This window comes from Puma concolor, chromosome B3 (genome assembly GCF_028749965.1).
Source record: "Puma concolor isolate L17-30 chromosome B3, mPumCon1.1.hap2, whole genome shotgun sequence".
Lineage (NCBI taxonomy): Eukaryota > Metazoa > Chordata > Mammalia > Carnivora > Felidae > Puma > Puma concolor.
This window is the reverse complement of record NC_141672.1, coordinates 22,921,848-23,210,205: the sequence shown is the minus strand read 5'-3', so window position 1 is coordinate 23,210,205 and position 288,358 is coordinate 22,921,848. Positions and strand designations below refer to the sequence as shown.

The window sequence follows — 288,358 nt, the reverse complement described above, 5'->3', positions numbered from 1 at the left end:
TCTTCCCAAACAGTTTGATTAAAGTGCCTTCTAAATTCTAGGACAAAATTACCTATAAATTTTTCTTTTAATTCTTATAATTCTAGCCTTTCAGTTTTACATTCATCAAATATATGGTACCACAGTTGAAGATAAACACACACACCACACACTTTTTTAGTACACTAAAAACGTTTACAATTATGTATTTGTATTATACCCACTTTACCAAAACTAATAAATACTTTTAAGTTTTAATTACTACAAAGATTAAGAGTTTTTATATCTTGGTATTGACAACCAGTTATTTTAAGGGTGTTTTGGTTACCAAGTTTCCTTGGTTGAAAACACCCTTATTAATTACGATATTTCTCATATAAAAACACACAAAACCACAACAGAATGATCTGTTTCACAATAAGGTCTCTAAATACCCAGCACCGTGAAAAGTAGCAACTCTCTGTATCAAAAGGATACACTGAAACAAAAACGATATTTAAAGTACAGGCATATAAATCCAGTTCTTTATATGGACAAAAACAGTGACATTCAAGCTAATACGTAACACACAAGCCTCAAGTAGAACACCATTAGAAACAGATTTCAATTAATTACCTTAATATCGACTCTGTGAACAAAGATAAGACTAATTCCAGTCCAAAATATGACTTCCTTAAAGAAGACACAAGATGAAAACATTGATTGAATAGGGATATTACAGCCAAAAGGAGATGCAAATTTCTCAGGTGAGAAAGAGAACTGATTCAAGTACAGGAAAAAAAAAAAAAAAAAAGAACACTAAAATTTTATTTATTTTTTTGTGTGTTTATTGAAGCTAAACTCTTTTCTAGCATGTTGGAACATTTTAGTTTCCATGTGACTTTGCATATATAGATGATTTAATTTTAACAAACCTAAAATGGACAGGAGGCTTGAAAAACAAAAAACAAAAACAAAAACCTGCAAAGAAACTACAGATTGACTATAACATTACTAATGAACAGGAAGGTATTTGTAAATATGATATTAGGATTAACATGAATTCAGCCAGCATTCGCAGAGTGCCAACTATGGACACAGGGCTAGGCTCAAAGACAAAGCAAGGTCATGTTTCTCAGCTAAAAGAAAACCTGATTACTAGCACTGTGGTTTAGGACCAAAAGCAGTCAGTCCCTATGCCCAATTCCTTCTAATACATTCTCCCATTCCACAGAGGCTACAAAACTGAACGTTCAGTACTCCCTTGAGCTAGGTTTGGGGGCAAATCAGACTCAACAGAGACAGAATTAAACTGTGGAAATGAGGTGGAGACAATATACTTGCTAATTTGGCTTTTTGCTGCTGGCCAGCAAGGTCTCATAGATAGAATTTATTTTGTTCTGCAGTGAATATCCCCCTTCATGCTACCCTTTCTTAGAAGCCTAGGCCAAGCCACATCTGCCAATATTATTATAAACAACTATTGCATAAAATACCTAGAGCAGTTCTATTTCCCACACTAACCCCTACCTGATGTTATAAAGTTTTGCCTTTACTGTATAAACAAAAGGACAGATTTAACAGTATTTCACCTGAAATTCTCAGATTCTCAATTAAGCCATGCCCCACTCACCTCTATTGGGAAATGAGCCTGACAAATTCTTGCATGTCTTGATAAACTCATTCATTTCGGTATAATTTAGGTGTTTTATGAACTGATAGTGAGAGGACAACTAATCAATTTTCCACAGTCAGGAGAGTTAAGGCAAGTCTCTGAATAAAAGAACTCAAATCAATCAAAACAAGTGTGGTAGCCCCAAAATATAGCTACACACAGCTAAATTAGACCATCACTCATTGAGATCACACTATTTAAAACTTTTTTAAGTCATGATTGGCTGAAAGTAGAATATATACCTAAAATCTGAGTCAATTTTTTTTAATTCAAGCAAAATACATATTAATTGTCTTTAATAACTGATCTAGGAGCACCTGGGTGGCTCAGCTGGTTTGAGTGTCCAACTCTTGATTTCAGCTCAGATCATGATCCTAGGGTCATGAGATCAAGGCCTGCATCAGGTTCCACACTTAGCATGGAACTTGCTTGCAAATCTCTCTCAAAAAATAAAAATTTTTAATTAAAAAGTTCTTAAAAATAAGGAAAAATAACTGATCCAAACCCTTTTATGAGTTAGGGATCAGTCACATTAAACATCAGGGATCACTGTAGTAACCATGTCACAAATAAATTCTTCCTTTACCAATATAACCTTCTGTCTTTTCTATCCTTCTAATTTTGACCATGTATACTAGTATCATTTTCTTTTTGTCAAATGAAGCAGAGATACATAAAAGGACATTAATCCCAAATAACAGGTTCCTTGGACTTTCTCAGTGATTAAAAATAATTACTTCTCCACAAATCCTATGAGAACATATCTGCTTCATACAACTATAGTTTCCTTGTACTTTTTAATGAAACATGATACTTAGTTTAAGCAAAGTATAGAAAATAATGTTCAATTAATTAAATACATTCATATCCTTGTGAAGAAATAAAATATTAACTTCTGTTTCATTAGTCATGATGTTCACTACATGGAATATTTTAAATACACATTTCTTCACAGTATTCAACTTAAAACACAAGGGGACATATAATTAACATCTAGGCCCCAGCAACACACTGGGGAAGTTCTGACCCTGGCACACATTATCTCAAAGTACATTTGTGTTTTCTTAGTTTTTCTCACACTCTGACTGATAATTTTAACTCTGCAACTCTGATGTTTAACTAAAGCAAGCACTTTGGGAGAAGAAAATTTGAATATAGATGGGAAAAAACTATTCTGCTTTAAGCAGATTGGTATTTGCGACCGCTTTTGATTGAAGCAGAACAACCTCTGATTATACATTTGCTATGAAATGTATTAGGACAAAGCAGGCATCAATAAAACACAGACACCTGTGTTCTTACCAATACTGATGTGGCAGCTGAGGACCAACATAAATTACACAGTTCAACTAAAGAAATATTTTATCTCTAATTACCTGACATATAGTCAAGAGGAGAAATTAAGTGTAACCTAACACTTAATATTAACGTTCTACATTCTAATAGAGAATTACGGTTTATTTGAAAGAAAACAGACATGTTATCTTACGTGACACAGTAACATTGTGCAGTTAAGAGAAATCAACTTTTCTTAATTTCTCAATTTTGATTTCTTGAAAGAAATCAAAGCTAAGGAAGGCTAAATGGAATGGGGGAGCCTTTTTTTCTTTTGTTAATACTGTTTCAAACAAAAATAATGCTCTCTAGAGATACCACCTCATATCCATTAGGATGGCTACTACTAAAAAACAAATAAATAAAAAACAGAATATAACATGTGTTGATGAGGATGTGGAGAAACTGGAACCCTTGTGCACTGTTGATAGGAATATAAAATGGTATAGCCACTGTGGGAAAGAGTATGGTGGTTCCTCAAAAGATTAAACACAGAATTACCATATGATCTAATAATTCTACTTCTGGATATATACCCCAAAAAACTAGGAGCAGAGTCTCGAAGAGATATTTATACACTCACAGCATTATTCCTAACAGCATTATTCACAATTGCTAAAATATGGAAACAACCCAGGTATCCATGAACTGACGGATAAATAAGCAAAATGTGATATATATTTTGCTTATCTATGGTATACCATATATGGAATATATATACCATAGATAAGCACAATATAGACCTCATTTTGCTTAATTATGCATCAGTGTATATATATATATATATATATATATATATATATATATATACACACACATACACATATGTATGTGTGTGTGTAGATATAGATATATAGATATATGGATTCCATATATGGAATATATAAGAAGGAAATTCTGCAATATGCTACAACATAGATAAAACTTGAGGACATTATGTTAAGTGAAATAAGCCAACCACATCAATAGAAATACTACATGAATCCACTTCAGTGAGGTACTCAGAGTGGTATAATAAGCATAATAGTGGTTGCCAGAAACTGAGGGAGATAGGAAGTGGGAGTTGTTATTTAATAGATACAGAGTTTCAGTGGGGATGAGAATGGATGGTTGTACAATAATGTGAATTTATTTAATACCATTGAATTGTACATTTAAAAAATGGTGAAGATGGTAATTTTATGTTTTGTGTATTTTACCACAATGAAAGAAAGAAAGAAAGAAAGAAAGAAAGAAAGAAAGAAAGAAAGAAAGAAAGAAAGAAAGAAAGAAAGAAAGAAAGAAAGAAAGAAATTAAGAAAGAAAGAAAGAAAAGAAAAGAAAGAAAGAGAAAGAAAGAAAGAATAATCCCTTTCTTGACTCCTATACACTTAGAAAGGGCTGGCTATGAAGGATGTTCCTTTAATCAGTTCTCAATCAAGTCCAAGAACACCACCTTCCCACAACACAGCCAGGTCATATTTCAGACAATCAAAGGAAAATCAGTGTGCTTTCTACACCCACAGGAATATAAGACATGGCTCCTAACCTAGTTTCACACCATCCAATCACATTCCCACCATTTAAGTTCCACCTATATTTAAATTAAGTAAAATTAAAATTAAAAACTCAGCCACACTGACCTCATTTCAAGTCCTCTATGGGTACATATGGCTAACATATTGAACAGCACAGATTTAAAACATCTCCCTCACTGCTGAAAGTGCTACCAGATGATGCTAATCTAGAGCAGCCACGGATTCATATTAATATAATGACTTGATACTCTAATTTTTCTTCTTCATATGTACAGGTAGAATTCTTTTCTTGCCCTTAATGTTGATTATGTATATTCTCTTTAAAAAAAAATAAATAAATTACATAAATTAACCAAGAGTGCAAAAAAAAATTCTATTTGTTTTTAATCAGTACTTAGGACAACATGTTTTGTGGAAACAATGTGACTGAACATGATTCAGTGGTTTTTAGTTTAGCCTTAAAGGTCTGATCAAAGTTCATTTTATTTTGATATGTGGTTTTAATTATCTTAGCTTAAATATATACCTCACTTGTTAATGCTAATAATTTACCTGTAGAGTGCATGGATTTTTTTTAAATATCAGGTGGAAATAAAGACATTATTAATTCCTTTCCTAACAGATACCCTTTTTTTTCCTTTATTGCCTGGACTATTAACCCTATTACATTATTGAATAGAGGAAAGTGCTTCCTTCATTTAAAATCAGTATTTCAGGGGTGACTGGGTGGCTCAGTCAGTTGAGCATCCAGCTCTTGACTTCAGCTCAGGGCATGCTCTCACAGTTTGTGGGTTTTAGCCCCACACTGGGCTCTACGCTGGCAGTGCAGAGCCTGCTTAGGATTCTCTCTCCCTCTCTCTGCCCCACCCCTGCTCGTGTACTCTGTGTCTCTTTCTCAAAATAAATAAACTTAAAAATATAAAAGTAAAATAAAATCAGTATTTCACTATTAAGTATGACATTTGCTATAGGTTTTTAGTAGATATTCTTCAGTATCAGAAAGTTTCCCTCTCTTCCTTTTAACTAGGGAAACTAAAAGTTTCCCTAATTAATGGATATTGAACTGTCATAAATGCTTTATCTGTTGAGATACTAATAGGATTTTCTCATATACTTTACAAATGTTAAAACAACCAAGCACAGTTGTAAGTCACCAAATATACAGGAATGATATATAAACACGATACCAGTCTTTTGTTACATATATGTTCTGCAGATATCTTCTCCCAGGGTTGCTTGTTCTTTTCATTTTCCTAATGCAGCCAAGTGTAAGGTGGAAATTTTGGAAGAAATATTCATTTACACAATGTTGTGAAGATTTTCTTTTATGTTCTCTTTGGGGAGTAATTTTTTTTTTTTAAGTAAGTTCTACGCCCAAAGTGGGGCTTGAATTCACAACCCTGAGATCAAGAATCATATGCTCTATGGACTGAGCCAGCCAGACACCCCTGGAAATAATTTTTAATTGTTTCACTTTTTTCTTCTGTATTAGCTATATACCCATTACTCTTCTTTTAGTGGTTACCCTAGAGATTATTATATGCATCCTTCACTTATTAACATAAAGTAGTTTAGTAAATTTTACAACATCCTTCATCTTAGATTCAAGGACCCATAGAGGGACCATCACCCCCCAGATGAATGTGTGGAAACTCTATGCCAAATAGACACAGTCAAAGGACTGAGGGTCTCTTTTCCCAACCAGCCTCTACTCATAGGACAGAAGGCATCGCAGACTTAGACTGCTCCTGCCCCAGCTCTCTCATACAGTGAAGGTTCCACAACAGAAGAGACTAGCTCAGAAGATCAGGGGCTACCATCCCCACTCGGCACCACACTTGAAGAGCTGAGGCACCACCCCAAAGGGAAGCAGGCTACAGTCCCTGAGCTCAGCTGAGAAGAGGGAAGTTACATAAACAGAGAGCTCAAAGTTCTAAGGGGACTGACTTTACTTGTAACAGAACATAAGGAAATTAATGTCTAAGGATGATGTCAAAAATGATGAAGATCTTGGGGGCGAGTGGTTAAGAAGCTGGTAATTTCCATAATACTAGTAGCAACAAGTGAAACAACAGATCAGCTAGAAATTTAATAGAGAGAGTCAAGGAAAAAGCTAAGAAGAGCGGTCTTTAATAAAATCAGACTGTGGTACAATTCCAGGGCATTGTCCAAAAAAAAAAAAAAAAAAAAAAAAGATCAGCTAGCAATTACTGGAGAGGATAAAGCCAGGTGGGGTATCAATAGAATCAGACTATCCAAAAGTCAAAAGTTTAATGGGGAGAGTCAGGGAACTAGAGAGTCAAAGAGAACCCAGCTAAAACCACAATCATCCCTGGTTGTCAAGGAGACTCCACACATACTTAAGGCTGTACCCTCTGAGGAGTAACAGGAGAGACAAAAAGGCAAATAGTAACAGCAAACCCCAAAAGGTGGGGAATTAGTATCCAGGCTTAATATATAAAATGTCCAATTTCAATAAAAATCAGTAGACATGAAAAGAAATCTAAAAAGTCTGACCGCGGGGTGCCTGGTTGGCTCTGTCGGTTAAGCATCTGACTCTTGATTTCAGATCAGGTTCATGACTTGCGTCGGTGGCTCCGTGCTTATAGTACAGAGTCTGTTTGGGGTGTTCTCTTTCTCTCTCCCTCTCTCTCTCTCTCTCTGCCCCTCCACCACTCATGCACTCTCTCTCTCAAAATAAATAAACTTTATAAAAAATAAACAAAAAATAAAAAGTGTGACCTCTACAAAGAAAAAAGAAGACAACTGAAACTATCTTTGAGGGGGACCAGATGTTGAACTTAACAAAGATTTTTAAAAAGCTTTAATAAATGTGTTCAAAGGGCTAAAGGAAACCATTTTTTTTAATAAAAAGAGTGTATAATGACAATGTCATAGAGAATAGCAATAAAAAGATAGAAATTATTATTTTTTTTTTTCAACGTCTATTCACTTTTGGGACAGAGAGAGACAGAGCATGAACGGGGGAGGGGCAGAGAGAGAGGGAGACACAGAATCGGAAGCAGGCTCCAGGCTCTGAGCCATCAGCCCAGAGCCCGACGCGGGGCTCGAACTCACGGACCGCGAGATCATGACCTGGCTGAAGTCGGATGCCCAACCGACTGCGCCACCCAGGCGCCCCAGAAATTATTTTTTTTAATGGAAATTCTGAAGTTGCAAAATACAGCCAGTGAAATAAAAAATTCATTTGAAAGGCTCAGTGAATCAATGGAGATTATGCCACCTTAAGGAGAAAGAGAAAAAATAAAAATGAACTAAGCCCCAAAGAAATGTGGGATACCAACATACATGCAACAGAAATACTAGATGGGGGTGGAGGGGAGTACCTGGGTGTCTCAGTCAGTTGAGCATCTGACTCTTGATTTTAACTCATGTCATGCTATCATGGTTCATGAGTTTGAGCCCCACATCGGGTTCTGTGCTAACAGTGTGTAGCCTGCTTGGGATTCTCTCTATCCCTTTCTCTCTGCCCCTTCCCCCATTTGTGCGCACACGTGCTCTCTCTCAAAATAAACTAAAAAAAAAAAAAAAAAAACACTAGATGGAATGGAGAGAAACAAAAAATATGTAAGAGAAAATAATAGCTAAAACTTCCCAAATCTGAAAAAAAAAACATAAGCTACATATCCAAGAAGCTTGATGAACTGCAAGTAGGTTAAATACAAAGAACATATCCGAATCAAACACTGAAGGCAAAGACAATGATAAAATCTTGAAAGCAGTACAAGAAATAGTGGCTCCTCAGGAACAGGAATGCAATGGGATTAACATTAAACTTCTCATGAGAAACAAGGAAGAAACAAAACCTGCAGGATGACATATTCAAAGTGCTGAAAGAAAGTCAACTAAGATTTTAAATCCAGCAAAATTATCTTTTTAAAATGAGGTGCAATAAAGACATTCTCAGGTAAACAAAAACTAAGAAAATATGTTGCTAGTAAACCAGCTTTACAAGAAAAATTCAATGAAGTTTCTTAGCTTGAAAGCAATTCATACTCAATAGTAACTCAAATCCATTCACAGGGGAAAAAAAAAAGACTGTAGTAGAGTCCTATGACTACACCACCATGGTCACAGATGACTGTACCAATGAATTAATGCTGAATCCAAGACAGTCATCTAAAAATGGCTCAAGTTTTCTCTTTTTTTTTCTTTTCTTTATTTTTTTTTAAGTATTTTTAATGTTTGTTTATTTTGGGGAGAGAGAGAATGTGAGCAGGGGAAGGGCAGACAGAGTGGGAGACACAGAACCTGAAGCAGGCACCAGGCTCAGAGCTATCAGCACAGACTCTGACGTAGGGCTTGAATTCATGAACTGTGAGATTGTGACCCGAGCGGAGGTCGGATGCTTAACCAACTGAGCCACACAGGCACCCTGTCTTTTCTTTTTTTTTTTAAGTTTATTTATTTTGAGAGAGAGTGCTGAACTCAAGTGGGGAGGGGCAGAAAGAGAAGGAGAGAGAAAGAAATTCCCAAGCAGGCTCTGCACTGCCAGAAGGAAGCCTGACCCGGGACTCAAACCCACAAATCACAGGATCATGACCTGAGCCAAAACCAAGAGTCAGACACTTAACCAAATAAGCCACCCAGGCACCCTCAAGTTTTCTTATCGTTGCAATCTAAGGAGTCTCAATGACAGAGTAAGTGTGGTAACATGTATAAAATTTGTTTTCTCCATGAACCCCGGAAGGGCAGCTGTCAAGATAGTTTCTTGCCTCCCTACATGAAACCTCATTTGAGTGTGTCTCAGTTTCTTGTAATCTAGAAGGGACAAATAGAACGGGCCAATGTGACAAAATAATGGAATTGTTAAGCCTATGAGACTATAAAACCATCGTTCATATTTTCAATCACCAAACACCAATTTATATTTGAAAGTATTTCTGCTTTTGTCTTCAAGGACTCTTTGTTTTTACATTTATTGTTCTGCCATTGGAGGAGGGAGGCCATCCTGGTACCATAGGGATGGAGGCTCCTCATGCCTACTTCCTAAGGTTCAGACCCCCCACATCCCTGTTCCTCATTTTAAGTCTCACTATGATTCTTCCTCTCAAGGGTGAAGGGGGCCTGGCTTTTCTAGTGAACTGAAACTTCAGTGCTAAATAGAAGTTAGGTGATTTTGACTTTATTGAGGGCAATGAATGTTGATTTCATGTGTGTAACCCCTGATTCTATCACCAGACTCAATACCTAATAGACCCTTAATAAAAATTTATTGAATGAAAGACTGAATAAATTGTTTTTCTTTTTACCAATTAGAAGATAGAAAAACAGATCATAAAGCCAGTAACCAAACCACAAATTATATAACCTAAACATACATATGAATGGAAGCCTCATAAATTTCTTCAAAAGAATAAGAAAAAAGGTGTCTAATTTTCTGCTAAACCTTACCTACCTATCCAGCTCTTAATTTCAGTTACTATGTATTTTGGTTCTCAGATTTCTATTCTTTTTATAATGTCCTGTTCTCTGCTAGAATTAAGTATCTTATGATCTAATTTCTTAACATATTAATAACCATTGTTTTAAAGTTGATGTGTTAATTCCAATATTTGAACAGCCTATATACCTATTTCTATTTCCTGCTTATATCTTGCTTTTTAGTAATGTGCGTTTTGTTTCTTGGTATGACTGCTAAGTTGTTTTTTTTTTTAATTTTTTTTTTCTCAACGTTTTTATTTATTTTTGGGACAGAGAGAGACAGAGCATGAACGGGGGAGGGGCAGAGAGAGAGGGAGACACAGAATCGGAAACAGGCTCCAGGCTCCGAGCCATCAGCCCAGAGCCTGACGCGGGGCTGGAACTCACGGACCGCGAGATCGTGACCTGGCTGAAGTCAGACGCTTAACCGACTGCGCCACCCAGGCGCCCCTGACTGCTAAGTTTTTGATAAAATGCTAGACACTGTAAGACAAATTACAGAAATAACACGAGGGCTCTGGATAATACCTTTCCCCCCACCCCCACAAAAGATCTACTTTTATTTAGATGGGCAGCTAGAGTAGGGACAGATAACGTCACAGCGGATTCAAAGCTACATTTCTGTGACTGTTCGTGCATTTTCCGCTCACCCAGGAGTCCTTTGGGTATCCCAACTGAGAGTGTGGGACGTTTACAAGGGCCCTGCTTCTTTCACGAACCTACGCTCTATAGGTAAGCCTTGCTCAGTTTGTGACATTTCAGGGGAAGAGTGGCACCCAGTGTCAGACTAATCACTCTGCACTCTACTCCTCAGCAGAATACAGGACTCCTCCTGTCCTTGCACCTAGATAACTCTCTGACAACTTCAAAGATATATGTATTTTTTTTAAATACATGTCTTACCCAGCTTTTCCAGTTTTTCTCACTAGGAAGTTTGTTCTACAACAAGGTAATCCACCATTAACAAATGCATAAACTGCTCTTTAATGACAATTGCCAAAAATTTGCCTAACTGGTTAATCTTCTCTAAGGAAGAGCAAACCATAGTCTAATATCATGATAGTTTCCCCCACAAAATAAGCACTGACATCAACACATATTTCTTGCAAGTACCAGAAATTAAATGTGTAATACATTTGAAAAAAAAAAAGTTGCTAACACTGACTTTTATGTTAGCCATGTGTTACTTATTAAAAACTTTGTTTTGTAAAGATAATTTATACCATTCAAACATTTTCAAGAGTATAACAGGCCCACGGACTTTTTTGTTGTTTGAGGCTGAGCTTAATCTCATTTCTCCTTGTAGAAAGCTGCCTGAAAACAAACATCTAAAATGTAATTTAACTACTCTCCACTTAAAATGATACCTTATCAATTAAAATCACTCTAAAATTAACTGTAAAAACTATAGGGATAATGCATGAACAGTCAAATATGCTTATTATAAAGTCTACTTTATAGCTCTTTAATATCATTTGTGGTAGTCAAGAAAAGAACAACTATAAATTAGATTCTGCAAAAACGTTACCTTATTCATTTGATATCACGTATTTTTCCATAGTTAAGTCCTTCAATAATTATCCCCAACGGTATATTTTATCCTTATAATTGCTTTTAATATCAAATCGATAACTGACATAAGTTATCAATACTTATTTTGTGAGGAATGTTTCTCCCTCTCTCCCCGCCAACTTCATGCATCTATGTCCATGCACGTGCACACGCGCGCGCACACACACACACGCCACAAAGAGGTCTTTTCAACTTATATATATTCATTATATACATAAAATACATGAAATTTATGTCAATATATACATAAAATACATAAATTTACATGTATTTTATATATAAAACACATGAAACAGATATCATCATGACTTCAGAAAATAAAGATTTTGAAAATAGACACTTTTATTCCCAAATTATTGCTTTACTGACCGTATTCAAATGATAAACTACAGCAAACACTGGTGATACCTTAAAAGAAAACTTAAGATATTTGGTCCACTGTTACTTTCCAGCTTTATGGAAATATTCACGCAACTCTAAGTTACAGAAAATGTAAAAGCTGCCTCTCTTCACAGCTCCTAGAATTCCTTTATTATTCCATATAGGTGTAAGATTTGAGAAACTAAATCTTCCTCAAAGTGTCAAGGTTTATTTAGTTTTAGAGTTTTTATCGTAGGGCATCTCTGCCAGTAATTGCCTTTATGAAGAACTTGGAGTACAGAGCATCTGTGGACTTAGCAATCTGTTTCACTGTCAGTGAATTTGGTTAATAACAAAGACAGATCTCCTCTCCACTAGGTTCAACAATTTTAGCCTTTGTTATAAAGCTTTGCTGTCAATATTTGTTTTCTTTATAATCTACGCATTAAATACTACTTAGTACTCAGATAATACCTTATTTTACAACAAGCACTTAGATAAGGAATAAATTATTAAGATAAAAAAGAACAGTAGAAATTACAGACAGGGCAATTAAGATCTCTAAGAAGGGTTTAAAAGTAATATTGTATAGTATTGTATAACACTACAGCAAAGTACATAGTAAAGTAGCCAGCTTTGTATAAGAAATCCAAGAATCAAGAGTTTATATTAAAAGTGCGTTAAAAGGAACAACCTTCCTTCTGTTCCTAATGTACTAATCATCAAAAAGAAAAGTTATTATTGATTATCATTCCTGTTTTCCACTATCCTCTTTTTAAAAGTAAATTATGGCATTACAGTCCCAAGTTTCTGCTAATGAATAATCATGTCAGTTGTCACTCAATTATCACTTTCAACATTTAATCTAAATTATGTACAGCACCTTGGGTTTTTTTTTTCCCTTTCTTTGAAGTTCCTCATTGAATTTAAAAGTCAAATTTTTTTTTTTCAAGAAAAGTAAGTTAATGGAAGATGGAGGCTGAGATTAAATCAGGGGGAATCAATGATCAAGGATACTTGGAATTCTTATGAATACAAATAGCCTATCAAGGTTAATGAGGTTCAACTCAAGTTTAGAAGAAGAAAAAAAACGTACTTAGTATTTTCTATGCATATACAGATTTAAGGTTTTAGGTATAATTTTAAAGGTAAATTATGCAAACCCAAATGCACCTTTCATTCCGGTTTTTACAAGGTGTTTTCACTGTTTTTCTCCTGTGTGAAACAACTGCTTAAAATGTGTACTCTGGATCAACAAAAACTGACGCCATCAATAAGAAAGAGCAAAGGTCCTCTGGAATACTGACAACTCTTCCAGAAATTAACAGACTTTTATTAATTTATTTTTTAAATGTTTATTTATTTTTGACAGAGAGAGAGAGAGAGAGCAGGGAAAGGGCAGAGAAAGAGAGGGGGACACAGAATCTGAAGCAGGCTCCAGCCTCTGAGCTGTCAGCACAGAGCCCAATGAGAGGCTGGAACCCACAGACTGTGAGATCATAACCTGAGTTGAAGTCGGACGCTTAACCAACTGAGCCACCCAGATACCCTTAACGTGCTGTTAAAAAATGACCAGGCAACAAATGTTAGCTTTAAAAAATAACCACAAAAATACTGTATAATTTACGATTTTGGTCAACAAATACTAACTTAGCAACTAATATGGGTAAGACACTGTCAAGGAGCACAAAGGAGTATAGAGACAAGACCTGGTTCTTAACCCATACTCATTTATGATTTGAAAAAGATAGAAGTATTTAATTCATAAGTGGCTTCCAGAATGCCACAAGTTTGAATTACAACATCAATGCATACTGGTAAATAGCCCAGAGCAAAATCTGTGCACCGCAACATATCAGAAGAAAATGCAAACAGAAGGTTGAGCATCAGAGTGGAAGCTGAGAAGACTGTTAGACAAAAAAAAAAAAAAAAAAAAAAAAAGGGCAGTTCAACATACTCCAGAAACAAAGATAGGAATCTAAGGAAATAAACAGGTCTCTGGTTACAAGGACTATGGTAAAGAAAGGTGGAGGGTGAGAGAACCTTACAATAGCCAGGAACAAACAGTTCTTCAGACATTATTCTCTGACTGTGTTCACCAAGCAACTTTTTGGTCACTAATTCAACCGTCTAAAACCTAGGTATAGAAAACTGGGAGACTGGTGCCCTGCATAAGAGATCAGTGTTTAAACATCCATAAAGAAACCCCCAGAGGGTACATGAATGAGCTGGCACTCTTTTATACACTGCTCTCTAGTAAATTTCATTATTAGTATGAACCAGTTTCCTGGGTCACATTAATTCTAGAACACAGAAAGTTCAAGTTTCCAGATGTGAGGACAAGATCTTGAAACATGAGGTGTTCACCAAGGTAAGGACATCAAGGTCAGATTTGTCCTACTGACAGGGCAACTTTCTAATGCAGTCCCCTTTCTCCTTCATTTCAACTCGTTTTGAAATTTTAAAGACATCTGCCCGGACTACTTTAAGGCAGTGTGAGAAAGGTGCCATAAGAACATTAGTGATGTGAGCAAAGGGATGAGGTACAGAAGGAAGGATTATCACTTGCAGCTGATAAAGTCTAAGAAGGCTTCAGGAAGGAAAAGAGATTAGGGGCTCCTGGGTGGCTCAGTCGGTTGAATATCCAACTCTTGATTTCAGCTCAGGTCATGATCTTATGGTTCTTAGGATCAAGTACCTTAAGCTGGGCTCTGTGCTCACAGCATGGAACCTGCTTAGGATTCTCTGTCCCTATCTCTCAAAATTAAGCAAATAAACATTAAAAAGAGAAAGATTACTGACTGAACAAGCCAAAAAAAAGAGTATTATGCAAATATTTGGGGGCCTGACCAACAGTCACATTCTGAGCATCTTGTCTTATTCGTATTTGCTTTCTAAAATGGAACTAAAGAGGATTAATAGCCATTCTTTACAGAATGTATAAGGCAACACCAAATATTTTTTAAAAATAAATGCTATCAAACATATCTGAAAAATAGAGACTAAGTATCTTTCAATTAAATTTCAATAAAATGACTGTTAGAAGTTACATTGAGTGATCCATGACCAATACCTTCACAAAGCCTACACTAAATGTCATTCTGAGAATAGCTTGGGAATAGATATTCAAAGGGCCTTCACAAGGTATGAAAAATAAGCCATAATCAGAAATGTCATAAAATCTAAAACGGTGGGGGGCGCCTAGGTGGCTCAGTCGGCCAAGCATCCAACGTCAGCTCAGGTCAAGATCTCGTGGTTCAGGAGTTTGAGCCCCATGTTGGGCTCTGTGCCGACAGCTCAGAGCCTGGAGCCTCGGATTCCATGTCTCCCTCTCTCCCTGCTCCTCCCCTTTTCACGTGGTGTTCTCTTTCTCTCTCTCTCTCTCTCTCTCAAAAATAAATAAACATTAAAAAAATTTTTTTAATCTAAAACAATGGTTATAAATTTATTTTATTGTTAAAAATAATGTCAGGAAAATAAAAACTGGTTAATGGGAATTTCTTCCAGAAAAAACAGTATCTTTTTGTAATACCGTTTTAATGGCAACAGGGAAAAAAACATTTTCATCCTCCGAAATAAATTTGAATTAGACTTGAGACAAACCCAAAGAACTTTTTTCATCAATTTTAGAATGTCACCTGCATAGAGACAGGGAAATCTGCCTGACTTTTGTTCATTGCCATGTCACCACCACCTAGAATAGTGCCTGACATGTAACAAGACAGTCATTAAGTGTTTAATATGTGAGTAAATGCTCAACCTCTCTGTCCAATTGTCTTTCACATCGAAATCTGTATAATTAACCCAAACTAATCCAAGAGAACTCCAAGTCTTTCCCTAATCCAGGTGAAAATGTAAAAGATCTATTGTTAGGGCAAGGGGAAAGCCAGGCTCTTTGAATAAGGGCATTATTAGGTTATTATAAGTAATTTTTTAAATGCTTATGTGAGATTTTTTTTCAACTGATTCTGCAAGTGGTAAATGAAATCAAACAATGAAAAGGAAGGAAGGGAAGAAGGACAGACCAATATGTGGTTATAAACAGGTTAGCCAAGGAATTTTTCTACCTTTGATATTTACTAGTATAGGCTTTTTTTTTTTTTAATACTTAACTTTGGCAAAATAATATTTTAGCACTTTTGCCAACAGGATCAAGGGTTAAAACAATACCTGTGAAGCAAACTTTTGAAGTCCTAAATTACAATTGCTCTGATAATGTCTCTGATAAGTATTTATTATACATGTAAAGGGCTTTGTAAAAAGTATGTCAGTATTTCATCAGCTTTACAATCTGAATCTTGAAGCAAATCTAAAATACATTTTTCCATTGATGAAAATGAAGAAAATGCATCTTTCCAAGATGAAAAAGAAACTCAGACTAGCATAACATTAAATATTTCCTTTGGGTTATATAAAGTTTGATATCTTTAACACCAATTTTCTACGTTTCATTATAGTTTAGAAAATTCTTCAAATATGGCACCTTATTATAATTGGAATACAACTCCACTAAGAAAAAACAGATATAAAGGGAGGGCTGATACATATTTATTTCTAAATGTGTCATCCATGTCTGATCTAATTTGCGTAATTATAAATGGAATTAAGACATTTCCTTTTTATGAAGTTCTTTCTTTTGATTTTTAATATTTTCAGATAATTACCCTGTCTACGCTAGATAAAAGGCCACGGGGGGAGGCACCTGGGTGACTCAGTCTGTTGAGCGTCTGACTTTGGCTCAGGTCATGAGCTCTCTGTTCCTGAGTTTGAGCCCCGTGTCAGGCTCTGTGCTGACAGCTCAGAGCCTGGAGCCTGAGAATCTACATCTCCCTCTTTCTCTGCCCCTCCCCCACTGGCGTATGCACTCTCTCTCTCTCTCTCTCTCTCAAATAAACACACATTAAAAAAAAAAAAGGCAAATGGGGAAAGGTAGCTACCTACTTACACCTCATTCATGATTACCACACACCCTAAATTAATGGAGGCAGTGTAATTCCACCTCTTCCACAGCAGGCAGAGATTTAAAAACATTCATGGTTCCAAAGAAGAAATACCAACAATACCCTCTTTGCTGTGCCGTCTTCCAGTTTCACCCCCAAAATAAATGATAATTCACCATTCCTTCAAATAAAGGTACTTTCTGTCTGAAGGAAGGGCTCAATTTGCTACTAGAAGAAAAATACTGCCAAGTTTAATAGGTTCCTGGCTTTAAGGTCCAAATGAAAGAGAAATGAATCTACAGACATTTCTATATATAAAGTAGTCATCTATATAACTTTGTGTTATGTTTACTCAAACTAGAGTTCATAAAATATCACAACTTTACATTAAAACTTCATTAAGCAATTCTATGAAACAAAACTAATGTCCTTCAAATACAGCTTGAAAATAGCAAAGTCACCTCTACTTGCGCTGCAAAATGTGCCTTCTCCTGGTCTTTTCGCTCCATGCACCGCTTCGCTTCCTCTAACTCAGATGCCATTGCACTGAAGTTCAGCTGCACCCTCATATCTGACATCTGCTTCTCCAGATTCTCTTTTTCCCGCTCAACCCCTTAAAAGAGAAAATGTAAAGCTTGATGATTGTTCTTCATTCACGGGAGAATGTACTTTCAAATGGTACAAAGCCTTGACGTTCGAAAATTCCAGCTAACACAATCCACTTATTAACACTGTCACTCTACAGACTGTTCAGAATTTGCGAGTCTATTGTTTCAAGTCTCACTCAGTTTTCTAAAATGTATACGTTGATGTGTTATCCAGTATTATTCCATTGTGATACTAAAACTTGAGTTGGTATCAGGTTTCTAGTAGAACTGAGTTCAGGAAAATCCTATATATTTTTTTCTTTAACTTTCTTTACATCCCTGCCTCTAAACTCTAATACAGAAATACTGAAAGAATTTTTGGCTAAGTTCTACATCAGCTGAAGGTTACTGAAGTTGACACACAAAATGATGATTTCTTGCAAAATAAACAAATGATACTGTTAAATCTCTGATTGTGTAGGACCACTAACTAATTTACTAATTCTGGAGACTACTACCTGAAATTATCATCACTGAACAATATAAACAGACTTGGCATTAAATTCAGCACACTTGGTCTAGGACACACAAGACACTGTCGTACCATCTTCTTCAAAGATAAATACCATAAAAACCCTTTCACGATGAACTTACACTCCACGAATAGAAATAAAACATATAAATAAAGTACTTCCTGGAGTCTAAGATACCAAAAATTAGAACATCTACTACCAATTTAAAACTACTGTTTTTCCAGTAGTTTCCTTTCTGGGAAAGGGAAAGGGAAGGAAACATTAGCAAATTCAATTTATACATCATTCACAAGATACATCTGAACTGAGAGATATCAATCACACTGTTCAAAATTTCACATCTTGGATGAATGTGGATACACGAATGGAAAATATATAGGAATTTTTAATAGCATAAAAGTAATAACAGATACTATACAGATTTTACAGATACAGTTATCACACAGAAAGAAATACAGTAAAACGCTGGAATGTGAGTAACTTGTTCTGAGAGTGTTCTGCAAGATGAGCAAACATTTCTAATAAATTTTATCTTGATAAAAAATACTAGTAGTACGTGACGTCAAACATCACATGATCACAACGGAGTCAATGGTTCTCTCTCGCTTGCTGGCTCGCTCACTTGCTCACTGAAGGATTGTGGGTGATCTTCTCCCATGCTTGGATGCTCAGTATCAGGCCACAGTGTTTGGCAGAAATGAGTGATTTTTCAGAACACTGGAAGGTGCCCACAACTGGCACTAGTTTTTTGTCATTTCAAAGTCCTTATGGACAGTCCTTTGCTTTTCCACACAAGAGTAAGCTTAAGAACGCTTTGCTTCATTCTAGGTCATTGGATAGGTTCCTTGTTAAAAGTGCACAAAAAGAAAAAGATTCCATTGAGCCAATAGATAGCAGTGATTCCATTAGTGATAGGGAAAGCTGTCCTACACAGTAACCCTCCTCTCTGGTCTCCCTCACAAACCAGCCCCGAAGGTTTTCAAAGGTAAATGCAGGTTAAGTTATTTTTCTTTATATTCTGTATTTTCTGTGTTATTTTGTATTATATTACAGTATTGTAATCATTATTATATGAATATTTTTGGGTTGTGGAACAAATTATCTGAGTTTCCAATATTCCTTATGGGGAAATTCACATTGATATACAAGTGCTTTGAATTACAAGCATGTTTCTGGAATGAATTATGTTCACAAACCAAGGTTTTACATAAAGTGATTAACTCTATCTTGTTGAAAAACTGGAGTAGGAAGAATTGGAAACTAAGTTGGACTTAAAGAATGAATACAGAATTTCACCAAGCAAGGGAGCTAGGGTGATAACTCAGGGAAAGGAAGCACCATAAAGCACAGAGGTACGATAATGGATTTAATATTGAGGTGGCTGCAAACAGTACTTCCACATAGCTACCACCTATGACCAAGGGAAGGGCGAGAGTCAGCAGGGTGTTTATACATTGCTAGGGAGCTTAGAAATTATCCCATAGACCAGGAGTTCACAAACATTTTCTGTACAGGGTCAAATAGTAAATATTTTAGCCTTATGATCTCTGTCACAACTACTCAACTCTGCCATTGTATTGCAAAAGTAACCTAGACAGTGAATAAATGAATGGGAATAGCTATATTCCAAGGAAGTTTATTTACAAAAGTCTGGATTTGCCCCTTGGGCCATACTTTGCCCACCCCTGCTCGGTTTCCAATGTGAAAATATGCAATATTTGTTTATGTGTAAATGTCTTTATCAATTTTATAAATATATATTTTAAATTTTATGTTTAGATATGTATATGTGTGTATATATAACACATATCTCCAGAGTGTCTGTCTATATATAGACATGCATTTCAGGATATATGTTAGTGTATATAGATAAAGTAACAGGAATATATAGTATATAAAATATAGAGATATTAATATATATGAATACACGTGTAAATACATATATATAATATATACTTTATATTTTTTTAGTTTATTTATTATTTTGAGAGAGCAAGTGCACAGCGAGCAGGAAAGGTGCAGAGAGAAAGAATCCCAAGAAGTCTCTGCACTGCATGGGTCCAATGTGGGGCTCAACCTCATGAACTGTGAGACCATGATCTGTGTCAAAATCAAGAGTCAGATGCTCATCCAACAGAGCCACCCAGGCACTACCGTAATACATATTTCATGTAACATATATGTTTAATGTGAGACCTAATAATTTGATAAATTTCATAATCTAGACACATATAAATTGGTATGGATATGTATAGCTAGGCACACATACATAATGAAACATTTAGCAAAATTAAAATACTTAAAACATAAGGTATAAAATATAAGTAGTGCTATAAACACTCTCCTCCCAAACCCAGAAGACTGTCTCATATGCTACACTTTGAAATCACTTGCTACAGACATAATGGGTCACTACAGGAGAGCAGTTTTACAAACTCAAGTTTGGGGAGAAAAAGATTTGGGTCTGTTACTTCCCACCAATAAGACCTTAGGCAAGGTACTCAATCTCTTTCTTCGTCATTCTTTTTTTTTTTTTTTTTTAATCATTAAAACGGAAAAAAGACTAGTACCCTTCTCATAGAGGAGACAATGTACAATGGGTAGCAAAGTGCCTTGTACACAGTAAAAGGTCAATAACTTAGGACAAGAGGTTTTAAGCAAGAGTAACATGAGTGGTTTGTGGCCTAGAAAGCATCCCTTTAGTAGCAGAAGTATAGAAGACAGGTTACAGAGAACTAGAACAAGTTATTAAGAGGGTAATACAAATGAGACGAAGCATGCCAAAACTGGGGTATAGTAGGAATAAAGAACAAGATGGGCCAAATTCAAGAAATATCAGGATCTATAAATAGGGACAAAGAAGATGGAGAAGAGAAGGAATAATTTGGATATTCTTTGTATTTTAGACTTGGCTATCTGGATAAAAGACAATGAGTGATTTCTTATGCAGAATTTTTTAAAGTAATACAAGAATTCTATAAAGATGAAAACTCTAGAACTGTTAAGAGAAGGTGAAGAAGTCTATTATACTGATGAGAGAACTTACAGATTTTTTTTAAACCTGATAAACAGTTAAGAAAATGGGAGATTCTTTTACTCCTCATAGACTTATACCAAAAATAACTATATTTTTATAAGGCAAGGAAACATATAACATGTTCCACAGAGTCTTTTTCCAAACAAAATAAGAGTTCCTGTGTACATCCTTATGAAAATGTGATGAATAATCGAAAACCTTAGGAGTTTACTTTTAAAAATAAATTTTAAAATATTTGATGTCAAAATATATTTCAATTATAACATCACATGAAACTTAAGGGAGCTTAATGGCATGCAATTATGTTAGGATAGGTATGTCAGAATTTGCCATCTAGTGAAGATTTTCTGGCAATGTGGAAATTCTAACTTAGGCAACATACTGAGTTATGTGTGGGGAATCTGGGCAAATATTTATCTTCCCTGAATTTGATAGTACACCAAATGCTTACAAGAGTTTCTCCAATAATATGGACATTTGAGTAAGAAGCCTCATTACTGAAATAATTTACAGCTGAACAATCTGGACTAGTCTATTAGAAACCATTATAAAATTTCAATATTACCATTTCTGTTACCAGTGAACTTCCAAAAAGAAATACATCCAGACTCATTAAATTCCACAACCTAAATCAACACCACCACTAAAAAGGTATTCTAACGTTTTTCGAGCACAAAGTACTCCTAATCTACATAAGAAAAAGCCAGTCGTATGGTTCATGACCACTTCTACCAGATGATTAATTTTTGTCACTGTTATCTGGGTAACAAAAAAAGACAAAATCTTAATTTTAATTGTAAATATTTAAAATTGGAATAAAAGAAAGTGAAAACATAGGGGTATTTCCAATTAAGTACAAGGACAAGTGTATACACACACACACACACACACATATACATTTAGGCATGGAAATAAGAAACTTGGAAGAAACTCCACTACCAGCTTTGCTGGTTCTTTCTGGCTGAAAGCCCCATGAGATAAGCAGGTCTGAAATGGGTTTAAAAATAAAGCAGAGGAGACATTAAATTGGATGCTAATATCAGCAACAAACAAGGGAAATTTAAAATTAAAAACATAATACCATTTACATTCACATCCAAAAAAAAAGTGAAACACTTAAATATAAATCTAACAAAATCTGTATGAGTAAAACTAAAAAATTCTGATGAAAGAAATCATAGTTGAATGAAATATATGGAGAGGTATTTCATATTCATGGATAGGAAGACTCAATATTGCCAAATAGCAGTTCTTCCCAACATAATATATAGATTCAACATAATCCAAATTAATATCATCAAGTTATTTTATAAATACAACAAACTAATCCTAAAGATATATGGAGAGGCAAAAGATCCAGAGCAGCAAATACAATATTGAAGAAGAACAAAGTTGGAAGACTAACACTATGTAACTTCAAGACTCACTATAAAGCTACAATAATCAAAACACTGTGGCAGTAGCAAAAAAAAAATAGATCAATGGGACAGAATACAGAGCCCAGAAGCAGACCCACATGAAAACAGTCAACTGATCTTTGACAAAGAAGTAAAGTCAATACAATGCAGACAAGGTTGTTTTCAACAGAAAGTGCTGGAACAAATGGACATCCACATGCAAAAAAAAAAAAAAAAAAAAAAAGGATCTAGACACAGACTTTACACCTTTTATAGGAATTTGAAACTGATCACAGATCCAAACATAAAACACAAAATTATAATACGTTTAGAAGATAGGAGAAATTATGGATGACCTTGAGTTTGACGAGGACTTTTCAGAGACAAGAGCAGAGTCATCCTCCATGAAAGAAATAATTAATATGCTGGACTACATTAAAATTTAAAATTTCAGTTCTGCAAAAGACACTGTCAAAAGAATGAAAAAACTGAGAAATTATTCACAAAGACATGGTGGTAAAGGACTGTTATATAAAATAATCAAGAGAGAAGGCTCTTAAAATTCAACAAGAAGCCAAACAACCACCTAAAAACTGGGCCAAAGACCTTAACAAAAATCTCATTGAGGAAGATATAGAGGTGGAAAATATGAGTAATAAAAGATGCTTCACATCATATGTTATCAGGAAAATACAATTAAAACAAGCTACCATTACAAACCTATGAGAAGAGCCAAAATCCAGAACACGGACAACTCCAAATACTGACAAGAATGTGGAAGAACAGGAACTGTCATTCATTACCAGTGGAAATGAAGAAATGATACGGCCACTTTGGAACACAGTTGAGATGATTTCTAAAAAACTAAATACACTCTTACCATACAATCCAGCAATTATATTCTTTGGTATTTACCCAAAGTAGATGAAAACTATGTCTATACAAAAATCTATATAGAGATGTTTGGTTTACAGTGGCTTTATTCATAATTGCCACAACTTGGAAGCAACCAATGGCCTTCAGTAGGTGAACGGATAAACAAACTGTGGTACATTCAGACAATGCTTTAAAAAAAAGAAAAACAAAAACAAAACAAAAGGTGAGAGAAAGTGCTACCAAGCCAAGAAAGGACATGGAGGAAAATCTGGGGTATATTACTAAATTAAAGAAGCCAATCTGAAAGGCTGTATGATTCAACTATATCAGATTCTGGAAAAGGCAAAACTATAGGGACAGTCAAAAGATCTGTGGTTGCCAGTGCTGGGGAGAGAAGGGGATGAATAGGTGGAGCACAAAGGATTTTTAAGACAGTGACATTACTCTATGATATAGTAATGGCACCTAAATGTCATTTATACTTTTGTCCAATCTCATAGAATACACAACACCAAGAGTGAATCCTAATGCAAGCTATAGACTTCAAGTGATAATTATGTGTCAAGGCAGGGGTATCAGTTATAACAAACATACTTCCATTGTGGGGGGGAAAGTTGATATGGGGTGGGGAGGGCAGGGAGGCTATGCATGTGTGGCAGCTGGGGGCACAGGGAAAATCTCTGTATCTTCTGCTTAATATTGCTATAAACATAAAACTAAAAAACACAGTCTGCTTTTAAAAACTAGATGCTAAATCATGATTAGCTTATTGAAAACCTGTAGATCAAGAAATAAGATGACAAGAGCGCAATGTAAGAAATGCAATTCTGAAAGTGGTAAGTATTTAAGGAAGATCAAAAACAACCCACACATTTGCAAATCACAATTGTACCTCTCCTAAACCTCCAGTCATCTCCTTGTTCATCTTGATGGTTTGATCGTTGCTTGGAAATCTGAGACACTTGATGCTGTAAACCCTTTCGATCACCTTCTGCTTTCAAAAGTTGTGTACGGAGCTCTTCTACCTAAACACGTATAGTCAAAAATGAAACTTGTATCAGTTTTCAGTGCAGGAAAAGAATAAATGAACTCACAAATTATTGTATATTATTTTTTCTAGGGAAAAAAATTACTTCTCATGGGCTTCTGTCAGCACAAACGGAAGCCCAGTTAACCTCCTTGTTATGCCAAGCACAGTGGAACAGTCTCTCGCTCCTTTTCTTTATTTCTCCTATTACTTCCACAGAGAATGAATGTCTTTTTCCCCTTCTGTGTGTCTATCGGGACAAAGAATTTGACACACACACACACACACACACACACACACAAAAAAAAAAAAAAAACCAAAAATCCCTTATTGTGAACTCAGTGCACTCCACCACTATTAACCCAAACCACCTACATAATCATTTTTATATTTTTTACTCCTTCTCTTTCATGTGAATATGGCCTATTGACCGGTAAACTCAAGTGAAAAGATCACAATTTAGCATATTATAATATCAAAGTACTGTTCAAAATAAGTGAGAAATAAATGCTGTTGAATAAACTATAAACTCATTGAGGTCAGGAACTATGTTATTCATCTGTATTTCTAAAGACTAGCAAATTGCCTAAGGCATAGCAGGTATGTCTCCAGCGACCATTAAGCAAATTAGGAGTATCAAAAAGACTCAGTTTAAGTCAATGACAACCTGAATATGGTAATCTCTTACTTCAAAAGATGAGATCAGAAATCACAAGTCAGAGTACCAAAAAAAAAAAAAAAAAAAAAAAGAAAATCAGAGTGTAAATGACTACAAATATAAACTAGAAAAAAAGAAAACCTGAACTCTGCCAACATTAATTCCACTGTAACACTGGCTGCAGAACAAAGTCAGTGAACATTTTTAAAGGTTTTGCAAATTAGATGTTATGATATATTTTTAGCATTAATTGTCAAAATGTAATACTCCTGAGCATCGAAGATGCCTGACATTTCTGCCTACCTAGCATACTATGTAGTGAGTTATGCAAGCCACACCTCAAAACAGAAAAAGGTACAACTGCAGTTTCTACCAAACACTGACAGGCAATTAGAAACACACATGCCCTTATCCAATGTAAGATGACTACGTCAAGTTATTGAACTTTAAATAAGCAGAAGAACCAAACTCTCATTACAGGCTTATGGGCTACAAAATGCTATGCTTTAAAATTAAGCTTTATCTTTGGTTAAAAGGGGCAGGCAGCATCTTGAAAACCATAAATATAAGACAATAATGCAAAGTAACTTGAATATGCAAAGGTCTGTTTAATGTATTTTACTTCTTCCTTCACTCTCCCAATGCCTCCTTGAATAAAATTAAACTCCTGGGAAATTTTTATCTCATGCATCCAGTCTCATTTTTACACTGGTTATGCTAGGAGAGGTAAATCCTAAATTGGAGCAGCACTCACTATCACAGTGGGAACTTGGGCCAGTGCTTTGTACTAGGTTTCTCTGACTCTTCCTGAAAGGATTTCTTCTTTTGCTTATGCGTTTTAATATACATTCCTTAGGGGGGCGGAAAAAAAAACTTCTAGATCTAGGTGGGATCTTCTACCTTTCACAGAGACATTGAATAGAAAAGGCGACTCAATCCTAATTTAATTTTTGTCTTTATTTTTTAAAGTTTATTTAAATGTTTATTTATCTTGAGAGAGTAAGCACGCATGCGTGAGTGAAAAAGGGGCAGCGAGAAGGAGAGAGAGAATCTGAGCAGGCTCCTTGCTGTCAGCGCAGAGACGAAAACGGGGCTCGACATCACAAACAGTGAGAGCATGACCTGAGCCGAAATCGAGAGTCAGATGCTTAAACGACTGAACCACCAAGGGACCCCAGTCCTGATTTAATTTAAAAGCAGATTATCATAGCTTGCATAGATTTACCTGATGCAGCAGTGTTTCTCTGCTGCCTTCCGACTGATTCAATAACCTTCGAGATAGCTCCAATTCTTGTTCAAGCTAGAGTTTCAACAGAGGATAAAGAAAAATGTCCAGTGGGGCAGAAAATAACTAAATTATTATAGGCATAGTTTACGAGTAGAAAAATGGAAAAGTTTTCAGAAGATATTTACAGCTAACAGGAGAAAACATCTTGCTATCAAAACATATTGATGCTTCCAAGAAAATAATGTTATTTGCATAACAACAAAGTGAACCAGACCAGACCTCAGGGGGTCTGAGTTCTAAGTCAGCTGCATATTAACTATGACCCTCTTTTCCTTAGGTCTCCTTTCTGTCATCTCTAAAATAAGGACTTTGTATTAGACAATCTCTGAGATTCTTTCCAGTTCTAAATCACCGTAATCTAAATTCCAAAACACTTTTTTTTTCTTTAGTACATGTAATGTCATATGAACTGAATTAGAATAAAAACTTCGAGGACCCAATGACTAAAGTATATTTCATCTAAATGGTGATTTTGTGTATTCATAATATTCTAACGTTCCTAATATTTCCAATATTTGTAACATTCCTAAAACTTAAAAATATTTAATCTCAGAATAAGATACTTAAAATTTCCTTAATATAGTCATAAGATAAATATTCAAAGAAAGTGTGCAAATACCTACAAAGTCTGAATGTGCCTAGCTTCCTACAAGCTGAAAAATCTAAGAGGATGTGAAGGGAAGAGGAATGTGCCACCCCAAATTAGGCCTCTTGGCATACGGATTTTTGGGGCTGAAGGCAATCAAGACCCAACAGACTCTGGAAAAGCTTTTACCTCTCCCTTAATTGCATGAAAGAATTTAGAGAGGGAGTCTGTACCAGGAAGAGAGCTATTCCCAGAGATAACTGTTTATACCTGAAAGACTTCTCTGTAAGACAAGGCAAACATTTGTTTACCAAACATTTGCTCTTCTCATCTTCCTATGAATTGTTTTCCTCTCCTTTGAAGCCCCAGACCTCTATCCCCTTTCCTTAGCTCAGCATGGCATATAAGCCTCAACTGCCTGTCTTTGAGGCTCTTATTTTTATGCAGCTTCTATACATACAAAATCAAATTTGTTTTTCTCCTGTTAACCTGTCTTATGTCAACTTAATTATTAAATTAGCCAAAGAACCGAGAAGAGTAAAATTACTTTTTCACACCTACAGATGGGACACGTTTGTTAAAATTCCGGAGAATACATATGTTAGACATGTTTGCATTTTGTAACAGTAAGGCTGTTCTATGAAACCACAAATTTATATTAAGGTGTTATTAAGTGCTTAGATTTGTGATAGTTATCCTAAATTATTATTTCACTTGACCAAACTACTTTCTATATATTAGTCCTTCAAATATGGTCCAGGTGGTAGGTATGGTTATCAAGGAGTAGCATAATGGGGCATTGTGTTTCTGTATCTTTGCTGTGGTGACAGCAACATGAATCTATACATGAGATACAACTGCACAGAACTACACACACAAATGAGCGCACATAAAGCTGGTGAAATCTGAATAAATTCTGTGAACTGTACCAAATCAGTTTCTTGGTTTTGATATGGAATGACAACTATGCAAAATGTTACCACTGAGGGAAACTGGGTGAAGGGCACATATTACCTCTCTGCACATTCTGTCTTGCAACACCTTATGAATCTGTAACTATTTCAAAATAATTTTTAAATCTGGTTATACAAGTTTTAAAAAAAATTATACATGTGGCCAATAAAATACCATATTCTAAAAAAAAAAAATAAGGTATGTATACAATCACAGAATCCACACAAAATACTATCTGACTTGTCTTCTTTTTTTGAAGAAATAAAGAGGGAAGGAATCACACTTCAGTCAAAATGGCTTCAGAATCTACCATGGCCCATACTGGTCACGACCACTGGATAATTCTGGCAGCCTCGACCCTCAAAGGGCAAGCACGATGACCTGACCTAACTCGCTTACCAGAAAGGCAGCATGGATGCATCATTTAACTTGACTAGGTTGGTGAATAAAAATCAAGGAAGCAATGGTAGATTTTAAAAGTGATATGGAGTAAGAATATTACATCGGGGGCAAATTTTCATTTTATCATTGGGCTCACCCTTGAATCTATTCATTTGCAAACTGAGGAGAGTTATCTATCTTCTAAATTCCTTTCTAATTCTAATGCCCTAGGCTCTATAGGTTTGCAGACATGAATACATGTCAAAAGTCCTTAATATCTAATGAGAATAGAGGATTCTTCCTGTAGGTTGCACCTATGCCTATCTTCTATGATGAAAATGAATATATTCAAAATACCCATCCTTTAAACAACAAGTCTTTTTCCTAACCCTTCAGCAAAGTCAAGCTCCTTGCATGTTCCAAGTTCGACTCGCCTCTAGAAAGGAAGTGGCCAGGTGAAAAGGTAGCAAATGACCTGTACGCGTTTCCCAGACCAAGCAACAGAGAATGGCAGAGCCATCAAACCAAATGATTCCATATCAGAACATAAAGGCTTCACTGTGTCTTAACAAATGATCCCAGGGACAACTTTTAAGACACTCAACAAATATCACTGGCTCCAAACAGCGTTACTTTCTCAAAATCTTACTTGACTCTTCTCAGTTTCAGTCTGTCTTAGCTTATTTTTCACGGCTCCCTCATTTTCATCTGCTTTAGCTTCTTGTTTCTTCAGTGCCTAGAATGAAAGATTAAAAAAAAAAATGTGTATTAGTCCAAAATCCATAGAAAACTGAAAGACACTGTTAGGATCTGGAATTTACAGAAGACTATTACAGATCAGTGGAGTATGCTCATCAAAGAGCCACCAAACACTGGCTGTTCTCACAATTCTCTTGGGCTATTAGCTGTTCCCTCACATCTTGTCCACCCTCGTTGTTTACTTTCTTTGCACCTTCTGGAACTTCCCCACAGGCTTCTAAATCTCCCTCTCCAGGTTATGCAAAGCAGTTTGCCTCTCTTCCAGTTCTCAATTTCAAAAACTTAAACTCATAACCACACCCAACATCCCTACATTCCCACCCCTGTAAAGATCTATCAGTTACCAGAATTAATTCCCCTTAAAGGGCAATGTGAGAAATTATTTTCATGCTTAGGCTAAGAAATATTTAATCTTCATTTCTTATAATTAGTATAAATATTAATACTTTTACTTGATGCGAAAGAAATAGAAATCAATAAGCTGAACTTTAATTAAACAAATTGTGTTTTATAGTACATGGAATTATGCCTCATAAAAACAATTCTTCTGAAAGTCAACTTTTTAAAAATCTGAATTTCCATATATGAGATAAATGAATAAAAGAACCTCTAATTCTTTTGGCTACCTAGGAATATGCAATAAAATTTCCTTTCCTCTTCACTTTCTACCTTCCACATCTGACCAGTTAACTTGTGATATCTCTTTTCCAAATAATATACCTTTCTATTATAGCTCTACTTGGTGCCCAAAATGTTATTTAACACCCCCCTTTTTTATTTCTCCTTTTACTCTACAGATATAGAAGTCTTAGAAAATTTTAATCAGTGAGAACTTAAATACTATTGTTTTCAGTAGAGGAATAAAAGTGAGGTCTTAAGGAGAACCCAAAGCAAATTACTACGTTTCCACCACATCACCTAGAAATGTCATTAAGTTTGAACATTAGACCATCAGTCAGTAAACAAATAAACACATGTGCAATATTCTAGCCCAGACTACTGAATCTATTTTCTACATTACATAGTTTACAATGAAACACAAAGAAAGAAAATCTAACTCCTAAGACCCCATACATATATTTTAATGCACTTTAAAAGTCTGAAAATGCAAATAACACTCAAAGATAAAGATTTTTAAAACTAACTGAATCGAAAATACAAGATATTTCTTTAAACCTTAATAACAAACTTTAACTCATTTACTACCTTTTTAAGCGTATAAGGCAACACTAGATTTCCTTCCCATTGACTTAGATCAAGAAACTGAGAATTATATTAAAACTGACCCAGTAAAAGCAGTTATAAAAAGAGGAAAAAAATCACATGCCAATGAATTTCTATTATTATGTTATTTTGCTTTTTAAAGCTCATTTTTTCCTTAAAAGCAGTTTAGCTATAAAGCTATCAGGTACCCTGCTCCAGGATGCAGACTGTCTTTTACATGTTTAAGATTACAGCAACAACACTGAGCCTTAATAGTGGGTCCCTGGGGCACATTTAAATCTTTAATAACAACAATTTTTCTTCTTTTCCTTAAGTATACCTATTTCCATTAAAAAGACTAACATATTGAGTATTATATTACTGTAGTTCTTTGAAGGTAGATGATTCTGAATTCTCAGTTATTTATAAAATCAGGGTGGGGGGGAACAGCCTTTTCTTTTAAAAAGTAAGGGAAAGGAGAAAAGGAAAATGTTTGTAGACATCTCATCTGACCATAAAAGCTCCCACAACTTTGACAACAGGCATGTTTATCAAGAGGCTCTAAAAAATAACACACTCAAAAATAAAGAACAAATAGGGAATTAAAGGCCCTTTGTCTACTGTAAAGGGACCAGTCAGCTTGGGTAAGAATGAAGAAGCTGGAATGAAATAAAGGTCCTATGATAACTCCCACACAGGCCACTGAAATGTAATTAAAAAAAAAAAAAAAATGATGAACATAAACTATCCGGTCTCATCCTCATCATTCAGCAGTGCTACAAGTGCATGCCTTTGGTCACAAGGGCAAGAACATGTAGATGACTCACTGGTAAACCAACCAGACTATAGAAAAACAAGTCTGTGCTCATATCAAACAACAGGTCAGTAACATCACACCTGAAAAGGTACAAACTTCCAAGTCAGATTTCTCCTCCCAGTAACAAAGAATCAAGAAGTCAAGTCACTGAGAATTAGAAAATTGTTGCTCTTACTATATATTTTTAAAGACTTTTTTTTTCCCTTGGGGGGCGGGGAGAGTTAGGTTCACAGAAAAATTGAGAGGGAAACTGAGTTCCCATATACACCGGTGTCCTCATACAGGCATAACTTCCCCCATTATCAACTTCCTTCAACAAAGTAGTGCATTGTCACAACTAATGAACCTACACTGACACATTATAATCACCCGTAATTTACATTAGGGTTCATTTTTGGTGCCATACACTCTATGGATTTAAACAAATATAGAATGACATGTATCCATCATTACAGTATTATAGTGTATTTTCACTGCCCTAAAAATCCTCTGTGCTCTACCTATTCATCCCTTACCTCCCAAATTCCGGCAACCACTGATCTCTTTACTGTCACCATGGTTTTTCTTTCCCAGAATGTCACATAGTTGGGATCATACAGTATGTAGTCTTTTCAGGCTGGCTTCTTTCACTTGATAATATGCCTTTAAAGTGTCTCTATGTCTTTTCATTGCTTTATAGCTCGTTTGGCTATGTTTTTTATAATTAAATTCTTCATGTAGGTACAAAATAAAAGTCAGCAAATATTTTAAGCTTCACAATATAATGCTATTGTAAGCCAAATAAGACCACATGAACTATAAAGTTAAAAGTTGTTTATATTTATGTATATTAAAATTTTTAAATAGCTTTAAGAACATTTGCTATATTTCAAATCAAGAAAAAAAATTACTAAGTACTTAGTATGTATAGAATACTGTAATAAACTCATGTAACTCTTTTTTTTTTTTTTTTTTTAAGATGGAGATCTGGTGTCTATTTCTAAAATTCTTGTTTGGAAACCGAAATCACAGCTCTAAAACCATCAAACATCAATAGAATAATACATATTTTGAAAAGGAATATATATACATAATGCAGCAGGATTTTATTGCTCAGAACTAGTACTACTCACTTAAATTAACAGAGCTTTTATTTCTGTCAAGTTCTGTGAATTTCTAAATTTTGTTTTTTCCTAAATCAAGTTAGAGATTCCTCCCACATGAGAACTAGCTCAAGTCATGGAAAATTTTAGCCTTTAAGTTCATCCAGTTGGGGATTATCTGTGCCAACAAAAACCAAGCAAAACAAAAAAAATTAACTTTCTTTTTAAGGCAGAAAACAATGCATTCATATTCTAAATCCCTGAACCAATATCTAACTTAAAAATAGCCAGATAGATTTTACTTAAATTGTTCAAAGAAATTTATTTTTCAGCCATAACCAAGGAACAAAAGTTCTATACCAACATCTACCACTACAAAAAAGAAAAAAAAAAAAAAAGTTTAATAAGTTTAAGTAGAAATTACATGATAAAGTCCAAAGAGAATCCAACTGTAATCATTACTATTATAACACCATACAGATTTCCAGGATATCAAAGTAAGGGGGAAATTCTAAAAACTTGTGCCAGTTGAATTATGTGTATTTTCCAGATGGAAGTGGTAAGCACATAGTGCATGGAGTCACAAGATGCAACCATTCCTGTTTTTCAAAAGGCAGAGTAATATCAAGTATCATGTAGTTAAGTAAGATCTATCAGTAGTTAAGTACATTGGTATTATTTCTGATGGTAATTGTAATCCTTAATGACATTCTTTAAAGATACCTGAGGTTTTGAAACATAAAACTCAAAGCTTCTATTTGAGAATGGCCCAGATGTCTTTTCTTCTTCTTCTTTTTTTTTTTTTTTTTTTTTTTTTTGTCTTCTTATGCTAAGGTGTTTATTTTTTCAGGAATCCAAAGAACTTTTATAGAAATTATCGTGGAAGGACAGATAGACACTTATTGCTGACCTATAAAGGAAACTTACTGTTTCTACTATGTCCATATTTATGGAGTCTATGACTGGCTGGGGCACCCTGTGCCCACAAAGCCAACCAAGGTCATGGGTTCAATCACCATGAGAGCCAATTCCCTTTGCTCTGTTCCATGGTCATAGTCTTTACCCTAAACCTTAGCCAAAGGCCACATAGAAGAATAACTAGGCCAGAGATCCTGGATGAATCAGCAAGATCCACTACAATGACTATAAAAATAACTCTAAAGTAAAACCCCTACTGACTACTGTCAAGATTTCATTCTTTATATGTTATTAAATTTGCCAATACGCAAAACAAAATCTTAATCACTGCCTACAAAGTTGGTATGCTGAAAAGACATACAAGTCTTTTGCCTTCTTTAATACAAAAGCAACAATGATAATGAGTATTATTCCTTAAAATGCCATTGCTTTTACTGGAATGGAGTTTATTTTTATGCAATCTTTTACTTAATAAAAATCTTGCAAGTAAAGTTAAATGTGAGCCCAACGAGTGCACTTTCCAGGATTTCCTTCAAAATCCAAAAGCAAAAGCTCTTAGTGGAGGGTCTGTTTTTATCTGAGTAGTTTCCTCTCAAAAAAGAGACTCACAGTTTTATTAGAAATCCCAGAGCGATACGACACTTCATTTGACTTTCTAATTACAGGACCACTGAGTTAGAATTGTTGACAAACAGAAGATCACAGATAATTATAAAAATTTAATTTAAAATCTTTCAAGTTTTATTTGTATTCGAGCAGAATGCCCTGTAAATATACAACATCTTTCACTGCTTACAGTTAGAGGATGTTATTTTATGCTTCTGGATTTTTTTTTTTTTTTTTTTTTACCATTTTCTAATCAAAATAAAACAGTACCAAGTCAATGAATAAGTCTATCTGTAGCAGAGTGGTCTCTGTTTACACAATATCACTATGCACTCAGTAGCTGCCCAATAAATATTAATTGATAATGATGGAAAAGGGCTTTATAAACAGATGGTCTAGGATAGATTCACTGAAAATGTAGATGGAAACATTACACTCCTCAAGAAAAGCACAAAGTAGAAATTAAACAAGTCCTGCACTCAGAAAATCTCAGTCTATTGTCAGGCAGCTGTTCAGTCAACAAAAGCACAGATATTTTTCATCATCATAGCATTAGCGGCATTAAATGTCTATTTGCATATGGTGCTACAGAGGGACTCGCACAGATCCATGCTAGCCTTATTTGTTACAGTTTATGATGACAATATTGGCAACAACAAATAAGTACACATAGCAAAATAAATGTGATTAAACAATATTTTAAGATGTAGTCATATATGGTACGAACATAAAACGCGTCAGACTTAAATGTAACTCACAGCAGCAATAAGAGTATTTATTTATAATGCAAACCGCAACTATTTCCAAACAGAATGTGAGGTGCTTTACAAGAACATCTATACATATGCTTAAATAACAGGTGAAATAAAGAAAGGAGGGTGTCTGGGGGGCTCAGTAGACATCAGCTCAGGTCATGATCTCACAGTTTATGGGTTCAGCCATGAATCCAGCTCTGCGCTGACAGCTCAGGTTGGAGCCTACTTTGGATTCTGTGTCTCACCTATCCTTCCATGCCTCTCCTCCAGTTGTACTCTCCTTCTCTCTCTCAAAAATAAATTTTAAAAACTTAAAAAAGAAATGAGCCAGAGACCATAATGGCCATTTTGGAGAAAATAAGAAACGGCTCTTTAAGAACCTAGAGGGCAAATGATCAGGGGGGGAAAAAAAAAAAAAGAAAGAAAAAAGAAAAAAAGAGGATCAAAAAAATCACAAGAGGGCTAACTTCAATGAGAGTAGAAATGAGGAAGCTACAAGCAAATTGATCAGTCCAGGAAAATATATGGAAGAATACACCTCGTTCAAGGACATGTGAATAATAAGAAAATGTGTTATCTACATTGGAGGATTTGGAAGAAAGGTCACTGAAAACGGAGAGGTAAAAGGAGACAGAAAGCACATTATAAACATTTAATAATTAATAGTCTAAGTTATATTTTCTTAATAAAGTAAAAGGCCTAAGAATAGATGACATAAGTGTTAATTATACAGAAATGAGACTTTAAGAATTTCAGGACAACTTATATCTATACATCATCTCATAAAACTGCATCCTTCAAAGGAATCCAAAGGCCTTTGCTGGCATGTTAACAGTTGACATATTACTTCTCCTATGATGTAGAAAATATTTCTACCCTATCAACTTTTGTGTTATCAACATTAAATAGTAGGCTTCTGAAATATATCATCAAATCTGGAATATTCTTTAATCTGACCAGCTATCACTATCAGTATTTCCCAATAACAGAAAGGGAATATGGCTTGTGCAAGCTGTCTATAATATCCATGGGAAGTTTACTCTGTTAATAGAAATTCAAGTAGTGAGTGAGTACAAGGTTGAAAGAGACAACATAAAAGATCTCTTCCAGCTTCTCTTCTACAAGGAGTTTTGGGGGAAAAGATATTTTCCACAGAAAAGATGTTAAAAGTGTTTTAGTGTCATGTGAAATGATCAAAGCCTAATAAAACAGACTTATAGGTTAAATCAGCAGGGAGGGGTGCAGGAGGCAAAGAGGTAAATCAAGAAAAAGACTAAGGAAGAAAACTGGAGAACATGATATATCTTGGACTTGCACATTTCAAGCTGTGCCAAATAGTGTTCAACCAGCTTTGAAAGACAAATCCCATAATAGACCATCATTCTTTTCCATCTATTTCCTTTTTAACAGCATGGTAACATTAATGGTTCTTTCACAACCTTACAAAAAAGTGTTTACTTTATCCTTGCAAAAACATTAGTAATCCACAGGTAACAAACATAAAAGAGAGAAGAAAATAATTAACATGTCACAAAATGAGAGAGAACAATTTTGAAATCAAAACTATAGTGAGTCAGAATTTAAATAAGAATTTCAGCCACAGATTGGTAAAGTGCTTATCATGTAGCAATAAGCAATGGGGCAGAATCACACTCATAAAAGAAATGCCTACAGTGATCTGAAAACACAGTCTCAGCAAAAATGCCACTTCTTCCACCCAAATTTTCCCAAAGGATCAAGAACAGGGAATTATTTCCCCTCTGAGCACTCTGAAGCCCATTTCAAAGCTTAAATAACACCCTCAGTGAATTAGATGTTAACGTTTCTTTCTCAGCTAAAATGGGAGCCCTTAAAAGTGAAGACAGCATTGTAAGTACCATGAAATCCCTAGTCCCCAGCACAGTACCTGGTATATAGTAAGTACATGAAGGTATGTGCTGATGAATATTTTACTATATACAATTCTGACTACATAGTAGACAACATTTATTCATTCCTTTCTTTAAGAAACACTTTTTTGGGGCCTTATTCCATGTCAGCCACTGCTCTAGGAACTATAGATACAGCAATGATCAAAACTGTGCCTGCATTTTGCTCAGAGGACAGACAGATGATAGGTAATGAAAAGTGCTATCAAGAAAAAGTACGACAACATAAGGGCCTCAAGAGTGAGGAAAGGTTATTTTATCTAGGATAATTAATAAGGCCTTGCTGAAGTAGGGCTCTGAATGACATAAGGGTAAACAACGCAACTGCTTTCAGAGTTGAAAATTCCTGGCTATGGAAATGGAAAGTGCAAATGTCCAAGAGCAGGAGGGTGCCTGGCTGTGGAAAAGCAACAGTGTCGTTGGCCTACAGTGGACACGAAGAATGACAGAGAATTAGGGTGAGGGGGCATGTAGAAACCCTATCAGAGGGGTCCTGTAGGTTGAGGACTTCACATTTCATTTTGAGGATGATCAACAAACCATTGAAGGGTTCAGAGAGAATGACATGGCACTATCTGATTCTGTGGGGAAAAGACTGTAAGAAGCTAAGAATGGAAACAAGGGGACTTCTACACCAGCCCAAGCAGGAGAAAACAGAGACAAGAGGATAGATGAAAGTATAGTAGTAGAGGAGATGAGCAGTTACCAATTCAGAATGTACTTTTTAAAATAGAATTTAAATTAGACAGATTTAATGATGGACTGGATGCGAAAGATGAGAGAAATGGCAAAGGAAGGGACAGAAAAGAACCACATAAAAATTTTTAAATATAAAATTAAAATTGTTTTTGTTGTCAAGATGAGTATCCATCTTTGTAAGAAGAAATCAATCATAGGAGCTACTTACTAGGACAAATCACACAAAAAGATGTAATTTAGCACCTTCTGTACAAGTTCCCAGGTCAGGAGAGGAAAGAACAGGAAATGGAGCTCCAGCAACCCACGTCTGCCCAAGTCTTTGTGGCTCTGAATCATAGCACTCCTCTAACAGGATTCCCATCCAAGACTGACAGTGGATAACAATGCTTCAGGATCTCAATCTCAGATAAAAATATGAAATCACACAACTTTTCCTCACTGCCATACAAGGCCCATCAAATGACTACATAATAAAGTTAGAGGTGTAAATACTGTTCTAACTTGGCCATAAGATGGACAAAGATATATTAGGAAACTCTAAGCAGATTCCCATTTCTTGGGCAATAAATAATGAATACCACAGCTTCAGTATTTACAAAAAGAAAAAAGGATCATGAGTACTCAATACAAATGTAAATTAACTAGGAATGCAATGAGTCATAATAGAGCTATAAAAAATGCTTTTCTGCCAGGTAAAGAAACACAAACAAACAAGATTACACAGAGGAAAGATCAAACAGCATTAGAACACCAGTGGAAAATGACTGTAACTAGGTTGGGTAGACAACAGATTGCAAAGGCAGTGATTATTAAGGAAACGAAAACAATAATTAGGAGAAAGTTTGGATCTATAGAAGATAAAAATTTAGAGAAAGTGCATCTTTGGCACATTTCTATATATATTAGATACATGAACCATGGAAAAGGGCACGAGAATACAGGATTCCAGTGGAATAACTCTCATATCAAATTACAGTCTCTCATTGTTTTACTAGAAGTAAAAAGACTTTTTCCACATAGGGACGGAGTGAGAGAGGGAAAAACTGTAACCCTAAATGGGAAGCATGAAAGAAACTCCAACAAAAGGCATAGAAATGATAGTTTTAGTGGTAAATATAACAGATGTCTTAATATATAATACTCAATGCGTCATATTTTATTTTTCAACAGTAAAAAGCAACACTGTTTCAAATGTAAATTTTCAAATAACAAAAGTTAAATAATTATATTATTTTTCAGTTGTACTGTCTGTGCCAAGTATACTTTCAGGGAGTCCTAATAGTAGAGATACATGTATTATAATCATTTTCCAAGAAAGTTTAGCCACTTTAACGAAGGATGCCTGCTTGGTCACAATTGATGGTTCAATACTGACGACTAGTGGTCAAAAACATGTAGTAATTTCCTATTTTTGAGTATCCTCCTAAGACTTTTATCATCTACATTTGAAACATTTAGTGTAAATTATGTGAAAAACCTATATTGAAAGAACTTTAAAAAGTTCTGAAAATTAAAAAGAAAAATAATGTATCTCTTTTCTGTCCATTATTTGCTATGTTCCCAAATCAAAGCCAATCAGCCTCTGGTAGTGACTCCAAATGGGAACAACTCCATGAAGAATCAGTTCATTCATATCCACACAGCCAAATCAACACTGTTTCAGAAATCTGTAACTAATATTTTAAAGTCTTAATTTCAGAATTCATGTATCTGAGCAGTTCTAGTCTAATTTTTTTTTCTAATTTTGTCGGTTTTACATTAAGAAACCAGTAACCTAGCTGTCCTAAGTTCTCAACACAATTTGAAAAACAGTAAACCACCATATCAACATACTCTAAGTGAGGATTTAATTGTGATGGTCTGAATTCTTGAAGAATGTTTGTGAGATTCCTGTTAAATCACTTAGACTATTATATATTCAACTTCAAAGAAGTTAAAATCTGTTAGCATTTACTTTGTTCTCTGCAGAAATAAGAGCAGTGGGAAAATACAATGTAGACAAACTTGAAAGGAAAAAAAAAAGTTTTTTTAACCAAGTGTGCTACATATAGCTAAACGGTCACTCCTGTGTGAAAACAACGGTCACCCCTTCAACAAGTACCCACGGAATGACTGCTGTGGGAAACACACAGCACTACATGCCCCAGAAAACAGGCGTGATGGACAAAGTTCCTGCTAACAGAGTTCCCGTTTTAGTGGTGGAGACATACCATAATATAAGTAAACAAATATACAACTACAGGCGGTTTTTAAGTGCTATGAAAAGCTCAAGTAATTTGATAAAAAAAGAAAAAAACTGGGGCAGAAAAGAGCTTTTTTAGAAAAGAGAGGGAAGGAGGGAACAGAGCCTCCTGAAGAGGAGACAACGATGAAACCTCAAGGATAAGGAGAGAGAAGTTTGCTGAGGGTCAGAAGAAAAATGTTCTGATAAGACACTGAGAGGACATCACTATGCTTAGAGCACAGATTTCTTAGAATAATTTGTAGTTATAGATGTAATGTTTAAAATTTGAGAATAACCATCTAAAAAATAGAAATATAATCTACAGCTTTAGAGCCAGAAGTATTAGAATGAATACACATTTCAATCCAGTACCAAACAAAAAAGAAGGGGGAGGGAAAGGAAAGGAAAGGAAAGGAAAGGAAAGGAAAGGAAAGGAAAGGAAAGGAAAGGAAAGGAAAGAAATATTTTTTAAAAAACATAAAATGATTTTAAAAAATTTCCAAATGCATCAATTAATAAGTGTAAACTGACTAAACCAGCCATCAAAAACAAAAACAAAAAAAGAACAGCATATCAAAACATATGGTAATTTCTTGAATTTTCAGTATTAATTTTGAAAACCAGATCAACTAATGTTTCTAACTTGCAAGTCTAAAAAATGAAACAATTATCCTAAAAAATTAAACAAAAAAGTTTGAAAAAAGTAATAGAGTTAAAACAGAAGTGATGGAGTAATAAAGCTAGTCAAAATGAAAACTAATAATCATAATATCTAGCAAGACTAATAATGAAAAAGGAAAAAGGAATAACTAAATAACACTAAAGCAAAAGAGTAACAGCTTCAGAGAAAGATTTAAAAATAATAAATCAGAGCTATGATTGCTTTTTTTTTTTTTAAGTTTATTTATTTTGAGAGAGAGAGAGAGAGTCCATGTGGGAGCTGGGGAGGGGAGAGTGAGAGTGAGAGAGTGAGAGAGAGAGAGAGAGAGAGAGAGAGAGAGAGAGAGAGAGAAAATCTCCAGCAGGCTCCACAGTCAGTATACAGCCCAACTCAGTGCTCAAACTCATGACCTGAGCCAAAACGAAGGGTTAGACACTTAACCGACTGAGCCACCCAGGTGCCCCCTATGATTGCTTTTTAAAATTAATTTCAAAATACAGACAAAATGGATAACATATAAAATCATGAATTACCAAACTGACTTAACAAGTAAAAAGGCTATATATATAAAGAAAGAAAGAAAGAAAGAAAGAAAGAAAGAAAGAAAGAAAGAAAGAAAAAGGAAGAAAGGGAAAGGAAGAAATAGAAAGAAAGGAAGAAATTGAAAACCTCAGGCAACCAAAAAAATAACAGGTATAAATGGTTTTATGGGTGAGTTTTAACAAACATTCAAGAAATAGACAATCTCTCTCTTAAACAGAGCCAGGAAATAGAAAAAGAAGGAATCTACCAAATTCATTTTATGAGGTTAATGTAACCTTGCTTCCAAATCCAAGAAGACAAGTACAAAGAAAATTATAAGCCCTCAATCATAAACATAAAGATAAAAATCCTAAGAAAACACTAGCAAATTAACTCAGCAATGTATAAGAATCAACACATTTTGACCAAATAAACAAGTGCTAGGAGGAGTCAAAATTCATTGGTAACATTCACATTTCATTAAATTTTTTTTTTTCAACGTTTATTTATTTTGGGGATAGAGAGAGACAGAGCATGAACGGGGGAGGGGCAGAGAGAGAGGGAGACACAGAATCAGAAACAGGCTCCAGGCTCTGGGCCATCAGCCCAGAGCCTGACGCGGGGCTCGAACTCACGGACTGCGAGATCGTGACCTGGCTGAAGTCGGACGCTTAACCGACTGCGCCACCCAGGCGCCCCAACATTTCAATATCAAAAGAGAAATACAGCAAGCAGCAAGAGTATTTAATAAATTCCACAACACATTATGATTTTTAAGAAACAAACAAAAAACTTCTTGAAAACCTATGAATAGAAGGCAATGTTCTTAATCTGATAAAGGACAGCACTGAAAAAAAAAAAAAACAGAAGCAAACAATATGAAACACTTTAACACTTTGGAAGCATTCCTATAAAACTAGGAACAAAGCAAAAATTCTTGCTATCTTTGTTTCTATTCAATATTGCACTTGAGTTTCTAGCCAGTGCAATAAAGCAATGACAAAAAAAATGAATAAAGTTAGAAACTAAACTGCCTTTCATTTTATATATGATTATCTACACAAAATATAGTACATGATAGTAATACATGAAGGTTGCTAACAAATTAGAAAATAAGATCATTAAGCAAAAGCGTTGCATACAAAAGCCACATATAAAACCAACTGTACTCCTACATATTCTAAATAACCAATCAGAGATGTAATAAAAGAAAATATTCCATTCACAATAGAAAGGAAAACCCTAAGATACCTGGGAATAACTCTAACAAAAATGTATAAGACCTTTCTATAAAATTATAAAACATTACTGAAGAACATTAGAAAATACCTCTCCAAATTAATCTATATATTCAGTGCAATTACAATCAAAATGCCAGCAGTATTTTTCATGGAACATGACAAGAGATTTTCATTATCATTTACCAAGATATAATGAAAGCTATAATAATGAAGACAAAATGCTATCAGTTCGGGGATAGACAAACAGATCAATACAAAAGTATATAGAACCAGACAGACACCATGGGGAACTAGATATATAACAGAAGTAGCATTTAAATCAGAGGGGAAAGAACAAATTATTCAAAAATGATGTTGAGGCAACTCATTAGTCACATAAAAAACAACACAGATTCCTTCCTCCTGTCATTAAAAAAGTAAAATTCCTGAGGGAAAACACAAGCAATCCAGTATTTCCAAATGAGCAGTGATAAGCAAGCTATCTGTACGGGCACAAATGCAAACTGCCGACAAATATGTGAAAAGATGTTCAAGTTCACTAATAGGGAAATGCAAATAAACATAAAAATGAGTTAATGCTTTATACCCAGGAGCCTGGCAAATATTAAAGAGAATGGAGAGAAAAGGGCCATTCTCAACCATTTCATGAACAGAAATGTAAAAGGTTGGAACCTTCTGAAAAAATAATCTTATAACCTCTATTATGATAAAAATCCAACCGTGGTAATAAAAGATGAAGTTTGAACCACATCAGCTAGTTCAAGGAATTTCCAGGAAGTATTGGTGGGAGGAAAAAGCAAAATGCAGAATGTACATATATATAATGTGATCCCATTTTATCAAGATAAAATATACAAAAAATCCTATACATGCAAAGGTGTAATATGGTCCACAGATGTCTGTCTAGGACAATTAAGAGCAATAATTAGGGAAAATATAAAGGGATCTCTTCCACATGTTTACACTGGTTCCTTTTTCTTAGTGAGTAGGATTAATGGTTGATAACGAGAGAACACATAAGAGATAGGGGAATGAGCCAAACAAATAAATAAAGCTACATTAAAAAGAATGCATGAGCATTTATGATATGATCACATCAGTTATATATCTATTAAATGTGGTTACTTTCCATATTTAATAACATATTTATACAAAATACTAATAAAATATTTAATAAATATGTTAATAAATGTTTAATATTTAATAAAAATAGTAGTAGGAATAGTAATTAGTAATGACCTGAGACAAAAAAACCTCATGTGAAATATATCACTAGAAGCTGAATAGTGAGGAGAAAAAAGCCATGTCTGTAAAAGGAGAAAAAGAGTTGATGGGATCTGGGTTTATGGAATAAAAACCATGGCTTAAAATAAGGCTCAGATTTATCTCACACAAACAGCTCCACTCCATAAAGAATACACACTAGAGCAAGAATTTTTGAATTTCCCCCAGCTACACACATTTTCCTACAGAATAGTACACGTGTAGTTGTGCTTTTGTGATACTCAGTGCTCTCAGGCCCTTGGCAGTCTGAAGGCCCCAAATGTCACCCTTACTGTGTTATTCTCTGCTTACCACATCCCCCCCCCCCCCCCCCCGGACACCTGGGCCTGAAAAGGACTGCATTCTAGAACTCATGTCCCAGGGACTGGGAAAATACAGTACATCTTCTGAGCTTTCCACGGAACTTGTATTTTACATTCCTGTTTGCTTGTAAATTCTACTGGTCTTTCTCAAAGCCCAAGAAGGCTACTGGGATGGTCAAAGTCAGGATGATTTAACCGACATTTATATAAAAGGCATCTAATAACATTAATGGGGTAAGGGAAGTGTGTACTAAGAAATAAACATGTGAAAATGTGGGGGCACAGACTATGCCAACATGAGAGGATAAAGTGCCATGCAAAAGTTATGCAATTCAGCCCTAGAAAGATAAGTGAAGGGGAGTTCAAAATCAACCAGCCTTAGAAAGGCCCCTGTGGCTCCAAACCGGAGTAGGGGAGCCTTGAAAGGAAAGGGTTAATGAGGGGCACGTTAGAACATTTGCCTGACTAGGTTCTCCTCTGAATTGACACAGAAGCCTCAAGGGAGATGCTAAAGCTATTAAAAGGACATTAAGAAAACATTCTTGGCTTCCTTAGAAGCTTCTCCCTTAATGAGTCCAAACTAAATACATTTATAAACTGTACCCAAGGCTTTTCTTAGGTGAAGTATCCATATTACTCAGCATCTCTGGAGCCACAATGACATTTCTGGGAAGGAACAAACAGCTATTTCTTCATTAGTTTTTCACAATTGGTACGAATGCCAAAAGATGAAGAAAAATATTGAAAAAAAATCTATCAGTCACTTTAATTTTTCTGTACATGACTTTAATGTTACTGATGAGGCTCACATAATCTGGTTTCACATAGACAGACAGACTGAAAAACCACTGAGCTGGACTCCCATCTTACACTAACAATTCCCCACTAATCTTCACCATCTTCAATTAAGATTCCATCCTTTACCTTCCCCCACAGGCTTCTCCACAAAGCACCTTTAAACCTTGAGGCACCTGATTCCCCCAAGATCATCAGCAAGCATGGAATATTACTGGTGGGGTAAGTGGGAGAGCTAGCACTTTAATATTCTACGAAATGATCTGAGAAGCATTTACAAATATGCACCCAGCATTTGTCTCATGTATTTTGTTTTAAGTAATTCAAATGAAGATGGAGAAATAACAATCAATTTACAAGAAACAGCTAGGAAAAAAAAAAAAAAAACAAAAAAAGAACAAGTCAGGAATTCCCAAGATGCCATAGCCAAGAGTTAGAAATTTTATCTAGGATCTTATGTTATTTTGGGGCCTGCAAAACAGAAAAAGCTTTGACTTGAGCTTACTTCTAAAGACCTCATTTGTGACCCTAACACTCACCATGCCAACCCCACTCCACTATATTTAACTAATCAAAGTTAGCTTACTAAGAGTTTGTAATATGATAAACATTAAACAAATATTTTATTGTTTGCATACTGGTTTGACAAGGAAAGACCGAGGGTTATAGGCTGAACAATATTTGAATTTGATTAATAAAAGTTCAGAGTACTAGAATAACCATTCAAAATTTTAAAAAGATATATAAAAAGAATATTTACTGCACAATATGAAATATTCACCTCTCTAAAAAGGCCTCTACTGAGATCCTAAAACAACATAGTTTAAAATATGAAGTCTGAAGGCCAGTGAAGGTCCTTACCAAGTTAAGAAAAACTGACATTCATGTGACATCAGTAGCACATGAGTAGCTGACACTTAATAAAGGCAGTAGATTCCAGAGTGTCCACAGCTCACATGCTTAGACCAGGAGGGGGAAAAACACACATACACATTAAAAAGTGAACAATTCCTTCTTAAGACCTCTAAACAAGAAGAGGAGAGTGCCGTTCTCAAACTATTTCCAATGATTAATACTGTGTTTTTCATTAAATGGGAATAAAGTTCTAAGGACCTCATTAGATCACTAAAAAGAAGCAGGTTTTAACCAAAACTACATATTGCCTCGCTGTAATATGACATTATACCTAGAAATCTCTGATATCCTGGAATTTTTAATGAATACTCCTAATCTCTTAACAATTTTTAAATGTCATAATATTCACCAAGATTGAATTATACATTTTAAGGAGGCAGAAGAGCACAGTGGCTAAAATCAGGCCTCCTTACTCACCTATACTTTCATTTTCTCACCACAGCCAGAAACAAAATATATCAATTACTATGATCGTACAGTACAGGTATTTGCAAAAGTGTTTTTTAATATTGAACAAAAAGCAAAGTGTTTCCTCTCCTTAAACATGACCTTTCCAGAACAGCCTAAGCCACTTAACTTGGGAGTAGGAAAACGTATCAGCCTAAATTAATCCTTTCCAGCTTCCACTGCATTGTTTAATCCAAAACCACCTTTTAAAAGCATATAGGTCACCACTTAAAGTGACAAAATATGAAATTAAACATTTCTCATCAATAGTGATCCTCTACTGTATTGTCAGAGATGGAATTCCAAATCACAACTCAAGCTTTTAGTCAAATTGACAATTACAATGCAAATATTCAGGCTCTGGTTTCTCAAGAATAGGGGTGGGAAGCAATCTTCCTCTCCTTCTTTCTTTGTAATTTTGTGCATTCTGCAAAGAAAGAGGAAAATAAGTACAGAAAATTTCTCTAATTTTCTCTTGTAAAAAAGAACAATTGTCTCTTCAGTACTATTCTTAAGCTCACCAGATGCAATTTGCTTGGAGAACAAATGTATAAAAATCAAGGTTTTAAAAAAAAGGCTACCCACATGCTGTATCTAATTATTCAACAAAGTATCCTCTTCAAAGTAATTACCAACTAACAAGGGTATGCCTCCTTTTGTGAAACGGAGAAAAACGGAACTTTAGAAAACAAAAGTAGATCTTTCTGTCAGCTTACATTATAATTTAAGGTTGCACTTTTTGCTCCTAATTTTCAATTGGCAGTGTCTCCTAATACTTAGGAAAAAATTTTAATCCATCAATTTATAAGAGTTAGTGATGTTCATGCACACATAAGTGCATTTGTAGAACACCATTTTTAGAGAAAACCATTTTGTAAAGAAGAAAGAAATCATTTTTTTAATTTTTAAGTTTTCTTGTTTTAATTTTTTATACTTTATATATAGATCTAAGACACATTTAAAGGGAATTTCAACAAATTAATTTTCTACAATGATAGTAATAAAACATCACCAATGTAATATAGTGAGAATTCACAAATCTACACCAACATTAAGAGAAAAAGCAAAGCCCTTCCACACAGTAGGAATCCAATTCATAAATGTAGAAAAAATGATGCAATGTGCAAAAAAAAAAAAAAAAATCACCATTTAGCATCACTTAGGAGTTTTAACTGTTTCAAGAGAGAATATTAATAAATGTTAACATCTGTGGGTAAAAGTATGATAAGATATAAGCTATTTCCAAGTTTCTAAGAATCTCCCCATAAAATAAATAATTAAAAAGGCCTAATAGTAAAATTTACAGTGAAGAAACCTGGCAGATAACACCTCAACCAAATGTTCCATTTTTACTGGAAAGGGACAAATGGACATTACATGCCTCCTAGTAAGATATCCTGGGAAAAGTGAAATACCAATTCTCTGGATTTCCTGCCAAAAGTACATAACCTGAATTTAGTCATGAGGCAATATCAAAAAAACAAAAAGAAAGGCATTCTACAAAATAACTGGCCAGTACTCTGCAAAGTTATCACGGTCATGACAAAAAAGAAAAATTGAAAAAACTGTTCCAGACCAAAGAGACATGATGGTCACATGCCATATGTGACCCTGTACTGTACCCTGGACCAGAAAAGGATGTTAGTAGCAAAATTTGAATAAAAACTACAGGTTATTAAAAAAAAAAAACAAAACTATAGATTATATCATAGTATTGATCCAAAATTAATTTCCTGTGATTATGGAAGAGAATGTACACACCTTATTATTTAGCTATGTAAGTATTTACATCGTGTCTGCAACCAGCTCAAAAAAATCGTATCTAATAAAAATAATTATTTTACATTATTATGATTATTATAACATACATACATATATAATGATAAAACAAGTAAAATGTGAATTTATTCATGTAAAACGTGAATATTGGGAGAATCTAGGTAACGAGTATACAGAAGTCCTTTGTTGTAATTTTTTCAATGCCCTCATAAGTCTGAAATTTCAAAAGATACCTGAAAGGTAAGTGATCTCAATTTTGAAATGGTTTGACCATAGTCCAGTCTAGGGGTTGGCAAACTTTTATAAATGGACCAGATAGTCAATACTTCAGGCTTTGTGGGTCAGATAGTTTCTTTTACAACTCTTCAATGCTGCCACGGTGTTTTAAAATAAAAACAAAGAACAAAATAAACACCACCTTCCACAAATAGTAAGAATGGAACAGCTTGTTCCAATAAAACTTTATTTACAAAAATACGCAGTGGGTCACATTTGACCCATTGGCCATAGTTTGCTGACCCCTGGTCTAGTTCATGCCAAGGAAAATTTATCAGAATAATACTTTCAGTTAACATTTTGAATACATGCCAGACACTACATTAGGTAAAAACCTGATTAGGTAAAAACTATTATTATTTCCACTTTTCCACAGAGAAAATGAGCCCAGACAAACTAAGGAACTTGCTCAAGGTCACAAAGCTAGAAAGCAGCAGACTTTGGGTTTGAACCAGGTAGGGCTGTCTTCTTCACACTGAACTATGCAAACTATATGCTATATTTCTCATATGGAATGAAATATACTGCCACATGCAACAACCAAGGAACTCTAATCATTTTAACAGCAGCTAAGTAATTATCAAACTTAAGATTTACTCTCTGAGGGGCGCCTGGGTGGCTCAGTCGGTTGGGCGGCCGACTTCGGCTCAGGTCAAGATCTCACGGTCCGTGAGTTCGAGCCCCGCGTCAGGCTCTGTGCTGACAGCTTGGAGCCTGGAGCCTGTTTCAGATTCTGTGTCTCCCTCTCTCTGACCCTCCCCCGTTCATGCTCTGTCTCTCTCTGTCTCAAAAATAAATAAACGTTAAAAAAAAAAAAAAGATTTACTCTCTGAGAAGGTATTTTTTTTACAAACCTCCTGTAGCTGCAAAGAAATAAGTCCCAGTTGATCCTGCCGTCTTTCCACCAGCTCCCTTTCTGTGCGCATCTCTCTCTCTATTTCCTGAAGCCGTCGTTCCACCCGATCTGAAACCTTAACATCAACAGACAGAAACAGTGACATGATAGAGCTGGTAGGCAATAAAAGACAACATTGGAGAGATATTTCATGCCGCATACACTACTGCCTATATAGCATTTAAGAATAATAGCTTGTTTATAGTGCCCTTTTTAACGATGCTTATTATAAAGCAGATCACAAAAAAACTGAAAGTTACAGAAGAAAACAATCATTAGTCTCCAAATAATCCAGACCTGGAACCCAATGTAGGACTTAAATCTTTCAAAGTATAATATAATAATCAGAAGATCAGAGTTAAAATAGACTAGAAAAGAGTGCCCTCTGGTGAATTAGAAGGAAAATGCCAAGTTTGCCAACAACTGCATTTATTACTCTATTAATGATAAACTGATCTATTTAGTTCTTTTTCATTTTAATTATCTATAAACATGACCTGCCTAGAAAGGTTTTGATGTCTATGAGCAGCAAATAATTAAAAGCGTTTTTCATGAGCTTGTCAATCTTTTCTACTGTGATCTACTGAAAATAAACCAGCTGTAAAAGATCAAAAACTAAAGTCAAACAGAAAAATGTTTAATTGGGACCCTCTAAAATAAACATGAAAAAATTTCTTTCTCTGATGCAAGATTTTCCTTGCTAAAAGTTGTACAAATTCAAACACATTTCATGTGTATCATTATACAGACCCCTAAATAAAATTTACCTATTTGACAATGTATATTTGGTGAAGCAGGATACAAGGGATAGAAAACATTTGGATTCATTTAAGAGAAGCAATAAATACAGCCTCATTATAAGAAATCTTTTGCCAACAGTTCTATATAGCCAGGAGGGTCTTGGTCACAAGGAATCTTACTGGGACAATGGAAATGTTGTAAACTGGATGATGGTGATGGTTGCACAACTCAGTACATTTAAAAAATCACTGAACTGTACACATAAAGCAGATTAATTTTATGATAAATTATAGCTCAAATCAAGTTGGTTTTTAAAAAGACATTGGTCAATATAAGTTTAATCTGTCAATAAACACTGAACAAAAATATCCTATCAAAAAATTTAGCAGTTACTATTTACTAAGAATGATCATTCTTGGGTTTCCAACTTCTGCTGCTTAAAAACAACTAAGATATTTACTGTGATATTCACAGTGCTTTACTAAAAACTCAAAACATCCTTTAGCATTAAACTTTTCATTTATCCTAGTAATCAACCTTGTCCCATTTAACAATTTACTACTGCATCTGAAATAAATGCAGTACCTACTGTAGCAGAAAACAATATTGGATAAATACTAAAAAAACAAAAGGTTAATTCATGCAATTTTTACAAAATTGAAATACCTTTATATTCACTATGAATGTAAAAAGTAACTAATAGCAACATTCATCAGAAAATAAATAATACAGAACCATCTCACACTGATTAGGATGGCTATCCAAAAAAACAGAACAACAAAATTAAAAAAAAAAAAAAAACAGAAAATAATAGGTGTTGGAGAGAAAGTGGAACCCTGGTATACTGTTAGTGGGAGTATAAAATTGTACAGATTCTATGGAAAACAGTAAGTTGCTTCCTTAAAAAATAAAAATAGAGTTACCAGCAGTTCTATTTCTAGATATACACTCAAAAGAATTGAAAGCAGGGTCTTAAAGAGTTATTTGTAGACCCATGTTCATAAGCAGCATTATTCACAATAGCCAAAAGATGGAAGCAACCCAAGTGTCCCCTGACAGATAAATAGATCGACCAAATGTGATTTACACAATACAATGGAATATTATTAAGTCTTAAAAAGGAATAAAATTCTTACACATGCTACAACATGGATAAACCTTGGAGACATTATGATAAGTGAAATAAGCCAGTCACAAATAGATAAATACTGTATCACTCCACTTATATGAGGTACCTGGAGTAGTGAAATTCATACAGGCAGAAAGTAGAAAGGTGACGTCCAGGGACTAGAAAACGGGAGTTTGGGGGGTTGTCACTTAATGGGTATAGTTTGTTTTACAAGATAGAAAGAGTTCTAAAACAATGAATGTAGAGGGAGCCAAGATGGACGAACAGCATGGAAGTTTTTTGTGTCTTCCATCCATGAAATACACTCAGACCAACACTAAACCATCCTGCATACCTAGAAAAGTGATCTGAGGATTAACACAACAATATGCACAACCTGAACCACAGAAGTCAGAAGGTACGCAGTGCGGAGAAGTGAACTTGAGAGAGAAGCCGCAGAGGGCAGAGAGGTGCTTTTGAGTGTGGAGAGAGAACAGAGACGGTGGGGAGAATACAGGAAAAACACCCCCCACAAAAGCAGCTGGAGAGAAAGTGGAAAATTGGGAACAGCCACAGGGACTGAACTAAAAAGGGAGAAAAGAGAAAGGAGAGGGTTTAAATTCCATTAAGACTATAAACAGGGGGACCGCAGATCGTCTGCAACTCCGCAGCTCAATACGTGGCGGTGCTCTGGTTAACAGCAAATCCCCAGGAGAAGAGTGGGGTCCAGGAGGTTCTTGAGCCACACGGGGAGAAGCAGTTCCACTGCTGGAAGGACATTTGCTAGAGGCTGGGAGGCAACCTGGGCCGAGCAGACCCCAGAGAACGGCAACATCGCTGATCCTGGAACAAGGTCATTAAGGGTGAACACTAGTGCCAAATATGTGTTGTGATTTTCCATAATCCCTGAGATGCTGCTGCTACACAATCTAACGAACTTTTTCCGGGGTGGGCGGGCACCTGGCCGCAGTCTATGGGCTTCGTCAGCAGCACAGTAATGCAAATTTTCCTGGGTGCGGCCAGCATTCAGCCATTGCTTGGTGAGACCCTCCGCAGAGGGGCAGAATGGGTCAAAGCTGCAGTCCCTCAGAAGTAAGGGGCCAGGGGAAATGGCCACATCTGAGACAAAACTCGGGAAAGAGGTACAACCTGGGGCTCAGTCATGGACAGTGTAAAAGCAGGGAGTGGATGAAAGCTGAAGACAAAGGACAGGTGAGAGATTGCTGATCAAGGAGAAGAGAGTTCCAATACTAGAGACTGGGTAGCTGGGTGATGCCATTTTCACCACTCCCACACATGCACATATGCACCTACAAGTGCCACAACAATCCACCCCAGTAGGCTAGCAGCACCATCTACTGGAGAACTGAGCTGTTAAACTCAGCCCCGCCCAAATGGGCCAACCTCGCTCTTCAAGAACAGAAATCTCACCGCCTGCTTAGTTTATGGACTATAAAGCGCTTCATAGTCTGACATCCAGGGTAAAACGAAGTAATTTCAGTCGTATTTCAGTATGTTAGCAGGTCCATCTATTCACTTTTTTTTTTCATATCTTTTCTCTTTCTTGAATACAGAAAGAGAAAGAATTCACTTTGATTTTCCATTTTTACTAAAAATATTTTTCTTTAATTTTGTTACTATATTTTTTACTTTTGTGTAAATTTGTCCAAATTCTAGTTTACGTCCATCATTTCATTTTAGTCTACTTCAGCGTATTCATTTTTTCAAATTTTCAAATTATTTCCTTTTTTTTTCTTCTTTCCCCTTTTTTCTCTAATCTATCAAGCCACTTTCAACACCAAAACCAAAACACACCTAGGATCTAGCATCATTTATTCGATTCTTTTTGTGTGTTTTTAATTTTTTAATTTTAATATTGTTTTAATTTTAATTTTTTTACTTTAATTTTTTCTACCTCATTAATTCCTTTTCTCCCTTCAAAATGACGAAACGAAGGAATTCACCCCAAAAGAAACGGCAGGACAAAATGACAGCCAGGGACTTAACCAATGCAGATACAAGCAAGATGTCTGAACCAGAGTTTAGAATCACGATAGTAAGAATAGTAGCTGGAGTCGAAAACAGATTAGAATCCCTTTCTGCAGAGATAAAAGAAGTAAAAACTGGTCACGATGAAGTAAAAAATGCTATACCTGAGCTGCAATCACGGACGGATGCAGCAGCAGCAGCAAGGATGGACGAGGCAGAACAGAGAATCAGTGATATAGAGGACAAACTTATGGAGAATAATGAAGCAGAAAAAAAGGGAGATAAAGGCAAAAGAGCACAATTTAAAAATTAGAGAAATCAGTGACTCATTAAAAAGGAACAACATCAGAATCATAGGGGGGAAGAGAGAGAAATAGGGGTAGAAGGGTTATGTAAGCAAATCATGGCAGAAAACTTTCCTAACCTGCGGAAAAACACAGACATCAAAATCCAGGAAGCACAGAGGACCCCCATTAGTTTCAACAAAAACCATCAACAAGTTATATCATAATCAAATTCACAAAATACTCAGGTAAGGAGAGAATCATGAAAGCAGCAAGGGAAAAAAAGTCCTTAACCTACAAGGGAAGACAGATCATGTTTGTAGCAGACCTAGCCACAAAAACATGGCAGGCCAGAAAGGAGTGGCAGGATATATTCAATGTACTGAATGAGAAAAATATGCAGCCAAGAATTCTCTATCCAGCAAGGCTGTTAACCAAAATAGAAGGGAAGATAAAAAGTTTCCCAGACAAACAAAAATTAAAGGAGTTTGTGACCACTAAACCAGCCCTGCAAGAAATTCTAAGGGGTACTTTCTGAGGGGAGAAAAGATGAAAATAAATAAATAAATAAATAAATATTAATAAATAAATACATACATACATACCAAAATCAACAAAGACTAGAAAGGACCAGAGAACACCACCAGAAACTCCAACTCTACAAGCATCATAATGGCAATAAATTCATATCTTTCCGTACTCACTCTAAACATCAATGGACTCAATGCTCCAATCGAAAGACACAGGGTAACAGAATATTTAAGAAAACAAGAGCCATCTATATGCTGTTTACAAGAGACCCACTTTAGACATACAGACACCTTCAGATTGAAAGTAAGGGGATGGAGAACCATCTATCATACTAATGGTCAACAAAAGAAAGCCGGAGTAGCCATACTTATATCAGACAATCTAGACTTTAAAATAAAGACTGTAACAAGAGATGCAGAAGGGCATTATATCATAATCAAGGGGTCTATCCACCAAGGAGACCTAACAATTGTAAGCATTTATGCACCAGATGTGCAAGCACCAAAATATATAACTCAATTAATCACAAACAAAGAAACTCATTGATAGCAATAGCATAATAGTAGCAGACTTCAACACCCCGCTCACAGCAATGAACATATCATCTAGTCAAAAAATCAACAAGGAAACAATGGCTTTGAATGACACACTGGACCAGATGGACTTAACAGATATATTCAGAACATTTCATCCTAAAGCAGCAGAATATGCATTCTTCTCCAGTGCACATGGAACGTTCTCCAGAATAGATCACATACTGAGACACAAATCAGCCCTCAAGAAATACAGAAAGATCGAGATCATACCACCCATATTTTCAGACCACAATGCTATGAAACTCAAAATCAACCACAAGAAAAAATTTGGAAAGGTAACATATCAGAGTTGATATGAATCAATTAAATTTATTACTAAGATCTGAAAAAGCCCTAAATCTGCTGTTATAAAAACAGCAAAATAATAAAATACAAATTAGAATGTCTTTTAATGTTAGCATTTAATGAAAGAAGGTAAAAGAAGCAAAAGCATTCTGTTTATGGGATTGTATTCTGGCTATTCAGTATGTTGATTCCTCATATCCTGAACAATATCTGCTGGTTTAAAATCCATTTCAGTAAATACTTGTTATATATTCTGCTGCTGTAATCTATGCAATAACCATGTCATCCTAAATGCAGTGTCGACAGATTTCTCAAAGTTCAATTAATGACCAACTCTTGCAGAAACAGCTGGATCCACATGAACATTTTTAATTTAAACAGTTACTGCCCTATAGAAAACTAAAATAAAATAGACTTTTACTCCATGAATAATCAAACTTAGTAAATACACATATCACACTCAAATGGGTAGAATGGAGACAACTAATAAGCTGAAATTTCCCTGTGGTATGAGGCCCATGCAATATTGATTATTACAAAAATTAAGTCTTAACAGAAAATATTTTTCATAATATTATGTTATAATCAATAACTATTCCCTTCCAATAGGAAGTATGAAAGAAAGAAACTAAACCCACAAAATTCTATGAGTCACAAAGGATTAACAAATCAGATCTTGGCACGTGTGATAGGAACCGATACTTTTTGCTTCTCAAAGAAAATTGTGTCCTGTAAACTTTTAAGATATATTTTAGTTACTGAGAAAATGCACGATAAGCAACTGTAACCTTAGAACAAGGTACAATAAATGTGATTAACAATGGTTACCAACAGAACTGAAATTGGTGGGAGATAAGGGCAGGCATTCGTTTTTCCTTCTATATTTGTACAGTATTTTAAAGTTTTCCACAGTGAACATGTCTCACTTTGGTAATTGTATTTTGAACTTAAATCTAGATGGGAAACAGCTACAGATGTTGTGAAGTTTAACATTCAAATAACAAAACTGCATCTTCTCTGACAGCATGCTATCATGAATTCACAAATACAACACAATATGTCAAACAGTTATGAAGTGTAAATGTTGACTTCAATTGGAATAAGTGAGTCACAAAAATCTATATTAAGCCTTGTACAAATTAGAAGCAAACATCATGTGGCCTTCAGAAGACCTTCTAAAATTCAACATTATTGTTAAGTTTTGCATTAGGAAATTGTTTCTCAATCAGGACTACATACACCCACATGATGTATGAGATGCCCTCACTTAGGTGACACCCTTACTTTGAAAGGAAATTACAGAAAACACAAAACAAGCTGTAGCAACACAACTTGATGTGATGAACTGGCAGATGAACAACTCAACCAGTGCACAATTAAGTGTGTATAATTTTCCAGGTTTAGACAATATAACAGGATATGCCCTGATGAGCTGGGCACACTGGACAGCTGGGTAAACTGGCAAATTATACACACCAATTACACCAATGAGCTGAGCGTTAGTGAAGTGTGACATCCAGTTGTGCAATCATAGGTCTATCTGATGTGTAGTAAATCTTGATACATGGTAATAATGGTATGAAAGAAGTTGGACTTTTTTTAAAATTCAACTGTTAACTTTTAGCTCAGTAATTACATGTCAGATCCCCATTAATGCCCTTGACCATGTAGAGACTTCTTACTAGTTTTATTTACTACATGAAAGAAATAGAAATAAAGTGATAACTCTTCATTATGGATTCTTTGTCAGTAGTGAAAGGTGAACCATTAACAAACGTGATGTGCACTATGCAAATCAGTACTTTCAAACTCCAAACTCAAACTATCCCAAATAAACAATGTCCACAGCTTACTCAGAACTAAAAAATCTCAGCAGAACACTGAGGATTTCTGAGTTTGGAGCAAAGTCTTTGTTATAAGCATGCTCACAAGTTGTGCACCTATGTACCAAGCAAAAGGAGCTTCATACTACAGCTGCAAAATAACAAGTCCTGGCAAAAATAGCATTAGAAATACCAAGTATAGTAAAAGAATCTGATACATATGAAAACATTCAGAGAGTTTCATTTCCAAAAATGACAGATCAGATAATTTACACCAAACCTTCCACCAAAAGAAACTGAAAAACTAGAAATATTTTAAACAAAAATCAGTTTTAAGGCACTAGAAAGCTAAAAAAAGAAGACATAGGAGACCAACATGAAAGAGAAGAAAGAAAGAGAGATTAGTCCATCTTTTTTCCCTGAAATATCAGCCTGCTTCAGAAAAAGCAGTTGTGACACTGAGAAGCTAAATAGAGTTTTTAACCAATGTGTGGAGTTACAGGGGGAAAACTGGAGTTGGGTACCTTTCTAAGGAAGGAGATCCCTAGTTAAACTTCCCCCACTCCACACCCAGCCTTCAGGCTACAATCCTGAAGAGCTATCCACTAGCAATAAGGTGAACCAGAAACAGCTGAACCCCAGCACTGAAGTTTAACATTGAAACAGCTCAGCAAAAATAACAAGGAAATCCATGATTGCTATAGCTCTTAATCTATAACAAAAAGTAATTATGTCCTCTCATACACAATAATTATCAAATTATTCATTCTTAAAGAAGAATGAAATGTATTTTCTGTCAAACAAAAGTAACCGATCAAAAATAAACAGTACACAAAAACAATTGTGATCGAAATCCAAGAAAAATGAGAAGAACAGAAAAAAACAGACCATTAGAAGATCTAGACAATGGATGGGGCACCTGGGTGGCTCAGTCAGTTTAGCCTCTGACTTCAGCTCAGGTCATGATCTCATAGCTTGTGAGTTCGAGCCCCACATTGGGCTCTGTGCTGACAGCTTGGAGACTGGAGACAGCTTCAAATTCTGTGTCTCCCTCTCTCTTTCTGCCCTTCCCTGCTTGTGCTGTCTCTGCCTCTCCCTCTCTCTCAAAAATAAATAAACATTAACAAAATTAAAAAAAAAAGATCTTAACAATGGAGTTATGAAAGACAGATACATAGATTAAGGATTTTGGCAAAGAACTACAAAATTAAAAATGATGAAATGAAAATTCTAAGTGAAACATGATAAGCAGTGGGTGGATTAATAGAGTTGGTTAAGCTGAAGAGAAAGTAATTATATGAAAGTTCAGAAGAAAATATTCAAAATAAAGAATGAAAAAAATGAATAAAAATTTATAAAAATGAACCTAAGAAACAAAGGGAACAGGTACAAATCAAAAGAACACAACTAAGCTCACTATAGTAAAATTGCAGAAAACCAAAGAGTAAGAGGAAAAACTCAAAATCAAATTGGAGAAAAATATATATGACTATCAACAAAGCACCAACAAGGGGCACCTGGGTGGCTCAGTCGGTTAAGCGTCCGACTTCAGCTCAGGTCACGATCTCACGGTCCGTGAGCTCGAGCCCCGCGTCGGGCTCTGGGCTGATGGCTCAGAGCCTGGAGCCTGCTTCCGATTCTGTGTCTCCCTCTCTCTCTGCCCCTCCCCCGTTCATGCTCTGTCTCTCTCTGTCTCAAAAATAAATAAACGTTAAAAAAAAAAAATTTTTTTTAAATAAATAAATAAAAAAAAGCACCAACAAGGGGCGCCTGGGTAGCTCAATGGGTTAAGTGTCCGACTTCGGTTCAGGTTATGATCTCACGGTTTGTGAGTTCAAGCCCGCATCGGGCTCTGTGCTAACAGCTCAGAGCCTGGAGCCTGCTTTGGGTTTTGTGTCTCCTTCTCTCTCTGCCCCTCCCCAACTTGTGCTCTATGTCTCTGAAAAAATAAATAAATGTAAAAAAAAAATTAAAATTAAAAAAAAAAGCACCAAGACTCACAGCTGACTTGTCAACAGCAACAATGGAACTGAGAAATGATAAAATATCTTCAAAATACAGACAAGGGAAAAAAGAAAAAGGACTATTTCAAATTTTATATCCAGTGAAAATCTCTTTCAACAAAGAAAGTAAAGACATTTCAGACAAATACAGAGAGGGTCTGTCACCAAAGAACCTATTCCAAATGAAATTCTAAACTGGATTTTTCAAGTATATATTCACTGTAAAGGAAATTTCAAATTATGTTCTTAGGGCAGAAAAGGAATCTCAAAATGCAAAAAGGAATGAGAAAGAAATGAAGACTGCTAAAGAGTAAATATTACTGTATAAAACATTAACAGTAATGTGTTATGTGGATCAATTATATAAAGAATGAAAATTACTGACAATAAGAACATGAAAGTGGAAACACAAGTTAAAGGAGTTAGTGTGTTCTTAGATCCATGTATTTTCTGGAAAAAGCTTGAAGTGCTAGTTTATATTAAGATTTGATAAATTAAGAGTGCATGTTTTAATATCTATATTAACCATGAAAATATAACAAAAGGTACAATAACCAAGATAATAAATAAGGAAAAAATTTTAAAATGAAAAATTGGGGTGCCTGGCACAGTCAGTTAAATGCTTGACTTCAGCTCAGGTTATGATCTCACAGTTCATGGGTTCAAGCTCTGCACTGGCAGTGTGAAGCCTGCTTGGGATTCTCTCTCTCTCCCTTTCTCTCTGCTCTTCCCTGACTCACGCTTTCTCTCTCTCAAAATAAATAAACTTTAAAAAAAATTTTTTTAAAGAAAACTAATAAATCCAAAGGACACAAGAAAAAAATGTAAAAACAGAAAAATACAGGTGAAACCAACTGAAAGGAAACATAATATGGTAGATTTACATAAATTAAATGAATATTTACATAAATGTGATAGGGTAAATCCTCCAAATAAAAGACAAAGATTAATTTTTATAATATTAAGTGACACTCTATAGTGTCATAAAAATATCAAAGTCAAAAAGCAAATCTTAAAAATGATGTATAAGACATAAGACCTCTAGATTAAACACTATAAAATAGCAATGGAAGGATTTGCTATGTTCATGAACTGGAAAACTCACATTGTAAACGTTTCAATGCTAAGTTGACCTATAGACACAATGAAATCTAATCAAGATCCCAGGTTTTTAAAATTTCACATGCTGATTCCAAAATGTATGCAGAAATGCAGAGTAAAAATTACACAAGATAAACTTGAAGACTAACTCTAAGAGAGAGGAGTCAACATGGCAGAGAAGTAGGGGGACCCGAATCTCCCTCATCCATCAGCACAGCAGTATTGAGGCCAGAAGACTTGGAATTCCAGGAATCCTGGTTACAGAGTGACAGAAACATCTCCAGGGGCCCACGTGACAACTTGTCAGGCCAAAGGTGTGTGACTGCGAATTGGGAAAGATAAAATAGGTGGGGAGGCAAGGAGGGGAGGGATCCGTTTCTGTGGAGACAAAAGGAAGAGAAAGAGAGGCTGTGGAAGTGTAGGATTGTATTTGGACAAGAGAAAAACCATGGACCGGGGAACAGAAAAAAAAACAGAGAAAGAACCAATTTCTAACATGATCCAGGGTTGTGAGTTTTCCTCAACTGGCAGATTGGAGCCTGCCACCCTTTATGTGTGTCTAGGGGGAAGGCGGAGCCAGCCCCTGGCTGGGTAGTGAGCTCAGAGGTGAAGTAGGAGAGAGCAGTTCCTTCCCTTGAATGCTGTAGAAAGAAGGTATATAGCCATTCCAAGGACAAAAGACCCAGCAGGCACCTGCCAGCCAGAGGCCCTTTGTTGGCTGGCTGGGCAGAATGACACTACCCTGGAACCAGGGCAGAGCGGGATCCTTTAAGACATGGGGGTTTGAATCCCAACAGAGCACTGGGAGGCGCGGGAGACAGTGGAGCGGGACAAACCGGGTTCACGCCCACGCAACACTGTGAGGACAGCCTGAACAGAGTGGTTTGAGACACCTGGTCTGGGGAGGAGAAACTAGGTTGTCATCATTTTTCTCCCCATCACCAACAAGGTGAGGCTTCAGGGAACAGGACAGCGGCCTCCCAGTGGAGGCCGGGCCCACCTACACCAACCCCCACCCCTCCCTGCCTGATAACTGTGTATTTACCGGAGCAGGATGGGCTCTGAGGAACCAGACAGCCTCTCCTCCAGACCAGCACAGCCCCCGGTTCCAAGGCACCATCAGGTATCAGTTCTCCAGTTTTGCATTTTCTGATTTGATTCTTGGTCAATTCTTATTTTATATATACATTTTTTCTTCCTTTTCTTCCTCTGATTTCTTCCCTTCTCTGATTGTTGGTTTCTTTAAGCAGACATTTTTAATCTATTCTTTTTACATTTCTTTCATATCTCCTTCTTCTCTATTTTCCTGTCTCTCTCGGGATTAAGCCATATAATTTCTCTGATTTTCTGCCTGGTCACTTTTTTTTTTTCTTTTCTTTTTCCCCACCCCTGTCATTTCTCTCTCTTTGTATGGGATAAGGCTTCTTCCACCACCCTCTCCTTTTTAAATTTTTTCCAGGGTTTCTTCAACGCACAAATCAAAGCACACCAGGTGGAAGGTCCAAACCACCACCACGAATAGGGAGATAAAGCAACCAGACTCACAACAGAGAGCATGCAACACACTCCAAAAACACCTCCTGAAGGGCCAGTCCCAGGACAGTATATGACCTTTTTTGAATATAGTAGTGCTCACAGGTACAGGACACATAACAAGTTATTAAAACATATAAAGGACAGGAAACTAGGTAACATGACAAAACAAAAGAATTCTCCTCAAAAGAAATTCCAGGAAGAAATGACAGCTAGAGGATTGTTGAAAACAAATATAAACAATATATCTGATCAAGAATTTAGAAAAACAGTCATAAGAGTAATAGCTGGGCTTGCAAACAGCATAGAAGACAAGATACAGTCACAATGAATTAAGAAATGTTGTAAATGAGATGCAAATGAGGCGCAAAATAAACTAGATGCAGTGACAGCAAGGATGGAGGAAGCAGAGGGGACAATAAATGAAACAGAAGATAAAATACAGAAAATGATGAAGCTGACAAAAAGATAAGAAAATACTAGACCACAAGGGGAGAATTAGAAAATTAAGTGATTCAATGAAACGTAGTAATATCTGTATCATAGGAGTTCCAGAAGAAGAAGAGAAAGAGGCAGAAGGTTTAATTGAACAAATTATAGCTGAGAATTTCCCTAATCTGGGGAAGGAAGCAGACATCCAAATCCAGGAGGTACAGAGAACTGCCATCAGATTCAACAAGAAAAGGTCTTCACCACAGCATATCACAGTGAAACTGGCAAAATACAAAGATAAAGAGAGAATTCTTGGGTGACTGGATGGCTCAGTCAGATAAGCATCCAACTTCGGCTCAGGTTATGATCTCGCAGTTCATGAGTTTGAGCCCCACATCGGGCTCTGTGCTGACAACTCAGAGCCTGGAGTCTGCTACTATTCTGTGTCTCCCTTCTCTCTGTCCCTCACCTGCTCACACTCTGTCTCTCTCTCTTTCAAAAATATATAAACATTAAAAAAATAATAAAACAAAAGATAAAGAGAGAATTCTGAAAGCAGCGAGGGACAAACGGGCTTAACCTACAAAGGGGGTAGATACATAAGGATAGTAGCAGACCTGTCTACTGAAACTTGGCAGGCCAGAAAGCAGTGGCAGGAAACATTCCACGTGCTGAATAGGAAAAATATGCAGCTAAGAATCCTTTATCCAGCAAGACTGTCATTCAGAATAGAAGGAGAGATAAAGGCTTTCCCAGACAAACAAAAACTGAAAGAGTTCATGACCACTAAACCAGCCCTACAAGATATCCTAAGGGGGCCTCTGTGAGTGGAATGCTGCAAAGACTACAAAGGACCAGAGACATCACCACAAGCATGAAACCTATAGATAACACAGTGACACTAAATCCATATCTTTCAAAATCAGTCTGAATGTAAATGGACTAAATGCCCGAATCAAGACATAGGATATCAGAATGGATTAAAAAAAAAAAAAAAAAAAAAAAGATCCATCTATATGCTGTCTACAAGAGATTCATTTTAGACCTGAGGACACCTTCAGATTACAAGTGAGGGGATATAGAACCATCTATCATGCTACTGGAAGTCAAAAGAAAGCTGGAGTAGCCATACTTCTATCAGACAAACTAGATTTTAAACTAAAGGCTATAACGAGATGAAGATGGGCATTATATCATAATTACGGGGTCTATCCATCAAGAACTAACAACTGTAAATGTTTATGTCCCCCATATGAAAGCACCCAAATACATAAATCAAATAATCACAAAGCAATCTTATTGATAAGAATACAGTAATTGCAGGCGACTTTAATACTCTACCATGGCAATGGACAGATCATCTAGGAAGAAAATCAAGAATAAACAATGGCCTTGGACCACTGTCCAGATGGATTTGACAGATATATTCAGAACTTTTCATCCAAAAGCAGAATACACATTCTTCTCACTGGAAAAGAATGCACTGCACATGGAATATTCTCCAAGATAGATCACATATTGGATTACAAAACAGCCCCCAATAAATATAAAAGAATTGAGATCATATGATACACATTTTCAGAAACTTGAAATCAACCACAAGAAAAATTTGGAAAGCCTCCAAATGCATGAAGGTTAAAGAGCATCCTACTAAAGAATGAATGGGCCAATCAGGCAATTAAAGAAGAAATTTAAAAATATATGGAAGCAAATGAAAATGAAAACACGACAGTCCAAACCCTTTGGGATGCAGCAAAGGCAGTCCTAAGAGGCAATTCAGGCCTATCTTCAAGTAACAAGAAAAATCCCAAATACAAAACCTAATCATACACCTAAAGGAACTAGAGAAAGAACAGCAAAAAAAACCCAAAAAACAAAAAAAAAAACAGACAAAAAAAAAAGCCAGAAGAAAATAATAAAGATTAGAGCAGAAATAAACAATATAGAATTCAAAAACAAAAACAAAAACAAAAAACAAAAAAACAGAACAGATCAATAAATCTAAGAGCTGGTTTTTTGAAAGAATCAACAAAATTGATAAACCCCTAGCCAGACGTCTCAAAAAGAAAAGAGAGAACGCCAATAGATAAAATCACAAATGAAAGAGAAGAGATCACAACCAACACCACAGAAATACAAACAATTATTAGAGAATACTACAAAAAATTATATGCCAACAAACTGGACAACTTGGACGAAATAGACAAATTCCTAGATACCCATATACTACCAAAACTCAAATGAGAAGAAATAAAAAATTTGAACAGACACATCACCAGCAAAGAAATTGAATCAGTTATCAAAAATCTCCCAACAAATAAGAGTTCTGAGCCAGATGGCTTCCCAGGGGAATTCTACCAGACATTTAAAACAGAGTTAAGACTTATCCTTCTCAAGCTGTTCCAAAAATAAACAAATAAATAAATAAATGGAAGGAAAGCTTCCAGACTCATTCTATGAAGCCAGCATTACCTTGATTCCCAAACTAGACAGAGACTCCACTAAAAAGGAGAATTATAGGCCAATATCCCTGATGAACATGGATGCAAAAATCCTCAACACAATAGTAGCAAGTCGAATTCAACAGTATAAGAATTATTCACCAAGGTTGAGTGGGATTCATTCCTGGATTGCAGGGCTGGTTCCATATTCACAAATCAATCAATGTGATACATCATATTAACAAAAGAAAGGATAAGAACCATATGATCCTGTCATAGATCCTGGCAATAGATGCAGAAAAAGCATTTGACAAAATACAGCATCCTTTCTTAATAAAAACTCAAGAGAGTGGGGATAGAAGGAACATACCTTAACATCATAAAAGCCATATGTGAAAAGCCGACAGCTAATATCATCCTCAATGGGGAAAAACTGAGAGCTTTTCCCAAGATCAGGAACATGACAGGGATGTCTACTCTCCCCACTGTTGTTTAACATAGTGTTGGAAGTCCTAGCCTCAGCAATCAGACAACAAAATGAAATAAAAGGCATCCAAACTGGCAAAGAAGAAGTCAAACTTTCACTCTTCACAGATGACATGATACTCTACATGGAAAACCTGAAAGATTCCATCAAAAAGCTGCTAGAACTGATCCATGAATTTGGCAAAGTTGTAGGATACAAAATCAATGTACAGAAATCAATTGCATTTCTATACACCAATAATGAAGCAACAAAAAGAGGTATCAGGGAATCAATCCCATCTACAATTGCACCCAAAACCATAAAATACCTAGGAATAAACTTAACCAAAGATGTGAAAGATCTGTATGCTGAAAACTATAGAAAATTTATGAAAGAATTTGAAGACACAAAGAAATGGAAAAACATTCCATGCTCATGGATTGGAAGAATAAATATTGTTAAAATGTCAATACTACCCAAAGCAATCTACACATTCAATGCAATCCCAATCAAAATTGCACCAGCATTCTTCTCAGAGCAGAACAAACAATCCTAAAATTTGTATGGAACCACAAAAGACTACGAATAGCCAAAGTAATGTTGAAAAAGAAAACCAAAGTGGGAGGCATCACAATCCCAGACTTTAGCCTCTACTACGAAGCTGTAATCATCAAGACAGTATGGTACTGGCACAAAAACAGACACATAGACCAATGGAATAGAACCCAGAATTGGACCCACAAATGTGTGGCCAACTGATCTTTGAAAAAACAGGAAAGAGTATCTAATGGAAAAAAAGACAGTCTCTTTAGCAAACAGTACTGAGAGAACTGGACAGCAACATGCAGAAGAATGAACGTGGATCACTTTCTTACACCATACATTAAAATAAACTCAAAATGTATGAAAGACCTAAACATGAGACAGGAAACCATCAAAACCTTAGAGGAGAAAACAGGCAACAACCTTTTTGACCTCAGCCGCAACAACTTCTTACTCAACACATCTCCGAAGGCAAGGGAAATAAAAACAAAAATGAACTACTGGAACCTCATCAAGATAAAAAGCTTCTGCAATGCAAAGGAAACAATCAACAAAACTAAGAGACAACCGACAGAATGGGAGAAGATATTTGCAAATGACATATCGGATAAAGGGTTAGTATCCAAAATCTATAAAGAACTTACAAACTCAACACCCGAAAAACAATCCAGTGAAGAAATGGGCAGAAGACATGAATAGACACTTTTCCAAAGAAGACATCCAAATGGCTGACACATGAAAAGATGCTCAACATTGTTCATCATCAGGAAATACAAATCAAAACTACATTGGGATAACACATAATACTGATCAGAGTGGCTAAAATTAACAACTCAGGATACAACGGATGTTGGCAAGGATGTGGAAAAATGGGAATCCAATTGCACTGTTGGAGGGAATGCAAACTGGTGCAGCCACGCTGGAAAACAGTGTAGAGGTTCCTCAACTAAAAATAGAATTATCCTACAACCCAGCAATGGCACTACTAGGAATTTATTCAAAGGGTGCACAAGTGCTGATTCATAGGGGTACATGAACCCCTATGTTTATAGCAATGGTTTCCACAATAGCCAAATAATGGAAAGAGTCCAAATGTCCATCAACTTACAGATAAAGAAGATATGGTTTATACATACAATGGTATACTTACTACTTGACAATGAGAAAGAATGAAATCTTGACATTTGCAACATGAATAGAACTGGAGGGTATTATGCTAAGTGAAATAAGTCAGACAAGGACAGATATCATATGTTTTCACTCACATATGGAACTTGAGAAACTTAGGAGACCATAGGGGAAGGGAAGGGAAAAAAATAGTTTCAAAGAGAGAGGGAGGCAAACCATAAGAGACTCTTAAATACAGAGAACAAACTGAGAGTTTATGGGAGGGGCAGGGAAGAGGGGGAAATGGGTGATGGGCATTGAGGAGGGCACTTATTGGGATGGGCAGTGGGTATTGTATGTAAGCGATGAATCATGGGAATATACTGCCAAAGCCAAGAGCACACTGCATACGTTGTATGTTAGCTAACTTGACAATAAATTATATTTAATAAAAACAAACAAACAAAAAAGACTAACTCTACTATAGCACAACTTATCATTAAGCAACAGTAATCAAGACCATGTGATATGGGCACTGGAATAGACAAATGAACCACAGGATCAAATACAAGTCCAGAAACAGAAGCCTGCAAATGTGAACATTTGGTGTATGACCAAGACAGGACTGTAAAGTAGTAACAAAGGGTTGATTCTTTCAATAAATGAAACTGCATCAATAGATATTCATATAAAATGTATGATCCCTACTTCACACCTTGAACAACTTACCAATTCCAAGTACGTACTAAGTCTTTATGTAAAAGTTGAAACAATAAGCTTCTAGAACATTACATAAGAAAATATTTTCATGTTCTGAAGATAGGGAACAATTTCTTAAACAGATTTAAAAAAAAAAAAAACAACAAAAAAACAAAAACTAACCACAAAAGAAAAGATAGAAAACTGAACTAGATTATTTTAACAGAAGACCCCATGAAGGGAGAGTTAAGAGAATGAGAGGCTGAAGACTATTGGAGATAACACTGAAATACATATAACTGACATTGTGCTCATATACAAAATATATAAAGACCTCCCAGAAGTCAATAACAAAAATACAAGGAAGCCAATAAAAAAAGGGGAACAAAAGAAGTGAACCAGTATTTCAAAAAAGAAATTGCCAATGACTACAAGAATGGAGTAGATTATTACTAGGCAATTCAGTAAGAAATTGGAAACTCTGGAAAAAACAAAATGTAAAAAATGCTCATCATCTAGTAATCATAAAAATGCAAATTAAAACCATGATGAGACACTATGCACACCTATCATAATGGCTATTATTTAAAGACTAATAATACCAAATATTGGAAAGGATAAAAAGCAACATGAATTCTCCTACATTGCTAGTGGGAGTGTAAATTAACGTAACCACTTTGGAAACTGTTTATCAGTATCTACTAAATTTGAAGGCACCTAGAAATTGCACTCCACATTACATACTAACAGAACTGCACATACATGTGCACTAAAATAATAAATAAGATTACTCATGGCAGCCTTCTTTGTAATAGCCCAAAATTTGAATTAATTCAAATATCCATCATAAAATGTTAAAATACATTGCGGTAAATCCATACAACGGAATGCCAAAGAGCAATAAAAATGAACAAACTACAAGTATATGATTAGCAAGATTAGCAAAAAACAGACATAAAAAACACACCCTGTATAATTCCATTTATATAAAATATTTAAAACAGGCAAAATTTACCAATGGTATTAAAAAGTCACAAGAGTGGTCATCTTTGAAAAAGAAGGAGAATTTAGTGACTGGGATGGAGAATGAGGAGGCTTCTTACACAGTGGTAATGTTCTATTTCTAGATCTGGGTGGTGGTTAAAATGGGCCTGTTCACCTTATAATAATTCATTGAGTTTTACAATAATATATGTACTTTTCTGTAAGTAAATTATACCTCCAAATTTAGAAAATTAAAAATTAAAAAAAAAAAAAGATGAAGCTTCAGCAGGTTCCACTGTCAGGTGACGGGTTCCATTCTAGAATTATAGGAGAAGAGCCAGAAGATCATTTATTAAGCTACAGAGGATCTTGAAGCTACATTCTTAAAAGTGTGTGCATTCCACTCCTGTTTAGACAGTATGAAAATCAGACAATGGCATAGATTTCTTGCTGTGTAAACCACTGCAATTAACTAAGAAAAGCACCAATCTGTTAATATGAGAAAATACTTTTTTTTTTGAAGTGCAATAGTTAAGGTATTTTAGACTGGCACAATTTAAATCTTGGTAATGCCTGGAAAAATCTAAGACTTTATGTAAAAAAAGAAATATCCCATATTCTGATCACACATCAAATGCCATATCATCACGCACTAACTGTGAAGATCTTGTCTGTTTCAACAGAAGATACACATAATATCTTCACCTCTCTGGGGTGCTTCGCAAAGAAATCAGCACCAAGAGCACAAGAAGAATGTACTTTTCATATGGCCAGATGTTTACTCAAATTTTTGAAATGGGCAAATTTCACTGCAAAAAGAGTAACTACGTTGATCTCTTTGAAAACAGAGTATATCCGTCTCTTAGCATATGCAGGCAATAAATTCAGTCTAAAATAAACTCAACATATCTGTGTAAGGATCTATAAACATAGTAAAAACTGCAGAAAAAAAATATCTGCTAACATACTTTCCATTTGAATAAAACATGTTATGGAAAAAAATTCTGCTACCATTCCTGGTCTTGAAAAAACAAAAGGTGCTATGGGATATGAATAAATACACATTGCTCCTTAAGTTGATAAGTTTCCAAGTTTAAGGACAATTTCTATTGATGTTTTTTTCTCCTAAAACAAACAACTGATGATGCAAAGAAACAGACACTGTATGTACTTCATTTTTCACTTCAATTCCACCAACAACAGTGGGTTGATTAAAAGAAACCCCTGAATGACGACTCTCAACAATCTGAGTTTGAGAAAATAAAACTCGAGAATTAGGAGTCTTTCCAGCAACTGATTACACACCTAAGTGAAATGAAAATACTTAATGAGGAGTGCTACAGAGTCCCTATCAAAAAATTCCGTATTTCTAAAACATCATTTAAGAAAAGCCATATAATCACTGGGTCAGTGAAATTTAAAGTATCTTTTGAATATTCATAAGGAAACTAAAAATTAGACAAATAATAATTCAATCTCTAATATATTACCATTGTAAATATTTTAATCTTAAACACCCCAAATTCATGAACATTTTATAAGAAGTACAAGAACATAATTTAGATAAAATGGCATGTATCATCCAAAAAGTTAAGATCTACTAAACTTGAGCGCGATTACAACCAGGCCCACCACTCTAACATCTGTGTATGAAATTTGTTTTATAAACAAACAGTTCTCACCACTTCTTGCTTTTGGGTTTCATTAAGTTTTTCAGCTAATTCTTCCAAAGCCCTTTTTGTTTCAGCATCCGACCTAGGCAAAAAAAAAAAATATATTTTAAGTTGGCTGTTTGAAAAAATATACACAAACAGTGAAATATACAACATGTTATTACATAATATTCTACTGCAGTGGTTCCTAAATCTTAGCAAACATATGAAATACCTGGAGGACTTATTAAGACAGACTGCTGAATCAGTAGATCTGCAGTGGGATCCAAGAATGTGCATTTCTACAAATTCCAAGCTGATGCTGATGGTGCTGATTTGGGAATTACACTTTGAGAACAAGCGCTACACTGGACCATTACCTTCAATAAACAAGTAGGTTGCAATATGTCTCATTTTAAATTAAGAAGAAAGGAAATGGGGGGAGGACTAAATGTGATCTCAAATCCTCTCTAGCAATCCGTAACCAAATTACATCAGTGTGTGCTGTACAAAGTCCGTCCTCATCAACTTACCTCCCTATTACCTTTTTTCCTAACAGATTAATAACATACATGATAAATAATGAAACAGCACTGAAAGAATTACAAATAAAACCAAAGCCCGTCCTCTCTCACACCTCCTTAACTCTGGTTCCACTCACCACTGGCACCCATGCTCAACCACTTCCATGCTTCATTCTTTTGCTGGTTAACTCCGCCATTTTTATCTCTAGACACTTTCAATTAACTCTCTGTTTTGAAATATTTAGTTCACTGATACCCCTCTCCAATTTCAGATACATTCATTACTATTTTTGGTTTTTCTACTGGTTACCTATGTAAATTACATAATATATTTATACCTCTTATGAACTATTCCATCATAAAGAATTGATGCTTTTGGTTATGTCCTATCATGTTTCCATTTTCATCAGCTTCATACCTACATTGTTAACAGTCTTGTGCTTTTGGTTTTTTCTAGAGTTTCTTATTATCTTTTGGCCTTATATGGCCCTTATGTATCACATTATTAATATATTTCTCTGACTTCTTACAGAATCACCTATTAAGAATCGACTCCATTCTTGTGGATTACATTCTTCTCAAAGGACACCTACTTCCTACTCTAATTTAGAGTGAATATTTCCTGGACTTGCTACATAGTTACCATTCTGGGGACTGCTTTCACCAAATCTCTGGGTTAGTTTTATTATTTCTCATCACCTGTATCTTACTTTTTCTTGGTTACCATTTTACTTTACTTATGTGTTCTTAGGTAATTTACTCAGAAGAAGTTATCCTAAAGGTAAATATTCTAAGTCTTTAAATCTCTGAAAACTTACTTGCACCTCTTTCTTGGCTTTGTGGTTCTTTGTACCACTGGACTTCCCACATCTCACTAGCTGTTCCTTCTCAAGCCACCTCTTTTGTGTATATGAGACTTCTAATACTGGAACTTTTTGGCACTAAGCCCTGTCCTTGATACTTTCCATAAAGCTGCTAGATATTACCCATTTTCAAATACCACTCCTGTATGCTCACCACTCTTAAATTTGTATCTCTAACAGAGACTTTTCCTTTAAGCTCCAGAGTAAACATCTAGCTGCATATATTACATCTGGATGTCTCACAAATATCTCACACCTAACATATCCAAGGCCAAACTCTTAACCTCTAGACCTGGCATATCCCTACCAGTCTTCTGTATCTCAGGAAGTGGAATTACCATCTACCCAGCTACTCAAATCAGACATCTGGGAGTCACCCTTGGTTTATTCTTTTTACCCCCCATATCCAATCTACTGCCGTATCCTGTTTCTTCAGTCTCCAAAAATCTGTCTTAAACATATCTATGTCCATCTCCTCCTTGCCAGAATCATGGTCAAGCAATCATCTCTCACATGCTAATGCAACAGTTTCCTAACTTGCCCTTCTCAAATAAATTTTCCACATGGCATCCAAAGTGAGTTCTGAGTTAAACTTTATTAATGCTTTCTAAAAGCTTGCTTTCCAGTACATTCATTATTCATATACCTTTTGCAATAAATATCAAAAAAAATGAAAAATTAGTCATTAAATATCAATCTTTCTGAATCACAGAGAAACCTACATTTAACCTAGCTACCTCTTACCCAGTATTTTTATAAACGTAAATTAAGGATTTGTGGTACAAGTAAAGCAGAATTGGATCCGGATATCTTCCTCATCTATTCATAAGAAAGTTAAGTCACCAATTTCACAAGAAACTTGACTTCTACTTTGGCTTAAATAAAGTTTCTCTGCCTCACACATGCCTCTGGATCACACAAACTATTACCAGATGGTACCAGCTCATGGATCAGAAGATCCCCAGTCTACCACTGCACATCCAAATGACCACTGAAACCAATTAACGAAATCAAACCTGCAATTTCTCCTGGGTCTTCCAACAGGACAAATTCCTGAAATTCATGTTCCTAGTGCTTAATTTGTACCCTTTCTTCAAATGTGTAAAAGCTACACAATAAAGCAATCCAAGAACAGACTATACTAGAATGTTGACACCATTTTGCTTATTTTATCAACTTGTCAAAAATAAATACCTAGTTTTAAGTTAACTAACAAATACTGGTTTAAAAGAATGACAATACAACTCCATAATACAGCTCAAAATTCAGGAACTTAATTTCTTTATTTATACCTGCTATATATGAAAATGATTTGAACCACAGGGTGCTGTAAGTGGTAAAGAGCAGACACTCTGGGGCCATAATGCCTATACCTGAATCCTGACTCTACCACATACCCCCATTTGAACGCCAACAAGCTGAGTTACTTCATCTCTCGACCCTTTTCCACATCCAAAAAATGGAAAAAATAATGATGATTACCTCATTAGGGTTGTTATAAGAATTAAATCTAAATCTGGCAAGAAGTAAGTGTTCCATAATATTAACTACTAATAGTAGTAATAGTAAGGTCTTTAATTCTTATTACTAAATTTCCTATGTTCCTCATTTTAAAGCAGGTAAGTTACACAGAGTACAGCTGATAATCACATATTTAACATTTATAGCTTTGACCCTTTTTGAGACAGCAACAAAAAACTGGTGTATGGAATGATTTTGTTAGATGGAATGGGAGTTAGCAAGTGAACTTGGTAAACAAACTTCAATTCAGCTTTGTTGTTCCCCCATCACTGCTCTAGAGAAGAACTCTAGAGAGTCACTCTAGAGACTGACTCTAGAGAAGGATAAAGGCTTTGGTTTCCTGTGAAAATATGGCCTCCAAATGAAAGCCAACTGTCGCTGCTAATGATGAAAATGAAAAGACAGTGAGGAAATTTTAAAGAAGGTGATATTTGCTGGGCACTACATAAAATTGACAAAACTGCAGAGCTGGCAAATATAAACTGCTCACTTTTGAAGATTTCAACTGAAAGCTAAAATACTGGATTCTACAATGGCTCATGTTGACAAATTCCAACCTACGCTTTTTTTTTTTTTTTTTTTTTTAAGCTTCACTGTTGGTGATCTGGTCTCCATCTCTGTTTCTCTCTCTGTCTCTCTCCAACTATTTGCAAATCAACCTCTTTGCTAAGGTCTCACAATGTATCTCTCCATAATGGCAGTACTCCAGTGAAGTAAGTTAACATGTTTTTAAAAATATGAATTTAATTTGTCTAACACTGAGTCACAATACATTCTAAATTCAAAGGATTTTAAACTGTTCTATTAATAAATTTTAAAATACTGGTATAAAAACAGCACTGTTTTTGAATTCATGTAAACATATCAATTACAGAACTTATTATGTTCTTCTAATAACTTATGCCTCCAATAAAAACCATATTCTGCTTTTACCGGCTTCTTCTGGCAAATTCCCGATTGAAATCATCTCCAAGCCGAACTTGTTCACTGCTGAGGTCTCGGAGGGACTGATGAAACGCATGAAACTAGTAAAAGCAAAACACAGTTATCCATTTAGGATTCTGTTTAATTCTTCCATGAAGAGGAAGAGCTTACTTTTTGCTGTAATGCCCAAATTTCATGTTAATAAAACATAACAAAATAAATGTCTATTCTGAAACATTTTTCCAAAGAAAAGCAACTTTTAAAAAGTTATAACATTAACCATCACATCCTCTATAGTACACTAATTCCAGTCCTTTTAGATACCCCCTGCCCCCTCAGAAAAGAGGTCAGTAAACTTTTCCTGTAAAGGGTACAATAGTAAATATTTCAGGCTTTCAGGATATATTAACTCTGTCAAAATTAGTCAACACTGTCATTTTAGCACAGAAGTAGCCATAAACAAAGGAGCATGGGTGGAGGTATTACAAAAGAACCCTATTCAACTGGACCACATGCCATCGTGTGCCAACCCATGCTGCAGAGAAACTCTTGCCCACATGCACCAGGAACCATGTACAAGAATGTTTGGAGCAGCACTTTTCATAATGAAAACGCTGAAAACAAACACAAAGTCCATTAAGAACGGAACATATATAAATTGTGATATGTTCTCCCAGTGGAGTATAACACAGCAATAAAAATGAAATGATCAAACCTAAGTACACATTAGTAAGGTTATAATGTCAAAAACATAACATCAATTGAAAAAAAGCAGAAGAAGATATACAGTATTATTCTATTTATATAAAGTTTACACACAGGGAATACTAAACAAGATGTATGTATTATATATATATATATATATATATATATATATATATATATATATATATATTTTTTTTTTTTTTTTTTTTAAGCAAGAGAATTGTTACTATAAAAGTCAGGATAGTTGATAGCCCTGGGGAAAGGGGAAGTGTAAAAGAGGCTTTAGGGGTATAATAATGCTTGGATTCTTGGCCTGGGTGGTGGTTACATAGATTTTCATTTACATTATTGTACTTTTAATTGTAAATATGTATACCATATATGTATCTGTATACTATAATTTACAATAAAAAAATATTTAAGTTATAGAGATTTGCAGAAACAACAAATCAATCCATTTCAACAAATGTACATTGAGCAACTAATCAGTGCCAGCAACTGTGGTAGGAAACAAGGGGTTCAGAATTTAACATGGGATATAGACATGCAAACAAATGACAAATGATGTGCAGAGCATTATGGAAAACACACTGTCTGGGCGCCTGAGTGGCTCAGTTGGTTAAGCATCCAACTCTTGATTTCAACTCAGGTCAAGATCTCACAGTATGTGAGTTTGAGCCTTGCATCAGGCTCTGCACCATCGGTGCTTGGGATTCTCTCTCTCCCCTGTCTCTCTCTCTGCCCCTACCCCACTTGCTCTCTCAAAATAAACAAACTTAATTTTTTTAATAAATAAGAAAGTACACTATCACATGGAGCTAAAGGTCATCTTAAGAGACTTAAAATAAGGAAGAACAATTAAAAAGGAGTGGAGGTAATACAGTGGATGAAGAGCAGACCATTCACTTAGGTTTTGCAATGATTTTCCAGTTTTGCAAACCAGAATCCTAGGACTCATCCTTGACCCCTCCTTTACAATCATTCTCCCCCTCCCCAAATGGTCATCTGATCGTCAAGACCTTTCATTTTACCCAAATAGCTTTTAAGTCTACCCTACCTTCTCTCCAACTCCATTTATCCTAATCCAAGTAACCACCATCTCACACCCACAACACAGCAATATCCTCTTAACTGGATTACCCACACTGATTTCATTTTCTACACTAGAGGTGGAATGATCTTTTCAAAATAATTGTTATCCTCTTACAAAGACTATGCATAGTCTTGGTCCTTCATACTTCTTCAGCCACATGGCCTTTAAGTTGCCCTAGGTGTTAGCTTCCTTCCTATCAAGGTATCTGTTCTACCCAAAATGACTCACTCAACTTTCAGATTTCAGCTCAGCCTTTCTTCAAGAAGCCTTCCCTGTCTGGAGCAAGTCCCTCTACCACACACTCCCATGACCCTATGCTTACTGTTCAGCATGCATCTCAGCTCACAATTATGGATCCATCTGTGTACTTATTTAATATCTAGCCCCTCCCCTTAGATTACAAACTCCACAAAAACACAAGGTCTTTGCTTATCTCTATTCCCAAGCACAAGCACTGTCCCAGAACAATGGCACTAAATAAACAGAATGGAAAAGTAAATGAACAACGTTAGGATATTGTTCTCTGCTCTAGGCTTAATCATACAATACACACTAGTAAATTGCACCTACCAAAAAAAACCAAAACCCACACAGTAAAGGAAAAGTTTCTACAAGGGGACATCTCATGCACTTGGTTCTGTTATCTCTGTCTTAATCTGTAACAAGCAAAAGCTACAGGTGAGTATCCTGACAAGCTCTGAGGCTGCAATCCTGAAACCACCAAGACAAAAACCTCAAAGTCAGCAACATCCTCTAGCTTTTGTCTAATTAATTTAGCTACACAAAGCAACAAGAAACATTTTTTCGGCTCTTGTATGGAAGCTTAAAGAAGCAGAAAAAGATATATGCCCTTAGAATGAATACTTCCAAAATCTTTACTGAATACATGAAATACATGGAAAGAGTATGAAATTTCTTGCTTCTAATTAAGTAACTCTACCAATGATTCAACAATCAGAAAAATACCAATGAAAAAAATCAATAGGTTAACCACACAAGGACTAACTTGTTTACACTAAACCAAAATTAGCAAAATAGAAAGTAGCTGACTTAGCAGGGCTTACCGAAGAATGAGCCACCCGAACAAGGAAATAAAACATTGTTCAAAACTAAACTCATTTTTAAATATTCTACAAAACATAATCCTCCAGAACAAAGTACAAAATAAATGATAATTAGTACACTGAAAATAAAATAGTTTACTTGGTTTAAAAAGAAAAAAAAAAAAAACAGATAAAAGCAGATTACAGACTAGTACAAAGTACCTGGCCCATGTCGTCAGTCTCCCGAACAAATCGGACACCAGTTCTGGACCTAATTCGTTTACTCCCCTGATGATCCCCATAGTCCTTGAGAGGTGAGGTAGGTGGAAAACGGTAGCTCTCTTTAGAGATGAAACAAAACGGAGAGAATAAAAACATGCAGGAGAAGAAACGTGTAAAATTTTGCTCAGAAAATATACATCAGTCATGGATATACACACGCCCTAACCCAGACTATTTCCCAAGTATCTTGCTAAGGCCACAAAGTGGCACTCATCTTGTTCTTAAAGCAGATAAAATGAGCAACAGAAATAACACAGAAATAGAAAATATCAAAAGTTTGGGGCGCCTGGGTGGCGCAGTCGGTTAAGCGTCCGACTTCAGCCAGGTCACGATCTCGCGGTCCGTGAGTTCGAGCCCCGCGTCAGGCTCTGGGCTGACGGCTCAGAGCCTGGAGCCTGTTTCCGATTCTGTGTCTCCCTCTCTCTCTGCCCTTTCCCCGTTCATGCTCTGTAGCCTGGAGCCTGTTTCCGATTCTGTGTCTCCCTCTCTCTCTGCCCTTTCCCCGTTCATGCTCTGTCTCTCTCTGTCCCAAAAATAAATAAACGTTGGGGAAAAAAAAAAATTTCTTTAAAAAAAAAAAAAAAAAGAAAATATCAAAAGTTCTAATTTGCTATACTTTTCAAAGAAGCAATATATTCTTTTAAAAATAATAAATTGGAAAATAAAAATAACTTCTCTCTCTAAAATATAACTTAATACCAATAAAACAGAATTTTTCCAACAAAGTAATCTAAAATCTGAACATAGTTTAAAAATCAATAAAAACTACATGAAAAAGATTAGCTGGTTGTGTCCAATTTTTAATCCTTATTATCATGATCAATAGCATTATTAACAATGCAACTTGCTAATATTCACTTCTATCTAAATCACCTCTCTTCACTGCATACTTTTCTATTCATATGTGATCTCAGTGCTGTAGGAAAGTATTAAGTAGGATTAACTACAGGCAAACCAAGTGTTATCAGCTTTAATCTAGCCATTGAAATCTAGCTGCACACCAAAGATAAAATTCACCTGTTTTTAACAAGTGTCATAGGATATTTCTTAATCAGACTTTGAAAAACTGTGAAGCTGGGACAAGACTTCTAATCGAGAAAGTATAACACACAGTAAATCCTATTTGTGTGTTGCTTTTGATTAGAAGCAGACAATTAAATCCAAGTTTTGTCAGGTAAAACCCTCTGTGGTCTACCGAGTCTGAGAACAAAAGTAATAGAGTAACAAAGTCTCACTGAACACACTTCAAATTAGGCACCATAAAATAACTGACAACTGCATCTTCTAAACATCATTTGTATGATTTTATGTATGGGTTCTATTTCTCCAAAGATTAAATGCATTCAATATGTACTTCAGAAATATCTGTAAAACAAAAAAAAAAAACAAAACAAAAGGGGGGAGGGGGGGTTTCAAAACATCTCTGAAGAGTTTACCTGTCACAGTGCCACCATCGAGGTCACTTGCACTCAGACTTGTAACAGAAATACTTCTCCCTCCTGAGTTTCTCAATAAACGCTGACTCCGCAATTGGCCTATTGATTGTTCCAAGCTTTCTTTTAACTAAATTAAAGAATATAGTGAAGGAAAATTTATTCTCTTTAAACAACTCCAAATACAAACAGACAAGAGATTTTTAAAGCTATTTCAGAAAAATCTGACTTTCCAAAGAGACTTTATATCCGAAAAAAATTTGAAGTAAGTTATGTTAGGAAATAGAAACATAGTAAACATAAATATTCTAGAGCCAATTCTAACATCTGGTTTTAAATAACATCTGTTGCTACCTATTCCATCTTTCTATTAGCAGAATGTGAAAGAGATGTCTCCAGATAAAATGTTTAATGTATGTGCCACCCATGCTTAGAAACATAAGAAGGCCAATGTGTCTGAAAGGAGAGTCTTCCTCTCTTGTAAACATTCCTTTAGAAGCCCCAGATCTGTAACAAACAGGAAACTGACCAGCTCTTAGAGTGACTGCTTCTATTAAAATCATGTGCACTGTCCAATTGTGTATCAGAACATTTTTTAAATTCTTGATTCAAAGACTTCAAATCCCAGAAAACTATGTGGTCAGATGTCAAATTGTTAATACATACTAGGGATTACAGTTGTCCAAATGCTCTCTTCAGATTATTAGGGAGTCAGCCAACAGGGGTTATAAGAAAACATCTTTTTGACCTAAAAGGCTGTATTAAATAAAAAGACACCAAATACAAAGAATAATGTCCAGAGCTGTACCCAGCTACAGACCTGAAAAGAGGTTTCAAATGAAACCCAAGGGAACAGAGATTAAAGCTGAAGAAAATCCACATACCCTGAATTGCTAGGAATTCAGAACCTGAAAGTCTAGGCATCCTATCCAAGGATAAATAAAACATAATATTAATAATGAACTGATCCATAGAACAAGTCACCCATAACTCTTTAAAGAGAATGTCAAAAAAACTGATTGAGAGGAGAGGGTTTCCTAAATTCAGCCAGAATTAAAGAGTAGAACATCACTTATGAAGAAAACGAGTTGTCTCCTTGGGGAACTGTGCAGAAAAAAAGGTAGCCTCCATTGAAGGGAAAGCACAAGATGAAACACAAGAATATGAATCACAAATGAGCGTAAACCCTTTCATTTTTGGTTATCTGGCTTTAGCTCTGCTAGAAAACCAAGGTTAAAATTCTGGATTAAAAGAAATAAAATTTCAAGAATGTACCTCTAATGTTCTCATTTCGGCGGGGGGGGGGGGGGGGGAGCTAATTTTCCACACCTCTGTCCCCTACTTCTCTAAATTGAGATCTACATACCCAAACCATCCTGCCTGTGCATTCACTAGCTATAGAACCCAGCCTATTAATCCAGAGAAATAAACAGGTGAGGCCCAGGAAAACAAGGTCGACCTTGAGAGTAATTTATACATAAGTAACATTAAATCTAACATGTAAGTAGACCAAAGTATTTACACAGTGAACACAAAACAGTGTATCAATAACCTAAGGTAAGCTCCAAATAAAGTAAAACCATGTTAAGAAGCTCAAATCTAAACTATAACATGAAAAATGGACTGGAAATGTAAAATGACTTTAGATCACACAAGTTAGTGACAGAACCAGCTCTATTAACTTTTTCTTGTTTATCTTTATTATTCACATCTTTCAAGTGAAGCCTGATGTCATTATCCTTTTAGAAGCAAAGTCAGCTGCTGTTTCTTATTACTGCTCTTTTTGTGAGTTGTCTGCCCTTTTAAGCTCTAGTTATTAAGATTTTCTGTTTGACTATGATTGTTAATGTCTTTACTGTGATATGACAATGTGAAGTTTTACTTGTAGTTATCCCATCTTTGACCCATAGAGATCATAGAACCTGTACCTCAGTATCTTCCCTGTTATAAATTCTCAGCCATCATCTCTTCAAATACTGTTTCTGCCCCTTTCTCTCCTCCCTCTCCTTCTGAAAATTGAGATATATTCAAGCTATCTTTTTACCAAATCCCATGTCATCGTTTTCTGAATTATTTGGTTCTTTCATTCATCCATTTTTCTTTTTGGATACCTTATGCTGGCCTATCTTCCAATTCAATTGTAAATGAGATCTATTCCTTGATTTCTCTTTCTGTTGTTTCATTATTGGTGTATAGGAATGCAGCTGATTTCTGTGCATTGATTTTATATACTGCGACTTTGCTGAATTCATGGATCAGTTCCAGCCATTTTTTGGTAAAAAACAGCTATTTAACCTATACTCAACAGGATTGGTTTTTATTTATTTGCTTATATTTTTCAGTTTCTGTAATTTTCATTTGGTTCTTTTTTTGGGGTTTCCAATTCTTTGTCAAAATCCTCAATCTTGTCTTTTACTTTCTTGAACAGGTTAATCAGATTTTTTTTTTTTAATATTAGCATGTATGTTTCTATTGTCTGTTTTTTCCCTTGATTTTCAGTCACCTCTTGTATTTTCTTATGCCTGATTATCATGTCATAGACCTTGTATATGAAAAATTGTGGAGATTATTTGAAACTCTAGATGATGACATCTTCCTTCAGAAGAGATTTGGTTTTTCTTCTAGGACAAAGTCAGGCTAGAATCACCAGGAAACTGAAACCACCTTAATCTAGTTAGGAACCAAGATGACTGAAAACTGGGCTTCTGCTCCTACCAGGGCTGGTCTATTTTTCAGTTCATCTCTTCTCTCATTTTCACCTCATCATTTTTCCTACACTATCACTCTTTGGGGTCTCAAATGAAAGCTGGAAGATTCCTAAATTCTAGTTTTGGTCTCCCCGGCCTCTTCAGTCTATTGATAGCTTTCATCCTACCCTCTCTGCTTCTAAGCAATCTCTTTTGAAATCAGCTACTAACTTAAGAGAAGAGTCCCAGATGCAGGACTCCTTCTAGACTTCCATTTTTGCCAGAGCTTTATCAGACCTAGACTATAAAGTTCCCCGCAGCCTTGGTTGTTCTCTGCTAGATTCACAGTCACAGTATTATTTTTTACTTCATTTTTGGTATTATAGAAGAGACAGAGCAAGCACATGAGCAAGGCAAATGGGCAGAGGGGGAGGGAGGGAGAGAAGGAGAGAATCTTAAGCAGACTCCATGCTCAGAGCAGAGCCTGATATGGGGCTCAATCCCATGACCCTGGAATCATGACCTGAGCTGAGATCAAGAGTCAGATGCTCAACTAACTGAGCCACCCAGGCGCCCACCTCTTTTTTTTTTTTTTTTTTTTTTTTTTTTGCTTTTCTAACTGTTCCAAATAGGAGAGTTGATCCCAAATAATCTTATCTACTGATGCCAGAAGGAGAACTTGCCAGCATCCTTTTTATGTGGGCTTATTTGCTAACCCTAAGCTGTAACTAAAAGCTGATGAATAAAATGAATTTATACACACATTCACACACACACACACACACACACACACACACACACACACACACACACTTCCTAGTAACAAAAACAAAATAAAACCCCACCATGGAACCATATGGAAAATAGTACAGAATAAGACAAATGATACATTACCCTAAAATCTAGAAGTAATAACAAATGTTGGAAATTTATAAAAGGTTAGACCAATTATTTGGCAACCTCATTTTAAAACTCTAAAAAGATATCATAAGCCACTGAACAGATAAACAGGCTGATATATAAAAACCAAGAACTATAATGTAAATGGTAAAAGGTAAACATTTTTTAATTACTCCTACAAATATGGCAAAAACAGATCCTAAGATACAAAACTAAAAATGTAATAGAATTAAAATCTACATTTCAAGTAGGAGTAACACAAGAGATACTGCACAAAATCTAATCATGATGTATGAAGCCAATAACTCTTAAAACACAAAAACAAAGAGATAAAGAGATAATGATATTATGAAAGTTGTTCCATATTCTTTAGGATTTTAACCCTTAACTAGATGCAAAAAGCAGGCCCAACTTGAAATTAAATGAAAAAACAAAACAAAGCAACAAAAAACAAAACAAAAAAAAAACACTAAACAAAGAAAAAAATACTAATAAAACTCATTTAAGATTTACTATGATGGATGATGTCTTTTTGCTGAAACTAAGTAAACGCTCCCCACAAGACTATGGTACAGACTCCAATGGTACAGGTGCTAAGAGTTTAGCATCACTATCTCTATACATACCAAGTGATGCCTCCATTTTCACCCAATTTCCCCTATCTGAAATACTATAAGCCCCGCATCCCAGAACATGTTATGGCGCATTTTTTTCACCTCAACTTGACATAAATGTATTACTTACATTTTAGGTCTATTCGCTTATCTCCTTTCATTTGATGTTAGAATAAAATAATTGAAGCATTACTACTATGTACTGGGATAAATACAAATGAAACTTGGTCACTGAAACTGAAGGGCAATTATAAGGTAGTTTATCCAAATTGTCAAGACATGCCTTCAAACTCAGAAGTCAAGAGATCTCCCTCTAGGAAATGATGAAGTAATTTGAGCATCAATAGAAATATGAACTACAATGGATTCAAACACTTCAAATATTCATAAATATGTGAGTTGCTAATCCTCAAAGAGAAAAAAAGTCCTTGGTCACTACTTTTGAGTAGGAAACCAACTCATTATTTTGGCAACTAGTAAATAAATGAAATTTTGTAAAACACAAGCTTTTAGATTACCATTAAAATAAAAATATCAAATTTTAAAATTCTCATAGAGCTCTGTAAGCTCTGTGAAGACTCTATTTGGAAAAACTCTAATCAGAGGGGCTCCTGGGTCGCTCACTCGGTTAAGTGTCCAACTCTAGATTTCAGCTCAGGTCATGATCTCACGGTTCCTGAGTTTGAGCCCCACATCGGGCTCCACGCTATCAATGAGGAGCCTGCTCAGGATTCTCTCTCTCTCCCCCTCTCTCTGTGCCTTTAAACTTTAAAAAGAAGGAGGAGGAGGAGGAGGAGGAGGAGGAGGAGGAGGAGAACTCTAATTAGAGACTAAAATAGAAGGCAAGTTTAATGAACTGGAAAAGAGTGTATAACTCAAAAGGACTAACTATATTGCAAACCAAGTCTATGAAAGGAGATCATCCAGGCAGCAATGGGTTCTCCAAATAAGAGGTGTGATTGGTTAAAAACAAAAGCAAACAAACAAACAAACAAACAAAAAAACACATGATTCAGAAAGTCCAGAGGGAAGCCTAGCAGTGATTTCCTCAGCTATGCTGCTTCTGCTCCTATCCATATATTTCACACCATATCAGATAATAACTCTCACATACTTTCGTTAGAGGATACAGTAAGACAATGTACGTAAAATAATTAGAATAATGCCTAGGGAAGATTAGTTTGCTCAGTATAAGGTAGTTTTTGTTATGGCAGTTGTAGGCAATCTAGGGACCCTTGAGTAGCAGCAGCGTCAATATTCCCACTCTCAGTCATGTCTTTATAATTCCACATATAACTCCTCCATAATATGATTCAACTTTCACTCCCAGCATGATCACTTTCCATCTCATTGTTGCACTGTTAGCCAATCCCTTTATTATTTGTTGTTCTTGTAAAATGGCAAACTGGTTTATCATTAGAAGACAAGGAAGTAACACAACCGTGTGTTTTATTACCTACGACCAATCAGCAACAGACTTCAAAAGCAGTGATCTGCTATTTACATAGTAATATGTGAAATGAAGAACTAGAAGCAAAGTTTGAACTTTTTGCAGTTACTCACAGTTAACAAACTTTGTTAACTGAAATTCAAACTGTGCTGTTTAGGGACTGGTGTTATTTGAACAAACTGGGGTAATGGAATTCATGCACAGCCAAACCATGCAATCAGAACTGCCCGTATTTGCTTTTCAGGGTCCTCAAACGGCTGCTCCATGCATCCAGTAGCGGTTTTAAAGCAGTATTCAGCAAAGAATATGTTAACTCTATCTACCGGGGACCAGCAGCTCTGGTCCGCTTTTTTAGGTTAAAAATACTGACTTTCCAAAATTTGTAAGAGCAAATTTCTTGACCAGTCCCCTAGGAAGGCAAAGTTTCCAAGCAATAGTAAACAGCTAGGAAACTAGGCATCAACTCCACCAACACTATCAGAAATACCTAAGAAATAAGCCATTCAATAAAATTAGGCTTCAATATGGGAAGATGAGATGTATCAACTTTTTTGGTAAATATATAGCAACAGTAACTGCTTCACTAATAGTGTATCTCACAAATTCACATTCTCTAAAAAACTAATTCTATCCTTGACTATGTTCACTGTGAGAGGGGGGAAAATAATCACACAAAAAATAGTCATTAGGAAATTCTTAAAAGATATTTACCATTATTCTAGAGACCATAATAGAAATACTCAAAGGATAGTGATTATTCACACACAAATATACTAGCTACCAGTCATCAACTAATTACCTTCCACACAAATAAAAACACAACTGAAGGGGGGAAAAAAAAAGCCAGCAATAACCTTGGTAAAAGTTATAAATGCTGCACTTTAAAGTAGGCCTTGAATTCTGGAAACTATGTAAAGATTCCATTCAGTTTCTTCAGGTACTTTTTTTACTCTAAGTTGTCTCTTATTTTCATACTAAGAAAATATGTCCCCTAACATAACACAGATTATACAGAAATGCATGCAAATTTGGCCAGGTATGGATAACTGCATTGACTTAGCTACATAGTTCAGCAGAAATTAGAAATACCTAATATTCTGCTTAATGACTTAGTTTTATTTTCACCTAACACTAAAGAGTCAGTATTCAGCAAACATTCACAACATATATAGCACTGGTGACCACAGAAACAGTGTTGTAAGTTCAGATATGTCTATAATAATGACATCAAAAAATTAAAGTACTTCGATTCACACATGTTAGAGGTCAGCTTGGCAAAAATGCAGGCTAAAAGTAGAGGCAGAAAAGATGCCATTTTAAAACTTCTGTCCAGGATAATGATGTCATCCATGGACACTTTAAGTGCTTTTATGCCTGGCTTTCCTTCACTGACTATTTTTCTACACAATGCCAAAGTTTACCTGACAAGAGACTACAAAATACATTGGTTGTAGAATTAATTGTATCAGCTCTATTTTGGTTCCTCACAGTCTATTTATCTTCTACTATTAAAACAAGAAGGAAGAGGAGGAGGGGGAGGAGAAGAGTTTTAAAAAATTAAACAAGAGTGAAAATTTATGGTTTGCATATTTTTCCAGTCCCACCATCTGTTGCTCAAATGTATTTTTAAAATGGTTGCTGCTATCTTATTTTTTATTTACCAAAAGATCATTAGCTCCAGCTGCTTTGCCTAACCTCTCTCCATATGCTGATTTATGGAAATATGAGCCCATAATAGTATTCCTGAAATTGAAAAACTCCCTTACAAAAATACATCATTTTTATTTATGTAACTATTTTATTTTTAAATGAACTCCCATATATTCAAAGCCCGTATACCACTACATTCTAATAATTTTGAAAGTATTCAAAAAATATTTGTATATAATATTTTGATGTTAATAAATGAGCACTCATGGAAGATGGAGTGTGCTCTTATTAGCATCTTAATGTATTATGAGTGGACAGACATACTCATGAACACAAGATGGATAAAAAGTAATCTTATGTATGTTGTCTAATTTAGCATATACTTTGAAGTCAAAATAATCAGACATACATAGCCCTGTGAATGTTGCAACACATTATGTTGTTTATAGTCACAATGATACACAAATGAAACTGAGTCTGGGCCCAATGAATTCAAAGAAAGGAAAATACTGAGTGCCTGGAATGTACCACGTACTACATTAAGAACACAGCAAACAAGGAGCGCCTGGGTGGCTCAGTAGGTTAAGCATCTGACTTCAGCTCAGGTCATGATCTCACAGCTCGTGAGTTACAGCCTCACATTGGGCTCTAGGCTGACAGCTCAGAGCCTGGAACCTGCTTCAGAGTCTGTGTCTTCCTTGCTCTCTGCCCCTCCCTGACGTGCGCACGCACAGACTCGCTCTCTCTCTCAAAAATAAACATTAAAAAATTTTTTTTTAAAAAGAACACAGCAAATGCTTCAAGGTAGGGATTATCAGATGAATTAAAGAAACAACAGAAACATGAATGTTTAGCAAGTTTCTAAACAGTGTGACTGTGTGACCACTTCAATTAATGTTAGTTATAATGAGGGATATATAACTATGTTCATTTTTCAGATGATGAAACTCAAGTTTAGAAAAGTTTAATAACTTGTCCAAAGTCAATGAAATGGTTTCTAGTGGAAAAATCAGGATTAAATTTCAAGTCTGACTCCACAGTCTACATTTCTCCATTACCCTCAAAGCAAAATTCTGTAAAAATTATTCTCCTGTCCAGCAGTTTCATGAAGGACTTAGTAATATAATTTTAAATATACGCCAAGAAACTAATTCTTAAGATCCAAAATACATTTATAAAAAAGTCATAACAGAATTTGTTTGATTATAATTTCTTACCCATAGACTCTTACTACTTAACTTTAACGTTATTAAAAGACTGAACAAGTCTCACCTTCAGGACAATTAGGAAAACTCAGCCAGAAAAAAAGGGCAGATACCATTAGCTTTGGGATATTACAAGTGGTTTGTGCCTGGCCCTCAACCATTACCATTATCATTCTGGGATGTCACTAAGTATATTGAGAAGTGAAACCCACTGAATAGAACAAAAAAACCTCCACTTTTTATTTAACATTCAAATTTCCAAAGTCCATATGCCAGATGGTAGCATCCTATTACTCTCAAAAGGAAATTTTAATCAGAGTACTTAATTAGAAGAGAAATTACATATGAATGCAAGTCTCCTAAGTTCTAATTTCATATTACTATATCTTCACCAATCTGATATTATGATATTTTCAACAATCTTTACTTTAAAATACTAACTTAAAAAGTCTGCTGATTTGAATCAAGACAATTGTATTTTTCTTTTATAACCAATATTAACTACTGGAGTCTCAGCTACAGTCCAAATTTCCAATGCAAAAGGTATTAACTTTTTATGTTGAATATTCTTTCTTGAGGGCATTCCATTTTTACAGTATTAACACAAAAACAGACCCCATTCTCTCATGAATAGGAATGCACAGTTTTAGAAATATTTTAAATACTAAGCTTATCAATTGCACTATTTAGTACAGGAGTATAATATATTCTAAATCTAAACCCCACAGGTCCCCTTTTGCCCAAATGTCCCAGACCTCCCAAGAAATTTACAGCATGAGAAATAATGCAAATTGACACTCCATAAAGTCAAGAAGTTCATTGGGCCCAAAGACCCTGAGACATACTATCAACTAAATACGGCTCATTTGGAATGGCTGCAAAAAAGGCTAGTTAAAAAAAAAAAAAAAAAAATCAGTGGTTGTTATTTAGGAGGAAGGGAAAAATTGATGCTGATGTAGGCAAGTTGCAGAACCCACATATTGCCTAAGTGGCAGCTAGACCTGCCAACTTTGACAATCTGTCAATGCCGATTCTAGCTCAGTGCCAGATTTCTTCCCAATTCTATTTCTCTATTTGTCTCACCTAACTCTCATTCTGGACATTGTATCAGCTGTAACATTAATGACTTGTGTGACAGTGGGTTTCTGCTGTTCAGTCAGTTAGAATAATCTCTAAAACGTAGTTTAGCAACATAAAGTATTTAGCCCTTCAAACTTTGAATCCAAAATCCCAATCTTCAGAAATATGAACTCACAGCATCACAAAAATGTGAGCAACCATGACTCAGTGAGGTAAATGAATCCTGATGCTGAGCTTTGGGATAACAGCCTATCCATGGGTCTGTTGCTAACTAGCTGTGAGACCATGGGCAAGTTAGCCAGCATTCTGTGCCCGGTGTTTTTATCTTGCAAATGAGGATAATCAAAGTACCTACCTAATGGGATTATTGAGAGAACTAAATGAGTTTATATACAAAAAGTGTCTGGGATATACTAAGCATATGGAGAAATTCCCAAAGAGACCAAGAAAAGGAAGGTGCGCTGCTTCTCTAGAAGGTCCTACAGACCCATTGCTGATGCTTTAACACTGCTCAACTCCTCATAGAGAGACCTTCACATTTAAGGAGCAAAAAATAAAATATAGGATTGGAGGTTATAAAGATTCAAGGGAAAAAAGTGAAATGATGTATATATTTCAAGTAAACGTCATCAAAAAAGTGACCGGACTCTTGACCCTTAGGCTTTACAAACCAACAGGAGTAATTCTCACAGTTCTCTTGTTGGGGAAGATCATCTCAGGAGGGAAACACTACATCAAATGTTTAGATTTCCTCTCAACTTCTTGTAAATTATGTTCACAAAGTTAAAACCCAATAAAACAAATATTAAATACGCATAGATATACACAAACACATCACTTATCCATTTCATAAGGTGGAGCAACAGAATCATTTATAAAATCTAAGTTAATAAAAATTCTTGTCTTCCCTATAGCAAGCAAATTGGTCTCACTTTACAGAAAGTCTCTCGTATTTCAAAAAAGAAATGCTAATTTCAACAAGGCAATATATATTTAGCATAGAGAAATTTTTAACAGTTAAATAGTGGATTAACTAAAAAAAAAAAAAAATGTTTAAAAAAAGGGCGGTGGCGCCAGGGTGGCTCAGTTGGTTAAGCTCCAACTCTCAATTTCAGCTCAGGTTATGATCTGAGATCAAGCCCTACAGGGGTCTCTAAGCTGAGCACAGAGCCTCCTTGAGATTCTTTGTTTCCCTTTCCCTCTGCCCCTCCCTCACTCGCATGTGTTCTCTCTCCCTCTTGCTCTCGAAAGAAAGAAAGAAAGAAAGAAAGAAAGAAAGAAAGAAAGAAAGAAAGAAAGAAAGAAAGAAAGAAAACAGTAGGTTTTATAGCAAGAAGACTTATAGGAGTTGCAGCATAGCCTCCAAAAGAAAAACAAAATTACTCTCCAGGGTCCCTCCCTAAACAAAACACACATTGATTTACAATTGTACTACTAGGTATTTATCCAAAGGATACAAAAGTGCTGTTTCAAAGGGGCACATACACCCCAATGTTTATAGCAGCACTATCAACAATAGCCAAAGTATGGAAAGAGCCCAAATGTCCATCAACAGATGAATGGATAAAGAAGACATGGTGTGTATATATGTATACACACGATGGAATATTACTTGGTGATCAAAAAGAATGAAATCTTGCCATTTGCAACAACATGGATGGAACTAGAGGGTATTATGCTAAATGAAATTAGTCAGAGAAAGACAAATATCATATGACTTCACTCATATGTGGAATTTAAGATACAAAACAGATGAACATAAGGGAAGGGAAGCAAAAATAAAATAAAAACAGGGATGGGGACAAACCATAAGATACTCTTAAGTACAGAAAACAAACAGGGTTGCTGGAGGGATTGTGGGTGGGGGAATGGGCTAACTGGGCACAGGGCTTTAAGGAGGACACTTGTTGGGATAGGCACTGGGTATTATACGTAGGTGACAAATCACTGGAGTTACTCCTGAAATCATCATTGCACTGTATGTTAACTAACTCGGATGTAAATTAAAAAATAAATTAGAACTAAAGGGATCTTAATCAAAAACAAAAAGACAAAACAAAACAAAACAAAACAAAAACCCACCTCACTTTTAAGGTATGATCTATTCCATACCAGTAAATAAAACGATTTCATGCTAAGAAAGCAATTTTCATTGAGGAGCCCATCAGAATCACTTGTCATGGGAAATACTCTTTCCAAATTATACATATTCCCACAGATTATGGCAGATATTGCCCCAGGTAACTTACAGGTGGCAGGGTAAAAATCATCGCTCTCATGAGTAAGTATTAATAGAAGGCAATGAATGACAGACTCCTCTGTATGCTGCAGGGAAAAAACACTGAGAGCCAACTGTTTTAACAGACCAATAATTTGGGGGAACTAAGGAAGAGAATGTAGACCGGACTAAGGAATGACCTAAAGCAAAATCAAAGACTCTTGCTTCCTATGTCTTAATTTTATGAGTAGCTTTGCATTCTATGTACTTAATAACTCAGATGGAAATGGAATACTTGTTGAGTTTATTTACCTCCTGTGTATAAAACCACACCCCCAAAGTTCAGCATCATTCAGCTCTAGGCCTCCTACAGAGGCTTAATGCCATAGAGTACATTTTGTGTTTTAAATGTTTATCTATACAGAAGTTTATCTAACACATAATTTCATTTCTCAATTCCTCAATTCAAAGGGAATTTGTTACCATAATTATGCATCTAACATTCAACATGACAAAGTAGGTTTGTTCCTGCTACTACTTAATATTTTTTAAGTTTTCACTAATAAACTAAAAAGCAAAGAATTAACTCCTATTATTAATAAGGTAGTTATGTGTATACATGCATAGAACATGCTTGGAAGGATACACAAGGAACTGTCAGATCGTTACCTCTTTGGAGTAGAACTGAGAGGAGCTAAGAGATAGTTTTATAATTTATTGAAACAATGAGCATGTATTACTTTAAAAGAAACCCTCCATAAAATTCTTAACTCCCATGAGGAGTATCCCCAGCCCGAATTTAGTGAGTCTCAATTTAATTAACATCCTGAATACTTCCTCCTTTGACTTAAAACTTTCAAATTCATAGACTAATCTATATAAGCTGGTTGGCAATCCATCTGACAAGCTAACCTACTATAAAATAGTAAAGCAGTCTAAAAGCTAAAGGTTCACAGTGGTTCTCTCCTTTATCTCAGATCCCTACTTCTCAACAACTGCATTTCCAAAAAGGTGGGGAAGAAAAAATACAAACATATGTAAACATTCTCACATGTTCTATAGCACCCGCCTGTCCATTACTATATTCTCGATACTGTCCAAGCATCTGGTCTACTTGTCGCAGGTTCCGACTGGTGTCCTTAAAAAAGAAAATGGATTTTAATAATTGTTGCAAACAACGCTTTTCTCAATCTTAGTAGTATGTCAAACAACTAAGTCAACCATTTGTGAAAGGTACAATTATATCATACCTAAGTTGGATATTAATATACAGTACTTCTTAAATATCAGATAAATCATATAAAAACCACTGAGAGAGAAACTCAAATCCATCCACAATTTACTTGTGTGAAATCTGAAGTACATAATTTAAATCCTTATCCCATGTTCCACAATAAGTCAGGAACAAAACCCTAATTTGAAAAGACTCCTCATTATTAATTTGTGCACCTCAACTAATTCACACCTCCTTCATAGAAAAGGAATCCTGAGAGAACAAACCTTTTAGATTGTGTATAAGAGAAGCAAATCATTAGGAACGATGTTATTTTAATTATTACTTCACTGTGGAACTTGATTAGAAGAAAAAGTATCCTTTAACCTTTAGCTATAAACAACAAATTTAGTTCTAATCTCAACAAAAATGGTTTCCACCCAAATGTGCTAGGTGTTACCTCAGAGATTAATGGAGGCATTTCTTTCAAAAAAAGATACACTTACTAATGTGTCTCCTCATTGGTTGGAAAGTACAAGGATTTATTTGTACTCCAAAAATCCAATGTTATGCTAGTTTATGTAAGTTTAAAAAGAGCCTTGTGAGTTTTAAATCAAATTATGGCCCCTCCACCAGAAATTAGCCTCTTCTCATTAAGAATACTAACCCAGGGGTGCCTGGGTGGCTTAGTCAATTAAGTGTCCAACTTCAGCTCAGGTCATGATCTTGTGGTTCACAAGTTTGAGCCCCGCATCGGGCTCTGGGCTGACAGCTCAGAGCCTGGAGCCTGCTTTAGATTCTGTGTCTCCCTCTCTCTCTCTCTGCCCCTCCCCTGCTCATGTTCTATCTCTCTTTCTCTCAAAAACAAACGTTAAAAAAAAAAATTTTTTTTTTAAAGAATACTAACCCAAAGCAATTAAAAACCAAAATCCATCCTTATCCAGGCAAAGCAAAAATAAGAGATTAAGGGGCTGGGGAAAAAAAAAAACTCTATTTCTGAGTTTTCTTCCCCCACCCCCCCTCACCCTCGGTATGGCTGTGTTGTTACCCTTCACCCACCTCTTTTCCCAAGCCCTTTCTACATAAAGGATATATACTGCCTCCACTCAAACTTCTAAAAGGTTGCCTTTCAAACTGCCAAAAGTTAGCCCCTAAATAAAAATGGCATCTCAATATTGTTCATCCATGAATAATCTGCCTAGTCAAAATATGAGCAATTACTCTCAAAGGCACATGACCACAAGAAGCTAAACTGTGGTACTTCCTACTCGTTTCACTCCCACACATTTTATTTGGGCATACTGCCTCATCCCAAAATGCTTCCACAACCTATCACATATTTCAAATATCTTTACTGACTGTGCTAGGCACAATAAGACATTCAAGTCCTAATCCTTGTGACTTGTGTATTTGTAACCTCCCATGGCAACAGAGATTTTGTAGATATGATATACAGCTCAAGTGAAGGACCTAGAGATGGGAATATTATCCTGGATTATTGGGCGAACCCAATGTAATCACAAGCATCCTTAGGAGTAGAAGAGGGAAGCAGAAGAGTAGTCAGAGTGATGTGAAGTGAGGACTCAACCCACCCTTGCTCGCTTCGAAGATGAAGGAAGAGGATCCCAAAAAAATGTAGGCAGCCCCTGAAAGCTGGAAGAGGCAAAGGAACAGAGTCCCATGGGCTTCCAGGAAGGAATGCAGCCCTAACGAACCCTAATTTGGGTCCAATGAGACCAGTGTTGTATTTTGATGTGCAGAACTATAAGAAAATAACTTTGGTATTTTAATTATTAATTACAAACAATTATAAATTATATATCATTATTTAATTATATATTTAGTTTGTGGTAATTTGCTATGGCAGCAAAAAACTAATACACTGACCAAAACTATTTCTCAGTTTAAACTACTGAAAATCTATTAAATGCAACCACTGTTAAACTAACCTGTAAAGTACTCGTTATAGTGTTGACCTTCTCGGTGACGCCTACTGTAGGACGACTTAGACTTTCCCTGTATGTTGACCTGGTAGTCCATCGACTCAATCGGTCACGAGAGCGAAAGTGTTCTGAATCGCTGGAGGATTCTGCCATTGATGTACACAATCCTGAAAACAAACCCAGGTCAAGGTCAATCAAATAGTAAAGAACATGGACATATGAGATTAAATTAACTACCTGCATCGTGATCTTAAGTATTTATTACATTAGTCCTTTGGCATATCACAATTTCTAAACACGTAGCCTGAAAATACAGGTCACTTCCCCACGCAATTCTCTCTCCTTCATTGTTTCCACTTCACGTGAACAATTCCTCAGATACGATTTTAGTCATGTTTACAACTGCAAATAATAATATTCTTTTAGTTTTGTGCAATGTTTCTAAATTTTAAAAGCACTCTCACATACAGTATCTCACGTAATCTTACAACATTGCAAGGTAGAAGGTGCTCGTAGATTGGCATCTCTACAACTGAAAAACCAAAAAGTTATTCTCTAAGCTAAGACTTAGTAGGTCTTAATAGGTCTCAATATTAGTCTGAAGTCCGTTCTACAGAGTTGTAACAACATGTGTTATCTTTAAACAAAAATACAACAGTCACAAAATGACCTAAAATAAAGAAACCCCATTCAGTGTACAGTGAACACTCTCATGCACCTTCTTTTGTTACGATTTTATTTTTAAGAGATTTTATTATCTCTGAGAGATTTTAGAGATTTAAGAGATTTTATCATCTCTACACCCAGTGTTGGGCTCACACTCACAAGCGTGAATCAGGAGTCGCATGCTCTACTGACTGAGCCAGCCTGGCACCCCTCATGAACCTTAATTTAAAATACAGAATTAAATGCTATTAACAGAGGTAAAAATTCCATAATAACAAGTATGTGAGAAGAAGGCAACCTCAACATCTCCACCAAAAGAGAAAGCCAAACATCCTGAGTATAGTTTCATCAGCAGAAAATTCCCTAAATATGCTTTCTTCCCATCCTTACCCCAATTTTTGATTTAATGCAAAAGAAAATCATTTCATGCATGACAATCTCAAAAGTTTCAGAAAATCTTTTATGGAATTTAAAGAAAAAAAATATTGGGATAGAGAAGAATGAGAGAAAACTCACTGATCAAAAGCGGAAGTTTGTTGAATATCCCAATAATTTCATTTTTTGCTTAATGGAGGGTTAACAATCTTCAACATTGTTATAATCTTCCTAAAATCTATATGGCCATTTTTTCTGGTTTATTAATTGCAGTGTAATGAAACCTTTTGTTAATGATCTACAATATTCTAGACTTTCTGGATCTTTATTCTGAATGCACCTGGAAAGTATGTGTATAACAAGTGAAAACACTGAGGTATCCGAATTTAAAATAAAACATGAACTAAATTAAGTGTAGCTGTCACTTAATACAAAAGAAAAAGAAAGACCTCTCACTTACCCCTACTAGGGATTACATATTTTTTAATAAGAGAAAATCACACTTTCCAGCATGAATTTCACTGGTAAACACACACACACACAGTCTTCAGCTATTAATTTCAATTACTTTGAGCAATAAAAGATGTTCAAACTCCTGCATCTGATGGAACTCCTGTAGAGACATCAAGATGTAAGATGAGATTGATCTGAGAATTCCGCGGGACTTTTATTTATATAAAATATGAAACATTCAGCAACTAAGCACGTTAATTATACATAAGTGTCATAAATGCTGAACGAAGAAGCATTAAAAAATCCGTAATAAAAACAGAAATCAGATTACTTTCATTGTTGATAAAAACTGAGCACTCTCTTTAACTACTGACAACTCACAAGGTCAAACATGACCCTCAAAAGTAACTGAGTGAGCCCCTACCCTAAGTGTCACAACACAAAAGGCAGCCGTGGTGGCAGAGATTCAACCTTATCAAAAGATGCCCATGTCTCATCAGCCAACACCATGACTCCCCAGACACAGAGTTGATGGAGGGAGGGAGAAACAAAAGAGAAAGGAGTGGCCACTAGTATTGGCAAGAGGGTCATGCCAGCCACATAATCAGAACCTACAGGGAATATATGGAGAGCCATTAAAATAATTCCCAAGATCCCTTAATATAGCTGACTAAAGAAGAAAACCACAAAACAGTGTCAATTACACACTTTATTCACCATTGAGACTGTATTATTTTATAATTAAAAACTTAATTTTTAAAAAAATATTGTATATCCTATTATCACTGGTGTTAATGAAAATTGACCAGGCCTCTGAAAATCTTCCCCCCAAACTGTACCCAGAGCATTAGATTTATTCCACACTGATAAAAGCATATTGAGAATGGTCACATAACTAAAGTGTATGCATGGCCATTAATTTAAACACACACACACACACACACACACACACACACACACACACACACACACTGTTCTACCTAATCTAAAATGTAAATTAAACAATGAGATGATTTGCTAGCCCATTAAAATTTTTTCTGTTAAATAATAATATCTATGGTTAGCCAGGTTGGTAGGGAAAAGAGCAGTCCTGTACTGTCCTAAGGGGGATGTGTAAATTGACATAACTTGTCTGAAAATAACCAAGCAGTATGTATCAAGAGCAGTTTGTACCTATAACCCACTAACTACATTTCCAAAAATTTCCCTTAACAAAATCATCTGGAATACGTACAGAATTTATATATGTGGATATTTACTGGGAAGTTATAATAGAGGGAAAATAAAAACTTAAATTTCAAACTATAAAACAATGATTAAAACACAGTACCTTTCATGCAATGAAACAGTATACAGATTCTAAAAAGTCTGTTTCTGGAGACATTTAATAGCAATGCAAGGATAAAAGCATGAGTCCCCATTTTGTAATATACATTATATGTTGTCTGTGTGTGAATATAAACTGTGAGTAAACAAATTTAAAGGAGCGGGAAAAGACAACTTTAAAAGGGGAAGAAAATATACCAAAAGTATATTTACTATCCAGCAGTTACAGTCATTTTCATTTTTTTTAAACATTCCTATCTTCCCTGAATTTTCCACAATAACTGTGGAAAGAAAAATATAATGTATACTTAAAAGAAAGATAAATACAACAGATTAGTAACAAGTGGACAACCTGGAAAAGGTGTTTAAATAAAAGCTGTATTCAGAACTCCCTTGTTCTTGGTAGTTGTTTCCTTCTCCCAGGCAACTTACTTGACCATCTGCCTACGGAGGGTCATGTCACTAGTCTTCACCAATGAAGGAGTTCAAGAGATGGGATCACAATGCCAGTCTCTACTGTTTCACACTGTACAATACTGGCTGACCAAAGAAACCATTTATCATGAGTTTGGGAGCTAAAAGAATATTTTTTTTTCAATTATATGATTCCACCTTTGCAATTTTGCTGACAGTCATTAGACTCAAAAACGGACTCTCATAAAGAAACATACTAAATACTAGAATAAACTTGAAAGTTGAAGGACTACATGAAGGCATACTAATATGCACTGATAGCTTATGCAATCAAATTTTGCTTTGGGAACAAATTAAAACTGGTTCATGAATGATTTTTTTCATCGCAGTTACAATTTGTAGCCCAAAGAAAAATTATTAAGACTAGTAGAAAAACATAAATGTATGCTCAAGAAAAATCTTTATCATTATGGTTAATGATTTAAAAGAAGAAAATTCAATTGGGTTAGAACTCCATTCCCATCATCATAAGAAATTTGAGCATAACATCTGTTGACAAAAAAAAGAGTGGCTAAAGTTGAAGAATGACTGAAGAGCTCTCTCAAGAACCAGTTATTTATTTACTTAATTATTTTTAAAGAACAATTTAAAGAAGCTGAATCACCTAAATCCCGGTTAAAGGTGAGAAAGGCATTTCTTTCAACTGAAGAAAAAGCAGTAAATGTTCTCTGCAGCTTACTACCACCTACTGGTACAACAAAATTTCTCATTGATGAGAAAGTGATAATATGCACGCTGTCTGCTTTTTAGATGGTGAGCTTTTTCCAAGACTCTAGAAAGGACTAAGAGGGGTGACCTTGGGTGAAAGTCTACAGAGTCTTAGAGAACACTCTCAGTCTGAAACCAGATGGTACAATTCTTAGAATAGTTTATTTAGCTGTTCCCAACACATCAGTATTTAAAGGCATAAATATTGTTGCTTCTGTCTTAATGAACCTTATAAAGAAGACATACAGCCACCAGAGCAAGTAATGAACTCTCATCAATTCACTCCCACTAAGGATCTATCAAAAACAAATGTCCATATACAGACCTGAACACCAACCAGAGAGAGTAAAACTACATTCAACCCTATAAGAGGACTTGTGGTGAATCTTTACAAGCTCACGTCCACCTCTTTTGTTATTTGACCTAAAGAGCCATCAGACTGTCTTCATTATAATGATGCACATTTGTATGTAGGAGAATTACAATTTATTGGTCCTCAAGTCTCTTTTCCTCAGAGCCAGTTTAAAACAATTAGGATTTGCAAGCTGTTCCATAAAAGATAAGCACCCAGCCTCAGGGGGTGATATTTCACACAGGCTGACTAGTGCATGTTAAGTAGGTGATGGCTCCTCAACTGGCCCTGTCCAAGGCAAGTGTCCTCAATGTTCAAGGTAACGATGTGTTGGGGGGAGTATTGGGGGAGGTGGGAAGTGTCTTTTAAGCTTAATCACTAAGTTCAAATTTTAGAAAGCATTTCTCACTGTTTCAATAGCTATAGGACTTGAGAGCTTTATTTTCTCCCTCAAGAGAAAAAGTAAACAAGCCAGCAGAAAGTACCACGTACAATTATTAATTGCACATGTCTTCTTTATGCCAGTGCTCCTTTGGAACTTCAAATCCTCAAAAGCTTTTGGCAAATTAATAGAAGATCAAAGTCAACTGTCCAGTCCATCAGCCAGTTAGTAGATAATGTAAGACAAAGGAAACAGAATCAAAGAGAGGCAACAGATTCGTGCATTTATCATTTACTGAATCACTACATTAGAAATGGAAGATACAAGTAAATTAAAAAATCACAGTCTTTGAGGGGAGAAAAAGACTCATAAAAGTGGTACACGTGGTGAGCTAAGTAATATGACAAAATGCCAGGGGAGTCAGGTAAGGATCCCTCCACTCATCTCAAAGGATGAGTAGAAGTTTGACAGATGGATGAGAAAAAGAAATGGGAACCAGTTAAAACCCATCTGTCTCAAAGGAACTAAAGAAGGTACAAATAAGCAAAGCTCTCACATTCCTTCACCAGGGCGTAAATTTAAAACTGTCCCTAGATATTGCTCAATGTCCCCAGGGCATGGGCAAGGAGCGCAAGTGCTGGTTAAATCATCATCTCCAGTTAAGAACTTAGAGAATTAACATTTACACACACACAAAATTTGATTTTTTTATTGTGTGTCCCATTTATTCCTGTTGCTGCCATGCATTTCCTCTCTCTCCCGCTCACGCTCCCACACTCTATTCCATGGGTGAAGCCAGGCAGGCTCAGCTCCTAGGCTGCATTTTGCTCCCTTTACTCCAGTACCTCTGAGTTCAAGAACAGAGTTACAGGGACCAGTGCCCACCAAGCAGGGCTATTTCTGGAAAAGGCCATATACCATACAAAAGGAGCTTACTCGGACATGGAGAAAAACACTAGGAGCTGCTCAGATAATTATACATGTGCCAGTTGCTAAAAATCAGTATCAGTTTTAAAAGAAAACAAAGTTACTTAATAATCCCCTCCCTGTTTCACCATCAAAATACAGATATTTTAGATATACACCCACACACACTTCTAAAATCAACAAGGGAGTTTACAAAATTAAATAAAAAGTAAAACATGTCAAGATAAAAAACAGCAAATGAAAACTCAAGAAAAACTTACAAGAGAAATGGATGCTGACGAACCCAAGATGGATTTATTATTTGTAATTAAATCCTAGTTTTGAACTCTTGCATTTGCCACCCAAAAAATATTTCTTACACTATTCCCCAAATAGCAGGCAAGAATGAAGTCCTCTGTATGTAGACAACTTCCAGTAACTGTCCAAACTGCTTCAGACTGGACAAGATACCAGCATGGACCAAGGGAGACTAGCATCCCCAAGTTTCTGACGCCATTTTGCTTAAATGGGTGGATGAACACTGGAGGACTACAGACAACCAACATGTACTTAAAAATAATGTCCACTGTGTGATTTTAAAGCTTTAATTGGAAAACAAAGAGACTTCATATAAAAATTCCAATTTCTAGCTTCTCTTGAAAAATCCAATGATCTGGCAACACTGGGGGTGAATTCTCCCATTGCAACATGGGACGCCGTAGTTGCCTTAGAGTCAGGCACGCACCTTCTTGTTTGCCCCAGTCCCCACTGGACCTGCTTCACATGGTGAGTTACCTCACTGGCCCCACTGAGCAGTTGTGCTTGCAACTTTATTTTAGATGAAGAACCAAGACAAAGGAAGTCTACCAGTCTCATTCCCTAATTAAAAACAAGCAATTCAATCATGAAGAATGAATCAAGGTTAAATGTTCAAAAGATAATGCTTTCCTCTACAGACAAGAAGGAAAATTGGGTAATACGACTTTGCTATAAGCCATCCCTATAGACTATAAAACCAGAAGGATATACTACTCCTGAGCAGAAGGACCGAAACTACTTAGAATGTTTCCCTGATGTAAGTACTTTCAGAACAAGAGTGCAGTACATTGCATCATTTGGCTCTAATCTTCATCCCTCCCTATACACACTATCCTTACTTCTAGGTGGAGTTACCAGCCCGGGCCCCAGCAACCAGGCTTAGCTATATGACTCACTTTGGCCAATAGGATTTTAGCTGACATGGCACAAGCAGGGGCTTGAAATGAGATTACACACTGGAATTTGCTCTCTTGCAAGGCTTCCATCACCAGGATGTGCCCAGGCTATGGTGTAGGAAGGTGTGGGATCCATGGCTGCCCAGTGACTTCCAGCTTAGATCAGCCAGATGAACACAGACAAATCAGTGAGTCTACAGATGATAAGCAGACAGCTTAGCTAACCCATTGCATAGGCAATAAACATGTATTGTCATATGCCTCCAGTTTTGCTTTGCTATGCAGCAAGAGCTAATCTAGCTGAAAAATATAGTTTACTAATAAATCATTTGATTTAGTTCAGAGGATGGTGAATTTCCCGAAGTTTCTTCTCAAGCCTACTCTCCTTCAGAAAACAGGTGGGTTTCAGACTGTCTTCTAATGGTGGAAGAAAAAAAAACAGATTCAAATTAGGATGCACAAAATAAGCCCAAGCAGTTGATGAAACAAGTGACAGGCTAGCAATTTTTGAGAAAAAAAAATCTAAACAATCATAAATAGCAGCTGGGGATATTTATTCTCTGTATAACATTAAGTTTTTTGAAAGAAACCAGCAATTTCCTAAGTATATTATAAAGCACATTTGTTCTCTTCCTCCTAGTTTTTAAAGTATAAACAGAAACTCCTCTTGACTTTCCCAGGGAACCAAACAATTTTAAGAAAGGAAAATTGTTCTTATTCCTATTGTACCTTAAATTTGCATATTGCTATATGGCTTACAAAGCATTTGTTAGTCTTTTCTCTTTTGATCTCCCATTTCAATCCTGTGAAGTTGGTATAATTACAACTCTCTACCTTTGCTGAAGAAAAACGGCTAAAATACTTGTCCATGATGGCTTTGCTAAAAAGTTACAATAACAGAACTGGAAGTCACATCTTGTGACTCTGCTTTCTCCAATGCATTCTATACATAAAGAATTATGTAAACTCCAAATACATTGCCCAATCACTCAAACGTTTTCTTTGTCCTCCCCTACTCTGTTTCTTATGATCCATCCTCCCCCTCCAAGAAATGCCACTTAAGGCTGGAATATTCCATATGTGCTTGCTTAAAGATTTATATAATGAGCATAATAAAGTATTAAATACTTACATCTGCCATTAATCCAATTTATTACAGCTATTTTAAGATGTCTTTTAAATAATCCTGTCTCTTGTTAAGAATATTTACAACTAGAGCACCTAGGTGGCTCAATCAGTTAAGAGTCCAAAGGCCCCGAGATCGAGATCGAGCCCTGCATCAGGCTCCACACTGAAAGTGTGGAGCCTGATTAGGATTCATTCTTCCCCTCTCTCTTTCTGCCCCTCCCCCACTTGCACTCTCTCGCTCCCTCAAACAAACTTTAAAAAACTGTAAAAAGGATATTTACAACCCATTTCAGACAGCAAAGCATATCTATTTTTTCAGAAACCACACCCTAAAACCTTAAATTTTTTTAAAAAAAGCATTCTCTTCATGATGTAAATGTATTTCCTATTTCTCTTTTTCTGCCACTCTTTCTCAATCCCCATATTTCTTTCTTGCCCCATTCTTTTTTTACTTTGCATCTTTAGATCTTTCCTGTAACTCTTCTATAATAAAAACATAGAATATATCTTTATCGTACTTAGTGATACACTCATTCAAGAGTTTGGTATTTATTCTTAATTTTAAAAGTGGATAAATAGAATGATTTATATACCCTTTCCAAAGTATAAGAAAATAATTTAGGTCACCTGGGTGGCTCAGTCAGTTGAGCATCTGACTTCAACTCAGGTCATGATCTCACAGCTCATGGGTTCAAGCCCCGCATCGGGCTCTGTGCTGACAGCTCAGAGCCAGGAGCCTGCTTCGGATTTTGTGTCTCCCTCTCTCTCTGTGCCTCCCCCACTTGCATTGTCTCTCTCTCTCAAAAATAAATAAACATTAAAAAAATATATATATATGTATACATATATATACACATATATATGTATATGTATATATATATATATATATATATATATATATATACACATACACACACACACAGAGGGAGAGAGAGAGAGAGAGAGAGAGGGAGGGAGGGAGAATATAACTTACAAATTAAAAAAAAAAAAGGTATTAGGAGTTCTTAACTTTGACTTGTACCATGAACTGTTTCTGGGAATGTTTTTAAAAGTATGAATAAAAATTTTAAACCTACAGGATTAGGGGCGCCTGGGTGGCTCAGTCAGTTAAGCGTCTGACTCTTGATTTCAGCTCAGGTAATGATCTCAAGGTTCATGGGTTCAAGCCCCACTTTGGGCTCTACGCTGACAGTATGGAGCCTGCTTGGGATTCTATCAACATAAACATTTTTTAAAAATTTTAAAAATATCTACAGGATTAGAAAGGAATCCAATTAGAATGACATGCACTATAATATCCTTTAAATACTATTTAAATAAACATAATATCATTTAAAACCAATTACACTTAAAAATTAAATCATTGGGACTCCATGGAAGTAGACCCCACTTTAAAAAGTTCAATTTCAAAATCCTTCAAAAAACAATAGTTGAGACAATATTAATGCTGAATAACTAGTGCTTTCACATAACAGATTGCCATATGACAATAACCCTACAAAGTATTATTGTCCTGATATATATACAAAAGGCGTAAAGAAACTGAGTATTAAGTGTCCAAGGTTATAGGGCTACCAGGTGGCAGAGCTGAGTCTTGAACCTTTCTCCAAAGCCCAAGATTCCTAGTTATCCCTTCTCTTCACCAATGGCACCACTCAGAATCCAGGACTCTTCTCGACTCATTCCTAGCCACCAACATAGTTTCTCTAACTAGGAGTCTTTTCCTGTCCATTCCAACTTTCACTGACACTTCATTGCCCATGGAAGATTGAGTCTAGGTTCTTGAATTCAAGAATTCAGGAATTCAAGACCTTCAGCTAGCCCCCACCCCCCTTCTCCAACAAAAGAACTATAACAAGCATAAGGCCCACATTCAGCTGCTGTTACACCAGATTCTCCCACCACTTCATTCTTCACTAATGTCACTAGTTCTGTCGAGAACACCTTCTGCTGTCTACTATTGCCACTTATTTCAAGTCCACTCATCATTCCAGGCATAGCACAGATAATATAACTTCACGGATGCCTTTCATCTCCAGCCAGAAGTGATCTGTCCTTCCTCTGCATTCTTATAGCTCTATAATCATAGTAAGACATTAAACATGCCCATAAAATGTTAATATTTGTGACACATATTTTTTTTTTTTTAATTCCTTGAATAGGTCAGACTCATTTCACTGCCAGATTCACAGCCTAGAACATTTTCACTCTTTTTCCCTTGGTTAACTCTTACCTTTTCCTTCAAATCTGAGTTCACAGAAAACGCGCCTTAAAAAACTTTCCTTCACTGCTTCCACCCAACACCGGGCCAAGTGCCCATAGTGGATATGACCTCGTTACAGCCGATAGACAAACTGGCTGTTTACTTGTCTGTTCCCTCAGTAGACTCTAAATTTCAACAGAGACTCTATTTACTTTGTTCATGGTTGTATTTCAATACCTAGCATAGTGCTGGGCATGTAGTTGGAACATTTTTAAATGAATTTACAGGTAAATTTTCCTTATTCTCCTGTCTGATTAATCCAGAGACAAACTTCAAAGTACAGGCCCTTGCAAACAGCATGTACTAATTAAATAATTGTTGCATGAAATAATTCTAGTGATAAATGGCTTAGATTAATTATCTTAAGCCTTCAAACAATATGGATTTAACTGAAAAGCAGTATCAATAGGACTTCTTGATACTTGATAATATGTCTATTTAGAGTAAATAAGGATAAACATTTCAAATTGACTTGAATACGTGTGTGAAAACTTATAACTGAATCAAAACTAGAGGGTTTCCAGGGCGCCAGGGTGGCTCAGTTGGTTCACTGTCAGACTTCAGCTCAGGTCATGATCTTCAGTTCGTGAGTTTGAGCCCTGCATCTGGCTCTGTGCTGACAGCTCAGAGCTTGCATCCTGCTTCAGATTCTGTCTCCCTCTCTCTCTGCTCCTCCTCTGCTTGTACTCTGTCTCTCTCTCAAAAATAAACATTAAAAAAAATTTTTTTTAATTAAAAAACTAGAGGATTTCCTTGACTTACTACAAATCACCTTATCATTGTCATTTGCACCGGCATTCCTCAATTCCTCAGTTATTGCTTATCTGTACTACAGAGCTCTAAACTCCAAATTACCTAGGCTCTTTATCATCTGGGTCCATTCTCAGTACTGTTTCAATGTACCAACTGCCACTCACCCATTTTTGCCATTTTAAAGCCTTCACTCTCGCATGACAAGCTTTTCTCTTCTTTCTAGGATCTATAAAATTTGCCTATCTCTTCTTCCTTTAAAATACTAATCATAGGTCACTTTTTCAATGACATCTCTCTTCAGAAAAGCTTAGTTTAGGTTTACCTTTAATTCACTCATCCATTCACCCATGAGCACTCATTCATTCACTCATGAGCACTTATATGGCAACTCCTATGCACAGGGTAGACTCTAAACGTTCATCAGCTAACTGGATTCATGTAACCACAAATACTCCCATCTCCCAAACACTGTAAGCACCAGCATTGTACAGATCTACATTAAGAGTTATAAAAATTTCAGGGGCGCCTGGGTGGCTCAGTCGTAGAAGCATTCGACTCTTGATTTCGGCTCAGGTCATGATCTCAGTGTGTGAGTTTGAGCCCTGTGTCAGGCTCTACATTGACAGCATGGAGCCTGCTTGGGATCCTCTTTCTCCCTCTCACTATCTCTTAAAATAAATAAATAAGAAAGAAAAAGAGTTATAAGAATTTCAGAGAGGGGTTATACCTGAGAAAAGCCTGATCAGCCTCTTAGGACCACTCATAATCATTAATAACAAGACACCAGAAACAAGGTTAAAAATCTAAAGCAGGGGGTGCCGAGTGGCTTAGTCAATTAAGCATTCAACTTTTGATTTCAGTTCAGGTCATGATCGTGACATTAAGCCCCACGTCCGGCTCTGCCTGAGCATAGAGCCTGCTTAAGATTGTCTTGCTCCCTTTCCTTCTGCCCCTTTCCCCTTCTCTCAAAAAATAAAAATTAACTTAAAAAAGAATAGTGCAGTTGTAAAGGATGCAAAGGATACATAAACAGGCGATTCACAGAACACATATAGCCCTAACAAACATACAACATACTTTATTTCACTAATAAATGCCAACTAAAATGATAGAATCAGATTCTCCTTTCTCTGTTTTGTATAAATGAAAAAAAGCTTTGGCATGGGCACCCCCTTACTGTAAGAGTATTAACAGAATAGCTTTCCTAGAAAACTGACAAGTAAAAATAAGTAATATTCATCTAGATTCTATCTAGTAGGTATATAGATTCTACATCTATAGGGGCGCCCAGGTGGCTCAGTCAGTTAAGCATCCAACTTCGGCTCAGGTCATGATCTCACCATTCATGAGTTTGAGCCCCACTTCAGGCTCTGTGCTGACAGCTCAGAGCCTGGAGCCTGCTTCAGATTCTGTGTCTCCCAATCTCTCTCTACCCCTCCCCCGCTCATGCTCTGTCTCTTTCTCTTTCTCTCAAAAATGAATAAATGTTTAAAAAAATTTTTTTAGATTCTACATCTATAAATATTATTCCAGGAAAACAGTAGAAGTCAAATGTACACATCTTACCTATAGGTGTACATATAATTTCATTGCAGAGTTATTTATGTTAGTAAATAAATAAATAAGAAAAAACACAAATAATACCGTAAATGTATCTAGTCATTGGGATACTGGTAGCAGTTAAAACCCACAAGGAGAATTTTATGTGCTGACTTGTAATATTAACAAGAAATAAAAACACACTATGGGATATTTATGAACATACTGAAAACACTTTCTAGTAGAATCAACCTAGTGACAATACTCTATGGATAACAATAAACTCTAGATTATTTGCATATTACTCCCAGATGTGTCAAGACTGCAGCTGAGAATTTCTGGGCTAGATTATCCTAGCAGGTCCTTCCAGCTCTAAAATTCTTTAAATCTAAGGACTTTGTACAACACAGATCTTGGACACAGTGTTACTGCAAGGTCTCAATGGGTCTCCCCTATATGTTTAAGTGCCTTTATCAAAATGCAACATGAGGGGCGCCTGGGTGGCGCAGTCGGTTAAGCGTCCGACTTCAGCCAGGTCACCATCTCGCGGTCCGTGAGTTCGAGCCCCGCGTCAGGCTCTGGGCTGATGGCTCGGAGCCTGGAGCCGGTTTCCGATTCTGTGTCTCCCTCTCTCTCTGCCCCTCCCCCGTTCATGCTCTGTCTCTCTCTGTCTCAAAAATAAATAAACGTTGAAAAAAAAAAAAATTAAAAAAAAAAAAAATGCAACATGAAAATGTTAAAAAGTGTCCAGAACTTTAAATCTATGTTGCAAAACTTGAGTTTTGTTTGTTTTTGCAACACTTGAGTTTTTAACACTACACCCTTGATTTTCAATTCATGTTGAATGTTGAATATGCATACTCTACAGAAATCACAAATTATAACTACCTCTTACCTCAATAATGTAAAGAACATTATACCTTAAAAAAACTGAAAAAGCTAACAGAACCCTCTGAATATATAAAGAGACAAAAAACAGTAAACATTGCTTATATGGTATACCTAATCTAAAAACGCTAACTCTAAATCAAATCTGACTTAAGAGCAGTCATAAACAGCAATGGGTCCTCTTTGTAGTGGACAGGACTGGGATTTGGAATCAACAGATCTGGAGACAAAGACCACTCTTTTGGGGCTCCAGATACCAAGAACGGCAAAAAACTCTATCTTAACCTCAACTGTTTCATTTGTAAAATGAAAATAAGCATAATAAAAGTGTCACAGAGATAAAATGCAAAAGGTGCCTAATACAGTGCCTGGGACAAAATAGGTTCTCAAATACTGGTCAAACAGAAACAGATGCATCACTGTTGCTTTTGTTGAGGTATCTAGTTTGTTCCCCCTGAATTTCTGTAACATCAAATCTATTTTGTTCGTGTGCATTTTTGTAACACCCTTTCACAACCATCCTATTTTGTCTTTGTACTACATATTAGAAAGGAGTTTCTTGCCCCCCCCCCCACCCAAGTCTATCTGTTGAAATATATTTATCCACCATATGCAAAAATTTGTTAGCTCAGAAACTCAGGGAGAAAGCATACTTACAAAACACACCCCCAAAACTCCGTGTTGTTCTCCTCTGAGCTCAGTGCTCTTCTTTGGCACATATGTCTGCCTCCTATCATTTCTTCATGAGGTTCAGGGCAAAAGGCCTAGTCAAGTAGACGATCTTTGGTTGCCCTACACCTTCCCCAAATCACCTACAGACAAATGAAACAAGGGGGTAAAACACACTTACAACCTTAATTTTTTTATATAATGAAAGATCAAAATAAGCTCAGTCTCACTACACACAATTTAGTGCATATCAGAGAACACAGAAAATTATCCTTAGATCATGTAAAAGTCCCAGTGAACTCACAGGAATTCTTTACATCCAAGTGCCCAGCCAGCATAGTCTTCACTGGTCACTTCCACTCATGCCTGGTCACCCCTTGGGCTGGCTAGGGTGAATTGTAGCCAAAGTCTGGCCAAAAGTAGTGTCCCTGAGCAGATCTATTAGTGGGTAAACTAAGGCAGATAACGAAATTAACATGTTACTTCTGAATTTGATGGCTAAATTGTATTTCTAAGCCAGTAAGGAACTATCTGATAGCACTCCTAAAGGCAACATTTTATAAGCTGCCCAATTCTTCCCACATTTAGTATTGCAAATCAGTAAGTAAAATGCCTTTGGTTGTAGGAAAGAGCTACGGACAGAAATGTTTTCAATTCTTTGTGACTACTTTCAAAGCAATCTGCAAAAACCCAGCTAGTTATTCTGATAATTGGTCATTGTCTCAAAAAAAAAAAAAGTATTGTGGAAAAGTTAAAGTAAACTGTTAGAAGGTTCAAAATGGCCCACATCATGCAATGACAGAGAGGACAGACTGGGATGACACAGGTATAGTGCACAATTCACTCTTCTTTAAAAAAAAAAAAAAAGGGGGGGGGCAAACTTCCCCAGGTGAGTTATACCAATAACCAAACTGTTCTGTGCCAATGTGAAATGGCTGAAGTTTTAATCTTCTATCTGTGCTGCCAATACAGTAGTGACTGGCCACATGTGGCCTAGTGAGCTCTTAAAACCTGGCCAGTTTGAAATGACACGTGCTGTAAGTGTAAAATACATAAAAGAATGTGAAGACTTAATGCCATTAAAAAAATTGTTTTAAGAATGTAAAATATCTCAATAAATTTTATATTTGACTACATGTTAAAATGAAAACGTTTTGGACATACTATGCTAAATAAATTCTTAAAATTAATTTCACCAGTTTCTTTTTACTTGTCTAGCGTGGGCACCAGAAAATGTAAACGTGTGTGTGGCTCACATTTTATTTCTATTACACAGCAAAGATCTGCATAATTGATAAAATAACAAATACTGAGTATTTCTGTGCCAGGTCCTGTGCTAGATACTCCACACAAAACTGAGAACAGCTGCAACGTGGTTTTATTTTATTTTTTTTTCAATGTTTACTCATTTTTGGGACAGAGAGAGACAGAGCATGAACGGGGGAGGGGCAGAGAGAGAGGGAGACCAGAATCGGAAACAGGCTCCAGGCTCTGAGCCATCAGCCCAGAGCCTGACGCGGGGCTGGAACTCACGGACCGCGAGATCGTGACCTGGCTGAAGTCGGACGCTTAACCGACTGCGCCACCCAGGCGCCCCTGCAACGTGGTTTTAAAGACGTCTGTGCAAGTGACTGAGCTTCATCAAACCAATAAAGGATGAGGCTGGAATTCAATGTCAGGTGTTCCTGCTAAATAACTCAAATAAGGGACTGTTAACAGCTAATGTTGGGGCAACCTCCTTCATGGCCTGGGAAAGCCAGGTCGCTGATACAGTGTTCCCAAGGGTAGCAAACTTTTGTAACCATAGAACAGGTACAAAAACGTCAAGTTATATCCCAGTCAAGCTAACACCAGAATGAGCCCAAATCCTTGACAGCTCAGGCTTCGCAGCTGCTAGCAACAAAACTAACCGCTCAAAAAAAAAAAAAAAAAAAAAAAACCTACGTAATTCAAATTCCCTGGATGACTTGGCCAGAATCTGTGAACACTCACGCCGAGAGAAGGGGCGACGGGATACCAGGCACGCTGTCTCCCCCTACCCTGGCAACACTCCACCCACCCAAAGCCCCACTCCAGATTTCCTTGTAGCTTTTGTGTTCCCACCTCTGGGACCAGGGGAAGTGAGACCTAAAACGACTACGATAGGATAAGGAAGCAGTAAAGAAAGGGCGAGTAGGCATTTGAGGGCAGGTACCTGAGATAGAAAAGGACCCTAAGTCCTTAAAGCCGGATCATCGCCGAGGCCCCTCCCAGCTCCCACGGCCGCCAGCGACCCAGAAGGTGCAACTGACCTGACGCTGCGGCGCAACCGACTCTGCTCTCTCCAGACTCGCAGCTATGGCAACTTGAACTAGCCGCCCAGCCACAGCGAGCGAACAAGACCCCGCTGCTGTTGCCGCTTGGCACTCTGGGAGTTGTAGTCCATCTTGTCCTCAAAAGCAAGGAGTCGTCCAGGGAGAGAGGCCCTAGGAGAAACTTCAAATCCCAGCATGTCATACGACTGGCCTAAGGGCCACTTTCCCGGAAGAAGCCGGATTAGCTGGCACCTGAGTCCCTGGGCCTCGCCCTCTTGCCCTGTTCTTTTTTTTTTTTTAAAGGGCCAGTAACTTCTACAGGAAGCAAACACCTGAGAGTGAATTAACGGTAATTTAATCAGAAAAGTCCAAAATATTCACTTAAGAAAAAAAAGAAAAGAAAAATTCAAAGTAGTTGCAATAATGACAGACTCCGTTTCTTTTACTGCTTTCAGACAGGGAAGAGTAATTTCCATGAGTGAAACGTACAAATCCTCTTACTACCAGAGCACAATGTCTTTTTCCTCAGATCCACAAATTCTTAGAACTGGAAGGGAACAGAGAAGATTATCTAATAAAACCCTTTAGGCCTAGAAAGAGTGAGTAACCTACCCAAGATCACATTAACTCATTAATGGCAAACCAAAGTCTTTAAGGCTGTCACTTCATGATTGCTACTACATTGAGTCTAGAGTGTCATCTCCACAGTCATTCTAGAACATGAGACAGACGTATGCCACTCAGAGAAGTCGGTTTCAGCTGAAAAAAGGCAATAAAAATGTCAACAAAGAACTTAACTTCGGAAAAGCTAAGAAGTGAAAAATCAATTAGTCATGTAGAGCCTCATTTCTTTGTGCTCTGCCAAAAAGACCATTGATCACTTCCTCAAGTCTTAAATCAAAATTTACCTTATCTGTGAAAGCTTTCTTGGCTACTTCAAGAAGAGCTAGATCGCATTAAATGCATAGTTTCCCTATTCTAATAATTTTGTACTGTAATTATCCATTTCCCTGTTGGTCCTTTCCATCAGACTCAGCCCTTCAAAGGCAGGGGCCAAATCTTTTAAAATCAGTACCTCTCTTCTCAGCCCTTCCTCACTTCCCACTCTCCCTTCACATCTCTTTCTCTCTCTCTCTCCCTGTCATACACAAAAACATAAATAATTAGCATATAAATTTGATGTGTTACAATAACTCCAACATTTTCTCTGGCCAACACTGAGGGGTAAAGTTTATTTCATAACCAGTTTGAACATAATTCTTCTAAAAATTACCTATGTATTTTCATCTATCTTCAAGATGCTTGCTCACAGTTGTATTCAAGAATACACTCCACCTGACACAGAGATTAAGATAATTCAGAACAGCCATAAAATTTCCCCATATGCATGCAGAAGCATAATAACTCTATTATTTACCTGTTAATGTTTTAATTTTTCAAAACAATTACATTCATTCATTTAATTCAGCAAATGTATGCCGTATCTTTCTAGTATCCAAACATTGTATTAGACACTCAAAATGCAGTAAATGTGAGGAGACAAACATGTTGCTCTAAGTGAAGAAACATACCATTAAACAAATTCCTACAAATCTGGGTGATAGAGTACTGGGTAGGTTTCAATGCAGACACATAAAATAGAAACTTTTTAAGGAAGTGATATCTGATCAAATGGGGGAAGAATGACCACCAAAACAGCTAAAGTCAGCAGTAATAAAAACTGTCCACAACCTCTGTCCACAACCTCTCTTCACTGGTCCAACCATATTTAGAGAATAAATTCAATTCAGGAGACCCCATTTTTAAAGTGACATTACCAAAATAAAGCAAAATCAAAAAACACAACTGGAGCTAATGGGTGGAGAATCATATTTGAGTTCATTATGACCAAGATATTTTAAAATACACTATTAAATTACAGCAACTTTTGTCATATAGTGTGCTCTCAACCCACAGATATGACACACAAAAAAATATATAGTGAAGTCAGATCATAGAATCTTTCTTCTTCTTTACAAGATAGACAAAAATAAGAAAGCCAATAAAAAAATATTTTACACAAAATGTGTCTTATAACTCCCCAATGACACTTATTGCTTTTAATCAGTATGACAGGCACATGTTATCCAACCCCAAAATCACACTCAAGTTGAATCACTTGATGTTAAAGCTGGAAAAACCCACAAAGATTATCACCAGCAGTAGCCATCTTCTGCAAACAATATAAATAGAAGTATAGAGAGATTACATGATGTATTGGTTTGCTTGTGCCATTATAATAAGATACCACAGAGTGGGGGGCTTAAAAAACAGAGATTTATTTCTCACAGTTTTGGAAGCTGCAAGTCCAAAAGCAAGGTATCAATAGCATTAGGTTCTCCTCAGGCCTCTTTCCTAGGCTTACAGGTAGCCGTCTTTTCTCTTTGTCCCCACATGGCCTTTCCCCGAAGTAGGCAAGTACCTGATGTCTCTCCCTTTTCTTATAAAGACACTAGTTATTTTGGATTAGGGCCCCACCCTTAAAATGTCATTAAACCTTAATTACCTGCTTAAAGGCACTATCTTCAAATATGGTAATATTGATGGTTAGGGCTTCAATGTATGGGGTTGGGGAGGAAGGGGGACATGATTCAGCCTATAACACATGATCGCCTCAAAATTTTACCTATTTACAATTAGTGTCATCAATGATCTTCCCACAACACCATACCTTGATAATAGTAGATGTGGCAGATATTTTTGACATACCTCACCCATATCACCCTTTAACTGGGAATGATTCTACCCACAGTGTTGGGCCCCAAAGCCTTGTTTATATTATACAAAGCCCCTTTTCTGACCATGGCTATTTGGTCAGTGGCTGAAACAATCTGGGCCAGTCAGGATCTTTATCCTCTGAGGGTTTAAAATTGGGACTCAAACATTCCATTGGTTGCCTGAATAGTCTTGATGTGAGGGTACAAACTGAGGCTTTCTCAGTGAGATGACCATCTTTATCTATGTTCAAGGAGAAACTGAAAAATCTAATCTTCAGAGAAGGAGAGAAATGAGAAAATCAGCAAAAGTAAACCGCGCAGCCCCAGAGGAAATGAGCCTAAGAGGAGAGAATCTTGGTTCCTGACAATTTCCAAGTTCCTGGCCTTAGTCTCTTGCTATTTCCACTTACATTTTATGTATTTGTGTTCTGAGATACTTTAGAGAAAGATGGAGGTGGTTAAATGTCCAGATTCAAGACTCAGACCACTTGGGTTCAAATTTTAGCTGTAATACCTATCAGCTATGTCACCTCAAGCAAGTATATTGAATCACTCTGTGTCTTCATGGAGATGATAAGAATAGTACCTAACATGTAAAGTTGTTTTGAGGATAAAAGAAATTAATGTATATGAAGCATTTCGCCCAGGGTCTAGCCCATAGTAAGCACTCGATATATGTTGGCTGATATATAACATGATCTCCCAGAATGTTAGTTCCATGTACATCGAGACTTTATCGTTTTTTTCTAGGTACTTAGATGAAAGAATATACCTTGTTGCCTGCTGATGATTTCCCTCTTGAAGCTTAAGTTCTGTTGATTGAAATCCAAAGACCCTAGACTAAGATGACATTGGTGAATCCTAATTGTCCAGCCTGTGAGATCTGAGGTCCTAACATTACATGTAATTTTTTAGGCAGGTTTATCAGAAGTGATTCTGACCCATACCAAACATTAAACATCTAAGCGGCCTAATCAACAGAAGGTTCTGGAATGGGGCTAGTCTGAAAGCACTGACATGATCATCATACCCTAACTCATCTAGAATAAGTAAGCATAGGAAAGGGAATACAACTATTACATAAGAAGCTGGTGAGCAGCAGACAGAGGCTGTGCTATTTCAAGTAAAAGGGGCAGAAGTTTTGTTTCACCAATACCTTGAAAACTCATACCACTGTGAAACAACAGCAAATTGATTATTTCCATGTGATGGGAAAATATAATTGAAATACTAACCAAAAATTTCCTCGAGTATTTTCTTTTCCCACTTGGTTCTCCTCCAACCTCCATTTCAGCCAGCTAAGCTATTCTATGCTTATGGCCTCAGAGAAGGTATGTGACCACAGGAAGCAGAAAGGGAAAGGAAGAGGAGGAGAAAAAAAAGAAAAAGTATTCTTTTCTTGGCTTTTGAGCATTAGGCATCTAGATCCTCAGATAAGACTGGTCACATAGTCACATAACTTGTGGGTCCAAGTGCAAAATGAAAATGTCAGGCCCTGTTTAAAATTGATTCAGATTGTCAAAAATGGTGTCAGCAGAGCCTTAAACCAAGAACACAGCCCTGTGGAATTGCCAGATCACCAATGGAACAGAATAGAGAGTTCAGAAATAAACCCATGATTATGGTCAATATATCTGTGACAAAGGAGGCAAGAATATACAACGGGAGAGAAGACAGTTTCTTCAATAAATGCTGCTGGGAAAACCATACAGCTACATGCAAAACAATGAAACTGAACCACTTCCCACTACCACACCAAAAATAAACTCAACATGGATTAAAGACCTAAATGTGAGACCTGAAACTATAAATACCCTGGAAGAGAACAAAGGCATTTCTCTGGCGTTGGCCATTGTAACATGTTTCTAAATATGACTTGTAAGACAAGGGAAACAAAAGCAAAAATAAATTGTTGGGACTACATCAAAATAAAAAGCTTTTGCACAGTGAAGGAAATCATCAACAAAACAAAAAGGCAGTCTACTGAATGGGAGAAGTTATTTGCAAATGACATATCTGATAAGGGGTTAATAAACAAAATATACAAAAAACTCACAACTCACCACCAAAAAAAACCCCAAACAATCCAATTAAAAAATGAGCAGAGGACCTGAATGGACATTTTCCCAACGAAGATCTACAGATGTTCAACAGACACATAAAAAGTCATCAGGGAAATGCAAATCAAAACCGCAATGAGATATCACCTTACACCTGTTAGAAGGGCTAAAATCAAAGAGACAAGAAATAGCAAGTGTTGGTGAGGATGTGGAGAAAAAGGAACCCTCATGCACTATTGGTAGGAATGTAAACTGGGTACTGCCACTATGGACACAGCACAGCAGTTCCTCCAAAAATTAAAAATATAAATACCAAGTGGTCCAGGGCACCTGAGTGGCTCAGTCGGTTGAACATCTGACTTTGGCTCAGGTCATGATCTCCCGGTTCATGAGTTCAAGCCCCACGTCAAGTTCACTGCTGTCAGCACAGAGCCCACTTTGGATTCTCTGTCCCCTTCTCTCTGCCTCTCACCCACTTGTGCTCTCTCAAAAATAAAAGAAAAACATTAAAAGAAAAAATGCTATATGGTCCAATAATTCTACTACTGGATATTTTACACAGAGAAAACAAAACTACTACTTCAAAAAGATATGTGCACTCCTATGCATTAAGTGTTTATCTATCTCAAAAGAGAAAAAGAAAGTGCAAGTGGGGGAGAGGCAGAGAGAGGGAGAGAGAGAATTCCAAGCAGGCTTCATGCCCTCAGTGCAGAGTCTGACACAGGGCTTGATCCCACAAACTGCAAGATCATGACCTGAGCCAAAATCAAGAGTCAGACACTTAACCAACCAAGCCATCCAGGCATCCCCATTCCTATGTTTATTGCAGCATTATTTACAATAGCCAAGATATAGAAGCAACCTAAGTGTCTACCAATAGATGAATGGATAAGGAAGACATGGTATGATAAGATCATGCCATTTGTGACAGCATGGATGGACTTTTTACTTATTATGCTAAGTAAAAAAAGATCGAGGAAGACAAATAACATATGATTTCACCCATGGTTGCCAGAGGGGAGGGAGAAGGAGAATGAGAAAAATGGGAGATATAGGCTTCCAGTTATGGATGCATAAGTCACTAGAATAAAAGGGACAGCATAAAGAACATAGTTAATGACACTGTAATAGTACTGTGGATGCAGGGGAGGGGCAGAGAGAAAGAGAGAGAATTCCAAGCAGGTTCAGCTCTGTCAGTGCACAGCCCGATGCAGGGTTCAAACCCATGAACCTTGAGATCATGACCTAAGCCAAAAACAAGAATTGGACACCGAACCAACTGAGCCACCCAGGCGCCCCACAGCAATGCTTTTTAAGACAGTAAATATCAGACAAAAAAGGACAATAATCCCTGAGAGAAAGGAAACAAGTAAGGTTAGCCTTACAATTGCACAACTTAACTGCCTTGAATTTCTAGGTCATAGTACAAGGAGAAGGAAGCCAGGCAGTGGCTGGATGCTCTGAATTAAGGAAACAAAGCTGAGAATCTGAAAAGCCCAATGTGACTGGAGTTTGCAGGACAGAAACTGGAGAGAAGAGAACTACACAGAGAGAAAACTCCAGAGAACCACAAAGGGTCTCCATGGAGTATTCAGCTGAGTATGCATTTTCATATGCATGTGAAGAAACTAGAGAAAGGAGCATCTGACAAGATTGGAGGAGAAAGTGCCTGACTGCCACACAGGACCAGGAATGGGTGACTATTCCCAACAGGGAACTGAAATGCTTTATTACTCGTGGACTGTTAGGGTAGACACTCAGAAAAGTCTTGGCTCAGGAATGGGGAATATGTAGCAACAGATTAAAGCTACTCTGGCCCCATGTAACAAACATGGAAAGCAAGATCCAAAACTATCAGGCTGCTTCCAAGTAATTTAACCATACCTGACAACAAATATCAAAAACCACTATATGAAGGCAAATAATCCAGCACCAAAAGGAGTAAAATTTCCCACATCTGCTATCCAAACAAAGATTATCAGGCATGCCAAGAAGAAGGAAAATGCAACCTTTCTAAAATGACCCAAAATTAACAAAAATGTTAGAACTACCAAACAAGGACATTTTTGTGGGTTGAATTGTGTCCTCCAGAAAGATATCTTGAAGTTTTAACACCTGGTACTTGTGGAGGTGACCTTATTTAGAAATAGGGTCTTTGCATATATTCAAGTTAAATTGAGGTTATACTGGATTGGGGCTCACCCTTGTCCAATGACTGGTGCCCTTATATGTAGGGGGAATTTGGATCATAGAGACACACACAGAAAACATCTTGAGATTGGAGTGATGGAAGCCAATGGACATCAGGGACTGTTGGTGACCATCAGAGGCTACAAAAGGGAAGGAAGTTACTCCCCTAGAGACGTCACATAGAACATGTACTTGACAGCACCTTGATTTTGGACTTCTCCCCTCCAAAACTATGAGGGAATTATTTTTCCGTTGTTGTATGTTTTTTAAGTTTATTTATTTATTTTAAGAGAGAGGGAGAGAGAGATCATGAGTGGGGAAGAGATAGAGAGAGAGGAGAGGAGATCCCAAGCAGGCTCTGCACTATCAACACAGAGCCCTATGCAGGATTTGATCTCACGAACCATGTGTTCATGACCTGAGGTAAAATCAAGAGTTGACGCTCAACTGACTGAGCCACCCAGGAGCCCATATTTTTCTGTTGTTTTAAGCCATCGAATTTGTGATACTTTGTTACAGCATTAAAAAAATACAGACATCAAAATAGTTACTGTGGTTTTTATGTCCAAGAAGTTACAGAGATAGGCAAAATATGGAAAAGGCTTAATCTGAAATTCTAGATATGAAAACTTCACCTGAGATGAAATATATACTGATAGGATTAGTGGCAGATCAACTATTTCAGGAAGAAAAAAGAATCCTGAATTTGAAGACATAGCAAAAGAAACTATCCAAAATGAAAAACAGAGAAAAAATATTTCTAATGAAATAAATATCAGTTGACCTCTTTGTGAGACAACTTTAATCAGCCTAATAGAAGTGTAATAATCAGAATCCTCTCAAAAGAGCAGAGAGACATAGGGGATAGAAAAATATGAAGAAATGATATCTAAATTTTTTTCAAATTTGATGAAAACCACAAATATGCAAATCCAAGAACCTCAAAATACTACAGAAGTAATATGAAGAAAAATACATCAAGGCACATGGTAATCCAATTACTCTCAACCAATGATAATGAAAGTCTTAAAAGCAGCCTGAGGGAGGGGGAAAAAAGTGTGTTACAAAAGAACAAAGAAAGTTATGACAGAATATTTTCTTTGGAAACAGTGCAAGCAACAAAACAATCGAGCAATAGTTTTTGAATACTGAAAGAGAAAAATACTATCAATCGATAATTCTATACATAGCAATGATATACTTGAAAAATAAAGGCAAAATGAATGCTTTTTCAGGCACACAAAAGCTGAAATCATTCATAGCTAACTGATGTGTACTACAAGAAATGCTAATTCAAGTCTTATGATTTAAGTTTCTTTAAAACATAATTGACTATCTTACAAATAACAATGTATTGTAGTGCTTGTAACTTATGCATGAGTAAAATTCCTGGCAGCAGAAGCAAAAAAAGGCCCTAGGAGAGAAAAAATGAAAGTCAAGTACTTAGATCATACATAAAGTAGTGTAATATCAACTGAAGGCAGACTATAATAGCTTAAAGATGTATGCTATAAACCCTAATACAACCACAATAATAACTAGACAAAGAGTTATAGCTATGAGTCAACAGAGAAGATAAAATGGAATGATGAAATTTCCTGAATTAATCCCAAAAAAGGTTTTTACAAAAAAGGGGGGAAAAAAAGCAAAACCAAAACCAGGTGAAACAAATATGAGACTAGTAGCAAGATTATGAACTTAAACTTATTATCGATAATGACATCAAATGTAAATGATCTATACAACCAAAATAAAAGATAGAGATTGCCAGATTGAGAGCAAACCTAACTGTGGTATGTGTAAGAAATGCACTTTAAATATAAAGACATAAAGAGGTTAAAATAACATATTGAAAAACAATAGCGTGGTAATGCTAATCAAAAGAAAGTTGGATTGGGCCTATCAATAAGTAGATTAAAAAACAAAGGATATTACCAAAATAAAGAAGCCCATTTAATAATGGTATGGGCATCAATTTACCAAGAAAATAAGAGTTCTAAACATCTATGTATAGGATGTCAATATACATGAAGCAAAAACTGACAGAAATGCAATAGAAAAAAAGAAAAATCCCCAATGTAGTAAAAAATACTCAGTACCCATAAATCGTAGTTGATATAATAAGTAGAAAAATCATAAAAAATACATAACGTTATCAACCGTATGACCTACTGATATTTACAGAATGCATGCCTCAACAGCAGCAGAATACACTTGTTTTCCCAAATGTACACAGAGCATTTATCAAAATAGACCACATTCTGAATCATAATACAAGTGTCACTGAACTTAAACATTTTCGAGTCATAAAAACTGTATTTTTTCTCTAAATGGAATATTTTTAGAAATCAGTAACAGAACAATTTCTGGAAAATCACCAAATATTTGGAAACTAACACACTTCTAAATAACCCATGAATCAAAGAAGAAATTTTTGAAAATTAGAAAGTATTGTAAGCTGAATGAAAATAAATTTACAAGATATCAAAATTTATGAGATTAGTACTTACAGGGAAAATATAGCACAATATATCTATAATATTATCAAAGAAAGAAGTCTCAAATCAATGCCTTCAGCCTTAAGAAACTAAGAAGGAAAATCAAACCCAGTGGATGCAAAAAATAAAAAATAAAAAAAACAACAAACAATAAAGATCAGAGCATTTATCAATTAGATGGAACATAGAAAAACAATATAGAATTATGAAACAAATCTATGCTTCTTTGAGAACATTAATAAATTTAAAATTATTGGCATAAATGTGTTCATAGCATTCTCATCATCCTCTTCATAGCTTGTATAATATGTTCTAATATCAACTCTCTCATACCTGATACTGGTAATTTGTGTCTTTTTTGCTTCTTTCCTGATTAGCTCACTGAAAGCTTATATTTTGATGGGGAGGGGAGAGCAGAAAGAGACAGGCAATAAATGAGTGAACTACTCAATAACAACACCCAATGATAAGTGACAGTGAAACAAGATAATATGATCAGGGGAGACAGTACTTTAGACAGGATTTTCAGAGGAAAACTTTCTGAGGCATTGGTGTTTAAAGCAAGATTTGAATAATCTGAAGATCTGGGGACATGTTCCAGCATAGAGGTCCAGCGACAGCAAATCCCAGAGGTGATAAGAAACTTGTTCGAGGTCCAGCAAAGTGATGGTAGGGGGTGGACCTTGAAAAGCAGGGATCAGCAAACTTTGGCTTTCAGGTCAAAGCCTGCCCCAGGCCTACTTTGGTACAGCCTACAAGCTAAGAATGGCTCTTATATTTGTAGAGGGTTGTATGAAAAAAGAAGAGGAGGAGAAAATGTGATAAAATATTTACTATATGGTTCTTTATAGGAAAAGCCTACCAGCCCCTATAGTAGGACCTTATTGGTTAGGCTAAAGAATTTACAAGTAATCTTTCTTCTTTCTTCTTTCTTTCTTTCTTTCTTTCTTTCTTTCTTCTTTCTTTCTTTCTTTCTTTCTTTCTTTCTTTCTTTCTTCTTTCTTTCTTTCTTTCTTCTTTCTTCCTGTGGGTGAGTATTCCATGGTACGGATGTGTCACTGTTCACCCATTACCTAGTCAAAGGAATTTTGGGGTGTTTCCATTTTGGGGTGATTATTAATAAAAGCCTATAAACTTTGAAATACACATATTTTAAATGTAGAGTGCAATGACTTTTAACAAATGTACACATCCTTTTAACCTCCAGTCTAATTAAGATATAGAACATTCCCATAACCCCTGTGAGTTCATTCCTATTTTTTTTTTCCTAGTCAATCTCTAATCGTTATTTGGATTTCCATTACCTGTCCTTGTCCCAGAAGAACATATAAATAGAATCTCACAGTATGTGAGGAGCTGATATTCTCTTTACTCCAAGAAGAATACATAAGCAAGCGAAGGCTTTTAAGAGGGAAATTGGGACAATCTGATTTATATTTTAAACTATCGTTTTGGCTACTGTGCGAAGAATGATGAGTAGAAGATAACTTATGTATCCTTTTTCTTCCCATCTTGGGGGTGGTGGTGGTGCGGAATGTGGTTCAATAAAATTCCTGAGCAGACCAGGAATGACCGGCCAGCTTCAAATCTAATGACAAAGCTGGATTCGGAGTTGGGATCAGAGCACGCACGACACTGTTCCTGCAGTTCCCCGTTGTGCACGGCAGATGGCCCCCGAGCGCAGTTCCTAGCCCGCTTCGCAGAGCGCGCTGCTGCCTGGAGAGCCCCGCGCGGCCAGGCGACTCAGCGCCCAGGTTTCGGTGCGTGTGGCGGGTCGCGCCCTGCGATCCAGGTTTGCGAGGAAGTCGGCGGGCAACGACGATCTGCCCGGGGTGTCGCGCCCGGCTGCAGCCGCACTCCGGGTGGCCACCGACGCGTGTCCGCCGCCGACTCTCCGCAGAGGCATCTAAGGCGGGGAGAAGCTGAAGTTCTGCAGGACCCCCGTCCGCCCCGGGACAGTCCGGCCGCGGGGACTTTCTCCGGCTAGAGTGCGTGCGGTGGACCCGGCAGGCGGTGCCCGTGGGAAGCTACCCACGGGGAAAGCGGCCCACTGGGTTTAGAGACAAGGCAGCTTCTAAACTAGTCTTTGGAGAGAACTCGGCTGGAACGCAGAAGGGACAGCCCGGATTGGTGTTGAGTGTCGGGGAACCGACGGAGCGGGCTGCGTAGCTCCGGGGACGGGAGTGAAGCAATTAGGCTTGTTTGGGTGGAGAGTTGCCTAGGGAAACCGAACACTTAAGAGCCTCTTCTTTCCCCTCTCCAGCCTCCTCTTGGGTGCTGAAGTCACAACCCCAGCGAGTCCTCTCTCCTCCCACGCCTCCGTCTGCCTTCCAGACCGCGGGAGCCCAAGGCGCAGAGGGCCGGGAACGAGACGTCAGTGGAGGATGAAGAACTAGCCTTGGGACCCTTGGAAGATGAGGCAGACGCCCCTGCTGCAGCTGGCGTTACTTCTCTCCCTGCCCAGGAACCTGGGGGGGAAAGGGTGTCCATCTCCGCCCTGCGAGTGTCACCAGGAAGATGACTTCAGAGTCACCTGCAAGGATATTCACCGTATCCCCAGCCTACCGCCCAGCACGCAGACTCTGTGAGTACCTGGGAGAGGAGAGGGGAGCATCGAGAGGCCAGGGACAGCTGCAAAGATGGCCAGAAGTGCACAAAAAGAGCGTGAGAGTAAGCCAAAGGGCTGTGTGTGTGTGTGTGTGTGTGTGCAGTGAGTAAAAACGCAACTGCCCAAACCTGGGATTGCTGCCATCCTAGTTACTCAAAACACGGGAAAAGCTAAAACCCTGGTGCAAGATGCAAGCGTGAGCTGCCCTTTCTCAAGAGCTGCTCTTCACTTTGCCCAGGCCTGGCTGAATCTTTCACTTCAGATATTAATAACACTAATAGCAACTTAAGAATTGACCTCTAGCACAGAGACCCTGTCTTTCAACTCTGAATTCCCCACACCTGGCATATGGCCTGGAACTCTTCTGGTGCGCAAGCCAAAGCTTGTTGAGTAAGTGAGCCAATGAATATGCAAGCCTCAGATGTTGTCCGTCCACCACTTCTTTAGAGACAGTTTTGAAGGGGGTAGAATTTCAAGTCATGGGAGAGAAACATGGCTCTGACAGTGGAGGGGAACTTGGAGCCATCGGTTTACAGTTCCACCAAATGTCGAGGAAAAAGGATAATGTTGGAGGAAGGCAAGGGACTAAGAGTCAGGAGACCGTTCTCTTCATGCCCCTCTCACCAGCTGGGAAAATAGGGGAGGTCATTTATTTGGGAAGACCCAAGTTTACCTCTGAGTAAAAGAGGGGCGTCAGTTAGGTGCATTCCGATGTCTGATGATGCAAGTGAGGGGATTCGCTGGATCACAAAGAGTAAGAACTTGATAAAAACAGTAGCAGGGAGAATCTGACCTTGAAAACAATGGGAGTAGGGGTAGGGGAGGGATGGTGTGCTGAAGAACGAAGTTATTCTGAGAAGAGACAGTGATGAAGAGTGTGGGTGAAAAGGCATGCCAGTTTAGACAGTGGCCACAGCCATCTGCAACAGTAGCAAAGTGATTTTCAAATCTTGCCAGGGAGGGGGGGGGCAGTAGAACTCTTGTCAAAGGAAAGCTTATGAGAGAAGTCAAATATGTAAAGCTAACCATTTTATTGTGCTTACTCCTGTCCTCAGCACTTTACACAAACTCACCAATTGACTCCTCACAAAATCCAACTGAGTAGGTAATTTTACTATTCTCGTTTTATAGATGGGGAAACTGAGGCACAAAAAGCAAGGCCACTTGTTCAATGTCATGCAGTTAATCAGTTGTGGTGCCAAGATTTGAAATAGCTCCAAGCTGCACTCTTAAGCCCCCTGCCCTTAGATGAAAGCAGGTCTAACCCTGCCAGCTTTTCTCCAATATGGTCTTGAAAAAAAATAGAAAGGAGAGAAAAATGTGTAAGAACTTAGAAAAGTAAGAGTTGGGCAGGGGAAGAAAAAGGAACAGAAAGAAGGAGGGAAAGGAAAAAGAAAGAATGGGAGGGAGGGAGGAAAAGAAAGACTGTATCTGTGTTACAGTAGGCATTTCCTGCTGAAACAAAACAGACCTTAAACCCTGTTCTGGGTGGCAACCATTTTTCTGAATCTAGATGCTGTGTAACCATGGCTGGCTGTTTTACAAATTATTATGGTGCTGAGAGCATTTTTTCCTAAGCCTTAGTCTCTATCCATGTATTATGGTGCTGAAAAGTAAACAAGACTGTCCCTTTCTGCATTACCCATACACTTGCCGTGTGGTTCAGTAGATGGATGGGAGACAGTTTCACTGTTTGTGACTTCCACTGAAACGGTGGTTCTGAATCTTCTCTACTTCCCCCATCTAAGACAGCATGATTCACTCTCATTATAACAGTGATTCTAACTAGGTAGGAAGTAAGGGAGAGCTGATATTCCCACTCCCCAGTGGAACATTCTAGAATCTTTGATATGCAGGTAGTTTGGAAAAAAAAAATGCTCCTCCTGATTGAGAATACTGATTTAAGGGAAATTAAATGAACCCAGCAGAATAAAATGAAAAATTTTAATGTTGGCATATAATTATAGATCATATCACCTCAGAACCAAGGATAGCAAGATGGACCCATTACTCTCATTCAGAGAATTGCCATTTGCTACCTGTGTGCGCAAGAGGACTACCCCTTCTTTGAATGAGGGTGGGGTTTGATTTTCATTTTGGATTTGTGTGGATTCTTCCGCAAGAAAGTGCCACCTTACCTTGCCTTGCCTTGTCCTTTGACCTATCCACTTTCAGGTTCATGATGGTGACAATCACTACCTCACCCCCTCCAACTTCCTTCAACTCCAGTGGAGTGAAGGTTTGTCCATCACACACTTATGTGCCTTCAGAAATGTTTCTTTTTTTTAATTTTTTTTTCAACGTTTATTTATTTTTGGGACAGAGAGAGACAGAGCATGAACGGGGGAGGGGCAGAGAGAGAGGGAGACACAGAATCGGAAGCAGGCTCCAGGCTCTGAGCCATCAGCCCAGAGCCCGACGCGGGGCTCGAACTCACGGACGGCGAGATCGTGACCTGGCTGAAGTCGGACGCTTAACCGACTGCGCCACCCAGGCACCCCTCTTTTTTTTAATTTTTTAAGCTTATTTATTTTGAAACATAGAGAACGAGAGCAGCAAAGGGGCAGAGAGAGGAGAGAGAGAGAGAGAGAGAGAGAGAGGAGGAGCACTGTCAGTGCAGAGCCCTATGTGGGACTTGAACCCACAAACCATGAAATCATGACCTGAGCCAAAATCAAGAGCCAGATGCTTAACTGACTAAAGCACCCAGGCATCCCCCCCTTCAGAAATGTTTCTGAAGGAGCTGTTATAGCTCCTGTTTTCAGGTTCTGGATTTTGCTTCCATTATTGCTAATTTGCATTCTGCATCTGTATCTGTGGCTCTAATTGATGGACTAGCCCACTATTTTCGAAACTGAAGACACTCACAGATGTTGATCTTCAGGATTTTTGCCAGATCTGTGTTCCACCTGTGCTATTATACATTCAGTATCTTTAAGTATTTCACTTCTTTAACTGAAAGAAATTTATTTAGAAAGCTTATATTATGACTATAAATGGGAAATTAGCATAACTTGCTGTAATTAGGAGGTAACCCAGAAAGCTAAAAACATTGAAAACACAAATATAATTACATTCTAGGCTCAAGATTATTGCCTGTGAATGCTCTAAGCCTGAGGCTGACTTTCCCTTGTTAAAAGGGAAAAGGGATAGGGGCACCTGGGTGGCTCAGTTGATTAAGCATCTGTTGATTTTGGCTCAGGTCATGATCTTCTAGTTCATGAGGTTAGGCTCCATGCACTGACTGTGCAGAGCCTGCTTAGGATTCTCCCTCTCTCTCTCTCTCTCTCTCTCTGCGTCTCCCCTGCTCTTGCTGCTTTCGCTCTCTCAAAATAAATAAATTAAAATTTAAAAAAATTAAATTAAATTAAATTTTAAAGGAAGGGAAGAGTGTAAGTGTTAGAGAAATATTCAAGAGGTACCAATTCAACATGCTGTCCTTGGTGGTATCAGAAGAATTGAAAAACCATGGAAAAAGGAATCACTTTTTCACTGTTATTCAATATTATTTAATGCCATGTGGGCGTTCCACCTAAAATAATCTCACATCATACTTGGTTTCCACACTTAGGAAATTGTGCATTTATTCCATATTTCACAACTGTTTTAGTCACAATCAGTGGTCATAACCTGAATAGCATTTGATTTCCCACCTAAAAAGAAGCCCCCTGCTTTAGCACCCACATGCTTGCCAAATACAGAAATACTCTATGTCTTACAGAGATGGTGTCACTTCATGCTTCTGGGCTCCATGATTTATTATTCTTTTTTCTCCTCTGTGTGTGTGACTCAAGGTCTTTGATGGTAAGTAACAGAAAACCCGGTCTGTCTAGCTTAAGGAGGGAAGAAATGTTCTGAAACAATAACATGTAATTTACAGAATCATTGTAGAACCTGGCTTTTAAAACAAGCCAGAGCCCAGGGCAGCCAGGGAGTTGGAGCCACAGCCAACCATCTGGTTGGAACAACTCCACAGACAACACCATAACCACAGCCACTGGACATCTGTGGTGCTGGGCACCTAGTTCTGTAGCTGCTGGGCTGTCTGTGTACTGCTATCAGTAACGTCTCAACCATTCCTGCCACTTTGAATCACCAGTCAGAAAGTGATATTCTAGATGGAAGCATCTGATTGTCTGCCGTAGGTTACCTGCTGTGTCCCAGCTGCTGGGGGGAGTAGGAGGAGGGAGGTCCCCTTTCCCCACTTTTGGTGTCTGTAGTAGGAGGTGAAGAACTGGGTCCTTCTAATAGTACACATATTAATGGGGCATTTTCCACCAAAGGGGGGCTATCTGCCCTCACCATTGCTCATCACTTCCTTCATCCTGCAAACGTTTATTAAGCACTGGCTACATTCCAGACATGTGCTAACGCTCTGGACTTGGCAGAGAACAACATCAACATGTCCCTGTCCTCAGGGGTCTTTACAATCTAGGGTGGAGCTGAATATCCATCAAATAATCTCGTAAACATGCAATTATAATTGTGTAAGTGTGCTGAGAGTGTACTTGGTGGGAATGGGGGGTGGAAACTGATTTCAACCTGGGTTCAGGGAATGTTATGAGCTACATCCTAAGCTAGTAGGATCCTAAACTAGTAGGCATAAGGAGATGCGTGTGTGGAGGTAGAGGGTGAGGAAGTGGTGTTCCAGGGGATTGAATTACTCATTTGAAGAGCTTTGAAGAATTCTAACCTGAACGGTGAAAGAGTTGATGGGCAACAATATACATTGCTACTTTCTTTGTGACACAGTACAGGTCGAGGTGAATTGTGATGTCAGTTTTTCCTCCAATTCTCCAATTCTGGAGGCAGCTTTTGTGCCAACAACAACAAAAAAAAATGACTTGTTAGGGGTAACTGTTTAAAAACAAATATTTGATTCATTAAAGTAATAAATGTAAAGACTAGTTCTTTTCTGAGTTTTCCATATATTTATTATTTTATTTGTAAATTTAATTATAATAATTACCTTAAGGAAGACATATTTTTTGATGGAAGACTTTATAATTTAATAATATTTTAATAAATAATTTAATAAAATAATAGTTTGAGTACAAACATAATACATTTTCTTTTAAAGCACTTGAATGTGCTTTCCAAATACTTAGAAAAGTCTAGAAAGTCTATTAAATTAAGCTTTATTAGTACCAGGAATCCTAAGTTTTATAGACATCCCAGTGCTGTTTATAGGAGCAGGAGAGTAGAATGGTTAAGGGCACTCTCTCTGGAGTGACATCATCATGGTTGAATGCCTTGGTCTACCATTTCTTCAGCATACTTTTGGAAATGTAGAGAAGGGAAAAACATTTTTCCTTCTATTCTTCTAAATCCTTGACTAGGACCCCTAGTAGCAACAATAAAGAAAATAGATTAACAGGAGAAAAGCACACATATTTACTTAAAATAAGTTTTATGTGACATGGAGTGAGGACACTGGCATCCTAGGTTCCTTATGGTTAGGGTTGCCCTATCTAGAAGGATTCTCCACTTATCCCTGTTATCCAGGTGTAATTAATAGCATTCCTTAACTCTCAATAAGGAAATGAAGACCCAAAGAAGCGATTAACCTTGATTGTTTTTACATCGGGTTTGATAAAGAGTGGGAAGTCATGGAACAATGTGAGAGGACAAAAACAGGGGGTGAGCTAAGTGTAGAAAACTGGGGGAAACAGCGAGTTTATTCCTTCAGATTCCTCTTGCCTTCCTTTCGTCTTTGCAGAAAAGGATACTCCTTTCCTCTGGGTGTAGGGAAGGCACTTCCACACAGCGGGGGGCTTATGACCTGCTGTAGGAGAGGGTCAGATAGCCCTGTCTGCACTAGCAGTTTCTTAGATTTCTCCAGTTTAAAATATCCAAAGTGCCAAGATGCCACGTGTGGGGAGGGCATGCTCTGGGCACTATCAGGATTTGCTCTGTACCTCAGTTTCTTCATCTGTAAAATGAGGATAATAATAGTACCTGCCTCGTTGGATTGCTGGGAGGTATGAATGAGTTAATGGTATTAAAGGATAATTTTCAAAGGAAGGTAAAATCATGAGTCTCCTACAGCAATAAATTGAACACCTTAAAGATTTTATTTAACTCTGTTTGAGTTTCCTAAGGCTGCCATAACAGAGTACCCACAACTGGATGGCTTAAAACACCAGAAATTTATTCTCTCATATTTTTGGAAGCTAAAAGTCTGACATCAAGGTACTGACAAGGCTATGCTACCCTGGCAGGCTCAAGGAAAGAATCCTTCCTTGCTTCCTAACTTCTGATGCCTGCCTGCCATCCTTGGTTTTCCTTGGCTTGTAGCAGCCTGACGCCAGTCTTTGTCTCTTCAGTCATGACCTTCTTCTCTGTGTAAGTCTCTGTGTGTCCTCCACCCCTTCTTATAAGGAACCAGTCATGGGATTTAGGGTGCACGCTAATCCAAGATGATGTATACTTAACTAATTACACTTACAGAGACCCTATCTCCAAATAAGCTCACATTCTGAAGCTCAGGTGGTTGTGAATTTTGGGGGGACACTATTCAACCCACTACAGTGAAGAAACTGGTAAAATGTTGCAATTATGTTAAAAATCCACAAAATAGATTTATAGATGAGGAATATTGAAATGGACATGCTAATGGAGGCAAAAGACTTCTTTCATAGTCAGGGGATGGGGGAAGTCAACTGAAGCTCTACCAGAAAGGACAGAATTTGCCATGTCTATAGACAGAATTATTTTGCATTGCTATCAATTATTTACAATCTACACAATTATGAAAGAGCTCCCATTGAATCAGACTCAGAATCCTGGAAGAATATGCTCTAGTCAATGCAAACTTTTCCAGTGAAGCACAACATCCCCTACGATACACACAGAACGCTTAGAACGGTTAATTTATTGACTCCCAGTAAACACTTTATGAGGAAATTCAGTAAAAAATAATTTCCATTTCAACTTAAATCACAGGTCAATATAAATTATTCAATTATACATTTTAAATTGAAATTGCAAGGCCAATCTATTAGATATTCCTATCAATAGACTGAGTTTAAATAACACAATACTCAAAATACCAAATATATATTGAGTATTCTTTTTTTATTTTTATTTTTTTAATGTCTATTTACTTTTGAGAGAGTCAGAGCACGAGCAGGAGAGGGGCAGCGAGAGAGAGGGAGACACAGAATTCGAAGCAGATTCCAGGCTCTGAGCTGTCAGCACAGAGCCCAACGCCAGGCCCAAACCCATGAGTAACCAGATCATGACCTAAGCCGCAATCAGACACTTAACCACTGGGCAACCCAGGCATCCTATATTGAGTATTCTTAAATTCAACACAAATTAATATTATGGGTCTGACTTAGATTTTTATTTCTTTTTTTTTTTAATGTTTATTTATTTTGAGAGAGAGAGCATGAGTGGGGTAGGGTCAGAGAGAGAATGAGAGAAGAGAATCCCAAGCAGGCTCCACACAACGCAGAGCCCGATGTGGGGCTCAGTCTCATGAACTGTGAGATCATGGCCTGAGCCAAAATCAATAGTCAGACACTTAACTGACTGAGCCACTCAGGGACCCCTCATTTCTATTTTTTCTAATGTTTATTTATTTATTCTTGAGAGAGAGAGAGAGAGAGACTGAGACCAAGCAGGGGAGGGGCAGAGAGAGAGGGAGACAGAATCCCAAGCAGGCTCCATGCTGTCAGTGCAGAGCCCAGTGTGGTGCTCGGACTCTGAAACTGTGAGATCACAACTTGAGCTGAAACCAAGAGTCGGACCCTTAACCAATTGAGCCACCCAGGTGCCCCACCCCCCCCCATTTCTATTTTTAATTCTAAATTTTCCCAAATTAAAAGATGTTTATTCATTAAGCAAGCTGGGCTCTTCCCCCACCAGTTAAGAATACCAGTTCCTTATGGAAACGTCCACTGGCTTCCTAGGTTCCTTATGGTTAGGGTTGCCCTATCCAGAAGGAGCCTCCTCTTACATCTGTTATCCAGGTGTAATTAAGAGCATTCCCTTGACTCTCAAATTAGATTTTGGAGGATAAATTACTAATAGATCTTACTAATAGACCATTAAGTCCAGAGGCCCACGGGACATGCTGGGACATCCTGAGCCTTGTTTATTGTCACATAACTGTCACGTTATAAGTCAATAACTTAAACAGGGTTGGTCTCTTGGTATTGCCTAAATTCTGCAACCCCCACCTACATGGTAGTGAACTTCCTTCGTGGCTTCAACTGAATTTTGCATTTCCTTGGCTCTGTTAAGATACTTGTATCTTCCCCTCTGGCTTATTGCAGGAGCCACCAAACAGCTCTCCTGCATCCAGCCTTGCCCTCCACAGTCTATCCTTCACACAGCAGCCAGAGACATCTTTTAAAACGAATGTCAGGTCACGTCCGTCCTTTGCTCACAACGCTCCTCGGCTTCCTAGTTATCTCAAGATAAAAACCAGAGTCCTTACAGAGGCCCAAAAGGGCCTACATGATTCAGACCTTCTTTTTTTTTCTTTTTCTATTTTATTACTCGTACTCATAATTGAACTTTTACTCCACTGGCCTCCTTGCTGTTCCTCATGTTTGTCAGGCTTTTCCACATTAGGTTCTTCCCTGTGTCTCAAACCTTATTTTCCCAGATGTTCCCATGGCTTATCCTCTCACCTCCTTCCAGTTTTTGTTCAAATGTTACCTTCTCAATAAGGCTTTCGTAATCACTCTACTTAATATTTAGCATTCCTGCTTTTAAAAACAATTCCATAGAGCTTGGCACCTTCTAATATACGATATAATTTGTCTGTGTTTCTTATTTATATCTTTCCCCACAGGGCTAGGTTTTTGTGTTGGTTTGTTTTTGTGGTTTACTTTGTTCAGTTATGTATTCCAAGTGCCCAGAAAGAGCCTGGCATATGATTGGTAGTCATTACATACTGGTTTAATAAATGAATGCGTGGATGAAGGTCTCCAGAGGCACCTTAATATCATGCCATTGGGTTCTTCACACCCGTTAATTCTTTTTCAGAGTCCTTGGGTTTATTGCCCTGTTAAGGTAGATGAAATTCTACTTTTGTTTAGTGTTTTTCCTGACCACCTGAGACACTAGTTTTTAGACATTAAAATGACATCTGCTGGGGCACCGCATGCCTCACCACCCATCTGACCCTATTTCACGATACAAAAACCATGTGAAAGATGCTCCTTTGAACAGCCACCTCCAAGAAACTGACTCTACCAGTGCTTCCTCAACTTTCCAAATGTAGCACCCCTAAGCAAGAGGAAAGTAGAAGAGAGCCTCAGGATATCTGGGACAACCTGAAGCAATCCAGAGCAAGCAGGACACTTCTTTGAAGTCTCTGGGTTTGTTATTTTTTATTTAGCTTCTAAAAAATGAGTGACAATTTTGAATTCTTTTCCATCATGTAGCTGTTTTTTGCGGGGCTTCACATGTAACTTCTCAGAGGATTCGCTTCTACCTTTAGGATAATGCAACTCTATATTTGAATATCCCAGTAATTTGACTCAAGTGATGGTGTACAGAATGGCAGTCACTGAAAGAGGCCAGTAAAGTACTTTAGGAGGCAGTGCTGTGTGTGCTTAAGAAGCCAGCCTCAACAGCCAGACCTGCTCTGCAGAGGCCAAGCCCATTCAGTCCTATTCTCAGACGCCTGGATCCAGAATGTCTAACTGTTTCACCTGTGTGAACAAACCCTGGCCATCCTGGAGTGTTTTCTTCTATTGGCTCTGATGAAGCAGTGGACAGAGAAAACTAATTCATAAAAACTTACCATATGTTGTTAAATGCGTGGATTGTATTTGGATTTATCAATTAATTGGAATAGTTTTTTCCCCCTTCCAGAACTGAGAAATCATTAATTTTAATCGATCCAACTATTTGATTACTTTAATGTTTTCTTATGGTACAAAGTATGTTAATTATTACCTTAGAGATGAAGGTTTATTAACCAGAGATTCATGGGCTTCCTAGGAGCCCATGTGTATCCTCCTGGAAATCTGTGATTAAATGAAAATTTGTACATCAGGGCACGACTGAGAGAAACTATAACTTACCTCAGATTATTAAAGGTGTCCTTGAACCCCCACCCAAAAAAGTTAAGAAATTATATTCTGGAATAACTTGGCTTTTTTGTGTGTGACAGTATACATTTGGTATTAACCATGACTTAATCTTTTTATTGCATTACAAAGAACGCTAAAACATATATCTAAAAAATAAGCAAAAACTTCTTGACCTTTGAGTGTGATTTTTTTTCTCCTGACTATATTGCTATGATTATTTTTTAATGCCTCACACTTAGCTCATCCTTTGAATAGGCTCTTCTCACAGAAGTTCACTAAGTGTGGCTATTCTTCAAGTCACTGTTTAAAAACAGATTTTATAAGTGTCTAATGCCTTATATCTGACATTAAATCCTTTCTACCTCTCCTGTTTCCATTCTCACTGAATCTGCTTGCTTAATTATTCTTTGCCTTTTATTACTGCAATTAAGATATAGTTGAAGGAATGGGGCGCCTGGGTGGCGCAGTCGGTTAAGCGTCCGACTTCAGCCAGGTCACGATCTCGCGGTCCGTGAGTTCGAGCCCCGCGTCGGGCTCTGGGCTGATGGCTCAGAGCCTGGAGCCTGTTTCTGATTCTGTGTCTCCCTCTCTCTCTGCCCCTCCCCCATTCATGCTCTGTCTCTCTCTGTCCCAAAAATGAATAAACGTTGGAAAAAAAAATTTAAAAAAAAAAGATATAGTTGAAGGAAATTTAAAGTATGAGTAAAAATGGTTCCATTTGTTCGGAGCTACAAATTAGATTTTACAGTGTTCCATTTTGATGTCAGACTCTCCTTACTTTCTTCATTTTTGTATGAATCCTTAAGAATATATAGGATGTCAGAAAATTTCAGAGCAAATCCTTTTCTTAGAATTACAAAGCAGACCTTTGTGATTTTTAAAGCATCTTATAAGTGTTCTCTTACATGTATTGACATGTAAATCTGCCCTGGCTTTTTCTGGTACAGCCCTATTTAAAATATCTTGCCATCAGAACATTCCAGAAATTCAAATATTTTCTCATCATTTTAGCTAAACTTTCCACACCCCTTTTGCACCTGGAAAGAGCTCCCTGCGTCCCAGTTTTTCTTTCAAAAACATGATCTCTCTATTTATATGATACATGAAGCTCTTGGCTAACATTTTTGCAGGCATTAGCTTAATTTTACCCACACCCGAGTATTATCATAATTACTCAACTCCAGAGAGGGACTGAAATTGTCTTTTCTTATTGCCAGCTACTGTCACTTTATATTTTGTTATTTCAATCTTTTTATGAGCTGGGAAACTAGAAGGCTAACTTTAGGGAAAGGATCTGTACATGACGATAAATAAATGATCTCAAGAGAGGGCACAAATGAGGGGCTCTCCTGTGACAGTCTTTAGTGAGCTTTGTGGCTGCTCTGTTTCTCTCTCAACACCCTTTCCAGTTATTTTTGGGTACATAGCCATGGTCCAAAGTTTGAGATGATAGGAAATCTTACTCTAGATAGGTGGCATTTTATTGTGGTTAGTGTTTCTTCCTTCCTTTCTTCTTTTTTTCTTTTTAACAAATATTTATTGATTACTTAATATTTGCAAGTACTACTCTAGATATGGAGAGATATAATAAATGACCTCCTTGATCATACATTCTAGCAGGGGGGAAATAGCCAAAAATATTAGTAAGTAACACACATAGTATGTCAGATGGTGATGAGTATAATGGAGAAAAATAAAGGGAGGGACAGGGAGAAGGAAGGCTGGGGGTTGCATTTTAAGTGGTCAGAGAAGGCCTCACTGACAAAGTGACATTTGAGTAAAGACCTGAAGGAGCCCCCAAAACTAAGCCAGGCTGATATCTGGGGCTGGGGGTGGGGGGGAGAAAATTCTGAATAAATGGAAAGACCCAGAGTCAGGGGGGGACATGGGAGGAACTTGCATAGTATGTTTGTAAGTGACAAGCAGAAAAATGTGCCTGAAGCAGAGAGGGTTGCAGGAAATGAGATCAGAGGAGTTATGGGGGACAGAGCACGTTGTACCTTGTAGGTCATTATGAGACACTAAAAATATGTAAATATAAATATATACCTTAAATAAGTATAAAATAATATAAATGCATACAAATACATACATGTATATTTTTTTTTCTGAATGAGATAAATAGCTATTAAGGATGTTGAGCTCCACCCCCAAAATTGCATAAACTGATTTACATTTTCCTAGGAGCACCCAGGCTACTATATTTGTTAATCAAGTGAGAAATGACCATGGCTCCAACTGGCTTAATACCAGGGAAGGTGGTGAGAAATGGTTGAGTCCTGGATTTATGATGAAGGTAAAGTCAACAGGATTTCCTCACAGAGTGTGTGGAGTCTGAGTGAAAGAAAGGAGTCGGTAATGTCTTAGCCTGGATTCTCCAGAAAGCAGAGCCTGTGGAGAATTATCACTGGGGAGTGTGATTCCAAGGAGCAGAAGGGTGAGTTGGTGACATGAAGAAAGGAGGCAAGGAGAGTTTGCTGCTACTAGAGGCAAGTTGTTGTTGATCCCATATGGCCACCTGAGAATGCTATGCATCTCGGTCCCTTGCTCTAGGAGGGAGGAAAGGGAAACTTTTATCCATGAGTTCTTATCCCCCTGCCCCCACCTTGTAGATTGGGGTGTTACCTCCACCAGCCTTCCAGGTTTCTTGTGCATGGATAATGATGGAGTGCTAGATGTTTACAGAAATGCCCCAGGGTGGAAGGTGAGGGGAACAGAGGCAGGGCTGAGGTACAGCTCTGTCAGGTTGCACCTGGATGAAGCTAGTCAGCACTCACATAGATCTGGAGGCTGTGGCGTGGCTAGAATAGGACAGGTAGGGCTGAGAGGATCTCAAGTGATGTATTAAGAGTTCTTTAATGCAATTCGCCCTATGAACCACTCAGATCTTACCAAGCTTGCTTCCTTTCTTTCTTTTTCTTTTTTTTTTTTTTTTTTTGCGTTTATTTATTATTGAGAGACAGAGAAAGAGTATTAGCAGGGGAGGGGCAGAGAGAGAGGGGGATACAGAATCTGAAGCAGGCTTCAGGCTCTAAGCTATTAGCACAGAGCCCGACACGGGGCTCAAACTCACAAACTGCGAGATCATGACCTGAGCCGAAGTCAGACACCCAACCGACTGGGCCACCCAGGAGGCCCTCTTTTTTTTTTTTTTTTAAGTTTATTTATTTATTTTGAGAGACAGAGACAGTGTGAGTCGAGAAGGAGTAGAGAGAAAGGGAGAGAGGATCCTAAGCAGGCTCCACACTGTCAGCACAGAGCCATATGCATCGTTCAAACTCATGAACCATGAAATCATGACCTGAGCCGAAACCAACCAACCAATCGACTGAGCCACCCAGGCTCCCCTTCCCAAGCTTTTAATTATGTCTGGCTCTCATACCAAAATATGGGACCTTCTGTTTTGTAAAAATAAAATGACCTTATGTCTTTTCTGAGATAGAGGGGGATACAACTCCAATCTGCCACAGAGCTCCCTTCAAAATGCAATCTTTGCAAAGACATAATGCAGGAGGGCTTGTGAAATAAGCAAAAGTCTCCTCTATTGTGGCTGATCCCAAGGTTGTAATTAATAGTCATATCTCTCCTCAACTCTGATTTTAGATTTCTCTCAGCACTGCCCAGACTTTGGCCTGTGGTTGCCTAGAAGAAGGACCCAGACTTTCAACTCCAAGGGTTTTAAACCCTTAGCTATATTTGCCCTATTTCACCATTATCACTGGTCACAGAAGAACCAAGACATGTCCCAGATAAATCCCTGGGTTCTAGACATACTCCTCACTGCTGCTGATGTAAAGCAGCAACCATAGCTTCTCATGGTTCTTTTATTCCTATCAGGAGAGAAACTCCTACGTTTGCCCATTCATCTACTGGTATCATGAGCCCAAATAACCAGGTGATCATTATAGCATAAGGCCCTTACTTGGAGGAAGTAGTCTTTACACCCAAAAACTAGGACCTCTGGCAGGAACAGAGACAGGCAGTTCAAATTCTGAATGTAGGTCACTGTGATGGTGAGAAGGGTCAATCCTACCAACACCTCTAGGTCCTCATACCCATGTATTCTAGCTACATGGGTACTGGCATATATTGGCTATTGGTTCAGCATGTACACTTCACTGAGGTGGATCCCCAACCGTCCAGGCTTTGTCCCAAGTTGGAACCTTAGCTGATCCTTTAATGGGTCATTTCACTATTCTGCTAGGCAATCTGCTTCTGCATGATTAAAGACATAGTCAGACTAGTGGATATGATGGTCATGTGCCCTTTACTGTACCTTCTCTCCCATGAAATGGGTCTCTTGGTTGAGTGTTGTGCTGTTGTAGTGTTGTGCAACAAGTTGGTTCTTGCAGAACTCTGTAGGACCTCATACTGGTAGATCAGGCAAGCTATAAGCCTTCGAATAGTGACCCTAGTGGAGGCAGTGAGGTCAGGGAAGGCAGACTCAAAGCCAAAGTCACAATTCTCTTTAAAATGAATTACTACTTTTGACAAGTAGAAAGGGTCCAGTGTAATCAAACTACCACCAATTGGCTAGCTGTTCTTTTGGAGGAAATTTGCCTTATCAAAGGTGCAGTGTAGGGTTCTACTACTGGTAGTTTTGGTTATTCAAAGAGGCAGTATCTTTACTAGATTTGATGAAAACGAACCTGTGCTTGGCTTCCATCCCTGCCACCATGACCATTTCATTCACGCCCACTCTACCAGCACTGCAGTTGACATCCATAGAATGAGTCATCCTACCCACCTGGTTGTTGAAAGTCACCTCTGAAGGGACACTGAGAAAATTTCCTTCAAGGGATCCAGCCTCCCTTTCAATCAGTGGATTTCTGGTTTCAGAGATATTAAGGTTTTTCTTTTAAAAATGTGCATCATAAATTGAAGAAATTGTTACTTTTGATGTAGTGCAAACACAGAACTAGAGTGAAGAATTTGCCATAACATTAATTTTTAGATTTAGGTTAATACCTTGATGCCAAAAAAATAAACTCTGAGCTATAATTACAAAAGCATCTAGTTCTTTAGAGCATTTGGATTACTGAAAATTGCCATAATGGTTATCTCTTATGAATTATTAATCTGTTATTCTATTACATAATAACTGCTTGAGCTATAATATGAATTAAATGTGTTTTGTGCACTGCCTTAAAAATCTGTTGCCATTGTTATTTTTTTGTTTGTTTAATTACATACTGTGTCAACTGTGTGTCCAGCCCCATGCTATGTGTTTTCACATATGGTATCTCACTTGGGACTCACAACAGCTCTGTTTGACTCCACTTTAGATGAGGAATCTGAGACCCAGAAATGTGGTCTCTCTTATCTTTTATCTCACAGCCAGTAAATGAAAGAGCATTCAAACTCAGGTCCTCTAGCTTCAAATCCAAGGCCCTCTTTCCATAGTAGCTATCTTCCTAAATCTGGTCTCTTCCCTTCCCTTGTGTTTCTTCCCTTCCCTCCCCTTCCCCAATTGACATGAAATTCATATAATGTGCCATTCACTGGTATTTAGTACATGCACAGTGTTGTACAACCATCACCTCTAGTTCCAAACTAATTTCATCATCTCTAAAGGAGATCCCTACTGATTAACCAGTCACTCCCCATTCTCCTTCTCCTCATACCCCCTGGCAACCACTAATCTGATTTCTGTCTCCATGGATTTACCTATTCTGGACATTTTATATAAATGCAATCATACAACATGTGACCTTTGTGCCTGGCTTCTTTAACTTAGCATAATGTTTTTACATTTCAACCACACTGCAGGGAAAGAGTGTGGGCCATCAGACAAGTGGCCTGATAGGAAAACAGGTGTAAACAGGCCAAGCTTTATGTAATTTCAGGACTTTTCAGCCAGGTTCATTTCTAACACCCTAGTGTAGAGAGCAGTCCCACTCCATGTCTCAATGCCTTACACCTTAGAGATGATCATTAGAATGCCAAAAATGTTCATAGTTATTCTCGAAGGCTTAGAGCTACAAAACTACTTTCCCACATCAAAAGGTTTTGAGAGTACCTGTTTGGTGAAGGAGAGTGTTTCTAACCAGCGGGCTGAGCAACACCATGTGCTTATGCCTTCTGGATCCCATGGAATCTTAGTCAACACTTCTAGAAAGAAGTGACTTAATAGCAATGCATGAGCCATTATCTGTAACTTATACCCTTTTAAGAGCCAATACTTATGCAGAGGGTTTTTCTGTGTTATAGGCAAGGTGCAGAACTTAAACAATGTCCCATTTGTAATGGTATTTATTATAATAATATTGGGGGTGCCTGGGTGGCTCAGTGGGTTAAGTATCTGACTCTTGATTTTGACTCAGGTCCTGATCTCACAATTTGTGAGATTGAGCCCTGTCAGTGCAGAGCCTGCTTGGGATTCTCTCTCTCCCACTGCCCCCCCGCCCACTTCAAAATAAATAAACACCAAAAAAAATAATATTGGCTTCTCTATCTTATATCTCCATTTAAAAATTTAACCAATAGGGGTGCCTGGGTGGCTCAGTTGGTTGAGCGTACAACTTTGGCTCTGGTGGTGATCTTGCAGTTTGTGGGTTACAGCCCCGCTTCAGCTCTCTGCTATCAGTGTGGAGCCTGCTTCAGATCCCTGTCCCTCTCTCTCTGCCCCTCCCCCCTCACTCTCTTTCGCTCAAAAATAAATAAACATTAAAAAAATGTAACCAATATGCCAATAAAGGAAATTTGCTAAGAATAAAAAAAGGTTAAATGAAAGAAGTAGATTATTATTTCCCTTAGGTTTACTGGAGCTTACTTCTCAGCTGTTTCTTCCCTCCCCACTCTGGAACTTGGAGACAGAAGACGTGTAGTCAAATCCTAGCTCTCCACCAACTCACTGTGTGGAAGAATCTATTTGCTCAACTCACAGGATGAACAAACTAGTAAGATCTGTTATGCCCACATCATGGAGTAGTCATGAGGATCATGTGAGGTAATGCTATGAGTGTGTATGTGAAATACCTAGTAAACCAGAATAAAGCCTGATCGAAGTTAACTGTTATCACTAATGCAGTAGTGGGCATGAGAGCCTGTGAGAGCTGGTCTGATTTAACCCTCAGCGTGAGTATTATATTGATTTGGAGAGGGCATGCTTCCACACAGGGACCATTCAGCAGCTGTTGGGCTTGAGGATCGTGTGGCTTTATTTATTTTTTTTTCTTAATTTTTTTTTTCAACGTTTATTTATTTTTGGGACAGAGAGAGACAGAGCATGAACGGGGGAGGGGCAGAGAGAGAGGGAGCCATCAGCCCAGAGCCTGACGCGGGGCTGGAACTCACGGACCGCGAGATCGTGACCTGGCTGAAGTCGGACGCTTAACCGACTGCGCCACCTAGGCGCCCCTCGTGTGGCTTTATTAAGACCAAACACTTGTCCACTGTGCAAAAAGCACATTTTAAATATTTATAAGATTGCTTATCTTCTTCCAGAGATATTTGTCCCTGGGGAGTTACTGTTAGGGTAAAGGGTAAAGTGACTGAAATTCTAACCATGGATGGGAGTTCTCTGTCCTATGAGGGCCCATAAATCTGTAAGAATCTAACTGTTCTATGGCAGAATTTGGCTGACAAGCCTATTAGGGTTTCCAGACTCTCCAGATGCCCCTATTTAATGCTTGGCTGGCCTTCTTACGTAGCATAACCAAGTTCTCATTTCACAACCATCCCGAATCCCTGGAATCTAAAACAACAAAGCCAGAAGCTCTGAAATGTGTGCTATGAAGCATGAAACACTCTATTAAGGTTCTGTCTGCTTCAGTTCTGTGTGACAATAGAAGTTTTAATGTACTTATGAAGAACTCCTTTTACTCATAAGAAACTTACATTATAGAAAGTATATATCTCAGGATCAAAAAACTCAGTGGCTTGGAGGGGCTACTCTTTCTTTTCACATTATATCCAGTATCTTCATTTTCAGTAGCAAGAGGGAGGGGAAATCTCTTGAATGAGAGAAGTCATCGTGAAGAGTACAGGATGGAAGTTTCCCACTGAATAAGGAAATTACTGGTGAACATTTTAGCAAGGTACTTTTCATCCTTCTGTGTTCTTATCTTTGTATCTGTTAAATGAAACCATAGGATGGTTCTGTCCTACTTCGGAGAACCGTTGTGAAGACCAGGGAAGTAATTGTTCAAGTGTACAAGGTGATCTTTTTTATTCGGGGAGCTTTCTCATTCAGCAGAAAAAGAATATGCGAGAGGGGGTGATGCTTTATCAGATATTTTGAGAAACACAGATTTATCATGCAGGGATTTTTAAAAGAATGAGACTGTAAAAACAAACAAAACAACAAAATAAAGCAATTTAAAAGCATCTACACCCATCCTTTCCCCTCTACTCTTCTAACAATGCAAGCAGACTATCGTCCACCTGCATCCATGCTCCCTGCTCTCCTCACCCTAATTTGACCTTTCCCGTCTCCTCTCCCATATTCTTCGCACCGTTATCTAAACACACTCCAGTCTCTTTCAACGTTTTTTACTTTATTTTTGGGACAGAGAGAGACAGAGCATGAACAGGGGAGGGGCAGAGAGAGAGGGAGACACAGAATCGGAAGCAGGCTCCAGGCTCTGAGCCATCAGCCCAGAGCCTGACGCGGGGCTCGAACTCACGGACCGCGAGATCGTGACCTGGCTGAAGTCGGACGCTTAACCGACTGCGCCACCCAGGCGCCCCCTCCAGTCTCTTTCTACTAAAACAAAATCCCGCCATAGTTCTCACATCTCAGTCCATCCGCCACTGCTGCTTCCCTAGCAGCCTCCTTCCCTTTGCAGCTGAACATTCATTAAGACTTTTCTCAAGTTGTTCTTTTGACGTTTTTACTTCCATTCATTCTTTAACCTACTGCAATCTGGCTTCTGCTCCCATTACTCAATTGAAAAGGCTCTTGCCAAAGTCACTAACAACCTTTGCTGCAAAATCCAGTGGACATTTTTAGATCCTTTTCTGGATTGAACCAATGGTAGCTTTTGTAGTGATGATCACTTCCTGCTGTTTCCCCACATCACACTCTTTGACTGCCTGGTGCCACAAAGTGCATCTCTGATCAGCACGTAAGGGAGCGCTACTGTTGCACAAGGGGGGCAGATACTGAGATATGAGCCAATTAGGAGTGCTAGCTGCACTCCTTCCCTCTTAACAGCAAGTGAGTTCTTTTTTAATATATATATGTGTGTATATATATATATATTAATTTGAGTATAGTTCTTGAATTAAGTAACGTTGTAGGCTACAAAGTTAATATCCAGAAATTGGTAACATTTCTATGTACTAATAATGAAGTAGCAGAAAGAGAAATTAAGAAAACAATTCCATTTACAATTATGCTAAAAAGAATAAAATACCTAGAAGTAAACTTAACCAAGGAGGTAAAGGACCTGAACTCTGAAAATTGTAAAACATTGATGAAAGAAATTGAAAATGACACAAACAAAAGGATAGATATTCCATGTTCATGGATCGAAAGAATCAACATTGTTAAAATGTCCATACTACCCAAAGCAACCTACAGATTCAATGGAAGTGCGTCTTGAATAGAGTGCTCACCTCCATGCTTGTTGCAACCCTTGTGATGTGATCAACTTCCTCATACACGTTTGGAAAACAGAGCATCCAGGATTTCAGTGGATCTGTCTTCCTGCGGGAAATTTAGACGACAGGTTATGGGGATGAACTACAGCCCTGTTGCTGCAGTTGATGTCAGGACCACAACTGGTGCTTCCGTTTCTCTCCACTGCCCATTCTAAATTCCCCTCATACTCAGCTTTAACCTCTGCTGGCCTTGATGACTTATCTGCTGGTATAATCCAAGCTCTTATTCCTGAGGGGTCTGAACCCATGGTAACTATACTCCTTTGAGGCAGGAGTTGCTGGAATTGTTCATTTTAGTTATAATTGAGCAAGTGCTAAGGCATGTTCAAGTGGATTAAATGAATTCCACATATATACATATATTCCTCCCTACCGTCACTGGGTCACAGCAGACTTACCTCTTCGCACTGATCAGGATCAGTTACTCCTACCAAAATATTAACTCCTCCTTTAGTCTACTGATCCCTGCACATAAAAAGTCCAAAACTCCCGGGTGAAAATCATAGCTTATAGTTTCCTGCAGAGCCTAGAATTATGGGGATTGGAAACACAAAACTCCTAAGTGGGTCATTGGGTATAAAGGCAACTGAGGCCACTCCTGCTTTTGCCCCTTGATTTCAAGACCCACACATTCTTCCTAATGGGACACAACATCCAAATAGAAATTTGTGATTTGCTATGATGATACCACACCATGGCAGAGTATTGCCAACAAGTTATGCCTTTGGCAGGCTATTCCATTGCTTTGTAAAACCAATTACTCCTGGGTTATGTGGTACTTGATATGACCAGTGGATCCCATGACCACGAGCTTACCTCCCTATCTCTTTTTCTGTGAAATAGGTCTCATGGTCAGATGCTGTGTTGTACGAGATTGTATACCTGGATCAGATACTTTAAAATCTTCCAGATAGCGGTGCTTGGCTGAGGCTGTAGAGGCAGGAAAGGTGAATAGTTACCAAGAATACGTGTAACTACTGCGACATACCACTGGTCCTTCCAGGAAGAAAAGCCTCACTGTGATCAATTTGCAACAGTGTTGTACCCTCAAGAAATAGTGCCACATTGAGCTCGCTTGCTAACTGGTTGGACTTTCAATGGTGGAAAGAAATCAGCCTTGCTTATTGGGGGCCCATGCTATTAACATGTGGTCTCCACTCTGTTAATGTGCCAGTGGTGCTAGTTCTGGGGTGGCCAGTGACAAAGACTAGGTATTCTTAACTGATCAAGTCATTTTGCCTTAGTTACTCAATGGTTATTCTCTGGTGACTGCTTACTGGTGGTCAATATCTGATACAAAGATCTTCACATTTTATGCCCACACCCATATACTCACACTCATGCATCTGGCCCAGACATTTTTTCTTACAATCTAGCTTTTCTCTTCCCAGGTTCTGACCGGCTGGCCAATTCTTTTGCTCTTGATTGCATATATATTCTTATTTTTCCATGAAATCTACCCATTGGGAAGATTTTCCCTTGCTGCTGTCTTTCAAGGCCCCCTCCATGTACAGCTCATGTCCATTTTGGGTGGATATACTTAACCAACATCTATATACCAAACCAAATGATCCACTAACCAAGCTCTGGCTTTTGTCTTCTAACTTTAGCTGCTCATATGGGACAATTCATACAGCCATAGCCATGAACCAAGGAAGGGACAGTGATGTAATTTTGTAGTTGACTTGGAGGGCTAGGATATCAGTTCATACAGTTTACTCATGCTTTGTAGTCCTTAGGTTCCCTCCAAGGCAGCTACTGTTAGTAGTTTCTTGAAGATCCATCAAGACACAAATTACATAGTTTTAATACATGTTTCAATTGATTTTAATGCAGCTGGTCCATCAAGCTTGGGGAGCCTTTGATCTTGTCCAACCCCCCCCCCCAATCTTTCTTGAAATTCTTTCTTCCCTTGACATCCTTTATGCTGGTTGCCCACCATTTCTGATAGTCTTAACTCTTCTTGGTTCATGCCACTTACTTCTTCTAACTCCTAAACATGGGCATTCCCTAAGGTGTTCCCTTTGGTCTTTTTTTCTGTCTATATTTTCTTCTTTGACAATCCCTCTCAGACCTATGAGTTACTTAGAAAATATACACATATCTCAATCTCTTGTTCCAACATTTCAAGCTAGTCACAAACCAATATTCTTCTACTATTTACACATTTCTATGTGGCTGTCTGGAAGGGCCTCAAATTCAACGTCAAAACAAATTCATTTTCTTATCAAAGAAAATGCTCATCCTTCTCTCTTTCCTCTTGTCCTATCACCCTTGACTCCCTCTCTACCTGTCTATTGTTATTATACCTCTGAGATGTTCGACACTTTCATTCTCTGTACTTAAGTTTTATTTATGTTACAGGATTTTGCACACTAGTTTCACTCCTTTGCCCACTGCTCACAGGCCTGTTGAGGGCACTGCATCTTATTGATTTCTGTGTTCTCAGCACCTCATTCACTGCCTGGAGCATAGTAAGTGTTCTATACACATGCTAAGTCAAAGAATACATGGTAAAGCTCAAACTTAATGCAATAGCTTGGATCTTCCATTTTCTACTTTACCAGTCTCTTAAATGTAGACACCCATCTACCCCTTCAACCAGACTGAACTATTCATTGCTCTTCCTGCATGAGACATATACTTTCCCTTTATATTCCTTTGAGTATGTTTTTCCTCATGCTTAAAATGCCCATCTGTCCCCTACCTGCCCATCAAAATCCTACAAATCCACCAAGCTCATATACCTCCTTCTTCATAAAAGCTTCCCAAGTCTCTAAAGTTCTGGTTCCCACAGCACTTGGATTCAGAGAACACACCTATCATACAGAACTGATTGGAGTAATCCTTCTCCTAGACTAAATTTATAAAAGCAAAGGATTTTAGATGTGGAGAGGACTTTTGAGGTTATCTAACACAACCTTGTATTTTACAGCTAAGAGAACAGAGGCCCAAAGAGAATAAATGTCTCGCTCAGAAGTAAATGTCAGCCAGTGACTGGCAGACCTAGACCTAGAAAGTCACTCTTCTGAATCCCCTGGAGCTATGCTGCCTATGCAATTTTTCTATCTTCTCTTCTAGAATATTAGTGCCCAAAGTCAAAGACTGAGTTCTGTTCAGCTTTGCCTCACTTATAATTACTAAACTAGTGCTTTAAATACAGGAGGTTCACAAAATTATCCTGGATTAAAATGAATGCTTAATGGGCTAGTTAACAGATACTTTTAGCCAACAGCCATCCTATCCTGGGTTTCCCAGTAAACAGTCTGAGCCGGAGGTTACTTGCTGATGTGAGAATGAGGAAAAGGAGAAACAGGCAGAACCATGCTTTAGGGCAGTTCATAAGAAGGAGTTTGCATACTCCCTCCACTTCCTGTTTCCCACTGATCAGAATTGCCCTCCCCACCCCATTCCCACCCACACTTTCAGTTTTGACCTTTGGCCCTTCAGTGGCTCTTTGGAAAGCTGGATTCCATGCCCTATTGAAAGGCTGCTGATTTGAGTCAGACTGGAAGATGTACATGAGATGAGTCCAACAAAGTATCCTAAACCCCAGCCCATTACAACTGCTACTTTGGTAGTTTTTGAAGCACTTTGATACTAGCAACACAAAATTGATGGCAGTTTTCTTTAAACATTATGCGGTTTTGGAGTGGTAGTAGGCGTCCGGAGCTGACGGCCAAGAAAGAATTCTTGCGACATCTTTGGTACAAAAAAGTGATTTTTTTTTTTTTTTTAAAGCACAGGGACAGGACCTGTGGGCAGAAAGACCTGCCCCTGGATTATGAGGGTGATATTATATACTTGGGAGTTGGGGGAGGTAAAGAAAAGGTGAAGTTTCCAAAAGGACTTTCATATGCTAAAGAAGACTCACAGGATGTGGGAAGTCTAGCTATTGTCAAGCTAAGGCTGTTTTTTCCCCCTCTAGTAAGGCATTAACATTAAGACAGTAGGGAGTTCCTGGAGAGATAATTATATTTCAGCCTGCCTCAAGTATTCGTCAATGGGCTGCAGGTTACAAAGAAATTTAATTTTATTTGCTATTTTCTTCTTGCTTTTGCTCCCCACATCACTATGAAGGGGAGGGTAATGTTGGGGCTCCAGGAAACAGAATCTGTAGGTTTCTGGAGATTAGGTTATTGATAAGATTTTTTTTTTTTTTTTTGTAATTTACTAAGACATTGGTAAAGTGATGGAGACTCATATCCTGCAGAACCGTGATCTCTATCAGTTATTTGTTTTTTCCTTTCCTTTATTCTTGGGCAGCCAGGAGTGCCTAAGGAATATCACACATATCCCACCTGGGGATGATGGGGGGGGGGGAGGTTTGGAAGGTGTCAGCTTGCCTTATGCTCCCTCATCAGACAGAGGCGTGAAACAGGAATAACTTTTAAATGTTTTATACAAGTAAACAGCGATGTTCATGAATAAGAAGACTTACAGATTGAACAAGTCCTCATTTTTCTCTTAATCGTAATTAAGAATGGGCAAATGCATACATAGCTCATAAAAATTAGCTTGCTGTGAGCAAGCTCTATGCTTCCAATGCTCATGTGAACTCCGTGCTCATAGGGATGAAGAACCAGCTGGTGGTTTTGCGAGCGGCTGGTTCCCTGCAGAAGAGCAAAGAAGTGATGAAGGCCATGCAGAGTCTTGTGAAGATCCCAGAAATCCAGGCCACCATGAGGGAGCTATCCAAAGAGATGATGAAGGCTGGCGTCATAGAAGAAATGTTAGAAGATACTTTTGAAAGCATGGATGATCAGGAAGAAATGGAAAAAGCAGCAGAAATGGAAATTGACAAAATTCTGTTTGAAATCACAACAGGTGCCTTGGGCAAAGCACCTAGTAAAGTGACCGATGCCTTTCCGGAGCCCAGACCTTCAGGAGCGATGGCTGCATCAGAAGATGAGAAGGAAGAAGAGGCCCTGGAGGCCATGCAGTCCCATCTTGCCACACTCCGCAGCTAGTGGCTGCTCAGCTAGGCCCTCGGGTTCTTTCGTGGCCCACCTACTGGGAGTGGGCACACTCCTCTGAAGCAGTCACCATGTTATGTATCTCTTGCACTACACCTCTGAATCAGGCACTTTTATTCTGAGAAGGTTCTCTGCTAATATCACTTCACTTGGCAGAGGTTTTGGGATCTCAACAGGACTGTTCTTGAGAGGTGGTTATAAAAGCATCATTTTCAGGTGTATAAATAGAAGTATCTTTTGGGGGCGAGGGCAAAGGAATCTGTCTTCTCCTGAAGCACTTCTGAGGATAGAGTTGATGGCCTGAATGTTGAGGACTCTCCATGTTTTTTATCTCTAAAACACTATATAAAATGGATTTTACACACTCAGATATCACCTCACGCCAGTCAGAGTGGCCAAAATGAACAAATGCTGGCGAGGATGTGGGGAAACGGGAACCCTCTTGCACTGTTGGTGGGAATGCAAATTGGTGCAGCCACTCTGGAAAGCAGTGTGGAGGTTCCTCAGAAAATTAAAAATAGACCTACCCTATGACCCAGCAATAGCACTGCTAGGAATTTACCCAAGGGATACAGGAGTACTGGTGCATAGGGGCACTTGTACCCCAATGTTTATAGCAGCACTCTCAACAATAGCCAAATTATGGAAAGAGCCTAAATGTCCATCAACTGATGAATGGATAAAGAAATTGTGGTTTATATACACAATGGAGTACTACATGGCAATGAGAAAGAACAAAATATGGCCCTTTGTAGCAACGTGGATGGAATTGGAGAGTGTGATGCTAAGTGAAATAAGCCATACAGAGAAAGACAGATACCATATGTGTTCACTCTTATGTGGATCCTGAGAAACTTAACAGAAACCCATAGGGGAGGGGAAGGAAAAAAAAAAAAAAAGAGGTTAGAGTGGGAGAGAGCCAAAGCATAAGAGACTGTTGAGAACTGAGAACAAACTAAGGGTTGATGGGGGGTGGGAGGGAGGAGAGGGTGGGTGATGGGTATTGAGGAGGGCACGTTTTGGGATGAGCACTGGGTGTTGTATGGAAACCAATTTGACAATAAATTTCGTATTTTGGAAACAAATGGATTTTAATAAAATTTCTGCTTTAACAAAAAAAAGTATTGACATAATACTGGTGAATCAAGTTGATGTATCTAGTTGTGGCATATCATTAAGGGGAGATTTAAATTCCCAATCTTTAACTTTAAAGGTTAATGCTTATTTTGCTTCTTAATGACTTTATAGTATACATGCTGATCATTTTTTGAAATATGTTAATGGAACCAATTCAAGTGCCATGGGTATAAAGCTGTGGTTTGAGCCTCAAATGTCTGAGCATTGGCCATAATATATAGTCTGGGTCGTGTGCTCATTAGGGTTCTTTGATTTAGTCAGTCTGGGATGGTGTCAGTTTTTAGACCTAGGGATGGGACGGCCCATGAGTGCAGACATCTTCTGATAAGATTAGTATACGAATGGTTATTTCTATTGGTAGTACTGCTTGTCAACTTTTAGCAGTCTCAATTCTCCGGGTTTTAATTATTGAGTGGGGATTATGTAGGAGTCAAAATTTAGATCTTCATAATCTGTGTACTCATAACTTCAGTATCATCGATGCCCTATAGTTTTTATGGTTAGAGAGGGATTGTTGACTCTCATAGATGTTATGATTCAAGGGGCGCCTGGGTGGCGCAGTCGGTTAAGCGTCCGACTTCAGCCAGGTCACGATCTCGCGGTCCGTGAGTTCGAGCCCCGCGTCGGGCTCTGGGCTGATGGCTCGGAGCCTGGAGCCTGTTTCCCATTCTGTGTCTCCCTCTCTCTCTGCCCCTTGCCCGTTCATGCTCTGTCTCTCTCTGTCCCAAAAATAAATAAACGTTGAAAAAAAAATTCAAAATTAAAAGACCTATAAACTCCTCTTCCTATTAAATAACTCAATATAGTGCAAAAGAGTTCATCTTTTTAACCTGTCACTCTGTTCTCATATGTAACTCATAATTTCAATGAAAATGGCTCACCAGTGCACATGACAAAAAAGACTTAAGAGGAGAGAATTTTGTTTTTCAAACAAGTGGTTTTACCTACTTACAAAAAAGACTTGAGAACTTGGACACCCTCCAAGAGCCTCTGAATATTTTTCTTCAACAGAAATTCCAGCCCAGACGTTCAATAACCTAGGTTTGTTTTCAAAGAGGGAATAAAGAAACAAATTTCATAAAGACGGGCCAAAATTTGAAAGCAATTAATGGTGACAGTTCCAAGTGATGAGGGAGCATGAGGCAAAGCACAAGCTAGCACACAGCACCTCCCCCCGCCACCCCCACGTGGGATATGTGTGCTATTCCTCGGACACTCCTGGCTGCCCAAGAACAGGGGAAAGGAAAGAAAGCAAAATGGTTGACTGATAGAGATCACAGTCATGCAGGACAGGAGTCTCCTTCAGTTCATGGATAACTTAGTAAACGTCAAGAAAAAGGCAATCTTATCCATACCCTAATTTCCAGAAGCCTATAGACTCCAGGGCGTTCCCTGGAGCCCTAATATTACCCTCATCAAGATGTAAGAGGGTTTAAGTGCTTGCCATGGTGATGTAGGAAACAAAGGCAAATGAAAAATTAAATTCCTTTACTGCCTACAGCCCATTGACAAGTCCTTGAAACAGGCAGAGTGATCTCCCTCTAGGAGCTCAGCTGCCTGGATAAGACAAAAGGGAATCTTGGCTTAACATTATCCTTCCCGCCCCAGGATCCTGTGAGTCTCCTTAAACACATAAAAATTCCTTTGTCAAACCTCCTTTATCTTTAACCCCCAAGTATATGTTGGCAATTACGCTCCAAGCATATGGCCCCTGTCATTCATCTGAAGGGTCTCATGACTGAGGTTTTACTAAATAGTAATAAATGTTTTCCCTAACAACAGCTAGCCCCTCAAGGTCCTGGAAACCTTGTTTACTTACACTGTCCCTAAGTCCCTCCCAACCTGAAGGTATATAATCAGTCACCTGTCACAGCCCCAGTGAAGCTCTTTCTTTCCACAGGTCCTGTCCCCGTGCTTTAATAAAATCACCTTTCTGCACCAAAGACTCCTTCAAGAATTCCTTCTTGGCCATCAGCTCCAAACCCTACCATTACCCCAAAACCCCATCACAAGGACTTTACTTCATTTTATCAGTAACACTACTGCTCTTTCCATATTTTATTGTCAAACATTGGAGAAGAGGAGGAAAAAGGGACCTGGCAATTGAAGAGAAAATTCAACAGAAAGGAGTATTCAAAAGCCGTGTTCAGAGGAGAGGAAAAATAAGGAAAGAATCAGCCACTGCCAGGGGACACTGGAAAATTAGCAAATAACAACAGATGACAAACAGGAGCATAAAAAAGTTCTATTCATGGACTTCAAACTTTGAAAGGTGTATTATAGACCAAGATCAGCTGACATATAGGTAGAGAAGTTGTTTTAAATGAATTTATACCAACAAACCTGAAAAGATTACATCCCTAGGTGCCAAAGTGAATTGGTCATAAATCTCTGAGGGCACTATGTAGAATTTCTGGGGAATCTTGGAAAATAAGCATTGAGCCAGAAAAATAAAATCACTTTGTCCTGGTTTCCTTTAAAAAAGGGGGAAAAGATAGTTCTTATTTGCTGGGTCATTTAACTGTTCTGAGCCTCTGGTGCTTCTGTAAATTGATGACTATTTTCTAACACTATCATCCATCAGAATTGTTTTGAGAGTTAAATAAGATATGCAAGTTAATCACAAATTCTAAATCAATATAAAAATATTACCAATTATTTAAATGCTTTTCTTCTTTGCATGTTCATCACACATGCCTCTGTTATAGAGTTTAACATGTTGCATGATGGAGAAGTTTATGTCCAGTGTCCTGATTACAATGTGAGATACTCAAGAAAAGGGACTATGACTTATTTTTTCAGATGACCCCACAACCCAAAACACGGATTAGCATTTTTAGTGGGGGTTTAGTTAATTTTTGTTGAATGAGGCAAGATAAAAAAAATAATCCCAGGAAGCCATGCTACAAATCAAAATGCACACAGGATGATATTTAACTGAGATAAATATAAACCCTACATTTAGGTCTAAATAATAACTTGCACAGTTATACGGGTAATTATATAAATAAACTAGTGAAGTCCTAGCCCAGAGTTCACAGTAAAAACTTCCGGGAACCCTAGTCAACCGTAAAGAGACAGATGAAATTTTCAATAATATTAATTATTAATTTTGTCAATAGTACTTGGCATCCAAATCAAGAGAAATGATAATCTCATGCATTCAGCACAGGTTGAATCACATTTTATTTTTATTTTCTTTCAATCACATTTTAAAACAGAATTGACAAACTAGACTAACTTCACATGCCTGCCATTTAAGATAGTATATTACAGAGTTGAAAGAGCCCAAGTAGGGCCCAAGGGAAGAGAGAAATAAGATAGACTTGAGCTGTCTTCGGATATTTAAAAGCTATCCAAGGGCGCCTGGGTGGCTCAGTTGGCTAAGCATCTGACTTCAGCTCAGGTCATGATCTCACTGTTCATGGGTTTGAGCCCTGTGTCGGGTTCTGTGTTGACAGCTCAGAGCCTGGAGTCTACTTCAGATTCTGTGTCTCCCTCTCTCTCTCTGTTCTCCTCTCTCTCTCAAAAATAAATTAAGATTAAAAATAAAAATAATAATAATAAAAGCTATCCAGTGTTGCCCTTGTAGGTAAAACTTAGACCAAAAAAAATTGTACTTCCAAATTGGGTTGTCACATGTCAAATTCAGATGCAGTATAAACAGGAATATACTAATGATAACAGCTCTCCAACAGTGGAACAGACTCTTCTACAAGATGGAGAGACTGTCAGAGAGACATTCAGGCACAGGCTGAATGCCTATAGTTGAGACATTTCTTGTACTCCTATCTATGTCTAGCATGGCGCTCATCACACAATCCATATTCCCCAAATATTTTTCACAGATTGATGCCAAAGTAAATAATCATATGTAACTATGAGTATATGTCTACTCTGCCCAGTAGAATTTAGAACTGGGCCAATCATTCAGTCATGATCTCCATATCTAATTCACTGTGTACTCCCATCAATAAAATTTTTGAACATGTACTCCTAATATGCACATTTATTTCTAAATTCCATGCTATACAACTATACTAATCAGCACATTTTGTACATATATATAAGACACATATAATATATAGGTGAAGGTGTGGGATAAAGAAAAAGAAATATTAATGTATTTTCTTTCTGTACACAATAACTCAGTGTGGCCAACCCACTTTGCAAAGCAGTGGTGGACAATTAAGGAGCTCAATTTACCTCTATCTCAAATACTTGCATATTTTGGACCCTTCCTGATGTTAATTACCTACATATTAATCTTAAAGTTTTCCATTTCCCTTTTCTCATGTAGACAAAACTAATTACATCAGGTTTTTGTTTTGTTTTGTTTTGTTTGCTTCTGTTTTTTGAAGAAAGTTAAGTGATTTTTTTTAGAATATCTGTATATGTTTCTTGTAAGCCTTAAAAAAATAATTTTAAAAATGAGTTTCCTGGTTTTGATCCATGTTTTTGATCCAATTTTTCTGAATGGTTTTGATCCAGTTTTTCTATCTTGTGTCTCAAAAGCAGGTGTTGTTCCCTTATAAATATAATACATTTTTCAAAATTGCAACTGTCTGGTGTTCTGTTGAGATGAGAAATTCACATGAATAGCATCAACCAGAATGGAATAACTAATTCTTGCTCCTTTCTGTCAAACTTTCAACCAAATCCCAAAGTCCCAACATAAACCTAGCAGCCTTGTTTGAATTTTTAGATGCTCTCTGATTTACCAATATTTTCTCCCTTTCCTGGAAGATTTGAACTATTTTAAAATGAATTGTTATGCAATATGATGCCACACAGTCCCATGATTCCTCTTTATTCTTAGAAACTTTCTTCTATGACTTAGTAAGTGACTACAATTTATTTATTGCAAAATTTGTTAATCATGTTGCTCTGTCATGAACCAGCAGAGGCAGCAGCAAGAGACAAGCAAGTTTCATCTGAAAAGTTTACTTCCAGTTACTTACGGGGCTCACAAAACTCCCACATTCAGACCTTGTCCTCATTGGGAAGAAGTGTTGTCCTAATAATCAGGAAAACCTGGGTGTTAAGCAATGGCCCCACTTAGATCCAATCTCTTGCCTAAGGTTTCTTGCGATTCCTGTAGCAACAGAGGAGGAAAACTCTCTTTGGTACTAGTCCCACCTTGGGCCTCCAGGGACTCCTATTTTCTCAAACCCTAAAGAAATAGAGCCTACAGACTGAGGTGGGTGGGGTGGTAGCAAGGAGGGAAAAAGAAAAAAAGTTTCTTCTTGTCCAGCTTCCACTCACCAAATCTGTTTCTCTCAGAGCCAATACAAGACAAAACACTGGTTTACTGAGTCTCTTACTGCTCTGCTCTTTGGGTGTCCTGACACCAAATCAATCAGCTACTGAACGTCCATTTCTTCCATTGTAAAGAAGACACATTATGAGGATGGTGCTCTTATTACCTTTTGGTGATTCTGTTTTCTGCACTGAATCTCACTTAATCTTCATGTTAGCCTTATGAGGCAGTTTTTATTGTTCCCATTTTACAGATGAGGAAACTGAGGCTTAGTGAGATTCAGGAACACAGTCAAGGTCATATAGGTACAAAGGAGGGGGCCCTGGGCCTTGAATGAAACCTGTGCTACTCCATAGTACCATGCTCTACACCTCTCTTGGGAATATGAGTAATACCACCTCTTTGGGTAAACTTCCAGTAGTGGCAATCCTGGATAGTAGGGTAGTTCTATTTTTAACATTTTGAGGAACCTCCATACTGTTTGCCACAGTGGCTACACCAGTTTGCATTCCCACTAACAGTGAATGAGTAATCCTGTTCTCCACATCATCGCCATCAACTCTTGTTTCTTGTGTTGTTGATTTTAGCCATTCTGACAGGTGTGAGGTGATAGCTCATTGTAGTTTTGATTTGCATTTCCCAGATGGTAAGTGATGATGAACATCTTTTTGTGTATCTTTTGGCCAGCTGTGTGTCTTCTTTGGAGAAATGTCTGTTTATGTCTTCTGCCCATTTTTGAATTGGATTATTTACTAAATTGTACACCTGGAACCAATATAACACTGTATGTTATCTAACTGGAATTAAAATAAAAACTTCTTTAGGAAAGTAATACAGTCTCACAGTTATACCTTACAAAGCACTTTGATCTTTAATATCCCCACGAGAAAAAATCCATGAGGTAAACAGGACAAAATTAACACCTGCTCCCTATCCCTCTATACCTCTTTAGCCCCCATTTGAAAACAGTAAGGAAAATAAAGTTCAGAAAATGCAAAGGATTTTTCTAAGATCATGTAGATAGTAAACAGAGTTGGGATTGAATGGGCTTTCGTCCTGTGATTGCTTCACCATGCTTCTTTGTCACCTAGAGATAGAGATCCAGCTTTGCCACTAACTAGCACTTTAACCCTAAAATGGTCATCTAAACTCTACGGTTTTTGCACATGCAAGATAGATGGGAATAACAATGATAATAATCAATACCTACAATAATTACCTCACAGTGTTTGAATGAAATATATACATAGGTGTTTATGGAACAAGTACATAATACACAAACCAAGATAATTTTATTATTAAGACTATTCTGGCGGAGAGCCTGAGTGGCTCAGTTGGTTAAGTGCCCAACTTTGGCTCACGTCATGATCTCATGGTTCGTGAGTTCGAGCCCCATGTCAGGCTCTGTGCTGATAGCTCGGAGACTGGAGCCTGTTTCAGATTCTGTGTCTCCCTCTCTCTCTCTGCCCCTCCCCTGCTCATACTCTGTCTCTCTGTCTCTGAAAAATAAATAAACATTAAAAAAAAAAAAAAAGACTATCCTGGGTTAGAAACTAGATTGTCCAGTTTCTGGCAAAATTGCTAGACAGGGAAAGTTGGTGTTTAGAAGTATCCATCTCCCCACCTCCCAATTCCCAGGTAGCACACACTCTCTAGCTGCCTTTGGTCTGCCTCTCAGAAAAGAATTTTGCCTGAAAAGACATTCAAAGTTATATAAGCATCAGGAGATCTTCTATATTAACCTAAATTTTTGATGAGGCCGCTGGTCTCCACTGTCCCGTGAGGTAGTATTTACCTACTCGGGAAGCCATCCACAGCTTGTTCCCCTCTGTATGGCACTTAGAAGCAGTTTTGTTGTACTTTATTTTTTTTTCTTTTCTTTTTTTTTAATTTTTTTTAACGTTTATTTATTTTTGAGACAGAGAGAGACAGAGCATGAACAGGGGAGGGGCAGAGAGAGAGGGAGACACAGAATCTGAAACAGGCTCCAGGCTCTGAGCTGTCAGCACAGAGCCCGACGCGGGGCTCGAACTCACGGACCGTGAGATCATGACCTGAGCCGAAGTCGGACACTTAACCGACCAAGCCACCCAGGCCCCCCAGTTTTGTTGTACTTTAGAGGGAAATCTTGAAAGCTGGATGAGTTGTCCCTACACCACTATGAACTGTCCCAGTACCCATTTGATATAGTTGATAACAAAGATCAATGAAGTAGTTTGAAAGGAAGAAAGAGAATCTTTGCACTGATCCAGCACATAGGAACAAGAAAGTAGTGCTTTCTTTCTGCAATTTGTGAAACAAAAAGGTAAACTGTTTCTATTCTATTAAGAAATTGTTCCAAAGGAGTGTGTGTGTGTGTGTGTGTGTGTGTGTGTGTGTGTGTGTGTGTGTTGTGATGTGGAAGATAACAAGCAGCATTTGAGAGAACAGGTAATCATTTCATTGCTAGATTTATTCATTCAACATTTTTTGGGTGTTAATACTGCTCTAGGTAATGGACATGGAATGCTGAATAAGACAGATAGCTTGTCCACACTCTCATGGAGTTTGCATTCCAGATAGACAGCCAACATTGATCAAGCAATTACAAGTTCATTTGGTGTTACAAAGGAGAAAAACAGACTTCCATTATGACTTTATTTGTGAGCACATTGCAATGTCTTGAAGTTCTTACTTACAAAGATCAAGTAGAAGCTACTGCTACATGCTAGAGAATTCCAAATGATTTCCAACAATGAAAAACTTGAACTTCTTAAATAGTAACTATTCTAAAAAACAAAAAACAAAAAAACAAAAAAACAAAAAACTAGAATGGCTAATCTTGGCTCTTAGTTTCTGTAAGGCCAATATAAAGGAAACAGGAGATACACAACATTATCTTGACCTCACTGACCACTAGATAGCCCAGGAAACAGTGCATACAATATGGTAGAAGGAAGGATCAAAGAATGTATTTTATAAGGATAATGAATTCTGCTGACTTTTCCCCTTCTGGGTTGTAATAATTTCAGCCTTTTTTTGTAATCATACCCTGTTGGAAAGCCACATGGCTTGGACTGATTTTTGCCTACTACAGATTTTGGTTTCCAAAAGTACATCTCCATGACTAAGGAAATGAGCAGTCCCAGGTTGGCTGACTCCATTAGGAACACTTAAAATTTGATTGCACAATTGTATGGCCAACTGGGGGCTTAGCATCAACTAGAATTTTCCCATTGGCATCTGACTTTGAAGATATCATATTGCTTGGGGAAGAAAGCGGGAGTAGTTACAATTTTCACGGGACTTATGGAGTTTTAGCATTGGAAGAAGAACTTGGAGACCATCTACTTTGACCCTCTACCCAACGTAAGACTCTCCTGAGCTTGATGCATGATATTCATTCTTTGCATACACATGAGAAAGGGAACCTACTATCTAATTTTTGAGAAATTCTGTTATTCTTTCCTATACTAGAAAAAAATCTACCACCATGGTCTTAGGTGTGTCCACTAGAGCCCCGTAAAACAAATCAGAAAGAATCTCACTTCTATTTAATGATTTTCTTCCCTCCCATAAGTCTTTTCTACCCTAAACACAACACCCCCTTTTTTTCTCCATACCAAATGCAACATGATCCTCCAAACTACTACCATATTGAATCATGGAGATGGAGGAGATGGGAGAGGAGCGAAATGTTTGTGTCTCTTCGGTAACATACCTGCTATATCTCTCAGTTTTGTAACATCAGCAGGTTTGATCAGAATACGACCTGTGCCCCCATTCATGCTGACAATTAAACTTGAAAGAGCTACTTTAACTGTAAAGGTAAAGGCAGAATTTCTCCATTGATATTGCCAGATGTGGTGACTTGCCACTTGATTCTCTTTGGTTCTAGAAAATGCCCAAGAAAATAATATTGACTCTAAAATTACACTCTCAGTTTGAAGATGCTGCCACACTGTTGAGTCACAAGAATATATTATTTTTTAATCTCTATTTTGCTACAAATTTTAGTAGCTTTGGCAAAGGGAATATAAAAACAGGCAGTCCCCAACTTATAGGGTTGTTTTCCAAAAGTTGGTTGTTTGGAATGTATTTTACATGCATGTTAAATTTCCTGGCTAGCCTACCAAAGACTTTTTAACCCCTGAAATGCCTGACATTGTAATACCATATCAGAAATAACCTGCAAACCAGAATGCATTCTCCAGTTTCTGGCTTAACATGTACCTTAAGCACTGGACCACCAGGAATACTTTAGTAGCCAACACTACGTTTAACAATACTTTTCTAAATTAATATGTCCAAGTGACTACTGGGAATACCGGGAATGTTTCATACTTCCCCTCTCCTATCCAATTGAGTTAAGGATTCCCTGCTCCAGCCAGCCAAACACATAACCCAGGGACTCTTGCAACCTGGGCCTGGCGGTGGCTGGAAAGGTAAGATTCAGCGATAGATGCTACAGACCTTCTGGAAAAAAATACCTTCTCAATCTTAATTAGTTCTATTTGGGCTCCTGTTCTTTTCATCCATGTCAGCCTGATTTGGTGTCTTTTTTTTAAGTTTACTTATTTATTTTGAGAGAGAGAGCAAGCAGGGGAGGGGCAGAGAGAGAAAGAGAGAGAGAATACCAAGCAGGCTCTGTCCTGTCAGCACAGAGCCTGACACGGGGCTCCATCTCATGAACTGTGAGATCATTCCCTGAGCCAGAATCAAGAGTCTGATGCTTAACCGACTGAGCCACCCAGGCACTCCATGATTCAATGTCTTACTCATTCTCAATCTCTCTCTCTTTCTCTCTAAATTCCTGGGCATCACAATGAAGTCTCTTAGGTTTTGTTTCACTTGTCCCTAAAGTACTCTCCAAGGTTTTAGCTGTTTTCTAAGGACTTTGCTCCAGTGGTAGCAAAATGAGTGAGTGAATGAATAAATGAATGAATTAATAAATTCCTTCTAGTCACAAAGAAGAAACAAGTACTATAAAAAATCTCTCTTGTGGTATTTTCTGCCCCTCAACCTCTCTCCCCTTTCTCTGTCTCACCTATACCTGGAAGGAAGAGGTAGAATCACCTTGACCCCATTGGTGGGTCAGGTAAAATACAGGAAAAGCAAGGACAAGCCATTCTAGACCTTAAAGGGAAAATGGTGACATCCATCAGCATCTGACTTATACTAAGACAGGAAAACAGGGATTTTGTGGGAGATGGGAACGAGGAGTTGGGACATAACCTTGCTGTTTTTCCTTTTGCCCTGCTTCTCTTTTCACAAAGGAGCAGGTGTTCCTAACCCTTTCCAAGATCCCACTACCAGATTCTTCTTTGCCTCCCCCTCGGAGATATGCTTGGCTACTGCAGGAGCACAGTTCCTTATCTGCAAGTCCAAAATTCAAACAGCTCTGAACGTTGACAGTTTTCTGTTAACCCCTGGAAGAACTTGACCCCAATTGATGTGAGGTTGGTCTTTATTTATTGATACATTTACTACAAAGATGTCGGTTACCAATGTGACTGTGTTTGAGGTACAGCCCCAGATCCTACGTGGCTATAAGAAAATATATGTATATTAAAAGCTGAAAATTTCTGGATTCTAAAATACATCTGGCCCCAAAAGTTTCTGGGTAAGGGATTGTGGCCCTTTATGCCCTATTTTCCTGCACCTTCGTCTTCCCCAGCAAAGTGTAGAAGTTATGAGCATAAACTCTGGTGCCCCAGGCTGGATTCAAATCCTGTGTCTGATAGTTGTGTGTGAACTTGCTCAATTTGCTTTACCTCTCTGCCTGTTTCCTCATTTAAATGGGGATAATAATAGTGCCTACCTCAGTGTTGTTGTGACGATTAAAACGAGCTGATCTATGTAAAGTGTTTAGAATAATTCTTGGCACATAGTAAGCGCCTTATGTTCACTATTACCATCATCCTACCTGCAAATATTATCTTTCACCACCACTTACAAATGTTATCTAATTTCTGCACATAAAAGTCCTATTCTACCCTGCCTCCCCATAGTTAAGCCTCTGTCAGCTTCTTTCCATTCTCTGTCATAAAGCAAAACCATACTTTCTCTTTAGAGATCATACTTTGTACTTCCCGTTTACTCTTTAACTTGCTAAAACTGGTTAGTTGTCCCATTACTTAACTCTATGATAACTGCCTCCTAGAGATCCTTAATGACTCAACCACCTATATAAAGGTTGTGGTTCAGTTTTTGTTCTGCTTGATATTTCTGTAACATATTTCTGTAATGAATAGACTCTTCTCCTATCTTGCCTCTATTCTAACTCTCCTGAGACCTGCTCATTAAAGGTTCACCTTCCCAAGGATTCTATTCTTGGGAGTAGTCCTTACTGAACACTACCAGGCTCCTTAGAAAACCTCATCCAGTGTTTGTCTTTCTGTGTCTGGTATATTTTAGTTAGTGTAATGTCCTCAAGATCCTGCATGACTCCACTTATATGAGGTAACTAAAACTGTCAAGTACATAGAATCAAAGAGTGGAATGGTAGTTGCTAAGGGCTAAAGGGGAGGGAAATGGGGAATTCTAATCAATGGGCATAAAGTTTCAATTAAACAAGGTGAATAAGCTCTAGAGATCTGCTGTACATTGTTTACCAACGGGCAACAATAGTTTGTTGCACACTTAATGTATCGTACACTTAAAACTTTAAGTGCGTAGATCTCTAATGTTATTACCACAACAGCTTAAAATTCAAAAAATAAAAATAACACCTAATACTTAAGAGAAAGAATAGAAACTGGCATTTGTGTAATGCGCAACTAGATATGGTAAGTTTTTCTTAGAATTTTCTACAAGGAAAAGCAGTTATTGGGGGAAAATGCCTAATATTCATATTTAAAATGAAAAAGAATAGCATATTATGGTTTTTGTGCAAGATACTTATTTTTCTCTTGAACAATATTAGAACAAAATATTGTGCAATTCAGTAACATAATGAGCACATAATGGACTTAATCTTTTAAAGGTCAATTCTGGCACAATCTTAATAAAGGAATATAGACCATTAGGTTTTTATCCTACCGCTTTCTCAAACTGCCTCAAATTTCACATTGTCCTTTTAATGTTCTTCAGTGAATTATATAAATTTTATTAAAATTTAAGTCTCATAAAATGTACCTATATTGATTCATTGAGTTAGGTTCTATTACTGTTAATCATATCATCAATGAATCATATTTAAAAGGAATTTTAAAAAGGTATTCTTTATTTCTGGGCTAAACTAATATTTCCTAACAGAGTCACAAGGAAGTGTTTCAAGTACTGAAATATAAATGAAATTGAATTTTGTGATACAAATTCTTTTTGGTGGAGAAACCAATTAGAAAAATTAAAAAGAAAGAAAATCTCATCCAATTTAACATGTCGGCTGTCATCTGGATAATAATGACTACAGACTTGGTCATTAACCCTGAACTCTTCCTTATGCTTCAGACTATGTTTCCTATTGCTTCATAGACATGTCCACTTGGAGTCTCAAACTCAACTCATCTCATCCAAACTCATTATCTTCTCGCTGACATCCTGCCCCCAGTCTCCACTCAACCCCCAAAGAATCCCACAACATTTGACTCCCTCATTCTTTTTTTTTTTTAATTTTTTTTTTAACGTGTATTTATTTTTGAGACAGAGAGAGACAGAGCATGAACGGGGGTGGGTCAGAGAGAGAGGGAGACACAGAATCTGAAACAGGCTCCAGGCTCTGAGCAGTCAGCACAGAGCCTGACGCAGGGCTCGAACTCACGGACCGTGAGATCGTGACCTGAGCCAAAGTCGGAAGCTCAACCGACTGAGCCACCCAGGCGCCCCGACTCCCTCATTCTTAATCTCAGTTTTAAAGACATGGCACTTCACCAACTAGCTTAAGCTAGTTCTGAAACTCCGAGTCTGCACTTTGCTTTACCTCAGTAAGTCACTCAGTAAGTCACTAAATCCCATCAATTTTTTTCACAGTCATCACTAGAATCTAACTACTGCTTTAGTCAAGGCTTCCACCAACTACTATGCAAACCAGTGGCTTCACATGTTAGATCATGACCCACAGTAAAAAATATACTCTACAACGTACCCTAGGATACAGACATATTTATGTATGTATGTGTTCTATTTTAACTCACTTTTCAAAAAGGATAGTTGTGATATAATACATTGATTTCATGATCTACCAATGGCTTACAACCTACAGTGTGTGTGTGTGTGTGTGTGTGTGTGTGTATGTATGTATATATATTTTTAAGTTTATTTATTTATTTTGAAAGAGACAGCGACAGTGCAAGTGGGAAAGGGTCAGAGAGAGGGAGACAGAGAATCCCAAGCAAGCTCTATGCAGCCAGTGCAGAGCCCAATGCAGGGTTTGAACCCCAAAACCATGAGATCATGAGCTGAGTTGAAATTAAGAGTCAGACACTTAACCAGTTGAGCCACCCAGGCACCCCTACAACCTGCAGTTACAAAAGCACTAACCTAGAATAATGGCCTTTACCCACTCACCCCCATGTCTGTAACAGTGGCTCTATACATTAACACTTCCTGTGTGTGTATTAGAATCTCCAAGGGCAGAGGTTGTAATGTGAAGAAGAAAATGGCCCCCTACAGGTGGTTCTGATACGTCCCATATGTTCTACTTAGCTATGGAAACAATAATGAATATTTATTAAGCATCTACTTATTAGGCTGTATACATAAAGCATACAGCAGTGGACCCAATAAGCATGCTTCATTTATTTGGCTTTTATATTTACGTTTACTTGGAGTCCTTACAGGTCTAAACACTTCCAGCATTTTCACACCTCCATGACTTTGCATCTCCTCTCCTCCCTGCTTAGAATGCCTTTCATACTCCCTTTCAGCAGGTGAATGTCTACCATTAGTAATGTATGTAAAAATCTATTTCTTTACCAAAGTCAATTCAGTAATAGGGGTACCAAGCCTAGTCTATGTGCCTCTTCAGTTACTCTGTTTCCTGGTGAAAGTGGTTCTAGCAATGGCTCCTGCCATTTCTTCTAGCTCACCCCATATAACTTGGGTGCGACAGCCTTATGTCGTTCTGATTTGTTCTGATTCAGAGGTAGTGGAAGTCAGGCTCAAGGTTGGTTAATGAACAAGGAGAAAGATAAATCTGAGTAGTGAGGCCTGCAGGCTTTGCAACCACATGGCTTTCTTTCTTTCTTTCTTCCAATGTTTTTATTTACTTTTGAGGGAGTGAAAGTGGGGGAGGGGCAGAGAGAGGGAGACAGAGGGTCTGAAGCAAGCTCTGCACTGACAGCAGTGAGCCTGATGTGGGGCTTGAACTCATGAACTGCGAAATCATGACCTGAGCCAAAGTTGGGACGCTCAGCACACTAAGCCACCCAGGTGCCCCACCATATGACTTTCTAATCAAAAGTTTCCATCCTAGTAAATTCAGAGTTTTCTGCTCATCCCTCTCCAACACAACAGAGGTACTGGGATGAGCCCCACTTTAAGGAAAGAAGAGCTGGGGCACAGAAAGACAGAGTAATTTGCGCAAGGCACATAACCAATGTGGACCAAGTAGTCCATAGTTTGAAAATAGCCCTACAGATGAAAATGTGTAACTTGCCTCTGCTTTTGTATTAAGAGAAATAAAGACCAAGGCTCCAGTTTATACTTGTCCACCCAATGGTCTGATTTCTCCTGTCCTCTAATGAAGTGGTCTCCAAACCTTTTTTTGTGCACATTCCCAATCAGCACTCTAAAATATATGTGTGTGTATGTTTTACAGATACATACTATTGTATTAATATACCACGTAAATTATAAAACACACAGAAACAGAAATTCAGAGTATGAAGTTCTAAAATCACAAGTCACAAGTTCTAATATTTTTTCTGTACCACAAAGTATTGCCTTGGACACTGTACTTTGGAGACCACCTGTGAAGTATCACACTTAATAGAAAAACATGTTTTCCTTCATATGCAGAAACAATATAAATCCACAAGCAGGATTTGTTCACGGAGTTGCTCATCAGGGTGCAGTGTTGGTCTCCATGTCACATTCCCCAGGGCACCTTGAACATGAAAGGCAAGCATTTGCAGTTTGAGATGGCCAACGTGGATTATAACATGCCATAGATTATGACTTAGCGTGTCCTAGAAACTGCTGGGCTACAGAAGTTTTTGAGTATGGGGTCAGTTAGGAGTGGTATCAGGAGGACCAGATTAATAGCTAATAAGAGCTCGAAGTGATTTGACCTCTGCCTAAAATAGCCATGGGACTTGGGTGAAACATTTAATGACAAGTCTTTTAATTACATTGCATTTGCAGGTATTAGATTCACTGATGTCCATAATAACCCTGTGAAATAAGTAGGGCAGACACTACCACCTTCATTTGACAAATGCGCATAGGCTTAAAGAGGGTAAGTAACCCTTCCGAATTGTATGAGGTATAACAACAGGCTTCCCCGTGGCATTTTTGACTCATATACTGCCTTGCTGTCTCTCTCTCTCTCAAAATAAATAAACATTAAAAAAAAATTTTAAGTATCTTTAAACTTTTTTTTTTTTCAACGTTTTTATTTTATTTTTTTTGGGACAGAGAGAGATAGAGCATGAACGGGGGAGGGGCAGAGAGAGAGGGAGACACAGAATCGGAAACAGGCTCCAGGCTCTGAGCCATCAGCCCAGAGCCCGACGCGGGGCTCGAACTCACGGACCGCGAGATCGTGACCTGGCTGAAGTCGGACGCTTAACCGACTGCGCCACCCAGGCGCCCCTATCTTTAAACTTTTTATAGTGTTTATTTTATTTCTGAAGGAGAGAGACAGAGAGAAAGAGAGAGAGAGAGAGAGAGAGACAGAATGTGAACGGGGGAGGGGCAGAGAGAGAGGGAGACACAGAATGTGAAATAGGCTCCAGGCTCTGAGCTGTTAGCACAGAGCCTGACGTGGGGCTCAAACTCACGAACTGCGAGATCATGACTGAGCCGAAGTCAGACACTTAACCAACTGAGCCACCCAGGCACCCCAACCATTTTAAATATCTTAATTTTGTTTTAGGAAGTGAAGCCCAAAGAGAGAGCACTAGGGAGGGGGCAGAGAGAGAGGGAGACAGAAGATCCAAAGTGAGCTGTATGTGTTGACAGCAGAGATCCTGATGTGGAGCTTGAACTCATGAAACGAGATCATGACCTGAGCTGAAGTCAGATGCTTAACCAACTCAGCCACCCAGGCAGTGCTAAAATGGTTTTCTATTTGACAGAAAAACCGTGAAGATAGTCCAGGTAGTTCCTATACACCCCACCCCCAGTTTCCCCAATGTTTTACTTTGCTAGAGCAGTCATGACAAGCACCACAGACTGTGTGGCTTAAATAATACATTTTATTTTCGCACAGTTCTGGAAGCTAGAGTCCTAGATCAAAGTACAGTCTAAGTTGGATTCTTCTATGGCCTTTTTCCTTGACTTGCAGCTGGCCCCCTCTTCTCACTGTGTCTTCTGCTGCTTGTCCTTTGGTCTGTGTGTTGTCTTAAACTCCTCTTTTTTTTCAAGTTTATTTATTTATTCTGAGACAGAGATAGCACAAGTAGGGGAAGGACAAAGAGAGAGGGAGACAGAGAATCCCAAGCAAGCTCTGCATTGCCAGCACAGAGCCCGATGCAGGACTTGAACTTACAAAACCGTGAGATCATGATGTGAGCTGAAACCAAGAGTCAGACATTTAACCGACTGAGCCACTCAGGTGCCCCATAGTCTCTTCTTCTTACAAGGACACCAGTTATACTGGATTAAAAGCCCACCCTAATGACCTTATTTTTTCAACTAAGATACCTCTTTAAAGGCTTTATCTTCTAATAGTCATATTCTGAGGTACTGAGAGTGAGAACTTCAACATATGAATTTGGGAGGCACACAACTCAGTCCACAATGCACTATTATTATATTAATATGGTTCATTTGTCATAATCAGTAAACCAATATTGAAACATTATTAACTAAAGTATATACTTTATCCCTATTTCCTTAGTTTTTACCTAATGACCTTTTACCCAATGACCATCCAGGAGACTGTAGTACATTTTATTATTGGTATGGACTGAATTGTACTCACCCCACCACAAATTCTTATATCAAAACCCTGCCCCCTAACATGATGGCATTTGGGGGAGAGGCCCTCGTAAGGTAACTAGGCTAAGATGAGGTCATAAAAGTGGGGCCCTCATAGCAGGATTAGTGCCCTTCTAAGAAGAGATAGAGAGCTCAGAGTGTTCCCTCTCTTTTTCTACCCTGTGGGGACCCAGTGAGAAGACTGCCATCTGCAATCCAGAAGGAGAATCCACACCAGGAACCAAATCTGCCAGCACCCTGACAGTGGACTTCCCAGCCTCCAGAACTGGGAGAAATAAACGTCTGCATAAGCCACTCCACTTAATGGTATTTCATTATGGCATCCTGAGCAGACAACACCACTCATCATGTCTCCTTAGGCTCCTCTTGACTCTGACATTCTCACAGTTTCTTTGTTTTTGACAACTCTGACAGTTTTAAGAGTGCTGGTCAGGTATTTTGTATATTGTCCCTCAATTGGGACTTCTCTGATGTTTTTCTCATGATCAGACTAGGGTTTGGGGTGTTTGGGACGAAGAACACAGAGGTAAATGCCCTACTTATCAAATCATATCAAGGGTACATACTATCAACATGACTTATCATTATTGATATTAACCTTGATCACCTGGATAAGGTAAGGCTTTTCAGGTTTCTGTATTGTAAAGTTACTATTTTTCTCCCTTCAGTACTGTGCTTTTTGAAGGGAAGTCACTATGTGCAGCCCACACTTAAGAAGTGAGGAGTTATGGAGCTTCACATTTTTATCTGTAAACCAGCAGTGTTGTTGACTTCTAAATTGACAGTTTATTCCTCGTAATCAGTGATTAAAAATGAAGTCTATAGTCACAGAACAGGGGGAGAGCATGATCACTTAGATTCAAACTTGTCATTTCAACTTCCTTAGCTCTCTAAACTGATAGACTACAAAAAAACATTGTGAATGTAGGGCAATGTAATGGTCTACCTCCTTGCAAGTTGTCCTTAAGAATATTGATCAGACTTGGACACATCACTTAGTCCTGGTGTTCAGACTCAACTCTGAAAGCTTCTGGACATCTGTTCTTGAGACTGATGACAGAGAATTGGATACAACTCGCTGGTTTTAGTAATTAGCATTCAATAATCATGTTGATTGCTAAATAGTTGCATCTGACAAACACAAGACACTCTTAGTACCATTTTCTATAACCAAGAGTGAAATTTGCTAGAAATTTTATCTTGAATACAAACTCTATGTAGTTTATGTTTTTTATTCCGTGTATGACACATGCATTGAAATTACATGCATGTGTAAAATAAGGCAAAACGAATGTTGAATGGAAATTGAACTCTATCATAGATGAATTATTCTTAAAATGTGAAGAACTGCTGTTTCACATCAACTTCCTATTTCCTGCATCAGCTTTAAAGGTATTTGCATTAAGAGATTCTTAGAAGCTCAAATTATCCTAGAATAGTGGGCATTTTTCTCTTTAAATAATCAGAACATAAATTAGTTCTTTAAGAGGATTTCCTTTTTCGGGGGCGCCTGGGTGGCTCAGTAGGGTTGAGCATCCGACTTTGGCTCAGGTCATAATCTCTCAGTCTGTGAGTTCGAGCCCCGTGTCAGGCTCTGTGCTGACAGCTCGAAGCCGGGAGCCTGCTTAGGATTCTGTGCCTCTCTCTCTCTCTGCCCCTCCCCTGCTCACGCTCTGTCTCTCTCTCTCAAGAATAAATAAATGTTAAAAGCAACATATTTTTTAAAAAATAAAAGAATTTCCTTTTTTAATGATTATAAAAGTACATCTATCCATGACTTACAGCAGTGTACCTATGCAGTATGAGATTGTATTTTCCTTAAACAGTCCTCAGAGGAAACATAATTTTGTTGCCTAAAAATGAATTTAAATCAAGGTTAATCCCCATTAAACATGATTACATGGGCAAAATACCCACATTTTTAAAGGAGAGATCTATGATGTTAATTTAGAAGAGTGATTATAATTAATAACTTCCATGTTCTCAGATCTTTAAAACAATGTCAACATAACCATATCTCCTTATAATTTATGGGAGAGGAAACAAGTGATATCGTCTTAGATATGGGAAGATTTTTTGAGTGATGAAGTTTCTGAGTTGCCAAATGTTTTTCAATAGCATCATTTGGCTTATAGGTCACATGTATTCATATACTGGCTACATTCTACATATTAATTATAGGTTCTTTATTATGGAATATTTCGAATGCATAAAGATACACAGTGTCCTGTAACAAATGCCCATCACCGAGAAACATCATTAACGATTGTGTTTGAAGGGCGCCTGGGTGGCTCAGTCAGTTAAGCATCCAACTTCAGCGCAGGTCATTATCTCACAGTTTGTGAGTTCGAGCCCTGCATCAGGCTCTGTGCTGACAGCTCAGAGCCTGAAGCCTGCTTCAGATTCTGTGTCTCAGTCTCTCTCTGCCCCTCCCCTGCCTCAAGAATAAATAAACATTAAAAAAAATTTTTTTTAATTGTGTTTGAAAAATTACAATGTTACAGTTGAGTTTCTCGGTTCCATTTCCATGACTTTCCTTCTTTCTCTAGGTCTCACTTTGCTGCAGTTGATGTACATCATCTTTGTTTTGTAGTTTCATCATATATGTCATATCCATAGATACCTATTTTATAATTTAAGATTTTATCTACATGGTATTGTACTTTGTGCATCATTCTGCAGATTATTTTTTTGACTCTATACATGAGTTGAAGAGAAATTAATGTTGATGCATGTAATCTAATTTATTATAATGGCTGACTGGTATTTTATTGTGTAACTACATCAGAATTTATCCATTTCCCTATTGATGGGCTTAAAAGTTGCTCCTGACTCTAGTGAAGAACGCTTCAGTGAATATCCTTGTACAATCTTGTATATGTCATCTTGTACCTATTTCTTTGGGCTATATACCTAAAAAAAAAGGATTTGTTGGGTTGTATGATATAGTTAACTTCAATTTTAGCAGACATTGCCAAATTACTTTTTAGAATGATTATAGCAGAATTCACTCCCAAGAGTAGTATATAAAAATTGCTATTTCTATATATCCTGATAATATCTTCAGATATTAAATATTTACCGATCTGATAAATATTACTCTTACTTTCATTTTCCTGATAACTACCGAGATTGAACATTTTCAATGTTGATTGATCATTTTTACTTCTGTGAATTATTTAGTTCTTTATATATCCTGGGTAATTATGCTTTGGTATACAATTATTAAATGTCTTCTCCTTGTCCATAAGTTGCCTTTTAATTTAACTTTAAATTTTTTTTTTCAACGTTTTATTTATTTTGGGGACAGAGAGAGACAGAGCATGAACGGGGGAGGGGCAGAGAGAGAGGGAGACACAGAATCGGAAACAGGCTCCAGGCTCTGAGCCATCAGCCCAGAGCCCGATGCGGGGCTCGAACTCCCGGACCGCGAGATCGTGACCTGGCTGAAGTCGGACGCTTAACCGACTGCGCCACCCAGGCGCCCCTTAATTTAACTTTAAATATATGTATTGATGAGGGAGTTATATTCTGGTCATTTAACTTTATGCCATCTTTTATTATAGAGATAATTTAATTATGATCTAGCTGAATATATCTCTAATTTCCTTTCTATCAAATCTAACAATTTTCTCCATTGAGGTCTTTTTTACTATCTACTAGTTTTGTTTTCACTTTTTTATTAGACTTTTTAAAAATTAAATTTTAAGTGATTTTTGTGGGTGTATAAGAATGTTAGTGGTGATTGTTTACTAATCTTGTCTGCACCAATTTTACTGGCCCTCGATTTTCCCCACAGAAAGATATATAAATACAATAATTTTGTTTCTTCTTTTCCAGTATTAATTACTACATTTTTCTTGTTTTAGTTCATTAAGAACTCCACTACAGTATCCAGTAGTAGCACCTTCTCTTCCCGACCTTAAAGGCAATGCTACTAAAGTTTCTTTATTAAGTATGAAATTTGCTGTATTTTTTGGTAGACTCCTGTTATAGGTGTATCAGTCCGGATTTAGGGTTAGAAGTCATAGAAACTCACCTTGACTAACTTCATCTGATGTTGTACAAACCCACTTCCAAGGATGCTGCCAAGGACACCATTACAGCCATTGTTGCTTCTTGGCACTAAGTGCTGGTTCTATCATGGTCACTGCCATGGCTACCCCGAACAAAACTTCCCAACTGTTCTTACATCTTGTGGTCACTCTCAAGATTCAAAGGCCCAGATAAGAGCATCCAATTAGCTAAAGGTAGGAACTGAGCATGACTAGGTTTGACTCTTTCTTCTTGTACTATTCAGATCTAGTTTTAGTGTCAACATTGTATGAGCTTTATAAAAGGAGTCAGAACACCTTCCTTTCTTTCTCTCTCTCTTGTTTTCTTCTCTTCCTCCCTCATCCCTTCTCTCCCTTCTTTCCCTTTTCCCTTTTCTTCTGCAATGATTTATACAAGTAGGAGAGTATCAGTTTCTTGAAGGTTTCATAAATTGTAAATTCATTCAGGCTGATGCCTTGTTTGGAGATGAGGATAGATGGAGAGATAAAATTTAATCATTATTTGTCTATTCAATTTTTTCTATTTCTATTTTTGGTCATTTTTTCTAGAGACTTATCAATTTCATTAAATTTTTAAATTATACAAAGATAATGCTACCATTTTAAGTTATTTTTATAGATTGGTACAATATTTATAGTTACAGCCTCTTTTACATTCCTAATACAGTTATGTATTGTGCTTTCCCCTTTTTCCTGCTTAATCTTGCTAATTGTTTTTCTGTGTCATTAGATTTTTTTCAAAGAGCCAGCTTTTACATTCTCAAGTTTTTCACTTATCAAGTTCATTGCATTTATCAAGTTTTAAAAATGTGGTACAATATTTATGGCCTAAAAGGAATAGTAATTGGAATTTTTAGTCATAAGTATTAACTTCTAACAAGAAGTTACTTTTTTGTTTCGATGACACTGAAAAGTTCCCTGGAAAATATGAATTAATATTTTTTTCTATGGAGTTCTTGTGAGGAAATATTAACAGATGTACATGATTGTACAGACATGTAGATAATTTTAAATGAATATATGCTTATATAGGATTAAACGATCACCATTATGATAAACATTGTTGCTGTGAAGATAAACATGCACACCCAGTCCTCTAAGAGTTTTCAAACTAATGAAAATTTATAGCCATTCTTTATTGTCCACCATACTGTTACGAGTTAAGGCCTTTATTAACCAAGTTCTCATGACACTGGGCACTGGTTTTTTGGGAAGAGTAAGTGACTGGCCTGGACCTTAAAACTTACTCTTCATACCAGACCACACATATGGCCCAAGGAGTGATATTTACTCTGCCCTTTTAGAGTCCGAGAAAACATTGTTTAGTGGTCTGGCATCATCTATATTTATTTGGCTCGATTTGGGACAGAGTATAATCCTAGTTCTTGATGAAAGGATTTTCATGTATTAACCTTATGGGTCATGATATTTGTGGGATTATTTCTACTCATAGAGTGATTTGTGGAAAAAATATGTAGTAATCCTTAATTTAGGATTAAAATGGATATGCCCATGAGAAATGGGTCTATAAAATTCATCTGAATTTGAGAAATGCAATAAACATTCTAAAATATCTTGTTGGCTCAGTTACTTCAGTCCAAAAGCCAATTGGAGATCTGTTCTATATCAAGGTTTTTCAGCTCCTTTGTGAGAAAGGGCTGTTTTTCATTTGCTTGCAGCCTTGAAGAAGAGTCAAACAATGTCAGGGATGGTCCTCTTCAGAACCCTTAGAAGGTCTGCCTTAATGCAAGTGTTTGTCTCCCCAGGAGGAAACCAGATGAGCTAAATTTAAGAGTTAGACCAGAGAGTGTGGCTGTGTATCAGCAGATAATCCATGAGTTTAGAGGTCCTCTGGCTGATTCACAAGATGTCAAATAATAAATATCTTTCTGTTGTGTGTCAGAGTCCAGGAAGTGGGGAGTGAGATAATGTATATGAAACGCCAGGTAGAATGGCTGAGAAACAGTCTTCAATAGATTCCTTCTCTACTTTCCTCATTCTCCTCTTCATCTCATCCTTGGCACACCCCTGGACTTGTCTATGCAAGCTCTAAAGGTCTGATTGGACAATGGCACTCTACAGTTAATGTTACAAGATTCTTTAACATGTTCCGATTGCCACAATTTCATTGGATGGAAGCATTTTGGTTGGCAACCAAAATAAGGCTAACGGACTTTGTCATAGAATTCCCACACTAAGTAGGACACATAAAATGACTTGGAGACCTGGTCATAGTTCCTGCAGCTATTAGTCATGATGTGTTAGTGGAACACAATCTCAAAAAGTTATTTCCTAAATGCTTTCCAAAGACCTGGTTCTTCATACAGATAGTTTTGGCCAACTGTAATGACAGGGAGAAACTAGAGTGTCAGGAAGAACAGAATTTATGCTTTAAGTTTAACTTTGTTTGGGATCAAATGTTCCTTAAAAATAAACCTTCACCTTATCCTAATTTTCATTTCAATTTCCTAGACTGGTGATTTGAGTATTGGAGATAGAGTTCTTAAACCCTGTTTATGTGGTATGAATACAGAAATGGTCTGGTTCTGAGTATTAGGATCATGATCAGTGTTTTGATATAAACTCAAAACCTCTCTATGTCACGTGTTATTTTTTGAAGCATAGAAATTGGACTTTGAAAACAACATAAATCCCTTTGTTTGAGAAACTTTAAATGAGCATTGAGTTTTCTTGCCATAAAGTTCTGCACTGCCTCTAAAATGTTTCTTTAAAAAATAGCTCTGAAAACCTGAGGCTGGCAAAGAAGTTGGATAGTTGAATGGGAAAATGATAGAAAAATCTGTTTTGTGGTAAAGGAGAACAAAAAGAGGGGAGAGAGTAATTATTTTCAATTTAAAATTTGTATTAAATTTCTAGCATACAGTTTTCAAGACTGGTAAAAACTTCAATTTGTTTTATTCCAACACAGTTTTAGTGTTAGATGGGTGCTAGATATCCAGTGTATGAATGTCACCTCCTTAAATTTTAATAGCAAAAGAGAGAGGAACATGAATGAAATAAGACTCAAGCGTAGGCCCTGAAAGTTGGTGGAATGTCAAGGGCACTTGGGAATTACAAAGGTAAACTAAGAAGGAAATTGAATTTGAGCAATGATTCGGTTTTACTAACATTACAAGTGTCAGCCAATTCTAATGTCCTGCTAATATTTTGTGATTTTATAGGTGGTAAGTTTGGATGGTGGAGACACAGGACTAGGCATCAGGGTAATGGCTGGTTGGACCCCATTAAAGCTCTGACCAATCCAAGGGCAGCTTAAGGGCATCAGGAGTATATAAGAAAGGGAGGGAACGCACAAAGGGACACCTCTCCCACTTTATAGTTTAAGCCAAAATCAGCCCTGCCTGACTACACTGTTATTTCTCAACACAGCTTGGATCCACATTACCTGTGAGTCTGTTAAAAATCTCAGTTTCCAGATACACTTCAAATCAGTTCAATGAGAACACTGGCAATGGGGCCTAAGAATATGAGTTTCAAACAAAACGCCTAGGTAATTCACATTCATGTTTGACCTCTGCACCAAAGAATAAGTCAAGAGTAGAAAAGTGTTATGTTAGAGAGGAACTTAGCAAACACGATGCATAAAAATGGCTGTGCTCAGGCCTTCACAGCCCTTAGGTCCAAAATTTCCTCTGCAATTGCTTTCAGAATGATTAAGAAAATTTCAAATGTAGATTTTGGGAGAAACTCTGGTATAGAAGTAAGAGAAGGGAAGAATTGCAAAATGTCAAATAAGTAGATAAATGCCACTTATTGGAAAAGAATGGCCAGAGCCAGTTTCCTGTCGCTCCGTTTCCCTTTTTGAAACCTATAGTCTATCTATAACGAGCTGACTGCATTTCCCCAAATAGACCATATTTTCCTTTGCCTCCATGCCTTTGTGTTTGTTGTTCCTCTGCCTAGAATGTCCTACTCAGAGGACAGATTTCTATTTGTCACTTATATCGTAGTTCAGCATCACTTCCTCTCGGAAGCCTGAGCACCCCAAAGTTCATAGTGTACAATTTTCTCTAATAGTAATGAATACACTCTACTGAATTACTTGCCCTTCCCATTAGCTCATATATTCTTCAGGGCATCTCTTAAACTTAAATACAGCTCAGTTCATGAATTTATTTGACAACATACAGCTTAATTCATGAAAGCTGCTCAGGAAATGTCCTTTAAATTAGTAAATGACAAATTTCTTGATGTTCCAAAACATATTCCTTAACCAAGCCGAATGTTTTCCTTGCCTAAGATCCCTTTTGGGGTAACTGAGAATTTTGGCTTAATTAATGAAACCAGTCAGCTATCCAATAGGGTGAATTAATTCCACCTTTGGTTTTCCAGAGATGGGAGAGGAACTACAAATGAGGAAGAGGAGACACGGTAATTTTGACAAAGAATTTTTGGGGTTAAATTGGTTTTGGGTACAGCCATGTAATGAATGAGTAAGGCCCATATGAGGACACTGAGGATGAGGGGTCAGGAGGGAAGGTCACAGAGAGGTGAGAAAGGATGTATGTTGGGGTGTTGGGAAGCAAGCTGCTTATTTCATAATTTTACCTAGAAACAACCCTGCACTCAGAATGGAAAGATAAAACTCTCCTCCTGCAATGGCCATGGTCTCCTCATAGTTCAACACAAAACTCAAGCTGGTCCTAGCTCCACTCTCTATTGAATACATGAAGTAGGCTTTGGGAGCCTGGCCTCAAAATTTGACCATCCTATGGAAAAATGCATTCAAACTCCCAGGAAACAGATTTACAAACTTTTGGAATCTAACCAACTCAGAAATTGAACAAGGCCTAGGATTACATTTCTCTTGTAGATCAACTTAGGAATAAAAGCATGTTATATTTGTGAAGACAAAGGTCAGGACTCTAGAGACACAACAAGAGACATTTTATAGGATGGAAACTAGAGGCAGTCTGAGGAGCAGGAGAAACTAAAAGAAAAAAGTACATTTCTTAAACAAATAGTAACAAAATGATCAAACTTTCTGAATCTGAAGCAGACACATGATTTTATAAGTGTTCATAACAAAACATATGTGTTGGTGAACTCCAGAGAGCCTGTGGTAAGATCAATATATAAAGAGGGTCACTCAAGTTGTGCGAAAATACAAGCAAGACTTACCAGGACAAAAAAAAAAAAAAAAAAAAGGTAAATGGTTTTGTCTAAGCCAATCTCAGTTCTAAAACTCAGTAACAAATGTTTGTTAAGCCTGTGTGTGTATGTGTGTGTGTGTTACACTTAGGTACATAAGAGGTGTTTAATAAATATTATTGGATGAATGAGTGAATGAATGAGCATTCATTGTGTGTCAGGTATTGTACTGATGCTGATGAACTATCCTAAGCACAAATGGTATTTGTTCTCATGGACATTACAGTCTAGTGGAATGACAATTAGAAGTATCATGTGTAGAAAAGGAAGTACCTGTTTCTAGTTGAGCACATGGAAGAGGGTTTAATTTAAGCCAGAGGTCAAACAAAAGATACGTATGGAAGTGTGGAAGGGAGAGAAGGCAGGGGACAGGGTTGCAGTGTAGAGCTGTATAGGTAGTACACTGCACAACCCAAGGGGGTGCCATTCACATATGAGTTGGCCCTGGAGGGAAGACTAGAATGGAACAGTGTATGCAATAGCCTGGAATGTAGAAATGTAGTAAATGTAATCAAGAAACTATAGAAAGGCAAGAGAAAAGTCGGGTAGGAAGTACACAGTGCCCTGTTCAAGGACGGTTAAGGATTTGGGACTTTATTCTAAGGGAAAGGGAAACCACATACAGGTTTGAGATTTGTTTTGAAAAGAAATGCAACATCCCTGGTTGAAGAGTGAAGAGTGTTTTTGAGAATGGAAACAGTGAATGCTGAGCAGAGGGCTGTATAGTAGGTTAGGCCACAGTGATGGGAAAGACAGCCCAGCATATGGGTTATGGTCAAAAGATGGGGCAGTTGGTTGGGTTTGCGGATTAAGAAAAGGAGTCAAGCGTGTGTAGTGGGTATGAAATTAAAAGGTGTGCAAAAAAAAAAAAAAAAAAATGAAGCAGCAGAAAAAGAAATCAAGGAATCTTAATATATCACCCAGTACTCATCACAAGAGTATTCCTTAATCCCTATCATTGATTTTACCCATCCCTCCACCCACCTCCCCTCTGATAACCATCAGTTTATTCTCTATAGTGATGTATGGAATTGTTGAAATAACATATGTATACCTGAAACTAATGTAACATTGTATGTTAACTGTACTAGAATTAAAATTAAAAAAAAAAAAAGAAAAGTACAGTTTTCAACAGGAAAAAAAAAACCTTTTAATTAAAGTCTGAGACTCTCCTGGTCCTCTGTGGCTTCCTTTCCATTAGTTGATAACCAGAGAATGAGAAGAGGGATCCAATACCTACCTAGAGCAGAGCATTCTGAGGGCTCTTCCAACCTCCAATCCATACCACTAAACACCTGTTGTTAAAGCCATGGCAAATGGGCCGCAGAGGTGCTTTACTGAAACTGGGAGCCCCAATACTTAGGATGGAGCCTCCTAGATACTCCAAGCAGCCCTTCCTTCCCAGGTCTTGGCCCTTACCCAAGACACTAACAGATGCAGAGGTGAAGATTCTACTCTAGGAACCGAAACCTTTTAATCTTTCTCTTGAATGAGGGATTCATTCCTCTTCTCCCTCCCTGCACCTGAAGGCACCTGCTGTATACATTTCTCCTTTGGGACACTGGATCCCTACAAGTAGATTTTTAGGGTTTCATAGCTGGGGTCCATGAACTTGAATGGGAAACAATTATATCTTTATTTTCACAGATATTTAACCAATTCAGCATTTTCTTCAGTTGTGAATGTAGACAGCAAATGGCAGCAAGTCACTTCTTGATGACAAAGTTGTAAATACTCCTACATTTTGCCAAGTTTCTGGCTTGAACAACTCACAGGGATTTTTATTGAGATGAGGAAAACTAGAGAAAAGGCAAGTTTGGAACTGGGGTGGATTGACAGAGATGATATAATGATTTTAGAAAATACTGAGATATAATTAAGCTCAGTTCACCTGTGAACCCAATAAGTTATATTGAAACAAAGAAAACTGATGTCATCTGTAGTCTAAAACTTTAAGCCAAAGCTAGAATTCTGCTAAAAATATGCAGCATTAACCATGAAAGTCTTAATATTCATGGCAATGTTTACTTTTTAAAAGCCATTTATGAAGTAAAAGTAAATCTGTTCTGAGGTGCCTGGTTGGCTTAGTAGGTTAAGCGTCTGACTTTTGATCTCAGCTCAGGTCTTGATCTCAGGGTCATAAGTTCAGGCACCCCATTGGGCTCCACACTGAATTGGAGCCTACTTTAAAAAAAAAAAAAACCAATCTGTTCTTTGTAATGAAATTAATTGCCTAACAGAGCTGTTTTCTTCCTGTCAACTTTATGCTAACTAAAAGGACTCAAGAGTGTGGATATTACTTAAATTAAGTAGTCATTATATTTCAGAGGAAGCGTGTATAATAATTCAGCTGAATATACTTAACTGATCACTTTAAAGTATGTAAATTCTTTTGAAAATCTACTTATAACCAAAACAACTTCTTTTATTCTACAGATGTACACACACATACCTACCTTTCTAATCTTTTTATTAGGTTGAAATATGTGGAATTGCCATTTTTTGGGGTGAAAAATAGTTTAATATCAGCTGTTTCATATGGGTTTCATATGGTTTGACCTAAAATTCTGGAAAAGTACCATGAGATCTCTGATATAAATAAAAAGAATCTCAGGGGCTCTTGGTTGGCTGTCAGTAGAGCATACAACTCTTGATCTCAGGGTCATGAGTTTAAGCCCCACACTGGGTATAGAAATTACTTTAAAACAAAAGTTACCATAAAAGGAATCTCTGAAACTCATGTCAGGGAACAATTTCAGATCAATTCTGACTAGATAGACAGATGGATGGACAGATGGATCGGTGGGTGGGTATTTTCCTGCTGACTCTGAAGGAAGTATATGTTTATTTCTATTTTTAGCCATTTCAAATTTCTTAGAAACATAGATTGTTAGACCTAGAAACAAATTCAGGTACTCACTCAGTGAGTTTAGGTAGTTGGTCAAGTCAATAAATGTTTCAATTTATTGATGATGATTATGGACATGGACTTTAAGGTCAAAGAGATCTTGATTTATCTATTTGACAAGTTGTGTTTCAGATTTTACCATTAAGCCAGATATTAATAGAAGCCAACTTAAAATGGTGAGCAAAACTTATTAATCGACATGGGATTGCTCTTATGGGACTCAGTTTTCTCAGTGATGGGGATCAAAGAAGGATAGAAATTTATGCATCATAGATTTTCCATGTGTATTAAAGGAAATTAATACATAGAAAGTATTTAGCAAAATGACTGACATATAGTAAGATTTCAACATATGGTACATATTGGCAATACTGTGGACCAAACCAAACTCATTTTAAAGCTGAAAAAAATAGTCTCACCCAGATCCTTTCATTCTCCTCACAGCCCCACCCAGCTGTAAAACTAACACTCTGCATAGGTTTATTCCCAGATAACCTTGCCTTTATGGTGGCAAAGATGCGCACCAATAGCTCTAGGCTTACATTGTCCTCATTGCTAATGATCCCAGTGAGAAGACCACTTCCTCACATAGAAAATGGTGGGTGGGGAGCAGATTGTAGGGATCCACTTGAACCACATGCAATGGATGTATGAAAAATTGGGCTTCTGTAACTAGAAAACAGTAATGAATAAAGGGCAGACAAGAACCAAAGCTACCACATTCACTTTAGGGAAGCAAAGGGTAAAAGAAGAGACATGTATGTGTGGTTATGGTGGTGGTGGTGGTGGTATGTGAGTGCATGCCCGTATGTGTTTGTGAACTGTGATTGAGACTCAGATGAAGTCTGAAGCAATGGACTAGAAACCACAGAAATGATCAGTTCCTAAAGAAGGAAAGAGATGAAGATGAGCACTCAAAACATTATCATATTTACATTCAAATTCCTTTCCTTTACACTATTTTGCACAATTCCTTGTTGTTTAATATGGTAAAGTCAACTACAACATTATGGATGAGAGCAATCAAATTCAGGCTCCTTTGGTTTCAATGACCAGAAAGCTGTCTCAGATTACTATCTTCTGAAGACAAAGATTGGAAGTGAAGGTACGCATGGGCCTACCTGAAGATCTCAAGGCCAAATCAGATCCCCATACCAGCAGATGCAGATGATTAATCTGTTTATATTTGTAAAGACAAGATCAGACAGGTACACACATGAGGTTTAGCTCCTATAATATAAAAGAGCAGGAAAGGTAGAACTTCTTGAAGATTCCATAATAATCTGAAGCTGATATCACCAAAATACATGGGCAACAATAGGAACTTTCTTTTTTTTTTAATTTTTTAAATGTTTTTTTATTTTTGAGAGAGAGAGCGTGTGCAAATGGGGGAGGGACAGAGTGGGGGCGGGGGAACACAGAATCCAAAGCAGGCTCCAGGCTCTGAGCTGTCAGCACAGAGCCCAACATGGGGTTCAAACTCATGAACCGTGAGATCATGACCTGAGCCGAAGTTGGATGCTTAACTGACTGAGCCACCCAGGTGCTCCAACAATAGGAACTTTCCAAATGAGTGTGAGTAACCACTGAATGAGTTTATGTAATAAGCAGAGTCATCAAGAATTTATACTGTTTTGCTATGTTGATCATAATTTGCATCAGCCCAACATCCTTGATCTCAGAGTCATGCTCAGAAATATTAAACATATCCCAAAGTCATGCAACTTATAAGTTAGAAGGCTAAATTGGGAACCCAGGTTTCTTGATTTCTATGTACAGCTCTTTATCCTAGTCAAACTTGAGCATGAATCAGAATCACCTGTTACAGGGCTTGTTAAGATACACATTGGACTCTTAACCCCAGAGTAAAGGCCCAAGAATCTGCATTCCTTTCAAGTTCCCAGGTGATGCTGATACTTCTAATTCAGAGACCACACTTTAAAAATGACAGGTGTATACAAAACCTTTAATGTTATCTCAATAATAAATATGGAATACAATTAACTGCCAACCCTCATTGAGAACTTACTATGTGCCAAGCACTGTTCTGGGCACTTTATGTGTATTAATTCCCATGAGACGGGTATGAGGCAAGTAACTTATCTAAGGTCATATGGCTAATATGTGGCAAAGCTGAGTTGCAAAATCAGGCAATCTGGCTCCAAAGGCCAGTACCTAATTTGCACATTATATTCCACCTGCAGTGCTTCAGTAGTACTTGTGGTATATAAGTCTACCCTTTTCACGTACCTGATATAATGTCAGTGGCCAATAGAGACATGTTGGCATACAGAAACAGAGGTAATGAATGAGAAAGAATTTTCCTAGTAATATCCACAATCTCTCCATTGCCAGTAATTCTACAAATTGTAATCAGTCATAGTTTTAAAATTATCCAATTGCTAGTAACTCCCCCGAAATATAAAATATTAAACATAAATAAGTACTAATTAGTAAGTACTAATCTGAATATTGACAAATGTTCAATTGAGTTGCTACTTTTTTGGCTAACAAGAATATGCAAGCAGAGGGCCAAGTAAATATAAAGGGAGGTGAGGACAAGAAGATTGAGAAGAAATATCCAAACAAGTTGTCCAAATAATAAGGTTAGAAAGATACAGGAAGCTGGAGTCAGAATCCATGGAATCAAACTGCTGGATGGGGAGGACAGGAAATGGTGGAGGTCATAACTTGAGTAATTTGGTTGCAAGTCACATGAAGTAAGCTTAGATGCCTTAAGAAAAAAAAGGTACTAAAAGACTATGAGATTACTTGTATCATTTAATTAATAATGTCCTCTGGAATGTGTCTCTTTGCTGATGAATTCTTGAGGCCCCACTGAAGTGTCCCCTCCCCCGTAAGGTCTACTAACAGCACAATGAATCACTATTGCACTGGAGACCTCATGCCATTCACCTAGGTTAGTTGTTCTGCCTGCTTGTCTTTCTCACTAGGATAAGAGCAAAAAGATTCTGTGTTTTTTTCCCATCTTTGTTTTCCCTAAATCTACTGACCATAGTAGGGGAAAGGGGAAAGGGGAAAGGGAAAGAGAAAGGGGAAAGTAAGGAAGAGAGGACAGTACAGGGGAGAAAGGTGGGGGGGAGTGAAATAAACCATGTTCCCTGCATCTAAGGAATCTATGGTGGATGAGAGATCCAGTAGCCTGGTTGTTAGAAAATCAAAACCTCAATTCTACCTTCTAACAGTAAGCATTATTGAATGACATGAATTGCTCTACTACTCTGGGAATAAATCTGTAATTTTACAATGCTTTGGATCAAGTCTTTATATATATATATATATATATATATATATATATATATACACACATACACACACACACATATATGTGTGTATATATATATATATATATTTTTTTTTTTTTTTTGCAGCTTACTGAAACCACTTAGCCACTTTTTTTTTTTTTAAGTTTATTTATTTTTGAGACAGAGAGAGACAGAGCATGAACAGGGGAGGGGCAGAGAGAGAGGGAGACACAGAATCAGAAGCAGGCTCCAGGCTCTGAGCCATCAGCCCAGAGCCCGACGCGGGGCTCGAACCCACGGACCGCGAGATCGTGACCTGAGCTGAAGTCGGATGCCCAACCGACTGAGCCACCCAGGCGCCCCGCCACTTTTAAGTATGTGAAATATATAATCTGACTCATGATAAAGAAGACATTTTCTAGATAACAATATCAGTAAATATATGGCTGCACTTTCAGTTATGATCTACTTTTATATTTTTCTAAGTTGACAACCTCATTTTCTCAATGACTAATGCTACTCAACAGCTAGTATATTGCATTCACTGATCCAAAACTGGACTTTAAAATCACAGTTAATAGTATGGGTGTGCTGGTTAATTTTATGTGTCAACTTGAGTGGGCCACAGACTGCCAAGATATTTGATCAAACATTATTCTATTTTGGGATAAGATTAACATTTGAACAAGTAGGCTGAATAAAGCAGATTGCTCTCTCTGGTGTGGGTGGGCCTCATCCAAATTCTCTGAAGGCCTGAAAGGAAAAAAGAGCTGTTCTGATCCTCTTTCAGTAAAAGGAAATTCCTACTGCCTGACTGCTGACCTGGAATATTAGTCTTTTTCCTATCTTTGGACTCAAACTAAAACATTGGCTCTTCTTCGGTCTTGAGCCCCAACTTGGACTAGAACCTATAGCATCAACTTTCCTGGTTCTCAGGTCTTTGGACTTATACTAGAACTACCACCATCAACTCTCCTGGGACTCTAGCTTGCCCACTGCAGATCTTGGGACTTCTCAGCCTCTACAACTGCACAAGGCAATTCCTTATACACACACACACACACACACACACACACACGCACGCGCATGCATATATATATACGTATATATATATGTATGTATATATATGTATATGTATATATATGTATGTATATATATGTATATGTATATATATATGTATGTATATATATGTATATGTATATATATGCGCGCACGCGCGTGTGTGTGTGTATGCATCCTGTTGGTTCTGCTTATATAGAAAATTCTGAGTAAATCAGTAGGAATATGTACTTGTGTTTTTAATGTGAGAAGAGGTAGGAAGTTAGGTTTGGACAAATCTGAAGCTGTTTTTATGGATATTAATTTGTTTACTTAATATTTATTAAATAAATGTAAAATAAAATATAATGGTGGAAAGGACAGTGAACTGGGAGCCCAGATGCTTGAGTTCTAGGATTGGACTCTTACTACAAATTATATATGAGACCTTGACCAAATCACGGAACCATTCTAGGCTCAAGACCCCTCACTTTAAAAGCAAAAAAGATGAGATATTTAGTTTCAGTATAGTAAAGACACCCAGATCCTATACTGCTCTCTGGAAACCAACCAAAATCAACAAGAAAAATTAGGAGCAGGCACTCCCATTTGTGATTATTAGAAAATCTTCATTAACTTGTACTGTAATATACATGAAGAACATTTGTCAGATCAGTGAAAATCGGAGCAGAGGAAGGGAGTAGACTGAAATGAGGGGGATACTGGAGATCATAGGCTGAGAAGGCAGAGTTCTCTGAAGCAGGTGGCACATATCATATCAGGGGCAAGGCATGCACAGAACAAAGCGGGTGAGCTCAAGGAGCTCCCGAAATCCCAGGAGAGGGGCGCCTGGATGGCGCAGTCGGTTAAGCGTCCGACTTCAGCCAGGTCACGATCTCACGGTCCGTGAGTTCGAGCCCCGCGTCAGGCTCTGGGCTGATGGCTCGGAGCCTGGAGCCTGTTTCCGATTCTGTGTCTCCCTCTCTCTCTGCCCCTTCCCCCGTTCATGCTCTGTCCCCAAAAAAATAAATAAACGTTGAAAAAAAAATTAAAAAAAAAAAAGAAATCCCAGGAGATACCCTGCAGAGGCAGAGGATGTGATCATTGATGAGGGCATTTGTAGACAAGCTAACTCTTCAAGAAGTTATCTTTCTTTCAGCAGATTAGATAAGAAACTGTAAATAATAAGCAACCTGAAGAACTAAAATTGGACCATAAATCTTACACATTATGAAAAAGAAATATGTACACATGTAAAATGGACATAAGAAATCACAGATCAATGGTAAAAATTAAAAACAAAGTATAAAGGACTTCTGCTTCAAGAATATCACAATAATATGCACAAAGCACACATAACATAAATCACTCCTAATGAGAAAATTGACAAAGCATGATTAAATGTATTTTTTTTTTTAATGTCACAAATCAAGGTAGGAAAAAATTGTGAAGCAAAGAGGAGGATAAAGAAACCCAGAGCAGTGACTCGTAGGAGTGGCTGATGATTCTAGAAGAGGTTAAGGGAAAAACTGAACAGAGGTTTTGGCAGCCCCATAAGGTTAAATGGTTTTAAAAAATCTAATCTAAGTCTGTCAAGAAGAGATCTCTGCTAAATCCCTACACACTGAGTTGAGATCTAAAGGGCTCCACCTAAGAGTAAGGAGTACTGGGAAAACCTGGGACTGATGTAGTTTCAAATTATCTCAGTCCCTATAATTGGATTAAAATGATTTAAGATTGCTGGTGCCCCTGACCACCTGCAAAAGGCAGAGGTAAATCCTCTTTGAAGGAAAATAATTCTAGGACTCAGATTATGTCAACACTTTTTTTCCATGTACTGTACAATGTCTTGCACACAATAAAAATAAGCAGACGAGGGTGCCTAAATAACTCAGTTGGTTAAGCAACCGAGTGTTGATTTCTCAGTTTGTGAGTTCCAGCTCCACCTCAGGTTCTGTGCTGACAGTGTGGATCCTGCTCAGAAGTCTCTCTCCCTCTCTCTTTGCCCCTACTCCACTTGTGCTCTTTCTATCTCTCTCTCAAAATAAATAAATGTAAAAAAAAAAAAAGACAAATAAGAAGAGAAGAGAATGTAATTTAAAAAATCAAAAGAAAAAACAGCAATAGAAATGGATGCACAGAAGTTCAGATAGTGAATTATAGGCACAACTTTAAAATTTTTGAGAGAGAAATTTTTTAAAAAACCTAAAATTTATTCTTGAAAGAGACTAATAAAATTGATAAACCTCTAATGAGGCTCATAAAGAAAAAAGAACCAGAAATGAAAAGGTATATGTCATTACAGAGCATATAGATATTTAAAAAATTATCATTGTGTCATTTACAGATATTAAAAACACTATGGTCCTAACTTGAAAATTTAGATAAAATGGACATTTTTTTTTTAGAAATAAAAAAATACAACTTTCCAAAACTGACACAGGAAGAAATAAAAAATTTGAATCATCTAATAAACTTAAATTAAAAACCATAACAAAGACAAATTGTGATATCTTCAGAGGTATCACACTCATTTGTTTCTACTTAAAATTTTATTTTCATCTTTTTGAGAAAGCATTCCTTAGTTTTTCTATGGGAATGTTTGAAGGATTTTAAAAATTATGAGTACCTATTTCCATCTTATTTTACTCAATGTTATCAAAACCCTTTTATGATTTGCTTCTGAGGATTATATGTATTAGCTTCTCAATTATATTGCAAATCGTAGGACAGGAGAACATGGGGCATAGGAGTGAGGGAAAAAAGGGAGAAAGACATGGAAGGAGGGGGGAGACAAAACTGCTCTCAGTTGAATTATTGTTCTCCATCCACATCCTCTTCAGTCTGTTTATAGCCTTTGGACAGATAATAGTCATAAATAGTCACTGATATTATTAAATATAAAATATATTCAGAGAAGCAATAGGAAAAAGTGATTAAGGTGTGTGTGTGTGTGTGTGTGTGTGTGTGTGTGTGTGTGTGTGTTTGCATGTGGGTGTGTTGTCTTGCAATCCTTGAGCAAGGTCCTTGGACAAATTATTTAACCATTCTCATTTCCAATTTCCTAATCTATAATATAGAGATCATCATGGTAAATCTCACACATCATTGTAAAGTTCAAGTGAGAAAATACATGGAACAGTATTAGCACAGAGCCCAGAAGAATTCTATGAATAGTAGCTATTATTTATCATTACAATGGATAAAATAAAAATGTGTGACTTGATTTTAGGTTTTAAAATGTGTTGATGAGGAAAATCCCAAGTCAAATCAATCTGTTCATGCTTGCTTACTTCATGGAAATAAAAATTTTCTGTACTAAATGGTATAAATGAGTAAGGCGATTCTGGGAAACACTTCTAAGTTGGGCTCCCTGGTAGCCTTTAAGTTGATCAAAACATTTACCATTTGTCTAAAGACAAGAGAGTGAAATAATAACTTAGTCTTTCTTTAAAAAAAAATATACCAGGGACACTGTATCCTTGCCAGTTGTCTGTCACATGGTTTGTTGAAACTGTCCAATATTGTCAGGAATTTCCAAACCTCAGCACTATAAAAATAATTCCCTAGAACTGCCTCCAAATAATTTTATATTGTGTAGTTACTTAACATTACACTTCAAACTATAATATAAGGTGGATGTGTGGTGGGAATTATGTTGAATTTAGTGAGAGTCTTGCAGAAAGTCTGTTTTTTCATAAAGAACAGCCCCTTGATGTTTAGGGAATAGTGTTGATAGGTTCTAGAAACTTAGTACCTACAATTACTGGAGTGTATTTATTAGAGCAAAGAGGGCATTTGAGAAGGGCTGGTACAAACTCTGAAAAAACAAGGTCACTGGCATTCCAGTGTGAACCCTCAAGAGCCCTTGAGGAAAAATGAAATCACTGCCACAGGGAGCTTTCAATTGCCTGCTCTCTGGTCGAAACAAAATAGACCAGATTCTTTTTTTTCCCTTCTATCTTGCTAAAAGGATACAGAAAATGGTCTTTCACTTAATTTCCAGAAAAAAAAAATATGTTGCTTTTGGTTAAATTCATTTTTTCTCTCAAAGATTAAGTTCCAGGTTATCACATCGAAATACATTTTTTTAAAAATCTAAAATTTTTGTGCTGAATTTTATTGAAAATGAATTCTACTTTAATTATGATAGGGGATAAAATACTGTTATTAATTCTTTTCTTAATTCTAAAATATTCTGTTATTAATTCTATTCTGTTATTAATTTGTTATTAATTCTAATTATTAATTCTGCTAGTAATTCTGTTATTAATTTTCTGAATTAATAACAGAATATTTCATCCCCTTTCATAATTAAAGTAGAATCCATTAAGTAGAATCAATTAATTAAGATACAGAAGAAGCACTATTTAAAAACCATGTTGAGATAAATGTTAAATGCTTTTTACCAAAGATTTTTCATTTTGTGAAGCCAGCTTTGCTATATACAATGGCATCACTCAAGAAAGGACTTTACTGAAAAGTGTTTCTAATCATTCTGAATAGAATTATCTGAATATGACCTCCCAGATACAGATGCATGTGGATCTCCCATCTACTTAGGCTGTTTCATTCAAAATGGAAAATCACGTGGGTTTTTTGTTTTTTGTTTTTGTTTTTGTTTTTGTTTTTGTTTTTGTTTTTGTTTTGGTTGAGAGGATTGCCGGGAGGGGGCGGGGTGGGGGGGATGTGTATGTGGAGTTACTATCTTTTTTGTTTTACTCAAGTGGGTTGTCAATAGGAAATTATTTCTGTATACAATGTGCATGGAGCAAATGTGCCTTTTTGGTCATAATATTTTTCCATCATGACACTGGAAGTTTTTCAGGGGTGCACACCATGGTTTGCTTTCCTTTTCATATAAGATTATAGCATCATAAAACTTCAGACCTGTCTGCAAAAGCTGAGGGAGAACCATTGCCTTGGTAAATAAAACCACCAGGGAATCCCTAGGTTTTTCCTTCCATAGATTTGAGTAATCCAGGTACACTCTGTATAAGCCCTGGATCTCACAAACCTGTCCATACCCTTGCAACTGAGGACGGGGAGATGGAAAGCTGAGCTGTCAGTGACATACACAGCTTTATACTTGGAAGAGCATGGGTTTCCACCCACCTTGCCGCTCTGCTCTTGATCTCAAATCACCATCCAGTTTGTTCCTACAGTCATACCTCTGAAGGAACTCCACACATGGGAGACAAAGTGGGCATAGGCTCCTAAGTATCTTCATTAATATTTTGATGAATTTGTTTATTAAAAAAACTTTTAATTGAATAGTAATAGCACTAATTAATTTTTAATTAATGGTAATTTGCATTATAGTAATTATATCAAGTGTGTGGTTTTAGGAAAAACATCAAGCTTCAGTTGAGAAATATATTTTAAGAGCAATTCTCTCTACATTGTTTCTTATTTATTTATACTTTGCCACTATAGAATACCAACAGGGTATCTTGTCTCAGATTTTAAAAGGTTTTTTTTTTAATCTGTAATTGCTTCTTTTCTTTCAATTGTTTTAGTATCTTGTATATTTAGAACAACTTCCTAAGAATCCTTTTGTGGTCCAAAAAAAAAGACATAGAATGTTAAGGCTGAACTCTACCTTCCAGTGCTGTCCAAGAGAAGTATAATGCAAGTCACATATGTAAGTTACAATTTTCTACTGGCCACATTAAACAAAACAAAATAAACAGGTGAAATTAATGTTAATAATGTACTTCATATATCCAAAAATTATCATTTTAACATGTAATCAAAATAAAATATTATTAATGTGATACTGTACTTCTTTTTCTTAAGTTTTCAAAATCTTTTATGTATCTTATACTTCCAGCACGTTTCAGTTCAGACTAGCTGCACATCAGGGGCTCAGTAGCCACATGTGGCTGTGATTACTATATGGGACAGTGCAGCTCTACTCTATGAAGGGAGCTTACAGCTGCTGTATTGGGATGAAGGAACGAAAACTCCTCTCTTTCCACTACCCCCAACCCCAGATCCTCAACCCCCATGCTTTTTTTTTTTAATTTTTTTTAATGTTTATTTATTTTTGACAGAGAGAATGAGACAGAGCATGAGCGGGGGAGGGCGAGAGAGAGGGAGACGCAGAATCTGAAGCAGGCTCCAGGCTCTGAGCTGTCAGCACATAGCCCGATGTGGGGCTCGAACTCACAGACCGCGAGATCATGATCTGAGCCGAAGTCGGACGCTCAACCGACTGAGCCACCTAGGCGCCCATACTTTTGACCTTTTAATGAAAGAATAACTCTTCTAGAACTATAAAGCATGCTTATACTTATGAATAATTTTGATGCAACCCTGCTCCACCTGTTCACACTTTTTAAAATGGTTAATAACTTTCAAAATAAGAAATAGATGTTTTTGGTAGGCAAATTAAAAAGCACAGATTACAAAACGAAAATTTTAAATATCTTTAATCCTGCTCCCTGAAAACTTCAACTAACATTTTGTGGTACATTTATTGCACATCTTATACAGTTTACATAAAACTGTTTTGTAATCCATGTGCTCTTTTGTAACTGGTTCATTTTTTACCTAACAGTAAATTTTAAATATCTTCTCATGCTCTTCCCATATAACTTTTAAATAAATTTTAATGGCAGAATAATATTTCATTTAGTAGATGTAGCATAACTTATTTAACCAATCCCTTGTCTTTGGACACTACAATTACCTGTCTATCCATTCATCCACATTTTTTGCTGTCACAGATGAGCCTATTCTTCTTTTTCTGAATTTTTTTTAATGTTTATGAGAGAGAGAGAGAGAGAGAGAGAGAGAGAGAGAGAGAGAGAGAGAGGCAGAGAGAGAGGGAGACAGAATCTGAAGCAGGCTCCAGGCTCTGAGCTGTCAGCATAGAACTCGATGCAGGGCTTGAACCCATGAACTGTGAGATCATGACCTGAGCTGAAATCAGACGCTTAACCGACTGAGCCACCCAGGTGCCCCACAAACAAGCCTAGTTTTTAGGTTTATTTTGCTCATCTTTGGAGAGAGGCAGCAAGAAACAATTTTACAAGTAATCCGAAGAATTGTGAGTCAGTTGCAAATTGCACCTACCTAAATAATAGTTTGTTGATTTGTCCAGATACTTTGAAATGCTCACTACAGTATGCATAAAGGATCCACATGAAACTGTCAGAAATACCATGTTTTAGATCTTTAAAGATTGAGTACATTTTAAATGCTTTTAGGCTATTGAAAGAAAACAGTAACAATTAGTCTCTTTTCTCCAAGTAGATAGTCTGAAAGAAAATAAAAACAGGTAAACACCATCTCTTTCATGTTATAATTTGTTTTTTGAGTCATCACCACTATTCTCTCAATGAAAACATACATCCAAACTCATTTCATTTTCTGAATAGTTAGGGGAGCTAGAAATCTAAAGGATAATTTCATGAATGCAAAACATCTACATCAAGTGTCTCATTTCTATGGTGTTAGAAAGAGGGCAGTTTTGTTTAATCCTCTATCTTGCTGCTGTATTATTAAAAATCCACAGAAACAGACCTTTTTCACAAAGTCAGTTTTGCTCCCTAAGAGCAGGTAGAAATAGTCCACTGCTGCAACAAAGCCACTACTCTTCCAGATCCCTGTCTGGGATGAAGTGGTTCTTCAAAGAAAAGAAAATCTTACACTCAGCCAAGCAAAGTCCATGTTTGGATGCCTCAAAGTATAATGCCCTAGCTTATATTCTCATGACAGGTAATTATTTCCATAATGGTCAGATTAAAAGGGATGACCCAGCGACAGACCCACCCTGCACAGAACTCCTATTAGCACCCTAACTGTTTAAACTCATGCAGGGTCTAGTTCAGAAGTCTATACTGCCCCGTCATTCAGTGGAGTTCCATCATGGGGGCCCCTAGGTATCTTTCCTTTTAGTAGATCTCACTGAGAACCATCTCCACCCTTTGGACAGGTTCTAGTACATCTCAGCTCAGGAGGGAAGGGGTAAAAGCTTTCTTTCTCAGGAGCCCTTGATCTTGCATAAACTGTTTCACATCGTCTTTAGTAATCAGCCCTTCAAGCAGAAGGTAATGGAATAGAGAGCTTCATTAATTCACAAAAGGGCTTCTCTTCCCTTTTTCCCAGGACAGCTTCAGCAGGCCTGGGTTCATATCTATGTCAATTAATTTGCTCTGTGACCTTGAGAAGGTCAATCTTACTGAACCTTAGTTTCCCCAGCTGACAAATAGGAATACTCTTATATCATAGGAATGTTGTGAGGTTTACATAAAATAATGAATGTGAAGCACTTAGTCCAGCAGCAGGCACCTGGTAAGCTGCCAGTGTCTGTTCCTATGTTATTTACCTGCACATAACTAAGAGGAAACCCCAGACATGTGGTACTCCATATCAGTTTAGGTCTCTCTTACTATTTCTACATGCCCCTTCCCAACTTCAGGATGCTTTTGCTTCTGGCAGATCATGCCTCCTCCTTAGAGAAATGCCTGAAGCTGATTTGAAGAGTTTACAGAGGACTGAAGTAGGACTATGAAAGCCCACACTCTGAGTTAGGAAAAACCCTAAGACATTCCAGAGCTCCTCCCCGCTGAGGCTGGGCCTTGGCCTTCTCTTTCCTGCCCTGCTTCCCTCTGTCCCTCTGTGATTTTTCCTGGGAACACTTCCTTAGTAAATCACTTGCACACAAATCCTTGCCTCAGGACCTGCTTATGGCATCGTGGAAAAGATGGGGAAATCCAATGACTCTTTTCAATAAGGGAAATCTCATCCAAGGTGTGTTGATGTCTTGACAATGTTAATAGCACTTTCTCTTGTGCACACACAAATTCAAGTCTGCTTAATTGGATACTGGATACACTAAAGCTTAATTGGATAATGGATACAGTGATAATACTAATAAAGGTTGTCCCTAAGGTTGAAGTAACAATAAAACCTTTTAAGTCATCTCATGGGGGAAAAATGAGGTTTTGGCCGTTTTTAGGTGACTCATTTTAAATGTCCTCTAGCTGAAATGATTTCAGAAAATGACTATTAAAAAGCATATCCCGTTTAGAGGGTCTCATGCAACTTTCAACAGTTTGCAGCCTTATAAAAAGTAGCTGATTTTCAGGCTGTTATAAGAAAGCATCTTACTCACCTTAATGTTATTTTTTTTAATAATGTTGTTGTAATTAGCTTGTGCCTCCCTCCTTACCCCAAAGGAAGGCTCTCTCTAAACCATTTCCTTGTATGAGTTGTGTACAAAATCAGGAAAATGGGTAGAGTAAGATATCTAAAAAGGAGGCAGAAATAACTGGTAAGTTTAGATAAGTTTGCATATCACAACATTTTTAAGAAAGACCGAGGTAGAGAGAGAAGGGGAGGAAGAAATTGGACAGAGTTTTAGTTTATCACGTTATAGCTTTGAAAGAGGGAGAAGTGGAGGAAGGAACCTTTAAAAATGTGTTGTGAGGATTATGAGTGGTTTCCCTTCAATGTTCTTTAAGTTTTACAAGATAGGAATTCCTCTTATTGACTTAACAGTATTTCTTTGAAAATGACATCGCAATGAGCCTAGACCACATGGAAACTTCAGTTCAGCCTCTACCTTCCAGTATTTCCTAAATCAGAACCAAGTTCAATTTGAAAATGAGAGACGTCTGTTCTTTCTAAACCACTTCTTTATCTATCATGGTGGGGTGGGGGTACATATTTTGAGATAAGTACTTAAATGCTTGTTAATTATAATAATTATTAACAGTTTTATAATCACAATCATAAAATTTTCTATCTAATTTCAATTAGCTTATTTTACCTGATTCTCATTACAACCCTGTGGATTAGTGAAAACACAAAACAAAACAAAAATGTTCTTCTCTACACATGTACAAAACATTGAGGCTCAGAAAGTTTATAACTTACCTAAAGTCACAGTGATAGTTACTAGCAGAGTTGAGAAAGGCCAGTCCAGTCAAAAGGCAGCTGAAGTCTCTTCCTCATTGTACTGAGGGAAAACACGTAGTAAAGTAAATACTGACAATGCTACATGGAGAAGACCCCTTCCTAGATTTCCTCTTACAATAACAAATCCTATTATTATCCAAGTTTTCAAGTAACTTTATAGCCAGAATAGAAATAATAGAGGAAAAGAGAACAGTGGGCCTGAAGCTTACCTGCTATCATTCTGTAGGAGTTTATTCTATCAATTCTACTGATTTTATCTCAGGGTGGGGAGGTTTACTACATTAAGATATAGCTACTCTTAGCAATATGTGGTATGTATAAAATTCCTAACACAATAGCTAACATATAGAAGGTATTATGGTTATCTATTGTTGCATTAAAATTTAGAGGTTTAAAAAAATCATTTTAGGGCAAAATGAGTGAAAGGTTATAGGAGGTACAAGCTTCCAGTTATGGAATTAACAAATTGGGGGGATAAAATGTACAGCATAGGGAATATAACCAATAGTGTTGTAATAATGCTGTATGGTGACAGGTGGTAGCTACATTTGTGTTGAGCATAGCATTGAGTTGTTGAATCACCCCCTTGGTGGGGATGGCTGAATGCTGGTCTTGAGTGGGACTTTGACTCCAGTTTCTACATGTGGCTTCTCTAAGTGATATTTTCAAGACAGTCATACTTCTTTCATGAAAATTCAGGGCTCTCCTGGAGAGTATTCCAGGAGACCCAGGCAGAAGCTATAAGACTTTCAATATAACCTCAAAATCCAACAGCATTACTTCTACCACATTCTTTGGTTAAGCACCCAAGGCCAGCCCAGATTCAGAGAGGGAAATTTGTAGCCATCTTTTACTACCACAGTGAACCTCAGTAGATCTTTTTTTTTTTCCTTCCAGTAGCAAATTCCACATTATCTTATCTCTCCCGGCAACAGGAATGAAAATTAAAAAAAAAAAAAAAAAGGAAGTATGATCCACAATAAAGAGTAAAAACAGTTAGTAGGAGTAGACCTAGAATGACAGAGATAATGGAATTATAGGCAATGACTTTAAAATATTTTTTATACAGCTTCTAAATAAACTCAAGAAAATAAACAAAAACCATGACATAAAGAAGATATAAGGAAGAACCAAGTGACAGTTTTATGGGTAAAAATATATATTTTGAAAAATTAACTGAAGGAGTTTGATAACAGTAAACATTACAGAAGGAAAAAAGACCTAAGAACTCGAAAAGTCAACAATAGAAACTATCCAAAATTGAGTACAGAGAGAAAAAAAGATATAAAAAAAATTAAGAGTATATCACTGACCTTGTGGAAATATTAACTCATTTAACATACATGTGATTGGAGCTCCAAAAGGAGATGAGAGAGAAAGGGAACAGAATAAAAGATATTTGAAGTGGTAATGACCCAGAATTTTCCAAATTTGATAAAAACTCTAAACCTACAATTCCAAAAAGCTCTAATGAGCCCCAAGAAGAACAAACAGAAAATTACATCAGGGCACATTATAATCAAACTGCTGAAAATCAGTGGTAGAGAATATTTTAAAAGAGGAACTACACAGTTTGTAATGCAACAGAATGACATCTTCAACTACTGAAAGAAAACTGCCAACCTATATTTTTATGCCCAGTGAAAATATCTTTCCATATTGAAGACAAAACAAAGACTTTTTTAGATAAACAAACATTAAGCAAAGTCATTGCCAGTAGACTTGCACTAAAAGCAGCAATAACACACTAAAGGAAGTTCTTTAGGCAGAAAGATAACAATACCAAATGGAAATTTGGATCTATACAAACAAATGAAACACAACAGAGATGGTGGGTAGGAAGAATGTGGTTTCAAAACAACGTAGAACAGTTGAAACAAACACAAAAAGGAGAATTAACTCATACAAAAATGTCAACACGTGGGGTGCCTGGATGGCTCAATCAGTTAAGTGTCTCTCTCTTGATTTCAGGTCAGGTCATGATGTTATGGTTTGTGAGATCGCGCCCTGTGTTGGGATCTGCACTGACAGCATGGAGCCTGCTTGGGATTCTCTCTCTTTCTCTGCCCGCCCCCCGTCAAATTACATAAACTTAAAAAACAATGTTAACACCTGAAATGCAAATTAGGAATGGAAAGTACTTGCATATTTCAGATAAAATTATTTTTCTTTTCCATAATAATAATAACAAAAACATACATATAACACATGTATACATACATACACACAAACCACCCTCCTCCAAATACATTTGACCTTTGTATTCAACATTTCTGAATAGAATATAGAGAGACAAATATACGCATACTATCTCTTGAATATCTAGCTCGTTTTCCTAATTTGAAACTGGGAACTGATTTGAAAGTGTCCTAAGCCAATAAATTCTTTTCTCCCTCGATAAAATTCACAGACAATACTTTGAAATTTTAATGAGACCGTGAATTTATTTCCAATTCGCATATCAGAGCCAGAAAAATATGTCACCCTCTGCCAAAGCCTACATTGCCATTTGTAAAAAACAAAAACAAAAACAAAAACAAAAACTACTTTTAGAACACTGGACAAATGACAAGTGTTCACCAAGCTGCTTTATCTAGAAGTACATACTGAATGCCAGCTGTGTTTATGGCACCATTTTAAGACCTCAAACTTTATAATTTCTGACATTCAGTATTTTGCAATATATAATTCACTTTGATATCTACCTCACCTTGCTATTGCCCTTTTTTGGTGGAAGTTCATGAAGTCCTGACTCCCAATCCACCACCCTGCTTCCTTCACTGACACTTCATTTCAGAATCTGTTGTCAACTGCAGCCTTCAGCTTAAATCAGTTCCTTAGAGAGGACTTCTCTACACTCAAATAGATCTATACTCTTCCTTCATAGCACTAACACCATGATAATAATATAGTTATTTAAGTGGGTCTTAAAAAATGTCTTGTTGGGGCGCCTGGGTGGCACAGTCGGTTAAGCCTCCGACTTCGGCTTAGGTCATGATTTCATGGTTTGTGAGTTCGAGCCCCACGTTGGACTCTGTGCTGACAGCTCAGAGCCTGGAGCCTGCTTCAGATTCTGTACCTCCTTCTCTCTCTGCCCCTCCCCCACTCGTGTTCTGTCTCTCTCTGTCTCTCAAAAATAAATAAATGTAAAAAAAATTTTTTTTTAAATGTCAAATTCCCCCACTGGTTTTAGTTTCATGAAGGCAGGACCTTCATCTGACCTTGCTTACCACTGCATTCCCCACACCATGCGTGATGCCTGGAATGTGGTAGACACTCAACTTATATGTAGTTTTTTTTTTTTTTTTCAACGTTTATTTATTTTTGGGACAGAGAGAGACAGAGCATGAACGGGGGAGGGGCAGAGAGAGAGGGAGACACAGAATCGGAAACAGGCTCCAGGCTCTGAGCCATCAGCCCAGAGCCCGATGGGGGGCTCGAACTCACAGACCGCGAGATCGTGACCTGGCTGAAGTCGGACGCTTAACCGACTGCGCCACCCAGGCGCCCCTATGTAGTATTTTTAAATACATGTTGACTCCTGAAGTGCCTCAGAGTCAGCTTCATAGCAAAGGAAGGAATCTTCAGGTTATCTATATATGCTTTATACTGAAAAGTTTGCAGGAAACTGGACTGCTCTCACTTTATCATATGAACTTCAGTCACTTAATCTTTCTTCAGATTATAAATGAACTCCAGATTATTTATGGACCTTACTTTGTCCATAAAATAACAAGATTTGGACAAATACATAGGTTCTAAACTGTGCTCCTCAAAACCTAAAGGTTTCCTCACCTGTTGAAGAAGAGTATTAAAGGAAACCATTTCCATTTTTTTCTTTTAAATTTATTAATTTATTTTGAGAGAGAGAGAGAGAGAGAGAGATTGAGCATGTCCACACGCACAAACAGAGGAGGGGCAGAGAGAGAGGAAGAGAGAGAATGCCAAGCAGGCTTGGTAATGTGAGGCTCACTGTCACAAACCATGAGATCATGACCTGAGTGGAAATCAAGAGTCAGATGCTCAACCGACTGAGCCACCCAGGTGCCCTTACATTTTTTTTTTTTCATTTAAAAGGAACACAACACAAACAAGAGTCTAAGGATAGGTCTATAATAAAATATTGCCAATAATATTGAAGCTGCACTGTAATGCTTACTAGAAAATTAGAAACAAATGAAATAAAGTAAATTTCTTAAGTAACACGTAAGGGATCATAATAGAGACATATGAAATCCTATAAAGGAAATAGTATGACCCTCTGTAATCTGGTTGAAGAAAACATCCATCAGGCAGAGGATTGATCAGCTGAAGGCAGAGAAAAAGTGGAGTCACAGATAAGAATTGTGGAAATTTCCATCTAGTCAATGTCCTGGACAAAGGAAACTTAAATCTGTGGATGTTTAAACTAGTGGATATCATACCCTACAGGCAAAACCATTCCTTGTAAAATGGTATTGATAGGCTCTCTTAGCCTGAGAACATTTAAAATCCATTTCATCTCCTTGTTTTGATTGATTTCATGCCCTTCAAGCAATCTTCTGCATCTGTCTTAGTTCCCTACAGTAGTCTGCGCACAAGAAAAAATACGCATGTCATCATGAATATTCTGGCCCATTGGACATTGTATTTCTCATCATTGATTAATAAATTGGCCAACAGATTTATATGTTTTTGTTTCTTTAACAAAAACACGTTAGTGTTCATAATATGCCAATGTTGTTCTAAGTGTTTCCAATAATAATTTCTTAAATCTCCATGGCAAGCCTATGTGGTAGGTATTGTTATCCACATTCTATACTTTGCAGAATGGCAGTAGAATATGCTAAAGGATCTGATGTCTTTTTTTCCCTGTGAGTGAAAGCTGGCTCTCATACTTGCAGCTGCGTAGCTTTTACCAAATTATTTAACCTTTCTGTACCTCAGATCATCACCTATAAAATGGGGATAATAATATACCCTAACTCACAGGGCTGTTAGGAAGATGTAATGATATATGTAATGCGCTTTTATAGTGTTTGTCATAGTGAGTGCTGTGTGTTTATTACAATCACAATATAGTGATTCAACACTTCCATACATCACCCAGGACTCATCACAAGTGCCCTCCTTAATCCCCATCACCTATTTCACCCATCCCTCCACCCACCTCCCCTCTGGTAACAGTTTGTTCTCTATAGTTAAGAATGTGTTTCTTGGTTTGCCTCTTTTTCCCTTTTTCCCATTTGTTTCTTAAATTCCACATATAAGTGAAATCATATGGTATTTGTCTTTCTCTGAGTGACTTATTTCACTCAGCATAGCATAATACTCTCCATGTCATTGCAAATGGTAAGATTTCATTTTTGATGACTAATATTCCATTTAATATATACACCACATCTTCTTTATCCATTCATCAGTTAATGGACACTTCAGTTGTTTCCATAATTTGGCTATGGTAGAAAAAGTTGCTATAAACATCGGGAGGCATGTATCCTTTTGAATTAGTATTTTTATAATCTTTGAGTAAATACCCAGTAGTACAATTGCTAGATTGTAGGGTAGTTCTATTTTTAAGTTTTTGAGGAACTTCCAGAGTATTTTCCATAGTTGGCCGCTCCAGTTTGCATTCCCACCAGCAGTGCGAGAGGGTTCCTTTTTCTCCACATCCTTGCCAACACCTATTTTTTCTCGTGTTGTTGATTTTAGCCATTCTGACAGGTATGAAGTGATATCTCATTGTAGTTTTGATTTGTATTTCCCTAATGATAAGTGATGTTGAGTACCTTTTCATATATCTGTTGGCCATCTGTATGTCTTCTTTGGAAAAATGACTACTCATGTTTTCTGCCCATTTTTAGGTGGATTATTCATTTTTTGGGTGTTGGTTTACAAATTCTTTGTATATTTTGGATACTAATCCATTATCAGATATGTCATTTGCAAATATCTTCTCCCATTCTGCAGGTTGCCTTTTGGTTTTGTTGTTCCCTTCACTGTGCAGAAGCTTTTATTTTGATGTTGTCCCAATAGTTTATTTTTTATTTTGTTTCACCTGTCTCACCTTCAGGAGACATATCTAGAAAGAAGTTGCTATGGCTGGTTGCTAAGAAGTTACTGCCTGTGTTCTCTTCTAGGATTTGTTGGTTTCAGGTATCACATTTAGATCTTTAATCTATTTTGTATTTATTTTTGTATATGGTATAAGAAAGTGGTCTGGTTTCATTCTTTTGCATGTTTCTGTCCAGTTTTCCCAACACCATTTGTTGAAGAAACATTGGTTTTCACATTGGGTATTCTTTCCTGCTTTGTTGAAGATTAATTGACCATACAGTTGTGGTCCATTTCTGGGTTTTCTTATCTTTTCCATAGATCTGTGTGTCTATTTATGTGCCAGTGGCATACTGTTTTGATTATTACAGCTTTGTACTATAACTTCAAGTCCAGAATTATGATGCCTCCAGCTTTGCTTTTTTTTTTTTCAAGATTGCTTTGGCTATCTGGGGTCTTTTGTAGTTCCATACAAATTTTAGGATTATTTGTTCTAGCTCTGTGAAAAATGCTCTTGGTATTTTAATAGGGATTACATCAAATGTGTATGTTGCTTTGGGGTGTATAGACATTTTAACAATATTGGCTCTTCTAATCCATAAGCATGGAATGTCTTTCCATGTCTTTGTGTCATCTTCAATTTCTTTCATCACTGATTTATAGTTTTCAGAGGATAGATAGGTCTTTCACATCTTTGGTTAGGTTTATTCCTAGATATCTTATTATTTTTGGTGCAGTTGTAAATGGAATTGCATTTCTTAATTTTCTGTTGCTTCATTATTGGTGTATAGAAACGCAACAGATTCTGTACATTGATTTTGTACCCTACAACTTTACTGAATTCATTTATCAGTTGTAGCAGTTTTTGGTGGAGTCTTTCCAGTTTTCTATACAGAGTATCATGTTGTCTGTGAAGACTGAAAGTTTGATTTCTTCCTTGCTTATTTGGATGCTTTTTATTGTCTGATTATTGTGGCTGGGACTTGCAGTACTATGCTGAATAAAAGTGGTGAAAGTGGACATCTTTGTCTTGTTCCTGACTATAAAGGAAAAGCTCTCAGTTTTTCCCCATTGAGGATCATATTCCTTGTACATTTTTTATATATGGCCTTTATTATATTGAGGTATGTTCTCTCTAAACCTACTTCATTGAGGGTTTTCATCATGAATTGATATTGCACTTTGTCAAATGCTTTTTCTACATCTATTGATAGGATCAAATGGTTCTTATTCTTTCTTATATTAATGTGATGTATCATGTTGATTTGTGAATATTAAACCACCCTTGCATCTCAGGAATAAATCTCACTTAATCATAGTGAATTTTTAAACGTATTGTTTTAATTCGTTTGGATTTGGTTTGCTAACATTTTGTTGAGAATTTTTGCATCTATGTTGATCAGGGATATTGGCCTTGTAGTTCTATTTTTTAGTGGTGTCTTTACCTAGTTTTGGTATCAGGGTAGTGCTGGCCTCATAGAATTATTTTGGAAGTTTTCTTTCCTTTTCTATTTTTTGGAATAGTTTGAAAATAATAGGTATTAACTCTTTAAATGTTTGGTGGAACTCACCTGTGGTAATGGACTTGTGTTTGTTGGGAGTTTTTTGATTACTGATTCAATTTCTTTGCTGGTTATCAGTCTGTTTAGGTTTTCTATTTCTTTGTGTTTCAGTTTTGGCAATTTATGTTTCTAGGAGTTTTCAATTTCTTCTATGTTGTCCATTTTGTTGGCATATAGATTTTCATAATATTCTCTTATAATTGTATATCTGTGGTATTGGTTGTTATTTCTCCTCCCTCATTTGTGATTTTGAGAACTTCCTCTTTTCTTTTCAATAAGTCTAGCTAGAGGTTTATCAATTTTATTAATTTTTTTAAAGAACCAGCTCCTGGTTTCATTGATCTGTTCTATTATGGTTTTTTGGTTTTGTTTTGTTTTTTTTTTTTAGTTCCTATATCATTTATTTCTGCTCTAATCTTTATGATTTCCTTTCTTCTACTGGCTTTGGGCTTCATTAGTTGTTCTTTTTCTAGCTCCTTTAGATGATAAGATTAGGTTGTTTATTTGAGATTTTTCATGCTTCTTGAGGTAGACCTATCTTGCCATATACTTCCCTACGAGGACCACTTTTGTACATCCCAAAAGTTTTGGACTCTTGTATTTTCATTTGTTTCCATGTATTTTCAAATTTCTTCTTTGATTTCCTCATTGACCCATTCATTGTTTAGTAGCATGTTGTTTAACCTCCATGTATTTATGGTCTTTCCAGATTTTTTCTTATGGTTGACACCTAGTTTCAAAGTGTTTTGGTCAGAAAAGGTGCATGGCAGGGGAATAGTCTATATTTTGATCCAAGTCCTGGTCATGAGAATAGATGTGTACATATGGAAAGTATAAGTACACATACATACTTGTATACACTTAAGTATATAATTATACATTTAAGATTTATGCATCTTACTGGCTGTAAATTATATGTTAAATTTGTATTAAAAACTTTTAATACAGGGGTGCCTGGGTGGCTCAGTTAAGCATCCAACACTTGATTTCAGCTCAGGTCATGATCTCATGGTTCGTGAGTTTGAGCCCCATGTTGGGCTCCATGCTAGAGCCTGTTTGGGATTTTTGCTCTCTCCCTCTCTGCCTCTCCCCCACTTGTACACTCTCTTACTCTCTCTCTCAAAAAGTAATAAATAAACTTAAAAAATATTTTAAGTTTTAATACACAAAGTGTCCCAAATAATGAAATAAAACCAAATTATGTATATATTTTTTTAATCTGGAGAACTAAACCAAATTATTTGTTGTGTATAGAAAACTATCCCAGATGGCCTAAGCTAGACAATTTCCATACAGCCAAACTTGTCAAGACATTGCTTGTATTTCTCAGTCCAAGATCACAAAAGTTAAAGCTCAAACAGAAATTAACTGTCCCAAAATGATGATTCACATCTCCATTTGGAATCTGGTGGTGGGTTGCAATATAGTACCTTGAATTGTAGGTATCACCTGGTATTTTTATGTTACTTATAAATAATTCAGTAGGAACATTGACTAAAATGCCATTCTACCACTGAAACAGAAAACACACATAGTACAGATTAAAATGTTTTTCATATTTAGGGACACCTGGGTGGTTCAGTCAGTTGAGTGTCTGACTTTGGCTTAGGTCATGATCTCAGGGCTCTTGGGTTGGAGCCCCACTTCCGGCTCTGTGCCGATAGCTCAGAGTCTGGAGCCTGCTTCTGATTCTGTCTCTGTCTCTCTCTGCCCCTCCCCCATTTGCCCGTGCTCACACTCTCTCCCTCTCTCAAATATAAACATTTAAAAATTTTTTAAATAATAATTTTTTCATGTTTAAAAATATAGTCTGTATATTATATAAAGAGTCCCAAATATTTGGCTGCATGATCCTTCTGGATCTACATCCCTGACTTTAATTTCTGTACTTGCTACATTCCTCATAACTTACCACAGTGTGTGTGTGTGTGTGTGTGTGTGTGTGTGTGTGTATGTATGTGTGTGTGTGTGTGTGTGTGTGTGTGTCTGTATATATAAAACACAATAGTAAACTAAATTCACTAATGAGAATCTTCTCAGCAAAGTAAAAATAGCAGGCAAGTTGATAAATGTCATATTAATATTGCCCATTTTATAATCCACAGTTTCATAATATTTAAGTATCTGCATTATTTGTAACAATTTCTTCTTTTTCTACTACTAGAACTTTCTATGGTCACAATGGCTATTTCAATGTTATGCACTTGACATATCTCAGTGAGATATCGGTTGATTGATTGATACAGGTATTTAATACAAAAGGAGGCCTTTGAAATCCAAGTGGTGATATTTAACAAGCTTGATGCAAAATCACAAAATATTCTCAGCCTGATTGCCAAGAGATTAAATGGGAAGTTGGTGTTTCTGGCACACACAAGCTTAGCCATGGCAAGGAAGATCAACTATGCTTCTCAACCCAGTAAAATTCAGTCATGCTCATCCATTCATAATTTATATTTTTTGATAAATAGGATGTTTCCCACACAGCATCAATTAACTAAACCTCACACCAACGTGTACACACATACATAAAAACTATGTATTTATGATTACAGGGAACTCACACAAAACAAAATGTTAGAATGTTGATTGGATTTGCATGTTGCTAAAATTTCAGTGAAATGACCCTACCATCATGTGAAAAATTTAATAGCACAAATTGTTGTTGTTGGAACATAGAGAACTGTCTGTTCTCTTTACTAGCACTAACCAGGTTTCCCTCCCGCATTGCTACTGCAAGAACAAAAAAGACAGTCCTTAAAAATGGATCCTATTCTGCAAATTCTTCAAGTCAATCACTGGCACTTCACATGCATTTCTGTTTCACCATTATATCTTCTAAATGCAGACATTTGGCAAGGCTGAAAGGAAACATTTGATTCTAAGGCATACCTTTGTGGATCATTCTTGGTTACATAACTCATAGAAAAATAAATTAAATTACATCATGAACTTAAATATTTATTCTCTCTTATTTATTATAAAATAAATTTATTAATATAAATGTTTATTATTAAATATTTATTCTTTCCATATCCTAAAGCCAACTTGTTTAACTACTAAGTGTACATACCTCACTTAGATATAAAACTATAAGCTTTTTTCCCCCAATGAATTGTATGTGATGCCCCTAGTCATTAATAGTAAATACTGCTACTATTTGTATGAGGCACATTTTCTGAGTTTTTTTCATTATAGCAAGAATAATCACTGCCTTCTCATTTTGAACCATCAAAAACATAAAAAACTAAGTCTCTTCAGTACCTAGTATATTTTCATCCAAAATAAATACTATTTTGATGCTAATTCTTTGGACAGTAGTATAACACCTTGAAGCTTTGCTAATGTTTTTGTCAACAGAATATATACTTAGATGTGTCTTTTTCCTTTTTCACAAATATTCAAAATTTATTCCGAAAGTAAACTAAAATATTCTAGCCAAATAATCACAATCATTTGCTTTTTTTCCTCTACCATCTGCTTTTAAAGCAGTAATCACAATGTTACACAATTCTTTAAATAAATGTTTTGCTTTTGAAAACATAGACAATGGAAAACATATGCAGCTGCTTGCCCGTGTGAAGGCACAGAGAAATAGCTCAATATAACCATGTATCAGTTAGCTCTAGCTACAAAATACCGCCTAACAAAACAACCATGAAACCTCTATGAGTTTTAAGGCTCATGCACCTGGGATTAGCTAGGGAGCTACAAGGCATCCACGTATCACAATAATTTATTCTCCATAATCCTCAACTTATAGTAAGACCATTGGGGGAAAATGGAACACAGGCTCTGTAAACAAACATGCTGTCTTTATTATTTCATTAGCTAGACGCCATGTTCCAGCCAATTATTTTTTGCTCTTTATTTGAAGAGAAAAAGGTACTTTGGAAGAAAACTCTTCCTACATGTTTTCATAATGTTCAGGCTAATAACATTTTAAAAGTTAGAGAGGAGGGGCGCCTGGGTGGCTCAGTTGGTTGAATGTCCAACTCCTGATTTCAGCTCAGGTCATGATCTCACAGGTTCATGAGTTCCAGCCAAATTGGGCTCTGTGCTGTCAGTGCTGGAAATTCTCCCCCTCTTTTTGACCCTCCCCCTGCTCACACTCTGTCTCTCTCAAAATAAAGTAATAAACTCAAAAAAGTTAGAGAAGAAAGTGAAGGAAAGCTTAAGCTAATAGGTGATAAATTTTAGAGTTGTAACTAAGGTAATTAATACCAAGAGTTTAAAAATATGTTTTAACTCAATAATGAGTTTATTTTTCCAGATTATGTGTATATTACTATGAATATATCCAGGTAAAATGTACAAACTGCTAAACTGAATTTGGCAATTTATGTGATCAATTTCTATTGTGATAATTCATTTGTTTAACATTATTAAAATCAGTCTTCTGTGTCAGGCTATGTTATAATCATCATGATATAAACTAAGTTCATCCACTAATAATTGATAATTAATGTTCATCTAGGGCTAGAATTGCTGTCATTCCCCCATTCACTTTTGTTTAGGATTTATTGTGCATATTTTATCTCAGAATCATTGTATCATGGTTCTGAAATCCATAATCCTTATTAGTCCATTTGTATTGGTGGGCTTTCTTTGGTGGGAAACGTGGCTGAGAAGAATGAGTAAAATGTCAGCATTTCAAATATTTTGTCTTTTAAAACATGTTATGCTGTGTAGAGGAAGAGAAACATCTTTTCCTACCCTTCTAACTTCTCAGCTAGGGCTCTATCACCAAAGACACATTAACAAGAGAAAAGAATACTTATTTAAGTTTTACATGACTTGGGCGCCTTTAGGAAGAAATGAAGACTTGAAGAAATGACATTTTTATACTAGGTTAGATAAAAAATGGAAGGTGGTGATAAATGTCACTGGACAAAGGGGTATGAGCTAAGGGTAGTAAACTGGGGAAATCTAGCAAAGCCTATGTGTTCAGATTACCCTTGGCATCCCTCTGTCTTCCGAAATAAGATTGCTCTTTTATCTGGGTATAGGGAGGGTACCTCTCATATGAGAGTCTTTTATGACCTGCTTCAGGGGAGAAGGGGCTCGGAGAGTTCTTCCTGAACCTACTGTTTCTCAATCCCTTCAGCTTAAAATATGCAATATGCCAAGGTATTATATTTTGGGGTAGCATGTTTTAAACCCCATTATTCTCTCATCTGGAATTTTCCCCAAGAAGTTTGACAGTCCAGAAACTTAGTGGGTAGATCGATCATCCCCTGTCCTAGCAAACCAGGCTCTCAGTCCTAGGAATAGGTCAATCCTAAAGAGTTGTTTCATTTCAAAAGGTGATGATATGAGTGGCAGCAAGGGCACCCATCTGTTAGGCTTCTAACGGTGTTAGTAATCAGGCATTTAATGAGATACATTTCTACAGAAATAAAAGAAAAACAAAGGTTAATGGTTCCAACTATAAATTCAATTTTTGAACCCAGAGGGTGGTCAGTCACGATTTCTAGATGTTGGGCTCAAAGCACCTGTAGGTAGGGTAGTAAGGGCAGGGAGTAACAATCAATAAATTTTTTTGGTTTGCAGTGTGAATGTCTCTGGTGATGGAATTAGATGTTCCAGTGAAATCTCTGAGTGACCCACACAGTTATAGGTACAAAGAGTACCCATACATGATCTGTTGTGGTGATTCCCTAAAAGTTTATATCATCATCCAGCTTCGGCTTATAGGACTTTGAGAAATGGGTAGTTTTTGTTTTTAGTGATGACAAGTCAGGAAGGTGAGAGAAAATTGGATATGGTAACAACTGACAAGATGTACAAAATGGCAAAATCTAATTTACAAGGAAATGAAAAGTAGTTCAAAGACGGCAAACATTCACAAGGGTGGGTAATACTTTCTAACTGAAACAAAATTTTTCTCTACAGCCACCTCCATTTCTACCATAGATAATCAAAGACTATTTTTATTTGCAAAAATAAATCTAGTCTTATTAAACTTGGCCCAATTATTTATACAAGTACAACAAGAAAACTGATTGATAATACAGGCCCTTTTTAAGTCTGCTTTGCAGGAATCCTCCGGAAAAGCTCAAAGTTAGTTCAAAGTCAGAAAGACTTTATTTAGAATTTGATTTGGGGAAACTTGTCAAGAATATCAAAAGATTTGAACACTTGATTAAATAAGGTCTTGGTCAACTATTTAACAAAATTTGACAATAGAAGATTTTTAAGGCAAATATAGAACATTACATAGTTGTGAACAAAACCCTCTTTTAAATTTTTTTTTTCAACGTTTATTTATTTTGGGGACAGAGAGAGACAGAGCATGAAGGGGGAGGGGCAGAGAGAGAGGGAGACACAGAATCAGAAACAGGCTCCAGGCTCTGAGCCATCAGCCCAGAGCCTGACGCGGGGCTCGAACTCACGGACCGTGAGATCGTGACCTGGCTGAAGTCGGACGCTTAACCGACTGCGCCACCCAGGCACCCCACAAAACCCTCTTTTAATATTAGAGACCTTAATAAGTAAGTAATCAAAAGACCTTATAAAGACAACATGAAGCACAGGAAATTAGTTTGATAAAACACAGAATCTTTGTTTCCTAGGCAAATTTCTTAAAAGGCAACTGAAGATCTGCGTAGCCTGGCAGGTAAAAAGCCAAGCAAGGTTCTCAAAACACAAAAACGAAACAAAACAAAAACCTAAACAGGAAGAAAATAGCTGACTCTGGGAGGGAAAGGATCAATAAACAATGGGTACTTAACACTAAACTCAAAAGGGTCACTATCCAAAGATTTGACAAATACAAATATTTTTTCCTGCTAACCTGAATTTGGAAAGGAAACAGCAAGGAGAAGTGTTTACCTTCCTCTCTCAACGAAGATAAAGATCCTGAAAACTGATACGTTAAGAATTCTTACATTCTGCTGGCTTTCTGCCAGTTGTCCCAGACCTTAGCTGCAGTCTCCAAGGTGGTGGAGTATCCCAGCCTTCTACTATCCAATCCTCATCACCAGAAACTGTAGAGGAGGAAAATAGTATGTTTTTCCTTCTACCCTTCTAGTTCCTCAGCTGGGGCTTTATAACAGAAGATGGATTAACAAGAGAAGAACGTACAAATTTATTTAATGGAAAATGTTTATGTGTCATGGAAGCCTTCATAAAGAAATGAAGACCCAAAGAGGTGACTAAACCTGAGTGTTTTTATGCTGTTTTGATGAGGAATGTAAAGTCATGGGAAAATGTGATAGAACAAAAGGGTAGAAAACTGAAAGGAGCTTATTCATTGTTCATTCAGATTCCCTTGGTGTTTTCTGAGATAAGGATATAGGCAGGGCACCACCCACATGAGAGTCTTATGACTTGCTTCAGAGGAGAAGGAGATCAGAGTCCTTAATGCACCTGCTGTTTCTCAGATTCCTCCAGCTTAAAATGTTCAACATGCTAAATTGCCATGTTTTGGGATAGCGTGTCCTGAACTCCATCAACTACAACTGAATCAGTAGTAGGAAAAGATCTTTGTTCTCACTTCAAGTGTGTATGTGTTTATGTGTGTGACAGAGAAAGAGAGAATTCAAGAAACATGAATTATATATTTCAGAAATTCATCATTGTGAAAGAATATAAACATTATTTGAATCTTTTACCCAAAATCTATTAAATTACATTTAGATGGTATTTCTGTTCCAAGTCAAATTTCTTACATACCATTATAAACTTACTCTAATTTTCTTAATAGGTCATTTACTTTTGAACACCCAAATTTTTAGACAGTGAAGTTACAAATTAAGTCCACATTATCTATAAGCAGTGTGTGCAATTTTACAATAAGCATGTCCTCAAGATCCATGCCCTTAGAGCAGGTTCTATATGCAGGACTATCTTTGAGCTTGAGAAACTCAATCTCCTTGGGTGATACCCAACAGGTGTGTACCTGATCCTTTGTTTTCCTTTGGCATGGCCCACTTTTACTGGGAGATTTTAATTGAATAAGTTGTTATGCTTTTATTTTTAAATTCAGAATCTTGGATCTGGACCAATAGGTTTTAATCAATCCAATTAAGGGAATGTAAGTGAGAGACCTATGAGAAAGGATGGATAATTTATGAGACCTAAATTTGTGAAACCATATTAAGGCAACATTCAGCTTTATGCTGAAACATCCAGAGTTGTAAAGAGCTGACAACCTACCCTTTTGTCATTCACATCACCTCCCCTCTTCTAAGAATAGATCCTTTTATAAACTAATTTGGCCCCACTGATGCACTGATTGAACAAATTGCAGATATTATGTCTTGATAGACAGACATGGTGAAAGGAATTGCTGTAAAGAGGCCATTAGTAATGTGATGGTGAAGTGCTGGGGGGAAGGGAAACATTCTATAGTCCTGTGATTAGGTCTTAGTCTTTTAGTGAGACTGTGCCTCACTGTGAACTTCACAAGTGTTTCACGTTTTTTTTTTCCTCTCTCCTTAGATAGAATAGGATGGCTAGAGTGACCTAGAGTTGGGTATTTCCCTTCCCCAGTCAGTTAGGACCTGGTTAATAGTTTCCCCTGGGTGTGGGGGGAGGGGGGCAGGCCTTGTTAAGAAGAACAAAGTGCTCTGATGTATTTCCAAGTGGTTTTCTCTTCTCTTTGCCAGAAGCACAAGGGGCTATTTTTTCTACTGTTTACTATTAGAACATGGTTGAGCCTGGAGGTAAATCTCACAAAACTGTGGAAATCCCCCTGTGACTGTGTCCCCATGGAGATCTATCAGCAACGTGCCTCCAGGATTCACCAATCCCAATTCAGGATTCCTATCCTGACACTGGTTCTCTCTGTGGTTTCCACACATCAATTTCCACTCTGGGAGTCTGGGACTCCCTTTATTTGCCTGTCTGTCTCTACAATCTTGCCAACAGTGGTTTGCCCAATGTCTTCTCTTCTCCAGGCTCCTGACATGCTGAACCAGAAACCAGAAGTTTCAAATGCATTTCAATCACTGCAAAAATTAATAGTTCAAAAAATGCAGAGATCAAGGAAATAGATTGCTGAGAAATAAAACCCTGCAGCCTAGGAGGGAAACACACAATTTTAGTCTTATTTCTTTAAGTAAGGAAGTAAATGGATGATGCGTAATTATGAATATTTATATGGCAAAAACAGACCCATGGATAAGATGGTAAGTGTGATGAGGTGTTGTCTTTTTGTAAAGTGAGTTAGGACACCTTCTTCCATACAGGATTCTATCAAGCAGTTGCTGTAGCAAAAAAAGGAAGTAAAAAATGGAATACCTTGGTGAGCGGACATACTGAAATACATTAAGATGTCTTATTACTGATATAAGGAAAAAACCTTGGCCTTCTGAAAAGGGTCCAAAAAAGCAAACTGTAAGAAAAGTCACAACCTTTAACTTGCATATGCAACAAAGATGCTACAACCCTGAGAATTAGCTCCTTGTCAGCCAGTTATTTCCACACTGCAGCAAGTAGATGATAAGATCAAGGTAATGGTTGAAGAGACTTTTGGTTGGGCAAAAAGATTGTAACCATACCACTATTTTTCATCTTTAAGATATATCAAATAGATTTAATCCTCTTAATGTGTTCTTAATATATGTTCCAATGGCATTCCAAGACATTTCCATTGACATGTGCCTGATATGAATTCAGCAGTCGTACAGAACATGAATATGGTATATTGCCCTCCAGTTAATAATTTGAATATGATGTCACACAAGGTATATGAGTTTACCACAAATTCAAAGATGACATTTGAAGTTTTATTTTCTGCATTTGACTCTCACTCTCAGTTCTTGGTTTGTTGGGGGAAAACTGTATGTTTGTTTTTCCTTGAGTATTATTTTTATTGATTATGTATGATAAAATGGATGTCATAAGGACCAGGATACCTCTCATAATGTATTGCTCATAATTAAGGTGACTTATTAGAAAAATCCAATGATTAAAACTCTAATTGTGTAACTGTTATCTTCATAGGAAATTTATAGAGACTCATCTGAAAACCATTCCCAGTCGTGCATTTTCAAATCTGCCCAATATTTCCAGGATGTAAGTCACTTTTTTAATATAAAGAGAAGTTTGCAACTGTGCCAGCCATGTTATTTTCTAAATGTGTTCTATCAAGAAAAATACTTGTTATACATTGTATCTGCATAAAACAATGATATTTGCATTTCCAATGTACTGGAAAAGTATATGTAAAAGATGTTTATTTGATTTTGCTACATCTTCAATCCCGAATTCCTAATTTCTTAAACCTACTGCAAAATTAAATTCATTTGATCTTGACAATTTAATAATTCTCAACGTATTTTAATGTATCTTGGGATGTGACAGAGTGTTAGCTGGGAATCTCTCCCATACACACACTGTCTAGTCCATCTCTCCTAGCTACGGATTCTTGATTCACTTTTTACCAGGACAAATGTTTACATTTTGTCAGAAATGTGCTAATGATTTCAGACTTCTCTCATTAAAAAAAACAAACAAAAAAAACCCCACAAAAATAATTCTAAACCTTAGAAAACTGAATTGTTATGCACTCAAGAGTAAGGATAAAAAGGACTTCCATGTTGAGTTGACAAAGAGTATAACTGTATATGAAATAAACCAGGGCCTTATTTCGTTTAATGGATTCTGACAAGCCACAAAGATAATTCAGGTACACCAAATGACAATACAACCAGGAGCAACCTGTGTGGGTTTTGGCTCAATTGATTCATTTCATGACCATTTATCAAGTGTCTGTTGTGTCATTTCAGGGGCATTTGACATTTTTAGTTGATACAACTAGAAAGGAGGGTGCTACTGGCATTGAATGGATAGAGGTGAACGATCTGCTGAACACCCGACAAGGCACAGGATATCCTCCCACAACAATTTTCTAGTCCAAAATGTCAACAGGGCTGAGGCTGAGAAACCATTGCAACTATGTATCTCTGCAGTCTTTGATTTCCTGAACAGCCCTTCTATTTTCAAATTCTTGTCTCCTTTGATTTCCTTGATATTGTTCTCTCATCCTTCTTTTTAACATCTTACCTGAGCTACTCTTCCTCATCCTCACTCTCCTCTCCTAACTTCCTATTTCATTTCATTCAGTTCCTTAAATATAAGTTCATTCTTCTTTTGTCCCAGTTCCTTCATACCCTCTTCTCCTTGAATGGACACTCCCATTCCTTTGGCTTCACTGTTACCCAATACAGTTAGTTCCTAAATGAGTATCTCTAGCCCTGACTTGTTGCTACAATTCAGGCCTGAGTTAAAGCTTCTTCCCAAGTATGATCATCTTGATGTCCCACAGTCACTTCAAACAGCATAGCCAAAATAAACTCATCTTCCTGCTAAACTGTTCCTTCTTCTCCGTTTAACAGCACCAGCGTTTAGTGGCCTAAAAGTTAAACAACTTGAAATACCCTTCTCTTCTTCTTATATAATTGCTTATTTGGTGTCTCTGCTTGGATGTCCCAACAGCTTGACCATGACTTTATTCATTCATTCAACAAATATTTATCGGGCCCTACTCTGTGCCTGGCACTTCGCTAAATGCTTCACATATGACATCTGACAAAACTCATGGAGTTTCCACTTTCCTTCCTAAGAGATATACTATGGTGTAGTCAGTTAGAGAGTGCTGTGTAACTCATATAAGAAGCATCTTACCTAGATGGAGAGTGTGGTCATAGAGGGCTTCCTAGAGGAAATGACACCTAACTTGTGATCTGGGGGGGAAATAAGTAGAAAGATAGTTCCAAGAAGAAGGGGAAAGCTGCGCTGTTGGTTAAATTAAAATAAACTTGTTGAGGCTGAAGCTTAAGTGGGAAGAAGGGCAGTAGAGAGAAATGAAACTGGGGAATAAGTAAGTTCAAGGCCTTGTGAACCACGTAAAGGAATTTGAAATCTTCCCTAAGGTCCAAGCCACTAAATGGTTATCAGGATGGAAGTGGCAGATCAGGTGTGTTAGAAACATTCGCTTGTTCTGTGGAAAGGGAGTCAAATGGAGTAAGACTGGAGACAGGAAACTTGTGAGGATGTTGTTGCAGTGTCCCTGGGGCAGAGGGGATGGTGAACTGAATGCTAATGGTTGAGGGGAAATAAAGAAAAAGTGGCCAGGTTTGAGAAATAAATAAGAGAACTAACAAACTCAAAAGTTGATTGATTTGGAGGTGGGAAGAGATGGAGAATTTCATCCAAGTGTCTGACCAGGACACCTGTGTGGTTGATGAGCATATTTGCTGAGATAGAGAAGTTTTGTGCGAATTTGCTGTGGAGAATCGAGGAGACAGTTAGGAGTTCGTTTGGGGCATATGGCATTTGAGTTACCTTTGAGGCATCAAGCAAGCTATGGGTCCAGCAGGTAATCAGGACATAGACATGATTTTTCCTTCATTCCAGGCAGATGTAATTGGGACCAGTGAAGGGCATCATTGGAGAGGGATAGGCTAAAGAGAATGAAGAACAAACAATTTGGGGGTCCCTGAGAAGGCAAGAAGAGATGGGATCCAAATAAAGGGATTGACTTGGTACAAGAAAATTGTCATCTTTTACATTGTAACAAGAAAGTAGTAGTAAGAGACGAAGCCATGCAGGTGATTAATAGGCTTATTGGTGGAGAATTCAAGGAATTCTCATCTCAAGCTTTCAATCTTTTCTACAAGTTATTAAAAGATTATCTGCTAATTATTGAGGGTGAAGTTAGGAGAGTTAGAAATTTGAGAAGGTTTGAAATAAAAGTGATGGACAATAAAAGAGGGAGGGTTGGCTGAGATATACAGGACATCCAGGCAGATCTGAAGGTCCTGTTAAGACTTCCTCTGTGGAGAATATGCTGAATTCTCTAGTCTGGGTTAAATGTTTCCTGAAGCACATCAGAGCACTTATCACTGTATATGCTAATCTCATTTATGTACCTATATCACCCATTACTATGAGTTCCTTGAAGCTGGGGAACAGGTCTGTTTTGTCAATGCCCACTTACTGACACAGAGTAAATATTCAATAGATATTTGTTGAATGAAAACATGCAGAGATACATAAGTAATAGTTAAAGGTCTTGTCTGCCTAGGGGGCAAGAGAGAAAACATTTGGGCAATCCTGGATAGGTTTGTACTGGTTCAGTACAAATTTCCACCTATTATTCATGCATAATTATTAATAGCACCCTGTGTAACTCACAAAAATATCCTAGTTTGGATGATAAATGATATGGTCACCCTAGTGATTACATAAGACTTACATGCTAAGAAGAAATTTGAGGAAGAGATGGGATCTGATTTTTCCTGTTTATAAAAAAGGGATAAGCAAGCAGAGAATCACATCTTTCATCCCAGTGAATAAATGGTTCCTACATCTTGTCTTCCCAATTGAGCCATAAGAGCCTTTTAAGGATGTATCATTCAGTTGGAGAAACTGGAACTTCTTATGACGTGGACAGAATGACCATTCTAGTAACCCTTCGAGAAAGCTTCACACTTCTAAACTAAGAAACTCAGGAGAAAATTCAGAGCAATAGGTATGATATAAAGTTAGGAAAACAAGTTTGTAGCTTTCAAAATTCATCTTTTCCTTCAAATGGCACAGCTTCATCCATTATAAATCTCTGCAGATCTCTACACACACATACACACAAAAAAAATAATCTTTTCAATGTCTTCCATTGCTCCTTCCATATTAAAAATATATTTGGATTAAAATAATTTATGTAATGTTATCTACAAGTGGCAATGGCTTGGGTGACCTGATAAATCAAAGGATAATTATTTAGAGAATAGATAAAACAAAAAGTACAGGACCATTAGAACATTCCCAATGACGTGATAAAAACTCAAATAGAACAGAGTTCCTTTTATAAACATTGTATTAATGAAAACATTTTACTGGCAGATTTAATTCAAAATTTAAAGATAGATTTTTTTTAAATAAAAGTATTTGCACATCATCCCTCATAAACTCTGATTTAGTTATCCTGGATCGAGTCTTAGACATATGTATCTTTTAAGAGCCTCCCAGGTAGTTTAGCTGAATGGCCAGGGTTGAGAATCTCTGTTATGACAACAGGTGGACACCATCTATTAATATTTAATTTTCCCAAATATAGAGATACCTCTCAATAAAAAGCAGTGACTGAGTTTGGCTGCGTTAGTCATTCTTATAACAAGATGGAATTTATGGAGGCTATTTGAAACAGTATTCCTTAGGTATTCTTGACAAGTTGTACTTAGAAGTTTCTCTTTTCTCTTTTATAATAATTAAAGCCTTTATTTGACTTATCCTTTGCTTACAAAGTTCCAGAAAAGTCTTGAATTTTCAGATTAATCAAAATAAAGAAGTCTTGAGTAGACATGTAGTCACTACCCTATGGAATGTTCCCCTAGAGAATTATAAATTTCTCATCTTCTTTGAGACTCTATTTCTAATCCCATGCAGTTACACTGTTAAAAATGCCTCTTTTTTATTATTGTGTTCTTTTCTAATTTCTTTCATTTTCTGCTATTTTGAGTAATTCACCGTTTATTCATTACCTTAACACATATTCACTGAGGGTCTACTACATGCCAGGCACTATGACAGACACTCAAAATTCAAATGCCACACAAAGCAGACACTGTTCTCCATTTCCAAGAATGTACAGCCTAATCAGACAATATTCAAACAATTAGAAAGTTGTACTGTGATAATTAATGAAAGGAGAAGTTCTTGGTGCAATAAGGGATACTTAAGGGAAATTTTACCTAATCGGGAAATTCAGGAAAAGCTTCTGCAGGAAGTGTCATTTAAATGAAACCTTAGGGATGAATAGGACCTAATGAATTGGGAAGCTTTCAGGTATCACAGGATTTGAAAAAAGTATAACTAATTGGAGCATAATTAGGGAGAAATCATGGAGGTTATACATGTTGTCTGATCTGGGAAGCCCCTGACAAAGAAGTTTTAACAAAATCAATATGTTTGAAGTATGTTTGGCATTCACAACCCTACTAACTTTCTACTTTGCATTATATTTTTATGATATTCAGCTATTTGTCAATAGATGCAACTCTGCAGCGACTGGAATCACATTCCTTCTACAATTTGAGTAAAATGACTCACATGTAAGTACAATGAAAAGTGCAGCACAGACCCCACCATAGCCAGTCTTGATTGATAATTCTGGGCTCCAAATGGCTGTTAACAGCTGGGTGTTCGACCATGGTTCAAAACTTCTGTGTCTGATTAAATTCTTGACTTGTTCTCACATTTTGTTAATCCATCCAAAATCCCATTTCCATGGTTGAAAGGTAAAGTCAAAACTAGAAGTTCTCTTCTCAAATTGTCATTTCATTCTATTACTAGTATGTCAGCAGATTTCATTGGTGTGGATATCAGTGAGTCAATACATATTTACTGACTACTAACTGGATTCCAGGCCTGTGCAAGATTCTGTATATCTAACATTTTTCCTCAGTTAGGAAAACATAGAAGAGAAATGTAGCTTCATGAGATTAGAACAGGAGTCAGGATACAAACTCTGGCCTTAGAGTTGATTATAATTGGGTTGGAACCCTGGCTTCTCTGTCTACCCACTGTCTAACCTTGCACAATCATGTAATCTTTCCTAGCCTCACATTCCTTATTTGTAAAATAAAGCTAATAAGAGTTTTAACTTCATATGGTGAGCATACATATTGAATGATATAATGCATGTAAGCATTAAGCACCATGCCTACCATGTCAAAACCAGGCAGCACATTTTGTCAATAATTATTCTGTTTTTATTTCTCTAGTCCATTACAATTGATTAAAAGTTGTAAATAATCACATTACATCCTTCTAGGCAGCCACTTAATTTTATGAAATACTATGAAATATTAACTATTTCCTTGAAGAAACAAAAATACCTATTTTCTATAAATACCTAGTATGTTCTAGACATTATGATAAACGTTCTATGTTCTATATTTAAGGTTCAAAAAAACAACCTTATTAAGTAGATATTATTTTTTTATTATTTATATAAGGAAAACATAAATTCATAAAGGATAAATATGTTTTCCTTAGTCACTCAGTTACTAAAGGATCAGAGCAGAATCTTTACACCATAAATATCTTACTGGAAAATTCTTTCCCTATGCACTGCATTTTGCTGTCTTCAAGAACACTGAGGCTCAGAATGTTGCTTTTAGCTATGGTAGGCAAGCTTCCATCAGGTCAATCATTACTCTGAAAGTAACTAGAGAAGCAAATCCTCAAAACAACATTCGATTGTTTTCCTCTTGAGGTGTTCTGTGAATTGTAATCAACAACTGAGAGGCTCCGACTGAACAGAAGATTAGGCAATATCATAGGGCTAGTGAATCAAAGATTGGAGTTCAGGACTTATGAAGAAGGAGGGCTCCTCAGTAAACTAACATCCCAAGATTTTAGCTGGGATCCCTAAACAGCTTCATCACAGAAGTATGGAAAATAGATCAACTCTCACAAAGACTAATGCCTGGCTTTGAATCAACAAAAAATAACAAGGCACAGAAAAAAACAAAACAAGAACATATGGGGAAAAAAAGCAGGAGAAGAAAACAAACAACAGAAAATGAGAGGAATTTCAAATGTTAGAGTTTTGGAGTTATTAGGCACAGATCTTTAATTAATAACTATAATTAATATATTCAAAATTTTAAAGACTAGAGAATTTCAAAATAGAATTAGAAACTATAAAAAGGATCATATAGAAACAAGAACTTAAAAATTCAATAACTGAAATAAAATCCAAGCACGAGTTTAACAACAAATTAGACACAGCTCAAAAGAGAATCAGTAACCTGGAAGATTAAGTCAGAAAAATATATCCAACCACAGCGCCTGGATGGCTCAGTCAGTTAAGCATCCAACTCTTGGTTTCAGCTCAGGTCATGATCTCATGGTTCCATGGGACTGAGTCCTACATCAGGCTCCACAATGACAGTGCAGAGCCTGCTTTGGATTCTCTGTCTCCCTCTCTGCCCCTGCCCCACCCCCCCACCTTGTGCTGTCTCTGTCTCAAAATAAAGAAATAAACTTTAAATATATTTATATTTGTATTTATCCAGGCTGAAGCATGGAGAGAAAAAGAAAATAAAAAATATATGGCACAGTAAAAAGTCTGGAATACCTGTAATTGGGTCCCAAAAAAGAAAAGAGAAAGAAGGAGAGAAGCAATATTTAAAGAGAATTTTCTAAAATTCATAAAGGATGTCAAGTCACAGATATAATTACCACAAACCCCAACAGGATAAATACAAAGAAAACATATCAAGGCACGTCATGGTAAAGGTATTAAAAACCAAAGACGATGTGAAAATCACTAAAAGCAGCCAAAGGGGGAAAAACACATATACACTTTCAAAGAAGTAGAAACAGGATTGATAGTTGATCATTCATTCAACAGAAATGATACAGTCTATAAAAGCAATAGAAAGATACCTACGATAAGGATAACAACAAAATTAACAATGGTAAATATCTGCCAATTTCTTCGAAATTGAAGGCAAAAGAAAGACATTTCAAGCAAACAAAAGTTCTTCATATGAAGAACCTACTAAAGGGAATTTTAAGGTTAAAGGAAAATAATGCCAAATAGTTGCCCAGAAGTACAGAAGGAAATGAAAAGCAAGCAATACAAAAGGTAAATATAAATGACACTGGACTGCACAAAACTAAACAAAAAATATTTTTCTGGGTTTAAAATACAGGCAATTCTTGGGGCTCAGTAGGTTAAGCATCTGACTGGCTCAGGTCATGATCTCACAGTTTGTGGGTTCGAGCCCTGCATTGGGCTCTGTGCTGACAGCTCAGAGCCTGCTTCAGACTCTGTGTCTCCCCCTCTCTCTGCCCCTTCCCCGCTCACATTCTGTCTCTCTCTCTCTCTCTCTCTCTCTCTCAAAAATAAGTAAACATTAAAAAAAATTTAGGGGCGCCTGGGTGGCTCAGTCGGTTAAGTGTCCAGCTTCAGCTCAGGTCATGATCTCACAGTTTGTGAGTTCAAGCCCCGCATCAGGCTCTGTGCTGACAGCTCAGAGCCTGGAGCCTGCTTCAGATTCTGCGTCTCCCTCTCTCTCTGCCCCTCCCATGCTCGCACTCTGTCTCTCTCTCTCTCTCAAAAATAAATAAACACTAGAAATATTTTAAATAAATAAATAAATTAATTAATTAATTAATTTAAAAACACAGGCAATTCTTGTGCTGCATGATGGGTGTAGGATCATAAAACTGAATGCTGAAACTATGCAAAGTGATCTTAATAATCAATGAAAAAATTAGGATTGTTTTGTGACTTTTAAAAGTGTTTATCAAAACAGTAAAATCTCCTTTACTGTTGGTTATAAACGTATAGGGAAGGAAAAATAGTACACTGATACTTATTTAGCACACTGTAATTTTAAACTTTAAAATTAAAGTTTACAATTAAAATGTTTTATTTCTTTGTAAAAAAAAATCAAGAGTAGTTTGAACAGTACATGCCTTTTTCTCTTTGCTATGTAACTTACTAGAACATCACGTCAATGTCTTGGCAAATTGTCATTCTTCTTTCTAGGTCTGGATCAGTTTCCAATATTTAATTCTCTGCTCTTTCAATGTCATAAAATATTTCTTACAGTTCTTTTAATTGAATTTTGTTTTTTTAATCAGTATCTTTTCTTTTGGGGCATTTTCATCCTTTCATTCACAACCATTTTGCTCAGTAATGTCAATAATTTGCCCTCACAAATTTCCTGTGATTGAATATCTAGAGTCTCTCAAATAGTGGATGTATCAACATTCACACGCTCAGCTATTTCTTCTATGACTCCATTTACATTCAATTCAAATTTCACTTCCAGCATTATTACATTTTGTTTCTCTGCTGCACTTTTATCTCTGCCGGTCAGTTCCCTCTTTCAATTATCCACTTTTGCAAAATGTCATATGGGTTTACCACTGGAAGGCAAGGAGCCAATACAGCTGCACAGTGTTACTGTTTATAGATGAACTGGATAACAGATGCTTAGTGACTGATGACCAATGACTTTGAAAGAAGTGTAACTGGTCACCTATAATGATACACATCTGTTATGTACATAGTGGTGCATAGACTGAAGAGCTGGCAGCAAAGTTTTGTGCAATTATTCACACAATATATTATGATAGCCAAAATTTGAACCATGTGGTCGGGACCAGATATTATTTAAATTTAACTAAATAATGGTAACTGAATATTATGCATATTGGAACCATGCAAAGCAAGGACTAACTATATCCACAGAATTAAAATACACAATAGCAAATAAAGAATGGGAGGGTTATAAATGGTGTTAAATTGTTCTAAGGTCCAGGACACCTGGGCGCCTCAGTCGGTTAAGCGTCCGACTTCAGCTCAGATTATGATCTCACGGTTCATGAGTTCAAGCCCTGTGTGGGGCTCTGTGCTGACAGCCTGGAGCCTGTTTCAGATTCTGTGTCTCCCTCTCTCTCTCTCTCTCTCTCTCTCTCTCTCTCTCTCTCTCAGTCTCTCTCTCTGCCCCTCCCCCGCTCATGCTCTTTCTGTCTCTCTCTCTCAAAAATAAATAAACATTAAAAAAATTTTTAATTGTTCTAAGGTCCTTGAATTGTATGAGAAATGGTAACAGTACTAACTTGTATTAGACTTTTTTTTTAATGTTTTTATTTATTTTTGAAGGAGAGAGAGAGACAGAGCATGAGCAGGGGAGGAGCAGAGAGAGAGGGAGACACAGAATCCGAAGCAGGCTCCAGACTCAGACCTGTCAGCACAAAGCCTGTCGTGGGGCTCTAACCCACGAACCGCAAGATCATGACCTGAGCCGAGGTCAGATGCTTGACCAGCTGAGCCACCCAGGCACCCCTTGTGTTAGACTTTTATAAATAATGAATACATGTTTTAATCCATAGGGCAACAACTAAAATAATTGTAAAAGAATGGATAACTAACAAGCTAATAGTCGTGAGGAACAGAATAATAAAAATAATTAATACAAAAAAGAGCAAGAAATTAGAATAAAGAACTTCTGCAACAAATAGATTTAACCCCAAGTAATATTTATATTAACTGTGTTAAATGTAAAAGGACTTACTATTCTAGTTAAAATACAAAGATTGCCAGATAGGTTAATAAAACTAAAAATTCAATAGTATGCTGCTTACAAGGGACATACTTTAAACACAATGATATAAAAAGACTGAAAGTGTAAGGATAAAAATATTAACATGCAAACAATAACTAAGAGAAAATTGATATAAATATACCAATATATGTTGACCATGAAGTCTTCCTGTATATAAAAAGGGAAATTGTATTATGATAAAAAGAATTACTATAGACAGATATAATGATTCTAAATTTGAATATCTGTAAGGGCATAGCTTCAAACCATGTAAAAGCAGAAATGTATAGAACTGAAAAAAAAAATAGATAATCCACAATCATAGTGGGGATTTGTTTTAATAGGGTTTTATCTTACAGACTATGCATACCAAAAAAGTAATACTGATAAGAAATTAATAAGGTTTGAAGAACATCATTTGCAAACTTAAGCTTACTGACTTGTATAAAATATTGTACCCAACAATTGCAGAGTACATATTCTTTCTTTTCAAGGACACATGTAATATTTATTAAAATTGACCACATGCAGGGGTGCCTGTGTGGCTCAGTTGGTGGAGCATGTGACTCTTTATCTTAGGGTCTTAAGTTCAAGCTCCACATTGGGTGTAGAGTTTACTTAATTAAAAAAATTTTTTTTTTAAAAATTGACCATATGCAGAGCCATGAAAGCAAGTCTCAATAGCTTACAAAAAATTAAAATCAAGTATGTTCTCTGACTAATAAAAAATGCACTTCTAAATAACCATGGGTCAAAGAAGAAATCACAGTAGACACTAGGAAGCAATTTTAACTTAAGTGACAATAAAAATATGACAAATCAAAACCCATGAGATGCAGTTAAAGTCATAGTTAAAGAAAATGTACGGCTTTAAAAAGACAGATTAAAAATGAAGGCTGACGATAAATTACGTATTTTACGTATCTAGCACAAGAAATTTACAAAGGAACAGCAAATTGAAACTAAAGAAAGTACAATATCCAAGAGAAGTGAGAATCTAGGTCAGTAAGAACAACGGCTTAAATTCAAAACCAAATCTCCAGACTCCAAATATAACGCTCCCTTATTATACCATTTTGATTCTCTGCCCCTCTCCAAAAAAAATCAAAGAAATTAATTTGTGACAAAGCTCCATATACATCCTGCAGCTCTTAAAAGCAACTGTTTTGTTTTTATTGTGGCCTTTTCCTCATAAAGATTCTAGTAGTTAACATTTCTCTTAGAAATATGCATTTTCTCCCTCTGAGGGAAAGTGTTAACTTTGAGGAGGAAAGAAAACTATTAAATACAAAAACTAAAAGGAGGATGAGTTTAGAAATGGATTTTTAAAAGGATATCTCTCTTATGTATATGAGGTCTTAAGAGTCTAACATCTTAGAAAATAGGAGAATAAAACATCTTGCCTTTCTCCAGATCTGCCTAATACATATCTGCAAATGATTTTCGTTGGCACAAAGGAAAAGGATAGTGAAGACTTTTGGGCTCCTACCACCCAAATGCTTAATGCCTTTAGTTTGTAATCATTTATTAAGAAATGACTATAAACAAAGCATTATACTACTTGCATGAGAAAAACAGAGCTAAAGAATCCCTCTCCCTCCCTCCCTCTAAGAATTGAGATAGGAAAGCATGAAACAAAATATCAATACAGAGGGGCGCCTGGGTGGCTCAATAGGTTAAACAGCGACTTGGGCTCAGGTCATGACCTCACCACTTCTGAATCTGAGCCCTGCATGGGCCTCTGGGCTAACAGCACAGAGCCCAGAGCCTGCTTCAGATTCTGTGTCCCTCTCTCTCTGCCCCTCCCCCGCTCATGCTGTGTCTCTCTCAAATATAAATAAACATTAAAAAAATTGTTTTTAAGATATCAATAAAGAATGATTTGTTTCATCTATAAACAGCATAGCACCATCAGCCAAACCTCCCTAGGACTCTTGAGCAGAGAACTGAAGCCCTCTGATTTATTTAGGAAACAGAGCCCTTCATCAAGTTGGATTTGCTACAATATAGATACTGAAGTGTAGATGGCAAATGTCAGTGCATATTGTCAACACTTACTCAAAGGCCTCAGTAAGAACATTAGCAGTTAAAGAACATAATGTTACTCTGTTTCATGGATGTCTTTCCTCAGCTGCCCTCTTCCTCCCTTTCGGCTGTGTGATTTGGTAAATAGGCTGTATGGAAGGACTCACAGCCCATCATCCCCACTTCTAAACGTCCTTTCATTACTTTTTCAAATGTCTCTGCTAATGCACTACATTACTCCTCTGAGCTCACTTCCCACTTCATGCTTAGACTGTACTCTGTGGTAGGAATTGCAATGCTAGAAAATATGCACTAAAATTGTTGGTGACCTAGATCTGGCATTCCAAAGATAAAAAGCTACCTATTCATTCAACAAATAGTTACGTTTAACCCTGTGCTAAAGTTATGCTAAATTACATCTTAGCTATACACAGGATTCAAAACAGTGGATCATTCTTTTTTATTTTATTTGAGAGAGAACAAGCGAAGGAGAGGGGCAGAGAGAGAGGGAGAGGGGGAGAGGAGGAGGGAGGGAGAGAGAGAGAGAATCTCAAGCAGGCTCCATGTTCAATGTAGAGCCCAATGTGGGGCTCGATCCCATCACCCTGGGTCATGACTTGAGCCAAAATCAAGAGTCGGGAGCTCAACCAACTGAGCCACCCAGGTACCCCTCATTATATTCTTACCTAAACCCTCCTCCCTTGGCCTCTGTGATCCCACACTCCTGGTCATCCTCTACCATGATGGCCAGTCTTTCTCATTCTCCTTTCCTGGTTCATTATACTTCCACACTTTTAAACACTGGAGTTCCACGTGGCCAAGTGCTGTGTCTTCTTCTCTTCTTACTCTGTGATTCTCCCCCATGTGACCTTATCCAACTATTCTCAGATTGACATAACTGGTCCAGGCCTCTCTTTTTATTCTTGGGCCATTTACCTTTTGGTCTTGACATCTCCTCTCAGATGTCTCACATGTATGTCACTCCTTAAATGCCCCAAATGAAATCTACCTCTTCCTCCAAAATCCACCACTCCTACGGTATTTGCTGAGGCAGTACATGGCACTTCCATTCATCTTATTGCAAATTCCAGACACCTGAGGGGTATCACTATACCTTCTTTCCTCATCACCCCCCTCTAATCCTTCACCACATACTGTTAATTCTACTACTCTAATATATAAAAAGTATACCCTTTACTCTCCACTGCCATGACCCTTGCTCAAGCCATCATAATTTCTTGCTTGGGATACAGTAATTTCATAGCTTAACTAATCTTGCCTTTTTGGGACCCCTCTAATTCATTTCTGCACAATAGCCAGAGTGATTTTGCTCTTAAGATAAATCCACGGTTTTCAAAGGAAACTTCCAGGCCCAGGACTGCAGCTGATCCCTGCCCACATCTGTCTCCTCATCTCACTCCATTCCTGTGAACCTGTGTTCTTTAATTCCTTGGACAGTCCAAGATCTTCCCCACCTGAAGACCTTCAAATGCTTTTGCCTGTGTCTACCAAGTTTTTTTTTTTGTTTTTTTTTTTTCAACATTTTATTTTTATTTTTGGGACAGAGAGAGACAGAGCATGAACAGGGGAGGGGCAGAGAGAGAGGGAGACACAGAATCGGAAACAGGCTCCAGGCTCTGAGCCATCAGCCCAGAGCCCGACGCGGGGCTCGAACTCACGGACCGCGAGATCATGACCTGAGCTGAAGTCGGACGCTTAACCGACTGCGCCACCCAGGCGCCCCTACCAAGTTCTTTAATCTCGGTCTTTGCCCATTTAACTCTACTGATTATTTATTTTCTCTTCCTGAATATTACTTAGACATACCCTGGATCCTACCCACCCACCCCCCACCTACATTATTCTCCTTGTGAATCCATCGTTGAATCCTCTACAGAACTTATTAAAATTTGTGATTATACAAATGTGTGATAATAGTTTCCACAAGGCAGTGTGTTTTATGTGCCAATCACCTACATCAAACTACAAAGAAACTATCAGATTAAAGCCCCCAAAAGGAACAAGTGGATATATACTGAACACACTCTTTTAAAATAATGAATTGAAAGAGGTCAGTCTGAATTAATAAAAAATCTGATTGATAGAACATTTGGGATATGTGTGTACTGACAGATGTTTAGAAAATGTACTATCTCCCAACACTATGCTAAATGTTCAACACTTCACTTAATCTTTGCACTTCTAAGTAGCTACTATAATTTTATAGTAAGAAAATTGAGTTCAATAACTTTATGTATTTATATATAAAATATATTTTATATAATTGGACCTTGCTTTTATATCCAGTCTGACAATCTCTGCCTTTCAGTTGGAGTAGTTGGTCCATTACATTTACTTCAGTTATTGATATAGTTGAAGTCTGCCATTTTCAATTATTTTCTATTTATCTTCTTTGTTCCTTTATTCCTCCTTTGGCTTCTTTTGGATTAATCAGTTTGTCTTTGCTTTTGGTTTTTAATATTTTATTCTACCTTTTAACTTTTTAGCTCTTTGTAATATTTTTTGTGGTTATTCAAGGGATTACAAAATACATCCTTCATTTAACATAGTCCATCAAGAAGGCTTATCATACCAATGCCCATGACATGTAAGAAACTTAAAATTATTACTGCATTTACCTCTTCCCATCTTCAGTGATATTTTTGCCACATATTTTATTTCTATATATGTTATAAATTCCATAATACATTACTATATTTTTTAAAGAGTTGATTGACTTTTAAAGAATTTAAGTGAAACTAGTCTCTTATATATACTCACATATTTAATGTTCCAGTGTTCATTCTTTCCATTGATTCAATCATTTCTGTAAGTTTGAAGGACTTCCTTTAGCATGTTAGTGTGGTTCTGCTGGCCACAAATTTTGTCAGCTTTCTTTATCTGAAGACACTTTTATTTTACCTTAATATTTAAAAATTATTTTCACTGGGTATAGACTTCTAACAAGGCAATCTGTTTCAGCCCTTTGAAGGTATCTTTCAATGTCTTCTGGCCTTCATTGTTTCTGATGAGTAGTCATTCCTATTCTTATCATTGTTCTCCTATAACGAACATGCCCTCTTTTCTCGGGCTGCTTTTAAGGCTTTATATTCTGGGCTTTCAAAATAATATACCTAGGTGACATTGTCTTTGTATTTAACCAGCTTTTGGTTTTCTGGAATTCCTGGGCCTATGGATTTCTGGTTTTGTTCAAATTTTGAAATGTTTTTTTGGTACATCAATAGATTACGGTGTAAGTGACACCATGCATTTTCAGGCCCAGTTTCTAAGTGAACTGGCAGCTTTCACTTTAGATGCTTGGAGCCTTAAGCCACTGTGTAAACCCTGTTGAAGGCAAGACCATATGGGGAGGCTCTGAATTACTACACGGAGATGGAGAAGGGCCTAGCTGAGCCTAGCTTTCTAGCAATCACCTTCAAAGGGCCAGGCATAGAAGCACAACTATCTTGGACCTCTAGACTGATCCAGACACCAGCTAAATACCAACCAGTGATCCCAGTGGATGCCACATGAAGCAGAAGAAAAGCCCACTTTAGCAATGCTTGAAATCCTAATCCACAAAATTGTTACCCCACTTAGTTTGGGGTAATTTGTTATACGACAACAGATACCCAGAAGAGGTAGCAATTATGTATTAGTTAACAATGGGTAAAAGACATTGAAGATTTGTATAAGAAAACTACAAGAATGGCAGGTTTCTTTATAAGTTATTGAGAGTCCTAAGTGGATTTAAATCAGTTCTCCTGGGTTTTAAACTACCACTGGGGTACAGTTTGGCCCCCAAAGTATACATTTGATAAAGACTTACACCTGTAAAATGATGAAACCTGGTCACTTCTATCTTCTATTTCATGGTTTCAATTGTACACAGATTGTTGCCATTGTTCCCCCTAATAGTAGCAGCCGCAATTACTGAACACCTTTTAAGGGCAAGCACTCTGCTAAAAGTGCTTCATGTATCTTCTCTCACTTAATCTCACTAAGCCTCAGTTTCCACGACACAAACTGAAGATGGTAATACATACTTCATGGGGCTTGTGCCCTAATTTACTCCGCTAAGAAATTTCAGAGTCAGAATTTGAAACCAAGAGTGTCTGGCAAAACCATCTCTCTTCAATTAAAAACAGAAATAAAGAAAAGGCTGCCATTAGAAGGATGTTTTTACTTTTATGTGGATTTTTTAAAAAATCACAATAAAAATTCTATAACTGGGTAGATAAAAATTGTGATTTATGGCAGATAATGTGATAAGATTTAATATTCACTGCTTCATTAAATCGAGTCAAGTGGATTTATTAGGGATTTCAAAAGTACCCGTCTTAGTCCTGATGATTCAATAGTCATGCAATTAATTAGCTATATGCATCATACAGGCAATTTGGAAAATCGCTTTTTTTAAAAGTTTATTGATTTATTTTGAGAGTGGGGGTAGGGGCAGAGAGAGTGGAAGAGAGAGAATCCCAAGCAGGTTCTGTGCTGCCAACACAGAGCCCAACATGGGGTTTGATGCCTGGAACTGTGAGATCAAATCAAGTCAGACAAACTGAGCCAAAATCAAGTCAGACACTTAACTGACTGAGCCACCCAGTTGCCCCGGAAAATCACTTTTATAATGTCCTATTTCTAGTGGAAAAATCTGCTGGCACACTTACATTTTCTTCAATCAGCTTTAAAAATCTGAGGATATGGGGTGTCAGAGTGGGTGGCTCAGTCAGTTGAACGTTGGACTTCAGCTCAGGTCATGATCTCACGGGTCATGAGTTCGAGCCCTGCATAGGGCTCTCCGCCGTCAGCACATAATCTGCTTTGGATCCTCTGTTCCTCCTCTCTCTCTGCACCTCCTCCCACTCACTTTCTCTTTCAAAAATAAATAAACATTTAAAAGTAAATATAAAAATCTGAAGACTTATAAACTCTCTTTGAATTAACATCTATTATTTTTTAATTCCTCAATAAATTAAAAGGTGCATCAACATTATGAATACCACCTTTCAGTTATAGATTATTTTCCCCTTAGTAATGGAATGTTAGTAGTGAAACACTTCATTGATAATTATCAAAGTAGAATAATTAAGATTTCTCTCATTGAAAAAGAATTGATAATTTGGAAAAAAAAATTTTTCTGTGAATTTATAGACTATTAGCAAAAAGTTACTGCTAGCCTAAAAATCAGGACATCAAAAGCTAAGGATCTAGTGTACACCAAGAGCTTTGACAGACTTTATACTTTTTGACCTGGTAATTCCACTTCTATAAATTTTCCCTAAAAAAATAAACAGAGGAGTGAGAAAAAGTTTACATAGAAATCCAGTTGTCTCAGAATTAATTTATAATAGTAAATTTAATAGTAATAGTAATAGTAAATAGTAATAATTTATAATAGTAAAAATTCAGGGGCATCTGGGTGGCTCAGTCGGTTGAGCATCTGACTTCAGCTCAGGTCATGATCTCACAGTCCGTGGGTTTGAGACCCACGTCGGGCTCTGTGCTGACAGCTCAGAGCCTAGAGCCTGGAGCCTGCTTCAGATTCTGTGTCTCCCTCTCTCTCTTCCCCTCTCCCACTCATGCTCTGTCTCTATCAAAAAAATGAATAAACGTTAAAAAAAATTTTTTTTTTAAATTTGGAAACTATTCAAATGGTCATCTAGGAGAATGGTTTAATGTGAAATAATGAGCAACCATTAGGAACCTGTTGTCAAACACTATTTAATGCCAGAGGAAATGCTTTTTACATAATGGTATTTTAAAAACACAAAACATGGGTCACCTGGGTGGCTCAGTCGGTTATGTGTCCCAACTTCAGCTCCAGTCATGATCTCATGGTTCATGAGTTCAAGCCCTTCATTGGGATGTGTGCTGACAGCTCGGGGCCTGGAGCCTGCTTCGGATTCTGTGTCTCCCTCTCTCTCTGCCCCTCCCCCACTCATGCTGTCTCTCTCTCTCTCTCTCTCTCTCTCTCTCTCTCTCACACACACACACAAAAATAAACATTAAAAAATAAAGTAAAAAAACAAAAAATAAAAATTAAGGGTTCCTTCAATATGCACCAATCTTAAAATTAATACTTGATGTTAAAATACTACATGGGTGACTTATGTGATAAAAGCCTATCAGAAAATTTCACCTTAAAATTAATTTACCTAGTTGTTGGTACCAGTTTTCACCTCACTACTGTGCCGCATTTAAAGTATTTCAGGTAACAAAATTATGGCTTTGCCAATGTATACACACCTTGTTTCTAAAGTAGTTAAGTAACTGCTTACTCCCTCCCTATACCTCCCAAAGAATACAGTAAAGTTGCACGTAATAAACGTCCAATAAAATTCCTTTAGTTTTAATGAATCTCTCTCCACTGTGCCCACTAGAGTGAACAGACCTAATCAAAGAGAAAGTGGCCTGCCTCCCACTTTTTAAAAAAATTTTTTCAGTGTTTCTTTATTTTTGAGAGAGAGAGGATGCAAGCTGGGAAGAAGCAGACAGAGAGAGGCAGAGGATCCAAAGCAGGGTCCGTGCTGTCAGCACAGAGCCAGATGAGGAGCTCAAGCCCAGGAACCGGGAGATCATGACCTGAGCTGAAGTCAGACATTTAACTGACCGAGCCACCCATGTGCCCTGTGCCTCCCACTTTTTTCGGAACTACCGCTTCTTAAAAGCAGACTAGAAAAAAATTGAAAATCAAATTGAAGCAAGAGTTGAAAAGAAGCTGGGGCCTGGCCGAGACCTAGGATTTTGGCTATTATTCACATTCGGCTTCTTGTTTTACACACATAGTTTTGCACATTATTGCATTTGTATTTCTTTCGTATTTATTTAGAGAGCAAGAGAGTGAGAGAGAGAGAGGGAGAGAGAGCACGAATGAGCTGGGGAGAGGGGCACAGGAAGAGAGAGAAGGAACCTTAATCTCCGCACTAAGCATGGAGCCTGACATGGGACTCCATCTCATAACCCTGAGGTCATGGACACTTAACCGACTGAGCCACCCATGTGCCCCATGCCTCCCACTTTTTTCGGAACTACTGCTTCTTAAAAGCAGACTAGAAAAAAATTGAAAATCAAATTGAAGAGTTGAAAAGAAGCTGGGGGCTGGCCGAGAGCTAGGATTTTGTCCATTATTCACATTCAATTTCTTGTTTTACACAGTCTTACACATTATTATATTTGTATTTCTTTTTTAATTTTTAATTAATTTATTTTTTTTGAGAGAGAGAGCATGAATGAGCTGGGAAGAGGGGCCAGAGAGAGAGAGAATGAATCTTAATCTCCACACTAAGCATGGAAACTGACATGGGGCTCAATCTCATAACCTTGAGATCACGATCCTGAGATCATGGATGCTTAACCGACTGAGCCACCCAGGTGCCCCTGCATTTGTTTTTCTTAAAAGTTTAACCATCCCAGCCAGGAAAGCTTGTCTTGTCTCCAGACATCTCGTTCCAACTCAGTGTCTGTGCTCCTGCAAGTCTAAAACTGTCTCGTCTCCCGGTCTGCCGTGGTCCCCCTCTCACTTTACAGGTGAAATGCCAAATCAGCTTTATTATTACCCTCAGTTTGTTTCCCAGCTTGGCATGCTTTCTACTCATGAACTAGGGAGGGGAGGGGGTGCTGAGGCTGGACAAATATCTCTAAGGCTAAGGATCACAGGCAAGTACCATGTTCTGATGCCTGGTGAGTAGTTGAGAGGGAAAGCGGGCACAGGAAAATGGAAGGAAATAAGTAGTTGGAACGTTCCTTAATAGTAGAAGGATTTAAACCTTCATTTCTCTTCCTTTTTCTCTCTCTCCCCAACCTGGGAACTCTCTTCTGTCACTTTGCTGATTTCCCATACCGTCTGGGGGTGTACTAAGTGCCTGCCTCAATGTCAGCTGTTTTGAACCAGCCAATTTCTCAGTTCTTTACTCTTATTAAGAATGAACAAATGTTTCTCCGAAGAAAAAGCCCGGAATCTAGTCAGATGATTAAGTAAACCTAATGTATGCTAAAGTATTGATCTGCTGGTTTGTGAAAACAAGGCATTCAGGGCATCACTGTTAACACAGGTCATTTAAATGCCCAGTTTATTCGAAATCCAATGAAGGGAAATGAAACAATAATGAGTATTTAAATTTCTTTTTAGTTCTGGTGGATGATCTCCTTTAAACACCATTAAAAAAATTAAAAATAAAGCAGTATTTAGGGTCACAATTCCTAGGTTAAAGACCCAGGGTTGCCTCTGTGTAACAGGAGATTATGTATACCCTTGCTATACGTGTCTTCATTGTTTTGTCTGAAAAATGAGGATGATTGTTACCTGCTTCATTTAGGTCAGCTCTCCCACCCCCTCGCTGGTAGAGCTATCCTGAGTGATAAGTATACTCAGTCCCTTATTACCCTTTAAATCTCCAAGGCTGGGCTTTTGTAATCAGTGAGCTTCAAGATCCTCAAATATTTCTCTTCACATCTAAAAAGCCCCACTCCATAGAAGAGCATTCTAGAAGATTGAAGCAGCTGATCTGGCACTGGAGATATATTTTTTAAACTTTTATACAGAATATATATTCCTTTGCCTTTTTTTAATTTGGGGAGTTTTTTGTATGCTTTTTTTTTTTTTTTTTTACGTTTGTTTTTAATTTTGAGAGAGACAGAGAGAACACAAGCAGGGAGGGGCAGAGAGAGAGAATCTCAAGCAGGTTCAGCACAGAGCCTGACATGGGGCTCAAACTCACCAAACTGTGAGATCATGAGCTGAGCCAAAATCAAGAGTTGGACCCTTAACCAACCGAGCCACCCAGGCACCTCGTTTCATTTTTTTTAATTTTAAACATAAAAAGTGAAAATTACATATTCCTAGATTCCAGAACTATCTACCAGCGATGACCACAATTAACACTGTACTCTGTATTTAAAAAATTTTATTGATGCTTATTGTATTCATTTGGGCAGGCTAATTGCGGTAAAAAATAGACAAAAATAAAACTACGTTAACAGCCCTAAGATAAGCGGAGGCTATTACTTGCTCCTGGGACAGTCCTGGGTGGAGGAGAAGGTGGGCAGTCAGCCAGGGACCCAGGCCACTGAGCCGGGGACACCGCCATCTCCAGCTTTTGTTCAGACTCACTCTGGTGTCCTCTCTATTCCAACCTGCTGTGACGCAATGGCATACATGTTTTCTTTCTGTTGGTGTCCCCAGCTTCCCAGCAACATAGTCGCCTCCTGCACTGTTTGGCTGAAATTGCGTTTAACGCAAAATTGTGTGATTCAAGTTCACTCTCCCAGGCATGCTTGGAACTCATTCAAATTCGGACTCCTCCTTCACCCTCTTCCTCTTATCAGAGGTTCAAGAGTGCTTACCTCCACTCCTCTCTGCTTTCTGTCTTTGAAAAGGTTATGCCAGCTGCATTCGCTTCTCACATCTGTCTCCATCAGCTAAGCTGGCAGTTCGTGCCCCTCCCCCTTCTGTGCTGCAGCAGGGTTTTTATTTTTTCTAGTTTTGAGGTATAATTGACATGTAACACTGTGTAAGGTGAAAGCGTACAATGTGTTGATTTGATGCATTCGTATACTGCAAAATTATTACCACCATAGCATTAGCTAACACATCCATCCTGTCATATAATTGCCATTTCTTTTTTGTGGTGAGGACATTTAAGATCTCTCTTAGCAACTTTCAAGTACATTAGCATGCTGTACATTAGATCCCCAGAATTTGTTAATCTGATAAATAGATGTACGCTTTGACCAGTATCTCCCCATCTCCCCGTCCTTCCCCAGCCCCTGGTGAGCACCACTGTAGTCCCTATTTCTCTGAGTTTGGCTTTTCTATTTTTATTTTTTAAGTTTATTTATTTTTGAGAGAGAGAGAGAGAAAACAAGCGGGAGAGGGGCAGAGAGAGAGGAGACAGAGAATCCCAAGCAGGCTCCGTGCTGTCAGCACAGAGCCCAACAGGGGACTTGATGTCATGAACCTGGAGATCATGACCTGAGCCAAAATCAAGGAGTCAGATGCTTAATAGATGCAACTACCCAGGTGCCCTGGAATTTGGCTTTTTTAGATTCCACATATAAGTGAAGTCATACAGTATCTATTTATCTTTCTCTCAGCAAAGATTTTATTTTTTTTTTTAAGTCACTTATGAGCATGATCAGCTGTCTTCTTACCTCAGAAAGTGGCTTCTTTTCCTTGATGTTTTCTTGAGGTAACTCTTGTCTGTCTGTCCCTTTTTGTACTCTTAGATTTCCCCTAAGAAATCCACCTCTTTTGTCTCTCCCCACGTCTCCTTGCAGCCTCTCCCACCGCTTTCTGCCCTTAGAGCCGTCAGGTAGCTTCAGCCTCATTTAATCAGCTGGAACCCACAGCAGTTTCTCCTTTCTCTAGCCACTACCCCTAAAGCGGCTTCAGCTGGCTGGCTGCCTTGCACTGTGGCTCTCTCTTGGGGCACTCACTCAAGTGCGACTTGTTCAACAGTACTCTCTCATGGAGCAGCTTTCCAGACTGCAAACCACACTCAGACAGTTTGCAAACTCTCCTAACTCATTTACATCTGACTGACAGCAGTTCGAACCCTTCTCCCCAAAAGGAAAGCTCTGACAAGGAGTTTATTGCTCACCAGAGAGAGAGAGAGAGAGAGAGAGCACTTCCACATGGAAGCATCTAAAGTATCTTTAGAGGGACACGTGGGACAACTATGAGATTGTGCAATGCGGTAGCCAAGTATCCCAGTTTACCCAGGGCGGGCAGAGCTCCAGAAATACAGGGCTTTTAGTTTCAAACCAGGACAAAATTTTATATGTACTTAAAAGTGGGCCTTTCTGGGGGCACCTGCGTGGCTCGGTCGGTTAAACCTCCACCTCTTGAGTTTGGTTCAGAACATGATCTCATGGTTAGTGTGTTAAAGCCCTGCATTGGGCTCCGTGCTGGCAGTGCACAGCCTTCTTTGGATTCTGTCTCTCTCTCCCTCTCTCTGCCCCTCCCCAACTCACACACTCTCTCTCTCAAATAAATAAACTTTAAAACAAATAATAAATAAAGTGGTTCTTTCCTGGGCATTTCGGTGGCTCAGTTGAGCATCTCACTTTGGCTCAAGTTATGATCCTGCGGTTCCGTGAGTTCGAGCCCCACATCAGGCTCACTGCTGTCAGGGCAGAGCCCTGCTTCAGATGCTCTGTCCTCCTCTCTCTGCCCCTCCCCCTCTTGTGCTTTCTCAAAAATAAACAAACATTTGAAAATAAATAAATAGAGGCACCTGGGTGGCTCAGTAATTTAAGCCTCTGCCTTCAGCTCAGGTCATAATCTCATGGTTCATGAGTTCAAGCCCCACGTCGGGCTCTGCACTGAGTGCAGAGCCTGCCTGGGATTCTTTCTCTCTCTCTCTCTCTGCCCCTCCCCCACTTGTGCTTGCTCGCTTGCTCTCTCTCTCTCTCTCTCTCAGAGTGAATAAACTTAAAATTTTTTAAAATAAATAAAGTGGTTCTTTCCATGTAGGATCAGGATCTTGATTTGGGGGTAAGGGGTTTCAAGAGTCTTGGGATATAAACTATTGATGCTTTCTGTTGAAGCACTGATGTGTCTTTCAAGAAGTTCCAGTAATGAGCAATAACATTATCTGTCTCTGCAAAATTTATGCTAATGAATACAATGGACCAGTAAGTTTATCTTAATAAGACAGTGAGCTGAGGTGGGGTGAGGGGATGGGTAGATGGTTTCTGTTCTCAGAGTTAATTCTATCCTCTCTTTCCCAAGATATGTCTCATACTCAACATCCTTAGTGAAATATCAAACCTAGTGTTTTGTTGTTGTTATTGTTGTTGTTTTTAAATTTGTGTGAACATTGCATCACCTCCAACCTCAAGTCTCTGATGTCTGTTCTAGCTTTCAGTCCATTCAGGAGCATAACATAGTAAAACTATTGTTCACAGAGCCTTCACTGTGTGCTCGGCTACATGTCCAACCCCTCACAGACATTATTTAATTTTCACAAGAGTCTTCTTAAAAATGTGCTATTATTATCCCTATTTTATAGATGAGGAAACTATGGCTCAAAGAGGTCAAGACACTTGTCCAAGGTCATGTAGCCAGAAAGAAGAGGCAGAGTCAACAGTTGATCTGAGTTCCACCTGAGTACTCAGCAATAAGAAGGAGCAAAGCACTGACATATGCTGTGATGTGTATGACCCTCACAGACGGCATGCTAAGTGAAAGAAGCCAGATGCAGAAGACTACATATGTATAATTCATTTATATGAAACATCCAGATAGGGCAAATTTAGAGGTAGAAAGCAGATCAGTGGTTCCTAGCCATGGAGGACGGGGTGGGAATTAACTACAAATGGGCATGCAATCACTTTTGTCCTTGACAGAAATTGACAGAAGTATTCTAAAACTGGGGTATAATGGTGGCTGCACAATTGTATAAGTTTGCTACAAATTACCTAACTGTATACCTGCAATATGTGAATTTTATGAAAATTCTTCCTCTGTAAAACTGTTAAGAAAAAGTCCAGGCCAGATGCTAGGTTGTGACTCTCTACCAGTGGTTGTTCTAGTTGTTACTTCTAGTTGTTTCTATCAACAAGTGGATGCACGTTCCTTTAGGTGCCTTAGGTGCCATTCCCTAGGGGAAAGGATACAGGTCTTACTGGGTTCTTCTGTCCTCTTCATATAAGCATAGGGAGTGCCTATAAACTCTTTCAACCAATACACATGTGTTGAATACAGTTAATTTTGCCAATGAGAACCTATTTCTAACAGTCAGGAATTTCACTAATGCTAACTATGCATTTTGATTGGCATGTATATAAACCTTACTATGTGAGTTACAGACATACATGATATCACACCACATGTGCTGAAGTCTTAAATTACTGATATAGAAAAATAAACTCGAGTGAACGGCTGAGACACTACAACCACGACCTCTGAAGTAGCAACTGACAGAAGGAAGCTCTCCGCTCTTATTGCCTTGCTGTCATCCATCATTTAATCTGTTCAACTTCCCAACCCAAGGCCAGGATATGTGTGCTATTAAGAATAAAGATATCTGTCCTCAACGGCCATTGGAGGGGCTTTTCTTTTCTATTTAAATATAAAAAATTTGGTGGGGGCGGGGGAAGGATATGAGACTGCAGTTAAGAGAAAGGTCACCCATAAATTCAGATGGACTGAAACTAAGCCAATGATGGGGAGGGCTGAATAGTTATTGTGTCCCTGGGAGGAGCCAGGAGGAGCTTGTTGTTGATGGGGCTGATTCCTGGCAGAGACAGTTCCTGGGGCACCACGTAAATGTGTATTCTTCTCATGAACATTTGTTAACTCTGATTCGTATTGCTTTATCTTTGACAAGGACAGAAATGGACGTATTACTGTGAATGTGTTTCTTGTAACTCTTACAGAGAGATTCGGAATACCAGAAGCTTAACTTACATCGATCCTGGTGCCCTAAAAGAGCTCCCCCTCCTGAAGTTCCTGTAAGTATTAACTTCTACCCCATCCTATCCCCACCCTCTTTTTCTAAAGAGAGTTATAATGCTGTTGCCAGCCAGGAGTCTCCCTAGGATGCTGTGGGCCAGAGCCATTTTTGTGGTATATGGCCTGAAACAAATCACATCCTGTGATTTACACCCCAACCTTTCCCATCAGGGAAGGTATCAGGTGAAATGATCCACATTTGAAAAACCTATTTAAAAGTCAGCACATAATTCTGGGACCAAAGACTTAATCCAAGAGACATGAGGAAGAAAATACCCTTAAATGGAGTGTAACAGAACAAAACAAAACAAAAAACTCTGAGAGGCCATTGGTCAATTTTCTTAGGAAATGGGTACCACAACAATGTTAAAGTGACTGTCACAGAGAAAAGAAAAAGCCACAAAGGGCAAAATCTAATCTCTTGGAGGTTGGGAGGACAAAAATGGAGGAGACAACACTATTGCTTTGCTTTGGTGACACCTTATGAGCTAGATATAACCTATTTGAGAGCAGGGACCACAGCACTTTTTCTCTCTGTTGCATCTTTACTGCCTGGCACAGAGCAGGTGCTCAATAAAAAATGTGTTCAATGGAGGTGTATGTGTGGCCTCAGGTTCTCTAGGCACCCTCTGGAAAAACCCTTCCCTTCTTCCCTTCTCTCCTGCTCACATGCATTGTAAAAGATTAGAACACAAAAACATTATGAGGGGAAAAAATTAAAATCAACCTTAATCCGAATACTGAGAAATAATCCCAATTAAAATATTAGGTTGTTTCCATCTAGGGCTTTTAAATAAAAGTGTATATTCATATATATTTTATGAATTAGGTCTTTAAAGATGAATTGAAGTCATCCAGGAAAAGAAGGGGGAGAGGTAGAAGAAAAATACAGGTAGATGGATTAGCATGATAAAGACACAGAGGTATGGAAACATGTGTCTCATGTGGGACCTAAAAATGGTTCAGTATTGAAGAGGTGGGAGTGGGAGATGCAGAGAGAATAGAGGAGAATAGTGATGGAAGATGTGGCTGGAGGCGTATCTGGGGAGTAATAAAAACTTATGGGACAAGGCAATCACTCCTGTATGGATCTTGAGTTTCAATCAATCAATAATTCTTTGATACGATGATCCCTCAGTATGTGCAGAACTCTGCAGGAAACATATAGGATAATAAAACATTGTCCTTAAGCTTCAAGAAGCTTACAATCTAGTTGTTCCCAACATATGCCAGTTCCCACAAATGGAATCAAAAAATTCCTCTCCTACTGGAAAATAATGGTAGGTGATAAATGAGAGGTACAACATTATTTGGGGTCCAGGAAATTTGAGGGCACGTCAAAAAGGAGATGGACTTGTTTGGGGTTTTGAAGAAACGAGAGATCCTGGTTCCTAATCTGGCATTTCCAGCCCCGATACATGGTCCTCCCTTAACTCCAGAGCCTTCTTCCCTCCACACTCTTCCACATGAACCTCTATTGCAATTGACTAGTCTGTTTGTTGTTTGTTTGCTGCTCTTCACATGTTCTATATGGAATCTGAACTCTCTCCTTTGCTATCTGGAATATCCCATTTGCTCTTTCTGAGACCTCGGCCTCCTGTTTTCTTTCAAATCTTATGCCTTCCCCTCTAAGAGGAGTCAGGTCAGGGGCACCTGGGTGGCTCAGTAGGTTGAGCATCCAACTTGATTACACCTCAGGTCATGATCTCGTGATCATGAGATCGAGCCCCACATCAGGCTCTGCACTGAGCGTGGAGTCTGCTTGGGATTCTCTCTCCTCCTCTCTCTCTCTGCCCCTCCCTTACTTGCTCATGACTACACATGCCCTCTCTTCCTGTCTCTGTTTCTCTGTCTCTCTAAATAAATAAATAAATAAATAAATAAATAAACTAAACTAAACTAAACTAAAATAAAATAAAAGGAGTCAGGTCAGAATTTGCCTAAGAAGGTATATCAATGGAATAAGAGTTTTTTCTCTGCTGGAAGACTTCCTTTAAAACTTTCTTGGTAGTTACCTAAGTCTCACCCCATGCCATGCCACACTTGTCAAAAAAAATCTATTTCCACTACCTACATTGTAGTAGCTGCAACAAATATTAAATTAACCAAATCTGAGAGGAATCAGGAGCCTGAGAGTTGCTGTATTAGTACTGTTTTATGTACATCTTTTAATCTTGACATTTTTCCCTGATGACACAAACTTTGGAGAGTGAAGACATTATCATTGATTGATCGTATTCCTTGTCTAGACATATTTTCTAAATAGTACTGCTGCCATGCTATTCCCAGGTGACTTTCATGGAAAAATCATTCTTGGCAAAATAATGAACACAATATAATGTGGAGTTCTAAAGAGGAAGCCTGGCTTGGAGCTGGGTATTATATTGTCTTTCTACCCCATCCTCCCCCTATTCCACTGCCCTTTCCATAATGTCCTCCAATTAAAACAGGGAAATATCACACACACACACACACACACACACACACACACACACACAGAAACCTGAATTCCTATTTCTAGGAATCCTACTTGGATTCCTTGGAAAGAATCCTCTTATTCCTCTAAAAAGAAGAAAATGTATTAACCCTAGTGGACCGAATTAGATTCTTGTACCTTGAGGGAACAACATCCCATTCAAGGTTTAGGACTTGCCTACAGTCACTCAGGTATTGAAAGAAAGAGTTAGGATTTGATTCTAGTCTGACTTCAGAACCCATGCTATTACACTATTCTGCTTCCTATGTGTTGATTTTCTTACCTTATTTCTGTTCTTTTCTTCTCTTTCATGTGCTTTAGTGGCATTTTCAACACTGGACTTGGAGTATTCCCTGACCTGACCAAAGTTTATTCTACTGATGTATTCTTTATACTGTAAGTATACACACATGCAATATTTGGCAGTATTTTGTCACTGACAAGAAGTAGGATGCAGTCATAAGGGTTGGTAAAAACCAAGTGAAGCAATTGTCTCAAGGGGAAGAGAGATCAGCTGTTACAAACGCACTGGTGGGTGAAGCAAGGCAGGGACTGAGAAATGACCATTGGGTTTAGTAATATGGCACTTTGGTGACTCTGACAAGAGCAGTTCCACAGGAGCTCCAGCATGAAGTCTGGTTGGAGTTGGCTCAAGAAAGAGTCAGAAGGAAACAAAAAAAAGAAAGAAAAAGAGTCAGAAGGGAAGAGTTAGAGACAGTGGCCATCAACTCTTTTGAGAAGTTTTACTCTTAAAAAAGAGTGGTAGTTAGAGGATATTGGGTCAGGAGAAAAGGCTTCTTTTTGTTGTTGTTGTTTGATGGGACAAATTATGGCATGCGTGTTTGCTGATGCAATTATTGAATGGAAGGGAAATTTGATGATAATGATGATACTTTATTTTCCACATAGTTTTTAATAGCTTTTCAAACACTTTCCCAGGCATTATGTTTACTTCTCTCAACCACCTTATAAGGTATAAATGGAAGTTATAATTTTTTCTTTTTTTTTTTTTTAATTTTTTTTTCAACATTTATTTATTTTTTGGGACAGAGAGAGACAGAGCATGAACGGGTGAGGAGCAGAGAGAGAGGGAGACACAGAATCTGAAACAGGCTCCAGGCTCTGAGCCATCAGCCCAGAGCCCGACGCGGGGCTCGAACTCACGGACCGCGAGATCGTGACCTGGCTGAAGTCGGACACTTAACCGACTGCGCCACCCAGGCGCCCCTATAATTTTTTCCATTCTACAAATGAAGAAACTGAGGAATTGAGAATCTAAGTGATTTTGTCTGAGAAGAGTCCCAAGGAGTAGTAACTAGGGGTGTTAAAACTGCTTCCTGTGATTTCTGATTGGTGGCCATGTGCCCTTTTCCAAAACCTGTGACACAGTCAAGTGTCTTACCTACTTGTATAGAAGTAAAAGGACTTATGCAGTTACAGGTTGAGTCTGCGCTACAGGAAAATGTGGAGTGATAGGATCTGAACTCTCAGGATTTTGCTAGAAAAAAATGACCACACTCCTTTGCTGCAGAAGAGCTCAGTTCAAAATGTAGGCAGTCTTCTTGCAACTAGACTGGCACACAAATGTTCTCCGGAAGCATCTGCTGGCAGTGTTTTGCAAGTAGAGGACACTCTGTAATATTCATGAAAAGAAATTCATTGATCTCCTTCTACCAACCCTTCTTATAGGTTCCATACACTTAGAAAACTCTAGTTACTCTGGACAAAGTATTGGTCGCAGATTTACAAGAATACTCTAGATCCACCTGGTCCCCTTGCAAATGAGGATTAAGTCGGGGACCTCAGCCCACACTCAAAGTGCACTTGCTTCCTGCACGTTTGGGGCTGTGATTGCATGTCCACCTGGGAGAGCTCTCAGCACCTCACTGGACCTCTAGCCACTAGCAGCTAAGAAATGTCAATGAAACTTAAAAAGAAACAAGATTAAACTAAATTGTGTCAGGTTATTTATTTGAGAGCATAGGTAGAGCAAGAGCCCAGCTCCAGAAGGAAAGCATTTTTTTTTACCAAGTGTTTTTTCCCCCTCTTTTGCAGTGAAATTACAGACAACCCTTACATGACGTCCATCCCTGCGAATGCTTTTCAGGGACTGTGCAATGAAACCTTGACACTGTGAGTAATGCCAGTTCTACTTCTACCAAAATGCAATTTTTATTTGGACCACTGTCGTATTTTCATAGCCCATCCAAGAAATATACTATAGGATGTGCTGTATCATCTACTAAAGTAGTTAAGAGGATTGCCTCATGGTATGGTACTCAGCAGATGACAAAATGGTTTAGGTAACAAGACAAGTATTCTCCTGTACAAATGGTCAGCATGATTTATCTGTAGAAGACCATTTAGGTTTTATAAACCACATGGCCTTTGTGGCAATTGAAAAAGGTAGCCATACACAATACATAAACTAGTGAGTTTGTTCCAATAAAATTTTATTTACAAAAACAAGTACTGGACCAGATTTGACCGGCATACCTTATAATATAACTGTATTCTAGTATCCATATTGTGTAGAGGAAGAACCTGGGCTTAGAGCAAATTGAACTCTTCCAAGGTCACTGAGTTCGAAAATGATGCCACTAAGGGCTTCTCATGCTCTCTGTACTCACATTCAACTTCGTCATCACAACTATTATGAAACTCCTATAAAGCCATATTGAATAGAAAACAGTATTGTTCTATATCATTACTTTTCCAGAGTTTGAATGGGTTCTGCTCTTTAGATAAAGGAGAAGTTTATTAGAGAAATTTATAAAATGTTCTAATAAGTCTAATAGAAGTATAAAAGTTAATTCTCCAAACTGGTAGGAAATTCCCCCTCTTTCATGAAATTAGCCACAAAATAAAATTGAGGTTGTCCAAAGGATCCCTTGTCTCTAGCTTCAATACCACTGTCCAAGCTCAGGCCTGGTGGTGTTTTTGCCTGGAATGTCACCCAGCTCCCTTTCTCTGGTCACACTACAGTCCAGGGGTTCTTTATCATATATAAATTTGTTTGGATTATTCCCCAGCACAATTGATCCAAGCCTCCCCTGCCATTCTTGTAAGGGCTGCTTCCAAGCCATTCTAAGTCTATCAATCTAGGCCCGCTGAAGCTATCTCAACCTCTGGGACTCTATCCACAGTGGAACATTTCAGTTCATCCTTCTCGAAACAAGGAGAGAGCTCTCTTGAAAAGAGACTCGTTCTTGGCCACCATTTCATCTGACAACACAGAAAAGACCTGGAGTCTTAGCCTGCTCAGTCCCAAACCCCAAGGCCATTTGTCTCCTCTGTAAAGGTTTCCATTGTACCACTTACCACTCATTGTATGTAAACTACTTTCTCAATTTCTTTACAGAAGGTTACCTTCAGCTTTTGGCATTTTTTTTCCTAAGGACCTCATATCCCAAGCAGCCCTCTCAAGTAAAGTAAAAGCTGCTGGTTGTCCCACTGAGCACAGGCCCCAGTAGGTGTTTAACAAACATCCAAATAAGGGAATCTCATGCTTCCTGCAATCTAGTGGTGGGGATGGCATGAGTTGCCCACTATCTTTTCAGATGATTATTTTTACATTCCTGAAAAAGAATGTTCTTGCTTCTTTGAAGCTCATGCTCAAAAAAGTATGAAAGGGTATGAGTCCAACAGCAGAATTTATATGCATATTCCTGTTAGGATAGAGTTTCAGAGTTTGCAATCCTTTTTTTTTTCTTTTTCAATATTTTTTCTTCCTTCACTTTTTTCCCTTTTTTAAGGCCTGTTTGTCCAGTAAGAGTTTTATTTAATCTCTGAAATGTAATTCCAACAAAGAATATTTTCATTGTCTAGGAATCTCAGTAAAGTTTGGGAGAACAGAAATCTCAAACTCACGATTCTCATATATAATATAAAAGAACTCTAGTTCAGAAAAAATTATCAGAGCTTTCTTCAGCCTCTGTGCCTAGCACCCCTGTGTATTGCAATCCTCACCCAGGACACATTAGTAGCTGGAATTAAACTCATTGTATGATTATTTAAAACTAATAAAAAATAAAAACAAAGATTAGTCTCAGTTCTCCATAACTACATAGGATAAATGCCAGTTTTCAGGGTATCCCTTTTAACACGGTCATGTCCTAAGTGTCTCTCACCAATAAACATATAGCTATTTGATCCTCCCAGCAACGTTTTGGTTAGGTATTAATATCATATTTCTTACAGATAAGAAATCTGAGGACAATAGAGGTTGAGAAATTCTCAGGATCACATATGATGAAGTGACAGAGCCAGATAAAATTCCAAGTGAAGAGTCTCTTGCATGCTTCATAGCGTGTCACCAGAGTTAACAGGTGGTGGGTACAAAGGTTTTCAGAATTCCCCTACAACTGTCACTAGTTGTACTTGACTGTGGTCATGGCTGCCTTCTCTTTCTGGATGCCAATAGCCCCCATGCATCCCCCTGGAGACCAGAGCTCCCATGGCTAGGGCTCCTTTTCCTTTGGGTACTTAGGAAGAATCACTTCCTGAGGACAGAAATCCTGACTCCCGGCAGCTCCGCCTCAATGTGGCTTTGGCAAGTCACCCCCACCTCTCAGTAACTTGAGTAGTACATAGAGGAGATGACACTTCAGTCCAGTCCCAGGGATCACCGCACAAAGTAGCTAGTCACGGAAACATAGCAACCACTTAAAACATCAAAATTTCCACAAAAGAGAATGCTCTACCTGTTTTCTTAGATTTGTCTTTGAAGTTCGATTTGATTCAGCCCGCAACCATTAAGCATTTAATCTATGATAAGCCCTGAGGACAAAAATGTGGATAAAACACAAATGTGAAGTAGCATTTTAAATAGGAAAATATAAAGCTTATGCATTCAGATGAATAGTATCTTTTAAAATTGACCTCTTAAGAAACTGAAGTTATTCCTCCATTACTGACATTGAATTAACTGTTACCTGAAACTCTTCTTTTTTGAGTATAGGTAAAACATTTAAAAATCAATCTTTTTTTCCCATCCCCCATGGTTGATGGGGGGGGGGGTGATGGGCGTTGAGGAGGGCACCTGTTGGGATGAGCACTGGGTGTTGTATGGAAACCAATTTGACAATAAATTTCATATTTAAAAAATAAAAAATAATAAAAATGAAAAAAATAAAACAAAATAAATCCTTAATCGTGGCAAATCTTTGCTCTTCCAACTAAATCCACTTCTGAGAAACAGTTTGAAGTTACTGGGAGATGTGTGGAAAATGGGGATTCACCCTGGGAGATATTACTCTATGTTCCAAGAAAGACATACTGTAAAGTTTTCTTGTGGGACCTGAGAACCTTCATGCACATTTCTGATACCACAGAACTGAAGCCCAACCCTCACCTCTTATGGGTCACTGATTTCTCCTCTCTCTGTTGATTGTAGGAAACTATACAACAATGGCTTTACTTCAATCCAAGGACATGCTTTCAATGGCACAAAGCTGGATGCTGTGTAAGTCAAGGGTAATCATGGAAACCACTGTTTTCCTTCACATTCCCACACCCATTCAATGGGGAATCATCCCATGGGTCACAATTCTGTTAGAGATAGGTTCTACCAGAGCATTCCTCAAACCCAGAGTTAGCATGACCAAAACGTGGAGATGATGTTAAATAACTTAGCAAGAGGCAGCTTTAGTATATACTTACAATGACCCCAATTCTAAATCCCAAAGTTTTATCCTTGATAAAATGGAGAACCATGGTCTCATCTTCAGTTTCCTTGAGAGCTTGTTTGGAGGTTCTAGCAGGATTGTGCAGCTACTTATAAACCTTTGACTGAAGAACAGTACTTCTCTACAGGGGCAGGTTGTCCTCTTCGACCAAGTGCACAGCTTCAGGAGGGATGCACATGAAGTGGTGAGAGAGGAGGGGGCACACCTGCCTAGCCAGCCAGATCAATGGACTCAACCCTGGTGATCAATGGGGTGACAGATGTCACAGCCAGATCGCCCTCACATCTCAGTTTTCTTGTAGGGGTGTGTGTGTGTGTGTGTGTGTGTGTGTGTAAACATTCATCTATATGTATATGAAGTAAAAGGTGTCTTTAATTGAGTCCAAAGCTGTTCAGAAAGTAAGGTTTATCTTTTTTGTGTTTTCTAGCACTTTTCCAAAAGGTTTAGTTTATATTTGATTCACTCAAAAATAGCTGAAAAGACATATCCAACTTTTGCCTGCCCCCAAAATAAATAATGCCTAGAACAGGATGTTGACCAAAAGATAGCCATCGAACTGGGGTTCTGTCTTTGTTGTACTTTTCTGTCAGATCTTTAGGGCCCCCAGTATCGACACCAGAATATATGTTGTATCTAAGAGCTTGTGGGCCGGCTCAGCCCTACTAATTTGTGTTTTAACTTAATATCTAATAAATGATAAAATAGCTTTAGTAGAGTCTCCTTCCCACGGTGTCGTGGACGAATTAACTTGTAGGGCCTTCCTACTACCAAACCACTAGATCATACATTTAAAAAGATTATATTTTATGTCATAGCTCCAAGAGAGGGAAAAGAAACCAGGAGCTGAAGCCAAAGTGGTGGGTGCTTACAGAAGGTGGACATTCCTAGGGATGGCTGCCAAGATCAGTGGTGCCAAGATACTAGGCTTTAGTGCAGTGAGAAGGCAGGGTAGTGAGGTCAATCAGAGACTTCTAGATTAAGCCAGAGAACCTGGACCAGAGCTGGAGTGGTACCACCCTAGGAGTACCTTCTGATTCCAGCAGAAATAAATGCAAACCTCGACAGAAGGAAAAAACCAGTGCAGGCCCCCTAGATTTTTTAAAGATCAAGATCAATCAGATATGTATGAGCTCACAGTCAAAAATCACATATAGGAGGGAGTGCCTGCGTGGCTCAGTCAAACGTTTGACTCTTGAGATCAGCTCACATCATGATCTCATGGTTGTGAGATCGAGCCCTGTGCAGGGCTCTGTGTGGAAAGCGTGGAGCCTGCTTGGGATTCTCCCTCCATCTCTCTCTCTCTCTCTCTCTCTCTCTCTCTCTCTCTGCCTTTCCCCTGCTTTCACGACTCTCTCTCTCTCTCTCAAAATAAATAAATAAACATTTTTTTTTAAATCACACATAGAAGAAAGAAAACCCCCCCATGGTAAGAGTCAGCTGGAACAACAAACAACAGATTTTTGTTTGTTTAATAACATATCGCTGAGTATTTTTTCAACAATTATATTTTCTTCAATTCTAGAACTTCTATCTACTTTTTTAAAAAATTTACCTGCTTATTTAAAAAAAATTTTTTTAATGTTTATTTGTTTTTGAGAGTGGAGAGACAGACACAGTGTGAGAGGGGGAGGGTCAGAGAGAGAGAGAGGGAGACACAGAATCTGAAGCAGGCTCCAGGCTTTGAGCTGTCAGCACAGAGCCCAACACAGGACTTGAACTCATGGACCGTGAGATCATGACCTGAGCTGAAGACGGACAACCAACCGACTGAGTCACCCAGGTGCCCCTGCCTGCTCATTTTTGGCAGTCTTACTTCTTACTCATTTTTGTGATTCCATCTTTTTTTCTCTTTAAACATTTCATATGTAGTTATTTTATATTCAGGGAGTGATTGTCGCAAAACCTGAAGGCCTATGGTTCTAGATCTGTTCTTATACAGTGCTTCTCAAACTTTACTGAACATGTAAACCATCTGGGGGATCTTGTTAAAATGCAGAATCTGATTAAGTAGATCTGGGGTGGCCCCAGGACTCTGCATGTCTAACAAGCTCCCAGGTCATGATGCTGCTGCTGATGCGTGGACCACACTCAAGCAGGGGAAGGTGGATGACCTACAGAATCATGTGCAGGGGCCCTGGATGCAAACATGCAGACAAATAACACACATGCAGATTAAGTGGTCTTGTTCTGACTTAGGAGTTAAGTGGTTAATTCTGGTAGGATTCCAGCTTTAAAGAATAAATTCTAATAGGTTTTGAAGTCATTAAACCCCGGCATGGCCTTATGAGTTCCATTTGAAGTGGGGGTTCACTCTTTGCCAGGCTTTTGGTTTTCTCATGATCTTTATCAGATAGAGATTAGAGGGGCACCTGGGTGGCTCATTTGGTTAAGCGTCAGACTCTTGATTTCAGCTAAGGTCATGATTTCACAGTTCATGAAATCAAGCCCCACGTCGGGCTCTGTACTGACAGTGTGGAGCCTGCTTGGGATTCTCTCTCTCTCCCTCTATCTCTCTTCCCACCCACCCCCCACTTGTGCCCTCTCTCTCTCTCTCTTTCTCTCTCTCTCTGTCTCTGTTGCAAATAAATAAACTTAAAAAATAGAGATTAGAGTACTTTTCTCTAAACTGTCTCATTAAGGTTTTAGTCATTTTAAAAATACACAAATAGAAGACTGAAAAGACTCAACAGAGTAACATGAAAACTTATACATCAATTTTATTTACAGTATTGGAAAGACCCTACTTCTGTCTTAACTTTATCATACAAATCTTACATAATCCTTCATTTATTTTTCAATGTATTTATTAACACCGACAATGAGCCAGGTACTGTGCTATTCACAGGTGACACAAAGATGGAGAAGAGAAATGTGCTCCCTGCCTACACTGAGCATGCGTTCTTAGTGGCGTCAACTTGAGGGCAGCAGTACTAAGGGTCAAAGCACAGTAGGGAGAAATGAGCCATATCTAAAATATCCATTTCAGATTGAAAATAACTAAACACTGGGGTGCCCAGGTGGCTCAGTCAGTTAAGCGTCCAATGTCAGCTCAGGTCATGATCTCTTTGTGAATTTGAGCCCCACATCGAGCTCACTGCTGTCAGCACAGACCCTGATTTGGATCCTCTGTCCCCTTTCCTCTCTGCCCCTCCCTCCCTCCCTCTCTCTCTCAAAAATAAACATTAAAAAAAAAGAAAATAACTAAACACTAAATATTCAATAACATTGGCCTCCTTACTTGGAGGTATAAGCATGATTTTCCCTAGATTTATCAAGTTTTTTTTTAATTATTAGCATTCAACTTCAATATTATGTGAATCTAAGCAAATATTTTCCTCCTTGATTCAACTATTCCTAGAAAGCTGTGGTCTTAAGGGAAATAATTTTCCCAATTCAAATTTACTGTGAATAAAACAGAGAATTGGGACTTCTTAAAATAATTAAGACAATTCGAGATGCCTAGGGTATAAAGATATCAGAAGACTGTCACACAACCATGCTAGACAGCAGGTGCATTAAGATGTTAGCATTAAGGCAACAGAGAGCCACATTAGTAAGGGCAGGGGTGGGGACAGTGAAGAAACGTTCAACCAGGGAGACCTAAGGTGGTTGTAAGGCTTCTGAATTCAGTGTGTCTGGCTGGCTCTTTTCTGAACCAAAACCGCTTTTTCAGAATGCTAGATGAGATTTTAAAAAACCCAGAACCCAACCTCAGGTATAGAGTCATTTGTTTGTGAAAATTTTATTTGTCACAAGCAAAAGATTTTAAAGCCCATGATTAGGAGTTGTGCTTTAAATTATCTGTTCCTTTATCCTGCTATATGTAGTCATTGACAGTCATTGACTCTCCATCACTCTCATTTTTTAAAAAAAATTTTTTAGTGTTTATTTATATCTAAGAGAAAGACAGAGACAGAGCACAAGCAGGTGAGGGGCAGAGAGAGAGGGAGACACAGAATCCAAAGCAGGCTCTAGGCTCCAAGTTGTCAGCACAGAGCCCAACGCAGGGCTTGAACCCACGAACTATGAGATCATGACTTGAGCCGAAGTCAGATGCTCAAACAACTGAGCCACTCAGGCACCCCTCAGCTATCATTTTTTAAGCACAGAGATGTGGGGTGTAAAATTCAGCCTTTGGGGCTACACAGCATAGTTCTTAATACTGGCCAAAAACTGAAATCACCTGAAGAGATTTGGAAGCACAGATGCCTAGGTTTTACCACACATTCTGGTGTAATTGGTTTGGGTGTAGCCAGGGCATGGCCATTAAAAAATCTCCCTATGTGAGTCCGGTGTAAAGCAAGAATCAAGAACCGTGACTGCAGAGTATGTTATTATCAGTCTTTTTGTCCAACAGTCACAGTTGCTTATGAAGAGAATGAAGCCCAAAGTGAACAAACACGTGATTTTTTTTTTTTTTTTTAACATGGCTTTTTAAATTTGGTAAAGCTAGCTGGTGGAGCCAAACCAAAGCCAGGACCTGGATCCCCTTGTTCAAGACTCTTTTTCCTGTGCCCTCCTGGGATTCATATTTGCTGACCTAGCAGCCACGACCAAGGCTTGGACAGGCAATTCCTCTGGCTACTGTGGTTTGTTACTTAGCCCAGGAAAATGGGCTAAGAACACTTCTTAGCTCAGTCTATTACAGGCACAAAATACAGAAGCTAAAATATCTTGCAGCTAAGAAGAGTGCACTTGGGAGAGAAAAGAGGCCACTCAAGACTCAAGAAATAACCTGTAGAAGTTTCAGAAAAGAGTCACCCCAAGCAATGGTGTCATTCCTCAGTGAGAACCTGGCTTTACCAATGCAGCAAGGTCACCAATTCAGCGAACTTCCAAATGAGGTCTGAGTGGGAGACACCTTGATGAAAAAAGGCTGGCTGATAAAATGTTATTAAATTCAAAGGACTGGGATTGAAGTTAGGCCATGTATGTTGACCATTTTGCTTCAATACATCCCATGCTTACTCATAAATGGCCTTTTGGTCACGTTGGAGAACTCCACAGAGACTTAAAGAGATTTCCAAAGTGAATCTTCTGTAATCTGGAGACTGCTGTGCTACATGACTCTCAGCGTAAGTGTAGCAGCATATTATTTTATAGCTTCGGTCATCAAATCAGCTGCAGAATATCACAGGAATTTAGAGACATTTTCTATTGAAAAGATTGAAACACTAACAAGGGAGCAATAATTTCTATCCCAGATTCTCCCCAGCTCTTGTGTCATTTTCCAAACTACGTTCCTTGAATTTTTTTTCCATGGTAAATTAATGGATGTTACTTTTATTTTATTTTTTTATTGTTTTTATTTTAGAGAGAGAGCATGCAACTGGGAGAGAGGGGCAGAGGGAGAGAGAGAGAAAATCTTAAGCAGCCTCCATGCTCAGTTTGAAGCCCAATGCAGGGCTCAATCCCACAACCCTGTGATCATGACCTGGGCTGAAATCAAGAGTCAGTCACTCAACCGACTGAGCCACCCAGGCACCCCATAGATGTTATTTTTAAAAAGCTATTCATACCCTTATAAATTTCAACAAAGTGTAATGGCGGACTTCTTGGGTCTTTTACTAGGACAAGCTGAATTATTGGTATCCAAGAGAGGAAGGCAGTATGCAGAGCTTCCCAGGGAGCTCTTGGTTCCAGAAGCCTCTCTCTGGATTGGTGTTCCACAGAACACTTTTGGGGAAATGCTACTCAAAAAGAATCTTTTGATATGTAACTTTGTTGAGTGGCAGATAAATTTAACAAGGTCTATTTTAGAGGCAGTCTATGGAGAATCTAAGAGGCAGTAGAGTTTCAGATCATCTGATGATCTTCTGAAGTTAAACCTATGAAGAGGCTATGTAAGAAGACTCTCTCTACCTTCTCACCATCTTTCTCCTCTGACCATGTCCTGGGTTCTGTAAGAGGCCTGGCTAATGGCAGAGAATTATAAAGTTGGGGGAAATGGATTTCATTTCACGGTTCCCTGAATTATAGTCTTTTGTACTCACTGTAACTATGCCTTTAAACATAGGAAAGAAATCAGTGCACCATTTTCACCATACTTTCTTGACATTTTTATGTGAAATGTTAAAGGTTTTGGGGAGGATTTAACTAACGTGGGAAATATTTAAATGAGAATTGTTTGTTTATTGACTTTTAGAAATCTAGATCAGAGATCAGCAAACATTTTTGGAAAGGGCCAGATGAATATTTCGGGCTTTGTGGGCCATATGATCTCAGTCGCAGCTACTCAACTCTGCCATTATAGTGTAACAGCAGCCACATACAGTACATAAAAAAAAAAAAAAATGTGCCTGTGTTCCAATAAAACTTTATTTACAAAAACAGGTGGCAGGCAAGATTTGACCAGATGGTCATAGTCTGTGGACCTCTGCTCTAGATGAGGGTACTCAGTGAGGATGACTGTGTGATAAAATATATAGTCTTCCAATTCCTGGTAAAGGTCAAAGGCAAGTATGGGATAAAGAGAAGTATCTGGACAAAAATATTTTAGGATTTGAAAGTTCAGATCCAATCATAATAGAAAACAAAGATCTTTTTTTCCAATTAGTATTTTGAATCCAAATTTGAAATTCCGTTATAAAACAATGTTCTATCTATTCATCATTCTACCCTCAGTTTCTGATTCCTGGCTCATGGAAACTTATTTTTTTTTTCAAAGTTAAGCACTTCAGTGAAAGGTATCATATAAATACAAGGTAAAATCAAGATGATGATGGGGCTAAGGCGGTTTGGGAACTACAGGAAGATAAGAGTTGAGCTGCAGATGGAGAAAACAGAGGTCAAGTTTCCATAGTAATAATGAAATAGTATTCACTTTGTGATTTTAACATAGGGCTGTTGCTTCTGGTCTCAATGCTAACTGTGATTTTAAACTAATGTGAACACATCAATATCCTACCATTATTCTATTTGTGTACAAACATTACACTTAGCATGTTAGCAAATTGCTAAATTCTCCAGAAGTATGTTTGTGTATCTTTAGGTTCTAATTTAAACAATGTGTCATCATCTGAAAGAACAATGATTCCCCATCATCCGCCTTGTGTCAATTTACTGAAATTAGCAGATTTAACTTCATTTAGACCTTTTTTTAGTGGAACCAAAGAATGCAATTGCAGCCAAGTTGGACAAATTTCACATTAAGAACAAGCACAGATGCTTCAGCTGTAGTTGGGTAAAAGTTCGTGAAAATCATGGCAGATGTGTAAAAGCACTTGGTCCTGTGATTTCATATGGAACCAAGCACACTGTCATCACTCAGATGTGAAATTAATGATAATACAAGTATCCCTTGCTCAGCAGAAGTTGAACTGCTCCCAGTTGTAAATTAAGCCACACATTCATTCTTTGGAACCTCTTTTCCACCCTCTCTTTCACACAATCTGGCATAGGGATATGTTACTTAATGTCTGATTCTCGGTGTTGTATTTTCTATTGTCAAACTCAAGTAACTAGCTACTATCTGACAGTAAACATTTGGGCAAGAAAAAAAAAATACCATGTTGATCTGCTAAGAACATACTGAACAGCTAGTCATTATGAACAGAGAAGTCAACACAATTCATGTGCTAATGAGCCTCACACATTAGTTGACTAGACACAAAACACCACAGTTTGGAGCACTGGGACAAGATGACAATAGAGAAGATTATGGGATTAAGCAGGCTATTATTTCCCATGGAGTATTTGAATGGCTTGTAAGATATGCTCTAAGGCTGGCTTTTACCTCTGTCTATTGAAACCTTGAGCATTTTCTCACCTGTTACTGTTTATAGACAGATCTGATTTCTGCTACCAAAAGGATTTCCATGGAGCAATGAGGGCTGGGCAGGGGTTCCCTTTAATTTTTCCAAATAACCAACGCATAGATGGGGAAACATGGTTCCTTACAGAAGTATTCCCATGAGTCTCACAACATAAACAGGTGCCAGCCCAAATTTCCCCTAAAGGGACTATGGAAATGCAGGCTGAAATTCCATCTTGGAGCTGAAATATATCCAAAATTCCCCAGAGAGCAAAGCTCCACAGCAACCACAACTTTCCTTGCCACAGTGTCAACCTCCTCCCTCTGACATAGGTCACTTCCTCACCTAAACATAATATATAGGGCACCTCTAGCTAGGAGTTACCCAGCAACTGGACATTCATTTATTCATCCATCAAGTTTTTACTGAATGGCTGTTACATGCCAAGGATAAGTCCAATGAACAAGGATGTGAGCTATAATATTGTATCTTCCATGCTAAGTTCATCAATTGGATATTCTTCCCCAACTCATTCCTGACCATCCTCATTTTTCTGACTACATTGTTGTTCCTTAACTGTGAGATACACATCATAAGCAGTGTAAAGCATTGAACATACCCGTAGCAGTGTCTGTACCATTTCTAAAGGAAATGTTAGTTCTTTTCCCATAAGCCCTTCACAGTATTTGTATTTAGAAATCCTGGATTTCAAGAAGTCTTTCCTTTCAGCTCTGACTCAAAGACTTTATACTGTCTATTAAGCTCATTTATGTCAACCATATCCTTGCAAAAGGATATCCTTGCAAAAATGATCACATACCCCATCGCTGTAAAGGAATCATTGTCTGGAATAGCTTACTCATGTAGCCTACCAAGGTTTGTGATTGATTTATCCAAGCTTGTTTATAGAATGTGGATTCTAGGAGAATCAGCCTAAATCATGGTGAAGGCATCCGTCTAACCAGACTGACATTCTCAGGTAACATTATGTGATAAATGAGGATGATAAAAACAAAACAAAACAAAACAAAAAAAAAACCACTTTCCTCTTGGATATTAAGGGTTTTAAAAATCTATGTCCCCATCCCATCCTCTTAGCTTCAAATGGAAAGTGGGATCAGCAATCTGAACCCAAGGTAAAAAGCTTCACGGAATTATCACAATCTGTGATAATAAGGAAGCCCCTTGAAACACCTACACATGGACTAATATTTTCATTTTTTAAATCTTTATTTTTGAGGGAGAGACAGAGTGTGAATAGGGGAGGAGCAGAGAGAGAGAGGGAGATACAGAATCTGAAGCAGGCTCCATGCTCTGAGCTGTCAGCACAGAACCCGACACGGGGCTCAAACCCATGAACAGTGAGATCATGACCTGAGCCAGTCAGACTCTTACCGGCTAAGCCACCCAGGCGCTCCTAATAGTTTCATTTTTGAGCGAGCACCTAATTAACTCTAAGAGATAAAGTGCCCAACAACCCTGCTGGTTTTAGAGAACACAGCCTCCCCCAAGACTCAGTTCATCTCCGTTCAAGCTGGCTGCACCCTCTCTCCATCCTTTCTCCCCTCCTGGACTCTGGCTGGCTTTCCCAGTTTGAAATCTTCTGCAGCGTTTCTGGTAAACTGCAATGCTTATCAACCAGTCTCCTTATCCTTGGGGGCGTATTGAATATCAGATGAAAACACTACAGAATTGGACAAGCAATTATTTAGTTTTACAATAATTTCTAATGATTAGAGCAAGCCGATTTTCACTTGTAGCAGTCTGCAATGAAGAGGAAAAACTGAGATGAGCTCACCGATCCTCACATGAGTCTGGGAACGGAATGTGATCTGCAAGTTGCAAGGTCCAAAGAATACAAAAAGAGATGCCAGCCAGTGCAGCACTCCACTTAGTTGTCTTTTTACAAAATCATGCTGTTCAGGGTCTTCTCTCCGATTGTTTCTCCAAGATGGTTCTTGCCTGCTCTAGCTATCACTGATCAAAGGAATTTCATGGACACGGAGGGTTGAGGGACAGTCATACAGTGACCACATGAAGCCTGTTATTGACAGCCTTACATGACAGCCATTTAACCAGAAGGCACACGTGACTGCTGCCACATCTTAATCGGGTCTGTGTGTGTGTGTGTGTGTGTGTGTGTGTGTATGTATGAGATTAATTGAACCCCTCCATTTCAGACTTAACAATGTCCTAGAAGCTTAGGGATTTTCTCAGTCACTGCCTGAAAAGCCATGTCCTGCCCATACCCTGTGGCATTTGTAAACCAGCTGTCTGTCACTGCCATCAAGAAAGTCACGTGGCCACCACACCATATGCTGAGTCTTCTTTCATTCTGGATTATTTTTTCCTTAAAGCAATCTCATGTGTCACTAAAAGTTGAAATTCACCCACCTCACTGCTTTTGAAGAGAGCTACATTGATTTTTTTAAATTTTTTAATGCTTATTATTTTGAGAGAGAGAAAGAGAGACAGAGTCTGAGTTGGGGCAGAGAGAGAGGGAGACACAGAATCAGAAGCAGGCTCCAGGCTCCAGCTGGTCAGCACAGAGCCTGACAAGGGGCTCAAATCCATGAATTGTGAGATTGCGACCTGAGCCAAAGTTGGATGCTTAACCAACTGAGCCACACAGGCACCCCTGATTTTGTTTTTATTCACTCATTTACACATTCATTGTCTGTAATCTTATCTATACAACCTGCCCCACCCCCAACAAACACGATTGTCAGAGATAATACATGCCACCTAATTAAATTTTAATTTCAGATAAACCACAACTTTTTAGTATAGGAATGTTTCAAAAGTTACATGGGGAATACTTATGCTAAAAGTTATTCATTGTTTATCTGGGCATCTTGTATTTTTACTTGCTAAACCAGGCAACCCTGCCCCAAAGAAATTCACCACCTTCACCATGGTCATTCCCTTCTTGATTTAAAATATTCTTAATGTTTATTTTTTGAGAGAGACACAGAAAGAGAAAAATGGTGTGCAAGCAGGGGAGGGGCAGAGAGAGAGGGAGACACAGAAACCAAAGCAGGCTCCAGGCGCTGAGCTGTCAGCACAGAGCCTGACACAGGGCTGGAACTCATGAACTGTGATATCATGACCTGAGCCAAAGTCAGATGCTCAACCGACTGAGCCACCCAGGGACCCCTCCCTTCCTGATTTAAGCCCAGGCTTCAGAAGCAAATGGGAATATTGACCAATATTGAGAAAATTTAAATCAGTTGGCACTGAAGTGGATTGAAAACTACAGTCACCACTGATCAGGTACAGGCATACCTCATTTTACCACGCTTCCCTTTATTGTGAGTCACAGATATTGCATTTTACAAATTGAAGGTTTGAATCAACCCTGCATCAAGCAAACTCTACTGGTGCCATTTTTCAACAGCATTTGCTCATTTTGTGTCTGTCACATTTTGGTAATTATCACAATATTTCAAACTTGTTTATTGTTATTATATTTAAATTGCTGCAATCTCATGATAAAATTTGAATGGATGAGGAGTTGCTCCTTATGGATGAGGAAAGAAAGTGGTTTCTTGAGTTGGAATCCACACCTGGAGAAGATGCTGTGAAGATTGTTCAAATGATAACTCAAGGATTTAGATTATGACATAAATTTAGTTGAGGCAGGGTTTGAGAAGATTGACCCCAACTTTGAAAGACGTTCTGTGGGTAAAATGCTATCACACAGCATCACATGCTACAGAGAAATAATTCTTGAAGAGAAGAGTCAATCAATGCAGCAAACTTCACTGTTGTCCTAAGAAATTGCCACATTCACTCTGACCTTCAGCAGCCACCACCCCAATCAGTCAGCAGCCATCATCATCAAGGCAAGTCCCTCCGCCAACAAAGAGATTACGACTTGCTTAAGTTCAGGTGACCGTTAGCATTTTTTAGCAACAAAGTGTTCAATTAAGATATGTACATTGGGTTTTTAGACATGATGCTATTGTACAATTAAAAGTCTGCAATATGGTCTAAACACAACTTTTATATGCAATGGGAAACCAAAAATTCACTTGACTCACTTTATTGTGGTGGTCTGGAACCAAATCTGCAGCATCTCTGAGGTATGCCTGTAAATAGGGAATGAGACAATTTTTATAAAATCTAGATGTGCAAACTGGATCCTGAACATGCTCACTTTCAAAGACTTCTGCCGAAATTAATATGTATAAACCTTGCACCACTAAAACCTAGAATGTTTTGAGTGCTTAAGCCAGAAGAAGGTAAGGTGTTTTCCAAATTCTTAGAAACCAGTTAATAGCTAGGGAAACCATGCTCACATTTTATTTTGGAATTTGCGTCAATTCGCTTAACCTCACCTAATTCATTCTCTCTCTCTCTCTTTCTCTCTCTCTAGTTACCTGAACAAGAATAAGTACTTGACAGCTATTGACCAAGATGCATTTGGAGGAGTATACAGTGGACCAACCTTGCTGTGAGTAAGACATACAGAAGAATATGTCGGTCTTTATTTTATTTTATTTGGAATAAAGGACAGTCACTAAGAGAAGCAGCTGATGTTTACAGGTAGGCCATGTTGTCTTGGCTAAAGACATCCTCAGTAGTCTTCCACCCAGCTGTATAGGCTACTGCTTGGAAGAAAGTTCTTGTTCTTTGACACTCAGAAGCCCTCACACTCCACCGTACCATCCGGATGCCTCATTAGGAAGCCACCTTGGTTGGACATTCATGGAGGCCCCCAGTGCAAAAAAAAAAAAAAAACAGGCATCTTTGAGCAGGTGCTGTTTGCAAAATTCTGAGACACCAGGTCTACAAACAGGTGGCAGGCACTCTGTGCAGAGAAAAATGTGTGTGAATGTGCATTGCACAATGCTTGGCATGAAGAAGGAAGAGTATAAATTGTCTGACTCCTATCTGGTAAAATTTACAATCACTGGAAAAGATGAGACATAATTATTTTTAAAAACAGCAGTTTAGAATCTCACCATTGAACATCTGGTCCAGTCCTTGCCAAAGCAGAACACAGCACCCCAGGAGAAGGCACAAGGTAATCCATTAGAGGCAAGGATAAATATTAGAGGTTCTATTTATATTTAAGATTTTAAAAATAAGGTGGCACCTAGGTGGGTCAGTTCATTAAGGGTCTGACTTTGGCTTGGGTCATGATCTCACAGTTCATGGGTTCGAGCCCCACGTGAGGCTCTGCGCTGACAGCTCAGAGCCTGGAGCCTGCTTCAAATTATGGGTCTCCTTCTCTCTCTGCCCCTCCCCGCTCACACTCTGTCTCTCTCTTTCTCTCTCAAAAATAAACATTAAGAAATGTTTTTAAATAAGGACAAATTAAGTTTTGGTACTATATACACAGATGACTGCAGCCCCTCAGGTGTCAGGTAGGGAATGGACACATTCCCAGGGAACAGTGGGTGATCCACAGTCTTGGGTACTTAACATCGTCACTCTTTCACTTCTAACAATCGTACTTCCTTTTTAGATTGAATGCACCTAGTTAAGTGAATTTATGACCTTATTTTCTTTCTTTTTTAAATTAATGTTTTATTTTTATTTTTGAGAGAGAGAGAGAGAGAGAGAGAGAAAGAGCACATGAGCAATGGAGGGGCAGGGAGAAGGGGACAGAAGATCTGAAGTGAGCTCTATGCTGACAACAGAGAGCCCAACTGGGGGCTCAAACTCATGAGTGTGAGGCCATGACCTGAGCTGAAGTTGGACGCTCAATGGGCTGAGCCACCCAGGTGGCCATATGGCCTTATTTTCTTAACACATAGGTGCCATATGAGAGGGCAGAGTGACCCTAAAAATCTACTATACCACATGGGATTCATTGTTAACTGAGGGCAAAGTACTTAAAAGCATTATACATTTTTCTTTCTACAAAAAGTCAAGTGAAAAAAAAATGTGCTGGCCTTTTATGTGATTTTTTTTTTTAACCTGGAAGATACTTTTAAAAGATGACTTTATAGGGACTCCAGGGTGGCTCAGTCCGTTGAGCCACCTCTTGATTTTGGCTCAAATCATGATCTCACAGTTTGTGGGATCAAGCCCTCTGTCGGGCTCTGATCTGACAGTGAGGAGCCTGCTTTAGATTCTCTCCTTCCATCTCTCTCTCTGCCCTTCCCCCACTTGTTCTCTCTCCCTCTCCCTCTCTCTCTTTCTCTCTCTCTCTCTCTCAAAATAAAAAAATAAACATTAAAAAAAAGACAACTTTATAACTGCTCCTTCAAGGGGCACCTAGGTGGCTTAGTTGGTTAAGCATCCAACTTTGGCTCATGTCATGATCTCACAGTTCATGGGTTTGAGCTCCGAGTCGGGCTCTGTGCTGACAGCTCAGAGCCTGGAGCCTGCTTCAGATTTCTGTGTCTCCCTCTTTCTCTGCCCCTCCTCTGCTCATGCTCTGTCTCTCTCTTTCTCTCAAAAAAATAAAAACATTTTTTAAAAAATTTTAAAGAATTATAACTGCTCCTTCAGGATAAAGGTGATATTTCACTAATTAATGTTGTTTCTCTGAAGAAATTTGTGCTTTGGAAATGACCTTTAGAAACAGGTATTTAAAAACATTTCCAAGTTATGTAATCTTCCTGATGAGAATGGTGAATATCACTTATGAAAATTATGTTTGTTAAAACCAGAAATTGAATTTTATCCTTTTTAAAAATATTTCAAATCAATAATTACAATGGTCTTAAAATCCACGTGTATAAAATATGGAAATGACACATGCATAGGTTAGTGTGCAAAAACAACTGATGGACATCCAAGAATATGAATTTCAATAAAAAACTTGTATTTAGTTCCTGAATTGGATTGAGAGTTGAGAATCTTAACTTAGTGAGTACAGCCATGCCTGCCTTAGTCCATGGGGAACCATCTATCTTTGTGAGGTGACTTTTTCACTGACAGCCACTTAAACCTAGACTGAAACAGAAGCAGACCTCTGAATAGCTATATCAGAAAGGGTTAAACAGCAATTTTCAAAATTAGTGAAGTATATTTAATTACAGTGCTTTCACTTTAGTGAAATTTTTTTAAAAGGTTACTCATTTATTTTCATCTTATCTTTTAAAATGTATGTTTAGTGTGTTTTATAGTGTATATAACATGGTATTACAGTAATGTGTGCATGGAGATCATAAATGTACACAGGTTAAAGGCACATACTCAGTTTTTGCATGTGAATATGTGACCTTGGAAGAATTTAAAGACCAATGATGTAGACTACGACCACTCAAATCGGGGCCACTACAAGGTGAATGGCTAGCCCCAGAATGTACATCAAAATACAGCTTCCTTTATGGAGAAAATCTTCCCATAAAAGCAAAGTTGCCCCAACTGAACAGTGTGCTTCATGAAGTCATTGGCTTGCCTTACAGTACAAGCTTCTTACATTTGTCAAGGACTCATAAGAAACAGTTGGCCAGTGGGCACCAAGCTTTGAGTAGCACTAGTCTAGATGACAAGAGCCTCCAAATCTCCCTTTGCCTTCTATCTCGGTCCCTCTCAATACCGTCTTCCCCAAGCCTGTGTGTGTTAAAATGCAAATAGGATCTTAACACCAATTCTGGTCTCCTGTATCCCTCAGGATAAAGACCTTGGTGTGGCACGCAAGGCTCCATTATAATCTTCAGCTTTGTCTCTCACACCACTATACACCCCTGACCAATTATCTGTCTGTATTAGCTCTCCTAATACTCCAACCTACTTACAGGGCTATGTTAAACTCTTTCTTCGTTCTGCTTGGAAAACCCTACCACAACTTCATCTGTCTGATTAGCACCTACTACCATTTTATTTTTCAACCAAAAACCTCCTCCTCACTGAAGTCGTTCTTGACCCTTATTCTCCTTAGGGAAAGATAACCATTTCTTCTTCTGTAGTCTAGCCCCTCTATGTATGCATCTCAAAGCAACAGTAGTATGTTTCTATCTCTCCAAGAGCTCCTAGAGGGCAGGATTATGCCTGTCTTGTTTCTACAGTTCTACTTCGTTTTACAATGCCTAAAACATAGTACTAGCTTTAAAAATGTTAGCAAAATTAATACGGTATACAATAAATACTTGAATCACACTTCTGTAAATGCTGTAGCCTTTAAATAGCAGTCACATTTTAAAGATATTTCAGTACTTTGTCCTTAAGGGAGAGTGTCCATTTATACTTCTTTCTAAGTGGTAAATTAATGTATCTATTTGTTTCTGTTGCTTAAAAGTTGTTTTGATAGTATTGGCAAGATTTTTTTTTTCAAGACTCTGGCCAAGTTAAGAGCAGCTGTGCAACTACTTGACAATGCAATTCCTGCTTCTGGACACAGGCCAGGTTGTGAAAAGTGAGCTAGATTAGGAGCGAGGCCTGGACTTGACTCCTGCTTTCATCACTAATTGTGAGACCCATGTCTCAGTGATCTTATTTGTCAAAGCAGAGTTACTAAAAGTAGTGAAGCTTAAGTAAGAAAATAAACTAAAACCACTTTGTATATGTTTCACGAATGTTAAGCATTGTGATTACCTTCGCTTCTTCCTGCCTCTTGATACTTCATTATTCTTACCTTTCTAAGCCTTTCTGCTCACTCCTTCCTAATCTTTCTCACTAGCGATCACTGCCCCCAGTACTTCAGTCCCGAGCTCTGGTTCTTTCTCCTCTCTGTCTCTCCTTTGGTTAAATCACTTGTTCTCAAATATTATGACAATATGAGAGAAATTTTCAATTTCAGGTTTTTCAGAACTTAGCTCTGATTTAGTTATCTCACTTGCCTGAAATTTCTGCTCCTTCCCTGTCATTCTGATCCATTTGCATCAGTTCGATTAAATTCTTCCTAATCAACCTCTGAAAATGTACAGTAAACATTTATTGATCATAGGCTAAGCTCAGGACTCTTCGTTAGGAGCTTTTGATAGGGGGGATTCCTATTTTGACAGGTGGTCAGGGAAAGCCTCTTTGAGAAGGTAACAATTGGGAAAAAATATGAAAGTCATAAAGGAACAAGGCATGTGACTACCAGAAAGAAAAGCATTCTAGACAAAGTGCAAAGACCCCCAGGTAAGAACATTCCTGGCATGTTTGAGGAATAGCAAGGAGGCTGTTGTAGCTCAAGAAGAGTAAACTAAATAGAAAAAAGATAGAAGTTGTGGTCAAAAAGATAATGGGGTGGGGAGAGCAACTTGTGGATGGCCTTAAATGTCACTTTAAGGTCTTTTATTTGCTCCTAGATATAGAGGAAGCCATTGGAGTCTTTTGCCATGATCTGACCTTTGTTTTAGTAGGGTCACATTGGCTGTTGTATTGAGAGTAGGGTGCCAAGTCTGGGAGCTGGGACACCACTTAGGAATGTATAAAAATAATGTAGGCATGAGGTGATAGCAGCTTGTAACAAGGTAGTAGCAGTGAAGGCAATAAGAAACGGTCAGTTCAGACTATATTTTAAAGGTAAAGCCAATATGATGTGCTGATGAAATGTACATAGGGAATGAGAAAAAGAGAAGAATCAAAGACAACTGCAAGGGTTTTGGCGTGAGCAGCCAGACGAATGGGATCACTACTTCCTGAGAAAGGGAAGACTGTGGGAGGAGTTGGTATAGTGGTGAAGAACAGTCTGAGGTATGTGTGAAACATCCAAGCAGACTGTGATAGCTACAGATGGGAAAGTAACACGAGAGATCAGGGCTAGAGATGTATTTGAGATGCTTTGGAACGTAGGTGGTAATGGGAGATGTGATTATGGAGGAAATCTCAATAAATGGCTAGAATGGAGACTTCTGATAACCCTCCCCACCAAGAGAGCTCCAAGAGAAAGTTCTGGAAATAAAATAGATTGATACATTATCTGACAGGATTGGCTGTATGAACAACTATTTTGATAGATGTTTTAGAGAACTATAGAGCATGTGCAAGACTTAGCAAGAAGTCCATCCAAACAAGGTACATAAATAAGAGACATGTTTCATAAAGATGTTTCGTAAGGAAATAAAGCTACACAAGAAAGGAAATGAAATCAAAATATGCAGAGTTGTAATAACCAAAATACTAAATATAAGCTTAACCAAATATGTCCTAAAACTGTTTCAGGAGATTAGAGGGGGTGTCAGGAGAATTTGTGTGTAGGGTGATAGAAGAGAGCTAAATCCTCATCTTCCCTAGCAGGAAGTCAGTGGGTGAATCAAAAGCCAATAAATCAAAATATATTTACAATTATGGGAAAAAATACGAGTTAAAAGTTAAAAGTAGTTGTTTTCAGGGCATCAGAAAGCAGACTGCAGGGAGGAATTGCACCAGAGCCTGTATAACTAAGCTTCCAGTGTAGTTTGCTTTTTAAAAATAGGTCCACACATTATTTTAATGAAAATTAGAATTTAATTTAAAAAGAAAACCATAAAGCACAGGAAAAGAGGACAATGGATATGGCAGCATTTGAAATGCCAGTAGCAGGAAAGTAAGAAATGAACAAAGAGTTCAATCTCACCCTTCAGATTTCAGGCAGTTGTCTTAAAGAGCATCTAGTAACTACTCATGAATGGCTTTGTAACATCACCATGTACCTCTTGTCTTGAACATTTGTCAAAATCTTTATCACTGTATTTCCCACAGATCTTCTCCCTATTAACCAGATTTTAAGATCCTAAGGAAATCGACAATGTCTTACACGTTCTGTAATTTCCCTGCTTCAAAAGACAAGACAGCAAGTATTCAATAAATATTTGATAAGTTGTAACTGAATACCAAATAGCCATGATTTGGGTGTGAGTTGGTGTTAAAGCCAACTTGGAAAACCTTAAACTCCAACTAAAGAGAAGAAAAATGGCTGGTATATATCTCTGCTTCATAAAGATATTTAAGAAAGAACACAGTCATTTCTAACAGTCAACAAAAACAGTAAATTTTGCCCACTTAGTTTACCATCTTTTCTCAAGGTCATTTCTCAAAAAAGAATCTAATTCAAAACAGGTGCAACATCTAAAGTACGGCCTGTTCTCCACCCTTTCCTATTTTTTAAAGCCTTTTAATATAGTTTGGGAGTTCAATAACATTTATTACCTATTGTTTTTCTAATCAAGACATGCAATCTCATTTTCTATTTTTATGCTTCTCATTTTTGATTATCTTGTTTTCTTTTAATCTTATTTTGAAAGAGAAGCTCTCGGTGTTTATAATCCCAAAGGAAAGAATGCACTGAAATGCAATGCCTTCCATAATAACCAGAGTTCTCTAAGGTCTAAATTATGTAACTTACGTTAATAAGCATTTAACCTACCACTGAAAATGATTATAATAGTCCCAGTTACTATTATAAGTATCTCCTAAGAAGGGAACAGCTCTGTAACTATATCCTTGAGTCTGTGTAACATGCCTCAACAAAAATAAACTATTGTTGCTATTAGCTGATCAAATGAATTATTTAAAAATCTAAAGATCAAGGCACTGCCATCTGGGTTTACAGAAGAATAAGCACCTTATGTTCTTATCTTTTACTCAATGATCTTCACAAAATCATACTATTAGATGGATGAAAAATTGTGGCACAGTTCTTTTGGGCATATCTGAAGTCCACTGGTGTGTTGAATGCATAATTTTCTAGGTATGAACCTGGACAAATTTATTTTTTTATTGAGATATAATTTCCATACAATAACATGCAGTTTTCAAGTATACAATTTGATAAGTTTGGGCAAAATTATGTTATCCTATCTTAGTCAAGGCTTCAAACATTTTCATCAACCAGAAAATTCCCTCATGCTCCACCTTCCGTATACAACCACATATCTATGTATTTTTCTAATGTAAAAGTCTAGGAGTAAAATTGTTAGGTCACAGGACAGATTACATTTAACTTCATAGGAAATAATGCCTCCCAAAAATCCCATTTTCTACTCAAACCAGAGAGGTATGAAAGTTTGATATTTGCTTACTCATTATATTGTCAGACTTTTTGATTTAGCCATTCTAGTTGCTATAAAGTGGTTTCTCATTATGGTTTACTCTGTTTTCCCTGATTATTAATGATGTTGAGTACCTTTTCATGTACCTCATAACCATTTGTATATTTTCTTTTGTCAGGTGTCTGCTCAAATATCTTACCTTATTTGATTAGATTGTCTTTTTGTTGTTGAGTTGCAATCCTGAGTACATTTTAGCCCTAAATGAAATCAGCTTTAGTCCTGACCCCCCAGGCCATCACCATCCATAGTTGAACCTCTCCTTTTCTCTTTCCTTTCTAAGGAGAAATAGCTAATCTGAAGCAAACTTGTAGGAGTGCCTGGGTGACTCAGTTGGTTAAGCATCCAGCTTTGGCTTAGGTCACGATCTCCCGGTTCATGGGTTCAAGCCCTGCGTCAGCACAGCCCTCTGTGCTGACACATCAGTGCCTGAAGCCTGTTGCGGATTCTGTGTCTCCCTCTCTCTGTGCCCCTCCCCTCCTCATGCTCTGTCTCTCAAAAATAAATACACATTAAAAAAATTTTTTTAAGAAAATGAAGTAAACTTGTGCAAGGTGTTCATTTACTCACTTATTCTACATTTTCCTGAGCACCTACTGAACTCCATGAATGTTATAAGCATAAGACATAACTTCTGCTTTTAAAGAGGTTACAGCCAAATTTAGGAGAAATGTGAGTAAATAACTGTAAGTTTGATGTCAAAAGAGCCATGACAGATATTTAGAGAATCAAGATACCATTTCTAGGTAGGGTGACCAGCAAAGGCCTCATTAAAGAAGATGGTATTTGATGGGCTTCAGATAAGGGGTAGAATTGCAACAGACAGAGATGGAGAAAGAACAAAGGCAATTCTACGGAAAAACATAGGATGTGTTCAAAGAATAGTAACAATAACAGCAACAAAACATAATTTGGGGCAAAGGATAGTGTTGGAAAAGTGTATTGTGTTGAAATCATGTTGTGAGGAATATGACCTGACTCAGCAGGTCAAGGATGGCCCACTGAAGAATTACTATGGAAATATTAGTAATAGTTATATAACCCATTACAGTTTGTGGCCCTTTTCAACTCACCCCCATGCCTTCTTCCTTTCACCTTCACCCACCCTTGGCCCTGACACTATTAGTCTTGGATACCTCTGTCCCAACAACTGTGCTGTGACTGCTCATCTATATCTCCTGGCTATTTGGCAGGCACTGGACCTCCAAAGAGAGGGACAAGATCAAATCCAAAGACCTAATCAGCCTGGCACTCCTTGTCTTCCTTTCTGTGTTTGTCAAACAGAGCCTTTGGGGCAGCTCTCTTGGACAGGAAGGGAACCTCCTAGGGGTGGAAAACCAGAGGAGGTTTGTCTGCTAGGCTGCTCTGCTCACTGGAGTGATAAATGAGTTGCAAAGGTAAACATACTCTTACAGTTTCTGGCTCGGGCATCAAGCCATCAAGCCAGCAGACCTTTGCCAAGGGATCCAAGTTGTTGGGGAAGCAACCGAAGTGGGTCATCCCTCCTAAGACACACACCTGTGTCTCCAGAGGCAAGGAGATGGCTTGCGACCATTTTGTTCAGTCCTTGAGAGCTACAAGGAAGGTCACAGAAGAATTTGAAGAGAAAGAGTAGATAGAAACCTTTCCATAATTGTGTGCATGCTGGCTTCTTGAAGTAGGATGGCCTACTTCAGTCCTAGGAATCTTCAGACTGGAAGACTCGTGTCAACAATTCACGAGAGTTGGATAACAAAAAAATCCAAATTTATTGATCAGTAGCATCTCTTACTACCATAGCCACTGATATGAGAAAACAGAGCTAATACTTTAAGTCACAGCAATCTATCATGGTAGGGTTACTTTTTATACCTAATGAGAAAACATTGCAGAGAATTCCTAAACTAGAGGGCTGACTCTTGGTGGGAGAGAGGTGATGGAGTTATTACAAAGGTCCTCAAAATCATATGAACCTTTGCATTTCTTCAACTGACTAAAATTTCAACTACTATAATCCTCAAAAGTTTTTTTACTTTAACTGAAAGAGAAGTTCTCCAAAGCACCAAGAGCCAGTGTCCTGGAGCAACGGCCTCAAATGATCATGCGTTTTCCACCAGGGGATTCAGTCTGAATAAATGTTCTCATATCTATGCCAATATGGACAGTAAACTGGGATGACCTTTCATCTATAAAAATGAATAATTCACAAACCCATTAACTGTTTCTTGTAACATGGTTTTGCTAAAATTAGTTCTTTAAGTAAGGGCTTTTTACTTTGGTCAAAACTGATAGAACATAAAAGAATATTTGCTGAGTCTGAATTCTAGGAAAACAATGCTTACAAAATGTTCTAAAACATATAAATTCTGAACAGTTTTATTAACTAATCACTGCTCTTTAGTCAGGAGTCCTCAACCGTAACGAAGTCAGAGCACATCTTCTTTGCAATTTTAAGTATAAACAATCTACCTTTAAGTAAGCACCTACTAGGCTGTCTGCTAAATATTTTGTATAAATTATTTTATTTCATCCTATCAATCCCAGAGGATTCTGACCCCTCCAACACTACTCCTCTCAGAGTTTTTGGTGATTTCACCCACATAAAGTCTCAATCAGTCATGGGGTGAAAAAAAGATTGCATAGAGCCAAATAGATGAGGCAAAAATCATTATTCTATAGCACGTTTTACTCATGATTTTACAATTAACTAGAAGATGCTGACAAGAGACTTACTGATAGGAGGGATAAATTAACCTAGGATTAAAATTTTCAACAAATAACCCACAAACATAAGCACATGAAACAGTTTTTGGTGTGCACAATTAGGCACTCAGTTCTTCCCAAGTAAGTATAGATGAATGCTAAATTCTTTGACTCTTCTGAGATTTTTACTCTTGCGACAGGAAATAAGGTAGTTAAGGATTATCATTCTGACACACTATTTCTGCCAAGTCACTGAAATCCATTTTGTTAATTATGTTCTGTTTCTGAGTCTAAAGAAAATAAACACCTTAAAAGAAAGTGGACTTTTCACGTCTCACCAGTAGCATTGAGGTCCTTTAGCCACTGTGGTGATGGTCATTTCGTATGTGTTTTGGGGAGGAGAGGGAGAGGATTCAACACTAAGGACAAGGAAGGTTTTTATTTCAGTATCTGAATATTGACAATAAATTGCCATCATTTCCTCTTGTCATTGTGTGGTGGAGAGCTGACCATACTGACTTACAGTATATGGGTAGTTTGTCTTTGAAGAATCCATTATGCTTATATGGTAAGTTCCATGGGATTTCATAGGTCACAGAAGCAAAAGGCTTAAAAGAAATATAATTATACAAACTTGAGAGATAGAGGAAAGGTTAACAGTGATTTCTGAGTTACAAAGCAATTATATTTTTGAGCTTCAGCTGTGTTCTCTGTTCTTTACAGATAGTATATCACCTTTACCCTTTTTAACTATTCAGTAGCAGGTGTTATTATCCCTATTTAACAAAGAGAAACTGAGGTGCAGAGATAATAGGTAAGTCCCCAAGGTCATCTGGCCATAAGCGATGGTGCTAGAATGCAAACCAGCACTAACTAACCCAGAAACACCATCTCTTCCTAGGGGCACAAAGAGGCACAAAGTGAGCCCCTTTCACATATGATTGTTCTTGCACCTGTTGTAATTCTCCAACTTTCCTAGATCATTTTCTTCAATTTCTGCTTAAAATGCTCCAGTTCTTACAAATAGCAAAGACTTTGCTGAAACAGCTCCCTATCCATGATCTGTTCTCTGATTCCATCTCCTACTTCTTTCCTACTCAACACTCCACACCAGCCACACTGAACACATCCCCCTCCAACATGTTGCCACCTAGGGGTTGTGCACTGTCTTCTCTACATAGATGGCTTTTCCCCCAGGTATCCATGGGACTTGCTCCTTCGCCTCCTTCAATTTTTGCTTAAATGTAATCTTCTCATCGAGGTCTTCCCTGAACACCCTATTTAAATTTGCAAGCTGCACACATTGCACTTCCTTCCTGTATGTTTCTCCTGCATGCTTATCACTATCACCATCTGGATGTCTAATAGGCATCTCAAACTCAACCTGTCCAAAACTGAACCCGTGATCTTTCCCTCCACTCCTGCCTCACTTCCCCATTTCAGGAAATGGAAAGTCTATTTTTTAGTTGCAGACCATAAATCTCAGAATCATTCTTTTTTTAACCTTTTGTTTAAATTTTCTTTAATGTTTATTTATTTTTGAGAGCGACAGAGATAGAGCATGAGTGGGGGATGGGCAGACAGAGAGAGGGAGACACAGAATCTGAAGCAGGCTCCAGGCTCCGAGTGCCTGGATGTAAGAGCCTGAGGTAAGGCTCAAACTCATGAACCACAAGATCATGACCTGAACCTAAGTCAGATGCTTAGCCCACTGAGCCACCCAGGCACCCCTCTCAGAGTCATTCTTGACTCCCCTCTTTTCCCACCCATATCCAATGCATGAGAAAGTTCCATTGGCTCTACCTTTTCAATCTGTAGAAACTCCAACCATTCTCAGCAGTTCCAGTGCTACCACTCTGGTCCAAGGCACCTTCCTTGGACCTTGGTCTTCTTGTTTCTACCCTTTGCTCTCTTTGGTTTACTTTCAAAGCAGTATCCAGATTGGTCCTTTGAAATCCTTGGTCAGATTACACCATTCCTCTGAAGACTTCTGATCTCACTCTGATAAAAGACAAAGTCCTTCTGATGGCCTACAGCCTTGTAGGAATATGATCTAGCTCCCCGTTACCTCTCTGATTTCACCCACATTTTCGACTCCCCCACTGTCTCAGCTCCAGACACACTGGTCTCCTTGCTTCCTCAAACATAGCAGGGCCTATGACACTATCTGGTCTCCCAGCCTGCACTGTTCTTGCCTCAGGCATCAACATGTTTCTCTCTCTCCCTCACCTCCATTGGACCTCTGCTCAACTGTCTCCTCCATGAGGCCTTCCCTGACACCCTCCCCAATTGTGACCCCATTCTTAAGCTCTTCCTTTCCTCTTCCCTGTCTTCCTCTTTCCCATAGTACTTATTATTATTATTATCAAATATACGATGTTTTTTTTTAATGCTTATTTATTTTTTTGAGAGAAAGAGAGAGACAGAGCATGAGCAGGGGAGGGGCAGAGAGAGAGGGAGACACAGAATCTGAAGCAGGCTCCAGGCTCTGAGCTGCCAGCACAGAGCCTGAGGCAGGGCTCAAACTCACAAGCCATGAGATCATGACCTGAGCTGAAGTCAGATGCTCAACCAACTGAGCCACCCAGGTGCCCCAAATATACTCTGTGTTTTACTTATTTTTTTTTATTGTCCCTCTCTCTCCACTAGAATATAAGCATGAGAGGAACAAGAATTTCTTCCCATTTACTTCACTGCTAGAGACCTAGCTGCTTGTATCATAGATCAATACATAAAAAGCAATCAATAAATATTTGTTGAATAAATGCATATCATGTTTTAAAATGCTCATAATCAATCAGGCTCACTCTTGAACATATAGCTTTTAAGCCCTTAAGCTTTTAAGCCCTTTCTGAGTCAGTATTAATAAATTAAACTGCCTTTTAAATGGTAAATTAATCTTCTTTCTGTTTTAGATGCATTTCATCTACCAATTTGCAGATGTGACTATACATTTTTAATGGGTCAGCTTCCACCTATTGACCTTTAGGAAAAGCCCACATTTATTACAAGCAAACATTAAAGAGACTTGAAATTGCTGCTGAAACACTGGCAGGCTAATTAGTGCTTATTTAATTTACAACTGGGGGCGCCTGGATGGCTCAGTCGGTTAAACATCCGACTTCGTTTCAGGTCATGATCTCACGGTTGGTGGGTTGGAGCCCCATGTCAGCTGTGCTGACAGCTTGGAGCCTGGAGCCTGCTTTGGATTCTGTGTCTCCTTCTCTCTCTGCCCCTCCCCAGCTGGCACTCTGTCTCTCTCTCAAAATTAAATAAACACTAAAAAAATTTTTCATTTACAATTGAATTCATCAAAGGTTCATCTTAAGTAACAATGACAATGCATATCACAAAAATGGAAATTATTTCCATGTTTGGGGATGTTAGAATACATAATTGCTTGAGGAGAAATTTGTTCTTCTGATGACACCGAATATCAATTGGGTCTTTTTTTTTTTCCTGGCATCATTAAAATTCCATGATATTCTTGCCCTGTATATAACCCTGCAGGTCTCACTCTTTCCAAATTCATGTCCTGTTACTTTCATTAGACACATAACTTGAGGTGGTTCCCATGACCTAGACAATTAGATTTCCTACTGTCTGCCAGGCTTAGCTCCACTGCATTGTTTTGTGAGTAAATACTTGCTAGAGACAAATTCTCAGGAAGCTTGGTACCCAACACTTAATGAGCTCTTTGTGGAAAGTGCCAAAGTCACTAAGAGAGAGGGCAGCCCTCCAGCCTGTAGGTCTCCATCCATTTGGCTACACTCACAAATCATTTTGGGCCCCTTTAGTGCTGATAGCTGCTCTCCATATTCTCTCACTCCAAAACAAAATGTTTAAATCTTGCTATGTTTTGCAAGTTTTATTTTAGGAAAGAAGGTACACTGTTAGTAAATCCTGGATTCAAAGTGGTCAAATAAAAAATTAGGTGAATGAGGAAAGATACAGCTTCAAATAACTTAAAATGATCCCTGCCTTGTTGAGTTTGGGGATTTTGCCAGACTGAGGCTCGTTCTCTCCATCAACACCAGAGATGGGAATCTGCCTAGTTGTCTAGTTGTCTGGCTGACTCAACACTCAACAGGTATCTGTTCTAAGCTCTTGCACAGATCTACGTATTAAATGGAGTAATGACTAAGAGTTAAGGTGATAAATTCAACCTAAGCTTTTATTTCCTCTCCCTCTTGAGAGGCCCCTAAAATGATGGGAATGGCATTTTTATATACATAAATACACAAGGACGGAGAGGACAGATGAGAGTGCGTGGGTGGTCTGGTGAGCTACAGAATTCTGAATGAGAAAAGGCAGAAGAGAAGGAGACAAACATGAGTACGCAGAGGAAGCACACCTGAGGAGACAGCTGCCTTGCCTTGCAGAACCTCTGAAGGGTGTGGGATTTGGAGGTGATGGGGGTGGCAAGTGGCAGAGTGAAACGTGGGGCTATAAACAGAAGGATTTATTGAGGGTCTGCATCTGAAAATGTTAACCCACCACCCTATTCATGTAAAATGCCAGCAGCCAAGAGTACCTTCCCTCTAGGCTAGAAATGTGAAGTCTCTTTTCTGAAGAAGTTGACAAATTGTAAAACAAACAAACAAAAAGCCTCCATATTCTGGCATTTTTAGGATACACCAGCATATAGGCCACACAATTGTCCTAAAGCAGACTCTCGCCAGTGGATAAGCTCCCAATTAGATTTTCAGTGCCTTGTTTTTAAGCATGAGCATGCAACCTAGGATCACCGGCCAAAGAACGTTTGTGACTTGAAAGATCAAAACCAAGATAAACAAGTGGGGTGGAAATAAGCCTGGAGGAGCCAAACACATTGAAGAGAACAGGAGAGAACTTTCAACAAAGCAACCATTAGTGACCTGAGATAAATCTGAGAAGACATGTCTCATTGCAAGGTGACAATAATGATAATAGATATTTATTGAGAACACACTGCCAGCTATTGTTCAACAAACCCGACATAAAGAAACTAAGGCACAAAAAGGTTAAGTGACTGGTAGTAAGTATAGAAGCCAGGATTCAAATCCAGATAGTCTGAATTTAAAAGCCATTCTTCTAAACATTCTAAACATAGTGTGCTTCCTCATATACACTATAAAAAAGGAAAACATGAAAGCTCTTCTTAAAATGTATCTTTGTATTTGACAAATATGTAGTCACAACTTTCTGTCTTTCAAGCACCAGTCTAAGTGCCAAAAATACAGCAATGAACAGAATAGGCAGAGTCCCAGCTTTCATCAAACTAAAACTAAAAATTCAAAGCCAGGCACAGGAAGACAAATCCTGCATGATCTCATGTATATGTGGAATCTAAAAAATTGAACTCATAGTAAAAGAGTAGATTGGTGGTTGCCAGGGATTGAAGGATGGGGAAATAGGGAGATATTGGTCAAAGGGTACAAAGTTTCAGTTATGCAGGATGTATTAAGGTCTGAGGACCTGATGTACACCAGAGTGACTACAGTTGATAATACCATTTTGTATACTTGAAATTTACTAAGAGAGTAGATCTTAAATGTTCTCCCCATTAAAAAAAAACTGTGTGAGGTGATGGATATGTTAATTGGTTGAATTGTGGTAATTATTTCAAAATGTACACATATATCAAAACACCACATTATACACCATAACTCTATACAATTTTTATTTGTCAATTATACCTCAATAAAGCTGGAAACAAAAGTTTAAGTTTTATTTATTTATTTTGAGAAAGAGAGAGAGAGAGAGAGAGAACAAATGTGAACGGGAAAAGAGTAGAGAGAGATAGAATCCCAAGCAGGCTCCTCACTGTAAGCACAGAGCCTAATGTGGGGATTGAACTCATGAACCGTGAGATCATGACCTGAGCTGAAATCAAGACTCCAACACTTAACTGACTGAGCCACCCAAACGCCCCTGGAAACAAAATTTTTTAATTAATTCTTTAAATTAAGTAGAAGAGATGGATGATATGGTCAAAGAATTCTACCATTAGATTCAATAAAAAATAATAGGAGAAATTACAAGAAAAAATGGGAATAAGTCTGATGAATATAGGAAGTTCCTTTTTCACTTCCTAGGAATTACAGAGAGGGAACAAAGAAAATACGAGGAGTAAGTTATCCTGGAAACAATACCAAAAATTGTCCGAAAGCTGAAGAACATAGCCCTCCAGATTGAAGGCTCCACCCTCACCCTCAGTGGCCAGCACAATAAGTGCAAAAAGATCCATATCAAGGGTTACCTTCATGAAATCTCACACTGGGAACAAAGAGAGTGCCGTATAATCATTTCACAAAATATACATGTATCAGATCATCATGTTGTATACCTTAAACTTACATATGTTATACATCAATTATATCTCAGTAAAACTGGAAATTAAAGAGAGAGAGAGAGAGCCATAAAAGCTACCAGAGAGTAAAAACCAGTCAATGACCAAAGAATAAGAAACTAAATCTCATCTTTCTTACCAAAAGCAACAATGAGTGATAGAATTCAGTAAAGCCTTTAGAATTCTGAAGAAAAACTATTTACAACCTGAAATTTTACAGCCAGGTGAAGTATCAACTGAATATAAGGATGGGGAAAAAAAGCCATTTTCAGACATGCAAGAATGCAGAAAATATCTCTTTCATATATGGCCTTTCTAAGAAATTACTCAAACATTTCCTCCAATGAAAGGGAAAAAATCAAGAACACTACACAGGATTTAGGAAGAAATTTCCACTGGGGACAAGGAGCAGTCTTCTAAGAAGCTAGAATTGTATAGACTTTGGAGGAACCATGGCTTTAAGCTGGAAAGCAATACATTGAGATCCAAGTTTTAGAAAGAACATTCTGTCTTTAAGTCTGAAAGTGGGATTAGTAGAAGGTTTCTAAGACCAGGCAGAAAGTTTTTGCACACCTCAGGTGAAATGTAATTCAGACCTAAACTAAGGTGGTTGTAATGAGAACTAGGAGACTGTAAATGGCTAGACTATAAACAACTGAGCTATCCTCTGATGAGGGGTATAGCTCAATTGCATCTTAGTATAGACATTCATGGCATAAATGTAGGGCAAGAGCAAAAGAGACTCCATGAGAACACAAGCCCCACAAGATGGTAGACAGAAAATAGGAAATAAACACCAGTAGGCTTGGAGGGAAGAATCAGGAATTCTTTGAGTGGAGAGTCAGTGTTACAACCGTGTTCAAGTATAAAGGAACTACCTTCCTTTCTGATAGCAGCCAGATTATATCTGATTAAAACTGTAGCTCTCTGCAAGAGGGGTTAAATCCCTAATAACGAGAAAAAGCAGTCAGTCCTCTTGCTTGACTCTATAAAGTACCAAAGTAGCATGAGTGGAGCGACCTACATCAGGAAAGAGCAGCAGCTCAGGAGCACTTTAGGTAACAGTAGGCCTAATGGATAGTTAGAGCTTCATCAAGTGGCTCTTGACAGCAGGGAGTCAGATGGTTCCAATAGATTCTAATTTGGGCTGTAAGTGGCCTTAGGTGCCTGAGATGAGTGCATAGGCCAGATCTGTAGGACATTAAAGAGCATGGCAGGAAGAGTAAGTGTTATTCATGGTACATTGGAAAGTCACTGAAAGGTTATTCAACCCATATGTTATGACTCAACCCATATGTGATGACTACTTTGGCTGCTATGTGAAGGATGGACTGGAAGGGAGGAAGGGTAGACAAGAAAGCTATTGTACCAACAGATGGCATTAGCTTAGACTAGAGAGTTTAAACTGGAGATGGAAATACATGGATTCAAAAGTTTTTTGGATGTTTGTTTTGTTTTGTTCTGCTAAATTTAATGGAAAAGAGTATGTTGGGTGGGGATGGGGAATCAAAAGCTAAGTGTAGGATGGACCTGTTAAATTGAAGTTGCCTATGAGGCATCCAGGATGAGATATCAAATAAGCAGTTGGATATGTAAGTCAAGATCTGGCCTGGAGCTATATTTTCTATATCTATATCTATATCTATCTATATATATTTATCTATATCTATATCTATATATCTATATCTATATATCTATATCTATATCTATATATCTATATCTATATAGATAGATATATCTATCTATATTTATATAGATAGATATATCTATCTATATCTATATCTATCTATATCTATCTATATATATTTTCTATATCTATATCTTCTGACTCAAGATAAACTCCAAATTGGGCAAGAAGGGAATTGACATTTATTGAACACCTACTATATGCCATGTACCCATTATGTTACAGATGTTTCTATCATAAGTTTTACACATTTTCCAACACCTGCTTTTCTCCATGCATGTCCAAGCACCCTCCCAATTCAGCCCCTCTAAGACCCAATTGGTGGCCATCTGAGATATGCTTGGGTTGCAGACACTCAGACACAGCATGGAATCAGTTTCTCCCCAACAGATTCCTAATGAGTCCCTGGAGGGTTACTGTGCCTGGATGTATATTCAAAGACTCCAGAGACCTGATTGATGATAGGGAGTAGAGAAGAGTTCCTGGAGCACTGAACCTGAACTCTAGATCCAAATTATAGTTACCCTTGTTTGCTGAGTCTCTTTGGATATAACATGCCTCATTTCTTTGTCTTCGATTTAATTTCCATCTGCTTCATAAAAATGTTCTGAGAATTGAGGTAGATTCTAAATTACCTAGAGAGCATCTTAAGTAATGCAGATTCCTCCTGTTGGTTTGGGGTATGGCTCAGGAGTCTGTATTGCATGTAATTCTGATGCTGGTCCACGCTGGTGCCTGGACAAGAAACACAGATTTACAGAATGGCAAATTGGTAGTTTTCACCAAATATCTGCCTCAATCCTATCCTCACCACATGGATTACTATAGCAGTTTGTTTGTTTGTTTGTTTGTTTGTTTGTTTGTTTTTTAACTAAGGCCCAAATTCTTTGACACTCCTCCAATTGTGAGATGGGTTCTATGTTCCCCACCTTTCAATCTACTAGTTCTCTTGGGACACCCCAGATGCTTCCTCTCAAAATGCTCCCTCTCAGAACCTGACTGCCCTGATGTGAGAAGCCCAAGCCCCATGGAGAAGCCATCTTAACAGTCCAGCTGAGCTGAGCTTTGAGTCGTCTCAGCCCTGGCCCAGGCATGTAAGTGAAGGAGTCTGCATATAATACCAGCCCCCATCACTGACTTGCCCTGGCAAGTCTTCCTAGCTGAGCCCCAGACATCATAGAGCAGAGATAAGCCACCCCTGCCACGCCCTGTTCAAATTTCTGACCCACAAAAGCTATGCTAACAATAAAAAGACTGTTGTTTGATGCCACTTAGTTTTGGGGTGTTTTGCCATTCAGTAATTGGGATGGTTCCTAAAGTATTTTCTCAAGAAATAGCTATTAAAATGCAAACGCAGTACTTGGAAGGATAAGCTCTTTCAGATGAACACACGCAATCAGTGTATCCAACAGATAGCAAAGCAGGGAAAATGAGCCAAGAGATGCTCTCTTGTTTCACTGACATGACTGCATCACTGCATAAAGAGACACATAAGTTGCTTTCAGAAAACCGAAGGCAGGAAGATAGCCACACCTTGAAGACAGCATGTCTAAAAGGGAAAATACAGCATCAACAGGACAGATGAGGCAGAAGAGTAACGTCTAGCTTCACTTACTTCACAATTCCCCTTATGGTTGGCTCTAAAATCCCTCAACTCGCTCATTAACTGCAAAGTGGTTCATTTATGCCAGTTTCCCACACATACTTGCTTAGTTTTCAAAATTAGCTGGGATCATACAGTAATGAGTGCCAAGGGTAATTCTTACCACCAGGCAAGTTTGAGAAATGCTGAATTATAGAATTTTTAAAGTACATACAACACAGAATAGCAAATGTGGCACCCTTCCCTGAGAATTACAGCTCTGTAGTAAGAACAGACTTAATGTGAGAGCTTCGTGTTTGTAAAAAATGACTAGCATGTTCTAGCAGCCTTGAACCCAGAGAATGTAAATCCCAGCTAAGTCCAATGGCAACGACATGGAGGAAGAAGCTGTAAATATTGGAATTCACTTGCTAATCAGTACTACTAACTATATTAAACATTTTAAGTGTAATTATTTAAAAAATCATAATAAAAAATCGTGTAAAAATCATGTAAAATCTAAGACTATTCAGTGACTATTTTAATTGATAAAATATAAAATGAGATATTAGGTTAAATGTTCATGGTTTTATTCAAGCTATTATTCAATGCAAGCAAGACAAAACGATGGAGAGGATATATAATCTGGACTGTCTGGGACTGAGAAAAGAATAGGAAATGCTACACTACAATGTGAATTACTTCTACTTGAGTAACTAACACTAGTGTCTGTGTTGCTTCCAGCCTCACCACCTTCCTCATTATTTTCAGAGGTGACTTGATTACTAATGTAAATACTGGAGTTTTCTTTACAGGAAATATGTTGACAGCCTCCTAAAGGAAGCGTAGGGAGGTTGTTCAGAGTCAGGAATTCACTATATAACTCCCAAGCTCTGCATCATTAGGAGAAGATTTTCATAACACTGGTGTTGGCCCATATCAGTGAACAGCTTATTAATCCCCAAACCCTAGACCCCATAGAGACTGAGAGCAATTCAGGCCCCTTTAAACCCATTCAAATATATTTCTCTTATGTTGTGAGACACTTTAGTAGTTATATGTTGTAATTTCTGGAATAAAATTGATATCCATCTCAGATTCCAAGAGTTTGCATGTATTGCAATGAATAAAAGAAAATGTCTGTGAAGCTATTATCTGTATCGATGCATACTGGAATTCCAAGTGACAAAAATGGGGGGTCCTTTGTAACATATCAACTTAGAAACCAAATATTCCTCTTTCAGCCGGTGGCAGTATCTAAAGAACTGAGTCTGTATTCAACAGCAGAAGAGAACACACCCCTGTTAATCTCAGGCCTGCCTGACTTTCTAGCCAAGAAGTAGAAGGTTCTGGCTGCTCACTGCCTCTCTGAACTACTCTGTTCTGTCCTCCCTAGGGACGTCTCTTACACCAGTGTCACTGCCCTGCCATCCAAAGGCCTGGAGCACCTGAAGGAATTGATAGCAAGAAACACTTGGACTCTAAAGAAACTTCCACTTACCTTGAGTTTCCTTCACCTCACACGGGCTGACCTTTCTTATCCAAGCCACTGCTGTGCTTTTAAGAATCAGAAGAAAATCAGAGGGTAAATACAGGTGTCTGGAAAAAGCAACAAAAGGTTTCAGTGCAAGTTGAATTAATTTCTGGGTTTGGGAAAGGTCTGTGGTTTGAGAGCCAGGTAGAAAGAATGGAAGCATCCATGAGCATCATGAAATCCGTGGGACACAATGACTGCAGACTCAAAGTGACTGCAAATGTGAAATAAGACCAGTGTCACCGGATCACAGCAGGGAGGTGGGGGGGGTGGGGATCATATAGAATCTTGTAGAGATCATACTACATGATTCCTAGTCAACTGGCTTTGTACCCTAGCTCGGCCACTTTCTAGTTGTGTTATTCCAGCTTGCTTACTCAACCTCCCTGAGCCTCTGTGGAGACGGTAATGTTACTATTCACAGAGGGTTTGAGAAGAGTAAATGAGAAACTGAATAGAAAACAGCTATCACAATTACCTGGAATATTTTAAATTCTCAAAAAACATTAGCAATGGTATGTATTATTTTATTATCAGGCTGCTTACGAGCTGCAAAGGAGGAATGGCCTCTTCTCTCTGTGCTTTGTCTGAATCTTTTCTTCACTTACATTTTTACTCTGCATTATTTCCCCTCTTGTGTCCTAACACCACCTTCATTTATCATTTACTCACTTCTGCTCAGTTTCTATATAATATCTACCGGCTGACTTTCTGACTCATATTTGTAGTCAGAAATAAAATGGGATCTAGGGGCGCCTGGGTGGCTCATTTGGTTGAGCGTCTGACTTCGGCTCAGGTCATGATCTCACGGGTTCTTGAGTTCAAGTCTTGTGTCAGGCTCTGTGCTGACAGCTCAGAGACTGGAGCCTGCTTCAGATTCTGTGTGTGTGTGTGTGTGTGTGTGTGTGTGTGTGTGTTCCTCCCCTGCTCGTGCTCTCTCTCTCTCTCTCTCTCTCTCTCTCTCAAAAATAAATAAATATTTTTTTAAAAAGAAATAAAATGGGATCTAGTTGTGGGGGCAGAAGCAAAGGGGAAAGTTGAACAGCTGTGCAAAGAAGGCCAGTATGGCCTAATGCCTGCAGAAAGCCAGAAGTCAGGTATGGGGTGGTGAGAGCAGGCTTGATACTGAGGCTGTGTGGCCTCGGGGTAGGAAAGCACCAGGGATGGGTGGGAGGCTAGAGTGTACCTCAAGGGCAGGGTCCAGTTTTCTCGTTAACCTCTAAACAAGCTGCAATAGGCAGTCCTTTAGGCATTTTAACCAGAGCCCAATAGATGAATTAACATCTGCTTCTGCAGCTGAAACAAATTAAAGAATCCCTTTTGATGTCAGTATGGCAGGCTAGTGAAAAACTAAATCTCACTTCCATGAGCCTGCCTGCATGATCGTGTCCATTTATTCATTTGTTTGATAAGTATTTATTAAGCACCTAGCACGTGCTTGGCACTGTCCAATCCCATAGCAATGAATAGGTCGGGCAAAAGCCCTCCCGCATTTTGTTTTCAGTCTAGTGGGGGAAGTCAGAAAATAAACAAGCAAGTAAGAAGATATCAGATACTACTACAAAGGAAATAAACACAAAGTAGGACAGTTTATTTAAGGAGATCAGGGAAGGCCTCACTGAGAAAGGAACATTTGAATTTAAAACTGAATAATGAGTAGAAGCAGCTATGCGTTTTTCGGGCAAAGGGAACATGGAGTTCAAAAGCTCTGAATAGTAATAATAATAACCAACACATACATGGCATATCAATGTTCCAGGTGCTCTTTGTAAGAGTTTTAAAAAATATACTCACCTGATCCTTTAACGACCCTACATGAAATAGATACTTCTTCTACTTTAAAAATGGGATAAGCCAGGGGCACCTGTGTGGCTCAGTCGATTAAGCGTCCAAGTTCAGCTCAGGTCATGACCTTGTGGTTTCTGAGTTCAAGCTCCACATCGGGCTCTGTGCTGACAGCTCAGAGCCTGGAGCCTACTTCAGATTCTGTGCCTCCCTCTCTCTCTCTGCCCCTCCCCTGCTCACGCTCTGTCTCTGTTTTTCAATAATAAATAAACGTTAAAAAAATTTTTTTTAATAAATAAATAAAAATGGGAAAAGCCAAGCTTCATAGGCCTGCCCAAGGTGAACAGCTAGTAAATGGTAGAACCAAATCCTAACCTAGGCAGACTGACTCTACCATCCATGCTTTTTTACTCATTATTGTTCTTGAACTGGGTGCAGATGAGAAATAAGGGCCAATGTCACTGGAGTACAGCAGGGGAAGGGGTAGGGTGGGTAATAGGAAGTAATGTAGGAGAAACAAGCCTGACTAGATTATGTAGAATCTTGTCGACTCATGTAGATCACAGTAAGTATTCTGCATATTTTGCTAAGTCCTGGGGGGACCATTAGGGGTTTTCAGCAAGCAGTGACTTCTTTCTGTTGCCTTACAGAATCCTTGAGTCCTTCATGTGTAATGACAGCAGTATTCGGAACCTGCGTCAGAGAAAATCTGTGAATGCTTTGAATGGTCCCTTCGACCAGGAATATGAAGAGTATCTAGGTGACAGCCATGCTGGATACAAGGACAACTCTAAGTTCCAGGATACTCGCAGCAACTCTCATTATTATGTCTTCTTTGAAGAACAAGACGAGATCCTTGGTTTTGGCCAGGAGCTTAAAAACCCACAAGAAGAGACCCTACAGGCCTTCGATAGCCATTATGACTACACTGTTTGTGGAGGCAATGAAGACATGGTGTGTACTCCCAAGTCAGATGAGTTCAACCCCTGTGAAGACATAATGGGCTACAAGTTCCTGAGAATTGTGGTGTGGTTTGTTAGTCTGCTGGCTCTCCTGGGCAATGTCTTTGTCCTGATCATCCTCCTTACCAGCCACTACAAACTGACTGTCCCACGCTTTCTCATGTGCAACTTGGCCTTTGCAGATTTCTGCATGGGGATGTATCTGCTCCTCATTGCCTCTGTAGACCTCTACACTCATTCTGAGTACTACAACCATGCCATTGATTGGCAGACAGGCCCTGGATGCAATGCGGCTGGTTTCTTCACTGTCTTTGCCAGTGAATTGTCAGTGTATACACTGACAGTCATCACTCTGGAGCGCTGGTATGCCATTACCTTCGCCATGCGCCTGGACCGGAAGATGCGCCTCAGGCACGCATATGCCATCATGGCTGGGGGCTGGGTTTGCTGCTTCCTGCTGGCCCTGCTCCCTTTGGTGGGAATAAGCAGCTATGCCAAGGTCAGCATCTGCCTGCCCATGGACACTGAGACACCTCTTGCCCTGGCATATATTATCCTTGTTCTGTTGCTCAACATAGTCGCCTTTATCATTGTCTGCTCCTGTTACGTGAAGATCTACATCACAGTCCGAAATCCCCAGTACAACACCGGGGACAAAGACACCAAAATTGCGAAAAGGATGGCTGTGTTGATCTTCACTGACTTCATGTGCATGGCTCCAATCTCATTCTATGCTCTGTCAGCACTTATGAACAAGCCTCTCATCACTGTTACCAACTCCAAAATCTTGCTAGTTCTCTTCTATCCACTTAACTCCTGTGCCAATCCATTTCTCTATGCTATTTTCACAAAAACCTTCCAGAGGGATGTATTTATCCTGCTCAGCAAGTTTGGCATCTGTAAACGCCAGGCTCAGGCATACCGAGGCCAGAGGGTTTCTCCAAAGAATAGCACTGGTATTCAGGTCCAAAAGGTTACCCGGAACATGAGGCAAAGTCTCCCCAACATGCAGGATGACTATGAACTGCTTGAAAACTCCCATCTAACCCCAAATAAGCAGAGCCACATCTCAAAAGAGTATAATCAAACAGTTTTGTAAGCTGTCCCTACACTAGCCGCAGTGGTATGGGACTTATAAAAGGCTGGTTTCTTGAACATGTATTCCTAACCCATTACATACACAAGATGACTGACCTAACCCTTGTGCAGGTGATGTTTCATGGGGCAAAATTTCATCTCTGGAGAGAGGTAGCATTAACCTAATCATCTCCCAGAAGGAAGAGAAGCTACCAGCACGTCTGAATCCCAGGTGATATCAAAATAACTGACACTTTCTAAAAGACTTGCTTGATGCTAACTGCAGTGACAACATTGTGTAAGATGCTCAACAAATATCAACTGAACTAGGTCAACACTGAGCTTCTCACTTTTAGATAGCGTTTCATACTGAAGATTCAGCAAATGGCAAATGCTATTAACTTAGCTGGTGACCACAATATAAAATTAGCTTTATGTTGGCTTGGTCCATTTTCACATTCCCTGATACAACCAAAGAGAATGTGAATTCCTCAAAACTGAAAAGTCAAACAGGATACAGGAGCAGCTATTATGAGGTGAAGGAGGGGAAAGGCTTAGCTTTGTTTTTTCAGACTCTGAAACTACTAATCATCTCTTCACAAGAATCTACCTGATGTGACCCAACTGTTATGTGTTGCCCAGAAAAAAACTGGCAATTTCAGTTTTTATGTGGCTGAGCAAACTAAGAATTGTTCTTCTTGGCTAGTCCCATAGCATAAAAGACGTGAACTCTAGAAATATTTCTAAGCAGCAGCAAGTGGGAACTATGAGCAGAGCACACTAAATCACCCAGTGATTAACAAAGCAGGCTGGATGCGAGGTAACTGCTGGACCTTGTGCAAATCACTGGGCCACCTCTAAGTCTGTAGAAATGAAGAAGCCTAGGGCACCTTGTGACTCAGTTGGTTAAGCATCCAACATTTTGATCTCGGCTCAGGTCATGATCTCACAGTTCCTGAGTTCAATCCCCACACTGGGCTCTGCACTGACAACTCAGAGCCTGCTTGGAATTCTGTCTCTCCCTCTCTCTGCCCTTCCCCCCAATATGTGTGTGTGTGTGCGCACGCACACGTGTGTGTATATGTGTGTGTATGTGCTCTCTCTCTCAAAATAAATATACTTAAAAAAAGAAAAAGAAAGAAATGAAGGAACTTGATGGCCTCTTCCAGTTTTAAATCTCTATGTGTATCCCTTTCCCTTAAAACATGTTTCCATGACAAAGGAAAAAGAAAAGCACTAAGAAAGTAGATCTGTTTTTCCTATCTTGTAGGGCTGCCATCTATTTCTCTTTGGAGTCTAGAGGTACAACACAGGAAATTTCTTGGTTCATTTTTGATTGTGATATCTGAACCAAATGTTCTATGGACTGACCCAATTGGGCTGGATCTGAATTACTCATCTAATTACTAGATCTACACAGCTACAATTATCAGGCCAAAACAGGTTAGTATTCATATTATAGAATAAAAGTTTTGCACATTTTGGTTATTTGGAGTTACTATGTCACTGTGCAGATTCAATTGAAAACATTTAACTTGTCTTCAGGGATTGGTTTCTTTACTTACCTGTTTCCAACCCATAATATAGTACTAAAGCTGTCAAGCACTCAGGTAAAGTGACACTAAAGCTATCAAGAGAAGTTTCTTCTTTCTGAAACTACTTGCTCTTTCCAGCCTGTTGATCATTGGACATAAAATCTGTTCCCCAACAGTGCTCCCTTACTTAAAATGGTTAGGATCTATCTTTATCTATAGATGTACTCTCCAGATTATCTGTCAAGACAGCCCCTTCATTACATCCCCAGCAGAGATGGCATTTGCTTCTCAGTGCTCATGAACCACACCAAGGAATTTGAAGCTTTTGTTGTTGTAAGTCTGTGGAGTGGGGTTAGTGGACCCAATGGGGCCCCAGAGATGGTCCCCCTGATTCACCTAGAATCTCCCCATAGCAATACCCATTTCCGATCATCACTGAGACCTCAGCATCTTAATAGAAATACTCTACACACTGAAATCATGACTTATCCACCAGTTCACTTGTAACTAATGAAACTAAACAGATGTGTGATGCTTGTGTTTCTCACCTGTAACATTTTGAAATCTCACATCCTGATAGTGAGTTTTATCTCGAGTAGTTGAGGTAACATTTTGGAAACAGTCCTAGAAAAGAAACTTCAACACAGTTGTTACTAAAATTTTCATTCACAACATGAAATAAATTTTCTTCCTTTGAAATGATTGTGCTGGGGGCGCCTGGGTGGCGCAGTCGGTTAAGCGTCCGACTTCAGCCAGGTCACGATCTCACGGTCCGTGAGTTCGAGCCCCGCGTCAGGCTCTGGGCTGATGGCTCGGAGCCTGGAGCCTGTTTCCGATTCTGTGTCTCCCTCTCTCTCTGCCCCTCCCCCGTTCATGCTCTGTCTCTGTCTGTCCCATAAATAAATAAAAACGTTGAAAAAAATTTAAAAAAAGTGTGAAAGAATGAAATGATTGTGCTGAATCCTAGAGTATTGCTTTGTCTAATTTGTGAGCTTCTTTTAGGGTTACCATTACATGTGTTAAAACTCAAGACAGGAAAAAAAAAAACAGTTGAAAAATTTGCTAATTAAATCATATTAAAACAAATTATTGGCTGCCAATAACTTAAGTATAAAATTGTGTCTTGATAATAAATGGTCTTTATGTAAAAAACTTATTCATGAGGAATTGAATTATGATCCATTGACCTGCAGTGATGGCTAAGAGAAAAAATGTGATTAGTGTTGACATTAGGAATTTAAATAGTGCTCTAGTGAAGGTAATAAATCTATAATTCCTGGTTGGAGTTTAATTTATCTGGCAGCTTTCAACTATCTGAAGATAGACCCAAATAACAGGATAAACAGTGTCAGGCCAATCAGAATAGATGTCACAAACTTCATGCCCTAAAGCTTAGACATGTTGCCCATAGGAGTGTCTCTCAAAACACCCTCAAAGTTTATGATTCTTGCTTTATGGATAACCTACTGTATACTAGAAGCAGCCAATTAGAAGAAGAGAGTATAATTCTGGGAAGTACCATGAGAGTGGCAATAAGGCAAAAGTGAGGGCAAAAAATGAAAACTGTATTCACAAGAATTCAAAACAATAACAGTTTGAAAATAAATACTCTTAACTGCTTGGAGTCTTTGGGGGAAAATGTATAATAACACAGTAGAGGGGACAGGTAAAACTTGGTAGCAATGCATTCTGTTTTAAAAGATATAAATGTTCTAGCTCAGAGCAGTGAATGGAGTCCTGGCACCTACCGACCTTCTCTTTCAAATTCCACTGAAATGACAATGAAGAAGTAAAAACTGGGACCAAGCCAAAACCATACTGTGAACAGGGGGAATCGCACCAGAACAGACCAGCCTCTATGGCTTTCTGAAGGATGGAAAGTCTATGGCCTTGAGTTGATAGATAACCGACTGGAGAAGGCTGTGGCCCAGAACGCAATGACCGAATAAGGCTGCAGTTCTAGAGGGATGTGTTCTTCCCTGCATAGTCCTAGACAGACATCTAAGCCTGAAAGTCACAGGACCAAGGGGCTAATTAAAGTAATTAATTGCAAATCTGTTTCATGTGGCCCCCCCATTGACTCTTCCTATGTTAGTTAGAATTCAGTGTTTGCCCCAGGCTGAAATCAACAAAGTGATTGTAAAGGAATTAAGTGATCAATGTAAATGGGGCCAAGTTCCTGGTCTGGGGCAGTGGCAGATGCAGCCCACTCACCTACTTCTGCTCTCACATCATACAACAGAGCCTCGGCATTGACATAGACATCACTATCAGCCCCCCAGTCACGGAAAGGCATCTTGGAGAAAAATATACATTAACCTGAGTTATCAATCCTTATCTTTCATTCAAAAATATAGGTGAATGACAACAATTACCAGACAGCTGAGGAAAATGAACTGCACATCAATAGCACACAAAAAAAGACCAAATTGAACAAACAGGTCATTTCTCCAGTGGGGGAAAGCATAGTTCAGAGACAGAGTATTTTTTCTTTAATTCTAATTAGTAACATCAGAGAAATTTGACAAAAAACTGGATCCTAAAACAATAGCAAGCTACTTAAAAAAAAGTAGTAATGAAAAATGAGGAGTTTTGGCAAATTTAAAATGGGATTGCCAAAGCAATCCCATTGGTTTTTTGTTTTGTTTCTTTGTTTTGAGAAAGAGAGAGAGAGAGAGAGAGATGGTGAGCAGGTGATGGGCAGAAGGGCAGAAAGAGAGAGAGAGAGAGAGGAGAGAGAATCTAAAGCGGGCTCCATGCTCTGCACAGTACCCGATGCAGGTCTCAGTCTCACAACTGTGAGATGCTGACCTGAGCTGAAATTGAGTCTGACACTCAACCCACTGAGCCACCCAGGTGCCCCTCAAAGCAAGAGTTTTAATAGAAAGAATGGGAGTTGAAGTAGAAGAAATCTCCTAAATGTTGAACAAATAAACAAAAGATGTGAAATATGAAACAAAAGTTGAAAGATATAGAGGATCAGTCTCAAAGTCCAACATCTGTGTAACAGGAGTTCTAGAGAAAAATGTAGAAAACACAATAACCAGGGAAACAGAAGGAGAAAATCTTGAGCCAATAAAGTGAGCTGATAAAGATCAAAAGTGTCCCCTTAGCGCTAACAGGGGTGAATGAAAAAAATTCACATGAGAACAGTTCTTATAAAATGTCAGAAGGGGAGATCTAAAATATTTGAGAGAGAGAGAGTGAGAAGTTGGGTATCAGAAAGGATTAACACTCAGATTGACCTTTAACAACACTGTCTATCAGAAGACAATGGAGCAATGCTTTCAATGTTTTGGGGAAAAAAATGTTTTAAACCCAGGACGCTCTACCCAGTTAAATCACCATCCAAGTATAAGGGCAAAATAACAACATGTTTATATATGTAAGTACTTGGTAAGATTACTTATGTCAAATATTCACAACTTGGAAATAAGCAAGAAGATAACTGGGTGTTGTTTTGATGCAGTGCTGGGTTTGACTTCTTATTGCCTAGGCTATTTTATAACTCGGTCAGGACAGAGGCTAACTTGTCCAACAGATTTTCGTCTCATGGAGATTCAAATAACTTCTGCATGGTGTATGGCCCAGCTGGACATTAACCAGTTTTTTATCTAACCCAGCAGTATCATCCTAACATTTGTACATCGCTAATACATACTTAGCTTCTTAAGTGTTTCTTTGGACCAGTTTTAACATCTTGCTAGTTTCTTCATTAAATTATACATTGAATAAAATCTTTGAAAAATGTTCATTTTATATTTACATGAGAATCATTTGTTTAATGTTCCTTATATCCTCCTTCTGAAAAATTACTTGAAGTTGTACTTTAGAAAATCATGTATTTCTTTCTCAATGGATCTTAACATACTATTTGTTTTATAATTAATAATAGTTGTATGCCATCATACTGTAATTGTTTTAAAATCAAATTATATGACTCACTTATATTTAACAATAGAATATAAATATTACAAACCCTGGCAAGTCAAAGTAATGGTATTGCTGACAAAAGTCAGAAGGGGGAGGGAAAGAGGAGAGGTATAGGACATGGTAAAGGAGATAATTTCTTCTTTTACACCATAGAAAAGAGAGAATGTCTACAGTTAATAGAATAAGAAACCGAAATTTGTTTTTTACAGTTATAAAATCAACCAACTGAAAATGTTAAAATTAATACTAGCAAAGATTTTTTTTTAAAGCTGGGAGTTAGCAGATAATGTTAAATCAACTAATTTCCTATTCTTCATTATATCCAGCCAAAAGTTATATTGTCTAAATATCTATACTGTAAAAAACCAGATGTTTAAGTATATAACAGAATTATAAAAATAACCACCAGAAGAATTAAAGTCAAAAATTGACTGAAAATGGTTTTCTCTGGAGATTGAGACTAGGGATTGAGTGGTGTTATAGACGGAATTATGTTCCCCTGCCACAAATTTATAGGTTGAAGCCCTAACCCCACCCACCCCGTGTGACTATATTTGGATACAGGGCCTTTATGGAGATAATTAAGGTTAAATAAGTCATAAGGGTGGGGCACAGACAAAAGGTTACCGGAGGACACAGCCAGAAAGTAGCCATTGAAGACAGCCCACCCCAGAAACTAAATCTGCAAGCACTTCCGTTTTGGACTTCTCAATTCAGAGGTTGGAGTAAATAAATTTCCGTTATTTGAGTCACCAGCAGGTGGTACTCTGTTACAGCATCCCGAGCAAACTAATACAGATGGAAAATTTTCAGCTGGTGCCCTTGTGTACTGCTGGTTTTTTTAATCATGTGCATACTTTTTTAAGACAGTGGAATGGAAATTATTATAATAGTATTACGCTTTAAGATAATTAACATTAAAAATGTGGCATTTAGGGACACCTGGTTGACTCAGTCAGTAAAGCCTCCAACTCTTGATTTCAGGTCATGATCTCTTGGTTCGTGGGTTGGAACCCTGCATCAGGCTCAGCACTGGCAGTGCAGAGCCTACTTGGGGTTCTCTCTCTCCCTCTCTCTCTGCCCCTCCCCTACTCTTGCTCACTCTCTCAAAAATAAACAAACAAACAAACAAAACTTAAAAAAACATGTGACATTTAAAGAAAGGTGCAGATTGGGCAATTTTATCATAGTGTTGAATTATTATGTCTTAAGAATTATAAGAGAAGGAGGCAGACCACATTTTTGAAAGTGACTTGAACAAAAATCTAGCCATTGCAAAATTTCGACTTTTAGGATGTAATAAATCTAAGTTAGTGAGTCTTCTTTTTTTTTAAGTTTATTTATTTATTTTGAGAGAGAGAGCACAAACAGGGGAGGGGAAGAGAAAGAGGGAGAGAGAGAATCCCAAGCAGGCTCCACACTCCCTGCAGATCTTGACGCGGGACAGTCTCACGACCATGAGATCATGACTTGAGGCAAAATCAAGAGTTGGACACTTAACTGACCAAGTTACCTAGGTGACCCCCTCTTATTTTTAAGTTTATTTATTTATTTTGAGAGAAAGAGAGAGCAAGCCAGTGAATCTTAAAGTGCCTATTTGGTAGCTATATCTGGCAAAAAAGTAAAAACCCTTTGTGACTTATTCTATTGGACGGCCTAATCATATTAAATTAAAATTTTCTCCAGTAGGAAAATTAAGCAACTAATTATTATCTATCATATGAATTTAGTAAGTAAAAAGTAAACCTTTAAACAAAGTAGGGTAATCAAGATAGTATAAACAACTTTGATTCTGTCACCCATTTAGTATAATTTTGGAATATATTTTGAGAATTTGGTAATATTTAGGAATATTCTATTTCATTTATTGAAGTATTTTAGAGGGGATTAGGGAGGTGATGGCAATTGCTATTTGACAGGACACAATAAAGAGTCTAATTGTACATCAATCATGTGCCTCTCAGTCTTAAAAGACAACAACATGTTTCCTTGTGGCCCATTTGGGGGTATTAGAGTCACAATGCACTATAGAAATAGCTCAGGCCTATGGGAACCATGTAATGATGTATTAATAATTTACCATAATAGGGTTTAAACAAAGGATTCTAATCATTAGTAAATTTACAATCAAAAACAGCACTACAGATCTGACCCTCAGGCAGGAAGTATTCTGACAAAAGCCTATTTATAACTTATTCCCATGACTCTGTTTTCTTCCACCACAGGCATTACATCTAAAGGTCTAACCCCAGAGAGAGTTGCAAAAAAGTCTTAAAGATCCTCAGTTCTGTAGGAGGCTTGTAAAGTTTCTTAATAAGGGCCATAGTAAGTAGATGAAGTAAAAGTTTGAGAAAAATAAAACTATATCATCCCTATTTCTTTTTAGCAAACCCCAGGTTTAAATTTTCTTACATTCCACCTCAGTTCTCCAGACATCACGTGAAAAGGCTTCTGGTATGATAGTGGACAAATCTAGCTATTGTCAAACTAGATATTGGCAAATGATTTGTGGATCTCTGGGAATATGGGACTCCTAGGATTTGTTATTAATAACAAATAGAACCAATTCACTCTATTTGTTCTCAGATATTTCTCTGATTTCTCAGTGTTCCTTAAGCATTCTGACAGAAAAAAGAACTGGGGGAGGTATTAATAGCTTCAACAAATGTTGGAGAAATGAGATACCCTGACCAATCGAAGCCACAGTCCAGATGAAAAAAGAGATGCCTGATGTCATACCTGTTTTCACTATCTGTGGGCCAACTCTGGAGAAAGGGAAAAAGTGAGCACACACCTTTGGCACTCTCAGGTCTTCCCAGACATCCAAGTTGCTATGTGGTTTTATTTTAATTGGTGCAGTTGAGCCACTAGTGGGAGCAATAACTGAAGGAAGTTAAAGTATTTTCTTCTCCTTCTTTAACCGACCATCCAGCCTATATGGTACTCCTAAGTTCTCTCCAAACGCACTCACCCTGTAGCCACTCTGTCTACCATCTGGAAGAGCCTCAACCTATACCAACTCTTCTATTTTATCCTGGTCCTAATACCCTCTCTCTAACCACTCATTCTATTCTACCCTGAGTCCCAAAAATACCACTTCTATACCCCTCATGCCATGATTATAAAGGGTAAAGGGGCCACTGGTGATAGATGTATTATCTGGGGTATATACAGAAATTTTCAAGAATCATCATAAGCTGGCTATGGCAATAGTACAGAGTATGGGAGTAGGAATGATTGGTTCAAGATTAGAGATGGTAATTATACAGAATGAAAAGGAAACCTGTGGCTGTTGCTTAGTATTGTCTGCTCCAGTTAGCTGAAAAGGAAATGCAGGGACTGATAATTTCATATTTACATTGTTGCCTCAGAAATTGTATAGTGCTGTCCACCATTTTCAGAGAAAGATTCTTTAACTTTTTTGATATATTAATAACAACCATCAAAAAAAAAAAATCAGGGGCACGTGAGTGGCTCAGCTGGTTGAGGGTCTGACTCTTGATTTTGGCTCAGGTCACAATCCTAGTGCTGTGGGATTGAGCTCTGTGTGGTGTTCTGCACTGAGCATGGAGCCTGCTTAAGATTCCCCCCCCCCTCTCTTTCCCTCTCTCTCTCTGCCTTTTCCCTGCTTGTGCACATGTGCTCTATCTCAAAAAAAAATGTTTAAAAAAATCAATATTTGGAAAAAATGTGTGGGAACATCTAATCCACCTATTTGCTTTAAGGTTTTACTGAATAAACCTTCTCAAACATGCCTAAGACAATCTTCAGTTTTGTCCTATACAAAGCGCTCTTATGTATTAAGAGATGTCCTAATTTAAATGATAATTAATTGAAAGACAAAACTCAATTTGTTTATTCAAAGTCTGAGTTTAGGGAGACACCAGTAGGCTGGAAAATCAGTAGATTATCTAATGTTGGTCTTAATTCCATAGAGAGGTTTGGAAATTTCTTTTCAAAACTGTCTGCTAAAACTTTATAACTATTTCTATGACTTTCGCTTTCCAATTACAAAGCCTTCTGAAAATTGTCAACTAAGTGTTAAATGGGAACGTGGAAGTTGACAGTCACTGATTTGTTTCCTAGTCCCTGCATTTCCTCTGATTGTGCTTGCTCTGAACTAAGAAGGGGAGGACAAAGTGTACAAATTGGTATTAGCCTTAACATACAGAAATATTTCTCAAGGGAAAAATCATCATCAAGTTGTTGATAATAAAATCACAGGTAATTAAGGCTAAGTAAGGTCAGTGGAATGACATCAAATGCCTATACTACAGGAAAATTTAATAAAGAGGAAAATTAAGGCATCAGGTCAGCTTCTATTTGTGTTTAGATTTATTTATTTATGCAATCTCTACACCCA

General features: G+C 37.8%; 2 protein-coding genes and 1 pseudogene across 14 annotated transcripts in view; 2 read left to right on the top strand and 1 right to left on the bottom strand.

The window, feature by feature from the left end:
* The window catches only part of CEP128 (centrosomal protein 128), a 397,276-nt gene extending 288,855 nt beyond the window's left edge, over nucleotides 1–108,421 (bottom strand). For 6 of the 9 annotated variants that reach the window (XM_086709099.1, XM_086709101.1, XM_086709102.1 and 3 more), the window contains exons 1-13: nucleotides 108,191–108,343; nucleotides 105,985–106,139; nucleotides 91,907–92,067; nucleotides 89,796–89,882; nucleotides 76,944–77,070; nucleotides 75,448–75,566; nucleotides 72,394–72,485; nucleotides 68,583–68,655; nucleotides 48,194–48,310; nucleotides 28,776–28,862; nucleotides 26,143–26,217; nucleotides 24,125–24,257; nucleotides 17,264–17,415 (exon numbers count right to left, since the gene is read on the bottom strand). In XM_086709099.1, the coding sequence (XP_086565225.1) occupies nucleotides 17,264–17,415; nucleotides 24,125–24,257; nucleotides 26,143–26,217; nucleotides 28,776–28,862; nucleotides 48,194–48,310; nucleotides 68,583–68,655; nucleotides 72,394–72,485; nucleotides 75,448–75,566; nucleotides 76,944–77,070; nucleotides 89,796–89,882; nucleotides 91,907–92,053 (1,209 nt within the window). In that variant the 5' untranslated portion in view covers nucleotides 92,054–92,067; nucleotides 105,985–106,139; nucleotides 108,191–108,343. Of the gene's footprint in view, nucleotides 1–17,263; nucleotides 17,416–24,124; nucleotides 24,258–26,142; nucleotides 26,218–28,775; nucleotides 28,863–48,193; nucleotides 48,311–68,582; nucleotides 68,656–72,393; nucleotides 72,486–75,447; nucleotides 75,567–76,943; nucleotides 77,071–89,795; nucleotides 89,883–91,906; nucleotides 92,068–93,401; nucleotides 93,529–105,984; nucleotides 106,140–108,190 lie in introns of those variants that run through there. The other 3 variants (XM_086709100.1, XM_086709103.1, XM_025919677.2) reach the window with 3 other exon arrangements.
* Nucleotides 108,422–119,517: 11,096 nt separating this feature from the next.
* TSHR (thyroid stimulating hormone receptor) lies at nucleotides 119,518–280,765 on the top strand. 5 transcript variants are annotated; one of them, XM_086709094.1, is made up of 11 exons: nucleotides 119,523–119,782; nucleotides 120,058–120,378; nucleotides 207,436–207,507; nucleotides 212,472–212,546; nucleotides 232,977–233,051; nucleotides 235,850–235,924; nucleotides 237,584–237,661; nucleotides 240,924–240,992; nucleotides 253,348–253,425; nucleotides 274,566–274,754; nucleotides 277,139–280,765. In XM_086709094.1, the coding sequence occupies exons 2-11, from the start codon at nucleotides 120,209–120,211 to the stop codon at nucleotides 278,547–278,549; spliced, it is 2,292 nt and encodes a 763-aa protein (XP_086565220.1). In that variant the 5' UTR covers nucleotides 119,523–119,782; nucleotides 120,058–120,208; the 3' UTR covers nucleotides 278,550–280,765. The 5 variants fall into 5 exon arrangements, with proteins under 5 accessions (XP_086565222.1, XP_086565221.1, XP_086565223.1 ...); XM_086709098.1 differs by lacking the exon at nucleotides 119,523–119,782 and adding an exon at nucleotides 204,518–204,637 and having other exon boundaries at nucleotides 120,249–120,378; XM_086709096.1 differs by lacking the exon at nucleotides 232,977–233,051 and having other exon boundaries at nucleotides 119,518–119,782.
* Nucleotides 141,708–145,167, top strand: LOC112855050 (charged multivesicular body protein 3 pseudogene; annotated as a pseudogene).
* Nucleotides 280,766–288,358: the final 7,593 nt, after the last annotated feature.

What these genes read in the sequence shown, in the direction of transcription:
- TSHR (XM_086709094.1), top strand. Translation starts at nt 120,209, where the DNA reads ATGAGGCAGACGCCCCTGCTGCAGCTGGCGTTACTTCTCTCCCTGCCC. An exon ending in CTCCCCCTCCTGAAGTTCCT is followed by an intron (nt 233,052 to 235,849) that starts GTAAGTATTAAC and finishes CATGTGCTTTAG; the next exon opens with TGGCATTTTCAACACTGGAC. An exon ending in TGCAATGAAACCTTGACACT is followed by an intron (nt 237,662 to 240,923) that starts GTGAGTAATGCC and finishes TGTTGATTGTAG; the next exon opens with GAAACTATACAACAATGGCT.